Source organism: Schistocerca nitens, chromosome 12, assembly GCF_023898315.1.
Source record: "Schistocerca nitens isolate TAMUIC-IGC-003100 chromosome 12, iqSchNite1.1, whole genome shotgun sequence".
In the NCBI taxonomy this organism is placed as follows: domain Eukaryota; kingdom Metazoa; phylum Arthropoda; class Insecta; order Orthoptera; family Acrididae; genus Schistocerca; species Schistocerca nitens.
The window spans coordinates 153,249,632-153,515,916 of NC_064625.1; the positions used below are offsets into that span (position 1 = coordinate 153,249,632).

At 41.6% G+C, this 266,285-nt stretch overlaps 1 protein-coding gene across 1 annotated transcript; it reads right to left on the minus strand.

Moving 5' to 3' along the window:
* Positions 1-37,864: 37,864 nt before the first annotated feature.
* LOC126215024 (guanine nucleotide-binding protein subunit alpha-11-like) lies at positions 37,865-237,539 on the minus strand. The gene is made up of 8 exons (XM_049941646.1): positions 237,378-237,539; positions 119,070-119,254; positions 108,451-108,605; positions 92,837-92,971; positions 83,523-83,646; positions 72,996-73,149; positions 59,795-59,902; positions 37,865-38,070 (listed from the first exon to the last, which is right to left on the minus strand). The coding sequence occupies exons 1-8, from the start codon at positions 237,511-237,513 to the stop codon at positions 37,988-37,990; spliced, it is 1,080 nt and encodes a 359-aa protein (XP_049797603.1). The 5' UTR covers positions 237,514-237,539; the 3' UTR covers positions 37,865-37,987.
* Between the last annotated feature and the right edge of the window lie 28,746 nt (positions 237,540-266,285).

A 266,285-nucleotide genomic window follows, 5' to 3' on the forward strand; every position in this document is an offset into this window, starting at 1 on the left:
TACATTTTATATCCTCTCTACTTCGACCATCATCAGTTATTTTGCTCCCCAAATAGCAAAACTCCTTTACTACTTTAAGTGTCTCATTTCCTAATTTAATTCCCTCAGCATCACCCAAAAGAGTTAACTGCTACATTCCATTATCCTAGTTTTGCTTTTGTTGATGTTCATCTTATATCCTCCTTTCAAGACACTGTCCATTCCATTCAACTGCTCTTCCAAGTCCTTTGCTGTCTCTGACAGAATTACAATGTCATCGGCGAACCTCAAAGTTTTTATTTCTTCTCCATGAATTTTAATACCTACTCCAAATTTTTCTTTTGTTTCCTTTACTGCTTGCTCAATATACAGATTGAACAACATCGGCGAGAGGCTACAACCCTGTCTTACTCCCTTCCCAACCACTGCTTCCCTTTCATGTCCCTCGACTCTTATAACTGCCATCTGGTTTCTGTACAAATTGTAAATAGCCTTTCGCTCCCTGTATTTTACCCCTGCCACCTTTAGAATTTGAAAGAGACTCCTAAGATATGACTTGGCAAACGAATGGTAACGAGATGGGGAGCTATTAATATCAATAGGGGCTGCTCTGGGAAGAATGTAGAGCTGGCGGAGGCTGCAAGTAAGATGGGGTTGGACGTTTTAGCTGTTAGTGACATTTGGGTAAGGGGTGAGAAAGAAGAGGAAGTGGGAGAATACGAGGTCTACCTGTCAGGAGTCAAAGCAGGAATAGCATTTGAGAATTCCAACACTGGTAATACTTCATTGTTCAAGTCATAGTTAACGAATATGACAGAACTGTCAGATGTTTAACTTTAATTAAGTTTAAACTAACCTAGCCATTAGACAATGATAACTGCAGGTGTGTGACATTGTAACAACGTGCAGTGCACATTTATCAAAAGCAAATTAAAAAATTATAAAGTTTGAATGATGACATCCATCTGAAGTAAGATTTTTTAAATGGGTTGTTTTTGAACAAAAGTTAATTTTAATTGATATCAGGAAAGAAATGGAACCCAGCGTAGTTGCAATAAGGTATGTAAATGAACGACTGATGTGGATAGATTTGACAGTGTCTGGCAAGAAAATTAGGATTGTGTCAGTATATTCACATTGTGAAGGGACAGATCAAGATAAGATGGATAGTTTTTATGACGTACTCAGTGATGTAGTTGTTAGAGTAAAGGACAAGGACAGTATTCTGCTCATGGGTGATTTTAACGCCAGGATTGGAAATCGAACAGAAGGGCATGAAAAGGTTATGGGTAAATTTGGAGAGGATATGGAGGCCAACAGGAACGGGAAACAACCCTTGGATTTCTGTGCCAGTATGGGCTTAGTAATCACAAACTCCTTTTTTAAACATAAGAACATTCACCAGTATATTTGGGAAGGCAGGGGAACCAGATCTGTCATTGACTATATAATAACAGATCAGTAATTCAGGCAGGCTGTGAGGGACACACGTGTATTCAGGGGATTCTTTGATGACACTGATCACTATTTAATCTGCAGTGAAATTGGTATTGTGAGGCCGAAAGTGCAGGAGGTCAGGTCCATATGTAGGAGGATAAGAGTGGAGAAACTTCAGGATAAGGAAATCAGGCACAAGTACATAACAGTGATCTCAGAAAGGTACCAGTTAGTTGAATGTAGTCAATTATAGTCTTTGGAAAAGGAATGGACAAGGTACAGTCGTGGACAAAACGAGCGAGACCCCTCGCCTTTTCGTTATGCTGATCCGCACGGCTTTAAAGTCTGCTACACAGCATAACAGGCAAGGCGACGAAGTGCTACCAACATACTATGCGCAGGCGTGAAATTGACAAACTATCTGAACTTTTTTAGACTGTATTCCATAATTTCTAAGACTATATTAATGCTGATTAGTGTGTTAAATACAACACGTAAATATAAGACAGAACTGAAAGAACAAACGCTAATTGGTATGAACTGGACAAATAAAAATGAATTTCAACTTATCGAGATGACTTAACTGTTTCAGTAAGACAAAGAACCCCAGATCGTTACGAAGTAGCAAAATATTATCCGCATTCGCCCGCGAAACGGTCTGTGTCAACGTTCAGACCAGTCATACTGGATTACCATTGCTGACCTACCATGAAAGTGTGCAAATTTAGCAATGCGTGAAGATTCATAACGAAATTCAGTTAAAAATCATTCAGTGCCACGCTTAAGTCAATTCCATTATTGACAGAAGCGGAAAAAGTAGGCAGTAACATGTATGAAATTCTACAAGAGTGTCATATTGACATGCACAGGGCGCCAGTACAGAATAAAGGTAGCGATAAAACGTATTGGGTGCGCGAGAATTTCTTAAAATTGCTTTACTGATATTCTACCTGCCTCCATAGAGATTAGAACCGAAAACAAACCAGACCTTCCTTTCACTATGCTAGCAGACAACCTAGGCAAACAGCCCTCTATTATTACCCCAGACATGAACAAGCCGGCAATTTCGAAATGAAAATCTGCAGTTTCTGTTGCATAGAGCTTTCTGGACTCAAAAACATGAATTTTCTTCCTTTATGTCACCGCTTATGTGACAATCATTCGGGATGTTTATCGAAATAACAAATTACTGTTATTAGAGAGTAAATTTTGTAGGATAATTCTGCACCACCCCAGGAAATAAACGGCTACATAGCTGCCAAACGTATTCTACATTGTTTCGAATTCTCCACTAGACTCGCCACAGCCAGAAAACGTTCATTAGCAGAAGTGTTTCTTAAGCTAGCTAGCAATGAGAATGTTCGTACTTCTAAAACGCGGTGGCATTAATACTGGGATGTGAATTACCACGTGTATAGGCAAATACATTCTATTTGCATTCCTGTAAACGTGATTTGGATCGAAAACGTAGCTACGACTAATATGCTTATGTATCGACAGCAACTAGAACATTTCGAATAAAGAGTAGCGGGTGTTATTTATGCGGCCCTCATCTTCAGTGTTTTCGTTGTTAGGATTTCGTCACCTAAACCGGTAAAAACGGAACCCTACTAGTCTCACTTTCTTGACCGTCTATCGGTCTACCCAACCCTTAAAACCCGTTTACCTCCAGAACGGGTGGACATAATAAGCGGAAATGTATCGCACTTCTTGCTGTAACCGGTCCCATGCTGGTGTAAAAAAGTGAGCTTCTATGTCAACGCAATCAAAAGATACGACGGTTTATGTAAAGAAAATTTACGCGAAAGGTCAAAAAATGGCTTCAAGAACTATGCGACCTAACTGCTTAGGTCATCAGCCCCTAGACCTAGAACTACTTAAACCTAGCTAGCCTAAGGGCATCACAGACATCTATGCCCGAGGTAGAATTCCAACCTGCGACTGAAGCAGCCGTGCGGTTCGTCACTGAAGCGCCTGGAACCGCTCGGCCACCGCAACGCGGCGAAACCCTACTCACCTCATGTATAATGATAAAATATGCTGTCTAATGAGGATAAACTGTATTCGCCAGCAACTCAGATCGTTTGCTCACGGAACTTTTACGAAGCTACATTCAAACTTTGTCGAAGTCGTCTGCAATATCCATTACAAACACCCTAGGAACTTCGTATGCGATATCCACTTCTGAAGACGCTGGCAGATACTGCAGTACTATAACAAGTAGGTGGGAATTTATTGTTATTGGTCCACGCATGACACTTTATTTCAATATCAATTTAACGCGCCTAGGTGTTTGTATATGCCTGAAACTATTGAACAAAAAGTAAATGAACAACAAACGAGCCGGCCGCGGTGGTCTCGCGGTTCTAGGCGCGCAGTCCGGAACCGTGCGACTGCTACGGTCGCTGGTTCGAATCCTGCCTGGGGCATGGATGTGTGTGATGTCCTTAGGTTAGTTAGGTTTAAGTAGTTCTAAGTTCTAGGGGACTTATGACCACAGCAGTTGAGTCCCATAGTGCTCAGAGGCATTTGAACCATTTTGAAACAGCAAACAACTTCGATGTTTAAATCAAATGAAAGTCACATGTCGTAATTAAAACATAATTTCGTCGTTACATCTACATGACTACATCAACAGGATTTCTTGGCAATCCGGACTTACGTGCCTGGCAGAAGGTTAGGGTTATTTCTCTACCGTCCCACTCATTAACAGTGTGCTGGAAAAAGGACCACTTAAATCTTTTCTTGCGAGCCTTGAATTACATTATTACTATGGTTTCTTCCTGTGTTCCCGAGGAAATACCCCGATCTTGCTGAAACTTCGCTCAGTGAAAGCGGGGACAAAATAAGCGAACACGTGTCTCGGCTTATCTGCTTACACTCTACCGCTTCTGAGAAAACGACGGTCAAAGTTTTCAATGCGCTGTTACTATAGTGTAGACACCTCTTAGCGGGTAAGCATTCAACTGGAGCGGTGGCTCTGCGGCTACCATAGCGATTTCTGAACTTTGCGCTGCGAGTTCGAAACCCGGTTTTTCCTTTTTTTTTCCCTCACTCTCTGAATTATCTACGAATGTTTATTCCAATTTATGTTGAAACACTGTTGTCGTTATTCGTCAGTTAATTTACTGTGTAAAGAAATAAGTTAAAAAGGGAACACACAGTGCGTAGTGGGGCGATCACTCTGTTGTAGAAATAATTCAGAAGCCAAGATCGCTTAAATATTGTTTACTGGATAACCGGTTTCAACACACTAAAGGTGCCATCATCGGATCTGAATGTAGATTAACATTTATAAAATATTTGGTTATAACGATACATGAGGCAGCCCAGATGATGTTAGATCAGCTTGTCTCATTCGTTTATTACTTTTTAATTCATTAATTACACATAAAGTTAATTGGCGAATAATGACAACATTATTTCAACATAACTTAGAAAAAAACATTCGTAGATAATTCTGATAGAGAGGCAGGAAAATAAAATAATTAAAAAACCCAATATGGTATCGAACACGTGAATCAGTCTTAAGAAGGAACGACGGTAGCCACCGCTTCAATTGCGTTCTCGGCTGCAGAAGGTATCTACACTAGAGCAACAGCGCGTTGATAACTTTGACCGTCGTTTTCTCGGAAACGGTCGAGTGTCTGCAGATAAGCCGAAACACATGTTCGCTTATTTTGTCCTCTCCTTCACTGAGCAAAGTTTCGGGACAATCAGCCTATGACATTTGGCGAGTTCCCCTCGCTCGTCGAGTCGCTTCTTACGCCCGGCGAGAATTATGTATGCCTCCGAGTAAACTGCGCCACCTGGAAACACGGCGAGCGGGGATAAACACGTTTTCCTTCTTATAAGGCAACCTTCTACAGATAATATTCACGAAGTGTTCTTCAGGTTGCCTCAGATATTTCAGAAATGTTTCTTGCCTCAGGCCTGCCGCATATGCAAAACGTAAACATTTCATTTCATGTAATATTTATCAGGATAAGACATGACAAGAGTGGACCAGTCACTTCTGAGAAAAATTAGAGATTCTAAGTTGCTCCACTATGTAATGACATGGGCACGGGCTTGCGATCTGTCTTTTATGCCATCGATTTCCGTGTTACACATACTTGGCCACTGCGTTGCGGCTGCCATCTTGGAGGAGGCAGTCTGTTTCCTGCCAGCGCTGTTTCCGCAGCCAATATTAACCGCGACGAATCATTCAGTCAACGCTAAATGGCCCATCTGGCTGAGGCAGACAAGGGCGCTATAATACTCCATGCAGAGGGATCTTCAAATGCCGACATAGCGAGAACTATGGGTCTTCACAAGTCGACGGTAGCCAGGTGGATCAGACGAAAGGAAGAGAGTGGTAACTTGAATGGGAGGCCTCATGGCCGTCGCCGCAAAACAACGCAAGCTCAGGATCAGCAGATACGCCGTTTCAGTGAGAACCACCCATTTGTCAACGCACGACAAATCAGCAAATTCATGAAGCTTGGAATGAGTTACTTGAATCTCCTAGTTCTGTGGCTCGAGTTGTGGGCTCAATGCCCAACAGACTTCCAGCTGTTGTGGAAGCCAAAGGAGGCTATACGCGATTTTTTTTTACAGACTTATGTTTTATATAATTTCAAGGAAACGCAATAAGTGGAATGGGGACAAACAAATTAATTCACAGCAAGATATGTAATATTTAATTTGATAAGAGAAGAAATACTCACCTTATATATTCATTCAGTCTCTATAAAATACGTGACACACGTGTGTATGCAAGAAGGGTACAAAACAGTTCAGCACAAAATAAAAATGTTGAGGAGAAGCTCCCCGATGAAGACGTAATTGCAGAACAAAGGTTGGGCTAGAAGGAGAGGTAAGGAGGCCCGAAAAAGCAGAACAAAATCAAATACCCAATAGACTTTGAGTAGTTGTCGCAGCAAAGGGCGGTTGGTATATGCGATTCGGAGCAACTGTACAAGAATAGTTTTATTTACTGATTTTTGAGGCTTTATTTTGTGACGGCTAAACAGTGCTGCATCATGAGACCCGCTATTTTTCCACATGTGGCTAAACATCAGAGCTGAAAAAAATTTGAGAGGTACCGAAGTTCTCTGGAAGAGTAAAGTGTTTTAGACAAGAAGATGATTTTTAGTGCATTTCATTTTAACCATTCACACTATGCTTCGACATTCTAATCTTTGATTTCATTTTATTATTACGTATCTTTCCTTCAGTGAAAGTCAACGGTAGTAAGTTTCAAGATATGAAGAATAACTGGAAGTTTTTAATTTGTGGAATAGCGTATTTAACAGTTCATATTTTCAACAAATCTGTAGTTATAGGACATATTAAGAAGCAAGTAAAAATGGCACTGTGTAAAGATCAGGTTGGCCTCTAAAGGGTAACGACGGTAAAATAGCAAATACTAAACAATGGGTAACAACTATTGTTGATGGTGGGTAGCCGTAATCGATATGTCACTTTTCCGTAATTGTATTTCTGAAGTTTATCGTCAATCCTAGGACTGACATCGATACTCTGTTTTACGTAAAGAATACAACCTTCAAAATTTATTTAGCAGCGCAGAATATTAAATCACAGTTTATAGATCAGGAACCTAATCCAACTGCCTTTAATTTTATTCTCACGGATGACTTTGGGACAGTAAATAACAAGAGAAATAACAAAACTCTCAGAATCAATATATAGAATTCAAGTGTCCAGTGGATTCAAAAGTTTGCTATAATAGCGATTAATTGCTTTTACAGACTCCTTCATGCCTACATTTTCTATCAGACAATGTTTGAAACTAGGACTAAGAAGGTAAACAATTTTTCCACAAATTGTCAAATTGGAAGTCGGAGAGACAGTTACACAAATTACGATGACAACAAACGTTTTTCAAGTAAACTGATCACAGGAGGAATCCAACGCATTTATTGTGAGTTACATGCACAGTATGTAAACTGGCAACGCCACCAACACACAATACCACTAACAAGGGAACATCCCCATCGCACCGCCCTCAGATTTAGTTATAAGTTGATACAGGGGATAGGCCTTGAAAAACTGAACACAGATCAATCGAGAAAACAGGAAGAAGTTGTGTGGAAGTATGAAAAAAATAAGCAAAATATACAAACTGAGTAGTCCATGCGCAAGATAGGCAACATCAAGGATAGGGTGAGCTCAGGAGCGCCGTGATCCCGTGGTTAGCGCACGCAGCTGCGGAACGAGAGGTCCTTCCGTCAAATTTTCCCAGGAGTGAAAAGTTTAATTTTTATTTTCAGACAATTATTATCTGTCCGTCCGTCTGTCCGATGCGAGGTAACCGCGCCGTAGTATGATGACGCTACACCTAAAAAACATCGGAAGACATGACGTCAGTCGATTATAGCGCACGGAAGAGAGAGTATTCCTGCTAATGAGGCTCCCTGGCTGGCAGTTAACTGTTCTCTACTTTGGACGAGAGTGCATTAAATACGTGCGATGCATTGCGTGGGCAATATGAATCCAGCAAATATAGCTCGTGACTCCAATAACAATGTCAATGAATATTTTCCGAACTGTAAGGCATCGGAAAGTTCCTTAAGGGATCGAACGATTGTCGAACATTTGTATGATTATTTCCTACATTTGTTGAATAACAGTACGTGTGGTGATGATTGTCTGAAAATAAAAAAAATCAAACAACTAACCCGAGGGAAGACTGAAACCAACGACCTCTCGTTCTGCAGCTCCTCACGCTAACCACGCGACCACTGCGCTCCCGTGCTCAAGCTATCCTTGATGTTGCTTATCATGCACACGGACTACTCAGTTTGTTTGGTTTGAATATTTTTTTCATAGGTCCACACAACTTCTTCCTGTTTTTCGAATGATCTGTGTTCAGTTTTCAAGGCCTATCCACTGTGTCAACTTATAACTAAATCTGAGGAGGGTGCGATGGGAAGGTTCCCTTGTTAGCTATGAAACAACTGTAGCAAAACGGAGCATCCTCGTTATCCATGTGATGGATAAGACGACTAATTCGCAACATAAATGTCAATGTAAGCATCAGTTTCTGTTGGAACGTGCTTCCCGGACCAAATAACATACATTTCCTACGTCTTCAATGCGAATCATGTAGCAAATGTAATTTAAAGGACATAAAAATATCGAGTGAATTTACTATAATAATTATGAACCACTTGAATTTGCATTCAACAGGCAATGTTCAGAAGTCTGGTGTAGGAGTACTGCATGCTCTAATTCGAAACAACAAAAATCAACAGAGTAACTATTATTGAACGTCATCAGGTCACTCATCGAGCATTCCTATGCAGTACTGTTACTGGTGACGTGTTATGATGCCTTTATCGTTAACTTCCTAAGAAGAAATGAAAGGCTGAGCCCCACCAAAAGACGTAAACTCGAGGAGAGAGTTGCGTGAACATATTATTTTACATCTGATAAATCCAAAAGTGTGTTTTGGGCTACGAATTCTGCCCCCAGGGTGTGTGCAACACAGCTGGAATTTGTTGCCAACAACTGAGTCACCTTTCGGTCACAGTGTAAGAAAATCGAGCAACAAAACTACATCACCTGTGCTACTGCATGATAACGCACTATGTTGATTTGAGAAACAAAACTATCCAGGAGATTGATAGGAAAGTCGTCTCTCAGGCACATTTGTATTGATAGGGAAGTCCTCTCTCAAGCACTTGTCCCTCTCGTCATATATTTGCAAAATTTTACCTTTCCCACTCTAGATCGATCAACCGTCAAGGCAATTCATTTCTAGACGAAAATACTTTTAAAACTACTCTGGTTTATTGACATCGTTAGAACAAGTAGGTTTCTACAGGCGTAGAATTTGTAAACAACTTTAGCATTGTCATATCGTTTTAGATATCGTGAAAGAAAATCCTGCTGCTAATTAATTTCTCTTTGATAATTACTGTTGCGTTTAGTAAACTAATGGAAAATGCAATTAAAATATTCACTGTACTAATACAAACTAAAGTCAGCTTAATACAGAAACATCACGACGGCAGTCTATCTTAATAAAGCATTAAGTTTCTGTGAGACAATTGGGCTTATTTTAACACGAATTAGTAGGATATTACAGACTTTACACTTAGAAAAGATCTGTATTTATTTCATTTCCTGTACCATTCGTAAGTGTTATGAAAATGGGGCTTTTCATAGATAAAATTATGTATTCACAACAACAAAAAAATGTCGGCAGAAAACAAAAGTGGCATTATGAATCTGGCAGTACCGTAAGGTTTTCACTCTGACACTAAGAGTTACTGAAAGTAGCAAGAAGAATTTTGCTCGAGCGTTGTCTTACGATTCCCTTATTAAGTTTTTATCTGCCTGCTTGTAGCTGTGCTACAAAAGAATTAAAAATCTGGCTTTCAGCAAGTCTCGAAAGGCGAACAAAAGCAGCTTGCACCTGGTTACTAAGCATGTTACCTGGGGACTGCTTTTTTCTTAAAGCGGGAAGACATCCTTTTGTGGTTCAATTGGCAAATGTCAGTCAGACGTGTGACGTTAGTCTAAGCGTTTCGGTGTGTTGAATTTGTACCAATGATTTTTCTACACGTTTTTTCTGTCCCAAATAGAGTTGAAGTCTCCCATTAGTATTTTCACGTCATCTTGGTGAATTTTGCTCATGGTATTTTCGAGTGTGTTCCAGAATTTTTCAACATTGTCGGTGTTTTTCTTATTTTCGATGTTGGTGGGTTCAAATGGTTCAAATGGCTCTGAGCACTATGGGACTTAACTGCTGTGGTCATCAGTCCCCTAGAACTTAGAACTAGTTAAACCTAACTAACCTAAGGACATCGCACACATCCATGCCCGAGGCAGGATGCGAACCTGCGACCGTAGCGGTCGCGCGGTTCCAGACTGTAGCGCCTAGAACCTCTCGAACACTCCAGCCGTCGATGTTGGTGGGGACACGTGCATTGATGAGTGTATATGTTTTACTGGGGCTCTGAATGACCATAGTCATAAGTCGCTTGTTGACGGGCCAGCCGCGGTGGCCGAGCGGTTCTTGGCTCTTCAGTCCGGAACCGCGCGACTGCTACGGTCGCAGGTTCGAATCCAGCCTTGGGCATGAATTTGTGTGATGTCCTTAGATTAGCTAGGTATAAGTAGTTCTAAGTTCTAGGAGACTGATGACCTCCACTGTTAAGTTCCATAGTGCTCAGAGCCATTGGAACCTTTTGATTGTCGATCGGTGGGATTTCTTTGACAGAGTTGATAGATCGGTGTTCGAGAAATGCAATGCCGAAGATTGGTACGCCTTTCGTTACCTTTTGTTGTATTCTGCTCTTGAAGATGCAATGGTTTCCCTAATGCACGGTTTCATTGTCAGTTAGTCGTGGTTCTTGAAGTGCAAGGATGAGAATTTTTTGTCGGTCCATTTCTTTTGTGAGATTATTTAGTTTTCGTGTTTGGATCAAGGTATCGATGTTTACTTTTAAATGCATGTTTTTTGCTTGTAGGGAAATTTACCAGAAATCTTCGATATTCTCTGTCGTGCTAACCTGGACTCCCCAGAATCCGAAAATCCAACTGCCGCCTGTCGACAGCCGGGTTGTGTACCACCTGGGATAAAGTTGACTTTGCTTGCATAGTTTACGTTTGCTTGTGTTTCATTGGTTGTGCTTGGGTGATACCAGGACCGGACAGGACCAGAGGGTGTTGAAGCCTTTGAAAGCAAATATTTTCAGCCAAGCTCATTGAGCTAACACGGTGACCAGAGTAACGGTGATTTTCACTCAGACGTGTCTGGATTTTGCGTTCAACGGATTGAGTAGCCGTTCAGGATTGTGTTAGTATTTGGTTCACCCCTAGTATTTGATTTCCTCGGTACCACCCATATGGGGGAGGGTTTCCACTATCCGCCACACGCGATTATTATTATTATTATTATTATTATTGTCATTATGTCTCAGCAAATCCCATATGGTGTATCTTCCCACCACTGAAATAGATGTGTATTGTTCGATTCAGTATTTCCATCACATAAATGTGGTTTATAATTACGTTACATTGCTACTAGTAGACATATTTCTCACTTTTTCTTAGACAGTTGCTACCTGTTACTCCATCATAGGAATTTATGTGCGAAGCATTGTTGAAATACAGACGTTCAAATTATCCGATTTCTGTAATTTCATTTCGATACCAGATCGTTCTAATCGGATTCAGCCAGGTAGTCTTAATGTGGATATCCGACCACGACTGTCATCATATGATAGACTGTGTAAACCACATTCTTTATCGGACTGTTGAATATAGATCACTTATCTATGACAGGACCTGAATTCTTAAACACTGTGGAAAATAATAATCCGATGTGCTTATTACAAATACGTTATTCCAATATAAATATGTGAACTAACGAGATAACAGTTTATTTACAGGAGCAGAACTAATGTTCAAATGTTCAAATGTGTGTGAAATCGTATGGGACTTAACTGCTAAGGTCATCAGTACCTAAGCTTACACACTACTTAACCTAAATCATCCTAAGGACAAACACACACACCCATGCCCGAGGGAGGACTCGAACCTCCGCCGGGATCAGCCACGCAGCTCATGACTGCAGCGCCCCTGACCGCTCGGCTAATCCCGCGCGGCTACTAAAAGTATACTCGTCCACAAAACCCATGTGGACAATTATCTGATAATCGGTCAAGCTTTGCTTTGTCGCAGCTCTTTAGGATACAAGTCCATTTACTTTCAGGCTCTTACATACAATTCTTGCAATGCAAGGTAATTGAAAAAACTCATCCACTCGACGCCAACTGAGGAACTGACTGGTGCATGTGTTGTTCAACACACAGTAGTTGTCACCCTCACTGGAATCAATGAGTGTGTGCGTGTGTGTGTGTGTGTGTGTGTGTGTGTGTGTGTGTGAGTGAGTTTTCGTGTTAATGCACAATCTGAATCAATACTATTAACATCAGACAGACAACCGGGCATCAAATATGACTGTAAAGTATGTTAATGCGATGGGAAGTTACAAACTGAATTTTCACCTAACCCACGTCCTGCATATTACGTTAAGTAAGATGTATTAACTCCATAGTGTCGTTAGCAGAGAGTGCGCTCTTGTTGTCGAGGCCTGCGACAAACGCAGCGATCAGCACTGCCCAATGCCGCCGCGATTTGTTTATGTTGGCTGAGCGTGGACACTGCAGCAGACGCTTCGCCATAAACAGAAAGAAATCACCTTGGCTCTGACTGCAGTGAGCGGATATCACTGCCTGCGTGTTCTTATAGTAACCAACGTGAGACTCTACTCACAGGTGCCATGGAGCAATTGCAACGGGTATCATGTCATTAGTCATGAGAATATTAACCAGTGATGAAATGTCCACTCTATTTGAATCCTAAGAAAATAGGAACCTTCTCACAAAGGAATGTGAGGTGATATCAAAATTTATCCAACATACAAAAATTAACTGCAGGGCTTTCATGTATGCAGTAGTAGCACACAAGGAAATAATATGTCTTGGAAGCGTATATTTCATTTCCTCTTCTCATATTAACGTCCTTGTTTTAGAATGAAGTGAGAAAATTAACGCGAAAAACTTAAGTTCCTGAGAAGCATATAAGTCATTTCCTCGTCTCATATCATAGCTTTTGTTTTAGTATGAGGTGAAAAAATAAACAGTTTACGGCTCTGAAACATAATATGACACCAGATTCTTATCGTAGGCGCTATCGGAAACGCAAAAAGCAGGGAGCTGTCCATTCTTTTGTCCTAAAGAGCTGCGACAAAGCAAAGCTTGACCGATTATCAGATAATTGTCCACATGGGTTTTGTGGACGAGTATACTTTTAGTAGCCGCGCGGGATTAGCCGAGCGGTCAGGGGCGCTGCAGTCATGAGCTGCGTGGCTGATCCCGGGCCGGCCGAAGTGGCCGTGCGGTTAAAGGCGCTGCAGTCTGGAACCGCACGACCACTACGGTCGCAGGTTCGAATCCTGCCTCGGGCATGGATGTTTGTGATGTCCTTAGGTTAGTTAGGTTTAACTAGTTCTAAGTTCTAGGGGACTAATGACCTCAGCAGTTGAGTCCCATAGTGCTCAGAGCCATTTGAAGAGCTGATCCCGGCGGAGGTTCGAGTCCTCCCTCGGGCATGGGTGTGTGTGTTTGTCCTTAGGATGATTTAGGTTAAGTAGTGTGTAAGCTTAGGTACTGATGACCTTAGCAGTTAAGTCCCATACGATTTCACACACATTTGAACATTTGAACATTAGTTCTGCTCCTGTAAATAAACTGTTATCTCGTTAGTTCACATATTTATATTGGAATAACGTATTTGTAATAAGCACATCGGATTATTATTTTCCACAGTGTTTAAGAATTCAGGTCCTGTCATAGATAAGTGATCTATATTCAACAGTCCGATAAAGAATGTGGTTTACACAGTCTATCATATGATGACAGTCGTGGTCGGATATCCACATTAAGACTACCTGGCTGAATCCGATTAGAACGATCTGGTATCGAAATGAAATTACAGAAATCGGATAATTTGAACGTCTGTATTTCAACAATGCTTCGCACATAAATTCCTATGATGGAGTAACAGGTAGCAACTGTCTAAGAAAAAGTGAGAAATATGTCTACTAGTAGCAATGTAACGTAATTATAAACCACATTTATGTGATGGAAATACTGAATCGAACAATACACATCTATTTCAGTGGTGGGAAGATACACCATATGGGATTTGCTGAGACATAATGACAATAATAATAATAATAATAATAATAATAATCGCGTGTGGCGGATAGTGGAAACCCTCCCCCATATGGGTGGTACCGAGGAAATCAAATACTAGGGGTGAACCAAATACTAACACAATCCTGAACGGCTACTCAATCCGTTGAACGCAAAATCCAGACACGTCTGAGTGAAAATCACCGTTACTCTGGTCACCGTGTTAGCTCAATGAGCTTGGCTGAAAATATTTGCTTTCAAAGGCTTCAACACCCTCTGGTCCTGTCCGGTCCTGGTATCACCCAAGCACAACCAATGAAACACAAGCAAACGTAAACTATGCAAGCAAAGTCAACTTTATCCCAGGTGGTACACAACCCGGCTGTCGACAGGCGGCAGTTGGATTTTCGGATTCTGGGGAGTCCAGGTTAGCACGACAGAGAATATCGAAGATTTCTGGTAAATTTCCCTACAAGCAAAAAACATGCATTTAAAAGTAAACATCGATACCTTGATCCAAACACGAAAACTAAATAATCTCACAAAAGAAATGGACCGACAAAAAATTCTCATCCTTGCACTTCAAGAACCACGACTAACTGACAATGAAACCGTGCATTAGGGAAACCATTGCATCTTCAAGAGCAGAATACAACAAAAGGTAACGAAAGGCGTACCAATCTTCGGCATTGCATTTCTCGAACACCGATCTATCAACTCTGTCAAAGAAATCCCACCGATCGACAATCAAAAGGTTCCAATGGCTCTGAGCACTATGGAACTTAACAGTGGAGGTCATCAGTCTCCTAGAACTTAGAACTACTTATACCTAGCTAATCTAAGGACATCACACAAATTCATGCCCAAGGCTGGATTCGAACCTGCGACCGTAGCAGTCGCGCGGTTCCGGACTGAAGAGCCAAGAACCGCTCGGCCACCGCGGCTGGCCCGTCAACAAGCGACTTATGACTATGGTCATTCAGAGCCCCAGTAAAACATATACACTCATCAATGCACGTGTCCCCACCAACATCGACGGCCGGAGTGTTCGAGAGGTTCTAGGCGCTACAGTCTGGAACCGCGCGACCGCTACGGTCGCAGGTTCGCATCCTGCCTCGGGCATGGATGTGTGCGATGTCCTTAGGTTAGTTAGGTTTAACTAGTTCTAAGTTCTAGGGGACTGATGACCACAGCAGTTAAGTCCCATAGTGCTCAGAGCCATTTGAACCATTTGAACCCACCAACATCGAAAATAAGAAAAACACCGACAATGTTGAAAAATTCTGGAACACACTCGAAAATACCATGAGCAAAATTCACCAAGATGACGTGAAAATACTAATGGGAGACTTCAACTCTATTTGGGACAGAAAAAACGTGTAGAAAAATCATTGGTACAAATTCAACACACCGAAACGCTTAGACTAACGTCACACGTCTGACTGACATTTGCCAATTGAACCACAAAAGGATGTCTTCCCGCTTTAAGAAAAAAGCAGTCCCCAGGTAACATGCTTAGTAACCAGGTGCAAGCTGCTTTTGTTCGCCTTTCGAGACTTGCTGAAAGCCAGATTTTTAATTCTTTTGTAGCACAGCTACAAGCAGGCAGATAAAAACTTAATAAGGGAATCGTAAGACAACGCTCGAGCAAAATTCTTCTTGCTACTTTCAGTAACTCTTAGTGTCAGAGTGAAAACCTTACGGTACTGCCAGATTCATAATGCCACTTTTGTTTTCTGCCGACATTTTTTTGTTGTTGTGAATACATAATTTTATCTATGAAAAGCCCCATTTTCATAACACTTACGAATGGTACAGGAAATGAAATAAATACAGATCTTTTCTAAGTGTAAAGTCTGTAATATCCTACTAATTCGTGTTAAAATAAGCCCAATTGTCTCACAGAAACTTAATGCTTTATTAAGATAGACTGCCGTCGTGATGTTTCTGTATTAAGCTGACTTTAGTTTGTATTAGTACAGTGAATATTTTAATTGCATTTTCCATTAGTTTACTAAACGCAACAGTAATTATCAAAGAGAAATTAATTAGCAGCAGAATTTTCTTTCACGATATCTAAAACGATATGACAATGCTAAAGTTGTTTACAAATTCTACGCCTGTAGAAACCTACTTGTTCTAACGATGTCAATAAACCAGAGTAGTTTTAAAAGTATTTTCGTCTAGAAATGAATTGCCTTGACGGTTGATCGATCTAGAGTGGGAAAGGTAAAATTTTGCAAATATATGACGAGAGGGACAAGTGCTTGAGAGAGGACTTCCCTATCAATACAAATGTGCCTGAGAGACGACTTTCCTATCAATCTCCTGGATAGTTTTGTTTCTCAAATCAACATAGTGCGTTATCATGCAGTAGCACAGGTGATGTAGTTTTGTTGCTCGATTTTCTTACACTGTGACCGAAAGGTGTCTCAGTTGTTGGCAACAAATTCCAGCTGTGTTGCACACACCCTGGGGGCAGAATTCGTAGCCCAAAACACACTTTTGGATTTATCAGATGTAAAATAATATGTTCACGCAACTCTTTCCTCGAGTTTACGTCTTTTGGTGGGGCTCAGCCTTTCATTTCTTCTTAGGAAGTTAACGATAAAGGCATCATAACACGTCACCAGTAACAGTACTGCATAGGAATGCTCGATGAGTGACCTGATGACGTTCAGTAATAGTTACTCTGTTGATTTTTGTTGTTTCGAATTAGAGCATGCAGTACTCCTACACCAGACTTCTGAACATTGCCTGTTGAATGCAAATTCAAGTGGTTCATAATTATTTTAGTAAATTCACTCGATATTTTTATGTCCTTTAAATTACATTTGCTACATGATTCGCATTGAAGACGTAGGAAATGTATGTTATTTGGTCCGGGAAGCACGTTCCAACAGAAACTGATGCTTACATTGACATTTATGTTGCGAATTAGTCGTCTTATCCATCACATGGATAACGAGGATGCTTCGTTTTGCTACAGTTGTTTCATAGCTAACAAGGGAACCTCCCCATCGCACCCTCCTCAGATTTAGTTATAAGTTGACACAGTGGATAGGCCTTGAAAACTGAACACAGATCATTCGAAAAACAGGAAGAAGTTGTGTGGACCTATGAAAAAAATATTCAAACCAAACAAACTGAGTAGTCCGTGTGCATGATAAGCAACATCAAGGATAGCTTGAGCACGGGAGCGCAGTGGTCGCGTGGTTAGCGTGAGGAGCTGTAGAACGAGAGGTCGTTGGTTTAAGTCTTCCCTCGGGTTAGTTGTTTGATTTTTTTTATTTTCAGACAATCATCACCACACGTACTGTTATTCAACAAATGTAGGAAATAATCATACAAATGTTCGACAATCGTTCGATCCCTTAAGGAACTTTCCGATGCCTTACAGTTCGGAAAATATTCATTGACATTGTTATTGGAGTCACGAGCTATTTTTGCTGGATTCATATTGCCCACGCAATGCATCGCACGTATTTAATGCACTCTCGTCCAAAGTAGCGAACAGTTAACTGCCAGCCAGGGAGCCTCATTAGCAGGAATACTCTCTCTTCCGTGCGCTATAGTCGACTGACGTCATGTCTTTCGATGTTTTTTAGGTGTAGCGTCATCATACTACGGCGCGGTTACCTCGCATCGGACGGACGGACGGACAGATAATAATTGTCTGAAAATAAAAATTAAACTTTTCACTCCTGGGAAAATTTGACGGAAGGACCTCTCGTTCCGCAGCTGCGTGCGCTAACCACGGGATCACGGCGCTCCTGAGCTCACCCTATCCTTGATGTTGCCTATCTTGCGCATGGACTACTCAGTTTGTATATTTTGCTTATTTTTTTCATACTTCCACACAACTTCTTCCTGTTTTCTCGATTGATCTGTGTTCAGTTTTTCAAGGCCTATCCCCTGTATCAACTTATAACTAAATCTGAGGGCGGTGCGATGGGGATGTTCCCTTGTTAGTGGTATTGTGTGTTGGTGGCGTTGCCAGTTTACATACTGTGCATGTAACTCACAATAAATGCGTTGGATGCCTCCTGTGATCAGTTTACTTGAAAAACGTTTGTTGTCATCGTAATTTATGTAACTGGCTCTCCGACTTCCAATTTGACAATTTGTGGAATAATTGTTTACCTCGTTAGTCCTAGTTTCAAACATTGTCTGTCTGACGGAAAACGTAGGCATGAAGGGGTCTGTAAAAAGCAATTAATCGCTATTATAGCAAACTTTTGAATTCACATGATACTTGAATTCTCTATATTGATTCTGAGAGTTTTCTTATTTCTCTTGTTATTTACTGTCTCAATGTCATCCGTGAAAATAAAATTAAAGGCAGTTGGATTAGGTTCCTGATCTATAAACTGTGATTTAATATTCTGCGCTGCTAAATAAATTTTGAAGGTTGTATTCTTTACGTAAAACAGAGTATCGGTGTCAGTCGTAGGATTGACGATAAACTTCAGAAATACAATTACGGAAAAGTGACATATCGATTATGGCTCCTCACCATCAACAATAGTTGTTACCCATAGTTTCATATTTGCTATTTTATCGTCGTTACCCTTTAGAGACCAACCTGATCATTCCACAATGCCATTTTTGACTCGCTTCTTAATATGTCCTATAACTACAGATTTGTCGAAAATATTAACTGTTAAATACGCTTTCCACAAATTAGAAACTTCCAGTTATTCTTCATATCTTGAAACTTACTACCGTTGACTTTCACTGGAGAAAAGATACATAATAATAAAATGAAATCAAAGATTAGAATGTCAAATCATAGTGTGAATGGTTAAAATGAAATGAACTAAAAATCATCTCCTTGTCTAAAAGACGTTATACTTCCAGAGAACTTCGGCACCTCAAAATTTTTTACACCTCTGATGTTCAGCCACATGTGGACAAATAGCGGGTCCCATGATGCAGCACTGTTTAGCCGTCACAAAATGAAGCCTCAAAAATCAGTCCACATTCCATTTACTGCGTTTCCTTCAAATTATATAAAATATACGTCTGTAAGTAAAAAAAAAAAAAAAAAGACGAAGAAGAAAGAAACAAAGCTTGAAACAGCTGATTGGTGAAGCCTCCTTTGGCTTCCACAACAGCTCGAAGTCTGTTGGGCATTGAGCCCACAACTCGAGCCACATAACTAGGAGATTCAAGTAACTCATTCCAAGCGTCATGAATCACATCAGAAAGCTGTCGGCGAGTCGACGGTGACTGCCCTTTTCTCGTATTACTCTGACCATTTCTGCCCAGATATTCTCAATGGGATTCGTGTCAGCTCCTTTAGGTGGCCATTCCGTTACAGTAATATTACTATGGTCGTCGACTCGCCTCTTAACCACACGTGCCATATGAATAGACGAGCGATCTTGTTGGAACATGATCTGATCATCGCCAAATCTTGCTGCCACAGCAGGCAACATCACGTTCTCCAGAATTGATATGTAATTGCGCGCATCGAATCTTCCTTCCACTTCCCACAGGAGCCCACACCCTTCGGCCGATATCCACGCCCATACCGTTACCGACTACAAATGGCTCTGAGCACTGTGGGACTTAACATCTGTGGTCATCAGTCCCCTAGAACGTAGAACTACTTAAACCTAACTAACCTAAGGACATCACACACATCCATGCGCGAGGCAGGATTCGAACCTGCGACCGTAGCGGTCACGCGGTTCCAGACTGAAGCGCCTCGAACCGCACGGCCACACCTGCCGGCACCGACAACCTGCCACTCCTTCGGCAACTGTAAATATATTTTCGATTATACCTAGCACATTTAGGCCGGTAAACTAGTACTTTTCCGGACGATGCCGTAGAGAAAACTTTTTGGTGCGTGAAAATCACTCGCCTCCAAAACTGGAGAGGTTTGTCGCCATTTTCAGTAGCAAAAGCAAGGCAAGCTTCTCTTTGGGAAACAGTCAATGTCTCTTTCACAGCAGCGCTTCTTGCTCTCAGTCCACCTTCCCTTACACGAGGAGTGACGGTCTTACTGCTAACATTGAGACCCAAAGTTTGCTGAATTTGTCGTGCGTTGACAAATGGGTGGTTCTCACTGAAACGGCGTATCTGCTGATCCTGAGCTGCTGTTGTTTTGCGGCGACGGCCATGAGGCCTCCCATTCAAGTTACCACTCTCTTCCTTTCGTCTGATCCACCTGGCTACCGTCGACTTGTGAAGACCCATAGTTCTTGCTATGTCGGCATTTGAAGATCCCTCTGCATGGAGTTCTATTATAGCGCCCTTGTCTGCCTCAGCCAGATGGGCCATTTAGCGTTGACTGAATGATTCGTCGCGGTTAATATTGGCTGCGGAAACAGCGCTGGCAGGAAACAGACTGCCTCCTCCACGATGGCAGCCACAACGCAGTGGCCAAGTATGTGTAACACGGAAATCGATGCCATAAAAGAGAGATCGCAAGCCCATACCCGTGTCATTACATAGTGGAGCAACTTAAAATCTCTAATTTTTCTCAGAAGGGACTGGTCCACTCTTGTCATGTCTTATCCTGATAAATATTACATGAAATGAAATGTTTACGTTTTGCATATGCGGCAGGCCTGACGCAAGAAACATTTCTGAAATATCTGAGGCAACCTGAAGAACACTTCATGAATTTTATCTGTAGAGGGTTGCCTTATAAGAAGGAAAACGTGTTTATCCCCGCTCGCCGTGTTTCCAGGTGGCGCAGTTTACTCGGAGGCATACATAATTCTCGCCGGGCGTAAGAAGCGACTCGACGAGCGAGGGGAACTCGCCAAGTGTCATAGGCTGATTGTCCCGAAACTTTGCTCACAAGGGGAGGCCGCCAAATGTGAAATTCAGATTCGATTCATACTGCGCATAATAAAAGCTCATGGCCAGAGGTGTAATGTGGCAAAGCACCAAGATGCACTTCTCAGCTGTTGTCGAGAAAATCGACAGTTAGAAGAAACCGTTGCGGTGAAATACTCTCTACGATTAATAATTTTCTACAGCGTCGTGGCGCAGCGGTAAGCGCTCGAGTTCGTAATCCGAAGGTCGCCGGATCGAATCTCACGCCATGCAACATTTTTTTATTATTATTATTTTTTTGTAATTCAAATATATATATATATATATATATATATATATATATATAAACTATTAATTAATTGCTTATGCATGTTGGTGAAGGCGGATCGCTCTCCAATTGTACCGCCTCCATTTTACCGTTTGTTTAACAGGGTGTACCAAAGCTCTCACGTCCGCACTGATTTTCGACGGTGTTATAAGTTGTGCTAGGGACCGCATCTACCTTCTTTCGAAGTTAGCAGGCAACTACGCTGTTATGCGGCGGCTCGTTTCGGCCCATTCAACATCTGTCCTTCAAGTGTAACGAGCGATTAACGGAGTTTATATTTCATACCTGCCACAGCAAATTTGTGTTCGTGGGGTTTCTATTCTAATTCGAACGTTTGACTTACGCTATACGTATTCGTTTCGGAATATCGTTTCTACGTCTTCCGCTAACTATACGTGGTTAACATTATGAAGACAATTAATAACATTTGTGAAATACAAATCTGTTTGCGGAAAACATAATGATGTTCGAAGTCGCTAGTTTTTCCACGACAAACGACTTTCAACAACTTATTATATGCATAATTGTTGCAACCTGTTGCCGGGAATTATATATATATATATATATATATATATATATATATATATATATATATATGTGTGTGTGTGTGTGTGTGTGTTTATACACACATTTGAATTACAAAAAACAAATACTAAAAAAAAAAGTTGCATGGAGCGAGATTCGATCCGCCGACCTTCGGATTACGAACTCGAGCGCTTACCGCTGCGCCACGACGCTGTAGAAAATTATGAATCGTAGAGAGTATTTCACCGCAGCGGTTTCTTCTAACTGTCGATTTTCTCGACAACGGCTGAGAAGTGCATCTTGGTGCTTTGCCACATTACACCTCTGGCCATGAGCTTTTATTATGCGCAGTATGAATCGAATCTGAATTTCACAATTGGCGGCCTCCCCTTGTCAGTGAAGGAGAGGACAAAATAAGCGAACTTGTGTTTCGGCTTATCTGCAGACACTCGACCGTTTCCGAGAAAACGACGGCCAAAGTTATCAACGCGCTGTTGCTCTAGTGTAGATACCTTCTGCAGCCGAGAACGCAATTGAAGCGGTGGCTCAGTGGCTACCGTCGTTCCTTCTTAGCATTGATTCCCGTGTTCGAGACCATATTGGGTTTTTTAATTATTTTATTTTCCTGCCTCTCTATCGGAATTATCTTCGAATGTTTTTTTTCTAATTTATGTTGAAATAATGTTGTCATTACTCGACAATTAACTTTATGTGTAATTAATGAATTAAAAAAATAATAAACGAATGAGACAAGCTGATATAAAATCATCTCGTCTGCCTCATGTATCGTTATATCCAAATGGTTTATCAATGTTAATCTACATTTAGATCCGATAATGGCACCTTTAGTGTGTTGAAACCGGTTATCCAGTAGACAGTATTTAAGCGATCTTGGCTTCTGAATTATTTCTACAACAGAGTGATCGCCCCACTACGCACTGTGTGTTCCCTTTTTAACTTATTTCTTTACACAGTAAATTAACTGACGAATAACGACAACAGTGTTTCATCATAAATTGGAATAAACATTCGTAGATAATTCAGAGAGTGAGGGGGGAAAAAAGGAAAAACCGGGTTTCGAACTCGCAGCGCAAAGTTCCGAAGTCGCTATGGTAGCCGCAGAGCCACCGCTTCAGTTGAATCCTTAACCGCTAAGCGGTATCTACACTATAGCAACAACGCATTGAACACTTTGACCGTCGTTTTCTCAGAAGCGGTAGAGTTTAAGCTTATTTTGTCCCCTCTTTCAATGAGCGTAGTTAAAAGCAAGATCGGGGTCTGACACTTGGCGTGCCCCCTCGTAAATTGCGTGCGTTGGGATTCAGTAGACAGAATGCGTCCACTTTCCTCGACTACTCATTGACATGTTTGGAAACTTTCTTTGTTGTAGTTGCACTTTGCATTATGAGGGCTGGTTTTCCTGATGAGGATCTACTTATGGACTTTGCTCCTAATTTACGTTACTGTGTAGTAGACCTACTGCAACTACTTAAACCGGAAACGTTTGTTTGTTTGGATACTCCGCTTCTTAGTTGCTACATTTCGCTAAAATATTTTCCTTTTTTTCAAAACGGCAAGTTAAGATGACCACTGCAACATGGTAAGATCAGTAACAATTTAATACTTTGAAACAGTTATGTGTGGTGTACGAGGAGTCTACTGTTGTTGACTGAGGAATACATTAAACACGAAAGCTGCGTCCAATAACAATAATTAACTTTCGGTTACATGACAAAACACAAGTCGAAGCACTGTCAGTTCATCTCAGTACCCAGTAAAACTTAAACTGGAAAGATCGAAAACATACTTTTGTGGGGAAGGCAAACGAATGACTGCGTTTTATTGGCCGCACACTAAGAATACGCAACAGGCCAACTGAAAACACTGCCTACACTACGTTTGTCCGTCCACTGCTATAATATCCTTGACAGACGTGATTGACTGTGCACGCAAAAACGTCCAAGGAACGGTATCACGCTTTGTAATGTCACGAAATAGGGGAGAGAGGATCCCAGATTTGATAATCGAGTTGGGGTAACATTCATGAAAACATATGCGTTTTTCGTTGCCACGAGATCTTTTCACGAAATTTCAATCACCACCATATGTTCTGAATGCCAAAACATTATTTCCTAGGGTACTTACACAAGAAGAAACCATAGTAATAATGTAATTCAAGGCTCGCAAGAAAAGATTTAAGTAGTCCCTTTTCCCGCACACTGTCAATGAGTGGGACGGTAGAGAAATAATCCGAACCTTCTGCCAGGCACGTAAGTCCGGATTGCAAAGAAATCCTGTTGATGTAGTCATGTAGATGTAACAACGAAATTATGTTGTAATTACGACATGTGACTTTCACTTGATCTGAACATCGAAGTTGTTTACTGTTTATTTACTTTTTGTTCATTAATTTCAGCCATATACGAACACCTAGGCGCGTGAAAGTGATATTGAAATAAAGTGTCATGCATGGACCAATAACAATAAGTTCCCACCTACTTGTTATAGTACTGCATTATCTGCCAGCGTATTCAGAAGTGGATATCGCATACGAAGTTCCTAGGGTGTTTGTAATGGATATTGCAGACGACTTCGACAAAGTTTGAATGTAGCTTCGTAAAAGTTCCGTGATCAAACGATCTGAGTTGCTGGAGAATACAGTTTATCCTCACTAGACAGTATATATTATCATTATACATGAGGTGAGTAGGGTTTCGCCGCGTTGCGGTGGCCGAGCGGTTCCAGGCGCTTCAGTGACGAACCGCACGGCTGCTTCAGTCGCAGGTTGGAATTCTACCTCGGGCATAGATGTCTGTGATGCCCTTAGGCTAGCTAGGTTTAAGTAGTTCTAGGTCTAGGGGCTGATGACCTAAGCAGTTAGGTCGCATAGTTCTTGAAGCCATTTTTTGACCTTTCGCGTAAATTTTCTTTACATAAACCGTCGTATCTTTTGATTGCGTTGACATAGAAGCTCACTTTTTTACACCAGCATGGGACCGGTTACAGCAAGAAGTGCGATACATTTCCGCTTATTATGTCCACCCGTTCTGGAGGTAAACGGGTTTTAAGGGTTGGGTAGACCGATAGACGGTCAAGAAAGTGAGACTAGTAGGGTTCCGTTTTTACCGGTTTAGGTGACGAAATCCTAACAACGAAAACACTGAAGATGAGGGCCGCATAAATAACACCCGCTACTCTTTATTCGAAATGTTCTAGTTGCTGTCGATACATAAGCATATTAGTCGTAGCTACGTTTTCGATCCAAATCACGTTTACAGGAATGCAAATAGAATGTATTTACCTATACACGTGGTAATTCACATCCCAGTATTAATGCCACCGCGTTTTAGAAGTACGAACATTCTCATTGCTAGCTAGCTTAAGAAACACTTCTGCTAATGAACGTTTTCTGGCTGTGGCGAGTCTAGTGGAGAATTCGAAACAATGTAGAATACGTTTGGCAGCTATGTAGCCGTTTATTTCCTGGGGTGGTGCAGAATTATCCTACAAAATTTACTCTCTAATAACAGTAATTTGTTATTTCGATAATCATCCCGAATGATTGTCGCATAAGCGGTGACATAAAGGAAGAAAATTCATGTTTTTGAGTCCAGAAAGCTCTATGCAACAGAAACTGCAGATTTTTATTGCGAAATTGCCGGCTTGTTCATGTCTGGGGTAATAATAGAGGGCTGTTTACCTAGGTTGTCTGCTAGCATAGTGAAAGGAAGGTCTGGTTTGTTTTCGGTTCTAATCTCTATGGAGGCAGGTAGAATATCAGTAAAGCAATTTTAAGAAATTCTCGCGCACCCAATACGATTTATCGCTACCTTTATTCTGTACTGGCGCTCTGTGGATGTCAATATGACACTCTTGTAGAATTTCATACATGATACTGCCTCCTTTTTCCGCTTCTGTCAATAATGGAATTGACTTAAGTGTGGCACTGAATGATGTTTAAGTGAATTTCGTTATGAATCTTCACGCATTGCTAAATTTGCACACTTTCATGGTAGGTCAGCAATGGTAATCCAGTATGACTGGTCTGAACGTTGACACAGACCGTTTCGCGGGCGAATGCGGATAATATTTTGCTAATTCGTAACGGTCTGGGGTTCTTTGTCTGTTATCTGGATAAGCTGAAATTCATTTTTATTCGTCCGTTTCATACAAATTAGCGTTTCTTCTTTCAGTTCTGTCCTATGTTTACGTGTTGTATTTAACACACTAATCAGCATTAATATAGTCTTAGAAATTATGGAATACAATCTAAAAAAGTTCAGATAGTTTGTCAATTTCACGCCTGCGCATAGTATGTTGGTAGCACTTCGTCGCCTTGCCTGTTATGCTGTGTAGCAGACTTTAAAGCCGTGCGGATCAGCATAACGAAAAGGCGAGGGGTCTCGCTCGTTTTGTCCACGACTGTACAGGGACAAAGTACTAGAAGTGGCAAAAGAATGTCTTGGAACAGTATTGTGTAAAGGTAGGATGAAGCAAACAGCTTGGTGGAATGACACAGTCAAGGCAGCCTGTAAAAGAAAAAAGAAGGCGTATCAAAAATGGCTACATACTAGAACTCAGGTAGACAGAGAAAGTTATGTTGAAGAAAGAAACAAAGCCAAACAGATAATTGGAGCATCCAAGAAGAAATCTTGGGAAGACTTTGGAAACAGGTTGGAGACTTTGGGTCAAGCTGCTGGAAAACCATTCTGGAGTGTAATTAGCAGTCTTCAAAATGGAGGTAAGAAGGAAATGACAAGTATTTTGGACAGGTCAGGAAAACTGTTGATGAATCCTTTTGATGCCTTGGGCAGATGGAGGGAATATTTTGAAAAGTTGCTCAATGTAGGTGAAAATACGACCAGTAATGTTTCAGATTTCGATGTACAATGGGATAGGAATGATGATGGAAATAGAATCACATTTGAGGAAGTGGAGAAAATGGTCAATAGACTGCAGTGCAATAAAGCGGCTGGGGTGTATGAAATTAAGTCGGAACTCATCAAATACAGTGGAATGTCAGGTCTTAAATGGCTACACAGGATAATTAAAATGACGTGGGAGTCAGGACAGGTTCCATCAGACTGGACGAAAGCAGTAATCACACCAATCTTTAAACATAGAAACAGAAAAGATTGTAACAACTACAGAGGTATCTCTTTAATCAGCGTTGTGGGTAAAATCTTCTCAGGTATTGTTGAAAGGAAAGTGCGAGTATTAGTTTAGGACATATTGGATGAAAATCAGTGTGGGTTTTAGGCCTCTTAGAGGTTGTCAGGACCAGATCTTTAGCTTACGGCAAGTAATGGAGAAGTGTTACTAGTGGAACAGGGAATCTATGCTTTATAGATCTAGAAAAGGCATATGACCGGGTTCCTAGGAGGAAGTTATTGTCTGTTCTACGAGATTAGGAGGCAAACTTTTGCAAGCAATTAAAGGTCTTTAGATAGATAGTCAGGCAGCAGTTAGAGTTGACGGTAAATTGAGTTCATGGTTCAGAGTAGTTTCAGGGGTAAGACAAGGCTGCAACCTGTCTCCACCTTGTTCATGTTATTTATGGATCATATGCTGAAAACAATAGACTGGCTGGGTGAGATTAAGATATGTGAACACAAAATAAGCAGTCTCACATATGCGGATGACTTAGTTGTGATGGCAGATTCGATTGAAAGTTTGCAAAGTAATATTTCAGAGATAGATCAGATATGTAAGGACTATGGTATGAAGATTAGCATCTCCTAAACGAAAGTAATGTCAGTGGGAAAGAGATATAAACGGATTTAGTGCCAAATAGGAGGAACAAAGTTAGAACAGGTGGACAGTTTCAAATACTTAGGATGCATATTCTCACAGAATGGCTACATAGTGAAAGAACTGGAAGCGAGGTGTAGCAAAGCAAATGCAGTGAGCGCTCAGCTACGATCTACTCTCTTCTGCAAGAAGGAAGTCAGAACTAAGACTAAGTTATCTGTGCACTGTTCAATCTTTCGACCAACTTTGTTGTATGGGAGTGAAAGCAGGGTGGGTTCAGGTTACCTTATCAACAACGTTGAGGTTATGGACATGAAAGTAGCTAGGATGATTGCAGGTACTAGTAGATGGGAACAATGGCAGGAGGGTGTCCACAATGAGGAAATCAAAGAAAAACTGGGAATGAACTCTATAGATGTAGCAGTCAGGGCGAAGAGGCTTAGATGGTGGGGTCATGTCACACGCATGGGAGAAGCAAGGTTACCCAAGAGACTCGTGGGTTCAGCGCTAGAGGGTAGGAGGAGTCGGGGTAGACCAAGGAGAAGGTACCTGGATTCGGTTAAGAATGATTTTGAAGTAATAGGCTTAACATCAGAAGAGGCACCATTGTTAGCACTGAACATTGGATCATGGAGGAATTTTATAAGGGGGACTACGCTCCACACTGAATGCTGGAAGGCATAATCAGTCTTAAATTATGATGATGATGATGATGATGACAGTGTTAACAATTCACTGTGTTGTCATGTATGTGCAGTATTTAAACTGTAGTGTTGGAAGTCAAAGTAACTGCGCAGAACAAACAAATTAAAATGACAAGATTAACATTGTGAGCATCCATGAGACATTATGAAAAGTAGTGAGTTACCACCACCAACAATGTTTTGAATATTTTCTATTTCAGGATTTAGCATCTTCTACGCCATTCCATTGTCTTTTGGCATTGTATAGTAACGAATCCCAAGCACTAAAAATTACAAAAATGGAAAATTTTTTTCCATCTCTGCAATTCGCAGTGCAGTGCATGGCAGATGGTACTTAATACGGTATCATATATTAAGGTTTCTTCCTGTGCTGCTTGTATATGGAACACAGGAGGAGTGACTGCTTAAATGCTTCTGTGTGCTACAATTGGTGTAATCTTTTCTCCATTATTGCTATGGGAGCGATATGTAGGAGAATGAATTATATTTCTAGACTCTTCACTTAATGCTGGTTGTCGAAACTTGGCAAGTAGGCTTTCAAGGGATAATTGGTGTGTGTCTTCAAGGTTTTTCAACATCATTCAGATCTAATAAGATTTTCTAGTGGTGCAAATACTGGCTCTGTGTATTAAAACTGTATGTTTTATGAGGCAAAAAACCATGGTATTTTATGACTAAAATGTTGATGAGTCACAACTGAAGTCAGGCAACTCATACGAGTACCTACAAGGTGTGATCAAAAAATACAGTGAATAATTTTGTTAGAAACAAAGTAATTAGCTTACATGGAATTTGATTTAATCTCCTTCAAAGCACTGTCCTTGGTTAGCAGTGCACTTATCCCATCATTGAATCCATGACTGAAAGTACTTCTGGAAGGTTTCTTTTTGAAGGGCGTTCAACTGTTCTGTTGTAGTTCTCTCTGTGTCAGGAATGGTGCCAAAACATTTCCTTTAAGTACAGTTGTAATTTTGGGAAGAGCCAAAAGTCACACGGTGCTAAATCTGGTGCATAAGGTGGATGTGAACAGACGGGGGCATTATTTCTGGACTTAAACTCTTGAATAAAAAGCAAGGTGTGGCACAGTGCATTGTCGTGATGAAAAGGGATTGTTGATTTCTTCCTTTGTACATCATTTCTTGAACATTGCAGTATGCCCTTGTAAAATTTGGCATTTACAATTGTCCTCCTTTGATTGAACCCCAATCACACCATACCCTCAATATTGGAAAAAGCAATGACCATGACTCTCTTACTCGATTTTGACTGATGTGCCTTTATAATCGGTGATTTTCCAGTAGGAAAAACCATAGACTCAAGTTTCATCTGTAATAACTATTTTGGGAATGAAGTGTGGATCTAAATGAAGGTGATGCATCAACTCCATGCAAACTGACACATGACTTTCCATCTGTTCAGCACTCAAAAGTATGGAACAATTTTGCATGCACTCATCTCATTTGCAAATTATCAGTTAATATGCTGTGCAGGGACCTGTACAAGTTATTAAGTTCTTTGAATAGTTATTTGGCTGCTTGAATGAACAAGTTTTGCTACTTTTTGCACATTTTCTTCGATTTTTGTGGTTATCAGATATCTCACACATTGCTCGTCTTGTACCTATTCATTTCCACTTTTAAATTACTCAAGGCACCATACATTGCTTGTCTCCACTTTTAAATCACTCAAGATGCTTATAAATAGTCTTCAGAATTGCAGCATTATCGCCTTACACTAATTTCAACAGTTCATGAGTTTTTTGGCACTTTTTTGCAACTTAAAACAGAGCTTGATGTTCACAAGTTGTTCGAAATCTGTGATGTGTGACAGACACGGTAAACACAGCCTCATTCTAACAACTCAACGTGCCAACTGATGTGTCTGAATGTGTTCCTATGTCACACTGCCTGTCTCAGTGGATTAGGCTATCAGACAAATTACATCAAATGGTTGTAGTTTCAGCAGTTGCTGCTAAAAAATACATTAACTGCATTTTGTTTATTACACCTCATAGGTTTAACAATTTTTAGGATACAAATAGAATGATCACTTAGGCTTAGGCTCAATCGTACCTGTGGTAGGTAGCACTCTTTGGTTCATTGTCAGAATCCTGGAACAAAGCAGTCAGTCTAAAAAAGCGACTTTGTGCAGAGCAGTTGCGTGTCATCCTGGAATATAGCTGAAGTGTGTGGAACTTTTGTCCTTGGAGTCTATGTTACTTACAAATCACTTGTGCTTCTCATCTTAGAGTATTGCTGACAGTGAGAGTATTTTAATAAATCTGGTAGATCGGAGTAAGAGTGGTCTGTAAAAGTAAACACAGCAGAAGTGGGGCCCAGTCCCTGTTAAATGGTTAAATATTAACTGGAGATGTGAAATGTGATAGCTTCCAATTGACACAGTTCTAAATACATATCAGTTTAGTAGTAGTTCTGTGTGTGATAAGTAGGTCTTGCTAACCATTAAACATCAAACAGCATGATAATCGCTACTATGTGGAACACATTTGAACAGGTTACTGAAAGCACTGTGTGGCATCACGACATTCAGATTTCTGACGTTCCGTGCTCCAACTAGTAGTATATCACTATTTCATTGATTTTTCAAGCTTTTTTTGTTTTCATATCCTCTTTGGCAGTCCCTTTGTGGTGAGCTAAATGGGGAGGTTAATCTGGAGTCTTCTGCCAACTGAGAGATCATTATGGCACTTGTTCAATTACAGGTCATATTTCCTGCAAGTTTGTATGTTTCTGATTGTTTCTACCTTTAGGGACAGTTTCCCACACCAAGAGAAAGAATATATCCTGAGATTCTATCTGCTCCTCCACCATCTCTGACAAGCCTGTTGGCAGAAAGAGTGTTACCCTGTATGTCAAAAATTACACTCATTATTTCTGATGATTTTCATTCAACATCTGAGCAGTTGGTGAGACTGAACTCAGGACCTGGGAGCTCTGGATTACTAGTCAAAGACACTACCCCTATTCCACTGTGACCTCGAGATCAAAAGCATCAGCAAAGATGGTGATGTACACAGTGTGGAAACCAGCCTCTGTGATGTTATAGAGGGCGTGGTAAATGTGGGGTGAGAACATTGCCTTGTAGAATGATGGACTGAGTGCCACTGACATTGTAGTCAGTACTGAATATGTTTAACAACTGAATGGCAATCGGCTACCACGTGACTGTTACTAGGAGAATTTGGCCTAATTCTTGGGGATCGGTAAGTTCCTAATGTAGCTGAAAACCCGAAAAGATTTTATTTGTTTACTAACAACAAATTATGACTAGTAGTAATGTACTTACAGTGACAATTACGGGAATTATTTTTTGATTACTTTGTATTGTGTATGTAATGTAGGAGAAAGAAGGTTAATTCAAATAAAGCCACTGCTAATCCTCATTACTCAGCTGCTGTTTGTATCTAATATTTCAAATAAAGCATTTATTTAACTTTACACAGATCAGTCTCAGCTGAAAAAGCCAGGAGCTATCTAACACAAATATTAGATGCAGAATTTACATTCCTGAATCAGAATATTCGGATAAATTGTAGGAGTGACTAATGAGGTAGTCTTTTACTTAAATTCCTTAAATTTCCTTTGTGTTTGCTACTGACCTGTCACTACAGACTTGTTCACAATAATACAAAATCCCAGATAGTAATAAGTAAAATAAGAGAGAAGCAACCACTCATATATAGCAGATCAGTGTGTGGAACACAAACACATAAAAAAAACAACATCCACACTGTCTTTCGAGCACTAGCTCTTTTTCTAGCAAAAGTACACGCGTTCACACGCACGACCACAGAGATGCCCAAATTGTACTCTCCTGTTTGTTATACAAAAGCCCAGATAGTGATGCATAATCAATATGAAAATTATTTTTACTTCTAGTATTGCAGTTGTGAATTGCACAGTTCATCCTCAGTCCTCTTCTTTTTAACCACAAATACCGCTGATGAGAATATGTATTGGTATGAAAGTGTAAGAATCCAAAAGCCTCTGAAGAGGCTTCTGTAAGATGTCTAGTTATCAATATTAATCAACATTCTTACTGCCCACTTTGTAGAATGAATACTGTTTTGACATAAGCTATGCTGCTCCAGAATATTGACAGAAGACAACTGAGCAAACACATGCTAACAATCCCATCTGCAGATCAACACAGTGTGAGAGATTCCTAATTGCACAGTGGGAGACAGCTTTTTCGTTAACTTATCCGCCCCAGTTTAGTATCCGCGTGGGTGTCCATTGACTCTATATGTGCAGCCTTATCCACTGCATGCCCATTGATCACTGCTTCCGGTACCTGCGAGTCACTTTTGTTTCTTTGGAATTTCATAATATGAATCTTTGTGAATTTAAGGGTTAAGCTGATTGCTATCAAGTTGTTGCGAACCTGTTCCATTATTGTCTTTGCTGTATTTCAGCCCTTTCTTAGTGCATATGTGTCAGCAGGAAACACTGCGGTTTGTAAAAAGTCCTCCAGTGTCCAGTCTAAGTCATTTATGTACATCAGGATCAGAAGTGGGCCAACCAGCAAACCTTGATGGATACCATACTTAATGTTTCCTCATTCCAAATTTAATACAATTCATGTCATAACATAGAGCTAAAACTCTATTCATTCAAAGGGAATGCCTTTAATACCATCTTATTCTTGTTTCCCAAGTAAACAAGAAACTCATTTATCCAGGCTTTGTGGGTTTGGATGTATTCTAGACAACTGAAAATCTGGATAATCCAGACATATTATGCTAAATGCAAAAGCTGTAAATATGTACTACAGTATAAAATTCTTTTATTTTGGAATTTAAACTGTACAGCGGTGGTCTCCAAATTAACAGACGTTCAGGACCACAAACCCAATTTTGAATTTCAATGGAGGCCAGATAACATGTTTTCTCAGAATTTAAGAAGAAAGTTATATAAAAATTTATTGTTGTTTGACACGGACACAATATTCAGTGGAAACTTCAGATAAAACCTTAACAATTTTTATTTCACTTTGTGAGAGATAGGAAATTTGTGCTTTGACTCCAGAATTTTCTCGAACTGTGCCTCTAATTTAGTCTGTCGTATGAGTAAAGTATATCATAAATGTTCATAAGTCATGTTACTTCTGCATTTAGAGTGTGTAAATTTCAACAAAGAAAATATTTGTTCACACCTGTAGGTAGTGCCAAAAACAGATAACAAACCTCATGCGCAGCCTTTAATCTTGGGGTAGTCTTCTATAAAACTGAACAAGGCTTCCTTCTTTAAATGTGTGTTTTATGGTGCTTATAGATCAGTGACTTCCACTTGCAGCTCTAACTGAACATCTTCCACTTCACAAGAAAAGAAGCTCTGGAAAATCTGGACGACTTTGGAATGAGCGTCTAAATCTGAGAACCTGGTAGACAACTCTTTCTTCTGACCACCGAGAAATGCCATTACAGAAAAGAATGGAAAACTTCACCAACTGACAATTCGCAAAGTGTGAGAAAATTTTTGTCTAATGTTGTGTAAAAAAGTGTCAATTTCAGTCTGAAAGCTTTAACATATCTCTAAAGGTCTCAGAGTGTGGGTTGTTTTTCCAGTTGAAATGGAGAGCAACGTAAGATAAGAAAGCTAGTTTTCATAGCCATTCTTTGTATGATAGTACTTCCAGAGAACTGTTTTTCTGTTTCAGAAATATTTCAAAGATCAGTTGACAAAGATTCTACCTTTCCTAGGAAAGACTTGAATTGTTACTGCTTCTGTACACAACTGTGAATTAAATTCACAACAAAAATTTCAAACTTCATCAAACAGGACATATCCAGTGCTTTTGCACAAAATACTTCGTAAGGAAGAATGATGTATTGTCACAGATTTGGTAACTCCGATGGCTTCATGTTCCGAGTTTAGTCTTCCGACAAAACCTGCATAATTGCCCCACACCGTTCTCCTATCTGTTGTAAAACATTTCGGCCAAGAAAGAGGAAAGTTGTACTTTTCAGCTAAAGTTAATTGTACCTCTTGAAATACATGTTCTCCTATGTAGTGCCATGCTAGGAAATCAGATCTGTTATTTGTTTACCAACTTTGAGGTCTGTGTTAATAATAACTGATTTTATTGTAACTGACTTGATAAACACAGGCAATATCTTTAACTAAATGCACAACTAGTATTTTCTGAAAGAGTGATTCCTTTACATTGTAGTGTTTTGTTAGGAAACACTTCTTTGGCTGTAATTAAAATACACCTCTTTATGTAATTGCCTTATTTGGCGATTTCGTTGGCCATTCGTGAACTTGCTTTCATAATAGCTTCACTTCCTGGAACACATTTCCAAAAATGTTTTGTTGAAAACAAATTCAACATTTCAATGTTTTGAGTTCACATTCACATAACTTGTTATCAAATTTATCGAACTGTGCACTGTGCTTCTTTAAGTAGTGGTCATGAACCTTGTATTCCTTAAGAGTAGCAATAAGTTTGTTATAGACAACACCCATTGGTTTGTTTTCATCTCTATAATGAAATATTTCAAGGCCCACGGTGTATTGAAGATATGATATTCAATAACCACTTTTCTCTTTTCAGTTTCAATACATATATTGCACATTTATTTGAGTGAAAACTTGAAATAACATCACAGCCAGAAAGTCGCTGTCAGCTGCAGAGATAGTGCTCCTGGTGGTGTATCTGTTACTTAAGAAAAAGTGAAGGCAATGATCGTAGAGGCCTCTCTACGAGTTTAACGAATGGAAGAATTGTGTGGGGTCTTAAACCATCTTTCGCTCGAATGCTGTCCAAATTAAATCACTTCACAGGTTGGATGCAGCAGCCCGCAGATTCTGTGAGGGTTGGAACTTAAATAGTGGCAACTATTTATTCACAATTGATACAAAAGAGTTACATGTTTGCATTTGTTACTCTCTTTCAAAGTAGTCACCAGGGTTGTGTAGAATCCGTTGCCAGCGATGTGGAAGGCGTAGTATACCATTAGCAGAGCCCGTTCTATTGATGGTGCGAATGTAGCAGTCTACTGCATGTTGAATATCTGAAACAGTTATGAAGTGAATGCCACAAAGTGGTTCCTTCATCTTCAGAAACAAATCAAAGTCACAAGAACTTAAGTCCGGGGAGTATGGTGGATGGTACAGTACTTCCCAGTCACATCGACCAAACAGAGTAGCGACAGCTTGCGCTGTATGCACCCGCGCATTGTTGTGCAAAATGATGGGTGGGTTGCACAGAAAGTGTCACCGCTTCTTTCGCAAAGCTGGTCACAGGTGATATACCAAAAATGAACAGTAGTACTGTGCATTGGTGGTCTGCTGTGGAGGAACGTAATGCGTTAGGAGAACACCATCACAGTCATACACGAGAATCACCATTAACCTTCACCATACTGGGGCTCCGAAGCACTTTTGACTTTGGCGGTGATCCATAATGATGCCATTTGTTGGACTGGTGTTTCAGTTTTGGCTCATGCGATGAGGCCTATGTCTCGTCCAGTGTTACAATATGGCATAAGAAAGCCTCTCCTTCGCAATCATAGCACTCCATGCGCATCTAAGCACCCATCCATTTATGCATTCCCATCAAGTCATGATGCAATTTTTCACATTCCCAGGTGTTCCCTCAGGATGTGAAGCACAGTCGTATGCACTAATCCGGTTTCGCGGGTGAGCTCGTGAATCATATGGCGTCCATCACTGTCCACTAACCTGGCAATAGCATGCACTTCTTCTTCAGAGATGCTAGGACAACCTGCCCGATGCATGTCTGTCACAGTTTGCTGACCTTCGTTGAAGGCTTTTACCCAACGTGCCAATGTTCTGTACGGCAATGCCGATTCCCCGCACTCCTCTTGAAGACGTCGATGACACTCTCGTGCTGTACGACCTCTGGCACATTCAGTCTCGATCCAACTCCATTGTTCCTGTTTTGAAAACATAATGACACCGTTACGTTAGACTGTTCACTCACAAGTGACTGTGTTACACTCGACTGTGCGCACGTCGGTTACGTGGGACGTGCGAGTCCATTTGCTCAGAGGTAAGGTAGGTATGTCAACAACGTGTGCTATCGGCGACAATAGTAGATTCCATTGCATAGTGTCTCCACAGCAGAGTTGCCCCTAAAGTTCCAACCTACGTATTTTGGAGATCTCTGCTCTATAGGACTGTAGTCTACTCATTACTGAGATAGTGTGTAAGTTTCTTCTATTTCAAACTCGTGTGGTACTTGAGAGTGGCACAGTTGTGTAGACGTTTCACTAACATCAGTTCAGCTGGAGTTGTTTCTGACTGAAATTCTGGGAAAACCATTAGTTTTTCCAGCAGTACTATTGCCTCTGCATGAGGCGTTATTTCTTTGACTGAAATGCCACTTTTATTGACCACTTTACTGTCATTGTCATTCTCTGTAGTACAAGGGGCGTTCAATAAGTAATGCAACACATTCTTTTTGTCGGCCAGCTTCATTTGAAAAAAAAATGCAGAATTTGTTGTGGGACATCGTGAAATATTCATGCTTCAGCCCCTTTAGTGTCATGAAGTTATGATACGTGGCACCACTGTAAATGCTCTTCAAAATGGCGTTTGTAGTGGAGGTGTGTTACAAACAGAGAACTGTCATAGGGTTTCTTTTGGCAAAAAACCTGAGCATCACAGATATTCATAGGTGCTTGCAGAATGTCTTTGGAGACCTAGCGGTGAGCAACAGCACAGTGAATTACTGGTTGAGGCATCTTGTCTTCCCCACAACAGCACGAACAGATCTTACCTCTGGCAGTATTTGCAGAACTACCTTCCATCGTAAAGTTACTATCTGCATCAGCTGTCTCTGTCACAGATGATAATGATGGCTCTTCATGCAAATTTGTGCTGATATTTTCAAGATTCACATCTCTCAAAGTGTCTCTCCTTTTGTAATCGTGAAACGCTTTTCTAATATGATGTTACTACCTGGTAATCACATCATACAGAGTGCTGTACAGATTCTCTAATTCCCCTCATATGACTACTACCTAGCTGTACAACTAGCAGTCTGTTGAATGAAAGTATTCATAAACTGATTCACTGAATTTATTCAAATAGTCCTGTGAATCTAGGACTGTACAGTGTAGAGAAGATATTGGACAATTCCTTAATTACTGTACACATTTCTTGAAATTTTTGTACACATATATCAGTTTAGCAAAAGGCATGTACACAATATTTTATTTTTCTATACACTTTACAAATAATAGTTAGTGCTGTTTTTCTAGACACTCCCTTACTGTATAGAAGGAATGCATCACCAAGTAATCCTTCACTGTTGATTTGAAATTGTTTGTGTCTGTTATTATTTTTGTGGATTTCAGTAATGTATTATATAGTTTGATGCCAGGATGGAGTATGCTTTTCTATAATAGTGCTGTGTTTTACTGATGTACATGTACATCATTTATTTGCCTTGTGTGGGAGCTGTGTGCAGATTCGTTACGGGTGAGGCATGTACTGCTACTGTTAAATATTAATTTTTATTTATTAAAGTTTATAGTATTTAAACAGTATCATATACAAAAATAAATGCAGTCTTGTCAAATTGTTTTCTCCAGTTGCACTTTCTTGCACACGACAGGTTTTGAAATTAAAGTATGCACTTTTTTAATTGTTCAAACATAATTTTTATTTATAATACTGAAAACACATGTCAGGTTAGAAAATGATATTTACATCTGTAATCATTAACCTGAGAGGAACTGTAGGGAGAAAATGTAGTCTATATTATTGTACATTGAACTGCAACATCATCCTCTTGGTGATGAAGTCTCGAACTGTGGAAAATACTGCTGTCATGTTCTCAGTATCTGAAAGAAGCAGAAAATCATATTATGTAGCTCTAATGTAAATCTTTCAACTGTGTTACAATACACATATGGCTAGTAAAGCAAGGTTAAAGCTTTGTCAATTGCCTTTTTATTTAAAAAAAATAATAATCGTTTTTTCACTCAAAATTGTTCTCTAAGGAATTCTATCAGTTGTTCAAATGATACAGAAAAATTTTACTTATGAAGCACCAATAGATGTAGTATCATTCCAAGAAGTGACTAACATGTAGGCTAATGTTAAGTGCTGTAATTAATTTTTATCAGATAAATTAAAGAAAGAAAAAAGGTTGAATATGTGGAAGAAACCTGTAAACACCAGAAGGTTTCCATCCGTTTTGTAATGGTAAGACACACTTCTTGGCCTGATTTTGAAGTCCAAAATGCTTCCAGGAGCAGATGTGGATTCTAACCACAATTTATTGATTGTAAAATAGAGATTAAAACTAAGTAATTGGAGATTGCTTGGAAATTATGGAAATGTGACATGGATAAATCGAAAGAGCCAGAAGTTGTTGAAAGTTTGAAAAGGATGATTAGACCATGATTGACTAAAACATGGGAAAGTATTACAATAGAAGATAAATAGGGAGTTTTGAAAGATGAAACAGAGAAGGTGGCAGAGGATTAAATAGACAAACAACAAGATCCAATAGAAATCCTTGGAGAACACATGAGGTGTTGAACTCAATTGAAGAAAGGATAAAATATAAAAATGAATCAGGTGAATGGGAATATAGACATCTAGAAAATAATATTGTCAGAAAGTGCAAAATGGCAAAGCCAGAATAGCTGTAGGAGAAGTATGAAGCTATAGAATCATACATTGATATGAGAAAGATAGATGCTATCTGTAGCAAAATTGAGTACCTGTTTCAAAACATTGTATCCCTAACTTTTCTAGAATGCTGGGTTTTTGCATATAAACATTGTATCCACTAAGAGTGAGGCATGCATAAAGTTATGTTGGCAAACATGTACAATAAGCACCTTCCTTCTTTTGTTACAATGCAGAAACTTCGTAACAATTGAGGAGGAAAGTCATGAGATGCTAAGTCAGAGTATGTGCAAAGATATAAACAAGGAGTGAAAATGTGAAATTAAGTATAATAAATGGAAGAGAGATCAGAAGAAATACAAACATTATTCAGGGCAACAATATTTGGCTCCCAGTAAAAAAAACTGCTGGCTGGGGAAATTCCTGCTGAACAGGTGGGTGCAAAAATGTTGCAAGTCAATTTAACAAAATCATTGTGTTTAATGGGAGATTAATAAGATTTTTTTCAGGTGAAAGCATGAGGACATCATTTTAAAAAATTATAGATGCGGCAGATCCATATTACAAGAAAGTAATTCATAAGATTAACTGAATGTATTGTATTGTAATGCATAATCAAAGCCTTTATCACCACCTGTATTACAATTAACATTACTTATAAATACATCTTGATTTAATTACAGGATGTATATATAGCCACATTGGATGCACAAAATTTGTGTAATTAAATCAATACGACTGCTGGATTTCAGCTAACAAAAATGTTTAAAATTTCAATTACATATTGCTCTATTTCCAGATGATAAATGTAAATACCAGTGTAGAAAACAAGTTTGTAGGACAACAGAATGCTGTCTGAAGAATTCTGCAATGTAAACTATAATACACAAATAAGACATTTAACTTTGTCATGTACTGAAATAGCTGATATCAAATGCAGGGAGACTAAGGCGACCATTCCGCATAGACATTGCACATTTAAGTACTTTCTGAGAAGAAAAACAGAATAAATTCAGGTATCGCAGAAAACTTTAGGCATAGTGTATAAAACAGTGCTAAACATCTGCAAATGCTCCAATCAAAGGTGAAATGTGGAAGAAGGGGTGGGTATGAGAATCATCAAACGAAACTAGAGGATGATCAGAAGGATTTGATAAGAAAGCACACTGAGAAGTTACCAAAACAAGAAAATTACTGCTCGAGCATAAGGATGAACAGCACTGCGTCAGTTCCAATTTGAGTGTTAATAAACCTTACCAACTCTTTATGGAAGAGAATCCTATATGACAATGTAGTGAAAGAGTATACAGAGATATTTTCAGGAGGGAATATAATGTACGCTTTGGAGTACCATATTTGGACTGATGTGGTTATTGTGACAGACTATTCCTCCAATTAGTTAAAAGTGAAATGAAACAGAAAGAAAGAAAATTGAAGAAGTGAGCAAACTGTACCATTTTCAGGCAGAAGCAACGTATGCAGTGCTACAGAATGATACAGAGAAGGCTAAAACAAACAAAACCTATGTTTTCATATGCACAAACCTCCAACAGCCATTGTGCTGTCCCACCCTTAACCATTCTGCAGTAGTCTACCAATATCGGCTGTCAGCTTACAATGAAGCAATACATAATGTTGGTGACAATAAGGTGTGGCTTTGTGTACGGACTGGAAATGTAACCAGACAGAGATCGTCATAAATTACCTCTTGCCTCCTGAAGTATTATAACCTCTGAATTTCCAGTACTAAAAGCGTGTGAAGAAAGAACTTTAGTGGCACGGTCATATCGATGTACAGGACAGAACAATAACTGTAATTTCTATCAATATCTTGTGAACTTGAAGTACATTACACCTGTGGAGCAAAAATTTAGAATCACAGAGCACAGATTTTTGCCCTGTGATTGAGATTTAGTATTAAATGAGAAAAAAAAGAGGAACCACATTGTGTATGAGCCATTTGACAGGGACCGATAATAGCAACTGGAAGACCAAACAACTCATTTTTTAATTGTTACATGCAGTCAGCACTATTGATTTGAGCACTATCGGAAAGCAAATCCGCAAAGATTCAAAATGCAAAATAAAGAATTATGTTTGGGTGAAGATATTCCCAGACTCTCCAATAGTACTTCGGTGCCTCAAGAGTCATATCTACTGACAACCTTGGTACTCTACAAACTTAGCAAAACTTTGTAGAGGTAAAAACAACATATCATGTGATAATTAGCATGGACATCCTACCCAGACTGTACAGGTACCTACTGCCTGTATTTGTAGAAAAGAGAGCTAATCTGCTAGGCACGTGTACATATATTTTTGAAAAATATGGTGCCTTTTACGAGAACTTAAAGATAAAGTTAAGTGGCAATGTGATGCTTAATCAATGTAAAACATTCTTTCTCAACAATATTTCCAGTCTTCAGGGAATTCTGTTAAGCAATGGAAAACTTTTAACAATAAATTACACAAATTTCAAATATTGTTTCTGTTTCATTATTTTTATACATAATAAGACCAAGAAACAGTATTATGCAAATACTTTCAGTAGCACAGACATTGCAAGCTGCAAAAATGTGCTACTTCCATTAGAGCTAAAAGGTTTTTGCATAGATGTCCAATGATCATCTCTCATACCTTGCATTTAAAGTTGCACATTGTCAAAATTATTGTACATTAATAATTTAGTAGGACATGTTCTGAGGCTTCAAGGCATCACCAATTTAGTATTGGAGAGCAGTGTGGAGGGTAAAAATCGTAGGAGGAGACCAAGAGATGAATACACTAAGCAGATTCAGAAGGATGTAGGCTGCAGTACGTACTGGGAGATGAAGCAGCTTGCACAGGATAGAGTAGCATGGAGAGCTGCATCAAACCAGTCTCTGGACTGAAGACCGTGACAACAAACAACAATAATTTAAACTGAATATCAATTACAGGATAAGTATCTGCACACATTTCACTTTTTTACTAGTTTTTCTTCACTCCTGAAAAATTTACACCTTGAGGGTTACTACATTTTTGCTAGCAAGTATTCAATTAAAGAGATCTCTGGAGAAAAGGGAAGCAGGATTATAAATGGGAAAAAGTACCACCACAGCTGTATCTTAAGAGCGTCTCTATTCTATCACACGACTAGTTTAAGCGGCACGTTACCACCGTGCTCCGGCCCCGCCACTCAAAAAGAGTATTTGATTTCCTCGGTGCATTTACTGTAGGGTCCTCGTTACTAGCACACGTGGGCTAGCTTTCATCAGGAATATGTACTCGACATCGTGTTGTCTCTGATGCCAAAGACATTCTCCATCGGAGACAATGTGGTGTCGAGAATAGACTCCCGATGTAAGTTAGCCCACGTGTGCTAGTAACGAGGACCCTACGGTAAATGCACTGAGGAAATCGAATACTCTTTTGGAGTGGTGGGGCCTGAGGATGGCGGTGGAGTGCCGCTGAAACTAGTCGTGTCACAGAATAACTGTGGTGATACTTTTTTCTCGTACATTTCATCAGCTGAAGTCACTTGTCCGTGCAGTAAGATGATCATCCGTAGCCTTACAAATATTAAGACCTCAGATGGTGAGCCAGTTCTTAATCTAAAATTGCAGTGGGAATATTGTCTAAAACTCCAAAGAAAAATATTACGTTCCTTTCATTTGATTTAAAGATGTTCTATCACACTGCCCTGTGTGCTATCAATCCTCTTGTTTGTGCATCTCAGTCCTCACCTTCAGTGTGCTGTCCCTCAGTTTTGGATCATTTCAGGTACTCAGCATGTTTCTAAAACCAAAAGTAGCCCAAACTTCTGTCGCTGAAAGTTCAGTGCTATTTGGTTCAGAATCAGAATGACACTGATTGCATATAATTATTGGTGTTTAAACTTCGAAACTGGGACAGATATTTAGGAAGGCAAAACTCTTCTAATTTGTCAGGGTTAATACTGCACAATATGAGACTCACAATATCAATTGTTAATGTGATCTATTGTCAGGATATAACTCGATTCATACACGAAGAGACCGAGCGAGGTGGCGCAGTGGTTAGCACACTGGACTCGCATTCGGGAGGACGACGGTTCAATCCCGTCTCCAGCCATCCTGATTTAGGTTTTCCCTGATTTCCCTAAATTGTTTCAGGCAAATGCCGGGATGGTTCCTTTGAAAGGGCACGGCCGATTTCCTTCCCAATCCTTCCCTAACCTGAGCTTGCGCTCCGTCTCTAATGACCTCGTTGTCGACGGGACGTTAAACACTAACCACCACCACCATACACGAAGAATACTTTTAATACCATACTATTCTAGTGTCCCTTGTAGATTTTTATGATCTGCACCATCAGAGGCATCAGTTAGATCACAGAAAATCACAACAGAGTAATTGAGGAGATGCTAACCCACGGTTTAGCAAGGATTAGTCTGGTTAAATTATCTGTTGTGTTTTAGAACAGTAATTCTATATATACTGCTAGAAATAACTTTCTTCTGTAGTTTTTTTTCTCCTTGTAGTTATGGTGTTGTCTTTGACTTGATCTAAATTAGAATATCAAATAATTAAAAGTTCTTCTGATGAACTCTTCAATTTTTCTTATCTAGTTTAACCAGGTCTGAGCTACTGTTACAAAGTTAAAGTCAGGAACATGCTTCAAATTTCTTTTGTAAGCTACATTGCTGAACAAGTTTCTATATTCCTAAACAAGTTTCTCCTCGTGGATGACACAAAACTTGAAGTTACACAGTCTTCCTCTGCAGTATTCTTTGTAGCAATATTTCAGTCACATTCACCAAGGAAATGAAGGGAGTAGTTGAAGACAAGGATGGACTTCAGAATTTTCTACCACTTCAGGTTGAGTCCTCTGCTGTTAGCACTAAGAACCCGAAAAGAAGTCAGCAAACTATGCCCTGTGATGGACGGCACTCGGCTTACTGTTGCAGGAGTAACCAGTATTTGAGCAGAACGTGTTGGATTCAAAGCTTTTCCCAACTGAAATTTTCTAGAGTGTAAGACATTGCTGGAGTCCAAAACGAATTTTTCTTCCAGCTGAGTGTATGCCATTTTGAAACTTGCTGACAGATTAAAACTGTGCCAATCCGGAACCATGCCTTTTGTGGGAATACCCATGACAGTTTCACAACTTTATTTTTGTAGTACGTCTCTCCAACCGTCCTGCCACGAAGTTTCAAACCAGTGGGCACTCTACTGCAGAGTGAAAATTCATTCTAGAAACAACCCCCTTAGCCAGGGGTGTCTGCCATGGGCTGTATGCAGCCCAAAGCACTTATCAATTTGGCCAAAGAAGTGAGCGTCTATCACATGACTGCTATAAAAAGAATAAAAATTCTTGAAATTTTGTTTATCAAAATTTGAAACATGGCTGAAGCAGCAACTGTTGAAAATCAGCCAAACAGCTGCAGGATAAAGATTTATTGAAATCCTTGACCACGGTTTCAGTATATCTAAATATATCTTCATTAGAAGCAAAAATACACCTGAACAGGCAGCCACCTTCATTAACAAAAAACTTAGCAACATAACTGAGATAGAAGAAAGAAAAAAACACGTATAGCTTTAAGTAACCATGCAAATTACCTAAATATTACAAGCACAAAAACTTTTAGTCACTTACTAAAATCACATCCTGCAGTGGGGATGCATAAAACAATCGTGCCAAAGGTGTTGTCAGTAGTTAAAATTAAAATATCACCTCCATCTGTACAGCAGAATTATGAAGAGATGGTCAATGAGAACACGGCATATTATCAGTACTTAGTAAAGTAAGATATAAAGAACACATGCTAGGTAAAAATGGAGAAAACGTGTACAATTCCACATTTGCTGACCATCTTTGCTCTTACAGCATACGCCACGTAAATTGGATGACATAGAATTGCTACACAAAGTGAGTAAGGATTATAAACTGTATCTGTTCAAGGAATTAGAAATTTTCAAACATCTACACTCCTGGAAATTGAAATAAGAACACCGTGAATTCATTGTCCCAGGAAGGGGAAACTTTATTGACACATTCCTGGGGTCAGATACATCACATGATCACACTGACAGAACCACAGGCACATAGACACAGGCAACAGAGCATGCACAATGTCGGCACTAGTACAGTGTATATCCACCTTTCGCAGCAATGCAGGCTGCTATTCTCCCATGGAAACGATCGTAGAGATGCTGGATGTAGTCCTGTGGAATGGCTTGCCATGCCATTTCCACCTGGCGCCTCAGTTGGACCAGCGTTCGTGCTGGACGTGCAGACCGCGTGAGACGACGCTTCATCCAGTCCCAAACATGCTCAATGGGGGACAGATCCGGAGATCTTGTTGGCCAGGGTAGTTGACTTACACCTTCTAGAGCACGTTGGGTGGCACGGGATACATGCGGACGTGCATTGTCCTGTTGGAACAGCAAGTTCCCTTGCCGGTCTAGGAATGGTAGAACGATGGGTTCGATGACGGTTTGGATGTACCGTGCACTATTCAGTGTCCCCTCGACGATCACCAGTGGTGTACGGCCAGTGTAGGAGATCGCTCCCCACACCATGATGCCGGGTGTTGGCCCTGTGTGCCTCGGTCGTATGCAGTCCTGATTGTGGCGCTCACCTGCACGGCGCCAAACATGCATACGACCATCATTGGCACCGAGGCAGAAGCGACTCTCATCGCTGAAGACGACACGTCTCCATTCGTCCCTCCATTCACGCCTGTCGCGACACCACTGGAGGCGGGCTGCACGATGTTGGGGCGTGAGCGGAAGACGGCCTAACGGTGTGCGGGACCGTAGCCCAGCTTCATGGAGACGGTTGTGAATGGTCCTCGCCGATACCCCAGGAGCAACAGTGTCCCTAATTTGCTGGGAAGTGGCGGTGCGGTCCCCTACGGCACTGCGTAGGATCCTACGGTCTTGGCGTGCATCCGTGCGTCGCTGCGGTCCGGTCCCAGGTCGACGGGCACGTGCACCTTCTGCCGACCACTGGCGACAACATCGATGTACTGTGGAGACCTCACGCCCCACGTGTTGAGCAATTCGGCGGTACATCCACCCGGCCTCCCGCATGCCCACTATACGCCCTCGCTCAAAGTCCGTCAACTGCACATACGGTTCACGTCCACGCTGTCGCGGCATGCTACCAGTGTTAAAGACTGCGATGGAGCTCCGTATGCCACGGCAAACTGGCTGACACTGACGGCGGTGGTGCACAAATGCTGCGCAGCTAGCGCCATTCGACGGCCAACACCGCGGTTCCTGGTGTGTCCGCTGTGCCGTGCGTGTGATCATTGCTTGTACAGCCCTCTCGCAGTGTCCGGAGCAAGTATGGTGGGTCTGACACACCGGTGTCAATGTGTTCTTTTTTCCATTTCCAGGAGTGTATCTCAAAAAGATGGATTTATTCTTAACGAACAGGTGCAGCTTAGAAACAAAAATGTTTTGGAAAGGTCAAAGCCCTTCTTGCTCTAACGTAATATAGTCTGGCTGACTAGAAACTAGTTTCTTGTCTGTTGATGCTGGTGAGATGCTCCTTTCCTGCCTTTTTGGGATTTTATATATTTCTGATGATTGTTGTTCAAAGTTTTTGATGTGTATGTGTGGTTTAAATGATTATGTTATGTTTTTTATTCATGACGACAGATGGTTTCGATTTACTACAACATTTTGTTCGTCTTCACTAGTATGTATCCTAGTCTTTAATTTGCGCGAGATTCTCGAGCATAACACTAGTGCCCTTTCTTCTTAGATGTGTTCCTTAGCGCAAGCTTCACCTGCTTGACACTAGGACACAGGCAAATTGCTGTTCATATTTTCTATTGTATGTCGGTGTTTTAAATGGTTCTGATATGTTTTATTTATTAAGATAGAGGGTTTGAATTAGCACAACCTTTAAAATTTTGACGTGCATGAATATGTATCTCTGAGTTTTAACGTGCGCGAGTGTCTCGCACATACCACAAGTGCCCTCTCTCGGTGAAACTGTCTGCCCTAGCGCCTCCACACCCTCTTCACGCTAGTTCACAGGCTAAGTACTGATAATATGCCGTGTTCTCATTGACCATCTCTTCATAATTATGATGTTCAGATGGAGGTGATATTTTAATTTTAACTACTGACGACACCTTTGGCACAATTGTTTTGTGCACCTCCACTGCAGGATGTGATTTTAGCAAGTGACTAAAGTTTTTGTGATTGTAATACTTTCGTAATTTTGATGGTTACTTAAAGCTATAAGTGTTCATTTTTTTCCTCTATGTCAGTTACATTGCTAAGTCTTTTGCTAATGAAGGTGTCTTCCTATTAAGGTATATTTTTGCTTCTGATGAAGGTATATTTAGATATACCGAAACCGTGATCAAGGATTTCATTAAATCTTCATCCTGCAACTGTATGGCTGTTATCATTTACCATGAAAATTCTGTTTATGTAAAGTTACAATATAAACTGAATATGTTCAGTTTGAAACTCTCACCACATGATTCTCATTCTTATAACTGGCCAATTCATCAGATGGGCTGATCTGTTATATTCTGAGTGCTTCAATTGCAGTTGTGAAACTAGAGATTTAGTGATGTATAATGAAATTGATTTATGTAAATACAAAGAAATTCTGTGTTATTTCTACAAAATAGTGATAAAGAATCTTTTTCACCATAGTTCTGGTCACTGCAAGTGGGTAGAAGCTAGAAATCTTTACGTGGATTGCAATTACTGCCAATGTCTGCTATTGAACAGAACCATAATTTCATTAAATCAGCTTTAATTTGATATCATATCCATTGCTGCAAATGAGAACCACATTTGAATATGAATGTCTGTGTAATGGGCTTTCATGAAATCTTTGTACTTCCATGTGGAATTTCTATCATAGCAGATGATTGATACAAAGAGATGAGCTTAAATGCAAATCAATTTCTTCGTTCAACTGCCCACGGACTAGCTTCCTGTGGGATTCTATCATTGTCAATTCCAGGAATTCCTGAGAGGTTTGGATACTGTGTATGGTGACATTTTACATTTTACAGGAGTCAGCTATAGGGCAAAATGGCTAATATACAATATGTACATGAGCCCAGAGCAAACAGTAGGAGTGGAAGACCAAGAACAAAGTGCTCAGATCAAAAACGGTCTAAAACAAGGATGTAGTCTTTTGCCTCTACTATTCAGTCTATACATCGAAGAGCCAGTGATGGGAATAAAAGAAAGATTTGAGAGTGGAATTAAAATTCGGTGTGACAGGATATAAATGAAAAGATTCACTGATGTCATTGCTATCCTCAGTGAACGTGAAGAAGAATTACAGGATCTGCTTAATGGAATAAACATTCTAATGAGTACACAGTATGGACTGCCAGTAAATCAAAGAAAGACTAAAGTAATGAGAAGCAGCAGAACTGAGAACAATGAGAAACTTAACATCAGAATTGACGATTGCAACAAAATAACCCATAATGAACAGAGCAGGGAGGACATAAAAAACAGACTAGCACTGACAAAAAAGGGCATTCCTGGCCAAGAGAAGTCTGTTAGTATCAAACATAGGCCTTAATTTGAGGAAAAAATTTCAGAGAGTTTTAACATTTTTATGCAGCGACAGCAACTGATATTGTTTATATAAGCATATACAGCCTACAGTTGCAGGTTAACTTTATCGTTTACCTAGGTTTCAACGTTAGTAATAATGTCTTCTTCAGAACCTGCAAAAAGTTAATATTATAATGTGCCAGTAAATTATATTAGATACGGTCATCCTACACGGTGCAACATGTAGTACTTCCATAAAATATTATTTAAATGTTTGCCTAAAACAAGTCATGTCCTAAGTCAACTTTATAAAACTTGATGCATAACCATAAGATTTTGTCACTTCTATTAAACAAGCTGTAGCAAATTCACTTTAAGCCCGTCGTATGGGCCTCGTCGTGTTTAATAGAAGTGACAAAACCTTAAGGTTATGCATAAAGTTTTATAAAGTTGACTTAGGACATGGCTTGTTTTAGGAAAACATTTAAATAATATTTTATGTAAGTACTACACATTGCATCCTGTAGGATGACCGTATCTAATATAATTTACTAGCACATTATAATATTAACTTTTTGCTGGTTCTGAAGAAGACGTTATTACTAATGTTGAAACCTAGGTAAACGATAAAGTGACCCTGCAACTGTAGGTTGTATATTCTTATATAAATTTCAGAGAATCTATATCTGGAGCTCAGCATTGTATGATAGTGGAACATGGACTGTGGGAATTGAAGCATTTGAGATGTGCTCCTACAGAAGAATGTTGAAAATTAGGTGGACTGATACAGGAAGGAATTATGAGGTTCTCCGGAGTATTGGTGTGGAAAGGATTATATGAAAAACACCTGACAAGAAGACGGGACAGAATGGTAGGGCATCACAGATGTTAAGACATCAAAGAATAACTTCCACGGTACTAGAGGGAGCTGTAGAGGGTAAGAAAACTGTAGAGGAAAACAAAGGTTGGAATACACCTAGCAAATAATTGAGGACATAGGCTGCAAGTGCTGCTCTGAAGAGGTTGGCAGAGGAAAGGAATTCATGGCAGGCCACATCAAACCAGTCAGAAGCCTGGTGACTAAAAAAAGAAAAGGCAGCTCAGTCAAAGCCAGATGTTAAAAACATTTTTCAGCATAATTAATGAAACCAAATCATTCATGACATCAAAAGCAAAATCTGGGCCTGAACTTGACGATGCCAGCTTGGTGGCAGATTTGGTATCTTGTTAGATTTGACTGCTCATTTAGGTGACTTAAAACACCTTCAAGATAGAAACCTGCTTGTCAGTACAATGTTTCAAACAATAAATGCATTCCAAATGAAACTGAATTATGCAAAGTACAAGTAAATGCAAACTTTTCTTTGTCTTTATACCCTACCAACATGTTGGCCAAACAAAATACTAAACTTGGGATGAAATTCAATAATGTAGAAAATTTTCTTATGTAATGTACAGAAATGCAGTCTGACATCCAACTAAAAGAAAAATTTGAAATTGATACCAGTGAGATTTTTGGGAAAAATTTAAGTGTATATCAAAAGGGTACACAAATGGGAAATGGAGGTGGTGATTTATCAAAGTAGAGAAGCAATTCAAACCCACTGAGGTAGAAACTGAAGCTGCATGTGAGATTGTTTGGGCAAGACTCAGTATCAGGGGTGGGCGTAAAACGATAATCAGATCCTTTTGTCGCCTACCAGACTCACCTCCTGATGTAATCAATAACTTTGGAAGAAACTCCAGTTCACTTGTACGTAAGTTCCCCAATCGTACTGTAATCATTGATAGAGACTGTAACAATCCAACAGTTAATTGGGAAATTTGCAGTTTTGCTATGGGTGGGTGTGATAAGACATCCTGTGAAATTTTACTAAATGCCTTCTCTGAAAACTACCTAGAACATGTAGTCAGGAACCCCACTAACGATGGAAGTACATTTGATCTAATGGCAACCAATAGACCTGACCTCTTCGATCATGTCCACATCGGAAATGGGTGCCTGGGTATCAGTGACCATGATGCGGTTGTGGCAACAATGATTACCAAAGTACAAAGGACAACTAAAATAAGCAAAAAGATGTATATATGCTGTAAACTAGATAAAAAATCAGTAGCGTCATATCTCAATGAGGAACCTGATACTTTCAGCACAGTGCAGGAGCATGCAGAGGAACTCTGGCTCAAGTTCAAAAGAATAGTTGACCGTGCACTGGGTAGATATGTACCCAGTACAATAGCTCATAATGGGAGGGAACCTCCATGGTACACAGCCACTGTAAAGAAACAGAGATCACTGCATAATAAGTGTAAAACAAAACATAGGGCTGTAGATAGAGAGATGCTGAATGAAACACATTTGGCCACCAAGAGAGCAATGCATGATGCTTTCAATCACTGCTGTAGCAGAATACTGACACGTGATTCTTCACAGAACCAAAATTCTGTTCACATGTAAAGACTCTTAGTGGCACCTAAGTTAGTGTCCTGTCTGCAGTGAATGAGACAGGAACTGAAATTGTGGGTAGCAAAGCAAATGTTCCTTTACTAAGGAAAATCCAGGAGAATTGCTCCAGGTTATTCCTCATACCACTGAAAAGATGAATGAATTAAATAATAGTGTCAGTGGTGTTGAGAAAAATCTGAAACTGTTAAAACTGAACAAAGCTCCAGGGCCAGATGGAATTCCTGTCAGATTCTATACTGAATTTGTGGGTGAGTTAGCCCCTCTTCTAACTTAAATCTATTGTATAACCCTTGAACAAAAACCCTTGCCCAGTTCTTGGAAAAAGGCACAGGTCCACACATCTACAAGAAGGGTAATAGAAGTGATCATCAAACCTACTGCCCAATATTCTTGACATCAATTTGTTGTTGAATCTTAGAACATATTCTGAGCTCAAACATAGTGAGGTATTGTAGTGTTTCGAGAATTTCTGCATAAATTCTAGAACAACTCGGTCTTCTACCGACTCAAACACACGATATTTTAAATAGAAGTGTGAGACAGACAAATCTGACCTACTGCGCATAGCATGTTTGTGTGTGCAGGACTAAAAAACAGTCACAAGCTAAATGTGGACACGGCAGCCAAATGGTGGCTGACAAGTACCTGCTGTATGATCCATAGAGTTTCAGTGTATGTGTAGAGAAGAGCCTGTGCTATTCTTAGCTGGTATAGTGACTGTAATGACTGTTAAGAACAAATGAAGAAATGAGATTAGACTTTTAAGTAATTCATGTGTTGGAGTTGCATGAAGCAAGAGATGTACATATTTTCTGGTGGTTATTAAACCAACCCTGTTAATGTATCCTAATAGAGTCTAATATTTGATGACTTGGTTGACATGCAGGAATTCGAATATTTATATGAGAAGTGGTGATTTGTTTTTTGTGGAAGTTGAAATATGCCATGGCTGAACTAAAAGTATTCTTCCAGTACCAAATTATTTCGAGAGTAGAGAGAGAGTGTGATAAATACCCTTAACCAGTATTATTCTTCAGAGAAGAAATTTTTGGAGATCGACATGGCTAGCTATCCAGAGAAGAAGATCAGATGTGCATACCAAGTAAGTCAACCTATGGGAGAGAGTTGGGAAGTTTGCAAACCAGCTCCATATCGCTTCTTGTTGTCTGAAGTGTTAGAGCATCTTGAACAGAGTGACCTCCTCAATGCGCGTCAGCATGGATTTCGAAAACATCATCATATGAAATCCAGCTTGCACTTTTCTCACATGACATACTGAAAGCTTTGGATCAAAACAATGGTGCTGTATTTCCTGATTTTCAAAGGCATTCGACTCGGTACCACACTTACAATTATTGTCAAAAGTAAGATCATGTGGAGTATCAAATGAAATTTGTGACAATTGAGGATTTCTAGGTTAGGGAGGATGCAGCAACTTATCTTAGATGGACAGTCATTGTTAGATGTGGAAGTAATTTCGTGTGTGTCCCAGGAAAATGTGTTGGAATCCTTGCTGTTTACGTTGTATATTAATGACCTTCCAGACAATATTAACAGTAAAATCGGGCTTTTTGCAGATGATGTAGTTATCTATAATGAAGTACCATGTGAAAGAAACTGCATAAATATTCAGTCAGATATAGATAAGATTTCAAAATGGTGCAAAGATTGGCAGATTGCCTTAAATGTTCAGAAATGTAAAATTTTGCACTTCACAAAATGAAAAAAACATAGTATCTTATGATAATAATATCAATGAGTCACTGTTGGAATTATCCAGCTCATACAAATAGCTGGATGTAACACTTGTAGGAATATGAAATGGAATGATCACATAGGCTCAGTTGTGGGTGAAGCAGGTGGTAGACTTCAGTTTATTCATAAAATACTGGGAAAGTGCAATAAATCTGGAAAAGAGACTGCTTACAAATCTCTGGTGCAACCAGTTCTAGAATATTGCTCAAATGTGTGGGACCTGTACCACTTAGAACTAACAGGGAATATTGAACGTATACGAAGAAAGGCAGCAGGAATGGTCACAGGTTTGTTTGACCTGTGGGAGAGTGTCACAGAGATACTGAAGGAATTGAACTGGAAGACTCTTGAAGATAGACGTGAACTATCCCGAGAAAGTCCATTAACAAAGTTTCAAGAACCTGCTTAAATTGATTGGTCTGGGAATATACTAAAATTTCCTACGTATTGCGTACATATCAATCATGAAGATCACATTAAAATTATTACTGCACCCACAGAGGCATTCAGACAATCATTTTCCCGCATTACATATGTGAATGAAAAAGGAAGAAACCCTAATAACTGGTAAATGGGACATACTTTCTGCCATGCATCTCGCAGTGGTTTGCAGAGTGTAGATGTAGATACTTGACCAGAGACAAATCTGCTTGCTGCACAATCATGAGTCACATATGTCAACTTTGTTTGGAAGCACATACATCTGTGAACAGTTATTTTCAAAAGTAAAGCACACACAGAGTAAAAATAAAACCATAACCTCATATGAACACCCTGAGCATTGCAACTACATTATCAAATCTGATGATGATACATTAGTTTTCCAGATTAAAAGTCAAATGTCACAGTTATTCAGATTTGTAATTACTTATAAATAAAATTATTAATGAAATCTCATATATAAATTAACAAATTAATCCCATCTTGCCTTTTTAGAATAACTCCGACTGCCCCCAGCTCCCAGCCGCTCTGCAGATGAAGAAGAGATTAAAGAATTGTATGATGAGGTAAAAGAAATTATTCAGATAGTTAAGGGATATGAAAATTTAACTGTGATGGGGGACTGGAATGCTATTGTAGGAAAAGGAAAAGAAGGAAAAATAGTCGGTGAATATGGACTGGGGAGGGAATGAATGAAATTGGAAGCCCCTGGTAGAATTTTTCACATAGAATAATTTATTCATCACTAACACTTGATTTAAGAATCATGAAAGTAAGTTGTAATCCTGGAAGAGACATGGAGACTCAGAAGGGTTTCACATTGACTATATAATCGTAAGACAGAGATATTGGAACCATCCTTTAGTTGTAAGACATTTCCAGGGGCAGATGTGACCACAATTGATTGGTTATGAACTGTAGATTAAAACTGAAGAAATTGAAAAAAAGGTAGGAAATTAAAGAGATGGAACCTCGATAAACTGAAAGAACCAGAGGTAATTGAGAGTTTCAGAGGGAATGTCAGATAACAGTTGACTGGAACAGGGGAAAGGAATACAACAGAAAATGAATGGGTAGCTTTAAGAGGTGAAATAGTGAAGGCAGCAGAGGATCAATTAGGTAGAAAAATAAGGCATAGTAGAAATCCTCGGGTAACGGAAGAGATACTGAATTTAACTTATGAAAGGAGAAAGTATCAAATCACAGCAAATGAAGCAGGTGAAAGGGAATACAAATGTCTAAAAAATGAGGTTAACAGGAAGTGCAAAATGGCTAGAGGACAAATGTAAGGATTAAGAAGCTTATTTCACTAGGGGAAAAACAGATGCTACCTACAGGAAAATTAAAGAAGCCTTTGGAAGCAGCTGTATGAACAACAAGAGCTCAGATGGAAAATTAGTCCTAAAAAAAGAAGTGAAAGATGGAAGGAGTATATAGAGGGTCTATACAAGGGAGATGAACTTGAAGGCAATATTATAGAAATGGGGGAGGACAAATATGAAGAAGAGATGGGAGATATGATACTGTGAGAAGAATTTAACGGAGCACTGAAAGACGTAAGTCGAAACAAGGCCTATGGAGTAGACAACATTCTGTCAGAATTACTGATAACCTTAGGAGATGCAGCCATGACAAAACTCTTCCATCTGGTGAACAAGATGTATGGGACAGGTGTAATGCCCTCAGATTTCAAGAAGAATGTAATAATTGCAATTCCAAAGAAATCAGCCACTGACAGGTGTGAAAATGACCAAACTATCAGTTTAATAGTCATGGTTGCAAAATACTAACACAAATTATTTACAGAAGACCGGAAAAACAAGTAGAAGCCAACCTCAGGAAAGATCATTTTTGATTCCAGAGGAATATGGGAATACGTGAGGCAATACTGACCCTACAGCTTATATTAGAAGTTAAGGAAAGGCAAACCTATGTTGATAGCGGATAATGTTGACTGGAATACTCTGTTTGAAATTCTGAAGTTAACAGGGATAAAATACAGGGAGCAAAAGGCTATTTACAACTTGTACACAAAACCGGACAGCAATTATAAGAGTCGAGGGGCATGAAAGGGAGGCAGTGATTGAGAAGGAAGTGAGACAGGGTGTAGCCTATCCGCAATGTTATTCAATCTGCACATTGAGCAAGCAGTAAAAGAAGCAAAAGAAAAATCTGGAGTAGAAATTAAAGTTCAGGCAGAAGAAATAAAAACTGAGATTTGCCAGTGACATTGTAATTCTGTGGTTAGTTGACTGGCTGATTTGGGTGAGGGCTCCAAACAGTGAGGTCATCAGTCTCATTGGATTAGGAAGGATGGGGACGGAAGTCTGCCGTGTCCTTTCAAAGGAACCATCCCGGCATTTGCCTGAAGCAATTTAGGGAAATCACAGAAAACCTAAATCAGGATGCCCAGACACGGGTTTAAAATGTCATCTTCCCGAATGTGAGTCCAGTGTGCTAACCACTGTGCCATCCCACTCAGTTGTAATTCTTTCAGAGATAGAAAAGGACTTGAAAGAGCAGCTGAATGGAATAGTCAGTGTCTTAAAACGAAGATATAAGATTAACATCAACAAAAGCAAAAGCAAAAGCAAAACAAGTATAATGAAATGTAGTCGAATTACGTCAGGTGATACTGAGGGTATTTGGTTAGGAAATGAGACAATTAAAGTAGTAGATGAGTTTTCCTATAACTGGTGATGTCCAAACTAGAGAGGATATAAAATTAGACTGGCAATGGCAGGAAAAGCGTTTCTGAAGGAAAGAAATTTAACATCAAATATAGACTTAAATGTTAGGAAGTCTTCTCTGAAGGTATTTGCCTGGAATGTAGCCATTGATGGAAGTGAAACATGCATGATTAACAATTTAGAGAGGAAGAGAATAGAAGCTTTTGAAATCGGGTGCTACAGAAAAATGCTGAAGATTAGATGGGCAGATCATGTAACTAATGTGAAGATACTAAACAGAATTGAGAAGAAGATTAATTTGTGGCCCAACTTGACTAGAAGGAGGAATCGGTTGATAGGACACATTGTTCAAAAAATGGTTCAAATGGCTCTGAGCACTATGGGACTTAACATCTATGGTCATCAGTCCCCTAGAACTTAGAACTACTTAAACCTAACTAACCTAAGGACAGCACACAACACCCAGCCATCACGAGGCAGAGAAAATCCCTGACCCCGCCGGGAATCGAACCCGGGAACCCGGACGTGGGAAGTGAGAACGCTACCGTACGACCACGAGATGCGGGCTCAGGACACATTGTAAGACATCAGGGGATTACCAATTCAGTATCAGAGAGAAATGTGGGGTTTAAAAATCATAGAGGAAGACCAAGAGACGGATACAGTACGCAGATTCAGAAAGATATAGGTTGTAGTAGTTATTTGCAGATGAAGAGCTTTGCACAGAATAGAGTAGCATGGAGGGCTGCATCAAATCTGTATTTGAACTGAAGACCACAACAACAAAATTGAGATTGAATGTTGGGATCTGGCCTGGAATTCTCACTAAGATGTAACTGAGAGCCTTCTCCACAGTTCAACTTCTACATCCGTGTTCTGCAAACCACTGTGGTGTGCACGGCAGAGGGTGCTCCCCGCTATACCAGTTACGTGGACATGTTCCTGTTCCATTCACGTATGGAGTACAGAAAGAATAATTCATCTGTTGCCTCTTTGTCAGCTGTAATTAGTGTAATATTCCCTTCGTGATCACTATTTGAGGGATACGTAGGCTTTTGTACTACATTCCTAGGTTTGCAACTAGTTCTTAATACTTTGTAAGCAGCCTATTGCAAGATTGTCAATATGTCTTCAAGCGTCTGCCAATTCTGCTATGTCAGCATTACCCTGATGATCTGTCTCAGGTCAAACAAACCTATAACCATTCGTGATACCTTTCTTTTTCATATGTTTTATGTCCTCTGTAAGTCTTATATGATAACGGTCTCGAACAACTGAGCAATATTCTAGGGTGGGTCACATGATTGTTTCACAAGTGATCTCCTTAGTAGACTGAATTTTCCAAGTATCGTACCAATAAACCAAAGTTGTCCACGTGCTTTACCTGTGACTGAGCCTACATAACCATTCCAGTTCACATACCTACAAGTAGTTACACCCAGCTATTTGTACGAGTTGACCAGTTTCACTTAGAAAAGTCACCTTTTGTAAAGTGTGGCGCAGACGAAAGATTCAGAATCCAGGGTTCGTCCTCCAGCTAAATGCAGGACGTTTCTCTGTCACTTCTTGGTTCTTTCGTATCTGGCAATTATTTATTTATGACAAAAAGTGTGAAAGTGCACTACAACTCAGAGTCTACAGTAAACTGTCAGTTATCCTGTAATCGGCCAGCTAAATACATTCGAAGGCCTGAGGAAGGTGAGGACATACTGTCTCAGTTAATGCAATTTGAAACAAAACAAGCAAAATTAAATGATATTCAGGTCAGTCACAGAAACCAGGATTTGCAGGAAGCTAGCTGTGTGAAATTCCTAGGAATGCAACTAGATAAAAATCTATCATGGGGGTCACACATACAGTACCTTGCAAATAAATTAAATAGCCTAGCATACGCAATGAGAATATTGTACGATGCTACCAGCATGGGCATAAGAAAAGTAGTACATCACATCTACTTTGAATCAGTAATAAGGTAAGGAATTGTATTTTGTGGTAACTGAAACCATATGTGTCGAATACTAAAACTTCAGGAAATCATCATTAGAAATATGCACACTCTAGGGTGAAGAAAATCATGTCACCCACTGCTAAAAAATCTGAGTGTACTAAGTGTTCCCTCACTATACATATATGAGCTGATTATCTTTGTACACAGTAACCCTGATTTATCTGTAGCACGTCATTTTCAACACGATTACAACACCAGAAATCAAAATGATTTTATGCTGCCCACCCGCCGTTTAAAACTTTATGCTTAAACTCCACATTATATGGGTATGAAAATTTATAGCAAAGTGAAAGGAAGAGAAATGCTCAGCATAAATTTAGAAACACTGAAAAAATCCTTATACGAGAAACTAGTGCAGAAATTCATAAAGGATAACCTGAAAATATGAGCAGGAGAGAGCAAGTACTTGGAACTGTTAATATTAAAAGTTTGTTACTTTTGGAGAAAAAATATTAATTGCTTAATTAAGTAATTATTCAGTACTGTATATTATGTTACTGGTATTATAAGGAAAATTGTAAACCAGTTTTTGTGTTTTGACGAGTCTCCTGTACTTTAAGTCAATGGCTTGAAATTGTGTGATATGAGACAATAAACTTCTATTTCTGTTCTCCAATAGAACTGTGCCAGGTAAAGCTCTGCAATGTTCACACTGACCTTTGGTCTTATAGCAATTTTAATTTACAAGGGAGGAATGGAAAGTAACACAATACAATTTTTTTCTCCCCTAGTATTGCAGCTGGAGTGTTGGAATTTCATTATGATATAGTTTGAAGTTTGCGCTAGAGAGGGTATTTTGTTTTCATGTACAGCTCTTGTGAGAGAAGCCTGAACTATGAAAAAACGTGGCATGCGTGTTACTCTTGTCAGCTTGTAAAGAGCAGCGAAATGTAGCTCCATATTTGTGGACCGTAGAGCATAAATTGAGTGAAATTCACAGTGACGTGCATCATGTGTATGGGGATGACTGTATGGACAGTAGCAATGTCTCCAGGTGGTGTGCATTCTTCCAAGAGGGCTGTGTGAACCCTACTGATTTGCCACACACTGAGCGGCTGGTAACAGCTACAATGCCGCAGAATGTCAGAGCCGTTGAGGCAGCAATTTTGAACTACTGGGTTGTGCAACTGTGAACCTTATTGTAGAAGTTCAACATTTTCTGTTGTGCCGTGTATGATATTGTTCATGAGACGTTGGAATTTCATAAGGTTAGTTCTCACTGGGTGCCTAAGAACCTGACAGACAACCACAAGGCCCAGCAGATGATGACAAGCTCATACCGCAGAAGCGCACAACTCACTGGTGATGAGTCGTGGGCATACTACTACACAGCCAAAACCAAACAGGCCTCTATGGAGTGGAAACATGTTGGCTCCCCTGTATGTAAAACATTCAGAGAGATTCAGTCTGCTAGGAAGTGGTAGTGACAGTGCTGTGGAATATGCATGGTGTGTTATTGGTAGATTTTGCTGAATGCAGGACTACTGTGAATGCTGCAGCCTACATTAAAACTTTGGTTGAGTTATGTCGTGCCCTACATCACAAACGCCACAACATTAATAGTGACAGCGTCTGACTTCTTCGTGACAATGCCCACCCCCATGCTGCTGCTCCTGTTCTTGAGGAAATCGCCAAATTTGGATGGTAGTTGCTCAAGAATACACCATATAGTTCAGACCGTGTACAGTCAGACTTTCATCTGTTTAGTCCTATGGAGAAATTCCCAGCTGGCCAACACTTTGCAACAGGTGGGGAAGTGAAATTGACAGTCTGCAGATGGCTATACTCCAACCAAACAAACTTCTACAAACAGGGCACATTGATGGGAGAAGTGTGTTGAGAATGTTGGTGACTACGTAGAAAAGTAGGTAAAAGATGTAAGTTCATTTATAATTTATTTTTGTTACCTGTTAAACTTTCTGGTAACAAAATTGTTGTGTGTTACTTTCTGTTGTTCCCTTCTACTTTTAATGATGGTAATGGGAATATTATACTGTTATTGGAGTCCATTATCAGACTCAATTTTGATGTGAGTGGCAGTCCCTATCTTACCTGTGGCACAAGTATAGCGTACGTAGACACTCTTTCTCGCATCGTGGCAACATTTCTGAAACTTCTCAGCAAAAAATTCTTTTGCTGACTCTGGATCCTTTTTTGGCCCTGGCAGAAAAAGAAAAGAAGAGAATTATTTTTTCTGTCATGACATGAAAGGTAACTGAGCATTGCTAAATAAAACACAAAACAGGATCAGTTGCAAAAAATTCATTAATTATGGATGTGTTTTAAGTCATTTGTTGTCAACTGAGATTGGTAGGAAGATTGGTGTCTCACATTCTTTCAAAGAAGAGGTCATTACAGGTGCACTGGGCAAGGAAATCAGCTGTGCTCTTTCAAAGGAACCGTCCTAACATTCATTTTATGTGATCTAGGAAAGTCACAAATAATCTAAATCGGAAGGGCCAGACAGAGATTTTAACTGTCATCTCACTGCTGTGCCACATCGATCAATGTGTAAGAGCCGTAGACCTCTGTCACCGTGGGTACAGTGCTGAAAACCGCTTTAAGAGCACTGTATCCAAAGTGAAATTCAGAGACGAAGTGTCGTGGAGTTGCAAAATAGAGGTAGGTGACTACTGGGTAGTTGTATACTGAGGTGACATGTCACAGGGTACCTCCTAATATTTTTCAGACTTCCTTTTGCCTGGTGTAGTACAGCATCCCAACATGGCATAGACTGAGCAAGTCATTAAGTCATTTGAAGTTGCCTGCAGAAATACTTAGCCGTGCTGCCTCTATACCCGTCCATAATTGTGAAAGCGTGTCCAGTGCAGGGTTTTGTGCACGAATTGACATCTCGATTATGTCCCATAAATGTTCTGTGGGATTCATGTTGAGTGATCTGGATGGCCAAATCATCCACTTGATTGTGCAGAATGTTCTTCAAACCAGTTGCAAAATTCAAAAAATACCAGAAATGATGCAGCAGATGAAATCCAGATCTCCACCTCACAGCCAGGATTTTCTGTGGGGACACAAAATAAAAACTCACAGGTAAAACACAAAAATATGAACTTGGTTCTTTTTCACCAAACTGTGCAATCACTAACTAGTAAAACAAGTGAAATCCAAATCCTATTAGAAAACGAATTAAAAAGTACACCATTATCGTGTCTCACAGAACATTGGCTTGATGAGGACAAGTTACATATTGTGTCCCTAACTAACTTCGTGCTGAGTGGTTATTTCTGTAGAAAAAATCTTAAACATGGTGGCATTTGTATATTCGTAAGAAATAATATAAACTTTGTAAATATAAAATTTCCTGTTGAAATAGTGAAGGAAAAAGATGTAGAGCTCTCAGGAGTTGAGATAGTAGACATTAAACTAGCTGTTATTTGTTTATACAGAGCTCCAAATGGTGACAAATACTCTCCTAAAAAGTATGGAATATTCACTTAGCAGACTAACACAAAGAAACAGAAGAGTTATTCTATGTGGTGATTTTAATATTGACTTTGCAAAGGACACCAAAGAAAAGAATGAATTACTGAATCTCTTGCAAACTTTTAACATGAAATCTACCATAGAAACAGCAACTCGTATCACACAGACTTCACGTACCACGACTGATCAGATATTTGCAAATGTAGATATGAACTATACAACAGAAACCCTAAAAATAGGCTTTGGGGATCACACAGCTCAAAAACTCTCTCTGAGTATAGAAACCAAGCTACAGCTTAAACACTGCCTAACAACCACCAGTAGAAACTACAGTAATGAAAATATAAATCATTTTCTCCATTACTTGAGAAAAGAAAGCTGGGAAGAGATTTATAACTGTGATCACACAGATGGAAAATATAATAACTTTACTAACAATTTTTCCTACTATTTTGAACTTTGCTTCCATCCAACCCAGAGAAAACATACACAAGGAAAACAAAAAATAAATGGATTACTCCTCGGATTCTTCAAACAAAAAAAGATTACTGCACAGATTGTCCAAACAACTCACATCACCAGAATATGACTTTTATTACAAACCTACAAAAAGATATTCAAAAATGTTGTCAAACGGGCAAAAATAATGGCAAATGACACATGCTAAAAAAATTCCACCAATAAGATGAAAGCCATATGGAATATTGTCAGGAAAGAAACTGCAGCAGAACAGACATACTTCCATAACATTAGCTGCCTAATGGAGAACTCAACTGTGATAACTAAACCTACAAAAATTGCAAATAAATGTAATTCCTACTTTACACAGATAGCTGAACATCTTATAAATCAAAATTTACAGTGTACTCCTACAAATAAATCCAGATGTACTATAAATAACAAATCTATCTTTCTACACCCCATCAATGAAAAGGAAATACTTAATATAATCAAAGAACTGAAGCCCAAATTCCCTGTTGGTACTGACAATATCCCTGACTATATCTTGAAGAAATGTGCTCCCCTCATAGCCAGGCCACTTCTCAACATCTGTAACTGGTCTCCATCAGAAGGGGTGTTCCCAGAAAAATTGAAGATAGCGAAAGTAAAACCCCAGTTCAAAAAAGGGATAAAAACAGAAGTATCAAACTACAGGCCAATATCAATATTATCTGGTTTTTTCAAAATAATTGAAGAATCTACTATAAAAGACTAATCAGTTTCATAGAAAAAAATAACTATATCTGAAATACTCAACGTGGATTCCGAAAATCTAAATCTACTGAGACAGCTATCTTTGCATTCCTAAATGAAGCCTTAAATGCAATAGACAATAAAGAACATATCTCAGCCATATTTATAGACCTCTCTAAAGCATTCAATGTCATCAATCACAACATCTTGCTTCAGAAACTTGAATGTGTAGGTATTAGGGGCCCAGCCTATGAATGGATAAAATCATATCTCCAAAACAGTGAGCAATTAGTTGAGCTTACTATCCGAGAAGGGAACAAAATAAAGTCCTACTGCTCAGAAAAACAGAGCATCGAGTATTGTGTACTACAAGGCTCCATTCTAGGACCAGTTCTGTTCTACTCTTTGTAAATGACTTGGAACCGACTAGCGCATGCCATAATTACATAAAATTTGTGGATGACACAAATGTGATAATAAAAGGAAGGACCAAAGAAGAATTACTACACGAGATTAAAAATTGTACCACGCACATTACAGACTGGTTTTCTGGAAACAACTTAGTAATAATCACAGAGAAAACAGTTACAATGAACATACACACAGTGCAAAATAAATGTCCACTAGCACCAGACATAGAGTTGTTTACTAGAACCCTCGAAAATGTAAGCTCTATAAAATTTCTTGGGATATGGATCCAAGAAGATCCAAGATGGGTCCAACGTACAAAATACATTTCAAATAAATTAAATACCATTTGCTATACTATCAAAATTCTTTCCGATTGCACATCGAAAGAGACACTAAAAGGTGTATACTTTGCCCAGACAGAATCCTTACAGTGATACCGCATAATCTTCTGGGGAAACACATCTGCTAGCAAAAGTTGTTTTATATGTCAAAAGGCAACTGTAAGAGCCATAGAAAATGCTGCATCAAGAAGCTCATGCAAGCCCTTATTCAAGAAACTACATATGCTTCCACTACCATGTCTGTACATTTTACAAGAAATCATATTTGTAAGAAAAATCTTAGAAAATAGCAACAATCTTGTGTCAACTAACCAGAGTATCCACCTGTATAACACAAGGAGAAAGCAGGACATACATGTTCAACACACATACACAACACTAAAACAGAATAGACCCCTGCAAACAGGAAACAGACTATACAATAAGCTACTTACAAACATTAAAACAATAAGACACACCTCAAAATTTAAAACTGCTGCTCATAAATATTTATTGAAAAATGTATTATAGTGTAGATGAATATCTTGAAACACAAAAATTTATTGCCAAATACTAAAAAAAAAACATTGAATTACTTAGGTTAAATATAATGTACGGAAGCTGAACCTTCAGTTGTGATAATATTAAGCCTAAATCAATGTAAATATTCTTGTATGATTTAAAAACATGCATTGTTAGTCACAATGACTTGTCCAATACCATATTGTATACCTTGTACAACAAATGATCAAAAGGACCAATAAAAATGTAATGTAATACTTGAGGCCTGGTGATACGTTTGGGAGCACGAAGTCCACGAATGGCTACAAACGGTCTCCAAGAATGCAAACATAACCGTTTCCAGTCAGTGATCCATCCAGCTGGACCAGAGGACCCAGTCCATTCCACGTAAACACAGCCCACACCACACTGGAGCCACCTTCAGCTTACACAGTGCATTGTTGACAACTCGGGTCTAGGGCTTACAGAGTCTGCACAACACTCAAACTTACTATCAGCTCTTACCGACTGAAATCGAGACTCGTCTTACCGAGCCACAGTTTTCCAGCCGTCTGGGCTCCATCGGATATGATCACGAGCTCAGGAGAGGTGCTGCAGATGATGCCGTGCTGTTAGAAAAGGCACTCACGTCGGTCGTCTGCCGATATAGCCCGTTAATGCCAAATTTTGCCACGCTATCCTAACAGATACGTTCGTCGTACATCTCACATCGATTCCCACAGTTATTTCATACATTGTCGCTTGTCTGTCAACACAGACAATCTGTGCAAATACCGCTCTGCCATTAAATGGAGGCCATTGTCTGTGGCCAGGGTAATGCCTGAAATTTGGTACAGTATGCTCTTGATACTGTGTATCTTTAAATATTGAATTCCCTAACAATTTCAGAAATGGAATGCCCCACGCTTTCATCTCCAGTTACCATTCCACATTTGGAGTCTCTTAATTCCCATCGAGTGGCCACAATCACACTGTGAACATTTTCACACGAATCACCTGATTACAAATGACAGCTCCGCCCACGCACTCGTGTACGCGACACTACCGCCATCTGTATACGTGCGTGTCGCCATCCCGTGACCTTTGTTACTTCAGTGTAATTACACTGGTGGTGTTGTAAGTGCTGCAGTGTGGGTTGTGTGCATCACAGGATGAATGAAACATCATAGGTATGTTCCTTAATCAGTGTGCTTATGGAGATGCTGAAAAAAGTAATAGTTCCACTTTCTGTCACGAGATGATAATAGGCATTTTAAGCAGTCAGGATGCAGTTTGGGTGTAGGAAAAGGGCAGAAACAATCAAACTCATCGTAATGGTGGTTCTACGGCATGTTTATTAGAATACGACCACAGGTTACGACATGCTGTATCTGTAATGCAGCACCGTCAACAGTTGCTCCCAGTGTGTCCTGTGTAATCAGAGTGATATGTTATCGTGTGTTCTGTCCTGTCTTGTCCTGTCCGACGCCTTTCGCCAGGAGAATGGGGTGCCGTAGGGCTCAGTTTTGAGCGTCGCTCTCTTCGCCATAGCGATCGATTCGATAATGGATTGCCTCCCAGCTGATGTCTCGGGCTCCCTTTTTGTGGACGATTTTACCATCTACTGCAGCGCGCAGTGTACACGTTTCCTGGAGTGCTGTCTTCAGTGTTGTCTTGTCCGTCTTTACTCCTGGAGTGCCACCGATGGCTTCCATTTTTCTGCCGAGAAGACGGTCCGTATTAACTTCTGGCGCTACAAAAAGTTTCTCCCACCGTCCTTACATCTCGCTCCCGTTGCTCTCCCATTCGTGGAGACGACAAAATTTTTAGGAAACTTAGCTGGTCTCAACATGTGTCATATTTGGCTGCCTATTGTACCCGTTCCCTAAATGTCATCCGTGTTCTCAGCAGTATGTCGTGGGGAGCGGATCGTACCGTCCTACTTCGCCTATATCGGTTGATCGTCCACTCGAAGTTGGATTATGGGAGCTTCGTATACTCCTCTGCACGGCTATCCATCTTACACTGCCTCAACTCTATACAACATCGGGGGTTAAGTCTTGCGATCGGAGTGTCCTGTACCAGTCCCGTCGAGAGTCTTCGTGCTGAAGCCGGTGTATTGCCACTAACCTGCCGGTGCGGTATACTGCTTTGTCGGTATGCCTTTCGGCTATTATCAGTGCCCGACCACCCGTCTTACCGTTCCTTTTTTGACAACTCTCTCGACCGTCAATACGGGTTGTATGTATCTGCCCTGCTACCCCTGGAGTTCGCTTTCGTCGCCTCCTTCAGCAACTTGATTTTCCACTCCCTGCAACCTTTAGAGTGGGCGAGAGCCAAACACCACCTTGGCTCCAGGCTCAGGTTCGCGTTTGCCTTGACCTCAGCTCGCTCGCAAAGGAGGCTACCCCAGCTTCGGTATACCGCTCGCGGTTTGTCAAACTTCGTTTGAAGTTCATTAATGCGATCTTCATTTATACAGATGGCTCTAAGACCAATGACGGTGTCGGGTGTTCTTTTATTGTCGGGGCACACAGTTTCAAATACCGGCTCCATGACCATGTTCGGTCTTCACAGCTGAGCTATTTGCCCTCTATCAGGCTGTTCTTTACATCCGCTGCCACCGACATTCTGCTTATGTCATCTGCTCCGATTCCCTGAGCGCCATCCAGAGCCTCAGTGATCCGTATCCGGTTCACCCTTTCGTGCACTGGATCCAATGCTCTCTTCAGCAGCTGGCAGACAACGGTTCTCCGGTTATCTTTATGTGGGTTCCTGGCCGTGTCGGTATCCCTGGGAACGAAGCTGCGGCCAAGGCTGCGGTCCTCCAGCCTCGGACAGCTTCTTGTCGTGTGCCTTCATCTGATTTTAGCAGGGTCATTTGTCAGTGCATTTTGTCGCTGTGGCATGCCGATTGGTCTACACTTACTGAAAACGAGCTTCGGGCCTCGAAACCTCTCCCCACACCTTGGACGACCTCTTCACGCCCTTCTCGGCAGGAGGAGGTCATTTTGGCCCGGTTACCGATTGGACACTGCCGGTTCAGCCACCGCCATCTGCTGACAGCTGCGCTGGCGCTGTTCTGCCCCTGTGGGCAATTGCTGACGGTACACCACATTTTCACGTCCTGTCCGAATTTTAATACACTGCGTCTTGATCTTGGCCTGCCATGTACTCTGGATGAAATTTTAGCGGATGACACAGGAGCAACTGCTCGCGTTCTTCGTTTTATCCATTTGACAAACCTGTCTAAGGACACTTGATTATGCTGTTTTCTTTTAATCCCTTGCCTGTTAATGTGCCTTTTATAGTGTTGTCCCTTTTAGTTGCTGTTTTAACACTGTGCCTTGCAGTGCATTCACAATTTAGTCTGGGCGCTAGTGACCACTATAGTTGTGCGCCCACAAAAAAAAAGAGACACAGACATGATCCTTCAGATATTCCCACAACCAGAAGTCACTCGGACTTAGGTCGGTGGATCTTGAAACTGCACAAAGATCGTGCGGTCATTACCGAACATTTCTCGAATAAAACCTTTCACCTGGCAAGCGAAATGAGGTGTCGCCCCATCTTGCACGAAAATAGTGGTGTGGACACAGTTATGTACTGGCAAAGCTGGAATCACATGTTGCACCAGAAGGTCCTTATTGTGTACACATAACTGGCTGGCAAGGTGTCATCCCCTCAAAGGAAAACAGACCGAGATTGGAGGAGCTTGGGAAACCACACCAGTCATATAAGCTGAGTGCGGTGGATTTTCTCATATAATGTGTTGGAGTGGAACCCAAATGTGACATTTCTGTGCATTCACGGCACCATATAGAGTAAAATTTGACTCTTCCATCCAGAGAATAAAACATCAGCAACTGCCATGGGAATGGGCTGCGTCCCTCTCCCTGCTGCACTGCCTAATTCACCTCATTCTTCAAATTTCTTGATCGTGTTCTTTAAACCATTTATTGGCAAGGGACCTCTTCACAAGCATTTCTGTTTGGAAATACTCCTACAATGCAGTACTGCTATTCTGCCATTCAGGTGAAAGAAATTTACAAGCAGTGCACAATGTTTCCTCTCAATAGCCATTACATTTCATATGGAAAACATCAAACTTTTGAATCCTTTACATTAACAGGTACTTCACAAAAGAAATCAACAGGTGTCACTTTGCAACAAATGGCATACTGATGCCAAAACAGGAAAAATTTGACATTCTGACTGCTTACAGTGTCATATTTTCACTTGCTGGCAGAAAGTGGAACTATTATTTTTTAGCATACTCAGTGAGCACACTGTTTAATGAACAAACCTACAATGTTTCCACATCCTGTGATGTATACAGCCTGCACTGTAGCACTCGGAATACCGGCAGTTTAATTCTAAACATCTGGCATTGCTTGGCAGACACTTCTGGGTTGAGAATTGGCTACAAACAGAGCGATCTAATACTCACTCATTCGCTCACTCGGCCGTTGCAGACAAACTCAAACTCTTTCCATCCGGTGAGGAAACTGCTATCCTTTTTCCGCTCAGCTCTCCTTGACTACTCCTCAGCTGAGGCGGGGTCAAATATCACAGTTAATCCCCCTGGAGAATAGAACCGTACGACTGCCCATTTCCTCCTAAATAATTTACCAAATTGGTAATACTGAATGCCAGCAAAGGCCTCACAAAGATCAGCTGGCGCACCAAATTAGGTCCATTCACACACTGTATTCTGTAAATCTCATTGGGAATGTGGAACGAGCACATCATACATTAAGAGGCAGGAGCAGCCACTGCAGGCTTAACTGTTTGCTATACAAACAACCAGTTATGACCAGTGCTCAAATATGAAAATTGCTTTATGGGAAAACAGCAGCTAATCTGAAAGAAACCTTTCTTTTCTTCTTAAATTATTGAAATACTGTTTTTATGTACCACTTCATACTTTATTGGCAGAATGAATATTTTTAATCTTACATTACATTGGTCGTATTCTGTGGATCGTGTGGAAAGAAGTGTCTAGAGTGTGGAAAGAAGTTGCAGATGTACTTTTTGTATGAACTAAGTGAAGGCACTTTTTTGTCTTGTTTTACAAAACTTTTTTAATCTTTTGTACGGCCTAGGTTTTGGTTGACAGCCCATTTTCCAGTTCTTAAAGTATAAAGAGCTTTTGTTTAGCTAATATAACATACAATGTTTCACCAGGAACCCGCAGCTGAATCAGTCAAGTTGTACATTTTATTTAAGTGAATTATTGTGACATGATGAAACATAATGAAGTATTATCATTATCACATTGCTACTGTTAATTATCAAATAAGTTACTACATTAATTTAAGACCTTCTGTGGAGATGTTTGTCAGTGAAGTAGAAGGAGTTGCTCACTAGACAGCTCTTTAATTCTCTCTTAAACCCTACCACTTTGCTACTAGGCACTGAATAAGCTCTGGTATGATGTAGAATACTTGTGTCTCCACATATCTGACTTCTTTCTGTACTACTGTTAAGCCCTTTTGAAGTCTTTGTAGAAATTGTTTTGGTCATTCGCGCTTTGCATTACTTTTGAGAACAAGTATTGGTAATGACAGCTAATATTAATGAATAAACATATTGTATAACAATTGTCAAACTACCAAGCCTTGAAGCTATCTCTCCAGAAAGTTTCATAATGAATTGAAGATATAATTTTTATAACACCCTTCTGGATTCTGAAAATCCTATCACTGGAAGTTCAGTTCCTCCCAAAAAATGATTTCAGAACCTCTCCAGAATGAGATTTTCAGTCTGCAGCGGAGTGTGTGCTGCTATGAAAGTTCCTGGCAGATTAAAACTGTGTGTCAGACCGAGACTCGAACTCGGGACCTTTGCCTTTCACGGGCAAGTGCTCTACCATCTGAGCTACCGTAGCACAACTCATGCCCCATCCTGCCAGTACATGAGAGCTTTTGTGAAGTTTGGAAGTTAGGAGACGAGGTACTGGCAAAAGTGAGGCCGTGAGGACAGGGCGTGAGTCGTGCTTGGGTAGCTCAGATAGTAGAGCACTTGCCCACAAAAGGCAAAGGTCCTGAGTTTGAGTCTCGGTCCAGCACACAGTTTTAATCTGCCAGGAAGTTTCATTCCAGGAACTGTCAGTGCATGAAAATACCCCAAATCAAACAGTTTTTATTTCTTTATTTTTAAATCACCTACAGCAGAATCATGTGACCACAAGTGTAACTGAACTAAAGCATTTCATTAATTTTGAGGGTGTGGGATTCCTAAAAATTAAGGTTGTGATTTATCTGTAACATCTAAAATTTGGTGCAGTGCCAAAAAGAAAAAGCCACAACATCAAAAACTAATTAATGTAGAGTAGTGAAATTTCGGAAATACATTTGTCTAGGTACCATATTTAAGTGATTAACATTGGAAGACCACAGGTTAATGTAAACACTAGATAAGCCATTGAAAATGTGAAATGCTGGTACATTAATAATCAGCATAACTGCCAGAATGTTGAATACAAGCAGGCAAATGTGCACGCATTGTGCCAGACGTCAGTTTGTGGGATAGAATTCCATGCCTGTTGCACTTGGTCAGTCAGTACAGGTAGAGTTAATACTGGTTGTCTGATGATGTCCCATACGTGCTCTATCGGAGACAGATCTTACGATCGAGCAGGCCGAGGCAACATTTCGACACACTGTACAGTATGTCGGGCTACAACAGCAGTAGGTGGGTGAGCAGTGTGTCTAGCACACAGACCGGTCGGTTTCAGGCCCTCGACTGGCCTCCTCCTAACCTACACACGGCCATCACTAACACTGAGGCAGAACCAGCTTTCGTCAGAAAACACAACAGACCTCCACCTCATCTTCCAATGAGCTCTCACTCGACACCACCGAAGTCACAAATGGCGGGGTCTTGGGTCGGTGACACGCTTATTACAGGGCGCGTTGCTCAGAGCTGTTGCCGTGGTGCCAAATGCCACTCAAATTGCTGCTGCACGTTTAGTGGCCACAGGCCGAACACTATGGTCTTCTCTCTCGGAAGTGCTATGTGATCGTCCGGTGCCCTGCCTTCCTGTGACCGTACGTTACAGTGGCCACTGCTGCCAGCAGTCATGTACAGTGGCTACGAGGGGCATTTGAAAAGTCCGTGCAAAAATGAATACCCATTACGTCTCCTTTTAAACTTATACACATCATCCAACACTGTTCCAATTTGTTGATCTCTTCTGAATAATAGGAATTGTCCAAGTCTGCAAAATAGCTATTAGTTGCTGCAATCGCCTCCTCGTTTCAGTAAAATCTTTGTCCCGACAGTCATTTCTTCAAATTGGGGAACAAATAGTAGTCTGAGGGAGCTAAGTCTGGAGAATAGGGAGGGGGGGGGGATGGGTGTGAAATGAGTTGGAATCCTATTTCCATTAATTCTGCAGCCACAACTGCAGAGGTGTGTGCTGGTGCATTGTCGTGATGGAAAAGGACTTTTTTGTGGTCCAATAGCCGTCGTATTTCTTGCAGCTCGGTTTTCAAATGGTCCAATAACGATGAATAATTTTCACCTGTAATAGTTTTACCCATTTCCAGATAGTCAATCAGGATTATCCCTTGCGAATCCCAAAAGACAGTCACCATAACCTTTCTGGCCGAAGGAATGGTCTTCGCCTTTTTTGGTGCAGATTCTCCCTTGGTAACCCATTGTTTAGATTGTTGTTTGGTCTCAGGTGTGTGGTAATGTATCCATGTTTCATCCACCCTGATGAAATGACGCTTAAAGTCCTGCAGATTCTTCCTGAACAGCTGCAAACCATCCTTGCAACGCTTCACACGATTCCATTTTTGGCTAAGCGTGAGAAATCGCAGAACCCATCTTGCAGATAGCTTTCTCATGTCCAAATGTTTATGCAGAATTATGTGTACCCTTTCATTTGAGATGCCCATAGCACTAGCAATGTCATGCACCTTAACTCTTTGGTCATCCAGCGCCATATCATGGATTTAATCAATGATTTCAGGAGTCATAACCTCCACAGGGCATCCAGAACGTTCCACATAACTTCTGCCCATATGGCCACTCCGAAAATTTTGAAACCACTTATAAACTGTTCTAATAGAAGGTGCAGAGTCACTGTAATGTTTATCAATCTTCTCTTTAGTCGCCTGAGGCGTTTTGCCTTTCATAAAGTAATGTTTAATCACCACACGAAATTCTTTTTCGTCCATTTTTTGACCATCACTCGATTTCCTTGATTCACACGAATGCCAAACACAAAGAAATAGACCAATATGGCTGAAACTTGGTGTGTGTTCTTTCAAAAGATGCTACTAACTAAACATGATTTCTTGGACTTTGCACGGACTTTTAAAATGCCCGTTGTACATTCCTGCCAAATCATTCTACAATATCACAGAAGAAACCTCCAGTTTCTCATAGCCCTATTACATGACATTGTTCAAACTCAGTGAGGTGTTGATAATGGCATCTTTGTCACAGTTGAGACAGTCTTCACTGACATCAACTTGCCTATGTCCAGTCTCAAAGGTAACTAACACTCATGACTGTTACAGTGTGTATTTAAAGCAAACCTGATTTGCACTACTAGCTCCACCCTTATCCAACTGGTATGAAATTTGAACAGACATTATCTTTCAAATATAGTAACATGCCTATCAACCTTACTTTATGTTCCACAACTCCTTCTCAGTGTTGCAATTTTTTTCCCGTCAGTATATTTTCTATTTCTCATGCTATGTCGATTGAGTCAACTATTTTTGGAGTTTGAGGAGCTCCTTGAGCTGTACTAAATTGTATGTACTGAGTCTTGTCAAAATTTAATAATAATCCATTTGCCTTCAACAACCTGTTCATTTTCTCAAATATTTTGATAGTTGCTTTTTCAGTAACAGGACTAGTACTGCTTGTTATTCGTATATCTGTATCGTGCATAAAGACAATGCAAGTGGAAGATAATTTGTGTGTATCAGAAACAACAGAGCCCTCAAAGTAAAATGCACAGCACAATTCGAAGAATAAATTGACAGAGTCTCAGTCGACGAAAATGCGAGCAGTGTAATATTTAATATTTAACATTCATTGCTCAAGATAAAATCCAAACTTCAAGAATAACTGATGCATACTGTAGAGCACTAATATAATTCAGTGGTACACCGTGTCCAATTGCTTCAAACTATGAATGCCTGGTACTAAATAATGGACATGGAACCAATACACTGTGCTTTCTGTAATGCAACTAAGGTATTCTATATGGCTCATAAATTGCTTACGATTTGTCTGGTATGAAGTTATACTACATGGAATAACTATTGATACCTGTCTTTGGCATTTTTTTAGGGTTGACGTAAATCTACCAAGTCAAATGTAGTTATAATGACTGTGTGTTTTCATCAAAAACTCACCTTTATATTCTGGGAAGTAGTGAGAAAGATGGTGTTTCTTGATCTTCTCATCAAAAACGTCCACTTTGTTCAGGAAAACAATAACTGAAGTGTAACGAAATGCCGAACACGTGAGCAACACCTTGAAGAGTGCCAAGCTCTCGCTCACCCGATTCTGTTTTAAAAGAAGGCTCTCGTTAATATTCTAACAATCTTTTCTGATAAATCAGATGATCAGATGCTACTAGAAAACAGCAGTTGTGGTCACGTGATCTTCAGAACATTATGCTTCTGCAAAATGCCCAAATAACATATAAAATGTATTTATAAGGGTGATTTGAATGAAAGTCTTAAAAGTTCCATAGAATTTCAAAAAGTTGTGTGATGGAGTTGGTAGGTGGCAGTAGTGTTCTTTTTGGTTCAAAAAGTGACCAACAGGTGGCAGAGTGATGCTATAATGTAAGAGAAGGCAGCAGCATCCACAACAAGATGGCCTTGCTGCTGTTAATTTGCATCATGATTAAGCAGTGACCTGTGATGCATTTTTTCTACAGTAAAGATGTCAAATCAATTAAGTTGATTGCAGAATGACAGTGCAGTACGGTGATTTGTGCTTGTCATTACAGCAAGTGTACGAGTGGTACAGGAAATTTAAAAGAGGTGTAACTTCTGTGGAGGATTTCCTAAGACTAGGGCAGGCTCACCACGTAGCGACAGACGAGAATGTTGCGTTAGGGGAGGAGCTTGTAAAGGAGAACAGACACGTAACTCTGAACGAAATAGCCACAACTTTGAAGATGAGTTTGGGTCAGTGCAGAATATTGTTCACAATGTACTGCATTTCTTCAGTGAGGTGTCTTCAGCTGACTGCCGAATTGAAAGACCATCCTGTCAATTCCTGTTAAGAATTTTCATATAGTTTCCATGTCGAAGGTGATATATTTCAGGGAAACATTGTTAGAGGTGATGAGACATAGCTCCACTATCAGCAATCAGAAATGAAAAGGTCAAGTAAGAAACGGTGCCACAGCTCATCACCAAAATCAGAAAAATTTCGCACTCAATGGTACACTGGAAAAGTCAAGTTCATTCTCTTGTGAGATGCAAATGGATGAGTTTTGGTGTATTACATGGGTAGAGGCATGATGGTAACCAGTATTTCTTATGCAGACATGCTGAAAAATCTATTTCGCCCTGCAATCAGGAGTAAACGACAAGGGTTTTTGATTTCAGGAGTATTACTACAGCATGACAACACACATACAACCTCTAAGACAGTTGAGACTATTCAGGAAATTAAATTTGAATGTCTGGTACATCCTCCTTATTCACTAGACCGCGCTCCTAGTGACTTCTGCCTGTTCGGTGCACAATGAATGGGAGGCAGGCATTTCAGAAGTGGTGAAGAGGTGAAAACAATAGTGCAGAACTGGGTACACATACAACCAAAAGAATTCTTTCATTGTGGTGTCTATACACTTGCAAAGTGGTGGAATACATGCACTCAATGTCAGGGATACTATGTCAAAAAAACAACATTAACTTTTTTGTTCATTTTTACTATTGAAAATAATATAGCATTTTTAAGGTTTTCATTTGAATCACCCTTGTAATTCACTGAAGCAGACAAGGAAGGATTAATAATAATAATAATAATAATAATAATAATAATATGATGATGATCATAATAAGATGAAGAAGGAGAAGGGACAGTTAATTAAGTATACAAGATCAGACACGTATAAGGATGCGTCAATAGAAACTCTCACTTTTTCACATTCACTGATAACACCTTCATGATCTGGACTGAGGGTGAGGACACATTATGCACATTCTACCAGAACCTCGACACTTTATCCCACATTTGCGTCATCTAGTCCTTCTTAGCCCAACGAGAACCTTTTCAATGTCCGAGAATGGTTACATCAGTACCTCTGTCACATCAGACCCACTTTGACACCTACCACACCAAGAAATCCCTTCGGTCCAGCCTAGCCACATGTCATTGTTGCATCTATAGTGATGAGCGGTCCTTCTTCAAATATGCAGTGTGTCTCAATCAGACCTTCATAAAACGAAATTACCTTCCTCACCTTGTCCAGAACCAGATCTCCCATGCCTTGTCTCCCCTGTTACTTGCTATCCCCCACATAGGAGCACCACACTTGTGACTCAGTACCACCCCAGGACTAGGGATGGGAAAAATTGACAGGTTAAAACTGATAACAGAATTTTGTTTTGAGCAACTGGTATTTTTTGATGTTTGTTTAGTCTTGATTATAACAGGTCTTTTTCAATTTTTTACAAATAACCGAGTATAAAAACTGGCATATCAGTTTTCTATAACAGCACTGCTAAAATTTTTGGTTTAATTTTTTTTTAGTGGGTAGTGTTAATATGTTAGACTTCCAGTCTTCGAAATATTGAGTTACTGTAGAAAATGGGAAAAGTGATAAGTTCCATATTGATAAAATTGTCTACAGTTAGAGCCTTGCACCTGTTGCCTTGTGATATGCCTATTAGACAGTACACATGCACATCAGTGTGCAAGACTTACATCTACACTATGTGATCAAAAGTATCCAGACACCTGGCTGAAAATGACTTACAAGTTTGTGATGCCTTCCATCGGTGGTGGTGGAATTCAGTATGGTGATGGCCCACCCTTAGCTTCGATGACGGCTTCCACTCTCACAGGCATACGTTCAATCGGATGCTGGAAGGTTTCTTGGGGAATGGCAGCCCATTTTTCACGGAGTGCTGCCCTGAGGAGAGGTATCGATGTCAGTCGGTGAGGCCTGGCATGAAGTTGGAGTCCCAAAACATCCCAATGGTGTTCTGCAGGATTCAGGTCAGGACTCTGTGCAGGCCAGTCCATTACAGGGACGTTATTGTTGTGTAACCAATCCACCACAGGCCATGCATTATGATGGGGTGCTCGATTGTGTTGAAAGATGCAATCATCATCCCCGAATTGCTCTTCAACAGTGGGAACCGAGAAGGTACTTAAAACATCAATGTAGGCCTGTGGTGTGATAGTGCCACACAAAACAAGAAGGGGTGCAAGCCCCCTCCACCAAAAACATGTCCACACCATAACACCACCGCCTCCAAATTTTACTGTCGGCACTACACACTCTGGCAAATGACGTTCACCGGGCATTCGCCGTACACACACCCTGCCATCGGACCACCACAATGTGTACCGTGATTTGTTACTCCACACAACATTTTTCCACTGTTCAGTTGTCCAATTTTTACGCTCCTTACACCAATCGACGTGTCATTTGGCATTTACTGACGTGATGTGGGGCTTGTGAGCAGCCACTCAATCACAAAATCCAAGTTTTCTCATCTCCTGCCTGTCACAGTATTTGCATTGGATCCTGATGCAGTTTGGAATTCCTGTGTAATGTTCTGGATAAATGTCTGCCTATTACACATTACGACCCTCTTCAAGTGTCAGCAGTCTCTGTCAGTCAACAGACGAGATCGGCCCGTACGCTTTTGTGCTGTACGTGTCCCTTCACATTTCCACTTCACTATCACATTGGAAAGGGGGGCTAGGGATGTTAAAGCGTGGAAATCTCGCGTACAGATGTATGACACGAGTGCCACCCAATCACCTGACTATGTTCGAAGTCCTCGAGTTCCGCAGAGCACCCCATTCTGCTCTCTCGTGATGTCTAATGACTACTGACATTTCTGATATGGAGTACCTGGCAGTAGTTGGCAGCACAATGCATCTAATATGAAAAACGTATGTTTTTGGGGGTGTCTGGATACTTTCGATCACATAGTGTACCTGGTACATATGGTAGTTTCTTGTTGTCATCGTCAGACACAATTCATATTGCAGAATAGCACTATACCAGCTATGGAAGTATTTTATGAAGTGTGGTAGCAATGAAGTACAATGCTGCATTTGCTTTAATAGATTGGGATATACAACAAACTTGTACCTCATATAAGGAGAAAACATCCACAATCTTTCCGAGGAAGAGAAGGTAAATTTTATCGGTATATCGATAACTTTATTGACGTATTATAAATTTGGGATAATAATCAAACCATTAATTTTGTGCTTTCTTTAGGACGATAGTGGTGATGCACGGAAGTCATCAGTGTGTGACCTTTAGCTCTCGCAATTGCCGTGGCTATCTCCTTCACCTTCACCGTCTTCGTTGGAGACAGTGAGACCAATTTCTGCCACAACCGAGCCCATATCGATCGACACCACCTACTCCTTTATCTTAATTAGAATTTTTCAATCTTTCTTCAAAGTATATGATTGCTACTGGAAGTAACAGCAATAAAAAAATAAAAAATGAGTTATTTCAGAAACCAGTTATTTTGAGCAGTTTCAAGAGCTGGATTAACCTGTAGATGAATAAATCGGTATAACTGAAAACCAGCTATTTCAGCTATGACCACCATCGCTGTCCGGTGCTGAGGCATTTGAATCGTGCTCTCTGCCTACCTCTCACTGTACCCTGAAATGAGATCCTCTCTACTGTCCTCCCTACCTCTCCCACAGTGGTACACCATCACCTACATTACCTACACAATGCCCTCGACTGTCCTTATTCAACCACTGCTCCCGACTGCAGGCGTCACGGCTCATATTCCTACATTAGAGACCTGTCCCGTACACCTTCCCACTATCACCTACTCCAGTCCTGCCACAGGCATCTCCTAGCCCATCAAAGGCAGGGTTGTCTGTGAAAGCAGCCAGGTGACCTATCGACCGTGCCACATTCTGCTCGGGCTCGACAACTGACGAGCTGTCTGTCCACGCGAATATCCACCGCCAAACTGTGGCCGAGAGACGGCCGGAACACCCAGTTCCCGACCGTGCCACCCGACACGACGTTCTCTACTCCGACAGTTGCTTTACGGCCTGTACCGTCCAGATTCCTCCCAGTGGCACCAGCTTTTCAGAACTGTGCAGATGGGAAACCCCCCTTCAATATACCCTATGTTGCCATAAACCCGCTGGCCTCAACCTCGGCTAGTCCCTGTCCTTTACCTGCCTCCAACTGCAGCCATACACGTACCTTCTGTCCCACCTGCAGAGTCCTTTGCCCTCGTGTACTTCTCTCCTCTCCCCTTTGCTGCCTCTCCAGCACAGCCTCCTAACGCTGCACCTAGCGGCCTTATCCTGTGCCTACTCTCTCTCTGTATCTCCCACAGGAAGCTCACCGTGTTCCTCCTCCCCTACCATGCAATCCTTCCCCACTCCACACCTCTTCTGTACTCCCTCTACCCAGCCCAGCAAGTACTGCTCCTCACTGCAGACACAGTTACAGTCTGGGATTAGTGTCCAGAGACGACAGTGGCCGTGTGTGTCTTTTACTTATGAATGTGCGAATTTTTTTGTCTTTGTGTGACGGAGGATGCAGTCCGATAACTGATAATAAATTTGCCTGTCTGCCGCCCTATGCCGCCTCTAAATGGTGGAATAGCAGCCTATCCCTTCCAATCGCATCTCCGTATCACCCTGGCCTTGTAGGCAGTCTCACTCGATAGGCTCTGCGCGAACCTACAAAATGGGCGACACGGTGAACGTGTGGTGCTCGAGAAAGAGCTGCAGTTAGCTAGTGGTCAGCTCCTACCACTCCTCCCAGAAATGTCAGTCACAAAGTTAGTCACATCCGAGTGTGTCAGGAGTTTTGTTCCTGTAAGCAATTATACAGATTGGATAAGTCTACAAATGCAGATTTAGCCACTATGCATCTTGACTACAAGACTATGGTATCAGATGTCAAAGTAAAATTTTAGAGTGCTCTTTCCAAGCATCAGTTCTGTGTTATCATCTACACCTACATCAGTATTCAATAAACCACTGTGAAATGCAAAGCACAGGATCCTTCCCATTGTACTGTGTATTAGGATTTCTTCCTGTACCGTACACATATGAAGCACACGAATACCTCTGTGTGCATGTACTCAATCTAACATCATTAGTAAAAATCTCAGATGTCCGGCTCAGTTATTTCTTTATTATTCCACAATATTTTGCAAACAGACTCACTGCCATCTTCAGGTGGGTCTGTCGACTGTTGCTCCGCTCCTGTTGGCATCCTATATATGATGACAATTACCCCTCCAGCAATCTGCTATCTGTGACACCGCACTGGATTGTGGCAGTGGTGGGGATAGTGTCGCCCTGCTCTGAGCTCGGTCTCCAATGTCCGAGCTACCGCTGCTGGGTGCTGACCTCTTTGCACAGGAACACTTTTCTTTTTCTAGGCTCGGTACAGGTTTCCTTGCCTAACTCAGTTGAAGGGCACCACCTTTATTAAATAGATTATCTTGGACCGTAACTTCAGTGGTCTCTAATCCTGCAGTCCTAGAAAGAGAAAGATTGTCTAAGCAGTTTGGTATTGTTGTAATCCATAGTAAGGCCAGTCTAATACTATGGCTGATTTGGAGGTCCGATGTAGTTCAGTATGCCATCTGTGCTCACAGCACCTCATTTCTACCGTGCGTACAGTTTCTCCAGTTTACTCTTTGCTGCACTGGCAAATTGGTAGACCTTTGGTTTGTGAAGGCTTAGATCATCCTTCACTGAGACTAGTAGTGTCAAGGTACTAGGGAGATGACAATATACACATTTAACATTACATCGCTTTCAGATCCTGCCAATGTTCCCGTAAACATTGGCAAGATCTTGGAGCATAATAATGTTAAATGTATATCGCTTACGCAATCTTCCTCCTCCTGGGTATTATGTGATTTAGGAGGCCGTTGAAATTAGGGTGGAATGCTGCATTCGTAAAGACAAGTGTTTCTGTACAGATAGGTCTGCACCTCACAGCAATAGCTCGGACACTGGAAACTGAATTCGGAGCAGTGCCCCTACTCCCACAACTGCCACCACCACTGTAGTGGCTGCAGGGACAGTGATAGGAGTGGAGTGATGGAGAAGCTAATGACCAACATATATAGGATGCTCACAGGAGGAGAGCAGCAGTTTTCAGGGGACACTTCAAGATAGCGACGACTCTGTCTGCCGAAGTATTGTGGAGTAATTATGACTCAAACTGGCCAAACGTGCAAGAATTCTACTATTGAAAATATGCCAAGAAAACATCAGATTGCAAATTTAAAACCATCTTTGCGATCCCTGTGTAATCGCACAGGCATTTGTGTGACCAGACTCATTGTAATCGTAGGCTACTAAATTTTCATGTTTTATGAAGTAAACAGTTTTACATTTAAAGTGCTTTGTCAATCTCCTTGTCAACATCTGCTTCAATTTTGGCACCTTCTTGCTGATAGTGTATCAGTATCAGCAGCTGCATCCTCTGCAAAGAGCTTGAGGTAACAGGCAGGTCATTAATGTAGACCATGCACAGCAAGAGTTGCAATCCGTTTGCCTGGGACTCTCCTGTACTTCTTTTAAATCTCTTGGCATAATGACAGTGCCGAGCATGTACATATATAACTGTTTAATATATTCCAGAGAAAATCTGAAAAAACTGAACATGAGATGTGATGTGCATGCACACAGTACAAGAAACAGTCACCTGCTGGACTTGCCTACCACAAGATTTGCTGTAGTCCGTAATAACTATAAGTACTCAAGCATAAAATTTTTCAATAAGTTACCATGCTCAGCTCATACAGTACCACTAAATAAATATAAGAATACATTGCAAACCTGGCTAAAAAACAACGAATTCTATACAACTGAAGAATTCTTAGAAACTAATCATCAAAATATATGTTTTACCTAAGCTATGAAGAAAATGTTTTGATATTATATAAGCTAGTTATTTACTGTGATTCTTTTCTTATGTGTGTATTTAATTATTGTATAAAACATTGTTTTACACAATGCTGAAGAAAAGGTCTTTAGTTCCTTTTCTCTCCTTTCTATAACTATTTGAATATCATACTGAAACTAAAACCCTCTGTAAACTTTGACAAAGCTAATTGTATGAAAAATACTGAAAGGCTAATAAAAATATTCTATTCTACTTCTGTCAATGACTCCCTCCAAGATAACATGCTCTGACCTCCATTCCAAGAAATCCTCACTCCAGTTACAAATTTCATTTGATAGCTCCAGTTGATTATACTTTAATAATAACTGTTGGTGGGATATCAAGTCAAATGCTTTTTGGAAACAAGGAGATACTGCCTCCACCTGATTACATTGATTCATGGCTTTCAGGATGTCATGTGAGAAAAGCGTAAGTTGGCCTCTACACAATCAATGTTTCCAGAATCTGTGCTCATTGGCACAGAGGAGGTCATTCCATCTGAGATATCCCATTACACTTGAACTTAGAATAATAGTGTTCTGTCATAGGATCCTTGACTAGATAAAAAATCTACTCACTATGCAGCGGCAGGGAACACACGCACAAGAGGGTTTAACTTCTACAAGCTTTTGGAGGTAGTGGCTCCCTCTGGCAGAAGAGTTGAAGGGGAAGGAAGAGGGGTGAAGGAAAAGGATTGGAGAGGTTTAGGGAAAGGGATACAGCTCAGCAAAGTCACCCAGAGCTCTGGGTCCAGGGGGACTTACCAGGCGGGATGAGAAGGAAAAACTCCTTTCTTTCCTTCCCATCCTGTTCGGTAAGTCTCTCCTGATCTGGAGTCACTAGCTCCGAAAGCTTGTAAAAGTTAAATCCTTTTGTGTGTGTGTGTTCCCCTGCCATCGCTTGGTGAGTAGATTTTTTATCTATCGATTTACATTATATGAATATAATAGAGGGAAACATTCCACGTGGGAAAAATATATCTAAAAACACAGATGATGTGACTTACCGAACGAAAGTGCTGGCAGGTCGATAGGCACACAAACAAACACAAACATACACACGAAATTCAAGCTTTCTCAACAAACTGTTGCTTCATCAGGAAAGAGGGAAGGAGAGGGAAAGACGAAAGGATGTGGATTTTAAGGGAGAGCGTAAGGAGTCATTCCAATCCCGGGAGCGGAAATACTTACCTTAGGGGGAAAAAAGGACAGGTATACACTCGCACACACACACACATATCCATCTGCACATACACAGACACAATTGTCTGCTTGTGTCTGTGTATGTGTGGATGGATATGTGTGTGTGTGTGCGAGTGTATACCTGTCCTTTTTTCCCCCTAAGGTAAGTCTTTCCGCTCCCGGGATTGGAATGACTCCTTACCCTCTCCCTTAAAATCCACATCCTTTCGTCTTTCCCTCTCCTTCCCTCTTTCCTGATGAAGCAACAGTTTGTTGCGAAAGCTTGAATTTCGTGTGTATGTTTGTGTTTGTTTGTGTGTCTATCGACCTGCCAGCACTTTCGTTCGGTAAGTCACATCATCTGTGTTTTTAGATTTACATTATATTATCAATAACTGAATATCTTCTTTGTGTTACTCTATGTTATGTATGTTTTGTTACCCAATCATACACACAGGGTAGCATCCAAAAATGATTTGGGAGTAAGCTGAAAGGAGGTAAGAGGGCATTTAATACATACAAATTCTTTAGGCAGATATTGCAGATAATTAATCTGATTTTGACTGTATGTCAATAGTGTCCTACTAAATTTTCATTTTTTATGAAGTAAACAGTTTTACATTTAAAGTGCATTGTCAATCTCCTGGCCACACTATTTCTGTAACAACAGCAGAAGCATAAAAGTGGTCTAGGGACAATTGCACTGTGGTAAATAAAAAATAGATATTACTGATGAGCTGTACAGATACAAGAACAAAATCCAGAAGCAATATAATCATAGGATTAAAGAGTGGTAGCCTTTAACAAACACCTTACAGTGTTTCTAGGACTGCAGTTAAATGTTTATTTATGATATGGTGAACTGCTGAACAAAAGGTAAAGTAAATGCAGTTATCTCTAAAGATCACTTACGGACTGGTGTTAAATTGATACAGTTCTGTGTATTCACTTCATAAATATGAATACCATGTTATGGTGTGGCATTCTGTTCTGATGGAAATGCAAGTGCTACAGAATAATCATATAACATTTGAAACTGCACATCTGAGTTAATGAAAAAGAACATTGTAAAACAATTTAATATGTGACACATCTGGTAATATATATTTGTTACCTGTTCACAATAATGAAACTAGAACTACAAGTGATTTTTATAGTGATGTACACAGCAGTGCCCGGTATCAGAAAATATGCTCTGTCCATGTAATAAATTCTTCAGTTGAGTTGAAAAAGATGCTTGAGTCTAACAGTTCCTGTGGCACTAAGAAATACATAAATTGCCTACATTGACGCTTTTTTTCAAGTATGTATGTTCTGTGCTTAATGTGCCTCATATGTTTATGCTGCAGTTTTGATTGTTTCAGTGCTGTCGGGTACCTAGCAAGCTGTCAAAATTAGGCTGACAAACAGTAATTACTGTGTGTGTGTGTGTGTGTGTGTGTGTGTGTGTGTGTGTGTGTGTGTGTGTGTGTGTCTTGTTGATTCTCTGGGTTGTAAAGTTCTTTAAAACTGACTTGTCTGTATTTCTGCACAAAATCAACAAAAGATTAAGAAATATTATGGTCATTATCAGTAGAGCTAGCTTTGTTTCTTACCTGGCCACGTTCGTTGAGCTGGTTGTACTCACTTATGGCAGATATAAAAATAAATGCGACACAGTTTTCAAAACAGTGAACCCATTTGGGGCGCTCAGACCTCTGCCCTCCTACATCGACAATGCTGGAATACAAAATAGCACTAATTAATCACCCCACAACACATCAGGAAGTGTCCGTATGGTAAAACTTGTTGTTATGAAACGTATATGAACAGAAAAGTCGTGGAAGGTCTGTCCCAAAAACAATGGTAAAGTTTTTTTTTTACCTTCCAGAACTGTTGGTGGACAAATGTTTCAGTTCATTTATGCTTTTTTTGCATCTTGTTTTCTGTAAATCCCATCTTGAAGAAAAACCTTCAGGAACTTGGAAAGAGTTGAGTCACACATTAACATGCAGAAAAACCCACTGCGGGCAACTTTTTGTTTATTCTACTAGTAGCATATTTCAATTAGTTCTTATCTAGTGATACTGCCAATTATAAGGATTTCTTCTTGATTACTTTGTGTTTGTGTGTTATCAGTAAAGTGGCTATTTTAGAGAGGAAAAAAATAAAAAAACACTGTTCCACCTATTATGCTATTCAACTGCTGCCTTAATTTAAATTAATCATTTAAGTAGTGTTACACAGAACATTATCTATATATTGGTAAAGTTGAAGCCTGTTTATTGTGAACTTTAGTGTTAGCAAAAATGTACATCCTCTAAATCCACAGGTCTTGATAGACCATAGAAGAAGATGCTATGTTTTTCCTTAGCATTATTTTTGAATATTGGGGAACTGTGAATTTGCTGCCTGATGTCTTCCAGCAACAAGTTAAAGATTTTTGCACCATAATGTAAAATAACTTTCTAATTCTACCCAATTATTTTTATTTCTGGTATTATGCATATTCCTGACAAACTTTCAGTTGGAGCAATAATCAACACAACTGGAAAAAATATATATTTTACTCTATGAGGTGAAGCAATAAAGACACCGGACTTGTAGTGTGCATTTCTGGCTTTGTTGCTGACAAAGGGAAGAGTGGGGGAATAACCTTGGGACTCTCCACGACACGCAATTTTGGTCTGGCTGTGAGCCTTCTTAGAAACAGGTCATTTGTCCGAGCTCTGTCGGAATTACGCTGCACTCTAAAGTGGAATGTGTCAACATCAAATTACTCACAAAACTTGAAAATTCCACCACAGAAACTTAGAGTTTTCGAAACAAGTTGACGGCGATCGTGTCTATCTCGTATGCAAGTTTCCAAGTGGGTTAAAAAGTTCAAGGACATTAGGGAAGATGTCAAAGATGATCCAAAATTGAGCCATCTTTCCATTTCGAAAACTGAAGAGAATGTGGAGAATGTCAGTAGAATTGTTTGAGAAGGCCGCCACCTGAGCATTCGAGCAATTTCAGAACTTGCCTATATCAATAAGGAAACTGTTAGACAGACTCTGCATGATGATCTGGGCATGATAAGGGTTTGTGCTAAAGTGGTGCCAAGAATCCTCACAAATGAGCAAATGCAACGTCAAGTGGACTGCTGTGGTGGCGCTCTTGAAAACATTGAAAATTACCCTGATTACCTCAGCAGAGTAATTACGTGTGATGACACAGCAATATTCCAATATGATCGTGAGGCTAAGTGACAATTCAGGCACTGGAAGAACCCTCAATCCCCTAGGAAGAAGAAAGCAGTATGAGCAAATCAAAATTCAAAGCAATGATGATTGTTTTCTTTGATATCTGAGGGGTTATCTACATTGATTGGGTGCCTGAAGGTTAAACTGTCAATCAATCTTATTATGTAACAGTTCTGAAAACCCTCATGAAAGTGTGTGATGGTAGAGACCAGATCTGTGGAAGAATTGCTCACAAATTCTTCATCAGGACAATGCGCTGACGCATAACGCGATGTCCGTGAAGAGATTTTTGGTGAAAAACGACATTCCAGAAGTGAAACATCCACTGTATTTGCCTGACCTAGTACAGTGTGACTTCTTTGTCTTCCCAAAACTGAAGTCTGTGCTCAGAGGAACCAGGTTCGAGTCCACGGATGCAGTGAAGGAAAAAGTGACGAGCCTCCTCAACAGCACAACAGAAAAAGATTTGCAGCCTGCTTCCAACAGAGGAAAATTCACGTGGAGCATAGCAGGGGTCGGGATTTCTTTATTGCCACACCTTGCATAATCACAGTTTTTGTTTTGCCTACTGGCTACAGGTTTCAGTACATCCTCAGGCCATCCACCAGTTGCAGTCTTCATGCCAAGGGTGCCCATACCTGCAGGCAAGGGGAGACTGCGATCCCTCCTATCTCTAAGGGACAGGGAAAAATATAGTGTATTCAGGTGTTTTTATTTGAAAAAAAAATTTAAAAGTCACTATTAAACAGTCTTTTAACAAGGCCAGATCTGAAAATTTTTTATGGCTACTTACAAGTATGGGTGCCCTTGCATCCTGTTCAATTAAGAAGTAGGTGTATCAAATACAACTATCTGGGAAGCGAGTGTTACAACTGCAAGTTGGTGAATGGCACGATGATGCTGCTGCGTACCAAAACTGGTAGCCAGTAGGCGAAATAAAAATTATTCCTAGAGACTAAAACTTACATGTCTCTCTAGCATCATGATTTTAATCTCTTATTTTAACCGCAGATACCATCAGGGAGTAAGTGTATTGAAAAGTAGGTGTAAAAATGCATAGGTCTCTGAGGAGGATAATGCAAGATGCTCAGTTATCTACTTTACATAGTATTCTTACTGCAAGCTTAATTAGAATAAATACTTGTTTAGACTCAGCTGCATTTCTCATGAAGATTATACCATAGGTCAGAACTGAGTGAAAATATGTCAGCAGTTGTGTCTACAGTTCAACACAATGAGAGAGATTTCTAAGTGGAAAGCAAAAAGGACTGAGCTTTTACGGTTAACTTCTTAACACGCTGGTGCCATCTCGGTCTGTTAGTCATTTGGATGTCCAGAAATTGCACGCAGGGAGCCTCACAGAGTGTGTGCTCATTAATCTCTATTTCTGTTATCTTTGTCATTTCTCATTTGTTTGGAATTTCATAGTATAATTCATTATAAGATTAAATATTAAGTTGTGTACCTTCAAACCAGTTGTAAGACTGTTCTGTTATTCGGCTAGTATAGTCTGGTATGGATATGTTTGGGGTCTTTTGCAGTATATTATTGTCTCAGTAAACATTGCGAGGAGTTCTCTAATGTCCCAGGTAAATCATTTATCTAATCTGAGAACAAGAATGAGCCAAACATCATATCTTGTGGGATACTGTATTTCATGTTTCCCCACTCTGAACATAGCTTTGTATTTGGGGTATAATTTATTAATGGACCATCTGTTATTAGGAGGAGTACCTTAGATGCTGTAATATTTCAGATTGTCCACTGGAATGTTATCACCAACACAATTGAAGGTTATTTGAAATACAGTAATTAGCCATTTTATGTAAGTTTTATCCATTGTGGATGTGGAACACTGTGACTATAATATGAGAAGGTTTGAAGAGATTACCACAACCAATCGCCTTTTTAAATAAGTGTATTTCAGTAAATCATGGCAAGTTTCAAGCTGCCTAGCAGTTTCTGAAAACATTTTATGGAACTTCAGAAGTTACATAGAAAGGGTGCCATTGTTGTATTTCATCAAGTAATTTAATACAGAGCTCTGAAGTTCAAGCACCATTGTCATGGGAAAATTAATGTTAATGATTGAAGTTCTTAGCAAAATTACAGAAAATGGCAACAAAATATTTTTCTTATTTAGTCAAACAAGAATGCAGCTTGTGAGAGCATACATTGCTTTGTCTGCAGAGATTTTGCAGAACCAAACTGAGTAGATGTTAAAAGCAGCTTCTCAAAAAAGTGGTTCAGCATGCTACTTCACAAAACTTTTTCAGAATGTAGAAAGGAGGGAGATGAGTCTACAACTGAGTCATTTGTTTGCTTCCATTTTTATAAATGGGTGTCATCATTACATATTTAATTCTTTTGGTAATTACGCCTCAACTCATTATGTGTCATTCAGATAGGGACATTAAGCTCTATGAACCATTTGGTGCTGTTACAGAGCAGCTGACTGTTACAGAGAAGCTGACTGTTACAGAGTAGCTGACTGCATACTGGCACCAGAACACACTCTTTTGCCTCCATTTAACTCTGAACTCAACTGTAACAGGATAGTCATGACACAAGATCATACAAACATACAAAAAAACTTGCCCACAGATCACATATTGTACACCTAACTCAGTAACAGGTGGGCAAAAGGCTACAGAAAACTTCCCCCAACTAGAGTTCATCCACAACAAAATTTACAGTTTCCATCTTGTTTCCAGTACTCAGAGGAGAATATGGGACAGACTCCAACTTTAATAAATATTTTGTTGTGCCCTTTAGTCTGAATACTGGTTTGATGCAATTCTTATAGCTAGTCTGTCCTACTGCATCTGATATTTGTATGAATCTGCTTACTGTATTCAAAGCTTGGTCTCTTTCTACAATCTCCCCCCCCCCCCCCCCCCACACACACACACACACACTTCCCTCCATTACCAAAGTGGTGGTTCCTCAATGTTGCAGGATGTCATATCAACCAATCACTTCATTTAATCAAGTTGTACCATAAATTTCTTTTCTCGCCAGTTTGATTCAATATATTGCATTAGTACCCATCTAATCACCAGTATTCTTCTGTAACACAACATTTCAAAAGCTTGTAAGTTGTCCTCACCTGAATTTTTCATCACCCCATTTCATTTCTGTATGAGGCTGCTTTCCACAAAATAAAAAAAAAAATGCTTTTTATGATTTAAATTTATATCCAGTGTTAACACATTTTCCTTTTTCAGAAAAGACTTCCTTGCTATTACCAGTTTGCATTTTTATATCCTCCCTACTTCACCCATTATCAATATTCCACATCTGTTTGGAAAAAGTGAACACCAAGACCGATAGATGTGATCACTACGAAATTTATTCCACCAATTAGGGAAATGACATTACACAAATTATAAGGATTACAGGCCTGTACCTGCAATGTGACTGTTTAAATTCAGAACAGAATAGTGCCACTAGATGTTGTGGCACGGACTCAAAGAGCACCTGAATATGCTGCCAGAGAATACTCTGCTGTGCAGTTTCTAGGTGCATCCACAAAGCACCATCCGTGGCTGCATGAGGACCTGAATGAACAAGTTGCCAACTGACTGTATCCCAGACACGTTTGATTGGCGACGAGTTAGGCAAATGGGCAGCCAGGGAAACAGTGGTACCCGTCATTATTTGAAGGCTTGCACATTCCTTGCAAGATGCGGCTGGGTGTTGTCTTTCTGAAATATGGCATGCACAATGGCTTGCAGGAGAGACAGTGCCTGGAATGTTTTCTTAATTTCCCTACTTGAGGTGTTAGGAATACGCCATTGAAAGAGTCCGGTAGTCAATCCATAATTTTTGTATCTCACTAAATTTCTTGCTTCTCTTACTTTTTCTTGTGGGCACTGTACAATACCGATGCTGGAAGGGTCCTGCTGATCAGTACCCTTGAACCGTGACACTGTTTCTCCCCTGTGGATTTTGATTCGTTGCATCGAAGATGCTGAAAGAGACTTCCCTTGTTCCAGTGGAATAACACACTCGGAGATGTTGAACTCGGTGTATTTCCTATAATGTACAATTATAATGTCTCTTAATGGATTGACTGCACGTGCATTACATTCCAGCTAGATGCTGTCGTGCATCTGTCTCACATAAGACTCAGAACAATAGCCGGCTGCTGTGGCCGAGCGGTTCTAGGTGCTTCAGTCTGGAGCCACACTGCTACTACGGTCACAGGTTCGAATCCTGCCTCAGGCGTGGAAGTGTGTGATGTCCGTAGGTTAGTTAGGTCTAAGTATTTCTAAGTCTAGGGGACTGATGAACTCAGATGTCAAGTCCCATAGTGCTTAGAGCCATTTGAACCATTTTGAACAATAGTAAAGTAAAATCTGAACATCAATTCTGTGGCGATTTCTTTGGTGTCGTGGACATCACACGTGCTCCGTGCCTTTCCCTCGTGGCCCTACAGAGCAAACAACTCCACCTGGCAGGCAGATGTGCCAGTCCACAGCCAGCATCACCAATAGCACAGGATCAGTATAATTCTGATCTGCACAAACCATCAAAAAAGATCCCCAAAGGGGGCGCTTCCTACTTCCTTACTACCTTAACCCGTAAACATCTTTTGTTTGCCAATGGATACCAAGGATGTGGAACATCTCATTCTATGTAAGACATGTTATATCTTATGCCTCAGACTGTGAAACCTCCCTGATGTGATGGTAGCTGTTCATATTACTCTCAAGATCCCGTGTTAACACTTGACATTTGTCCACTATGTTTATCAACAATACAGTCTGTCACATTGTGTTCACCTCTGTGATTTCAAACACATACACATTGTAGGACAAGTCACAGCGGGACTCGAGCAAAAATACTACATTTTGCCAGTCTCGGTGTTCACGTGCCCGTTGCAGTCTGCAGTGTTGGTGGGTTCTGGTCAGTAGAAGCTGACATAATGCCATGTGTGCCACAAGTCCAACCCACAGAAGACAGTGTCAGGAAGTCGACACAGACACGTCCACACCCGTTGCCGTACTCCGGCATCGCGTCAGTGCCGTAGATGAAGCTATTCTGTCTGTTACGGCCGAGCAGACGAGATGGTAGTCATCCCCATTTTGGTCACACTGTGTCATCCGGTACCGTGTCGGCACTGCGTACAGCTCTCTTCTCTCCCTCAGTTCCACGTACGCCTCATTGCTGAAGCACCGTGCGCTGTACGACACGTAATGTCACGGAACGACAGACCCGACTCCCGGAGACCGATCGTTCTGCCCCGTTCGAATGCGCTCACGTGCGTATACTCCACCCTGTGATATCGGCAGGCACAGTGGCACTCGATTACACGTGTCCACTTCGTATGATGGCTCCACACTGGCTGAGCGTTGTGTAATACTGACCTGTCCAGTCACACAAAAGAGGATGCACTTGGGCCTACGTTCACACCACCTCTCTGTTGTTTAAATCACTTATTATGGTTCCTCTGTTCTGCACATCCTCTTAAAATGGAATGCTGCTGACCACTGCTTCAGAGTGTTCAATTTTTACAAACAGTAGCGTAAGTTGCTGCCAAAATACAAGGTTTACAACTTTGTTTCCGCCGTTTTTTCCCCAACATTTGAGGCTTTAATGAAATAAATTGGTTACATATGTATCATTCAAAGTATTTTCCATCACTGGCCACTACTTTCTCCCATCTTTTGGGCAGTGTACGAATCCCGTGTCGAAAAAATTGTTCATCTTTTGAAGCAATCCTCGAATCGATCCAATTTGTGACTTTTTCGTGAGATTGGAAGTGTGGTCAGCCAGGCCGTGCGCCATTGATCTAAACAGGTGATAGTCAGAGGGAGCAATGTCTGGAGAATATGGTGGGTGGGGTAAGACTTCCCATTTTAATGTTTCCGAGTACGTTTTGACCTCTTTTGCAATGTGGGGTCGAGCATTGTCGTGTTCCGACATCACTTTATCGTGCCTCTCGCTGTATTTCGGCTGTTCGTCTTTTAATGCTCTGCTCAAACACATTTATTGCATTTGAAAATGAGCATCTGTGATTGTTTCACTGGTTTTAACACCTCATAGTTCACGACACCGAGCTGGTCCCGCCAAATGCAGAGCACAATCTTGGAGCCGTGAATATTCGGTTTGGCCATCAACGTGGAAGCATGGCTGGGATATGCCCATGATTTTTTACATTTAGGGTTATCTTACTGAACCCATTTTTCGTCCCCAGTCACAATGCGATGCAGAAATTCCTTCCATTTTTGCCTCTGAAGCAACTGTTCACAAGCACACAAACACCATTCAATGTCTCTTGGTTTCAGCTCACATGGGACCCAAGTTCGTTCTTTCTGAATCATGCCCATAGCCTTGAGACGTTTTGAAATGGCTTACTGTGTCACTCCCACTAATCGTGCCAATTCTTCTTGAGTTTTATGTGAGTCTTCTCTCAGCAACGTCTCCAATTCTGCATCTTCGAAAACATTCTCTCTTCCACCACTATGCTGGTCTACGACATTAAAATCACTGCACTTGAAGCTTTGAAACCACTCATGACACATTCTTTCACTAATAGCGTCCTTACCAAATGTACTTGAGAGCATTTGATGAGATTCAGCTGTTGTTTCCGTAATACTGAAACAAAACAGTAGCACTTCCCACAAATGGAGAGAATTATGCTCGTAAACTGACATTTTCAATCAAGAACAACTTTATGATGCAGACACAAAGTGACTAATGTTTGAATGAGGTTATATTGGCCAAGGTCCAAGCTAACTGAGTGCTGTCTGCTATCTGTTTCTTTCGACCACTACTTACCACTGTCGCCACCTATCGGCAAACAGCGGAAGCAGAGTTGTACAACTTGTAGCATAACTTGTCAACGACTTTCAGTTTCTCGGTCTCTAATTCCCTCACACCCCATTACTTATGTTTTACTTATGTTGAGGTGCATCTTATATCCTTTTTTAAAGGCACTATCCATTCTGATCAACTCATCTTGGAGGTTCAGTGCCATCTCTGACAGCACTAGAGCGTCATTTGCAAACCTCACAGTTGTTATTTCTTTTTGCTGAACTTTAGCTACCTTTCCTACTCGGTGTATGTGCAGTGTGAATAACTCTGGGAACAGGCTACAAACTTGCCCCACTCCCTTCTCAACTACAGGCTCTGTTTCCTGTCCCATCTGGTGCCTGTAAAAGTAGTAGAACGCTTCTTGTTTCCTGTATTTTATCCTTAATAACTTCATAATTTCATAGAGTGTATTTCAATCGATATTGTCAAAAGCTTTTCCTTCTAATAAAAACACACTTCTGAAAATAACTAGAGCAATAGCAGCCTTATGTTTTAATAGCCCTTAGTGATCCACGTCTGTCTTATCGTACTTTTAACACAAGTTACACTTAATAAGTAATGATGACCCAAGAGGTGCAAGTACTTTTTAAAAAGAAAGAGGTAATTCTTCACCGATGACAAGCAAATTGCCTTAACAGAACATAAACAAGTAACGAAACACTGATGGATTTAACAACAGGAATTGAGAAGATGGACTAAAAACAAGTAGCATGGATCAAACTAAGAAATAAAGTGCTTTCATACAAAAAATGTTGGTCTATTTCTTGCACATAACAGCCATTTTCCAGAAATTACTCCTCATCCTTGTGAGCTTTTATGTACAGCCAAATAGAAATTAAATGCATACACTAATAAAAGCATACCAGAGTTTCTTGTCATAGTTCTGGATGGGTAGACGATACTCGATGACACCCGACGTGGGGCTCCTGGACCTGAGGACGTCCTGCTCTGTAGGGATATAGTCCGGTGCAGATATGACGTCCAGCCTCCTCATGAAACTGGAACAGTGCAAAGCAGTGTTACAAGCACTCTTTAGATAAAACTGTTATAGAAATTTGTACCGTTTAGGTCTCACTGCTACTAACTTACATATTTTTCTTTCCTTCACTGCTCCTGAAACTCTGTTATTATTGTTGTTATCTTTGTTATTAGGGTTAATGCTGTCATTGGAACCTGACTATACAATGTGTAGCACCATTAATAATAAGAACTGATGCAGGTGAAAGCATACAGTAATAGAATCGGAGGTATTCCAGTAAACGTGGGTCGACAAACGAGCCGCTTGTGAGATAATTGCAAATGTGTGGTTACGAGCTGCCATAGACTCCAGTATTAAATATTTGCTCTAATGAATTCAAATTTATTTTCGACCAGTTGTTAACCCACGGCTGTACTCGCATATCAGTGCTTTTGTTATGATGACGATTGGAGACGGTGAGTAAGAAAGATACTATACGTGCGATTATGTCAACTGCCTTCACGTGTCTGCCTCTTCAGGTAATCACAGCTCATAATGTGCACCTCACTCTTCCCCGTCCCGAGATGTCTGACGCACGATGAGGTGGCGTGTGCAGCGTTGCCGACGAGCAGTGCGTACAGAGGGGCGTGGGCAGGAGCGCACATCAGTCAATTGTGCCACTGGAGTAGCAACGGATTTAATACACCGAAGTTACATAAGCATAGTTTTTGTATCGTGTAGCACATGTCAACAAATAAAAACATTTTCAGAAATACGATAAAGATCAAGAGTCAGAGAGTAAATAGCTTCTTTGAAGAGCAAGTATTATTCCCTAATTCATATAACAGCCTTCAAATCAATAAGTATCTTGTACTACACACTTTCAAAAGTAGTCAGTGTTCTTTCTCAGGATTCAAGCTACCTCCATACCAAATTTCATTAAAATCGGTTGAGCAGGTTAGTCGTGAAAACTGAACAGACAGAATTACTTTCACTTAATAATAATAGTATGGATAAAACTTTGAATCACAATATATTTTTCTCTCTGTGATTAAATTTCAATGAAATAAAGCCTATATGATGCTCAAGTTAACTGTAAAAATGCCACACAAAAAATTAGCGTGTTCAGACAGACGTATGACAGTTTTAGATAAAATTTTAAATCGCGATATACAGGGTTATTACAAATGATTGAAGCGATTTCACAGCTCTACAATAACTTTATTATTTGAGATATTTTCACAATGCTTTGCACACACATACAAAAACTCAAAAAGTTTTTTAGGCATTCACAAATGTTCGATATGTGCCCCTTTGGTGATTCGGCAGACATCAAGCCGATAATTGAGTTCCTCCCACACTCGGCGCAGCATGTCCCCATCGATGAGTTCAAAAGCATCGTTGATGCGAGCTCGCAGTTCTGGCACGTTCCTCGGTAGAGGAGGTTTAAACACTGAATCTTTCACATAACCCCACAGAAAGAAATGACATGGGGTTAAGTCGGGAGAGCGTGGAGGCCGTGACACGAATTGCCGATCATGATCTCCGCCACGACCGATCCTGTTTAAGAAATGCCGAACATCGTGATGGAAGTGCGGTGGAGCACCATCCTGTTGAAAGATGAAGTCGGCACTGTCGGTCTCCAGTTGTGGCATGAGCCAATTTTCCAGCATGTCCGGATACACGTGTCCTGTAACTTTTTTTTCGCAGAAGAAAGAGGGGCCGTAAACTTTAAACCGTGAGATTGCACAAAACACGTTAACTTTTGGTGAATTGCGAATTTGCTGCACGAATGCGTGAGGATTCTCTACCGCCCAGATTCGCACATTGTGTCTGTTCACTTCACCATTAAGAAAAAATGTTGCTTCATCACCGAAAACAAGTTTCGCACTGAACGCATCCTCTTCCGTGAGCTGTTGCAACCGCGCCGAAAATTCAAAGCGTTTGACTTTGTCATCGTGTGTCAGGGCTTGTAGCACTTGTAAACGGTAAGGCTTCTGCTTCAGCCTTTTCCGTAAGATTTTCCAAACCGTCGGCTGTGGTACGTTTAGCTCCCTGCTCGCTTTATTCGTCTACTTCCGCGGGCTACGCGTGAAACTTGCCCGCACGCGTTCAACCGTTTCTTCGCTCACTGCAGGCCGACCCGTCGATTTCCCCTTACAGAGGCATCCAGAAGCTTTAAACTGCACATACCGTCGCCGAATGGAGTTAGCAGTTGGTGGATCTTTGTTGAACTTCGTCCTGAAGTGTCGTTGCACTGTTATGACTGACTGATGTGAGTGCATTTCAAGCACGACATACGCTTTCTCGGCTCCTGTCGCCATTTTGTCTCACTGCGCTCTCGAGCGCTCTGGCGGCAGAAACCTGAAGTGCGGCTTCAGCCGAACAAAACTTTATGAGTTTTTCTACGTATCTGTAGTGTGTCGTGACCATATGTCAATGAATGGAGCTACAGTGAACTTACGAAATCGCTTCAATCATTTGTAATAGCCCTGTATAGTGTTGTTCAGTAAGACAGACCCAGTTTAATTTATTTGCAGTTCACAACAGTCTACATACTGAAGAAAAGAGAAAGGTCCAGTCTTCTGTTTCTTAACCACTGTTTGCACGAACAGCCACTGGGGTGGTGATAGTTGTGTAAACAACCGCTGGGTACCCATGCCAATATGCAGTTGTGAGTAAATCGGCTATGGTGCAGCAGAAGGTTTTCTGCATTTTTGAGCGTGCAAGAAGTTAAATGAAAAGATGTGTCGTGTGGCGAGGGCTTCCCATCAGGTAGACCGGTTGCTCGGTGCTTTTAATTGACGCCACTTTAGTGACTTGCTTGTCAATGAGGATAGTACGATGATGGAGACAAGACAATACTCAGTCCCCGAGTGGCGGAAATCTCGGATCCAGTTGGGAATTGAACCCGGACACCGTGTGTGGCATTCTGCCACACTGACCACTCGACTGTGGAGGCAGACAGTAAGAGGTGAGTCAGCAGTTACAGTGCAGTGGACATTTCATCTCCAAGTTGGCACTCAAACCCCAACTATAAAATGCTTAAGCTGTTTGTTCAGCCAATTTCAACAAACTGGATGTCTCTGTAAAGGAAAAAGCCAGGCCAACCACCTCCCTGGACATGTTGGGACAATGGCATTTTCCTCAGCTTTCCAACAAGATGAAGCTCCACCACACTGGCACTGTTACGTCTGAGGATTTTTAAATTGATCCCTACCTCGGTGATCGACAAGAAGTCGAGATCTGGCTCTACGGTTCTGGCCGCCGAGCTCTCCCGATCTCGTGCCCTACGATTCTTTCTTGTGGGGCTATGTTAAGGAGGCTGTTTATGTCCCATTTCTACCAACAAATCTGGTTGACCTCTAGAACTGTGTCACTGCTGTGTAACACAAGCCATGCTTCTTCACATGTGGGATAAATTTGACTACTACTTTGGTGTTTGCTGTGCAGCAAATGGGAAACACACTGAACATTTACAACCTGTGTAAGCATAGGATTTCATGGCTGTTGTCACAGTTTACAAAAACACCATGTGGAAGGTCATTTGCAATAGTGGCCAAAACGTCAGAGAATTTTGCACATTGACAGTGTGGTCACATGTCCAGAAGAATGTTATTGATTTATAACTGGTGCTTTTGAAACTTCCTTCTTTCATTTGTATGTAGACTGTTAATGTTCAATTTATACATCATGAAATAAAAATTAGTTAAACTGGGTCCATCTTTTTGAATGATTCAGTACTTTTTCTGTGATCCAATTTTGATGAAATAAAGCCTTTATGGCGACAACAAGTTATGCTCAAGCTACCTGTGAAAACCTCCTGAAAATTCATCTAGCAGTTTTGGAGCTACAGATTTCTTATCAGTATAGATTAAGCCTCCAACTAATTGGGCTCAAATTTCACCTGTGACCCACTGTTGGGGAATATGGCACACGCACGATGGGGCTGGCACATTTTGCTGCTGAAGTAAGATGACATCTAATGCAACATGGTCCAAGACGGACAGGTCCAGCTGGGCCCATACCTTGACCTCTGAGATCACCTGACCTCAATCAATGGGATTTTCCTGTCTGTGGTCATCTCAGAAGTGAAGTGTATAACTCCCTCGGTGATACAGTTGAAGTGTCCGCCCCTGGTAGCTGAGTGGTCAGCTCGACGGAATGTCATATCTAATGGCCCGGGTTCGATTCCCGGCTGGGTCAGAGGTTTTCTCTGCTCGGGGACTGGGTGTTGCATTGTCCTTATCATCATCATCATCATCATCATCATCATCATCATCATCATCATTTCATCCCCATCGACACGCAAGTTGCCAAAGTGGCGTCAACTTGAAAGATTTGCACCAGGAGAACAGTCTATCCAATGGTAGGCTCTAGCCACACAGCATTTTCATACAGTTAAAGTACTGGAGCAGCAAATTGCACAGTCTTCTCAAGAGATGCAGGATGATCTGGGAGAGTTTTAAAGAATTTGTAACATGTTGCCAGAGACAGTATAGTGTTTTATCTACATACAATGATGACACATGAAACAGCCTCTTTAACAGGTATTAGTCTACAGTAAACTGTAACACATAATGAAGTGAAATAATATTGCAGTTCTAGTTAAGGTAGGTATGAGTGGTATTTGAGCCCAACAAGATGGGGACGATCAAAAAGTTTTAATTACAAATACATTTGTACCTAGTTGGACGATACTACATATTGATATCAATGGCTGCTTGTAACCACACATTCACAGTAATTTTGTAAATGGCTCATTTGTGGACATATACTTCCTGTAACATTTTTACCTTTATTGTCATACATTAAATTCGTGTCAGCTTGTACTATTAATTATGATACCCCTTGCATAGACATGTGTCCAAAAAAATGTACACTCACTTTGACCTGTCATAGAAAATTATTTCCATACTTGCAAGGTTAAATGTATGGAAAACAGTAATTTTATGTTTCCCCGACAGATGGCAGGGAATCGTCAACCTACCTGCAAAACTGTCCCAGGAGACTAATGTCAAAATGGTGGATGTATGATTGGCCTTTGAAGAACAGATGCAGGTTATTAAATGATATACACAATTTGCCAGTTAACAGTTTAATTCATTTTAAGTTGTGCTTCCTTTGGCAAAACAATTCTACCTTTAAATCCCAGTTCAAGTCTAACCATTCCTGAACCTACTCACAATTTTATCCAGTGATCTGGATCACCATCACTTATCTTTTGCACAAGTCTTGGAGGGAAATAATGTGAGCTGCTTCTCTTCAGAAAGCTTCACACATTACTAGCACTTACACCACTCTCATATGACCACTGCATTGAAGAATTTTGTGGTGAATACCGAAACAGTTATCACTCGTCAGCTGAGCAAGGTCATCCCAATTATTATTTATGCACATCATTCATTGTTTCAAGGAATCAAATTTTACTAGTGGCCATGTAATTTTTAACCTTGTGAGTATGGGACTGATCCACCTAAAAGGTTGACAATTACATATCTATGTTTCTACTTTGGAGGCTCATACATACAACTACCATCTTCACTTTAGTAACTGATTGGATTTTGCAGCTACATCCACAGCTCTAATGCCTTCTGTTGAGGAAAAGTTAAAACAGAAATTTCACCTTGTAGGTTGTTGTTGTTGTTGTTGTTGTTGTGGTCTTCAGTCCTGAGACTGGTTTGATGCAGCTCTCCATGCTACTCTATCCTGTACAAGCTGCTTCATCTCCCAGTACCTACTGCAGCCTACATCCTTCTGAATCTGCTTAGTGTATTCATCTCTTGGTCTCCCTCTACGATTTTTACCCTCCACACTGCCCTCCAATACTAAATTGGTGATCCCTCGATGTCTCAGAACATGTCCTACCAACCGATCCCTTCTTCTTGTCAAGTTGTGCCACAAGCTCTTCTTCTCCCCAATTCTATTCAATACCTCCTCATTAGTTACGTGATCTACCCATCTAATCTTCAGCATTCTTCTGTAGCACCACATTTCGAAAGCTTCTATTCTCTTCTTGTCTAAACTACTTATCGTCCACGTTTCACTTCCATACATGGCTACACTCCATACAAATACTTTCAGAAACCACTTCCTGACACTTAAATCTACACTCGATGTTAACAAATTTCTCTTCTTCAGAAATGCTTTCCTTGGCATTGCCAGTCTACATTTTATATCCTCTCTACTTCGACCATCATCAGTTATTTTGCTCCCCAAATAGCAAAACTCCTTTACTACTTTAACGGTTTCATTTCCTAATCTAATTCCCTCAGCATCACCCGACATAATTTGACTACAATCCATTATCCTAGTTTTGCTTTTGTTGATGTTCATCTTATACCCTCCTTTCAAGACACTGCCCATTCCGTTCAACTGCTCTTCCAAGTCCCTTGCTGTCTCTGACAGAATTACAATGTCATCGGCGAACCTCAAAGTTTTTATTTCTTCTCCCTGGATTTTAATACCTACTCCAAACTTTTCTTTTGTTTCTTTTATTGCTTGCTCAATATACAGATTGAATAACATTGGGGATAGGCTACAACCCTGTCTCACTCCCTTCCCAACCACTGCTTCCCTTTCGTGTCCCTCGACTCTTATAACTGCCATCTGGTTTCTGTACAAACTGTAAATAGCCTTTCGCTCCCTGTATTTTACCCCTGCCACTTTCAGAATTTGAAAGAGAGTATACCAATTAACATTGTCAAAAGCCTTCTCTAAGTCTACAAAAGCTAGAAGCATAGGTTTCCCTTTCCTTAATCTATTTTCTAAGATAAGTCGTAGGGTCAGTATTGCCTCATGGGTTCCAACATTTCTACGGAATCCAAGCTGATCTTCCCCGAGGTCGGCTTCTATCAGTTTTTCCATTCGTCTGTAAAGAATTTGTGTTAGTATTTTGCAGCTGTGACTTATTAAACTGATAGTTTGGTAATTTTCACATCTGTCAACACCTGCTTTCTTTGGGATTGGAATTATTATATTCTTCTTGAAGTCTGAGGGTATTTCACCTGTCTCATACATCTTGCTCACCAGATGGTAGTGTTTTGTCAGGACTGGCTCTCCCAACCTTGTAGGTATGAAAATAAATTTTCCATGACAGTGCATAGTGTGTATACATTTTTTTGATGCAGCCTGTATATAATTTCACGTGAATTAAATATATGAGGAACCTTCATTAAGTGATACAATATTTTTTTCTCAGCCAATTTTGGTTCAAAATGCAGAATTTGTTGTGGGACATTGTGGAATATTCCCATTTCAGCCCTTATAGTTTCATGTAGTTCCAATTGGTGGCAGCCCTATACATAGCCTTGAAAATAACATCTGTAATGGAGGTGGGTTCGAAGCAGAGAGTTTCATTGAGTTTCTTTTTTATGAAACCCAAAGCATGGAAAATATTCATAGGCATTTAACAAAATGTGTACAGAGACCTGCCGGCGAATAAATGGACGATGAGTAGTCGGATGAGTCATCTGTCAGCATAGCGACAAGGTCGCGCATACCTCTCTGATCTCCTGCACAGCAGCCGGCCACACGCTGCTGTGACTCCTGCAACATTCAGATGTGCGGACACTCTAAATTGAGGTGATCAGTGGGTCACAATCGAACACCTTGCTGCTCACCTGGATGAGTCTGTCGGTAGCACCGACACACATCCACCAGCTGGAGTTCTCAAAGGTGTGTGCTCGGTGGGCTCCTCGTTGCCCAGTGGAAACCGTAAAGAGCAATGAAGGACCACCTGTGCAGAATTTCTTGCGCATTACCAGGTTGACTGTGGAAATTTTTTGTCAAATGTCATGACAAGTGATGAAACGTGGCTTCATCATTTCGAACTGGAAACAAAACCGCAATTTGTGGAGTGGTGCCACATCACCTCTCCTACGGTACTGCTACAGTTGAGGCAATGGTATTCAGGGACTCTGGAGTGGTTGTTCTGTTTGATGTCTTCCACATGATGCAACAATTCACTCTGAAGTGTATTGTGTCACCTTCAGGAAAATGAAGAAACAACTTCAGTGTGTTTGTTGCCACAAAAATGCAAATGAACTTCTCATTCTCCTCATTAATACAAGGCCTCATTCAAATCTGTGCACCTGAGGGGCGTTCACAAAACTTCAGTGGACTGACCTTCCTCTTCCACCCAACAGCCTGGACCTCAGACCTTCCAACTTCCATCTGCTGGGCCCGACAAAGTACGCACTCCGTCGGAAGCAGTGTGTGGGTGATGGGGGAGGTTATTGATACAGCAAGGCATTTGCTCCTATGTTGACCAGTAGAGGGGTACCGTGTGGGGATACGGGTCCTCCCGGTAACGTGGTGAAGACCGTCACATCGAACAGAGATTATGTTGGAAAATAGGGTTTTGTAGCCTAAAGAGTGGGGAATAATATGGTGTATTGGAATTATGAATAAAGTCAAGCTGTTTTCAGAAGAAAAAAAATGTTGTATTACTTATTGAATGCCCCTCACAATATACATAGGCGGTTCAAAAAGTATCTGTCATTGAAAACAAACTTTGTTGATAATAGATGTTGGTGTTACCACGGTGTGTTGGCACCTAGTAGACAATGCTACTAGTAAGATGACAGCAATTCACATGTTAGCTGGATGTCACTGCCATTTCTGTAATTGTACTATGTGGTTTCACTAAGATGATAAAAATGATTTGCCCTTCTGCTTTGTGTTGAAATAAAAGCAGAATTATATGCTGTTTATGATGTCTCTATGCCATCAGTGATAACCATTAGATATTGGCTCAATGAACTAGAACATTATTGAACATTAATTTTTGATGTAGATTGCTGAGGATGCCATCAGGAGTGTAGATTACAGATGGAGCTCTAACCTACCCCTCTCTAAACCCTGGTGAAGTTAGTTAGTCTATACCTATGTGATCAAAAATATCCGGCCACCTGGCTGAAAATGACTTACAAGTTTGTGGTGCCCTCCATCAGTAATGCTGGAATTCAGTATGGTGCTGGCCCACCATTAGCCTCGATGAGAGCTTCCACTCTCGCAGGCATACGTTCAATCAGTTGCTGGAAGGTTTCTCGGGGAATGGCAGCCCATTCTTCGCAGAGTGCTGCACTGAGGAGAGGTATCGATGTCGGTCGGTAAGGCCCGGCACTAAGTCGGCGTTCCAAAATATCCCAGAGGTATTCTATAGGATTCAGGTCAGGACTCTGTGCAGGCCAGTCCATTACAGGGATGTTGTCATGTAAACACTCTGCCACAGGCTGCGCACTATGAACAGGTGCCTGATGGTATTGCAATGGCCATCCCCAAATTGATCTTAACAGTGGGGAGCAAGAAGATGCTTAAAACATCAATGCAGACTTGTGCTGTGATAGTGCCATGCAAAACAACAAGGGGTGGAGGCCCCCTCCATGAAACACACTACCACACCATAACATCAGTGCCTCCAAAGCTACCGTATTTACTCGAATCTAAGCCGCACTTTTTTTCCGGTTTATGTAATCCATAAAGCCGCCTGCGGCTTAGAATCGAGTGCAAAGTAAGCGGAAGTTCTGAAAAATGTTGGTAGATGCCGCCACAACTAACTTCTGTCATCAAATATATGTAGCTCTACGCATGCACGCACAAAGATAAATACTGGCGCCAAAACCTCTGCGTCAGTAAATAAATTTAAAAAAAAGGTGGAAGACGAGCTTTTTTCTCCGCCCCGAGTTTCGACCACTGCATTTTCATACATTATCCAACGAAGTAAATACAAATTCCGTATTGTTCATCTTGGAATGTAGCAGCGTTGCAATGTACTACGAAAATCCGACTGGAAAGACTGTTTGGGATGTTTGTCAATATGGCCAACTCTGCGTTCTGAATTTTTTCCCACCTGTAAGAAGAGAATGTTGCTAATAGGAACTTTTATGAATTGTGAATCACCTGCAGTATTCTCTTCACCATAAGAATAATACGAATATAAACATTTTGCCATGTATTCTTTCGTGTTTGCTGCTATCTCATTTAAATCTTGTCTGCCTAATAAACTACGAAACTAGAGTGAGACAACAGCAAACGTGGAAGAATGTACGTATCATGTCATGTTTGTATTCGTCTTATTCTTATGCCTAATAGTGATACAGTCAGAAATGAAGCACGGCAATTGACTAGTTTTTTAAATCTAAGATGACTCTAATTTCTGTGCAGAATGTAATTTACTAAAGAGGCGTCTGCAAAGATTTTCAAACGGAGAAAAATTTTCGCTAAACTCTCCTTCACAACATCTTCTATCATACGCAGTCTATTATTTGGTTCTTGTTGATCATTATCAAAGAAAGCAGCAGTGTAAGTAACAACAAATAGCAGTCTCTTGCCACTGTTTCGCTAATGAGACGATTTCTCTCGCTTTTTTTAAATTGTAAGTGGCGGTAGCGCGCACAAAAGCAAGCCATGCCGCGAGCGGCGACAGGCCGTAAACACGCACTATCAGAATGCGACAAACAATGCATGACACAGTACAATGATGCATTTTCAGCTTAGAGTGATGTAAACACCTATAACAAAGAGAACCGCACTTATCAGATCAAAGAAAAATAAGCAATCAATTCAAATCAGACGATGCATGTGAAAAAGGGAGGGTACCCGTATAAATACGGACGGAGCGCCTGACGCATAGCAACGGCTACCTAGTAAAACTTAACTGCTAAGCTTACAACTCGAACCAAACTACTGTAGCTCTATCGTCATTCATTCGACCAAAATTGTGTGTCATATTACAATGGACCAACTTTGTTTCGATTTGGAGGTGTGGCCTAAATCTTTTCTCTCCCCTTGAATTTCGAGTCTCAAATTTCAGGTGTGGCTTAGAATCGGGAATATATTTTTTTCCTCGATTTCAAGTCTCATTTTTCAGGTGCAGCTTAGATTCGAGTGTGGCTTAGATTCGAGTAAATACGGTAATTATTGGCACTACACAAGCTGGCAGATGACGTTCACTGGGCATTCGCCATATCCACACCCTGACATTGGATCGTCACATTGTGTACCGTGATTTGTCGCTCCACACAATGTTTTTCCACTGATCAATCATCTAATGTTTACACTCCTTACACCAAGAGAGGTGTCATTTTACATTTACCAGCACGACGTGTGACTTATGAGTAGCTGCTCGACCATGAACTCCAAGTTTTCTCACCTCCTGCCTAACCGTCATAGTATTTGCAGTGGATCCTGATGCAGTTTGGAATTCCTGTGTGATGGTCTGAATAGATGTCTGCCTATTACACATTACATCCCTCTTCAGCTGTCGGCCGTCTCTGTCAGTCAACAGACGAGGTCGGCCTGCACGCTTTTGTGCTGTACGTGTCCCTTCACATTTCCACTCGACTATCACATTGAAAACAGTGGACCTAGGGATGTTTAGGAGTGTGGAAATCTCACATACAGACATATGACACAAGTGACACACAATCACCTGACCACGTTCGAAGTCCGTCATTTCACGATGTCTAACGACTACTGAGGTCACTGATATGGAGTACCTGGCAGTAGGTGGCAGCAGAATGCACCTAATATGAAAAACGTATTTTTGGGGTGTCTGGACACTTTTGATCACATAGTGTATGTGTCTATTGGTGGTAGAGAGTACACTCAAAAATGAACTGGCCCATACCTGCACAGTTAGCATGGTAGGGGAGGGGTCAGCGATAGTGGTGGACAGCCAATGCATGATAGTTGAACCTATGCACAGACACATATCTCACATAACTTGTAAGCTATAGCTAGTGAGTCCACAGACATTCAAGTTAACATGTCAGGTCAGTATGAGCAATAATTTGACAAATACAGACACTGAAAGAGAATAATTCCTCACTAGAGCACCAAAAAAGAAAGTCATTTAAACAAGGAATCGACAAAAGCAAACTATTTTGATCACGTGCTGCCACAAGGAAACCTAAAAAAAAAAAAAAAAAAAAAAAAAAAAAAAAAAAGAAAGAAAGGGGGGGGGGATGAAAAAAATGTAGCACAGCAAACATCACGAATAACTCTGATATTGAGAATGTAAAATAAAGAATGTGTTACATGAGAATTGTGTGTCACTCCCACATCAACCTTTTCATTGTTACTTTATAAATACAAAATTTTCTTCTCGTTCTTCCTTGTTTGTCCTCCTTACCCTTCTTTATTTTCTTTATTGTCTGACTGGAATAGCTAGTGGTTCCTGCAACCCTCTCAGCCACATTTTTAATGAAATTTTTACTTGCTCATTTGCTTCTGCTGACAAAAATGTAATGGCATTGCACATAATCACACATGCCTCATCCTCTCCTCACACTTAATACTTGCCAATAGTTTGTAGACATAAAGTCCAAGTTCTAGATAGATCTCTGCTGTTTCATTATAAAACATTAAAACATATTGCTCAACCACACATTTATGTTATATGAGGGGCATTCAATAAGTAATGCAACACATTTTTTTTCTCAGCCAATTTCAGTTGAAAAAAATGTGGAATTTGTTGTGGGACATCAAGGAATATTCCTGCTTCAGCTCCCATAGTTTCATGAAGTTCAAGTAGATGGTGGTACTATACATAGCCTCCAAAATGGCGTCTGTAACAGAGGTGTGTTCCAAGCAAGAATCTGTCATTGAGTTTCTTTTGGCAGCAAACCAGAGCATCACAGATATTCATGGGCACTTCTAGAATGTTTACAGAGTCCTGTCGGTGAGCAAAAGCGTGGTGAGTCACTGGCTGAGGCATCTATCATCACCACAACGAGGTCACGCAAACCTGTCTGATCTACCGTGTGCCAGCCATTTGGAACGTGTGGACACTCTCATTCGAGGTGATCACTTAAACTCGTCACTGCTCAACTGGACATCTTCACCGCTTGTGCTGATACACTCGTACATCAGTCGTGGTACTCAAAGTTGTGTGCCCTCTAGGTTCCTCGCCACCTAACAGAAAGCGTAAAGAGCAACAAAGGACAGTCTGTATGTCCATATTAAGAGACTGATCTTGACAAGTTTTGATGAACTTCATCACAGGTGACAAAACATTGGTTCATCACTTCAAATGTGATACAAAACAGCAATCTATGGAGTGGCACTACATTATTATAACATTACATGTTGGGATTGATCTATGAGGTCTTGAATATCTTATTTGTATCTGTCAGTCGCTATGGAGAAATTGAGATTTCGGGCATTTCTTTATATAGTTTTGCGTGATTAAGTCCCGACGCTATGCAACGGCTATCATTTAGTTATGTGCAATTTGCAATCTGTTATGTTTTATTTTCCGCTAATAAATCATATTTTTTCTGATTACCATTAAAATATAATGATGATAAATGTTTGAGGTCATTTGGAATAACATTTTAATAGCTATTTAGGTGACGTGACATCATTCTTTTACTCTTAGAAGGAAAAGAAGTGTGTTAATTGTGTGTTTATGAATGGTCACTGTCAGGATCAGTGATTACGATTTGAGAAATAATTGACTTGACGAAGTTCAATTCCACACAATCGCATGGGGCAAATTATGACCTTGGAATTGATTGTAGATGCATGCAGGTCAATTTTGTGACGGTTAGTAAGTGCCGTGAGTGTGTCAAGGTATCGAGACTGCTTTCGCGCCGCCAATGGTTTGCTTTAAACTTGCAAAAAACACAATTTATGCAAATTCTTAATTATCGCGAAAGGGTAGAATATTTTATGGTTATCCCACTGTTGATGGGCCATTGTGGAGGATGTAAGTTTGGATAGAAAGATCAGTTTTAAAATCCAATATAAATCCTGTTGATTGAAGTAGCCTAGCAACCCAGAAGCTCATACTTGGTTATCAGCAGAAACATTGTACTATTTTTAAGCACACATTTACACTCTACATCGAAGTGTGAATGATTTGTGGGTGCAAAATAAACACTTGAAAGCATTTGATTGAATAAAAGGAAAGATATAAAGAAGTTTATTCGTATATTTTGTTATTTAATGAACAGTGATATTTTCTTATAGTGGTGTAGAGCCTTACATATTATTAATATTGTGACAGACTGATTGTATGTGCTCTCGTTACAAGTCGAGTTTTGGGCCTGATTAAGAGTAGCTGGTTCTTAGAATTCTCAAAGATTACGTGAAGAATAAAATCACACTTAAATAATGTTGCATCAAAACCCACTATCTTTATACTATATTAAGCTAGCTATCCTGGAATCAGGTGGTACCATGGTCATGTAGTTGTGTGTTTGTCAACAACAAATAGGTAAACACAAACAAACATTTCTCATGCTCTGATATCAATGAGGGAAAGAAGAGACGGCAACAATGGCATACACGTATACATATACAAATGGTATACGTGGCACCTTACGATACAACGTGACGACATCACAGTGTACCATCTCTCCTTAGAAGAAAAGTTCAAAGCTGCGCCCTCAACCATTAGTCATGGTAATGGTCTTCTGGGACCCTAAACGGGTTATTCTGCTTCATGTCTTTCATCATGGTGCAACAATCAACTCTGAAGTGTATTGTTCTACCGTCAGGAAATTGAACAAATGACTTCAGCATGTTGGTTTCTGTGGTGTCACCGCCAGACACCACACTTGCTAGGTGGTAGCCTTTAAATCGGCCGCGGTCCGTTAGTATACGTCGGACCCGCGTGTCGCCACTGTCAGTGATTGCAGACCGAGCGCCGCCACACGGCAGGTCTAGAGAGACTTCCTAGCACTCGCCCCAGTTGTACAGCCAACTTTGCTAGCGATGGTTCACTGACAAATTGCGCTCATTTGCCGAGACGATAGTTAGCGTAGCCTTCAGCTACGTCATTTGCTACGACCTAGCAAGGTGCCATTATCATTTGCTATTTATCTTGTGATGCATGTACCGTCAGACCGATGTTCACCAATTATGGATTAAAGTTAAGTATTCCAACAGCTACGTACTTTATTTGCTAGACTCAAATCCTTTAGCTGTTCCAGACCTCACGCCAGCCTGTGTGAGCTTAAACGCGTGCCTTTCGGCTTCACCTCCTAGTGGCTTGGCTGTCTTGCCAAGTCACAACAGTTTCCACAAAAATGCAAATGAATTTTGTCTCCTCCGTGACAATGCAAGGTATCGCACAAATCTGTGCACCTGAGAGGAGCTCACAAAACTTCACTGGAGTGTTCTTCCTCATCCACATTACAACCCGGATCTTGCACCTTCACACTCCCATCTGTTAGGCACAATGAAGGATGTGCTCCACGGGAAGCAATACTTCGACGAGTGGGACGTTATCGGTGCAGTACGATGTCGGCTCCGATGTCAACCAGTAGAGCAGTACGATGTGGGCATACAGTCCCTTCCAGTAAAGTGGCATAAGGCCATCACATTGAACAGAGATACAGAGATTATGCTGAAAAATAGGGTTTTGTGGCCAGAAGGTTGAGAATTAATATGGTGTATTGGAATCCTCAATAACATCAACCTGCTCTCAGAAAAAAAGTGTTGCATTGCTTATTGAAAACCCCTCATACAGTGTGCATACTCATCAGTGTACGATGAATAATCACTTACTATTTTGTAGAATCCAAAAGGTACAACTCGTCACGGCGTTTGTAGCAGGCCTGTATACCGCTATCCCTCCACAATTGTTTCACAGCTGCCAGCACAGTGGCATTTATCTCTGTCACCTCCATCACTTCCAGTTCCATGATCATTTTTGCACATTCCTGTGAATATTTGTGGTATGATAAGACAAGCGAGATAAGGTGAAAAACTTTTCAAAAAGAAAATGGTCATTATTCCGAGGGCAAAGATACACTCACTCCCCTTTGTCTTGTCCAATTAAAGTTAATGAAGTATCCTATTTGGCAAACATGGACAGTAAGAAAATTGGTTAACAAACATCTTACAGAGAGGGGGGGGGGGGGGGGGTGCTGTCTGGCTCGCTGTCTGTGGGGTGTATTTGTCCTTCTTTTCCTGCTGTTGTTTATTTTGTAATATTTCTGGTGAGCCTTATACCAGAACTAGCGGGAAGTTGTGTTCCTGGCCGGTATAACAGGGCAATATTTTGCCAACTCCAATACACTCTTCTCAGAGTAGTTTTTTTGTAGTCTGGATCCTTCTGCGCCACCTTCCTGTCGATCCAACTTCAGTGAAGATTCCTGGAATGCTTCAGCAAGTTCTCTCTACTGCACTACTAAATAAATAGCCACACTTCTCACAAACAGGGGTATATTTTGCCCAACATTTTTACTATTACTTTTAACAACACAACTAACGATTGCTACAGTAATACCACTCTCTTGAGTACATTCAAAACATCCATATCTGCATACTGTAGGATCTGAGAGAAAAACACAGATTAACAACTACCACTCTTCAATTGTTGATTACGCCCTTGTTGGTGCGTCGTTTACTCCGTGGCTCTCAGATGCAGGCACTTGCTGCACCACGGCACAGGTAACTCCCGGACGACCAGTGGCTGTTATACCATTTTTACCGGTCCTCTTCTCCACATTCACTGCATACAAGAAAGGAATACACACAATTTCCCTTTCCCACTACATTTATCCTTATTCAACTTACTCACGAGCATCTCTTGTCGACAGCTTTCCAATGGTATGTTGGGATGTTTACAAATATCCCAAAACACTGCATCTCCCACTTCCCCTCTATGTGATAAATTGCAGTCTATCTTACTACATATTGTTATTGTTATTCCATTACAGATTTTGTGTGACAAGTAATCTATATGTAATTCCTATAATCACACTGAGTAGTTTTCACTACTCATAATTTGTTCCTAGTATACAGGGTTTAAATGGAAACTGTTTACAACATGCCACAATGGTGTAGGGGAAATCAAGACGAATAGTTTAACTCGGGACACTTGTAGTCTATCAAGGCAGGAAACAACCTGAAATCGGCCTACAAAAGCAACCTAAGCTACAGAGCATGGGCCCTACCTCAGGTTTTGTATATCGTCTCACCCCTCTATGCCACTGGCACAGTCGCTCTTAACTGTTTGAAGGTCAATTCTTTTTCTCAGTAAAGTCCTAGCTATTGCACTCACAGATAGTGAAATTGATGTTTGTATAAAAATTTTACCTAAAAATTTTTCGAATACAATAAAATTAACAATGAAATTATTTTTCATCTCTGGTCTTCTTACTGTGAGACTACTGTGCTTGTGAGGGTTGAGTTAATATCAAATTGTAAATGTAATTAGTTTTTGCATAATATTTATAAAGGTCTTTTTTCTTTGATTACTTTTATAGGAAAGTGGAAATTACTAATGTTAACGAAATAAAAAAAATTAATAAAACGACCAACAGAAACTGATAGCATAATAGGATGAGAGGGTATCAAAAATCTTGTGGGACATGCATGTGTTGTAGATTAGGCCAATCTGAGGTTGTTTCCTGGTTTGATAGACCACAAGTCTCATATATAAAAGAGAGCAATGCGGCACAGTGGTTAGCATTCTGGACTCGCATTTAGGAGAACAAGGGTTCAAACACGCATCCAGCCATCCTGATTTAGGTTTTCCATTATTTCCCTAAACCACTTTAGGGAAATGCTGGGATTGTTCCTTTGAAAGGGCATGGCTGACTTCCTTCCCCATCCTTCCCTATTCTGATGTGACCAATGACCTCACTGTTTGGTTCCTTCCCTCAAATCAACCAACTAACCATCATATCTAAAACCAGGGGACTCATGCAAAACTTTAAAAATTTTATAGTTTTAAATAATGACAGTATTTGGAATAAATGTAGTCATTGGGATAATGGCTGTTGTGGAAATGAAGAGACAACATCTTTAAAAATGAACTGAATGATGTGAAATTATAATCGTGAATTTATGAAGGTGACAGTGACAAATATTTTTGTCGTTTCAGAAAGTATATTTGTGTAGAAAATCTGCTTGTACAGCAGACAGACTGCAGAGGTCATGGTTATTATCTGTGAAAAAGATGTTTACAGATCATCCCATTAACAAGTACTTCAAAACAAATGAAATGGTATTTGTAACAAGGTAATATGAAAAGGGAGTCTCTTATTCAAGGTTAATAAGTTAGCTTTGTAAAATATAAGTATGAAACTGGGCATCCATATTGCCCTTTTGCCTATAATAGTTAAAAGTCTCTTTTATGTTAAAATTTTCCACAAATAGTAACTTTTAGTGCACCATCGGTATGCAGTGTCAGAAATTGGTTAGAATAGTGCCACATCTGCTCTATACTTATATTGTTAATTTGGAAGGAGTGGAGATTATCTCTCAGGAATGCGTCAAGTGAATTTTTATCTGCTTTTTGTTGTTTATTTTTGGAGGATTTGGAGGTTACAACATTCAATCTCACTACGACAACCCTGCGTTCACTAATCACTGTTTGATGCTTGTTATTAGCTCAGGATTATTTGTTGCTAAGAGGTCAGGTGTGTTTTCACAACCATATATTATCTGCATGGCCTCAGTTACACTATGTCAGCGATTGCAGTGCAAACACTTTCTCCACGTATGCGTACACCATAATTACTCTAACACGCAAACATTGGGGTTACATTCGTCTGGTGTGAGACGTTCCTGGGGGGGGGGGGGGAGTCCACCGGGGGCCGAACTACACAATAACCCTGGGTTCAGTATGGAGTGCCGGTGGGGTGAGTGGTCTGCTGTAGCCTGTTGTTGGGTTGTGAACCACTGCGGGCTACGGTGGGGACGAAGCCTCTCCGTCGATTGTAGGTCCCCAGTTCCACACAATACAATACCTCCAATTCCCCCTCTTGATTCTAGATTCAGCTATATGGATACACATCGAATCTCTCTGCCCAATATTAGAATAATGTCTGGTGGACTACTGCTCTCATTAATAAAATCCGCACAGTCGAGGAAACTACTGCAGTTGAAACTACTGCAGCTTGGCGCACTTCCTCCACTTGTCTCAGAAGTAGCCTACTGTCTTAAGCTGTCTACGCATTGGGACATACTAGGCTCACCCATTGCTTTTTCTTGCATAGTGAGCCACCCCCACAGTGTGGTTAGGGAGCACATATGTCGGTGGAAAGTCCTCTTCTTTTGGCGCTCCATACAAAGTACAGCCTTCTAGATTCCTTGTCTTTAAGATTAGCAGACAATTCACAGGCAGTTGAACTGGTCCTCAGTTTCCTTCGTGAAAGTGGTTTTTATTTTCAATTATAAGGTTTTACTTTCCTCCTGGAGCAGGGACAGGGTGGTTGCCATTGGAGCCTCTCTTTGTGTGTTCTGAATCTGGGACCCATGACCACTCTCCCGTGTAAAGACCGCTCTTTTATCCCTGTGTTTTTTTAGTTCTTAGATTTGGCCTATCCTTTTATGCCTTCTACTGTGTATGTTTTTAGCTTCCTTGCTTTATAGTTTGATTCCTGTGATCGGTTCTGCCCACTTGTCGCAGATGCCTGTATCTAACGTATGTAACTTTTGAATCGTGGACTGATGACCTCGCTGTTTAGTCCTGTAACCCCCATCAGTCAATCAATCCGTCAATCATTTTATTAACTCCTCAAATTGAGCAAACAGTACTGGAAACTGAAAGAATATGTAAAAGTTTTGGGGTTCATTGATGACACTTACTTTGTCAGGAAAGGCATACGACTTGGAACATTAGTTGAGTGGAACGGATAGAGCATCAAAAAGAAGATATATTGTGAGCATTGACAAAAGTAAAATAAAGATAGTCACATACAGTGGATTTAAAACAGGTGATTCTGAGGGAATTACGTTAGAAAATGAGACACTAAAGTTGGTAGATGAAGTTTGCTATCCAAGCAGGATTATCTTTGACAAATGCAAAAGTAAAGAATACATAAAATGTAGACTTGCACTAGCAAGAAAACTGTTTGTGAAAAAGAGAAATGTTTTAAATCAAATTAATTTCAATGCTAAGAGGTACAGGGCATCCAGTGAAGGAGCGTCATTTTCAAAATTAAATATCTCGAAAACTAAGATCAGTAGATGAGTGCGACAAATGGTAGATTTATTGTAAATGCTTTAAGAATCTTATATAGGAACTTCAAAATAGTTCAAAAAGCTGCTAACAGTTGGCGGTTTAGTCACAATAGGTAGTGCCTATAAATAGTACGTCGCAGCTCAGAGTGATCGGTTTCCATTGAACAAAGTGTTTTTCAGGCACTGGAATGCCATATGTTAAGACACAGGTCTACTGCAACAAGGCACAGTTGTCAAACAACATTTAATGTTCCAAAAGGACCCAACGTGAATACTATTCACAGGCTCTTCACCAAATTCTGACAGACAGGCTGATGATCCAGCAGAGAATCGTAGCCCCAGGCAGACTGTAGTTACTCCTGAAATGTCAACATGGTTTCTGGAATTATTTAGCACATTCCAAGAAAATCTGTCCACAGAACTGCACCAAGACAGGTTTGAAGCATTCCAGCACACAGAAAATACTGAGACAGAGCCTACATATTGTAACACCTCGGTTCAGTTTACAGTGATAAAAGCTATAGAAAGGATAATTTAAAATTAAGAATAGAATTTTTAGAGGAGAAAATAGTGTAGAATCAGAGTTCGGTAATTGCAGATCAAAATTATAGTATATCAGCAAGTAGTTTAACGTCTAAGTACAGCAAAGGCACGGAAGCTCCATCACGGAGAAGGCAGTGATGTTAAACTCTTGTGATGAAAAAGCTATAAAAAGGCCTGATTGCCATTAATGCCGCCTTTTTTCCTTGATTGTTTCGTTAAAGGGTGGGGAACCTGTGTCAGTCAGCGAGACAATAATTAGATTGGACTTTATCGTGTTAAGATTCACGATAAACTGTTAGAATATTACGGAGATGAAAAGTGATGTAGTGCGATCTCTGACTGTTGGGAGCAATGGAGTATTAAGGGGATTTTAGGACTTTAGTGCTAGATTGGAACTTTACGGACATATAGACGACAAAATCTCAAATTATCTGCTGATATGAGTGAATTCAGAGGTACGAATTCAGAGGTACCGGTATTCAGATATTAACGTGCGGACTTTTGAAAGTGTCGTGTGCCGTTAGTTGCAAATCTGGACGTAGAGCGTGTGCATATCGACATTTGCAGACTATTTAGATTCCTCCAGGCTAGGAACCTTTTAAATAGACCACCATCCATCACCATCTTAATCCTTGAATATAGAGTGAAAGTGAAATACAAGACTGTTGTACTTCTTTCATTTACCTAGTACCAATCAGTGAAGGTTTTACGGAACCAAAGCTATTCAGCAGTAAGTCAGCACCATCTAGCGGAAAGCATAGGCATTCACTAACACGCTAACTGAAGTGAACGTTTACGTGTTTTATGGACTGCTTAATATGAACTTTTGTGACTCTTTGACATCCCCACTCCCTCCGAAAGGTGGCACAGGCTGTCTTAATCATAAAAGGGGAGAATTTTAGCCAGGCAAATTACTAAATAAAAGCGATATTTACAAGACTCGCAGTAATAGCAAAACACAAGGCCCGCACCTCATCGGAGAGTCGTCACTGTCACGTCGGGAAGTAAAGCCGGAAAACCTACTGACGATACGTATCTATGAGCAGACGTCAACGTGGAGTACCTAAAAAGGGTATCACAAGAGAGTTGGGGATGCTTCAATATGTTTCAATTCAAAGTCCAAAGCCACCCGTCCGTAGCTGTAAGACAGACGGCTGACTGTGCGAATCACCTTCTCACACCCTAACTGAAAATGAATGATTCGATATTTCCTGCATCTGGTTCACAGATGAAGAACACTTGCACCTGAATGGAGTCGTGAATAAACAAATGTGATTTTAGGGTTCTGAAAATCCCCTTTTGTGTGACATGAAACAAATGTATTATCACAAAATTAGTGTTTGGACTGTGGTATACAGCAGAGTATTATTGGCCCTTTTTCATGCAAGCAACAGTCACTACTGCATGTTACATTGTAGTTTTTGGACAATATGCCACCACACAGCTAGTGTTGGAGGATCCACCAGACATCAGGTGGTTCACGGTAGATGGAGCAAAACTGAATCGTACCAAACAGATGTTTCACTTTCTTGATGAATACTTTGAAAACATAATCATTGAGTTGGATTACAACAAATTTACTGGTGCAAGGACAGACTGGCCTCCATATTTGCCCAATCTGACTCCCTGAGACCATTTTTTTTTGTGGGGCACACTGAAAGGCACTGTCTGCAGGAACCATCCCACTCAGATGAATGAGCTTCAATCAGCAATCTTTGTGGCATCTGAAACCATTTTTGTTGAGACACTACAAGATGTAATGGAAAATTTCACTATTGGTTTGTACCACCTGTGTATTGCCAGTGGCTGACATTTCAAAAAAATTGTGATGTCATTGGAAAGAAAGCTTGCAGAAGACGAGTTTAATTATGTGCACTGATTCTTTATGAGCTGCACAGTGTGCAGTACCATCTGTTAGCATCTTTTTGAACTATTTTGAAACTTGTATAAAACTTCTGTATAAAATTCGTACAGTTTTTACAATAAAGATATCTTCTGTGAAATCAGAGACTTCTTCATAGGACACCCTGCATTTTCTCTGACTGCAGTCTGTGTTTAAAGTATAGCCTTATATGGAAGTGAAATGTTGATAGTAGGCCACATCATTCAGAATAAAATAGAAGCTTTTGAAATGTTGTGTTACAGAAGAATACTGAAGTTTAAATAGGTATATGAAGTAGCTAATGAGGGGTACTGCATTGAGTTGAGGAGAGGAGAGAGTCATGGCACAGCTTGACCTAAAGAGTGGATTTGTTGATAGGGCACATGCTGAGGTACTAGGAATGTTAATTTAATAATGAAGTAAAGTGTGGGGAGTAAAAAGTGTAGGAAAGGGACCAAGGTGTGAACACATTAGCAGGTTTAGATGGATGTAGCGTGCAGTGGTGCACCCGTGGTCTATGTGGAGTGTCTTTCACTAGTAATAAAAACATTCTCAGTCCTGGGTTTGAACCTCACCACTGCTTAAACTTTGAATAAAAATCATCAGCTATGGTGGCCAAAGACTGCAGAAGAAGTCACCCTCATTCTGTCAACAGCCTTGTCAAAGGGGGCGGAGGAGTCGACAGAGGTTCAGGGCACTCTCTTGCCCTTGGGGTCATGAACTGCCTCTAAAATTTGGAAGGATCAGCACTGATCAAGCATGAGGATGCAGACAGCAATGAAAAACACTGAATTAAATACATGTAATGTGTATCCGCAGGACATTTGGCCTGTAATGGAAAAAATGTCACAATGATCTTTACATTGGCTCAAGATTCTGGACTAATCATCCCATTCAGATCTCTGGGAAAGGACTACCAATGGGAATGACAGTGAGAAAAAATTGATTAACCAATGAAAAGGTAATGTTCTACAAATCGAAATGTGGAATTTCAGAAGTCTGAACTTGGTAGGGAAGCTAGAGTTTGAAGCTCAGTCTAGACGTAGTGAGAGTCAGTGAAGTGAAATGGAAAGGAGATAAGGATTTCTCATCAGAAGAGTATAGAGCAATATTAACAGCAGCAGCAAACAGTATAATGGGAGTAGAATTCATTATGAATAGGAAGGTATGATTTCTAAAATCAGTTGGGGAATAGCAACAAAATAGCTATTCACGTTGGTGTGTAGAATCCACAAAACTGCTGATATACCATCTCACTTTCAGAAGAATATCATCCTCACAATTCCGAAGTGCAAGAATTGTCACACAATCAGCTTAATGGCACACACATCCAAGTTGCTGACAAGAGTAGTATACAGAAAAATGGAAAAGAAAATTGAGTATCTGCTAGATGACAGTCAGTTTGGCATTAGGAAAGATAAAGGCCCCAGAGAGTCAGTTTTGACATTGTGGTTAATAATGGAAGCAAGACTGAAGAAAAATCAAGACATGATCATAGGATTTGTCAAATTGGAAAAAGTGTTCAGCAATGAGAAATGTTGCACGATGTTCAAAATTCTGAGGCAAATATTGTTAAGCTATAGGGAAAGACAGGTATATACAGTATGTACAAGAACCAAGAGGGAACAATAAGAGTGGAAGACAAGTATGGAGAGCCCAGAGTAAAAAGGGTGTTAGACATGGATTAGTTTTCTGCCCTTATTTTGCAGTCAAAGAAGCAATGACTAAAATAAAAGAAAGATTCCAGAGTGGAATTAAAATTCAAGGTGAAATGATACGAATTATAAGATTCGCTGGGGACGTTGCTGTTCTCTGTGGAAGTGAAGAAGAATTACAGGATTTGTTGAATGGAATGACAGTCTAATGAGTACAGAGCATGGACTGAAAATGAATTGAAGAAAGATGAAAGTAATCAGAAGTAGCAGAATTGGGGACAGCGAGAAGCTTAACGTCAGACTTCAGGGTCGTGAAGCAGATGAAGTTAAGAAATTCTGATTCCTAGAAAATGAAATAGTGCATGATGGATGGAACAAGGAGCACATAAAAGCAGATTAGCACTCGCAAAAAGGGCGTTCCTGGCCAAGAGTAGTCTGCTAGTATTGAACAAAGACCTTAATTTGAGGAAGAAATTTCTGAGAATGTTAATCAGGAGCAGAGCATTGTATGGTAGTGAAAAAATGGACTCTGAGAATATCAGAACAGAAGAAAATCAAAGCATTTGAGATGTGATGCTATGGAGAAATGTTGAAAATTAGGTGGACTGATTTGGTAAGCAATGAGGTGGTTCTCTGCAGAATCAGCAAGGTAAGAATATATGGAAGAAGAAGGGACAGGAGGATAGGACATCCGTTAAGACGTCAGTGAATAAATTCCGTGGTTCTTCAGGGAGCTGTAGAGGGTAAAAACTGTAGAGGAATACAGAGTCTGGAATACATCCAGCAAATAATTGAGAACATAGGTTGCAATTGCTACTCTAAGATGAAAATTTTGAAATATTGACAGGAGAGCATTTTGTGATGGAACACATCTGTCAGAAGACTGATAAGAGAGAGAGAGAGAGAATGGTGCAGTAGTTATGTAGATATGAAAAGAACTTGCACAAGACTGATTAGCTGGGACAGATGCACTGAAATAGTGCCCAGGCTGATGACAGCAATATTAGTCATTCCTGTTACACTGTGTTACAAAATATTTTTGCAAAGTCTCTTAAATAAATGCTTTCCTCTACATAAAAGAACATTTTGCAAGTTAGAAAACACTGTATGGCACATCAGAAATGTCTGTAGAAGAATAATCATTCAAATGTTTCTTCATTATGTCCACTGTCATTGATCTGAGATCTCGAATAAAATGTTACCCGCCACAGTTTTTGTCCACCTCTTATTTTAACAGAGACTGATACATCAACATCACCACACTACTGCCCCTGAATAACGGAATTGCACCGTAGGCAGTTTTGATCTCTCGAATCATTTTGTTGCTGGCACTAGGTTACTGAAGTGTGATTTGACATTTACAGAATGAATCTTAATTCTTGCTTGCCTGTGTGCTTCAGTTACTGTCTGAATGCTAAAAGATTCCTCTGCTTTTAGGGCAAGCAAAATTTGCATATAAATATCAATAACTCTAGTTTCATTAACTGGTCTGAGTATGCAGAGTATTTTGGCAAATGTGAGACTGCATCGTTAATGTTTTGAGTAACGAAACACAGTCTGTTCTCCCGGGCAGTAAATGTTTGCGAGAGACAGAGGTGATGTTAGGGAATGGTGGAGACTGCTGACGATGCTGTTGTGTGCAGGGAAGTTTTGTCATTGAGATACTGTAGAGGTATTCAGGATGACTTGGACAGAATCTTTATTTGTGGAATAAATGGAAGCTTGCTTTAAATGTTTCCTGTTGAACCGGAGATGTTTGAGAGACTGCCCAAAGCAGTGCAAAACCTCCACCTCCAAAAATAAAATTAGCCTAAAATACAAACTGAAATCATATCTGCAGAGAGAGAGAGAGAGAGAAAGAAAGGGCAAGTGGTGGAGGGAGGGAGAAAGAGAGAGAGAGTTAACATAAACTTAATTTAATAGACAGTCAAGTAAGTGGTTGGCCTGTAATTGTCAACAAAATGACTGATACCATGTAATAGTAAGAGACAGAAATTATGAGTCATCGAACATGCAAATAACTAACACACTCACACTCAACTCTCTCTCTCACACACACACGCACACACACACAAGATATATTTTAACATGAGACATAATTACAAGCTACCTTTAGTTTGTATTCTTACCTCTGATTTTTTGGACTCATACTGAAGCTCATATAACTGCACTCCCATAATCAGCATCTGAGTAGATGTGATAACATTTTGGCAAATTACTGGCTTAAAAGTTTTCCGTTCTTCTTCAGTGAAACCGCCTTCTTCAATAATCCTCACCTGCTTCATAAAAGTTGATTTTCCGGATGAACCACATCCTAAAATCGTGATAAAAATATTTATTTTCATCAGTGTAGCTTAGATATGGTAACATCCTATTAGAAGAGCAAGACAGAGTGAAGAGGTTACAAAAATACAGCCAATGAAGAAGTGACAACATAAATTTTGGTTGATAAACCTTTAAATTAGACCACGGACTGTGCACAAATAGCGCATTAAGAATGGATGTCATCATCCATTTGAGCTGTATCTGTCCAATCATTCAGTAAGACAGAGATGGTGAAGTACAGCTGACAAATCCCAAGATATACTTTGTAACACACAGTCTGACTTGCACAAAAATTCATTAGTGGTCAGTTACAGATGTCACTCATCCATTTTCAAGTTTCTTAAAATGATAATAAAGTAAAAAATAGCACAGCCCAAAAACAGCATTATCACAGGGAGAGAGGTCCGACTGTATGGAGGGTGGTTGAGAACCTCCCATTTGAATTTCTGCAGGAGTGCCGTGACTGGGTTGGCCTTATGAGGCTTTGCATTGTCGTGGAGCAGAATGACCACAAGGATGAGATTGCCCGGTTGTTTTGATTTGATTGCTTGGCGAAGGGTGGTCAAGGTTTGCGAGTAATGCTGGGCCTTCACGGTTGTCCCGTGCTGCAGGAAGTCAACCAGAAGGAATGAATTTTTGGTCCCCATAAAAAGACTCTGACAGGAAAACGATGCACCTCGGATGACGATGTCCAGCTGTACGTGCAGAACTGGTTAACATCGCAGCCCCAGGAATTTTACGAGACAGCCATTTATCACCTTGTGTCGCAGTGGGACAAGTGATTCAACTTCTAACATACAGGTACCGGTTTCTGTAATTATGCCTCCAACTCGTTTCTTTTTTAACACCCCTTATACGTACCACCCCTGTAGGGATGACAGTGGCAAGATCAGGCAGATTTCTGAATGCACAGAGGCATGTGCGTAGTCTTTCTCTATATACAAATGGAACAGGATGAAACCCTAATAGGGTGCAATGGTAAGTACCCTTTGCCGTGCAATTCACAGTGTTTTGCAGAGTATGGATGTAGACATAGATATATGTAAAGCTGTCCTACAAAAATGAAATACCTTTGTTGAAACAGGAGTGTGCAAGTTGCATATTCCATGTCCGAAAATCAAGGCATCTGGTTACGAAATGCTAAGCAGAGAAGAAATTGTGTTACTTTCTGACAAACATGGGTTGTTGTTGTGGTCTTCAGTCCAGAGACTGGTTTGATGCAGCTCTCCTTGCAACTCTGTCCTGTGCAAGCTTCTTCATCTCCCAGTACTTATTGCAACCTACATCCTTCTGAATCTGTTTAGTGTATTCATCTCTTGGTCACCCTCTACGATTTTTACCCTCCACGCTGACCTCCAATACTAAATTGGTGATCCCTTGATGCCTCAGAATATGTCCTACCAAACGATCCATTCTTCTAGTCAAGTTGTGCCACAAATTTCTCTTCTCTCCAATTATATTCAATAACTCCTCATCAGTTATGTGATCTACCCATCTAATCTTCAGCATTCTTCTGTAGCACCACATTTTGAAAGCTTCTATTCTCTTCTTGTCTAAACTATTTATCATCCTCGTTCACTTCCATACGTGGCTACACTCCATACAAATACTTTCAGAAATGACTTCCTGACACTTAAATCTATACTTGATGTTAACAAATTTCTCTTCTTCAGAAATGCTTTCCTTGGCATTGCCAGTCTACATATTATATTCTCTCTGCTTCGACCATCATCAGTTATTTTGCTCCCCAAATAGCAAAACTTATTTACTACTTTCAGCATCTCATTTCCTAATATAATTCCCACAGCATCATCCAATTTAATTTGACTACATTCCATTATCCTCGTTTTGCTTTTGTTGATGTTCATCTTATATCCTCCTTTCAAGACTGTCCATTCCATTCAGCTGCTCTTCCAAGTCCTTTGCTGTCTCTGACAGAATTAAAATGTCATCAGCGAACCTCAAAGTTGTTATTTCTTCTCCATGGATTTTAATTCCTACTCCGAATGTTTCTTTTGTTTCCTTTACTGCTTGCTCAATATATAGATTGAATAACATTAGGGATAGGCTACAACCCTGTCTCACTCTCTTCTCAACCACTGCTTCCCTTTCATGCCCCTCAACTCTTACAACTGCCATCTGGTTTCTGTACAAATTGTAAATAGCCTTTCGCTCCTTGTATTTTACCCCTGCCACCTTCAGAATTTGAAAGAGTATATATAGTATATAGTGTAAAATATAGGAGCTGTCTAAAGATATATATATATATATATATATATATTGGTCAACCAGGAAGGAGCTTTAGAATATGATACTTTTTTGTGATTCACAAGAAAGGGAGAAAGGAAGGTGTGATGTACTATACCCAATTAGTCTTTTGTCAACAAGATTTTTATAAAAATGCCTTACTAATATTCTAGAAATATCTTTCGACATAAACCAGGGAAATGAAAAAGCTGTCTTTAGAGATGGATCTAGTCAATGAACCAGCTACAGATTCTCAACTAAGATACACAAAGAAGCAACAAATATCAGCTACTACTGGAATTTATAGACTATGAGAAGGTGTTAGACTCTGTCACAATAAAATCTGTGCTGGCAGCACCTGAGAACCAAGAAACACAACATAACTACATCCGTTTGCTGGAGAATATGTATGATAAGGTTACAGTTTCAATCTGATTACACTTGATATAGTGAAAAGTTCAGGATTGAGAATGAAGTTAGGTAAGGTGAGTCCACTTCACCAAAACTGTTTCTTGCAGCCTCGAAACGGGTCTTCATATCATTAAGTTCGAAGAAAGAACGAATGAGCAGAAATGGGTCTTATTGGAAAGACCTTCTACTTGCAGATGACACTGTTCTGACTACTTCACATCTAGAATGACTTCTGCAAAAGGGCGTAGGAACCAAACAAACCAAGTATGACAGTATGCCAGAAGATGATTTACAATAAAATCAAAATAATGTAGAAACATTTTGCCAACAGGAAGATACAGAAGTTTAATGACGGAATTGTAGAAACAGTTGACGAATTTGTATACTTAGAACTAAAGAAAACACCAAGCAGATGCAGACTTAAAGAAATAAAAGGGTAAAATTGGCTTTGAATTTATTAGAAAAACTAATGAATGTATTCAGAAGTAAATTCTCAATATGTATTTCAACATAGAGTTTACACTGACAGTACTAACCTACGAATGTAAAATAATCATGGTAATGTGCTAATATTATGTTGGGCTCAAAAAATAAAAATAAAACAAATACAAGGAAGAAAAAAAAAAGAGAAAAGTAGAGGATGTGATGGTGACTGTTGTGGAACTGAAATGGAGATCAAATGACAGGAGATAGACCAAGGAGGTTCTGTGTCAGATTCTTCATAATAAGAAAAGACAGAGAGCCTAATGGAAGGTGGATTGCCAACCTAAAAAAAAATCAGGACATTCTTGCATGTGAAAAGCTGAAGATTGTGATGAATAGAATGCCTGGAAGAGATCTCCATCCAGCAGGTAAATTGATGATAATGATGATGGTTTAACTGAACTGAAATCAAAAACATAGAGCACAACAGCCAAGGCCTGAGGAATAGTTTAACAGTTTGTAATTTTTCTCACCTGATATTAAGACTTTGGTAGCTGTGAACTTGGTCAGTTATAGATGTCTTCCAAATGTTGAAGCATCTGATGACTATACATCAAATAATGTAAACCACACTGCTGTACTTAGTTTTTGATCACAATTAATTATCCTTATCCCATGATCATTTTTGGCACAAGCAATAACCTAAGCATATGAGCAGAAGAACACTTACATTCATATACACTATATAACTCAGTTATCTGATGGTATAAAACACTGAAAGATAAAAAAAAGATGGCACACAACAAAATAATTATCTGATTGGGAGAGAAATCAGTCAATGTAATGTATGTGTACAGACAAACAAATGATTACAGTTTCAGAAAAAGTGGTTGATTTATTCAAGAGAAGCAGCTTCAAAATTGTGCAACTCAGTAACACTTTATCCAGATCTGGGTCTTATGCTAGCAGTTATTCAGCTTTGCATCAACTGATAGTGTTTTTGGATGTCATCCTGAGGGTATCGTGCCAATTTCTTTCAAACTGGCACGTCAGTTGGTCAGAGGGCCCTGCCCGCAATACTCCAAACGTTCTCATCTGGGGAGAGATCCAGTGACCTTTCTGGCCAAAGTAGAATTTTCCAAGCAGGAAGATAAACTTGAAATCTCATTGCCTGGAGTATAATTGTCTTCAGAGATGACTCCCACATTGAACTGAGTGCCACTGACCAGTGAAGACACGTCTGGAGACAACCCTAACAGCAGGGGATACCGACCCGAGTGTCGTCCGCACGAGACACGAGAACCGGGAGTGGTGGACTGGGGTGTCACTCCTTTTCGTATCGAGACCTCTCCGGCTGTCATCCACGACACCCTTACAGCGCAGTGGTTCGTCGACGATAATCTGTACCCCATTTTGTTGCCCTTCGTGAAAAGCAAACCTGGGTGTACATTTTAGCAAAATAATGCCCGCGCGCACATAGCTATAGTTTCTACTGTTTGTCTCCGTGCTCGCCAAACCCTACCGTGGCCGACAAGGTCACCGGGTCTCTCCCCAATTGAGAACATGTGGGACATTACTGGCAGGGCCCTACGACCAGTTCGGGATACTGACGACAGAGGGACGTCCGACAAATCTGCTAATCGGTGCCGAGCCAAGTAAATGCTTGCATCGGGGCCAGAGGTGGACCGACATATTATTGACTTCCTCAGTTTGTGAAGCTTTAATCAAATCGTGCAATTTTTTGGATACTGTAATCATTTGCTTGTCAGCACATGTACATCACATCTACCAATTTATGTCCCATTCAGATAATTCCTTCAAGGTGCAGTTTCTCTTCTTATTGTTTAATATGTAAATTCAAACTATGCGGACACTAAATGTACATTTTTGATGGCTAAATCACGAATATGGTAATATTTTGATAGTTTAACACCAACTAACTGACTAATAGGTGTTAGTGCAGAATAATACACATAAATATTCTTGTTTCAATTACTTAGTGCAGCTTGTTCATCTCCACTGGCTGACTTAATCACTGTATGACATTCCTGATTATAGGTGTGACTAAGATTAAAAATCAAAATTTGTGATTAGATTAATTAGAAGGCTTAAAATAGCCAAAAGAGCAAGTCTATTTAACTACGATCAGAAAAAAGGCAACGCTATATGTACTATTTCGTGAATACAATTTCTGTTTACATGGGGATTCTCAAAACCTGCCAAAAAGCTGGGAGGAGATGAAATTTTTCAAGCTGAAGACATTGTAGAGAAAATATGAATTTTTGAAATCAGAAAAATCTGAACTACAAAACTATGTTACTGAATTTTGGGATAATTATAATTAACATTTGAACTTTTTGGAAAATAACAATTTTGAATATGAATAACTTTTTAAACATGAAGTTTTAAAAAAGTAACACATTTGCAGAGAAGAGGAGAATGAGGGCTTTCAAAAGAACTAACCCAATTTAGACACAAACAGTTACTTGGTGACTGAAAATTTCACATCTGTGTGTCTTGTATGAATCATAAATCATGAATGTTCTTTTAAATAAAATATACAGTATTTCCAGAAGAACCAAATGTAGTAAAGCACAGATACAAAATTAGCTATTTTTGTGTGACTACCGTGTACATGCTTTTGAGAAACTGAAATTGAACAAAGAAAAAAAATTTATATTAATCTCAGGAATGGTACAAGAATAAGTAAGATGACTCCATCTTGCTCTTTTACAAGTTATGCACAGAGTTGGAAAAGATAAATTACTTGATACACTTGAGGAGTTGAAAATATTTGATGTCTAAAGAAAAAACATGGAATCATACTCAGTAAACATGACACATGCAAAATGAGTGGTTTTTATTTCCCCCCTCAGAGTCTACTGTAGCAATAAGCAGGCCTTTAGATTCAGTACACTAAAAGCCAAAAACACTCTCACAGAAGCAACTTGTAATGTGCCTTATTGTATGATGTGGAAAATACACTCTTCTCATCAGTTTTTCTAAATACTTGGATTATCTTTTAGATACTTCACCTTTGTAGGTCAGCTCTACACACATCTACATCTATGTCTGTACTCTGCAAACTAATGGGCATGCACAGCTGTAGGTAATTCCTATTGCATCACTTATTAGGGTTCCATTCCCATTTGGAGTTTGGAAAGAATGACTAACTGTTGCTGAGTGTGCTGTATCTGTAAAAATTATAACCAATGCTGATAGGTCGCTAATAATAGTCACAAGGTGTTAGTAGGAATTCTGTATTGCATTACACACTCGGGTGTAGCCCATCATTAGATGAACTGTCAAAATTATTATACAATCATTAGCACAGAGCTAATCCACACAGTCGTAATAAAATATGTAACACATCACAAATTTGATGTACAAATGGTACATACCAAAATACAAAGGTGATGAAAAATTTTTTGGTGAAGACAATGTCACATCTAAAAATCCACAATGATAAGATAGTAGTGCCAAGTGATAATATTGTTACAAACAAGTGAAGGAAATACTCATCTAAGATTAAGATTAACATTACACACATCAGATGGCATGAAAACCAGTGGCTCTGCATATGCTCATGAAAGAAATTTTATTACATTTTGTTGTTACAAATATGCCATAACTATTACCATAGAAACTGAGGAAACTTACATACAAAGGGTAAATAGAATAAAATGAATAAATAAGAAAAGTATCACAATAAGCACTGTTCTACAGGCCACCACCGAGTAGTGGAAAGAGCTACTTTCAAACCATAAAATATGGATATGTTTTGTGTACAAAGTAATAAAGTGGGGAAAACAACATAAATTCCCTGTAACATAAATGAACATAGCCATATCTGCTTTCACATATGCCCAGGAATGTGCTTAAACGTACCAACTAACACAGTGTACCCATTCAAATTCAATTATAGTAAATGGACACTATAGCAAAATAAATCAGATAAATGAAATAATAATGACAATAAGTACAATAAAAGATGCTGATAAAAAAAGAGCAGGGTAGACCTTTTATTAAAAATCGTATAATATTACTGAAAATATTATGATAAAAATAGAAAGTAAATTAAGCTGAATTAATTGAGATAATTGTGATACAGGTAATGGAGAAATGACAGACTGACTAATAAATCAGCAAAGCATCAAAAATATTAAAAAACCAATGGCTATGACTTTCCACTTATCCACTGATGACAACCTCCGTATCAGACCGAAGACACACACAAATTTTCAACTCCTCAAGAATACTGAGGTCCCTACCCTTAAGCTCAGCATGCAAAATAGCTAAACTATCATTAATGGGGGCAACAGATGACCATTTTCTTTCAAATGACACCCAAGTACACTACTATTTTTGTAGGAGTGTTCCCAAAATCTTGTTACAAAATCTCTCCCTGTATGGCCCACATAGATGCATGCCATCACAAGAACTATACTTGATTCTGTAAACACCTGAGTTCTTAAACTTGTCAGCTTTATCATCAAGACTACACCACAAAACAATTCTAAGTTTCTTTTCTGTATGGAAACCGATCCAAACCTTCACATTCCTGAAAGTGTGCAGAATCCTGTTATAATAGTTTCCTTCACTTGTGTATTGACAATGATGGTTATCACTTGGCACTACTATCTTATCATTGTAGATCTGTAGATGTGATGGTTGTATCTAAATTTTTTTCATCGACTTTTATTTTGATGGGTATCATTTGTACCTCCTACATTTTCATGTGTTACATACTTTTGTTTTACAACTTCGTGTGGATTACCTTTGTGCTGATGATAGTATAATAATTTTTTGACAGATCATCTGAAAATGGGCTACACCCAATACTTGTAATGCAATTAAAGTTCAACTAACATCTTGTGATTGTTATTAGCAACCTATCAGCATTTGTTACAATTTTTATAAGTATCAATACGGTTGCAAATGTCATATGACTTTTTGCCAGATTTAAAATACGCTGTATCTATATTTAGTCTTATATCTTGTCTGCACAGTTCCTAGGTGAGCAATGCATAGCAGGTGACATTATCTTTTTAGACTCCTTACTCGATGCTGTTTCTTGAAAGTTGTAAGTAGGCTTTGTAGGAAAATTGACATCTATCTTCAAGCATATTCCAGTTTGGGTTTTTCAGTATTTCCCTTGAACATATACATTACACTCCTTTGTATGTGTTCAATGCCCCTGTTAGTCCTTTTGATATGGCTCCTACACACTTGAGCAGTATTTTAGTATGGACTATACAAGTGTTCCATAATATCTTTTGTAGACAGACACCATTTTCCCAGTATTCTCCAAATGAACCCTGGTATTTATATGACCTGATTGAATTCAATTGAGGCAAATTTATTTTATAGTCATAAGATACTACTCATATATTCCTGCATTTTGTGAAGTGCACAATTTTACATTTGTGAACACTTATACCAAGTTGCTAATCTTTGCACCACTTTGATATCTTATCAAGATCTGACAGTATATTTGCGCAGCTTTCCTCAGATTGTACTTCATTTTAGATTATTGCATCCTCTCCAAAAATTCTGAAGTTGCTACAGATACTGTCTGCAGGTAATTAATATAAAACATGCACAGCAAGAGACCCAACACATTTCCATGGGGCACGCATGAAGTTACTTTACATATGTGGATAACTCTTACTCTAGTTACAATATTCATTTGATATGCACATATATTCGTACTTTAAAAATAAATATTAGTGTAATAGTAAATCAAATGCTGTTTGGATATCAAGAAATACTGCATCCACTTGACAGCCTCATCCATTGCTTTCAAGATGCCATTATTACGGGAGAGTCGTAAGTCCAGTTTCACACGATCGATATTTTCGTGTCTGTGCTGGTGGACATGGGTGAGTTTTAGAATTGGCAGCTGTTGAGTGAATCTCAGCTCGGTTTCTTAGTCCACAGAGTTTGATGCTGGAACCTAGAATGATGCTATGTTCATAGATTTCAAGCAGGAGTTCAATCAAGTTCCACACTGTCATCTACTGAACAACATAGGAGGCTGCAGCCAGTTGAACTGGCTTTGTGATTGGGTTGAGTGTTTCATTCGAGATATAATTCACCACATCATTCTTAAAATAAAGAAACCCACCAGATGTGAAAAGAATTTCAGGTGTGTCCCAAGGCAGTACTGTTCTTGACGTGTGGAAGTTATCCGTTAGTTAACTTGGGAAGCTTCGTGGAGGTATTTGTAAATGTAGCGATTCTGTATGGGAAAATTGTTATACCATAATTTTATTTCATTACTGTGTTAGGATGTACAGAGGAGTCATGGAAATTCAAAAGCACAAAGATAACTTTAACAGAAAAAAGAAGGATTAAAATAAGACATGTTGTGGACAAAACAGATAAATGAAACAAACAGTGTCAACTTCTACATCCACATACATACTCGATAAGCCACCATATGATGCTTGGCAGAGCATTCCTTGCACCACCACTAGTCATAACATTTCCTGCTTGTATCACAAATGAAATGAAAGAAAAACGACTATCTATATTCCTCCACATACGACTTAATTACTCTTATCTTTCCTTTACGGTCCATATGCAAAATGTATGTCAGTCTCAGTAGAATTGTTTTGCTGTCAGCACTCAGAGCTTTATGCAAAAAGTAAAAAATATAAACAGGCAAGTATGATCAGGGAATTGTGCTCTGAGGGTTCCTTACAAACTTACTTATGTTTGTAGATAGTTCATCTACAGGTTCTTATGTGTGAGGTTCTGAGTACCAAAATATGTAACATAAATGACCATATGTTTTGATTTCATTGATCTAGAAGCTTAAATCTTTTACACTCCCAAGGCACCATAACCTTTAGTACTTGACATAAATCTCAACTTGATATCTCTAACCACCCCTTAGTTGGACAAGAGACAGACCCAAAGGTTCTATTGTTACCAACTGAGGTATGGAATCCTAAAAACATCATCTTCCCTCCAATAATTCCCAATCGATTTCACAGAGTATTTCCATAATACTAGCAGTTTGTTCAAACCTGCCGGTAACAATCCGAGCAGCACATTCCTGAACTGAATTGGTTGATGGAAGAAAATGCTAACCGACAATTTAGTGAAAATTAGTATGATTATAGCATCTGTTTTGTTTTTAATACACTACATGCTGGCTAAAAATAGTTGTATTTGAACCACTAGAAAGTGTTTGCTGGCTGTATACATTGTTTCGTCTTACTATATTTTTGTCCTTGTATTTGTATGAAAATTGTGCCATGCCACAATCTCAACATGGCAATGATGTTATCTTATAATTGAGTAAAGAGATGCATGTTAGTGAGGGTTTTAATGATGACAGTGTTCATTTATTGAAGACAGGGATGCAGATCTTGGTTATGAACCAGGGGATATATCAATCAAATGTTTAAGTGTGGCTTAGCATTATATTGTCACCAACATAATCTCAAAAGATTTAGACATACTATTTACTGAAATTTTGGGGAAGTCTTTAATGTTAGGAGAGTCTAAATGTAGTGTAATGCAAGATATATCAATAAACACCTATGAGGTTGCTACAGTCACTGTTTCATTTTACCTTGTCACGATGGAAAAACCTATAATAAATGCATTTGGGGGTTAGCACTGTTTTTGTCTGTAAGCATTGAGTTTTAGCACTGGTTTTCTCCTATGTTATTTTTCTACAGACGTCAGTGTGTATTTATTTTTGGGAAGGAGCAAAACCTACATCCACTAGAAGATAAATAAGAAGTGGTCACATCCCACACCAGACAGACCACAACACTCCTGAAAAAGGAAAAGAAGTATTATTAAGCAGACAGGAAACCAATAAAGAAGAATTAAAGGCAGGAATTATGAGAACTAATGGGGAAAGCAGTTCCTAGTCACTCTGTTGAGAACTGTGTAGTTATCCATTGAAGTGGGAAGAAATAGTGTCACATATTAAGAATGAAAATTTCAATGGCTCCTTGAATCTGGCTGATTTTGACAAACAAAATTCATATTTATTTTGTTTTATAAAAGAATATCCTGTGAAAAGTACAACAAACTTCTCATAGACAAAGTTCTATCAATATAGATGGACAATTGCAGCATGTGTGCAGAACATTTTTTCTGGTGGTCCATGTTCTTCCATGTAACAGAGAGCATTTGAAAAACATATTAACTCTCCTATTATCAGGATTTATTTGTCTCATTGAGTACCACTGGGTTCATACAGATCCCAATTTACACCGAATATATTGGCAGTATTTTAATGTAGTAATATAAAACCGTGCATTACAGTTGTTCACTGAAATAGTAATGATTGGGTTTTCAAAAACATTACATTCAAAGAGACAAAAATAAATTTAGATCGGGGTTGAAGACCACAGTCATACTCGGTACAAAAAAATAGATAAATAAATAAAAATGAATAAATTACAATGTGTTGTAAATATAAAACTGGACAAAACATCGTTGGATACAACCAACTCAGAGAGCGGAAAACACTATTTTGAAAAATAAAAAAATAGCTTCGAAATGAGGTAGATGTGAGTTTCCAATGTGTCTGCGGGATCATGTTGATCCCAGTGGTACTAGTAATGGTACAGCAACAACTGATGAAAGAAACCTTAATGATGGCTACAAAAATCAATGGGAAATAATATTTTCATTGTTACAGGTGCTTTGTATATCAGCTGTTTGGCATAACATTCATCATTATAGTTTCAAAATTTTCACAGTCAATAAACAAACAAACATTTTAAGTTGAGGTGGTACCCAGTGAAAAAACCATGGATAAATTCTAATGTGTTGTGAATATAATACTGAACATAATATCATAGGATACAATTGATTTAGAGAGAGAAAGTAATATATTTTGAGGAAAAAAATCTTTGAAAACAAGGGAGATATGATTTTCCAATTTGCTTTTGGGGTCGTAATGACTCGTGGTGCTGGTAGGGTTAAAACTACCCTCAAGCAAGATCACAAAACCACAATTTTCATAGTGGAACACAGAATTTTCTTTCTCATATTCAGTTTCAACAGGAAACCTTTACACTGTTCTTTAAAAAACATGTCTAAAAGAACAGACACCATACACATACAATTAAGGGTATGATGGCCAGTGATCCCCTCAGCGCAGTTGCATACCAAGTTTGAACTCTTACGTGAATCAACAAGATGCCACAAGTAATGAGGCTAATGAGCAGGGCATGGTATGTGGTATAAGTTGAGAATTTGGGTCTGTTGAGATGCATGCCCACAGGTAGCAAAGGTTTAATTCTTAGTTTATTACAGTAACGTGTAAAAATACGAAGTATATCAGTCAAGAAGTTTTCAAGATTTTTGGAAACCCTGTTCCCCATTTATAAATTACATTTATATATCTATATCAGGGCCGCACAAACACGGAAAACCGCACGCGTGCAAAGCGAGGTGCAGCGAGTGCCTGCACAGTGCATCGGTTCAACTCGGCATACTTCGCCTCAACTCGGCTTGGTAGATGAGGCCGACGCTGTGCGCTGCCGAATGCGCTGCCAGACGGCTTAGTCAACACTGGAATACGTAAGCGCAAGACAATTACCGGAATAATGGAACCACCTGCTCCAAAAGAAGGGAAAATTGCCGAAAGTCAATTTAAACCGGAATGGGAACTCTCCTACTTTTTTGTGCGTTGTGACGATAAAGCCAAACGTCTAATCTGCGGTACACTAATTACGTGTGTCAGAAAATCGTCTATTGAAAGGCACTACAGCAAACTGCATTCAGAAAAGTATAGTGATATAACAGGGGATGCCAGAGAGGAAGAATTAAGGAAGTTGCAAACTCTTGCATAGGAGAATTCTGTATCTACAAACGAGGTTTGTTGCAAGTACTTTAGCATGTATATTTTGGTTAAAGGTCATGCGAAACGAAATAACATTTGTTTAGATTCCTTAGTTTTCGTTTTCGCATAAATTATTTCTAATATATCTTTTTTTCTCTACTTTAGGGTGAAGAAGATGAGGGGTGTTGCGAAAGGACTCTCAGAGCTAGTTACAAAGTTTCTCTACGTTTAGCAAGAGCTGGGAGGCCATTTATGGACGGGCCATTAATAAAAAACATTATGTTGGACGTAGTAGAGACAATGAATCCCACATTAGCTCCCGCGTACAGCAGAATACCACTTTCTAGAATGACAATATATCGGAGAATCAACGACATTTGCTGAGAATTTGCACGAACAACTGGCAGCCAAAACTGAAACCTTCCTAGCGTACTCCATCACACTTGATGAGTCCACGGATATCAACGACACGGCTCAGTTAGCAATATTTTTGCGTGGCGTGGACGACGACCTACATGTAACGGAAGAGCTCCTGGATATGATTTCGTTGAAGGACACTGTTACAGTGGCGGATATTTTAGCAGCTGTTGAAATGGCAGCTGAAGGAATAGGACTCCCTTGGGAAAAGCTGTTTTCCGTAACCATAGACGGGGCACCAGCAATGTGCGGTAAAGCAAAAGGGTTTATTGGCCTACTGCGGAAAAAAGGTAACATGCTGAATTTACCTTCCGTTCATTGTTTTGTACACCAAGAGGCTCTTCGTGCGAAAGTTATCGGTCTTCAAGATGTGATGAAGGTAGGGGTGCATATCGTGAACTACATTCGTTCTCATGGACTCACTCATCGTCAATTTCCTTTGAAGAGGAGTATCCAGATATTCCCCACCACGCTGAGGTGCGCTGGCTGAGCAAAGGGAAAGTGATTTTCCCGAATTTTTCGACTGCGCCACACTATGGCTCAGTTTTTGGAGAGCGAAGGACGTCCGGAGCCACTTTTTCAAGACCCTGAATGGGTAGCTGATTTTGGATTTTTAGCAGACATTATGGCTCTCCTAAATGATTTAAGTCTGAAACTCCAAAAAGAAAACAATCTCATCAACGATATGATCAGCAAAATAAACGATTTCCAGTATAAACTGATGCTCCTCAAAAACAACCTTTCAGAGAAAAATACGCAACACTTTCCTGAACTAGGTAAGCCACATATAAATTGTACCTTTATTAAAAACAGCCTGATTTTTATAACCGCTCTAATCAAAACGGTACTATATTTTTGTTTGACAGCATCTGTGCAGGAAGGAGCGCGCTTTGAAAAATACGTCGAGGTGCTACAATCATTGAAAATGCGTTTAACGACCGATTCCAGGTAATATGCCGGTATATGACATACAGGTAAATAAAGGAGATTGCGTTACATTTGCAAGTGTAACATTACATTAAAACCAATAGTACACATTACATGTTTATTAACATCCATCGCATTTTAGTACTTCGAAACAACGGCTTACATTACTTTCATTTATTAACACTGACTTTGTTATTTTTTCAGGAAATTACCTACATGCAGCCAATTCTCGATGTATTTGCAAAACCTTTTTCGATGGATACTGAAAGTGCGCCTTCAGATTTACATTTCGAACTAATTGATTTGCAAAGCGATGTTCACCGAAAGGATGTGTTTTACAATACAAAAGGTTTGCTCCAATTCTACCAGAATTTGCCGAAGGAAGAATTTCCCAAGTTACACAGAGAAGCAGCGAAGATTATTTCTATGTTTGGTTCCACTTGTGTATGTGAAAGGTTTTTTTTCTGTTTTGTCTTATACAAAAACCAGATTGCGTGCGAGTATTTCTAATTGTAATTTAAAAAATTCTCTCAGAATTGCTGTCAGCCAATCTCTTGTTCCAGATCTTAGTAGCATAATTGCAAATAAAATAAAGAGCACATAGGAGGATACATTTGTGTTGAAACCAAATTTAAAATTGTTACCATTACAGTTATTATATAAATCTCTTTTGTACCGGTACACCAAACTAAGCTCTCCAGCTAGTATACATTATTATTTGGCAATGACAAAGACAACAGGGTAAAAGCTTTGAAACAGGTCGAGACAGGCGGCGCGAGCGACGCAAGCTAAGGAAGTGAGAGAGCGCAAAGCCGAGGAGTGGGGGGTCAGCACCGTCGTCAACGTAACGCAGCCGTCTTCTGCACTCTGCGATGCACCGGTGCATGCACCTTGTGCGGCCCTGATCTATATATTAAAACTATGTAGCCTTCTTGTGTCCTAATGTAAATTATTGTATTGCGTGAAAATCTGAAGTAAATCAGTCAATTACTTTTCTGGATTTTAGGTAACAACATTATACAATGTCTTGTCTTTATATAGTAATTGTACAGCTATGGACTTATATATCATATATAGTAAATATATAACCTACATACATCCGTTCATTCGTTAGAATGTCATGTAAAAATTAGAAGTAAATCTGTCAAGTACTCTTTGAGATTTTTGATAACAATGTTTCCCCTTTATAGATTACATATATATTTATGTATTATATAGATTAAAATAGTCTGCGTCTATTCCAGTATTCATTAAAGTATTGTGTAAAAATATGAAGTAAATCTGTGAAATACTATCCAAGATTTTTGGTAACAACATTAAACAATGACTTGTCTTTACATCATAGATATCCACAAGATTTTTAACTTTCTTCAAAATGGTTTCCAGTGTGTCCTTACTATTCTCTTTTCAGTTTTCATGTTGTTGTCAAATTGTCATTTCTTTCTACAAGAAATGGTAGTTTGCCTTGGTGCTGTGTTTTGCAGGCATGAACTCCATACATCTCCTTCCTTAACATTACACACTGTCCCTTCTCTAACTACTCCTGACAATTCACTTGACTGCAGATTTTAGTCACCATAATATTGTCACAAAACAGTTCTGTAATTTATGTAAACACATTTAAATTTCTTTTGATAAGGAGCATGCCATTTTTGGTATAATTTAAGTTACTGGTATCAGTAACAAGTAGTCCATTTCTCCAGTAATAACTACAACTAAAATGTTTGTCAGTTGCTCTTGACTTCCTCCCTGATAGCTGAGATATGTATAGCATGTTAGAAGAGATCATGTTGACACTTTGCACTACCACTGAAGACTGACCAGCTGCAGCTATCAACCTCCTTTTATACTCTAAAGATCCAAGATGGTGCACTTCTGATCACGTGATCTTCTGGGCTTACCTTCTAAATTTATTTGTATTTGCAATCCAAATGTAAAGTTCTAGCCCCCAGGGGGGGGGGGGGGGGGTGACCCTAGGTCCAAGCAGTTAAAAAAGTCATTACATAGAGTATGTGTAGACAAAATCAAAATATACAGAAAACGTCTCTCTAAATCTAGAAATGCTGTTAACATAACTGTCTCTTTCTTCGCTCTAAGATCAATATTGTCTCGCATGTCAATACATTTCACAGGAATCTATCATTATATTCAAGTTAATCTGTACAGTTTCCCCCCTCCCCCTTCTTCCTATATATTTCTTCCACTTTCAAGCCATCCCTTCTTTACTTAGTTCTGGATTGCCATCTGAGCTCTTACTATTCATACAGTTTGCTTGTCTTTCATCCAAAGGTTTTGTAATTCAATTTTCCCCACATGTGGCATCTACCTTTTCTATGCACGATTCTACAGCATTCTGTTCTTCTTCTGGCCATTATTTTTCCCACTTTGATCCTAATCTGCCTTCACTATTTCCTCTCTCAAAGCTACCCATTTGTCTTGTTTCATATTCCTTTCTGCTATTTCAATCTATCGTCGAGATTCTCGACAACCTCGGGGTCTTACTTATCCAGGTCTTGTCGCCTTACTTTTCCACCTCTTTGTTATCTCTTTACTTATAATCTGCAGTCCATAACCAATAATTTACCTGTCATTCAGCATCTGTCACTGGGGAATTTTATTGTTGAAAATCTTGTTTTGAAAACTCTGTCATACCATATTATCATACATACAAAATCTTTTGTTGTCTGCAAACATATTTCAAGTATGCAACCATCTTTCATACATCTTAAACCAAGTGTTCGCAATAACTAAATTATGGTCTGTGCAAAATTCTACCAAATGATTTATCCTTTCATTCCTTCCCCAAAGCCCATGTTCTCCTATTGTTTTCTCTTCTCTTCCTTTTCCTACATTGAGTTGCAGTCTGTCATCACAATTACATTTTTGTTCCCTTTAACTATCTAAATAATTTATTTTATTTCTTCATACCCCCCCCCATGAACCATGGACCTTGCCGTTGGTGGGGAGGCTTGCGTGCCTCAGCGATACAGATAGCCGTACCGTAGGTGCAACCACAACGGAGGGGTATCTGTTGAGAGGCCAGACAAACGTGTGGTTCCTGAAGAGGGGCAGCAGCCTTTTCAGTAGTTGCAGGGGCAACAGTCTGGATGATTGACTGATCTGGCCTTGTAACAATAACCAAAACGGCCTTGCTGTGCTGGTACTGCGAACGGCTGAAAGCAAGGGGAAACTACGGCCGTAATTTTTCCCGAGGGCATGCAGCTTTACTGTATGATTAAATGATGATGGCGTCCTCTTGGGTAAAATATTCCGGAGGTAAAATAGTCCCCCATTCGGATCTCCGGATGGGGACTACTCAAGAGGATGTCGTTATCAGGAGAAAGAAAACTGGCGTTCTACGGATCGGAGCGTGGAATGTCAGGTCCCTTAATTGGGCAGGTAGGTTAGAAAATTTGAAAAGGGAAATGGATAGGTTAAAGTTAGATATAGTGGGAATTAGTAAAGTTCTATGGCAGGAGAAACAAGACTTTTGGTCAGGTGATTACAGGGTTATCAACACAAAGTCAAATAGGGGTAATGCAGGAGTAGGTTTAATAATGAATAGGAAAATAGGAACGCGGGTAAGCTACTACAAACAGCTCAGTGAACGCATTATTGTGGCCAAGATAGATACGAAGCCCACACCTACTACAGTAGTACAAGTTTATATGCCAACTAGCTCTGCAGATGACGAAGAAACTGAAGAAATGTATGATGAAATAAAAGAAAGTAGGGGGAGACCAAGAGATGAATACACTAAGCAGATTCAGAAGGATGCAGGTTGCAGTAGGTACTGGGAGATGAAGAAGCTTGCACAGGATAGAGTAGCATGGAGAGCTGCATCAAACCAGTCTCAGGACTGAAGACCACAACAACAACAACAACAACAACATTTCTTCATACATTGTATCAATCTACTCATCATCTACGGTGTTAGTTGTCATGTAAACCTGTACGACGGTAGTTTGTGTTGGCTTTTTGTCTGTCTTTCTTATGTTAATGCTAATGGCAGTTTAGAGATGGAGTTGAATATTGTAATACTACTCCAATAACTAATGCTTGCAGAGTGGTTAAAATACGTGCTACACTGAGGAGCAACTGTCAGACTTTTCAATTGTAAATAAATGCCTACTGCTAGAAGACAATGTACAGGATGAGTCAAAAAGGACTTTATGAGTTTTGAATGATATAGAAATTTATTGAGATAACATTTTGTAGCAAACATCCTCAAGTTTCACTTAAAAGTGCCGAGTGTCATTTTGGATCAATGTGACAACCAGTGTAATGCAGCAAACATCCTACAGTGGCAGCATAGATTTGATTTTTCAGGTCAGCTTAATTGTTTGAAAGGGGAGGAACATACATACGGTCTTTAATGAAACCGCAGCAAAAGAAATCCTGTCATGTCAAGTCTGGGGAGCAAGGTGGCCGTGCAATTGACCATTTCACAGCCAATCCACCGACCTGGAAAGCAATAATCGAGGAGACCTCAAACTTCTGTGAGGAAATGAGGTAGTGTACCATCTTGGTGGTAGTAAACTGTCCCATCTCGGTCATCTTCATTGATGTGTGGAATTAAAAAGTTTTCAAGAAAACACACTGTGAGCATGCTCTGCACCAGTGAGAGCAGCCATTTTAACTGTGCACTATGCTGGCATTCCTGGTGGTGGCACGGGGTACTGATGTGGTGCACGAATCAAACTTGAGGCCGCTTGCTACAAAGTGACACACCTTTTGTTTGTGTAAGTTATCTCAATAAATTTCTAAATCATTCCAAAGGTGTAAAGTCCTTTTTGATTCACCATGTACTGCATTTAGTTACTTATTTATTTATGTGTTTAGGACTTAGGCATGCAAAATAATTAAAATACAACATGACTGATAAAAGTACAGTACAGTAATACAAGATACTGAAAGTAGTAACATAATACAGCAAGACACATGTGGTTTTCTATAAAATGGACCACAAACTCCAGAATTCCATGGTTTTGATGGCCTTATCACTTGCATCAAGATCTTCTGAAGTGCAAGGATCGGGCAGATAACTGCAGGCCAAGACATGTTGTGTATCCTGTAGGTCATCACACTCTCGTTATTCTTCCTCAGTGGTGTAGCCCCACTTCTGAGGGCCAAATCAAACCAGTTGTGTCTTTCAGTTTTTCAGGAATAACCGTGTATATTTCCTCCTCGAGTAGCCACGAAGAAAAGCTTTGGCAACATCAAATTGTTCCAGAACCATTCCTTGTTGGATTGCAATAACTAGCATTATTCTAATAGTTGCAACTCTAGTCACTGGTGCATATGTTTCTTCGTAGTCAAATCCTTTTGCCTGTGAACATCCATTAGCCACAAGTCTTGCCTTGTGTCTTATGATATTTCCATCCTTATTCTTCATCAATTTGGTCTTCCTTCCAGGGGGTAATTTAACAAAGATCCAAGTCTTGGTTTCCTTTAGAGTCAGTTTCAACCAGTATAGCTTCAACCAGTACACCTTATCTTCAGAGTTATTTCGGTACATGATCGACCAATGACTCAGCATTCAGTGCAAGAACACCATAGTCATATAGCTATTTGGAAGGGTTCCCCTTCCTGGTAGAACTTCGAACAGCTTCATTTTCAGTTTCCTCTTTGTAACTATTCAGTTCTGGCATGGAAATTCTTTTGTGACCTCCATCATTTGATTTAACATCGTCTTCGGTGAGTTCACCTCCATTATTGTCTTTGTGTTCCTTCTCTGATGATTGCTGTACAGATTCTGGAATCCAGTCCTCAGTTGGTTCAAAGCCGAATATTCCTTCATAGAAAACAACGTTCCTTCCTGTGACTATTTTTCCTTCCTCTGCACACCCTAGCCTGTAGCCATTGGGATAGTAGCCAGTGAGGTAGCACTTCAAAGATTAGCTGTCAAACTTCCCTGTTCTAAATTCCTTTGGTACCAACAGATGAACAACACATCGTAATTCTCTCAGCTTAGTCAAGTTAGGTTTCTCATTGCACTACAAAGATACAGGAGCCTTACCTTCCAAAGCTGCAGTAGGACTTCCATTTAGTAGATATACAGCAGTGCAAACAGCTTCTTACCAGTAAGTCTTGTATGTATTGTATTGCATGTTAACCGGGGACCTAGAAACGATGGAGAGGCTCCGTCCCCGCCACAGGCGCAGTGGTTCACAACCTCACGACGACTACCACAGTCCACTTCACCTCTCCGCTGCCCCACATGAACCCACAGTTATTGTGTGGTTCAGCCCCCAGTGGACCCCCCCCCCCCCCCCCCCTGGGAACGTCTCATACCAGACAAGTGTAACCCCTATGTTTGCGTGGTAGAGTAATGGTGGTGTGGTGGTGTACGCGTATGTGGAGAACTTGTTTGCGCAACAATCGCCGACATAGTGTAGCTGAGGTGGAATATGGAATAAGGGCCGCGCGGGATTAGCCGAGTGGTCTAAGGCGCTGCAGTCACGGACTGTGCGGCTAGTACCGGCGGAGGTTCGAGTCCTCCCTCGGGCATGGGTGTGTGTGTTTGTCCTTGGGATAATTTAGGTTAAGTGAAGCTTAGGGACTGATGACCTTAGCAGTTAAGTCCCATAAGATTTCACACACAATTACACATTTTTGCACATTTTTTGCGGAATAAGGGGAACCAGCCCGCATTCACTGAGGCAGATGGAAAACCGCCTAAAAACCATCCACAGACTGGCCGGCTCACCGGACCTGGACACAAGTCTGCCGGGCGGATTCATGGCGGGAACCAGGCACTCCCTCCCGCCTGGACCAGAAAGTCTTAACTTACATTGAAGTATCAAACAGCGAGCTTTCTCAATAACATTTCTGTTCATTTGCTCCGAGATAACATTTTTCTGAGGAGTATATCTGATTTGTAAACTCAAACTGTATTCATTGTTCTTCAAAAAATTGCTTCAACTCGTTCGACATGTGTTCACGACCATTGTCATACCGCAATCTGCTGATGTTCAAGTAGAAATGATCTATTGCCATGGCGTGAAACAGCATATTACAGCGAGTTATTTCCGCCTACGATTCCAGTGCGCCAGTGCGTAGGCCACTGTGAAATGTGTGAAGTCGTCGACGAACGTGAGTAAATATTTCTTACCGTCGAACGATTCTGGTGAGATTGGCCCATACAGGTCACCGAGGATCAACTCAAGAGGTCTGGTGGGACGTTCCCTAGTGTGATTGTATGGCAGCTGTGTTTTTTTTTCCTTCGACAAAATCTGAGCATCGTTCCGTGGGGATTGTTGAAGTGTCCAGTTCCATACCATCAACTTGTGACCAAAGGCGTTTAATGCTATCATAACTCAAATGGTTTAATCCGCGGTGCCACAGTTCCACATTAATTTCAGTTGTAGCAGCTGAGAAGGCTGTATGTTGCAAAAATTTAAAACGTATCGCTAAGATTGATTCCCATTTGCAATAGCAAAATTCCTTTTTAAATTAAATCTCGAGCATTTTCAAACGTGATACTAAAGCCTTTCTTTTCCAGTTCTCTAACTGATAGCAAATTATAATTAAGATTAAGCACAGATAAAACATCTTTGATCGTTATCTGAATGTCTTTCTTTTTACAACAATGATAGATATATGTATATTCAGCCATCACAGGCCCTGCAGACAACGCGCTGCATCCACAAACTGCCTACATTCCTTCCGGTGTTGTGCCCGTTTCCTCCAGGTGTCTCCAGTTCCCAGGGCTGCCAGGTCCTTCACCAGGTCGTCCAGTGGGGCGTTTGGTGTTTGGTTTCCCCGCTAGTGCCATCTTCGCCTGTCTTCCATCTGCCATACGGGCTACATAGTCCATCCATTGTATTCTTTTGCTCTTTATCTTGTGTAGGATAGTTGGTTGTCGCATCAGAAGGTAGATATCGTCGTTTTTCCTCTTCCTACATTCTCCGTTATCTAAAACTGGTCCCCATATCTTCCTCATTACTCTTCTTTCAAATAGTTTTTACCTTTCTCGCTTAGTCATGCTCCATGTTTCTGAACCGTACATTACTGTGTTGTAGATTTTCATCTTAGTGTTCACTGTGATCGATTTAGAGCCGAGCGTCTCTCTGAGGGAATGCATGCATTTCGTTCCCACTGCTCTATTCTTTCCTTGATGTCCATTTTTATGTTGTTGTCCGTGGTAAACCGAGATCCCAAATATTTGAACTGGTGTACTCTCTTGAACCTCTTGCCATCTATCTCAAGAAATTCTTCCTGCTCTTGTCTTCTGCCTAATTGCATGAACTCTGTTTTATCTCGATTCACTTTGACCCCTACCTTCTGTGCATAATTGTCCATTTTCTGGCACATTTCTTTCAACTCGTGCTTTGGTTCACTTAGTAGTACTGCATGTCATCTGCATATGCGAGACAATTGAAGTTACCGTCCATCTCTACTCCAGGCTTTCCATGACGATGACGGGTAAAACTGAAGGAGTTCCCTTAAGTTGCTTGCTGATTTCTTGTTTTACTGGCGTCTGTCGAACCTTTCTTCTAATACCGTTGAGTCTGAAAAGCTGTAGGAGGCGGTGTACCTTCGTTTTCTCCCCCGACGGTTCCCTTCCGCTTCGACTCTTCATCCAGTTGCCTATTTTTCACGAAGCTCAGCGTCAAGTCTTTCTTTAAGAGCGTTTCGATTGCAGTGACCACTACGTTGTATTTTATAGGCATCGTTAAAAGTAGATGGCATACGATGTCGGTTTCTTCGACAGTAGCTCCAGTCGAACGTAATTCTCGTATCATTTTATCAATCTTAAGAAAGTGATTAACTAGCATATCGTTTGTTGCATTACATTTCATAGTTAACAGCATTTTTCTCAACGGCCGGCCGCTGTGGCCGAGCGGTTCTAGGCGCTTCAGTCCGGCACCGCGCTGCTGCTACGGTCGCAGATTAGAATCCTGCCTCGGGCATGGATGTGTGTAATGTCCTTAGGTTAGTTAGGTTTAACTAGTTCTATCTCTAGGGAACTGATGACCTCCGATGTTAATTAAGTCTCTTAGTGCTTAGAGCCATTTTTCTCAACAGAAATTGACTACCAATTCCTTCTCTCTCAAACGTATTGCACAGAGACGTCCATAAATCGAAAGAAGCCCGTGGCCTATCACTTGGCTTTGGTCGGTCCTTCTCGGAAGTACAACTGGGCGACACTTCATTTAGCTTTTCGGTAGGCACAACTCTCTTCAGTTCGGCAGAATCGTGGTGCCATCGCTGTTTACCCTTCGCAGCTTCGCTATTTGTTCGTGGTATGAAGAACTTCACAAGCCAACTGGCAGTTTGCACAAAAAGAGGCAGTCTAGCAATCTGTCGTTACAATCCTACAATATGAATGGATTGACAGAAGTGAGGGACGAGAATTCTCAATTTGCATATGCGACGGATATTGTATACTTGCTATGAAATAACTTCGCAACACGACGCTCAAAGAATTCAAAGATTTAGTTGACAATGAAAGAGCAAAAAATTACAACGATCGACAGGTTGAATTCATTGTTCTGTACATCAAGAAGCACTTTGTACAAAATTTGCAGGCATGGAGCACGTGAAAAAGTTGGTGGTACGAATAGTAAAATTTGTGAAGTTGCACGCATTCTTCCATTATCACTTGCATCAGTTTTCAATGGAACTGAATGAAGAGTGTGGAGACTTCACACACTGACGAGCCAAAGAAACTGGTACAGCTGCCTAAAATTGTGTAGGTCCCCCGCGAGCACGCAGAAGTGCCGCAACACGACGTGGCATGGACTCGACTATGTCTGAAGTAGTGCTGGAGCGAATTGACACCATGAATCCTGTAGGCCTGTCCATAAAACCGCAAGAGTACAAGGGAGCGGAGGTCTCTTCTGAACAGCAAGTTGCAAGGCATCCCAGATACGCTCAATAATGTTCATGTCTGCAGTTTGGTGGACAGCGGAAGTGTTTAAACACAGAAAAGTGTTCCTGGAGCCACTCTGGACGTGTGGGAGTGTCGCAATTTCCCAAGTCCGTCAGAATACACAATGGGCACGAATGGATGTAGGTGATCAGACAGGATGCTTACGTACGTATCACCTGTCAGACTCGTCTCTAGACGTATCAGGGGCCCCATATCACTCAAAATGCGAGCGCCCCACATCATTACAGAACCTCCATCAGCTTGAACAGTACCCCGCAGACATCTAGGGTCCTCGGATTCATGAGGCTGTCTCCCAATCCGTACACGTCCATCCGCTCGATACAATTTGAAACAAGACTCGTGCAACCAGGCAACATGTTTCCAGTCTTCAACAGTCCCGTGTTGATGTTGACGGGCTCGGGCGAGGCACAAAGCTAGTGTTGCGCAGCTGTTAAGGGCATACGAGTGGACCACAAGCTCCAAGCTCATATTGATGCTGTTTGTTGAATGGTTCGCACGCTGAAATTTGATATGGCCCAGCATTGAAATCTGCAGGAATTTAGGGAGGGGTTGCACTTCTGTCACTTTGAACGATTCTCTTCAGTCGGGATTTTCTCTGCCTCGTGGTGACTGGGTGTTGTGTGCTGTCCTTAGGTTAGTTTAAGTAGTTCTAAGTTCTAGGGGACTGATGACCATAGATGTTAAGTCCCATAGTGCTCAGAGCCAAGTGGCAACCATTTGAATCTCTTCAGTCGTCGTTGGCCCCTTCTTTCAGGATCTTTTTCCGGCCGCAGCGATGTCGGAGATTTGATTCCTGATATTCCCGGAACATTCGTCAAATGGTCGTACGGGCGCTTCGTTGTACACACATCAAAAAAAGTTTTGCTTCATCCCGGTTCTCAGAACTGAAGATAGAAAAAAAATGTTCAAATGTGTGTGAAATCTTACGAGACTTAACTGCTAAGGTCATCAGTCCCTAACTTACACACTACTTAACCTAAATTATCCTAAGGACAAACACACACATTTGCCCGAGGGAGGACTCGAACCTCCGCCGGGACCAGCCGCACAGTCCATGACTGCAGCGCCTCAGACCGCTCGATCAGTTCCAGTCCTTTCACCAGGAAAGAGTAGTTCAACCATGCTTAGACGGACAATACCACGGTTCGATCGCGTCCGCATTGTTACTTTGTGCCAGGAAGCGTCCAGGCGTCTAGGAGTGAATCAAAGCGATGTTGTTCGGACAGGAAATGTCGATGACATGCCTCGCTCAGGCCGCCCGAGGGCTACTACTGCAGTAGATGACCACTACCTACGGATTATGGCTCGCAAGAGCCCTGACAGCAACGCCACATGTTGAATAATGCTTTTCGTGCAGCCACAGGACGTCGTGTTACGACTCAAACTGTACACAATAGGCTGCATGTTGCGCAACTTCACTCCCGACGTCCATGGCGAGGTCCATCTTTGCAACCACGACACCATGCAGCGCGGAAGAGATGGGTCCAACAACATGCCGAATGCACCGCTCAGGATTGGGATCACGTTCTCCTGACCGATATGTGTTGCATATGCCTCCAACCAGACACTCTTCGGAGACGTGTTTCGAGGCAACCTGGTCAGGCTGAACGCCTTAGACACACAGTCCAGTTAGTGCAGCAAGGTGGAGGTTCCCTGCTATTTTGGGGTGGCATTATGTGGGGCCGACGTACGCCACTGCGTGGAAGGCGCCCTAACGGCTGTACGATACGTGAATGCCGTCCTCCGACCGATAGTGCAATCTTATCGGCAGCATATTGGCGAGGCATTCGTCTTCATGGACGACAATTGGCGTCCCCGTCGTGCACATCAAAAAAAGTTTTGCATCACCGCGGTTCCGAGAGTTCCGGAACCTGTACAGAAAATTGGAATAAAGATCAACATAAACATCATTTCCACCCTTTTTATTGCTCATGAAAACCACACATTGCATGCTATACCACCATACAGCAAGACCTTCTGAGGTGGTGGTCCAGACTGCTGTACACACCGGTACCTCTAATACCCAGTGGCACTTCCTCTTGCATTGATGCATGCCTGTATTCGTCGTGGCATACTGTCCACAAGTTCATCAAGGCACTGTTGGTCCAGATTGTCGCACTCCTCAACGGCGATTCGGCGTAGATGCCTCAGAGTGGTTGGTGGGTCACGTCGTCCATAAACAAACAGCCTTTTTCAATCTGTCCCCGGCATGTTCGATAGGGTACATGTCTGGAGAACATGCTGGCCACTATATTAGAGCGATGTCGTCATCGTGAAGGAAGTCATTCACAAGATGTGCACGATGGGGGCGCGAATTGTCGTCCATGAAGACGAATGCCTCGCCAGTATGCTGCCGATAAGATTGCACTATCGGTCGGAGGACGGCATTCACGTATCGTACAGCCGCTAGGGCGCCTTCCACGCAGTGGCGTACGTCGGCCCCACATAATGCCACCCCAAAATAGCAGGGAACCTCCACCTTGCTGCACTAACTGGACGGTGTGTCTAAGGCGTTCAGCCTGACCAGGTTGCCTCGAAACACGTCTCCGAAGAGTGTCTGGTTGGAGGCATATGCAACACATATCGGTCAGGAGAACGTGATCCCAATCCTGAGCGGTGCATTCGGCATGTTGTTGGACCCATCTCTTCCGCGCTGCATGGTGTCGTGGTTGCAAAGATGGACCTCGCCATGGACGTCGGGAGTGAAGTTGCGCAACATGCAGCCTATTGTGTACAGTTTGAGTCGTAACACGACGTCCTGTGGCTGCACGAAAAGCATTATTCAACATGGTGGCGTTGCTGTCAGGGTTTCTCCGAGCCATAATCCGTAGGTAGCGGACATCCACTGCAGTAGATGCAGCGAGGCATGTCATCGACAGTTCCTGTCTCTCTGTATCTCCTCCATGTCTGAACAACATCAGTTTGGTTTACTCCAAAACACCTGGACACTTCCCCTTGTTGAGTGCCCTTCCTGTCAACAATGCGGACGCGATAGAACCGCGGTATTGACCGTCTAGGCATGGTTGAACTACGGACGATATGAGCCGTGTACCTCCTTTGTGGTGGAATGACTGGAACTGATCGGCTGTCGGACACATGGTTGTTTACATCTTTGGGTGGGTTTAGTGACATCTCTGAACAGTCAAAGTGACGTGTCTGTGATATAATATCAACAGTCAACGCCTATCCTCAGGAGTTTTGGGAACCGTGGTGATGCTAAACCTTTTATGATGTGTGTATATGATTGTGGTGACGGCGGCCAATGATCCGTTCAGTGGAGACGCACACCAAATTCGAACTCTCACGGGAATTGGCTAGATGCCGCGGGTAATGAGCCTAATGAGTAGTGGTATTACATCAGCACTGCGGCGTGTAAGTTGAGAATTTGGGTCTGACGGAAGGCGTGGTAAGACAGTCCGTGTGCTTGTTGTGACGCCTGTGTCTGAATACTGTAGTGGTCAGCGCGTCAGCGTAGAAAGCAGGAAATGCGCGTTCAAAATCCGGTCCAGCAAAAACTTTCAATTTTCCCCATTGATATAAATCAGTGCCCACTGACGGCTAATGTCCTGAATTCCTTTGTATCTTGATTCTTTAAAGAAACGAACTGCCATGTATAAAACTTTACAAATGAGTAACTGTGTTAAATATTTGATAAGCATATAAGCGTGAAACAATTTAAGGAAAGTATGAAATTGTGCTTAAAATTTGTTCGAACTCGCTAAGTTGTCTCATTCTTAATTACTAGATGAAAATAGTATGGGTAATTGTAAGCAAAAGCAAGTTTTCCACGCATCCCACTGTTTATAATGTCATAGCTCCTCATCTATGTCGTAAAAGATATAATTTTGTCGTAAAAGATGTAATTTTGCATGTATATGTGTAAAGTTTGTTGCAAGCCTCTGAGGGCTGTTAGCCTCAAATAGTGAATAATAAAGTCCCGGTTATTCGAGCGCCGTCAGTCAATGCCGCCTCAATATCAACGCACCGTTTCTGACCGTAGTTGTCTTATTCTTTTAAAGTTGCAACAAAAAGTGAGTATACTATGACAACATTTAAATCTTTTTAAAATTCGGTTAATAATCACGCGAAATACTGAAAATCAAATTTTTGTTAATATACTGTACATGAGGTCGTGAAAACAACGACCGGCAACGGGGTTTTCGCAGCAGCAATAATCACCGTTTGCGCCAGTATAGCATACCTACACTGCAGCGCCAAACTGTTGTAGACATGCGTATTCAAATATAGTGATATGCAGACAGAGAGAATACGTCACTGCGGTTGCAACGCCTATTTGAGACGACAAGTGTCTGGCGCAGTTGTTAGATCGGTTACTGCTGCTACAATGGCAGGTTATCAAGAAATTCAAATGGTTCAAATGGGTCTGAGCACTATGGGACTTAACATCTGAGGTCATCAGTCGCCTAGAACTTAGAACTACTTAAACCTAACTAACCTAAGGACATCACACACATCCATGCCCGGGGCAGGATTCGAACCTGCGACCGTAGTGGTCGCGCGGTTCCAGACTGAAGCGCCTAGAAACGCTCGGCCACACGGGCCGGCGGTTATCAAGATTTAAATGAGTTTGAACGTGGTTTTGTAGTCGGGGCGCGAGCGATGAGACACAGCATCTCCGAGGTAGCGATGAAGTGGGAATTTTTCCGTACGACCGTTTCACGAGTGTACTGTAAATATCAGGAATCCGGTGAAACAACAAACCTCCGATATCGCTGCGCTGGGAAAAAGATCCCGCAAGAACGAGACCAACGACGACTGAAGAGAATCGTTTAACGTGGCAGAAGTGCAACCCTTCCGCAATTTGCTGCAGATTTCAATGCTGCGCCATCAACAAGTGTCAGCGTGCGAACTATTCAACGAATCATCATCGATATGGGCAAACTCGTGTAGAGATGACTGCACGACACAAAACTTTGTGCCTCGCCTGGGCCCGTCATCACCTACATAGGACTGTTGATGACTGGGAACATATTGCTGGTCGTTTCAAATTGTATCGAGTGGGTGGACGTGTGCGGATATGGACACAACCTCATGAAGACATGCCAGCAAGTTCCAATTAAGGAAATGTAAAGCCAATATGAAAACTGCTAACTTTTTATATTAGCGGTTAAACTCTGTTAACATTCTAACATTTATACAGGGTGTTACAAAAAAGTTACGGCCAAAATTTCAGGAAACATTCCTCACACACAAATGAAGAAAAGATGTTATGTGGACATGTGTCCGGAAACGCTTAATTTCCATGTTAGAGCTCATTTTAGTTTCGTCAGTATGTACTGTACTTCCTCGATTCACCGCTATGATTTCATACGGGATACTCTACCTGTGCTGCTAGAACATAGGCCTCTACAAGTACGACACAACATGTGGTTCATGCACGATGGAGCTCCTGCACATTTCAGTCGAAGTGTTCGTACGCTTCTCAACAACAGATTCGGTGACCGATGGATTGGTAGAGGCGGACCAATTCCGTGTCCTCCACGCTCTCCTGACCTCAACCCTCTCGACTTTCATTTATGGGGGCATTTGAGAGCTCTTGTCTACGCAACCCCGGTACCAAATGTAGAGACATCTTCGTGCTCGTATTGTGGACGGCTGTGATACAATACGCCATTCTCCAGGGCTGCATCAGCGCGATTCCATACGACTGAGGGTGGATGCATGTATCCTCGCTAACGGAGGACATTTTGAACATTTCCTGTAACAAAGTGTTTTAAGTCAAGCTGGTACGTTCTGTTGCTGTGCGTTTCCATTCCATGATTAATGTGATTTGAAGAGAAGTAATAAAATCAGCTCTAACATGGAAAGTAAGCGTTTCCGGACACATGTTCACATAACATATTTTCTTTCTTTGCGTATGAGGAATGTTTCCTGAAAGTTTGGCCGTACCTTTTCTGTAACACCCTGTATAATTTAAATAAAACATTACATTTTCACTGTAAAAATAATATATATTATATTTATAAATGCCTAAAAATAAGAATATTTACCGAGGACTGTTCACGCTGGTGGAGGCTCTGCAGTGGTGTGGGGCGTGTGAGGTTGGTGTGATTTGGGAGCCCTGATTCATCTAGATACGACTCTTGACACGTGACACGTACGTAACCATGCTGCCTCATTCATCCATTCACGTCCATTGTGCATTCCGACGCACTTGGGCACTTTCAGCAGGACAATGCGACACCCCACACATCCGGGGTAGCTACAGGAACACTCTTCTGAGTTTAAACACTTCCGCTGACCATCAAACTCCCGAGATATGAACATTATTGGGATGCCTTGCAACGTGCTGTTCAGAAGAGGTCTCCACCCCTTCATACTCTTATGCATTTATGGACAGTCCTGCAAGATTCATGGTGTCATTTCCCACCAGCACTACTTGAGACATTAGTCGAGTCCATGCCACGTCGTGTTGCGACACTTTGGTGAGCTCGCGATGTTAGGCAGGTGATGAATGAGGATGCACATCACGCTCGAACTCTTACGTACGGGAATCGCCGAAATGCCACGAGGGCGAGGAACACTGCATTAGTAGTGCGTGGATAAGTTGCGAGTTTCGGTGTGATGGGAGGCGTGCAGGAGTAGGCCATGCAGCTGCGATGGCCACTGTGTCCAGGTGACTCAGTGGTCACCGGCAGGTTAGCTCAGCGAGTGCGGTCAGAGGGACAGCTGCCCTCTGTAATAAAGAAACTGAGTGAACGACTCAACGCTGAACTTGAACAAGCGTCATGGGACATCCACCCCGAACAAATACAACGACCAGTGACAAACAAAATGAGATTAAAAAAGGGAGTAGTCAGTGCATCTGCCTAGTAAGCGGGTTCAAATCCCGGTCCGGTACAAATTTTCAACTTTCTCCTTTGATTTAATTCAATGACTACTCGCAGCCAATGTCAGTAATTCCTTTGTGTCTTAAAGTCAACCAAGTGTTTTACAAATATGCCCTTGAAAGGCTCAGGAAAAGGGGGAATCGACTGAAACTGGACACTGCAGACACTGGATGCTGCATCATGAACGAGGATATCATTTTGAGACAATGGAGAACATTCAAAAGAACGTGACCGACATGTTAATGGCCCTACGAGTTAAAGCCTTTCAGCGCTGCCACCGAGACCGGGAACAACCACTCCGCCGGTGTACAGCTCCCAAAGGGAACTACTTTGAAGGGGACAAAATTGTTGTTTTGAAAAAAAATAAAATAAAAACTTTGGCAGATAAAATTCAGTCTTATTACTTTTCGCACACACCCCTTATTCTACAGTGTTCAAAGTTTTTTATCTCTAGCTTCCAGTGGGCAGGCCTCCCTTAGAACGTATTTCTAGCCACGTGTCCACATCATCTTCTGTGCTCCTGCCCCCCCCCCCCCTCCGGTATCGTTCCCAGCAATTTGTCCCCATTTAGGAAAATCGTCCTGTATAGCCTTTAGTAATTAATGTGTTCAAATGCTTCAACTGCACTTTTCCTGTCTTGTCACTTCACAGCACTTCTCTAAGCTGGTCGTAGGTTGTGTTCCAAAACTGAACGCCATAGAGACCGAAGCGAGGACACTTTCTTCAGGGCCTGACCATCATTTTGCAGGACAATGCTCAAGCACGTACAGTGCAAGCTGTTACTGATTTATTTCACTGATGGTGCTGCTAAGTGCTATACCACCTACTTCATTCCCCCGACTTAAGCCCTCGTGAGTTCAACTCGATTTCTAACCTGAAGGAAACACATCACGGCATTAGCTTCAGAGATACTACAAATTCGTCGGGCAATAGACGGCGCCTCTCGAACTATCAACACAACTGGCACTGCTAAGAGTATCCTAGGACTTCCACATCGCTGGCAACGGGTTATACACAATCCTGGTGACTACTTTCAAGGTCAGTAAAACTTCGAAACACGTATCTACACTCCTGGAAATTGAAAAAAGAACACCGTGAATTCATTGTCCCAGAAAGGGGAAACTTTATTGACACATTCCTGGGGTCAGATACATCATGATCACACTGACAGATCCACAGGCACATAGACACAGGCAACAGAGCATGCACAATGTCGGCACTAGTACAGTGTATATCCACCTTTCGCAGCAATGCAGGCTGCTATTCTCCCATGGAGACGATCGTAGAGATGCTGGATGTAGTCCTGTGGAACGGCTTGCCATGCCATTTCCACCTGGCGCCTCAGTTGGACCAGCGTTCGTACTGGACGTGCAGACCGCGTGAGACGACGCTTCATCCAGTCCCAAACATGCTCAATGGGCGACAGATCCGGAGATCTTGCTGGCCAGGGTAGTTGACTTACACCTTCTAGAGCACGTTGGGTGGCACGGGATACATGCGGACGTGCATTGTCCTGTTGGAACAGCAAGTTCCCTTGCCGGTCTAGGAATGGTAGAACGGTGGGTTCGATGACGGTTTGGATGTACCGTGCACTATTCAGTGTACCCTCGACGATCACCAGTGGTGTACGGCCAGTGTAGGAGATCGCTCCCCACACCATGATGCCGGGTGTTGGCCCTGTGTGCCTCGGTCGTATGCAGTCCTGATTGTGGCGCTCACCTGCACGGCGCCAAACACGCATACGACCATCATTGGCACCGAGGCAGAAGCGACTCTCATCGCTGAAGACGACACGTCTCCATTCGTCCCTCCATTCACGCCTGTCGCGACACCACTGGAGGCGGGCTGCACGATGTTGGGGCGTGAGCGGAAGACGGCCTAACGGTGTGCGGGACCGTAGCCCAGCTTCATGGAGACGGTTGCGAATGGTCCTCGCCGATACCCCAGGAGAAACAGTGTCCCTAATTTGCTGGGAAGTGGTGGTGCGGTCCCCTACGGCACGGCGTAGGATCCTACGGTCTTGGCGTGCATCCGTGCGTCGCTGCGGTCCGGTCCCAGGTCGACGGGCACGTGCACCTTCCGCCGACCACTGGCGACAACATCGATGTACTGTGGAGACCTCACGCCCCACGTGTTGAGCAATTCGGCGGTACGTCCATCCGGCCTCCCGCATGCCCACTATACGCCCTCGCTCAAAGTCCGTCAACTGCACATACGGTTCACGTCCACGCTGTCGCGGCATGCTACCAGTGTTAAAGACTGCGATGGAGCTCCGTATGCCACGGCAAACTGGCTGACACTGACGGCGGCGGTGCACAAATGTTGCGCAGCTAGCGCCATTCGACGGCCAACACCGCGGTTCCTGGTGTGTCCGCTGTGCCGTGCGTGTGATCATTGCTTGTACAGCCCTCTCGCAGTGTCCGGAGCAAGTATGGTGGGTCTGACACACCGGTGTCAATGTGTTCTTTTTTCCATTTCCAGGAGTGTATCTTGTACGAGCTGTAAATAAATAGTTGCCACTATTAAAGTTCCAACCCCCGTATATAGGCAAGCGATAATGATGATTTGACCTGCATCTTACAGCACTGACGACAGCCGCTGAAATCTGTATCTGCGTTTAACAGTTTATTAGCTATTAATTGCTGTACATTTTCTCAACTTTAAACTAACACAGTCGCTGAGCACACCCATTCCATATAGAATCGAACCCGATAATAGGGTATTAGGATTCTTCGTTTTCTGAAATGCACAGTTTTCTAACTCTAAGCTTTTAGAGCAATCTGTCAGCCTCTTTGTTGTTTCCCGTGATTTCGTGACACATTTCAAAGGCTGCAAGAGGGCCCGGTATATTTCGCACTTGTGTTCCCTCACAATAGGGACGAATATATGAAAGCTCCCTGCCGCCGTTGGATAAGCAGCTGCAGCAGCAGCAAGTCGTATACCCCTAGCTTACTTATTTGTTACATAGTTTAATTCTTAATTTCTTTGCGTGTTTTTGGGTACTTGCATTGTTTAACTCATAAATTTCGGGCGTATTACAGTATTTGAGAGTTGTAGCATCGCGCTTTAGTGTTTACTTCGTAGATTCTTGCTTAAATTGCGTGTGAGTTTCGTATAGGAGGTGTAATTTCGAGTTTTAGTTACTGTAATCGTAAATTCAGGCAGATTGTAGCGCAGTCGTTAGGCATTTGTACAGGTTAGTTAATCCATTCTTTGCGTGTTTCCCTTGCGTTATCTAGGCACGGACTCGTGTTTCAGTAACTGTTGTTCAACATCGATTAGAATGGACAGGGACTGTTATTGCTGTGTTCGGATGACGGCTGAGTTGGCATCCCTTCGCTCACAGCTGCAAGCGGCACTGACTTCGGTCGCGCAGCTTGAGGCTGTTGCCAATGGGCACCACTGTGGGGAGCCGGACTTGGGTATCACGGGGATATCAACCTCGTCCCATCTGTCCCCAGATCGGTCTGCCGCTGTGGTTGCCCCGGTTGCTGCCCGCAGTGGGGCTGAGCCCTCGCCTGTGGTTGATTGGGAGGTTGTTCCAAGGTGTGGCAGGCAGTGAAAGACGTCCACGGAGGCTGATCAGAAAGCCTCCCTGGTGCGTCTGACAAACAGGTTTCAGGCATTGTCTCTGGCTGAGCCAGATGCAGCTGCCTGCTCTGTTTCAGAGGATGATTCTCAGCCTTCAATGTCCGGGCAATCACAGAGTGTGGGCTTATTGGTAGTTGGGAGCTCCAATGTTAGGCGCGTATTGGGGCCCCTTAGGGATACGGCGGCTAAGGAGGGGAAGAAATCCAGTGTGCACTCCGTGTGCATTCCGGGTGGAGTCATTCCTGATGTGGAAAGGGTCCTTCCGGATGCCATGAAGAGCACAGGGTGCAGCCAGCTGCAGGTGGTGGCACATGTCGGCACTAATGACGTGTGTCGCTTTGGATCTGAGGAAATTCTCTCTGGATTCCAGCGGCTATCTGATTTGGTGAAGGCTGCCGGTCTTGCTTACGAGATGAAGGCAGCATCGTTGACAGAACCGACTGCGGACCTTTGGTGCAGAGCCGGGTGGAGGGTCTGAATCAGAGGCTCAGACGGTTTTGCGACCGTGTTGGCTGCAGATTCCTTGACTTGCGCCATAGGGTGGTGGGGTTTCGGGTTCCGCTGAATAGGTCAGGAGTTCACTACACGCAGCTGGCGGCTACACGGGTAGCGGAGGCTGTGTGACGTGGACTGGGCGGTTTTTTAGGTTAGAAGGCCTCGGGAAAGTACGGGGTAGGCTGCAATCTCAAAGGGTGCATGGCTAATACAGGACGTGCTTGGATCAAGGAACATTCGGAATTGTAGTTGTAAATTGTTGTAGTTGTGCTGGGAAAGTCCCTAAGCTTCAAGCGCTAATAGAAAGCACAGAAGCTGAAATCGTTATAGGTACAGAAAGCTGGCTAAAGCCTGAAATAAGTTCTGCAGAAATATTTACGAAGTCTCAGACGGTGTTCAGGAAAGGTAGAGTAGGCAGAATTGGTGGTGCAGTGTTTGTGTCTGTCAGTAGTGGTTTATCTTGTAGTGAAGTCGAAGTAGATACTCCGTGCGAATTGGTATGGGTGGAGGTTATACTTAACAGCCGAACTAAGTTAATTATTGGCTCCTTCTACCAACCCCCAGACTCCGACGATATAGTTGCGGAACAGTTCGGAGAAAATTTGAGTCTCGTAACAAATAAATACCCCACTCATACGGTTATAGTTGGTGGGGACTTCAACCTTCCCTCTATATGTTGGCAAAAATACTTGTTCAAAACCGGTGGTAGGCAGAAAACATCTTCCGAGATTGTCCTAAATGCTTTCTCCGAAAATTATTTCGAGCAGTTAGTCCACGAACCCACGCGAATTGTAAATGTTTGCGAAAACACACTTGACCTCTTAGCCACAAACAATCCAGAGCTGATAGAGAGCATCATGACTGATACAGGGATTAGTGATCACAAGGTCGTAGTAGCTAGGCTCAATACCGTTTCTTCCAAATCCACCAGAAACAAACGCAAAATAATTTTATTTGAAAAAGCGGATAAAGCGTCACTAGAAGCCTTCCTAAGAGACAATCTCCATTCCTTCCGAACTGACTATGTAAATGTTGACGAGATGTGGCTCAAATTCAAAGATATAGTAGCAACAGCAATTGAGAGATTCATACCTCATAAATTGGTAAGAGATGGAGGCAACGCAAAAAGCATGCGAAGTTCAGAAGAACGCGAAATCCCGAAGATTGGCTAAAATTTACAGACGCGCGAAATTTGGCACGGACTTCAATGAGAGATGCCTTTAATAGGTTCCACAACGAAACATTGTCTCGAAATTTGGTAGAAAATCCGAAGAAATTCTGGTCGTATGTAAAGTACACAAGCGGCAAGACGCAGTCAATACCTTCGCTGCGCAGTGCCGATGGTACTGTTACCGACGACTGTGCCGCTAAAGCGGAGTTATTGAACGCAGTTTTCCGAAATTCCTTCACCAGGGAAGATGAATGGAATATTCCAGAATTTGAAACACGAACAGCTGCTAGCATGAGTTTCTTAGAAGTAGATACCTTAGGGGTTGCGAAGTAAATCAAATCGCTTGATACAGGCAAGTCTTCAGGTCCAGATTGTATACCGATTAGGTTCCTTTCAGATTACGCTGATACAATAGCTCCCTACTTAGCACTCATATACAACCGCTCGCTCACCGATAGATCTGTACCTACAGATTGGAAAATTGGGCAGGTCGCACCTGTGTTTAAGAAGGGTACTAGGAGTAATCCATCTAACTACAGACCTATATCATTGACGTCGGTTTGCAGTAGGGTTTTAGAGCATATACTGTATTCAAACATTATGAATCACCTCGAAGGGAACGATCTATTGATACGTAATCAGCATGGTTTCAGAAAACATCGTTCTTGTGCAACGCAGCTAGCTCTTTATTCGCACGAAGTAATGGGGATCTCAAGTTGATTCCGTATTTCTAGATTTCCGGAAAGCTTTTGACACCGTTCCCCACAAGCGACTTCTAATCAAGCTGTGGGCCTATGGGGTATCGTCTCAGTTGTGCGACTGGATTCGTGATTTCCTGTCAGGAAGGTCGCAGTTCGTAGTAATAGACGGCAAATCATCGAGTAAAACTGAAGTGATATCAGGTGTTCCCCAGGGAAGCGTCCTGGGACCTCTGCTGTTCCTGATCTATATAAATGACCTGGGAGACAATCTGAGCAGTTCTCTTAGGTTGTTCGCAGATGATGCTGTAATTTACCGCCTAGTAAGGTCATCCGAAGACCGGTATCAGTTGCAAAGCGATTTAGAAAAGATTGCTGTATGGTGTGGCAGGTGGCAGTTGACGCTAAATAACGAAAAGTGTGAGGTGATCCACACGAGTTCCAAAAGAAATCCGTTGGAATTCGATTACTCGATAAATAGTTCAATTCTCAAGGCTGTCAATTCAACTAAGTACCTGGGTGTTAAAATTACGAACAACTTCAGTTGGAAAGACCACATAGATAATATTGTGGGGAAGGCGAGTCAAAGGTTGCGTTTCATTGGCAGGACACTTAGAAGATGCAACAAGTCCACTATAGAGACAGCTTACACTACACTCGTTCGTCCGCTGTTAGAATATTGCTGCGCGGTGTGGGATCCTTACCAGGTGGGATTGACGGAGGACATCGAAAGGGTGCAAAAAAGGGCAGCTCGTTTTGTATTATCACGTAGTAGGGGAGAGAGTGTGGCAGATATGATACGCGAATTGGGATGGAAGTCATTACAGTAAAGACGTTTTTCGTCGCGGCGAGATCTATTTACGAAATTTCAGTCACCAACTTTCTCTTCCGAATGCGAAAATATTTTGTTGAGCCCAACCTACATAGGTAGGAATGATCATCAAAATAAAAAAAGAGAAATGAGAGCTCGAACAGAAAGGTTTAGGTTTACGTTTTTCCCGCGCGCTGTTCGGGAGTGGAATGGTAGAGAGATAGTATGATTGTGGTTCGACGAACCCTCTGCCAAGCACTTAAATGTGAACTGCAGAGTAATCATGTAGATGTAGATGTATTTACGTTCAACAGTCTCTGGACAAAGAAAAAGCTTACACAATGCGTGAACAAGAGTACAAATAGATAAACGTTTTAACGAAAATTATTTCAACAGTGAAAATATCAATCTTTTTAATGAGAAAAATAATTTTCGAAGTTATTTGGCAGTTCAAAAGAAAATAAGATACAAAATACTACTTTAGGATAAATAAATAGCCGTTATTTACTGCTTTTACACATTGTTTGATGCGTTTGTTTGTTTGATGACAACATGATTGATGCAACAATAATGATAGTAAATTCTTTACACGCGCTAGAGCTCAAAGGCGAGGATGTTCTGATTTTAAGGATAGCACTCATTCCAACCGACTTGCCGTTTCAATTGAAGCGTGTCCAGTTTCCGGTTCGCCTTGCATTCGCAATGACGATGTGTGGAATAAGCATTGAATCGCCATGTTTTTCCCATGGGCGTCAGCACGTGGCGCGCTCGAGAGTAGGGAAACCATATCCGCTACTCGTTTTCTCTCCGGACGGAAAGCCAAAAATTATCGTTCGCTCCAAGCGTTGCGCGATTAACGCATTAAAAACACCAACAAATTGTTGTCAAAACAATTAAATCCGATTTATTTCATTTCTATAAATTGAAGATTTTGCTGAAAATTAGTTTTGTTCCAATTCACGCAATTTCAGGGAAAGATTCGGTTGAATAACTCCCTTTCCGTCGAACTGACTCTCTGACAGACAGACAACGCACAACCTGAACAACTGCACGCACAGATATGTTATACAATAAACACTTCTTGTCCTGCGAGAAAGAATATGTTAAGCTGTGTTTTGAAAATTTGCGATTTTGTATTCCTTTTCGCTGTCATTTTGAACAGAAAACAGGAAAGATGTGTTTATGGCTAACTACTTGTTTACAGACTATAACTATGCGAAATAATGACATTAAAATTACTATACTCACAGAGCCTGCAGCTGGAAAGGTCTCTCTCAAACCGCGTGTAGTAGTGATCCCAACCGATTGACCTAGTCAGTTTTACTTCTATTCCAAATCAAGATTCCGTTTGCAATAACGATAAATAAGGTCAGAGAGAGGGGGAAGAAATGGATTTAAATAAGGGGAAGGAAGATATGGACAGAGAGATGAGGAAGGAGGAGATAGATGGAAAGAGTGAGCGATAAGAGATGTACAGAGACCAAGGGGAAGGTGATGGACAGACAGGAGTAGGAGCATAGAGAGAGGGGGCAAAAGGAGATAGGACGTATATCCAATTCCCATACAAAATTGGGATCACTAGTCGAGTATAAACGGCGAGATAACTTTAACAATACAAATAAAAAGACACAATTTAAGAGACTACTGGTGTCATACAGATATGATTTTATGTATATAGACTGAAGTGGCGAGAGAAAATCTGTACATAGGCCAGGAATCGAACCTAGGTCTCCTGCCTTTCAATTATCGAACAAACGCATGGATGGCTGACATAGTATTTAGTGTATCTGGGATTGTAAAACAGTTAAGATCCTTAGACACCAGAAAGGTATCTGGCCCAGACGTTATCCCCGTCTACAAATATAGCACCATTCTTGTCCATCATCTATCAGAGATCATTGGAACAGCAGAAAGTTCCACGGCACTGGAAGAGGGCCCAGGTCATAGCATTCTACAAAAAGGGTAGAAAATCGGATGCACATAATTACCGGCCAATTTCACTAACATCGATTTGTTGTAGAATCATGGAACATATTTCGTGTTCAGACATAATGACCTTTCTAGACTCTGAGAAGCTCATCTGCGGAAACCAGCACGGTTTTAGGAAACAGCGGTCATGCGAGGCACGGCTGGCCCTCTTTATGCATGATATACAAAAGGCTCTAGATACCGGCTACCAGGTTGATGCCATATTTCTCGACTTTCGAAAAGCGCTTGGCTCAGTTCTGCACTGTCGCTTGCTCCAAAAAGTGCGGCGCTTACGGTCTATCCAATGGCATATGCGGTTGGATAGGAAGGTTTGTAACAGACCGGGAACAGTATGTTGCCCTGAACGGGATAACTTCAACAAAAACAAGAGAAATTCAGGTGTGCCCCAGGGCAGCGCAATAGGTCCGCTGCTTTTTACGGTTTACATAAGTGATCTGGTTGATGGTATGACAACGGCATTAGACTGTTTGCCGATGATGCTTTAGTCTACAGGAAAGTAGTATCACACGAAATTTGTGAACAAATCAATGAGGATTTGCAGAAAATAAATGCGTGGTGTATTGACTGGCAGTTATCTCTCAATATTAGTAAGTGTAACCTACTGCGTATAACAAGGCGAATATCACCATTAACGTAGGAGTACAAAATAAATGCCCAGTCTTTGGAAGTGGTAACATCCGTCAAGTATCTGGGTGTGACTACTCGAAATGATCTCAAATGGAATGATCAGATTACACAAGTAACGGGTAAAGCGACCTCTAGATTGCGGTTTATTGGTAGAATCCTGAAGCGGTTTATTGGTAGAATCCTGAAGCGATTCAGTCCTTCAACAAAGGAAATAGCCTACAATACGTTAGTTTGTCCAGTCTTAGAGTATTGTTTGTCTGTATGGAACCATTGCCAGTGGGTCTGATACGATAAACCGCAGTCGTGATAGGCTACAATCTGACCTTCATCAAAGTCGGGAACGTGATGGTACGCATTTCTCCTCCTTACACGAGGCATGACAAAAACGTTTCACCAGGCACCGCCGGTCAACTGCTGTTCGTGTATGAGAAATCGGTTGGAAACTTTCCTGATGTCAGCACGTTGTAGGTGTCGCCAGCGGCGCCAACCTTGTGTGAATGCTCTGAAAAGTTAATCATTTGCATATGACAGCATCTTCTTCCTGTCGGTTAAATTTGGCGTCTGTAGCACGTCCGTGGTGCAGCAATTTTAATGGACAGTAGTGTAATTCCGTTCCCACAGCTCCTCCTTTTCCTCGAACGGATACGGTTCCTTTACACCTCCCGCAAACTTGATCCCCCTCACCCGCTTGTCTCTCCCACCCTTTCCCACCCCTGTCCGCTGCCGCGCCTGTACCCCCACATCCCACCCGCTCTCCATCTCTCCACACTCCATACCCTTGCCCAAGGTGGCTTCCACCCCCTCGCTGATGATGCCCTCATCCCCTCCATCCACCCCTCTTGCTAACTTTGATCCTCCCCTTCCTCCCCCTGTGTTTTTCCTTCAGGGCACCCTCTTTCCCTTCTCTCCCTCCTCTCTTCCTCCCTCCCTCCCCTCCCCCACTCCCCGGGCTTCCACACCCATCCTACCTTCTACCCTCCCCCTTCCTTCTCCTCTCCCATTGGCATCAACCCCCTCCCCTCCCCCTCTCCCTCCTATCTCCTACCCTCTCCCCTTCCCTCAGGCAGGCCCCCAGATTGTTTGTGTGGACAGTGCGTCTTCGTACAACGGGTACCGTCGCCGCAATGCTCGTGTTTGTCGTCCCGTCAGTCCATCAGTGTCTATCCGTCCAAGCTCCTCCGTTCACGTGTGACATTCTGTATTCTCCGTTGCGCGCAGTATTTAACTTTTTTTTTTTTTTTAATCCGAGCAGTGCGTCAGTGAACGATTTCGTTAATTTTATTATGTTTGTCTCCCGTTTTTATCCTCCATGTATGTTTGTTTTTCTGTATTCCTGTTGTACGGTATGTCTTTTCTATGGCCGAAGAGCGGCATAAATAGGCCGCTCCCGGCCTACCCTGTTTGTAAGGTATCAAAATGACGAAAAAGAAAAAAAAAATAGAGCCTGGCGTCAGTTCTCAGCGGGACTCATCAGCAGAAGCAGCACTCTCCTGAATTCTGTTGAAACGCCGATATACTGAGTCGAGTTGATTTTAGGATCCGGTAGCAAATCTGAAGAGACTTCCAAGACTTATTACGCCGGGAAAGCCTACGAAGTCATATATGAAACTCCATCTCTATCTTACTTTCTTGTCTACTGTGGATAGTAGAACTGGCGATCGCGCAGCGAACCATTATTTTTCACTTAAAAACTTTTTCTAAAAACCCTCAATAAACTGTTAATTACGGCGTGAGTCTGTACTCAACCGCGTCACTGATAAAAATTCACACCGACACAGGCAACCTCGTTTTCGCTCGTACGCGCAGTTACAACACAATACGCAACGGTAACTGCGGGCTGCTGCGCGCTGCTTGGGTTTCCTCTGACGTGAGCGTCGAGGCTCGCTGGTGCGCATACAGCTCGTGAAAACCACCGTGTATTCTGGTCTCTGTGCCTTGCAGCATGGAGGCGGATGTGGGCAGCACACCGCTCGCTCTCACTGTCGTTTTAAAAACCTTCCACACGGTCGAGTCATTACTACTCGACCACGCAGCTGCGTACACCCGTGCCGTTCCTCCCACCTAACAAGGGAACCTCCCCATCGCACCCCCCTCAGATTTAGTTATAAATTGACGCAGTGAATAGGCCTTGAAAAACTGAACACAGATCAATCGAGAAAACAGGAAGAAGTTGTGTGGAACTATGAAAAAATAAGCAAAATATACAAACTGAGTAGTCCATGTGTAAGATATGCAACATCAAGGACAATATGAGCTGAGGAGCGCCGTAGTCCCGTGGTTAGAGTGAGCTACTGCGGAATGAGAGGTTCTTGATACGAGTCCTCCCTCGGGTGAAAATTTTACTTTCTTTATTTTCGCAAAGTTACGATCTGTCCGTTCATTCATTGACGTCTCTGTTCACTGTAATCGTGGTTAGAGTGAGCTAATGCGGAACGAGAGGTTCTTGGTTCGAGTCCTCCCTCGGGTGAAAATTTTACTTTCTTTATTTTCGCAAAGTTACGATCTGTCCGTTCATTCATTGACGTCTCTGTTCACTGTAATAAGTTTAGTGTCTGTGTTTTGCGACCGCACCGCAAAACCGTGGGATTAGTAGACGAAAGAACGTGCCTCTCCAATGGGAACCGAAAACATTTGATCGCAAGGTCATAGGTCAACCGATTCCTCCACAGGAAAACACGTCTGATATATTCTATACGACACTGGTGACGGTTGGTTGGTTGGTTGGTTTGGGGAAGGAGACCAGACAGCGTGGTCATCGGTCTCATCGGATTAGGGAAGGATTGGGAAGGAAGTCGGCCGTGCCCTTTCAGAGGAACCATCCCGGCATTTGCCTGGAGTGATTTAGGGAAATCACGGAAAACCTAAATCAGGATGGCCGGACGCGGGATTGAACACTAGTGACGGCATGTGCGTCACATGACAGGAATATGTTGTCGACCCACCTAACTTGCAAACTTGGCGAATGGGTAAAAAGATTCTTCTACCTTGCCCGATTTAGGTTTTCTTGTGGATGTGATAATCACTCCCATAAAAGTGATGAAAACATAAGAGTTTCTCACATAAACTGCAACAAATGAATGCAACAGTTTCACAGTCGCACAGTTTTCCCTGTGCTCTGTCAAAACATATGTTTTTTACGTTTTCAAATGTTTCCGTGTGTAGACCGTCAAATCCTGCATATGTCCAAGCAAATCTAAACATGTCCTGGAATTTTGGAGAGCGATGTTGATTATGTGTGAGTGCCTGAACTTTAATAATTGTCTGAAAATAAAAAATTAAAACTTTTCACTCGAGAGAAGATTTGAACCAAAGACCTCTCGTTCCGCAGTTGCTCACGTAGTTCCACACAACTTCTTCCTGTTTTCTCGATCGATCTGTGTTCAGTTTTTCAAGGCCTATCCCTGTGCCAACTTATAACTAAATCTGAGGGGGGTGCGATGGAGAGGTTCCCTTGTAAGAAAAATTGTAGTACTGGGAATCGAACCCAGGTCCTCTGCATGGGAGCCGGACACGCTGACCACTTTTTTTGTTTTGCTTTTCTTTTTTTTTATTATAGGGCCTCCCTTCTCCCCTCACACGAATCGGTGTTCTTCAGTGACTGAGCTGCCGAGGCCGACGAATAGAGATCAAATGATAATAAAACGCACAGCCGAGTTACTTAACACTAGAAAGCAACATAAACACATTTTGCCCAGTCAACGAAGGCCAAATATGGTCGAATAATGGAAAAACATAAATCAGTCGCAAATTTTTGAGCAGTGCTAGGACGTAGTGCCGTCAACAACATACTAAACATCCCCACAGGTGGAGTGTAAGTGTGCGGGTGGGAGGGCGTAAAACTTCACCTTTTTAGGTTCTCCTTGAATAACTCAAAAACTTCGGCTTCTACCGAAAATGTTTTCTGGTACAAAATTATACAGGATTCAATTCGCTACAAAAAAAGGCCCAATTCATTTTTTTCTCTGGTGGTAATAGCTTCTGCATTGCGAGTGATGGAGATTATTAAAAATAGTGTTTTAATGGTATAAAATTAATGTTGTCGTTAGATGAATTGGGATAAGAATACACATAAATGGTTGGACCACGTCTCAAGCCAGTAGAGGCTTACTAAGACATAAATTGTGTTCTTGGGGTGTAATAGGATGGAACGGGGGCTGGCGGAGGATAGAAACATTAGGGAAGGAAGGTCGCCGGATTATGGACAAGCTCTTCCCTCTTCTATAGGTCTGCAAAAAATGGTTTTCGGAAATCTAGAAATTGGAATCTGGCTGTTGTCCTTCATGCATAGTTAGCAGTGTATCATTTGAGTAAAAGGCAAGCTGAGTTTCAGACGGGCGATACTTTCTAAAAGCTTGCTCATTCGTGGACATAAACTTTTCAGTCTCTAGGAAATTTATTATATTCGAACTCACAATATGTTCTGCAATTCTGCAGCAAACCGATGTTAAGGATATTGACCAATAATTTTGTGGGTCTGTTCTCTTATCACTCTTATACACAGCAGTCATCTGCGGGTTTGTTTGTTCTTTTTTTTTCAGTTGCTTGGGACTTTGCGCTGGGCAAGCGATTCGCGATACATGCAAGCGGTCTAAAAGGTCAAACTCAGCACACTTCGTAATGCCGAATTTGGATTACACCCGGATTTTCATCTCATTTGTTTTGAACTCTTTCAGTTGTTTCTCTCCACCAGGGATACTCTTTACTACGTCTCCACATGGGGCTCTGGGCGATGGCGCAACAGCGGGATATTTGTACGGGGTGTTCCAAAAGTCTCTCCGCAGTGCCGTATGATTGTTCGCCTGCCTGGGTTACTTCCCTTCACGTGGACTCTCCCAACATTCCACTGTTTCTTTTATCTCAGCCAGCGTCAGTAGTATCGTTGGTGCGTGTCGTTACGTGGTGACGTGAACGTTTAACTTTAGTTCCTTCGTTCGTTTGTTTCGTTTTTGTCACTGTTAAAATGCTAATCACTGAACAACGTGTGTTTTTCGTCGACCAACTGTTCAAAGCTGGCGGTAAATACACAGTATACACAGTATGTGGAGTACTGCAAATCCATTGTGTATTCATGAGGAACCACTTCATTCTGTGAAAATAGGAGTCTGGATTGCGATTTCTAGACGCCGGATTATGGGTCCCATATTTTTCAACGAAACAATAAACGAACAACAATACTGCAGTGATATTCTGTACCCATTCATAGGAGAATTTGTGTTAAGTGAAATACTGAACGGTTATTTTCAACAAGATGGTGCAACCGCGCATACAGCTCGCGTTTCAACGTCACTGCTTGCTGAAGTTTTTTTTGATCGCATAATTTCACAGGGACTTTGGCCTCCACGATCGCCTGACCTAACACCACCTGACTTTTTCTTCTGGAGTGCAGTGAAAGCAACTGTCTATAAAAACCGTCCAAAATCCATCGACGAATTGGAAACTGGAATATCCACTCTCACTGCTTCTGTTACAGAAGAAATGTTACAGCTTGTGTTTGGAAACATGATTAGACGAATTGAATTGTGTATTCAACAACAGAGGGGACAATTTCAACATTTAATCAGAAAATCTGGAAGTAAAAATGAATATTCAATAAATTAATAACTTGTATTTCACTAAGTTTCATTTCGGTATGTTCACTGCGGCATACGGCACGCGCGGTAAACACTCATACGGCACTGAGGAGAGACTTTTTGAACACCCCGTACAATTCTCCATCGTGCACAATTTCTCTAACGCGGAATTTAAAACTTCGGTTTTCGTTTTGCCGTCTTCAACTGCCACACCAGACTGGTCAACGAGCGTATGGAAGCGTTAGACCCGCTTAGCGATTTTATATAGGACTAGAATTTTCTCTGGTTCTCGGCAAAATCTTCTTCTATATCTACATCCACATCTACATGATTACGCTGCAATCTCGAATAGCGCGCGGGAAAAACGAACACTGAAATCTTCCTGTGCGAGCTCTGATTTGTTTTATTATGATGATCATTTCACCCTACATAGGTGGGTACCAACAAAATATTTTCACCCTCTGAGGAAAAAGGTGTTGACTGAAATTTCGTGAGAAGATCCTGCCTCAACGAAAAATGCCTTTATTTTAATGATTGCCACCCCAATTCACGTATTCGTATCATATCCGTCGCTCTCTCTCCCTTATTTCGCGATAGTACCAAACTAGCTGACTTCCTTTGAACTTTTTCTATGCCTTCGTCGATCCTATCTGATGCAGATCCCACACCGCACAGCAAACTCAAGAAGAGGACGTACAAGCGTAGTGTAGGCGGTCTCTTTAGTAGACATGTTGCATTTTCTCAGTGTTCTAAATAGTAGTCTTTGGCGTGGTTTACCCACACATTATCTATGCAGTCGTTTCTACTTACATTGCTCAAAGTACTGATGGTGGTAGTTGTATGCCTGGCTCATACATCTACATCTTCATGGGTACTCTGCAAATCACATTAAAGTTCCGTACGAGCTCTCATATCCCTTATTTTATCGTGGTGATCGTTCCTCCCTATGTAGGTCGGTGTCAAAAAAATATTTTCACATTTGGAGGAGAAAGTTGGTGACTGGAATTTCGTGAGAAGATTCCGTCGCAACGAAAAACTCCTATCTTCTAATGATGTCCAGCCCAAATCCTGTATCATTTCAATGGCACTCACTCCCCTATTTCGCGATAAGACAAAACGTGCTGCCTTTCTTTGAACCTTTACGATGTACTCCGTCAGTCCTATCTGGCAAGGATCCCACACCGCGCAGCAGTATTCTAAGCGTAGTGTAGGCAGTCTCCTTAGTAGGTCTGTTACATTTTCTAAATGTCCTGCCAATAAAACGCAGTATTTCGTTAGCCTTCCCCACAACATTTTCTATGTGTTCCTTCCAATTTAAGTTGTTCGTAATTGTAATACCTAGGTATTTACTTGAATTTACGGCTTTTAGATTATTTATCGCGCAACCGAAGTTTAACGAGTTCCTTTTAGCACTCATGTGGATGACCTCACACTTTTCGTTAGTTACGGTCAACTGAAACTTTTCGCACCATTCAGATATCTTTTCTAAATAGTTTTCCAATTTGTTCTGATCTTCTGATGACTTTATTAGTCGGTAAACGACAGCGTCATCCGCAAACAACCGAAGACGGCTGCACAGATTGTCTCCAAAAATAAAAAACAGCAAAAGGCCTATAACACTACCTTGGGGAACGCCAGAAATCACTTCTGTTTTACTCGATGACTTTCCATCAATTACTACGAACTGTGACCTCACTGATAGGAAATCGCAAATCGAGTCACATAACTCCGTAAGCACGCAATTTCACCACGATCTTTTCACAGACGAACGAACCTCTACTAACTATTACCGTTTATTTGCGCGTTCTCTTTTGAATCGAGAGTAACAGCCTATGCTTACTCAGCATTTTCCAAATTTCGCTGCTAAGCCGCCGTGGGTCTTTTCCGTCCTTAATCTACCTACTAGGCACATACGCTGAAGCTCCAAAGAAACTGGTAGAGGCATGCGTATGCAAATAGATATTTAATGAGGCAGAACACGGAGCTGCTGTCGGCAACACCTATGTAGGACAACTAGTGTGGCGAAGTTGTTAGATCGGTTACTGCTGCAGCAATGGCAGGTTATCAAGATTTAAGTGACTTTGCACGTGGTGTTATAGTCGGCGCACGAGCGACGGGACACAACATCTCTGAGGTAACGATGAAGTGGGGATTTTCCCGTACGACCATTTTACGGGTGTACCGTGAATATCAGGAATCCGGTAAAACATCAAATCTCCGAAATGGCTGCGGCCAGAAAAAGATCCTGCAAGAACGGGACCAACGACGACTGAAGAGAATCGTTCAACGTGACAGAAGTGCACCCCTTCTGCAAATTGCTGCAAATTTCAATGCTGGGCCATCAACAAGTGTCACCGCGCGAACCATTTAACGAAACACTATCGATATGGGCTTTCGGAGCCGAAGGTCCACTCGTGTACCCTTGATGACTGCACGACACAAAGCCTTACGCCTCGCCTGGGCCCGTCAACACCGACATTGGACTGTTGAAAACTGGAACCATGTTGCCTGGTCGGACGTGTCTCGCTTCAACTTGTATCGAGCGGATGGACGTGTACGGGTATGGAGACAACTTCATGAATCCATGGACCCTGCATGCCAGCAGGGGACTGTTCAAGCTGGTGTGGGGCGGGTGGAGTGATATGGGACCCCTGATACGTCTAGATACTACTCTGACGGGTGACACGTATGTAAGTATCCTGTCTGATCAGTTGCATCCATTCATGTCCATTGTGCATTCTGATTAACCTGTGCAATTCCTGCAGGGCAGCGCGGTGCCCCACACGTCCAGAATTGCTTCTGAGTTGCTCCTGAAACAAACCCCCCACACATGAACATTATTGAGCATATCTGGGATGCCTTGCAACGTGCTGTTCAGAAGAGATCTCCAAACCCTCGTACTTTTACGGATTTATGGACAGCCCTGCAGGATTCATGGTGTCAGTTGCCTGCAGCACTACTTCAGGATACCAGGATAATGTGTAAGATCACCAACAAGTTTAATTTTGGCACAATTACCTTCGCCTTTAACATACACACAGGCAGACTCCCTTTCACTAATTTTACGATGATTCCTTGTGCGTAGAACCAAGCCGTTGATGCCATAAAACATGACTTTGCTTTTGTCCTATCGAAGAACTCATTTATTTGAAAAGTACGGTAAGCAATAATGTCCCTCATTAAAGCTGTCAAGTCCTCCAGCTGATGCCACTGTGCCTCCAAGATACCATACTATAGCTACAGTCACCCAACCATTTCCATGATCATTCTCAGCAGTATTTATCTAGAGTAAAGTTGAACACAGCTCCACAAAACACTGACGGGCCGTGTAAAAACACTTGACCGCTTACAGGCTGAACATCTAATTCAATATCATCTGCAGCTTTATAAACTGTTAGACGAGGACGCCTTCTCCTCATGTAGTGACGCGGCATGATAAAGGCATTAGTCCAGTTCATGCCACGTCGTGTTGCGGCTCTTCTTTGTGCTCGCGGGGGCCCTACACGATATTAGGCAGGTGTACCAGCTCCTTTGGCTCTTCAGTGCAGAGCACGATTTTCAGTTTGTCTGAACCGTGCTCCATCATGCTGGAACTAAATTATTGCAATTCATTGTCTAAATGAGATACTAACAACTACTTATCTGCTCATTCTAGCAGAAACGCTCTCCTAGTCTTCTTGACTAATTTATTAACTTTCGTAGCCATAGCTGGTATGATGACATCATGATAACTAATCCTCATTTCTGTACTGACGCCTACGATAAGGTCAAGCCCATTTGTAGCTACAAGGTCTAAGATACGTCCATTTTGTGTGTGGGCTGCCAAACTACACTCCTGGAAATGGAAAAAAGAATACATTGACACCGGTGTGTCAGACCCACCATTCTTGCTCCGGACACTGCGAGAGGGCTGTACAAGCAATGATTACACGCACGGCACAGCGGACACACCAGGAACCGCGCTGTTGGCCGTCGAATGGCGCTAGCTGCGCAGCATTTGTGCACCGCCGCCGTCAGTGTCAGCCAGTTTGCCGTGGCATACGGAGCTCCATCGCAGTCTTTAACACTGGTAGCATGCCGCGATAGCGTGGACGTGAACTGTATGTGCAGTTGACGGACTTCGAGCGAGGGCGTATAGTGGGCATGCGGGAGGCCGTCTGGACGTACCGCCGAATTGCTCAACACGTGGGGCGTGAGGTCTCCACAATACATCGATGTTGTCGCCAGTGGTCGGCGGAAGGTGCACGTGCCCGTCGACCTGGGACCGGACCGCAGCGACGCACGGATGCACGCCAAGACCGTAGGATCCTACGCAGTGCCGTAGGGGACCGCACTGCCACTTCCCAGCAAATTAGGGACACTGTTGCTCCTGGGGTATCGGCGAGGACCATTCGCAACCGTCTCCATGAAGCTGGGCTACGGTCCCGCACACCGTTAGGCCGTCTTCCGCTCACGCCCCAACATCGTGCAGCCCGCCTCCAGTGGTGTCGCGACAGGCGTGAATGGAGGGACGAATGGAGACGTGTCGTCTTCAGCGATGAGAGTCGCTTCTGCCCTGGTGCCAATGATGGTCGTATGCGTGTTTGGCGCCGTGCAGGTCAGCGCCACAATCAGGACTGCATACGACCGAGGCACACAGGGCCAACACCCGGCATCATGGTGTGGGGAGCGATCTCCTACACTGGCCGTACACCACTGGTGATCGTCGAGGGGACACTGAATAGTGCACGGTACATCCAAACCGTCATCGAACCCATCGTTCTACCATTCCTAGACCGGCAAGGGAACTTGCTGTTCCAACAGGACAATGCACGTCCGCATGTATGCCGTGCCACCCAACGTGCTCTAGAAGGTGTAAGTCAACTACCCTGGCCAGCAAGATCTCCGGATCTGTCCCCCATTGAGCATGTTTGGGACTGGATGAAGCGTCGTCTCACGCGGTCTGCACGTCCAGCACGAACGCTGGTCCAACGGAGGCGCCAGGTGGAAATTGCATAGCAAGCCGTTCCACAGGACTACATCCAGCATCTCTACGATCGTCTCCATGGGAGAATAGCAGCCTGCATTGCTGCGAAAGGTGGATATACACTGTACTAGTGCCGACATTGTGCATGCTCTGTTGCCTGTGTCTATGTGCCTGTGGTTCTGTCAGTGTGATCATGTGATGTATCTGACCCCAGGAATGTGTCAATAAAGTTTCCTCTTCCTGGGACAATGAATTCACGGTGTTCTTATTTCAGTTTCCAGGAGTGTATATGCCCAAGGCAGTTTCAGGAAAATCTCTTCAAAAGTACACTACTGGCCATTAAAATTGCTACACCAAGAAGAAATGCAGATGATAAACGGGTATTCATTGGACAAATATGTTATACTAGAACTGACGTGTGATTACATTTTCACGCAATTTGGGTGCATAGATCCTGAGAAATCAGTACCCACAACAACCACCTCTGGCCGTAATAACGGCCTTGATACACCTGGGCATTGAGTCAAACAGAGCTTGGATGTCCTGTACAGGTACAGCTGCCCATGCAGCTTCAACACGATACCACAGTTCATCAAGAGTAGTGACTGGCGTATTCTGACGAGCCAGTTGCTCGGCCACCATTGACCAGACGTTTTCAGTTGGCGAGAGATCTGGAGAATGTGCTGGTCAGGGCAGCAGTCGAACATTTTCTGTATCCAGAAAGGCCCGTATAGGACCTGGAACGTGCGGTCGTGCAGTATCCTGCTGAAATGTAGGGTTTCGCAGGGATCGAATGAAGGATAGAGCCACGGGTCGTAACACATCAGAAATGGATCGAATAAAGGGTAGAGCCACGGGTCGTAACACATCTGAAATGTAACGTCCACTGTTCAAAGTGCCGTCAATGCGAACAAGAGGTGACCGAGACGTGTAACCAATGGCACCCCATACCATCACGGCGGGTGATACGCCTGTATGGCGATGACGAATACACGCTTCCAATGTGCGTTCACCGCGATGTCGCCAAACACGGATGCAACCATCATGATGCTGTAAACAGAACCTGGATTCATCCAAAAAAATGACGTTTTGCCACTCGTGCACCCACGTTCGTCGTTGAGTACACCATCGCAGGCGCTCCTGTCTGTGATGCAGCGTCAATGGTAACCGCAGCCGTGGTCTCCGAGCTGATAGTCCGTGCTGCTGCAAACGTCGTCGAACTGTTCGTGCAGATTGTTGTTGTCTCGCAAACGTCCCCATCTGTTGACTCAGGGATCGAGACGCGGCTGCACGATCTGTTACAGCCATGCGGATAAGATGCCTCTCATCTCGACTGCTAGTGATACGAGGCCGTTGGGATCCAGCACGGCGTTCCGTATTACCCTCCTGAACCCACCGATTTCATAATCTGCTAACAGTCATTGGATCTCGACCAACGCGGGCAGCAATATCGCGATACGATAAACCGCAATCGCGATAGGCTACAATCCGACCTAAGTCGGAAACGTGATGGTACGCATTTCTCCCCCTTACACGAGGCATCACAACAACGTTTCACCAGGCAACGCCGGTCAACTACTGTTTGTGTATGAGAAATCGGTTGGAAACTTTCCTCATGTCAGCACGTTGTAGGTGTCGCCACCGGCGCCAACTTTGTGTGAATGCTCTGTAAATCTAATCATTTGCATATCACAGCATCTTCGTCCTGTCGGTTAAATTTCGCGTCTGTAGCACGTCATCTTCGTTCTCTACCAATTTTAATGGCTAGTAGTGTACTTCGCAAGACTGTCTGTCTGCACACCCTGCAATGAGTCAATGGACGTCCCAGTCTGTACTCGGTAGGCGGAATTGATTCACAGTCATGCCACAGGGAATTTGTAGCATTCTTCCGGAAAAGGAAGTTTCCCCTCCAGGAGTGCGGCTTGCTGTTCCTTTTCCAGACAGATTATATTTCCCCAGCATTTCCTGACCAGTTCTCTTATCTTAGTAGACAATGTAACATCACTGATTTCGTGTTTATATAGTGGAGTCATTTTCACTTTATTAACTGAGTACTTATATGCAGTTGTTCAGTGAGCTATTGTGTAAAGAATTTCAATAGCTGGATCTGTCAACCGTCTGGTACATTTAAGAGCGTATTCTAAATGTAACACAGTGTCAATATGTATCCGACAATATCGATTTCATTGCCTCCACTATCACTGGCTGGAATACTTTTCATAACATGAGGGGTATGATATGCAACAGCCCAGCCTCATCCCTCCCAACATCTGAAGAAGCCCAGAGGGCTGAATTGTCTCTCTCTCCAACAGAAGAGGTCACCTAGGTACACTACTGCCCATTAAAATTGCTACACCACAAAGGTGACGTGCTACAAACGCGAAATATAACCGACAGGAAGAAGATGCTGTGATATGCAAATGATTAGCTTTTCAGAGCATTCACACAAGCTTGGCATGAGGAAAGTATCCAACCGATTTCTCATACACAAACAGCAGTTGACCAGCGTTGCCTGGTGAAACGTTGTTGTGATGCCTCGTGTAAGGAGGAGAAATACGTACCATCACGTTTCCGACTTTGATAAAGGTCGGATTGTAGCCTATCGCGATTGGGGTCTATCGTATCGCGACATTGCCGCTCGCGTTGGTCGAGATCCAATGACTGTTAGCAGAATATGGAATCGGTGGGTTCAGGAGGGTAATACGAAACGCCGTCCTGGATTCCAACGGCCTCGTATCACTAGCAGTCGAGATGACAGGCATCTTATCCGCACGGCTATAACGTATCGTGCAGCCACGTCTCGATCCCTGAGTCAACAGATGGGGACGTTTGTAAGAGAACATCTGCGCGAACAGTTCGACGACGTTTGCAGCAGCATGGACTATCAGCTCAGAGACCGTGGCTGCGGTTACCCTTGGCGCTGCATCACAGACAGGTGCGCCTGCAATGGTGTACTCAACGACGAACCTGGGTGCACGAATGCAAAACGTCATTTTTTTCGGATGAATCCAGGTTCTGTTTACAGCATCGTGATGGTCGCATCCGTGTTTGGCGACATCGTGGTGAACGCACATTGGAAGCGTGTATTCATCATCGCCATACTGGCGTATCACCCGGCCTGATGGTATGGGGTGCCATTGGTTACACGTCTCGGTCACCTCTTGTTCGCATTGACGGCACTTTGAACAGTGGACGTTACATTTCAGATGTGTTACGACCCGTGGCTCTACCCTTCATTCGATCCCTGTGAAACCCTACATTGTAGCAGGATAATGCACGACCGCATGTTGCAGGTCCTGTACGGGCCTTTCTGGATACAGAAAATGTTCGACTGCTGCCCTGGCCAGCATATTCTCCAGGTCTCTCACCAATTGAAAACGTCTGGTAAATGGTGGCCGAGCAACTGGCTCGTCTCAATACGCCAGTCACTACTCTTGATGCCTGTGGTATCGTGTTGAAGCTGCATGGTCAGCTGTACCTGTACCCGCCATCCGAGCTCTGTTTGACTCAATTCCCAGGCGTATCAAGGGCGTTATTACGGCCAGAGGTGGTTGTTTTGGGTACTGATTTCTCAGGATCTATGCACCCAAATTGCGGGAAAATGTAATCACATGTCAGTTCTAGTATAATATATTTGTCCAATGAATATCCGTTTATCATCTGCATTTCTTCTTGGTGTAGCAATTTTAATGGCCATTTGTGTATGATGGAACTTCAGATACTCCGGCATAAGTCACGCAATGCGTTACAGCAGATTACTGTTCGGGACTTCAACACGATAGTCCCGTTCAATACAGACTTTCAAACCCACCTTGCAAGATACACTGTGCATGTGTGGTAATTGGCTCCACTCAGTCCACTCTACAACAGCCAGCAATTCCCGAATGGAGAACATTTACGCATTCTACACTCCTGGAAATTGAAATAAGAACACCGTGAATTCATTGTCCCAGGAAGAGGAAACTTTATTGACACATTCCTGGGGTCAGATACATCACAGGATCACACTGACAGAACCACAGGCACATAGACACAGGCAACAGAGCATGCACAATGTCGGCACTAGTACAGTGTATATCCACCTTTCGCAGCAATGCAGGCTGCTATTCTCCCATGGAGACGATCGTAGAGATGCTGGATGTAGTCCTGTGGAACGGCTTGCTATGCAATTTCCACCTGGCGCCTCCGTTGGACCAGCGTTCGTGCTGGACGTGCAGACCGCGTGAGACGACGCTTCATCCAGTCCCAAACATGCTCAATGGGGGACAGATCCGGAGATCTTGCTGGCCAGGGTAGTTGACTTACACCTTCTAGAGCACGTTGGGTGGCACGGCATACATGCGGACGTGCATTGTCCTGTTGGAACAGCAAGTTCCCTTGCCGGTCTAGGAATGGTAGAACGATGGGTTCGATGACGGTTTGGATGTACCGTGCACTATTCAGTGTCCCCTCGACGATCACCAGTGGTGTACGGCCAGTGTAGGAGATCGATCCCCACACCATGATGCCTCGGTCGTATGCAGTCCTGATTGTGGCGCTCACCTGCACGGCGCCAAACACGCATACGACCATCATTGGCACCAAGGCAGAAGCGACTCTCATCGCTGAAGACGACACGTCTCCATTCGTCCCTCCATTCACGCCTGTCGCGACACCACTGGAGGCGGGCTGAACGATGTTGGGGCGTGAGCGGAAGACGGCCTAACGGTGTGCGGGACCGTAGCCCAGCTTCATGGAGACGGTTGCGAATGGACCTCGCCGATACCCCAGGAGCAACAGTGTCCCTAATTTGCTGGGAAGTGGCGGTGCGGTCCCCTACGGCACTGCGTAGGATCCTACGGTCTTGGCGTGCATCCGTGCGTCGCTGCGGTCCGGTCCCAGGTCGACGGGCACGTGCACCTTCCGCCGACCACTGGCGACAACATCGATGTACTGTGGAGACCTCACGCCCCACGTGTTGAGCAATTCGGCGGTACGTCCACCCGGCCTCCCGCATGCCCACTATACGCCCTCGCTCAAAGTCCGTCAACTGCACATACGGTTCACGTCCACGCTGTCGCGGCATGCTACCAGTGTTAAAGACTGCGATGGAGCTCCGTATGCCACGGCAAACTGGCTGACACTGACGGCGGCGGTGCACAAATGCTGCGCAGCTAGCGCCATTCGACGGCCAACACCGCGGTTCCTGGTGTGTCCGCTGTGCCGTGCGTGTGATCATTGCTTGTACAGCCCTCTCGCAGTGTCCGGAGCAAGTATGGTGGGTCTGACACACCGGTGTCAATGTGTTCTTTTTTCCATGTCCAGGAGTGTATTTGTAAGACAAATACTGGCGAGAGAACTGCAGTAACTGTCTGGTCATTCATCAGTTCACCACCAAGTGAGTACAATACAATTACGCTGCCAACGATAGTCGGCATCATGGTGCCACATTGACCAGTCCAATGCCTTTCCCACCAACACTGCAAAGCTCACTGGCAACAAAATGGCTCTGAGCGCTATGGGACTGAACATCTGAGGTCATCAGTCCCCTGGACGTAGATCTAATTAAACCTAACTAACCTAAGGACATCGCACACATCCATGCCCGAGGCAGGATTCCAACCTGCGACCGTAGCAGCAGTGCGGTTTGTAATATTATTGGATTTCAGCTACTTTGCATGTGAGATATTTGTCATCAAAGAAAAGGACAGACAACGAGCTGTAGTTCGTAAAGATGCTAAGCATCACAGCGCGAGAGTAAAGAGATGAATTTTTTTTTTTTTTTAATGTGCGCCTATACCAAGACGCTCGTCCAGCGTCTAAATACTCTAAATAAACACTATGACCCGCTGGGCGCAGATATTTAAAATCATTGCCGCAGCGCTTGATAGCAAGAAGCTGTGAAACAGAAGAAAGAACAATCTAGCTTTTGTTAAGAAATATTCTAGAGCCTTCATTACCCCTTGTACTTCTGGTGGCCGACATGTTAAGACGTACTGCATAGCATTGCTACAAGTTGTATTTTTATTTTGTGTAAAGCTATGTGAAACGACGAACAAACATTTCGGTAACTCGGGTGTGGATATAATGTACTTACGCACACGCAAGGACATTTAATTTTAAGAAGGAACGGACTGACAAAGCAGCGATTATTGGACTGCGCCATCCACAAAATAAATATCAGATGTAAGTCGTGCATTTATTGTGTATCTGTCAATGTTTAGAAGTTTGATGACAATTTGTTCAAAATTTATTAATATTTTACGATGCAGTAATTTTCTTCTTATTCTTTTCTTTCACTAACCAAAAATGATGTTCAACTTGTATATGAGCTTTGTTACAGGGTCGCTCTTTATCGTGGTGTCTCGATTGTATTTGGGAGACCACTAATGTGTTCAACTTCCCATCTGTTAATCTTTCTCTTACGAAATTCCACTAATTTGCTTTCATTTCCTTTTTCATATTCAAATAGGTCCCTTAGGTATTTTCATCGAAGATTCTGATTGCGTGAAGGCAATCCGGGTCAAAAGGTCAATTATTCGCGCAATCAATCCGTACGTCTTCTGAACAAAATCGAGAACCGACGCATCGGTTATCAATTAATAATCTCTCTCTCTTTTAAAGTCGTACTAAAAAACGGCCACACAGGACAGCCGTAAGTACGCAATCTGGTGTTAGGTTGCATTTTGCCAGTAAATATTACCAACCAACAGTGACAGCATCACTATTATTAGTTACTACTAGTTCTTATACAGTATAAGCAAGTTCGTAACACCAGAGGTTCCACAGCGGCCGGCGTCACTGGCAACATCAAACTTACAAATAAACACTTCTCATCCATTGTTTATGGGATAGCATTTTAGTTAAAGCTCACTTAACGACTGCAGATAAGTACTCATTTAATACATTGAAAATATTTCCACTGTATAAACGCGGGCTGAGTGAAGTTATTTTGTCTCCTCATATAAGAGAACTGGACAGGAAATGCTGGGAAGATATCGTCTGTCGGAGAACTGACATACAAAGAGCGTTCGTGCAGGGGGAAGTTGCATTTCCCGGAAGAACGCTAGAGTTGCCGTGATGTGCAGGATGACAAAGAATCAATTTCCCTCTAGCAATGTAGAACAGTGTGCATAAATTTACGCAGATGCGCCTTTCTTGCGTTAGTATTATTAGTAACTCGTATCTGCATTCCATGTAGTGTTAAGGGGAGCCGGAGGTGCCTATGCTGCCCATGTTAAAATCACTAAGTTTGAGGAACATTTATGAATAAACTACCAAATAGAAAAATTTGAATTTTTTTTACATATAGAGAGGTTTAGTATTGCAGTTATGACAGAGGGATTTTGTAGTATCTTTTCTAGTTTCCTTCCAATTATTTTTTTATTAATGACCCAAATTGTTTTTACAAATAATTGCTTTATAATTAAACTGAAACGAAACTACTGAACATATTGCCAAATGACTGTGTTACAATGTAAGTTTGACCACTAGGAGTGCTGTATAAAAATTTCATCTCCCTAACTTGAGTCGATTTTGAGAAAATGTTCCTTATATTCGAAAAATTCTAATTTATGGGAAATGGCTATCATAGTTTCTCAATACATTCCTGCACTATAGGATGGATTATCAGGGTCTTCTTCTTCATCCTCCAAAAGCTTCCTCTTCTGTCTTCTTTTCTGGCCTGTTGTTCAATCATACTTCATATGCCTCTCTCTTCTTTCTGCTCCTCTTATCCTTTCTCTGTCAATATTTCTTAGTGCTCGTACAGTGTTCACCCCAGCTGTAAATCCTAATGCCTTCGGAACTTCACACTTCACACTGTTCCCTTGGTTGTAGGTTGCTATTGCATCATAAATGCCAAAGTGCAGTGTTTTTATGCTTACAAACACCCTTTTATGAATCACTTTCCAAATCAAATTGTTTACGCTCTCATTAGGATTCTGCGTCTTTTCGTGTAGACATTTGTGTAACAATTCTGGCTGTGCTAAGTCATGAAAAATTGGTTTTATTGTTCCCTCCTGACTCTTGTACATACTGCATATTACCCGCTTTACACAAGAAGTATAATACTACCAACAACAGGCGCAACACTGAACTAATTAGAAACGGTAAACAGCAAAGAGACGATGTTCCGCGCTCTTATTCATTGTAGTATCTCAACTTGGTATTAGTGTTAATTTTCTTTTCCCTACGTTCTTCCTCTTCTTATATACACGGTTACTAAAACGTGGCCTCGTAACCAGAACAAAAGTGTACGACAATATTAAATGGAGCAAGATGTTCGAAATTCTGAGGAAAATAGGAATAGGCTGTAAGGAAGTACGGGTAATATTTGTCACAGAAAACAATGTAGCCAACCCTTGCACACTCGCTGTATGCGTAACATAAGGCGCTGTATGCGTAACAGGCCGAGAAAATCCCAAGCAGTTCGCCAGGAAGTCACGAGAGGGTGTTAAATGCATTCAGCGGCCGCCCATTTCCTCTGCAGGCGTGGGGGAAAATGGTAATAACTCCACTTCTAGGGCGAGTAGAACAATCATTCAAAGTTTACATTAAAGAGGAATGATCCAATTAATTTTCGGTAGCAAAAAAAAATCCTAATTTTTTGGATTTGACCACCTCCGGCTCCCCTTAACGAACTGTGAAGAAAATAAAACACCCTGTGGTGGTGTCTGAGCTCTGCACAGCCAGTGATTGAAAAAGCGCGCTGCGGAGTGTGGGTATAGCTTTGTGAAAAACCATGTAGTTGCTTCTTCTGACATGGACAGATAGAGCAGGGAATCATCTGCTCACTCTTCATTTTGCAGACCTATGAAGGAGGGAAGTGCATGACCAAAATCTGGCGATCTACCTTCCCTCACGTTTCTGCCCTCCATTCAACGCTGTTACACCTCAAGGACACAATTTATCCTTTAATACTGCTCTACGGCATTTAGACGTGGTACACACATTTAATATTGGTTCTTAACCCACTTAATTTAATAGTCAACAATAATGTTATACTGCTAAAACAATATTTTCAATAATCTGCTCCTGTGAACGGGAACGCGTTATGCAGATCTTGGTGTCTCTCGAATCCACCTTGAAAAGATAACCTGAAGATACCTAAATAAGGCGAAACGCGTCGTTGAAAAGTAAAAAACTAAAATTGCAACCACGACTGTTAATAACCAATACAAATCTGCGATTTTTCCTGTCCTATGCAACACGGAAACTGCCGTATTTACGCGAATCTAATTCGCCATAGAATGTAATGCGCACCCCAATTTTAAAAATTAAAATCGTGCAGCCAGTCAAGCATCAAAGTTTCATCATCCATACTTTCTCTTGATTCCGAACAATGACGTCATCAGGGAATATCTTTTCATTTTTTGGAGTCTTGGGGATTGTTTATAAAAAAAGGGGGAAGTTTGTTCCCATCTGCTGTGATTGCCAGCATTACTATTAAGCGCTGTTTTTCACGGCAAGATGTTTTGATGGTAACAAGTGGTTCAAACGGCTCTAAGCACTATGGGACTCAACATCTGAGGTCATCAGTCCCCTAGAACTTAGAACTACTTAAACCTGACTAACCTAAGGATATCACACATCCATGCCCGAGGCAGGATTCGGACCTGCGACCGCAACAGCCGCGTGGTTCCGGACTGAAGCACCTAGAACCGCTCGGCTACCACGGCCGGCTTGATAGTAACTTATTTTGTACTCGTCAGTCGTGTAATTACGTGGCATATCAAACCAAATTGGAGCCCCATCAGCGTTGCCCATTTGGCCCATCGAAAAAGTCTTCTCTTACCGAGGTGTGATAACATACCGCTGCAGTTCTTAAAGTGTCTTTTCAAAATCCTGTGGAAGCTTTTGGCATACTGTTGTATGGCGTCGCAGACGTATGCCCGCTCGTTTCATAAAGCGATAAATCCGTCCCCGGTAGCCTCAAACTCTTGCTTTGATGTATTAAGAACTGCAGCCACTTCTTTTGCTTTTTTTAAAATTATAGTGTCACTGCTTACAGGCTGCTCATTCTTCTTCCTTTCTCGAACGAATTACAAAACATTTACTTCAACGTCATGATGTCTTCCTTTGCGAGGTCCAGAGAATTTCTTTCTAGCCGCGGTAGTTGCGAATAATCCCAGTTTCTGTTTCTTTCATAAGTCAACGTTACTCTCAGTTACATTGAACACTCTTCCTGCCCTTCTGGTACCATATTTTTCTACATAAAGAATTACTTTACGCTTGAAAGTAGCATCATACAGTATTCTTCTCTGCTTGCATTCCATTCCGTGACTACCTAATGGCCGGCCGGTGTGGCCGCGCGGTTCTAGGTGCTTCGGTCCGGAACCGCGCTGCTGCGACAGTCGCAGGTTCGAATCCTGTCTCGGGCATGGATGTGTGTGATGTCCTTAGGTTATTTAGGTTTAAGTAGTTCCAAATCTAGGGGACTGATGACCTCAGATGTTAAGTCCCATAGTTTAATTAATTGCGTGTGACGAGGGCCTCCCGTCGGGTAGACAGTTCGCCAGGTGCAAGTCTTTCGATTTGACGCCACTCCTGCGACTTGCGCGTCGATGGGGATGAAATAATGATGATTAGGACAACACAACACCCAGTTCGTGAGCGGAGAAAATCTCCGACCCAGCCGGGAGTCGAACCCGGGCCCTTAGGATTGACAGTCCGTCGCGCTGACCACTCAGCTACCGGAAGCGGAGAAGTCCCATCGTGATTAGAGCCATTTGAAGCACCTAATGCAAACACAATACGAAGTACCTTAGTAGGCTAACAACAATGAAACGAGGTGAGAAGTACAACAATGCCTCGTAATGTATTGGACAGTACCTAAATTTCAAAGAGCAAATAAAAAATAAACAAAAAAAACGACTGTTCTACTTGAACCGCCGACTGAAGAAAATTTCCTCTCGTGGCAGTAATGGATTTTGTTCTGACATCTGCAAACAGAATTCAGAACAGGAAATGTATACCAGCTCTTTTAACTCGATAACCTCTTGCCCGATTTACGTCTTCCTTTCTTTAATTCGTAGATACCGTACGTTTGTTGCTAGAGTTTAATAAATGTTTTGCTACTTCGGATCACACAGGGTAAGAAATACCGGTGAACCATTCAAGTTTGTACTCCAATTAATGCGCCATCGTATCTTACGCACACCCCAACTTTGAGTACATCGTGTGCTAAAAAAAAGTGCGCACTTGATTTGCATAAATACGGTATTACTCCTAGAGAAAAGAGATGAATCGAACCCTTTTTGTAGGGACTATAATGCAGTTCAATTTTGTACCGGTAAATATTTACACTAAAAGCTGCGCCGCGCGGAGTGACCGTGCGGTTTGAGGCGTCATGTAAAGGATTGCGCGATCCCTCCCGCTGGAGGTTAGAGTCCTCCCTCGGGCATGGGTGTGTGTCTTGTCCGTAGCATAAGTTAGTTTTAAGTAGTGTGTAAGTCTAGGGACCGATGATCTAAGAAGTTTGGTCCCTTCGGAATTCACACACATTTGAACATTTTGAACTAGAAGCTGCGTTTTCGAGTTACGCCCACGCTCAGTATTTTTGGCATGTTGTCCATGACACTCCCTCCTACCACTGTACTACACGATTTTTCACGGTAACTTTCTTCCCTTGACTGGACTGATTGTACCTGTTAAGTTGTGAAATGTCTAAGAAGGCGACCGTCCAAATTTGATGGTGTATGCAGGGTTTGGACAGAAATGTTAAGTTGCGGAAGTAGGAGCTAGAGGGTCAAGCGTTTACAAGAAATAGCGTTCTTGCCGCGGGTCGGTCGACACGAGAGTCATTTTAGCGCAGCTTCCAGGAAACGCTGACGCAGCGGAAATCCGGGGGTCGTGGACTGGATTCCCTATGCGGAAGCTCTTTTATTCTTTTCAGTTTTTACGTTGTATAAGTTGCAAATAAAGCGAAATAATGATCAATATACTGTACTAGCTGACAAACCCGGCGTTGCCCTGGTCAGAAGTTATGGCATGGGAGAAGGAATGAGCACGATTCTAGATATGAGATGCTTACAGACGTATACATCATTAAGGATGTTACCAACACAGTTATCCTGATAGTAAGGTAGTTTAGTCGCGGTGCATAGCAGTGGATGAGCATGGTGGGCAAGAATCCGCGAAATATCGAGCAATAAATACTGTACTCTTAGATAAAGCTAAATGATATATGACTTACGAACTTTGCCGTGTATGCACAAATGTTTTTATCGTTTCATTCACGATACAGAGTGATCATGACCTCGACGTGTTTAATTCATACTGTGACGGGTGGAAGTGGATGATTTAGGTTGGCAGATGTCTCAATATAATATGGGACTTAGTTCACTCAGAAAAACCTATATTCTCCGTGACTTTTCAACATTACCGTATTAGTGAATATACTCGCTTGTGCAGACACTCTGTTGCACGCATACCTTCATTAATATTAAATTTCACAGGCGTATTTAATCCTGGTAACACCAAGGCGCCAATGCTAGGTTAGTAACATTTCTTAACATGACAGTATTTAAATGAAGCTTTATTTCATTAGGCTTTGACTTTCATTGCATATACATAAGTATAATATCTTGTTTTCACAATACTTGCTTATAGACTATATTTGCAGTGACTGACGAAAACGCTTTAAATTACACTACTGGCCATTAAAATTGCTACACCAAGAAGAATTGCAGATGATAAACGGGTATTCATTGGACAAATATATTATACTACAACTCACATGTGATTTCATTTTCACGCAATTTGGGTGCATAGATCCTGAGAAATCAGTTCCAAACACCTCTAACCGTAATAACGGCCTTGATACTCCTCGGCATTGAGTCAAACAGAGCTTGGATGGTGTGTACAGGTACAGCTGCCCATGGAGCTTCAACACGATACCACAGTTCATCAAGAGTAGTGACTGGCGTATTGTGACGAACCAGTTGCTCGGCCACCATTGGCCAGACGTTTTCAATTGGTGAGAGATCTGGAGAATGTGCTGGTCAGGGCAGCAGTCGAACATTTTCTGTATCCAGAAAGGCCCGTACAGGACCTGCAACATGCGGTCGTGCATTATCCTGCAGGAATGTAGGGTTTCGCAGGGATCGAATGAAATGTAAAGTCACGGGTCGTAACACATCTGAAATGTAACGTCCACTGTTCAAAGTGCCGTCAATGCGAACAAGAGGTGACCGAGACGTGTAACCAATGGCACCCCATACCATCACGGCGGGCGATACGCCTGTATGGCGATGACGAATACACGCTTCCAATGTACGTTCACCGCGATGTCGCCAAACACGAATGCGACCGTCGTGATGCTGTAAACAGAACCTGGATTCATCCGAAAAAATGACGTTGTGCCATTCGTTCACCCAGGTTCGTCGTTGAGTACATCATCGCAGGCGCTCCTGTCTGTGATGCAGCGTCAAGGGTAACCGCAGCCATGGTCTCCGAGCTGATATTCCGTGCAGCTGCAAACGTCGTCGAACTGTTCGTGCAGATGGTTGTCGTCTTGCAAACGTCCCCACCTGTTGACTCATGGATCGAGACGTGGCTGCACGATCCGTTACAGCCGTGCGGATAAGATGCCTCTCACCTCGACTGCTAGTGATACGAGGCCGTTGGGATCCAGCACGGCGTTCCGTATTACCCCCTGAACCCACCGATTCCATATTCTGCTAACAGTCATTGGATCTCGACCAACGCGAGCAGAAATGTCGCGATACGATAAACCACAATCGCGATAGGCTACAATTCGACCTTTATCGGAGTCGGAAACGTGATGGTACGAATTTCTCCTCCTTACATGAGGCATCACAGCAACGTTTGACCAGGCAACGCCGATCGACTGCTGTTTGTGTATGAGAAATCGGTTGGAAACTTTCCTCATGTCAGCACGTTTTAGGTGTCGCCACCGGCGTCAATCTTGTGTGAATGCTCTGAAAAGCTAATCATTTGCACATCACAGCATCCTCTTCCTGTTGGTTAAATTTCGCGTCTTCAGCACGTCATCTTCCTGGTGTAGCAATTTTAATGGGCAGTAGTGTATGAAAAGTGTTATACTCACAAAGAATGAGCGAAATGTTTATCCGAACTCATTGTAGTGTACCGTTTGATTGTTCTTTTGTTAGTTACGAGTATTTTTGACTCTATCAGGATTTTTCCTTTACGTCTCTGTTGATCGTCGGTAAAGTGTGATTGACGAAAACACGCTGATGAATTTGATACTACACATCGTTATTAAAGTGTCAATGACGAAGCGGCGGAAGCATCGTATGACGTCGGACGAATGAAATAATAAACTAATTTTCACACGTACGGTTATGTTAGTAATTTACAGAGTGTATAGCTTTTCTCAAGAGTAATTATTGCTCTATGTTTCGTGGATTTTGCTCGGCACACTCAAACACTGCGACCAAACTACCTTACTAACAGCATAAGACGATAGGCTATCTACCGCCACAACCACATCGACATCTACACGGACACACTGCAAATCACGCGTAAGTGCATGGCCATCGAACCACAATAATTCTGTATTATTCCATTCTCGGACAGCGAGTGGAAAAAACGAACACATATCTTTCCGTGCGAGCTCTGATTTTCCCTATTTTATTACAATGATCGTTTCTCTCTATGTCGGCCCACTCGGAGGAGAAAGCCGGTGACTGAAATTTCGTGAGAAGATGCAGCTGCAACGAAGAACGCCTTTGTTTTAGTGGTGTGCCATATCATGTCACTGACATTCTATCCCTATTTCGCGATAATACGAAACGTACTGTATAACTCTTTGAACTTTTTCGATGTACTCCGTTAATCCCGACTGGGTAAGGATCCCAGACAGCCCAGTAATACTCCAGAAGAGGACGGACAAGCTAGTGTAGGCAGTCTCTTTAGTAGCTCTGTTACATTTTCTAAGTGTTTTGCCAATAAAACGCATGAAACGCCCTGCTAAACCCGCAAACAGGACAGGAGTTTAAATTGTGGAAAGGTTCCAAAATGAGGGGCTGTCAGTTTCACTCGAACATACAAATATATTATTTGATCAAACATTACAAGGGCCCAAAAAAAAAATTTTTTTTAAGCACACAGCTTTAATCTTTGGAACTTAATTACCGGCTGAAAGTCACTTTAATTTAAAAACAGCTGAAGGCCAGTAACTTAAAACGCAAGCATAATCAGAAATTTAAAAGGCATTTTAATTGAAAAACGGCTGATGGCCAATATCTCGAAACTCAAGCATAATCAGAAATTTAAAAGGCCGAAGACCGATAGAATCTCAGATTTTCAGTGCAAACAATTTGAATTCAAAATCGGCTGAAAGGCCAAGACTTAAGGCTAAACAACATTACGAAGTATTTAAAAAAAAAAAAACACACACACACACAAGGACTTACGTACAACAGTTCTTAATTAGGCAAAACCTAAGCAAAACAGAAATTTAAAAGGCAAAGCCTTATCTTAAAATAGTTCCTTAGTTAGGCTGAAGGCCCAAAGAATCAGACACTTCAAGAGCAAACTAGTTAAAATTCAAGTCGGCTGAAAACTCCATAACACTGATTTTCTTTCTTTTTTTAATACTAAAGGCCTTACGTGAAACAGTTCTTAGGCTGAAGGCCTTAATAGCAAAACAACTCAAACTCAAAATGGCCTGAAGGCCCAACACCTAAAATTCAACAACATGAAAAATTTTAAAATGCCAAAGGCCCTACGTGAAACAGTTCCCTGAACTAGGCTGAAGGCCTTAAGGGCAAATCTTACGCCTTAATGGCAAAACCTTAATATAAAAAAAAATCGGCTAGTTGCCATACAAGAACAAACAACAAGAACAAATACAAAAAGGCAGTACACCCAAGGGCTCTCAGAAGTTCCGAGGGTCGGCCTGGAATTCAAACACTAACGCTCGCTTAGGTGTGAGAGGCAGTCGGGCCAACCATTCACGATCCGACGACAGCCCAACCGACCGACAGTCAACGGACCCACCGACAAGATAACTTACACTTCACCCGACCAGGGCACAACAGGGAGTTCAACGGAACAACGTAGAAGATATTGGCGCCCACAACCAATCATACACGGAGCGGTCAAACTTCACACCGTGCTGGACAGAAGCAACACGGTGAGGAAACTACACTGCCTGAAATTTACGTCAACGCCCAGGGCAGGAAGCCGGAACATTAACGGCCACAAGGCAGAAGATTCCGCTGGTGCACTTCAATTCAAATAACCAAGTACAGAGAAAGTCCACCGGAGGGTGCCTAGAACTTTCCAACTTGAAAACCACATTGTTGCTCGCCGGAATATCCCAACAGCCGACAAGGAACTCCAAACGACACAATGTGAACAGTCTTGACTTCCTGGTAGATTAAAGCAGAACTCATGTTTCGTGTCCAGGGTCGGTGAGCCACGGACCTCGTAGCAATGGGAACAGCCCCACACACTCTGACCGCCAGCGAGCCCGGCCAGACCACGTCCAGCGGAGATTTCCTCGCTGCTGCACGCCAATCGACCGACTGGTCACACACCGCCCAGCCGGAAACTATAAGCTCCAGGTCAAAGATAGTACAAGGTGCGAATATGGATACGCACTGCTGCTGCCACCCGCGGAAGGAGACGATAACAGCATAATCGCGATAACCGCGGGAGAGCATGAGCCAGCCACGGCTCGATGCAGTCTTTGGATTGCCTTCCCTACAACATTTTATGTGTGTTCTTTTCCATTTAAATTTTTCGTAATTGTAATTCCTAGGTGCTTAGTTGAATTTACACCCTTTAAATTTGATTGATTTTTCGGGTGTCCGAAGTTTAACGGGTTTCTTTTAGGATTTGTACGGATGACCTCGCACTTTTCATTACTTACAAGGGAACCTTCCCATCGCACCCCCCTCAGATTTAGTTATAAGTTGGCACAGTGGATAGGCCTTGAAAAACTGAACACAGATCAATCTAGAAAACAGGAAAAAAAAATGGCTCTGAGCACTATGGGACTGAACTGCTGTGGTCATAAGTCCCCTAGAACTTAGAACTACTTAAACCTAACTAACCTAAGGACAGCACACAACACCCAGCCATCACGAGGCAGAGAAAATCCCTGACCCCGAGAAAACAGGAAGAAGTTGTGTGGAACTACGACAAAAATAAGCAAAATATACAAACTGAGTAGTCCATGCATAAGATAGGCAACATCAAGGATAGTGTCAGCTCAGGAGCGCCGTGATCCCGTGGTTAGCGTGAGCCGCTGCGGAGCGATAGGCTCTTGGTTCAAGTCTTCCCGCTAGTGAAAATTTTGCTTTCTTTATTTTCGCAAAGTTATGATCTGTCCGTTCGTCCAATGACGTCTCTGTTCACTGTAATAAGTTTAGTGTCTGTGTTTTGCGACCGCACCGCAAAAACGTGCGATTAGTAGACGAAGGGACGTGCCTCTCCAATGGGAACCGAAAATATTTGATCGCAAGGTCATAGGTCAACCCATTCCTTAACAGGAAAACACGTCTGATATATTCTATACGACACTGGTGACGGCATGTGCGTCACATGACAGGAATATGTTGTCGACCCACCTAACTTGTACACTTGGCGAATGGGTAAAAAGATTCTTCTACCTTGCCCGATTTAGGTTTTCTTGTGGATGTGATAATCACTCCCAAAAAAGTGATGAAAACATAAGAGTTTCTCACATAAACTGCAACAAATGAATGCAACAGTTTCACAGTCGCACAGTTTTCCCTGTGCTCTGTCAAATCATATGTTTTTAACGTTTTCAGATTTTTCCATGTGTAGACCGTCAAATCCTGCCTATGTCCAAGCAAATCTGAACATGTCCTGGGATTTTGGAGAGCGAAGTTGATTATGTGTGAATGCCTGAACTTTGATAATTGTCTGAAAATAAAAAATTAAACTTTTCGCTCGAAGGAAGACTTGAACCAAGGACCGTTTGTTCCGCAGCTGCTCACGCTAACCACGGGACCACGACGCTCCTGAGTTCAGTCTATCCTTGATGTTGCCTATCTTGCACATGGACTGCTCAGTTTGTATATCTTGCTTATTTTTTCATAGTTCCGCACAACTTCTTCCTGTTTTCTCGATTGATCTGTGATCAGTTTTTCAAGGCCTATCCACTGTGCCAACTTATAACTAAATCTGAGGGGGGTGCGATGGGGAGGTTCCCTTGTTAGGATCAACTGCCAATTTACGCACCATACAGATATCTTTTCTAAATCGTTTTGCAATTTCTTTTGATCTTCTGACGACTTCACTAGACGATAAACGACAGCATCATCTCAAAACTACCTAACACAGCTGCTCAGATTGTCTCCCACATCGTTTATATAGATAAGGATCGGCAAAGGGCCCGTAACACTACCTTCGAGAACGCCAGAAATAACTTCTGTTTTACTCTATGACTTTCCGTCAGTTACAACGAACTCTATGACAGGAAATCACGAATCCAGTCACATAACTGAGACAGTATTCCACAAGCACGCAGACATAAGCCGTTTCTATAGTGCAGTGTCAAAAGCCTTTCGGAAACCTAAAAATACTGAATCAATTTGATTATCGATAGAGTATCAATCAAAACACCGACATGGTTCGTGCAATGCGTTTTCGTCCAGGAGAAGTGCGTTAACGCTTAGCAATACGTACCACATTACTACGGAACACTGGAAGAGCATAACTGTGAGGGTTTGTCGTGTGGAATTCCCGTGAAGAAGTGGGTAGAGCGTTGGTTCGGCGTACCCAGTGCCGTGGATTCGAGTTTTGGTCATGCCAGTTTTTGTACTGCATTACGTGCCAAACTCTTATGTGGGACAACGTATACATGACATGTATAAGAACAGTCCGGAGTTTACAGATGCACAACTGTGCTCCCGTCTAGCTGTCAATTATTATTGTTGTTATTAGTGTTAATATTTCTGCACGTGCGACGCAGTTGTTTCTTTATTCTTTAGTGCGAATTTGTTTATGTTTATTCTTCGAAAGTAAAAATATATATGTTTGATTTTCTCAACTAAACGCGTCGACAGCGGACTGCCAATAGAACACTGCTATAAACTCCGAATAGTCCTTTTACGTGTCAGGAACAAGTTGTACCATATAAAAGTTACCCATGTATCACAGTTCAAAAACTGGTGAGAGCAACACTCAAACCCGTGATCCTTTGTACACTATGTGATCAAAAGTATCCGGACACCTAGCTGAAAATGACTTACAAGTTCGTGACGCCCTCCATTGGTAATGTTGCAATTCAAAATGGTGTTGGCCCACCCTTGAGCTCGATGAGAGCTTCCACTCTCGCAGGCATAGGTTCAATCAGGGGCTGGAAGGTTTCTTAGGCAACGGCAGCCCATTCTTTACGGAGTGCTGCTCTGAGGAGAGGTATCGATGTCGGTCGGTGAGGCCTCGCACGAAGTCGGCGTTCCAAAACATCCCAAAGGTGTTCTATAGTATTCAGGCCAGGACTCTATGCCGGACAGTCCATTACATGGATGTTGTTGTCGTGTAACCACTCCGCCACAGGCTGTGCCTTATGAACAGGTGCTCGATCGTGTTGAAAGATACAATCGCCATCCCCGAATTGCTCTTCAACAGTGAGGAACAAGAAGGTGCTTACAACATCAGTGTAGCCCTGTGCTGTGATAGTGCCACGCAAAACAAGGGGAGCACGCTTCCTCCATGAAGAACACGACCACACCGTAACACCACCGCCTCCATAGTCACGCTGGCAGATGACGTTCACCGGGCATGCGCAATACCCACACCCTGCCAGCGGATCGCCACATTGTTTACCGTGATTCGTCACTCCACACAACGTTTTTCCACATTTAATCGTCCAATGTTTACGCTCCTTACACCAAGCGAGGCGTTGTTTGGCATTTACCGGCGTGGTGTGTGGCTTATGAACAGCTGCTCGACCATGAAATCCAAGTTTTCTCACCTCCCGCCTAACTGTCACCGTATTTGCAGTGGATCCTGATGCAGTTTGGAATTCCTGGACTGAACAGATGTCTGTCTGCCTATTACACATTACGGACCCTCTTCAACTGTCGGCGGTCTCTGCAAGTCGCCGGCCCCTGTGACCGAGCGGTTCTAGGCGCTTCAGTCCGGAACCGCGCTGCTGCTACGGTCGCAGGTTCGAATCCTGCTTTGGGCATGGATGTGTGTGATGTCCTTAGGTTAGTTAGGTTTAAGTAGTTGTAAGTCTAGGGGACGACACAAGTCACACCCAATGGTCTGACCACACTCGAAGTCCGTGACTTCGGCGGAGAGCCTCATTCTGCTCTGTCACGATGTCTAATGACTACTGAGGTCGTTGATACGGAGTACCTGGCAGTAGGTGGCAGCACAATGCACCTAATATGAACAACGTATGTTTGGAGGGGGAGTGTCCGGATACTTTTGATCACACAGTGTATGACTAACGCTCTACCGACATCCCCACGGGAGCCCCAGGCGATAGCCGCTCACATTTATGCTTTTCCTGTGCTCCATAGCTCATGTGTTACCAATTGCCGTCAGACACGTTCTCTTGTACAGCAACACGTAGCACAAATTATATGGGATATCTGATTGATACTCTGTCGATATACAACGTTTGGTACGAATCTGTCTGACATCAGAAGGTTTGGACGTAAGCCCCAATTATACAGGATTTTTGAAGTACTCCGATCGTGCCACCTTGCGATCTCTGTTGTAGGTAAAGAACTTGAACGAAATGCTTCAACACTGCTCTTAACGTAGGGGAGAGAAAGAAATCACACACCTTGAAAACAGCCTCAAAATACGTTCCATTCTACACCACCACGTATCGTCACCAATATTTGGCGAAATCATTCGTTATGAGTGGTTTGATGCCAAACTGTGCGATGAGAGAGAATCTTTCATGTATGTAAACCAAGTTTTTTTCTGTACATATTTTCAAATGTAATGTAATACTATGGCTTTTTTAACGTATGCAAGATGCCGAGAAAATCATTGTTTCCGCTGTTTTTACGAGGGCAGTTCAATAAGTAATGCAACACTTTTTTTCTGAAACAGGGGTTGTTTTATTCAGCATTGAAATACACCAGGTTATTCCCCAATCTTTTAGCTACACAACACTATTTTTCAACGTAATCTCCATTCAATGCTACGGCCTTACGCCACCTTGAAATGAGGGCCTCTATGCCTGCACGGTACCATTCCACTGGTCGATGTCGGAGCCAACGTCGTACTGCATCAATAACTTCATCATCCGCGTAGTGCCTCCCACAGATTGAGTCCTTCATTGGGCCAAACATATGGAAATCCGACGGTGCGAGATCGGGGCTGTAGGGTGCATGAGGAAGAACAGTCCAATGAAGTTTTGTGAGCTCCTCTCGGGTGCGAAGACTTGTGTGAGGTTTTGCGTTGTCATGAAGAAGGAGAAGTTCGTTCTGATTTTTGTGCCTACGAACACGCTGAAGTCGTTTCTTCAATTTCTGAAGAGTAGCACAATACACTTCAGAGTTGATCGTTTGACCGTGCGGAAGGACATCGAACAGAATAACCCCTTCAGCGTCCCAGAAGACTGTAACCGTGACTTTACCGGCTGAGGGTATGGCTTTAAACTTTTTCTTGGTAGGGGAGTGGGTGTGGCGCCACTCCATTGATTGCCGTTTTGTTTCAGGTTCGAAGTGATGAACCCATGTTTCATCGCCTGTAACAATCTTTGACAAGAAATTGTCACCCTCAGCCACATGACGAGCAAGCAATTCCGCACAGATGGTTCTCCTTTGCTCTTTATGGTGTTCGGTTAGACAACGAGGGACCCAGCGGGAACAAACCTTTGAATACCCCAACTGGTGAACAATTGTGACAGCACTACCAACAGAGATGTCAAGTTGAGCACTGAGTTGTTTGATGGTGATCCGTCGATCATCTCGAACGAGTGTGTTCGCACGCTCCGCCATTGCAGGAGTCACAGCTGTGCACGGCCGGCCCGCACGCGGGAGATCAGACAGTCTTGCTCGACCTTGCGGCGATGATGACACACACTTTGCCCAACGACTCACCGTGCTTTTGTCCACTGCCAGATCACCGTAGACATTCTGCAAGCGCCTATGAATATCTGAGATGCCCTGGTTTTCCGCCAAAAGAAACTCGATCACTGCCCGTTGTTTGCAACGCACATCCGTTACAGACGCCATTTTAACAGCTCCATACAGCGCTGCCACCTGTCGGAAGTCAATGAAACTATACGAGACGAAGTGGGAATGTTTGAAAATATTCCACAAGAAATTTCCGGTTTTTTCAACCAAAATTGGCCGAGAAAAAAAATGTGTTGCATTACTTACTGAACTGCCCTCGTACAATGATTATCACCCCAGGACGTGTAAATCATAAACTATAAAATACTTAAAGTATCTAGTTTTATAGTCGAAGTTCTCGTGTATGCCTTTAATTTATTTGCAATTCGAAGTGTTTCTTTGCCTTGCCTTTTCATGCTTTTTATGAAAATATTAATTAATAGAATACTAGAATAATGGAATTATTAAAACTAATTAATAGAATACTTATTCCTGAAACGCTCACAGACACCAAATCAAAAGTAAAGTTTCAGGGTGAAATATCGAAGGCATTCAACATAAAAACAGGTGTAAGGCAAGGTGATGGCTCTGCGTACTAGAGAAAATAGTGAGAGAAAGGAAACAAAAACTAAAAGAAGAGAAGCTATCACCAATCAGACTGGGAACTAAAAACAAAGATATTGAAATTCACTGTTTAGCGTTTGCGGATGATTTTGCCATTCTTTGTGAAAACCTAACAAATGCTGGAATACAAATCAATCTCTTAGAAGAAATAGCCAACAAAGCAGGTTTAAGAATATCTGTAGAAAAAACAAAATTTATGACAAATATAAAAAATGCTCCGGAATCCCTAACAACAGATATTGGCCAGATAAAGAGGGTAAACAAATTTAAATATTTGGGAGAAATTATCCAAGAAAATGGCTTAGAAAAATTCGCTATAGAAGAAAGAGTACATGAAATGGAGAGAGCTTACGGAATAACTATGGATGTCTACAACAAAAGGTGTCTGTCTAAAAATTTGAAGATACAGCACTACAAGACAGTAGTAGAAACAGAATGTCGTTATGCAAGTGAATGTTTACTACTGAACTACAAATTACACACACTTGAAGTCCTAGAAAGAAAAATCATTCGAAAAATACTGGGACCACCAAAAAATACAGAGGTATGGAAATTAAGAAGCATGAAGAAGTTTATCGCAACATAGAAAACGTAAATGAAACACTACGAAAGAGGCGACTGCTATTTTTTGGACACTTATGCAGAATGAACAGCAACAGATTAATCAAACAGATTTTTAAATATCTTTGGGAGAGGAAGTCAATAATATTGGATTCAAGAAGTTAGGAAAGATTTGGAAAGGAACAACATAAGTGAAAAAGATGCAACAGAAAGGAAGATTTTCAAGAGGAAAGTGTTAAAACTGAAAGGATTCCAAGGCGAGAGGGAGAAGAAGACTGGGTCAAAATGGTCCGAGGAGAGAAAAAGGATACATAGTGAAAAGATGAAAGACTACTGGAGGAACAAAAAAGAAGGAAGCATTGAAATTGGTGCATGGTCCTTAAATGACCCAAAGGAAGAAAGAAAGATAGAAAGAAGAAGAAGAATACTCTGAGGTGACAAAAGTCATGACATAGCGATATGCACACACACAGATGCGGGTAGTGTCGCGAACACAAGGTAGAATAGGGCTGTGTGTAGGCGGGGCTGTCATTTGCACTGAAGCGATTCACGTGAAAAGGTTTCCAATGTCATTATGGACACATGACGGAAATAAACAGACTTCCAACGCGGAATGACAGTTGGAGCTAGACGGATGAGACATTCCGTTTCGAAATCATTAGGGAATTCAATATCCCGAGATGCAGAATGTCAAGAGTGCCGAAAATCCCAAATTTCAGGCATTGCCTCTCACCGCGCACAGCCCACTGGCCAACAGCCTTCGCTTAACGACCGAGAGCAGCGGCGTTTGTGTAGAGTTGTCAGTGCTAACAGACAAGCAACATTGTGTGAAGTAACCGCAGAAATCAGTGTGGGACGAACGACATACGTATTGTTAGGACAGTGCGGCAGAATTTGGCTTAATAGGCTGTGCCAGCGCCAGCGTCCTTCCCGCAGTGGTAACACCGGTTCCCGTCGGACCACCGAAGTTAAGCGCTGTCGGGCTGGGCTAGCACTCGGATGGGTGACCTTCCGGTCTGCCGAACGCTGTTGGCAAGCGGGGTGCACTCAGCCCTTGCGAGGCAAACTGAGGAGCTACTTGAGTGAGAAGCAGCGGCCCGGTCTCGGAAACTGACATACGGCCGGGAGAGCGGTGAGCTAATCACATGCCACTCCATGCCCGCATCCAGTGACGCCTCTGGGCTGAGGACGAGACGGCGGCCGGTCGGTACTGTTCGGGAGAAGTTTTGTTTTTAGTTTAGTTTAGGCTACGGCAGCAGAAGACCGACGCTAGTGCCTTTGCTAACAGCACGACATCGCCTGCAGCACCTCTCCTGGGCTCGTTAACGTATCGGTTGAACCCTACACGACCGGAAAACCTTGGTCTTCTCAGATGAGCCCCGATTTCAGTTGGTAAGAGCTGGTGGTAGGGTTCGAGTGTGCGGCAGACCCCACAAAACCATAGACCCTGGTTGTAAACAAGGCACCGTGCAAGCTGGTGGTGGCTCCATAATGATGTGGACTGTGTTTACGTGGAATGGACTGGATTCTCTGAGCCAACTGAACCGATCATTAACTGGAAATAGCTATTTGGAGACCATCTGCAGCCATTCGTGGACGTAATGTTCAAACAACGATGGAATTTTTATGGAGGACAATGTCCCATGTCACCGGGCCACAATTCTACATCTACATCTACATGGTTACTCTGCAATTCATACTTAAGTGCCTGGCAGAGGGTTCATCGAACCATTTTCATACTACTTCTCTACCATTCCACTCTCGAATGGCATGTGGGAAAAAGGAACAACTAAATCTTTCCGTACGAGCTCTGATTTCTCTTATTTTATTATGATGATCATTTCTCCCTACGTCGGTAGGTGTCAACAAAATATTTTCGCATTCGGAAGAGAAAGTTGGTGATCGAAATTTCGTAAATAGATCTCACCGCAACGAATACCGCCTTTGTTTCAGTGACCCCAACTCGCGTATCATATCTGTGACACTCTCACCCCTGTTGCGCGGTAACACGGAACGAGCTGCCCTTCTTTGCACTTTCTCGATGTCCTCCGTCAATCCTACCTGGTAAGGATCCCACACCGCGCAGCAATATTCCAGCAGAGGACGGACAGGTGTAATGTAGGCTGTCTATTTAGTGGGTTTGTCGCGTCTTCTAAGTGTCCTGCCAACAAAGGGCAATCTTTCTTTCGCCTTCCTCACAATATTATCTATATGTTCTTTCCAATTTAAGTTGCTCGTAATTGTAAATCCTAGATATTTAATTGAATTGACAGCCCTTAGATTTGTGCGATTTATCGTATACCCAAAATTTATCGGATTTCATTTAGTACCCATGTGGATGATCTCGCACTTTTCTTTGTTTACTGCCAATTGCCACTTTTCGCACCATACAGAAATTCTCTCTAGATAATTTTGTAATTGGAATCGATCGTCTGATGATTTTACTAGCCGGTAAATTACAGCGTCATCTGCAGACAATCTAAGGGGGCTGCTCATATCACCACCGAGATCATTTATGTAAATCAGGAACAGCAGAGGGCCTATGACACTACCTTGCGGAACGCCAGATATCACTTCTGTTCTACTCGACGATTTACCGTCTATCACTACGAACTGTGACCTCTCTGAGAGCAAATTACGAATCCAGTCACACAACTGAGACGATACTCCGTATGCACGCAATTTGCATAATAGTCGCTTGTGAGGAACGGTATCAAAAGCCTTCCGGAAATCTAGGAATATGGAATCGATCTGAGATCCCTTGTCGACAGCACTCATTACTTCATGGGAATACTGTGTTGCACAGAACGATATTTTCTGAATCCGTGTTGGTTATGTATCAATAAGTCATTTTCTTCAAGGTGATTCATAATGTTTGGTACAGTATATGCTCCAAAATCCTAATGCTAACCGAGGTCAGTGATACGGGCCTGTAATTCAATGGGTTGCTCCTATTTCCTTTCTTGAATGTTGGTGTGACCTGTGCTACTTTCCAGTCTTTAGGAACAGACCTTTCGTCAAGTGAGCGATTGTATATGATTTTTAAGAAAGGCGCTATTGTGTCTGCATACTCTGAAAGAAACCTGATTGTTATACCATCTGGACCTGAAGACTTGCCTTTCTTAAGTGATTTGAGTTGTTTCGCAACACCTAAGATATCTACTTTTATGTCACTCATGCTAACAGCTGTTCTGGTTTCAAATTCTGGAATATTTACTTCGCCTTCTTTCGTGAAGGAATTACGGAAAACTGTATTTAGTAACTCCTCTTTAGTGGCACCGTCATCGGTAACATTTCCATCGCTGTCGCGCAGTCACGGTGTTCACCGTTTTTTGCCACCGGTGTACTTTACATACGAACAGAATCTCGTTGGGTTTTCTATCATATTTTGAGACAATGTTTCATTGTGGAAACTATTAAAAGCATCTCGCATTGACGTCCGCACTAAATTTCGTACTTCCGTGACACATAGCCAGTCTTGGGGATTTTGCGTTCTTCTGAATTTGGCATGTTTTTTTCGTTGCTTCTGCAACAGTGTTCTGACGTGTTTTGTGTAACAAGGTGGATCAGTCCCGTCTCTTACTAACTTATTCGGTATGAATCTATCTATTGCTGTCGATACTGTATCTTTGAATTTGAGCCATATCAGGTCTGCACTTACATAATTAGCTTGGAAGGAATGGAGACTCTCTCTTAGGAAGGCATCAAGCGAATTTTTATCTGCTGTTTTAAATAGATATATTTTACGTTTATTTTTAGTGGTTTTGGTTGAAATGGTTTTGAGCCTCGCTTCAATGACCTTGTGTTCACTAATCCCTGTATCCGTCATGTCGCTCTCAATTACATCAGTATTACTTGTGGCTAAGAGGTCAAGTGTGTTTTCGCAACCAATTGTTAGCGCTTGGTTCGAAGAACATTCTGAACAGTCCGAGCGAATGATTTAACAACTCAGGTGGCCCAACATGAGTGTCATCGAATACTTATGAGACATGATCGATAGGTCAGTTCGTGCAGAAAATCCTGCACCGGCAACACTTTCGCAGTTAAGGGGGGCTATAGAGCCAGAATGGCTCAGTATTTCTTCAGTGGGCTGCTGTACTACGGCAGACAGAAGGGAGTCCTTCACGATATTAGGTGGTATCCCAGGACCATTGTCATCTGAGTATATACTGAGCATTATTCCAGTTTATTTGCAATGCTAGTACTGTTAAAGTTGAAAGAGAAGCAAAAGAAATGTTTCTGCGTATGGAGTCGACCCCACGACCCTCTTCCCACTGCGCCAACCGCCTCCGGCAAACTATACTAGCATAAATGGCTAATGTGTTGAGCGACCCGACAAAAAATGTCTTTTTTGCCATCTGGAGGTCCCTCTTCTGGCACTATAATTTCTGACCAAGCCATGCATATACCATAAATTAGGGCGAAATCGGTGTTGGCGAGTAAGCGTGGTTCGCTTGTAAGCTGAAAGCCGTGGCGGGAGGTGGTAGCCACACCTACGCATCTACGTCAGCGCTCGCGCCTACGCAGAAAGAGGCACAGCTGTAAAGGAATGTTTAAAAACACTATGTCTAACATGTTGTTGTTGTTGTTGTTGTTGTCTTCAGTCCAGAGACTGGTTTGATGCAGCTCTCCATGCTACTCTATCCTGTGCAAGCTTCTTCATCTCCCAGTACCTACTGCAACCTACATCCTTCTGAATCTGCTTAGTGTATTCATCTCTTGGTCTCCCTCTACGATTTTTACCTTCCACGCTGCCCTCCAGTACTAAACTGATGATCCCTTGATGCCTCAGAACGTGTCCTACCAACCGATCCCTTCTTGCAGTCAAGTTCTGCCACAAACTTCTCTTCTCCCCAATTCTGTTCAGTACCTCCTTATTAGTTATGTGATCTACCCATCTAATCTTCAGCATTCTTCTATAGCACCACATTTCGAAAAGCTTCTATTCTCTTCTTGTATAAACTATTTATCGTCCACGTTTCACTTCCATACATGGCTACACTCCATACAAATACTTTCAGAAACGACTTTCTGACACTTAAATCTGTACTCGATGTTAACAAATTTCTGTTCTTCAGAAACGCTTTCCTTGCCATTGCCAGTCTACATTTTATATCCTCTCTACTTCGACAATCATCAGTTATTTTGCTCCCCAAATAGTAAAACTCCTTTAAGTATCTCATTCCCTAATCTAAATCCCTCAGCATCACCCGACTTAACTCGACTACATTCCATTATCCTCGTTTTGCTTTTGTTGATGTTCATCTTATATCCTCCTTTCAAGACACTGTCCATGCCGTTCAGCTGCTCTTGCAGGTCCTTTGCTGTCTCTGATAGAATTACCATGTCATCGGCGAACCCCAAAGTTTTTATTTCTTCTCCATGGATTTTAATACCTACTCCGAATTTTTCTTTCGTTTCCTTTATTGCTTGCTCAATATACAGATTTAATAACATCGGGGAGAGGCTACAACCCTGTCTCACTCCCTTCCCAACCACTGCTTCCCTTTCATGCCCCTCGACTCTTATAACTGCCATCTGGTTTCTGTACAAATTGTAAATAGCCTTTCGCTCCCTGTATTTTACCCCTGCCACCTTCAGAATTTGAAAGAGAGTATTCCAGTCAACATTGTCAAAAGCTTTCTGTAGGTCTACAAATGCTAGAAATAAAGGTTTACCTTTCCTTACTCTATGAAATGGTTCAAATGGCCCCCGAGCACTATGAGACCTAACATCTATCAGTCCCTTAGACTTAGAACTACTTAAACCTAACTAACCTAAGGACATCACACACATCCATGCCCGAGGCAAGATACGAACCTGCGACCGTAGCAATCGTGCGGTTCCGGACTGAAGCGCCTAGATCCGCTCGGTTATCGCGGCCTGCCTTAATCTCTCTTCTAAGATAAGTCGTAGGGTCAGTATTGCCACACGTGTTCCAACATTTCTACGGAATCTAAACTGATCTTCCCCGAGGTTGGCTTCTACCAGTTTTTCCATTCGTCTGTAAAGAATTCGTGTTAGTATTTTGCAGCCGTGGGTTATTAAACTGATAGTTCGGTAATTTTCGCATCTGTCAACACCTGCTTTCTTTGGGATCGGAATTATTATATTCTTGTTGAAGTCTGAGGTTATTTCGCCTGTCTGATACATCTTTCTCATCAGATGGTAGAGTTTTGTCAGGGCTGGCTCTCCCAAGATTGTCAGTAGTTCTAATGGAATGTTGTCTACTCCCGGGGCCTTAGGTCTTTCAGTGCTCTATCAAACTCTACACGCAGGATCATATCTCCCATTTCATCTCCATCTACGCCCTCTTCCATTTCCATATGTCGAACATATAGTTCTAAAATTTTAAAATAATATCCTCGCAAATTCTCAAATCTCGGACATTTTTTGCAACCCGCACAGCACAAAAAAATGAGTACCATCCGGGCTAATGCCGGACGTGTGATAAGCTTTTAGCCGAGATGCAACGAAAACGACCTGTTGTGGGAAGCGAGACACAGTGCAGGAATAAAACGCCACGGACAGCCACTTGCGGGGAGTAGGCAGCTTAGACAAGGGAGCCCCAGGTCAGCGCTGCTTCGCGTTGGGGTAGCGGAGTGGGGCCAGGCAGAGGCGCGGTAGGTAGCGTGCGCCGGGAGAAGCTTCCGAGCCGTGACTGACATTTGCAACAGGATTCGCAACCACTGTGAGAACCGTGACGTCAGCTGAGTGTTGTATTGGGTTGGTGCATAAGCTCGTCGTGTTTTTCCTTAATTTTAATAAACTCGACAGATTCACATAATAGAGAGACAGATCTGCGATATAAAAATTGTTTGGCCGGCCGTTGTGGCCGAGCGGTTCTAGGGGCTTCAGTCTGGCACCGCGCGAACGCTACGGTCGCAGGTTCGAATCCTGCCTCGGGCATGGATGTGTGTGATGCCCTTAGGTTAGTTAGGTTTAAGTAGTTCTAAGTTCTAGGGGACTCATGATCTCAGATAGTCCCATAGTGCTCAAGCCATTTGAACCAAAAAAATTGTTTGAAATTCATTAAGTGGTTTTTATAGTATTTTCAACGCTGATTTCGGGAAAAATAGTGAAAAAATTCCAATACGCACAGTTATTTCACAAACTGCTTGTCTAGTTTTAGCATTTTTCGATGTTCAGCACCATAGTGAGTTTGAATTTTGGTTTTTAGGATCTCCATAAACTGTAATTTAGCCGTTTTTACACTAGATATACGTAAAATGAAGAGTAATTAGGAGAAACCAGCAGTATTTTCATGTCAGTGTCTGTCTGTTCCCCCGCTATCACCAAGCAGTGAGCTTCTGCTGTTGTCCTCCAGTTCACGGTACGTCTTCACTCTGTGCTGTTCACGTGTTGCTGTTCCTGGTGCTTTAAAGTAGTGACTGTTTTCTCGTGTTGTGAAGTTGTTTTACGGACAATGGCTACCAGAGGATGTATAAAATCGCGAGATTGCTTCTGCTACATTTGTGGTAACTATACCGTTAAAAAGCAACAAAGAAACATTTCCGATTTTGTTGAAAAAGTATATTTCGCCTATTTTGGTATACAGCTAGGCGATCAAGATAAGTCTTGGGCCCCAAACAAAGTTTGTTCAGTGTGTGTTGAAGAACTGAGGCAATGGTTTCAACGTAAAAAGCAGTCCTTACGTTTTGGAATACCAATGGTTTGGGGCGAGCCCAAAAATCATAGTGATGACTGCTATTTTTGTTCTTGCAACGTACGAGGTTTCAATTTGAGAAACAAACAGGAGATTTCTTATCCTAACATTAAATCAGCCATTCGCCCCGTTCCTCATGGACTTGAAGTACCAATACCCTCTCCTCCAGATTCTTCGGATGACATAGATGTTCAAGAGCCATGGGCTCAGCAAGGTGATACTGAAGAAGACAGAGATTGCTACGATCCTGGCACAAACGATCCCATTCCATTCTCACAATCTGAATGATTTAGTTGACCTAGGCCTTTCTAAAGAATCGGCAGACGTTTTAGGATCTAGATTGAAAGATAAATATATGTTGGCTCTGGGCACATCCTTTTCTTGGTATCGATCGAGGGAAAAGGAGTTTGTATCTTTCTTCTCTCAAGAAGGTGACCTGGTGTTTTGCAGTGATGTTCCTCGACTTATGGCACGTTTCAAAATAGAATATGCTCCTGATGAGTGGAGACTTTTTATTGATTCTTTAAAAAGAAGCCTTAAAGCAGTACTTCTACACAATGGCAATAAGTATGCTTCTACACCAGTTCGACACTCGGTTCACTTAAAAGAATGTTACGAAACCCCTGAACTGATTTTAACCCAACTCTGCTATTCAGACCACAAATGGATACTATGTGGTGATTTAAAAGTGATTTCAATGCTGCTTGGCCAATAAAGTACCTATACAAAGTTCCCTTGCTTTCTCTGTGAATGGGACAGTAGAGACAGAAATCAACACTACATAAAAAAAGCTTGGCCCTTGAGAAGAACCTTACAGGTAGGGGATAAAATGTTGAGAGGAAAAGTCTTGTGGATCCCAAAAAGGTGTTACTTCCACCATTTCACAGTAAGTTGGGGCTGATGAAACTATTTGTTACGGCATTGCCAAAAGAAGGGGAGTGTTTCAGATATCTCTGTGGACAGTTTCCTGATTTATCCGGGGCAAAGCTAAAGGAAGGAATCTTTGTCGGACCAGATATTAGAAAACTAATGACAGATCCCAACTTTGTGGACAAATTGAAAACAAAAGAAAAGGGAGCATGGACATCTTTTAAATTAGTTGTTGTCGGTTTTCTAGGAAACAAAGGAGATCCAAACTGCAAGACAATCGTCGCAGACATGCTCGACAACTTTAAGAAGCTGAGCTGTAACATGAGCATTGTTCAAATGGCTCTGAGCACTATGGGACTTAACTTCTGAGGTCAACAGTCCCCTAGAACTTAGATCTACTTAAACCTAACTAACCTAAGGACATCACACACATCCATGCCCGAGGCAGGATTCGAACCTGCGACCGCAGCGGTCGCGCGGCTCCAGACTGAAGCGCCTAGAACCGCTCGGCCACACCGGCCGGCTAGCATGAGTATTAAAGTTCATTTTTTCCACTCACATCTTGACTACTTCCCTGCAAACGTTGGTGATGTAAGTGAAGAGCAGGGCGAAAGATTCCACCAAGACATCAAAGAAATGGAAAGAAGATATCAAGGAAGACGGAACGTCAACATGATAGATGACTATTGCTGGATGATAAAAAGAGATGATCCTCAACGAGTCCACATCCGGAAAAGGAATAAAACAAACTTCGACAGAAGCCGAAAGCGTTATTATAAGGACTTATGAGCTTAAAGAGAAATGGAAGTGTAGTGGAAATGTAGTTTAGAACATGATTTATAAATAAAATAAAATTTTATAACCTTGAAAAAAATGCATTAAATTGCTTAAATTTTGTTATTATACCCAAAAATACTCCCTGTTTTGTGAGAAAACCTGAAGTGATAGAAAAAAAAATAGATTGCAGTTTTGAAAAGTACACAAAAGTCAGTTGTCAAATTTCAAACAACTTTCAAAAAAAATTTTCTCTGTTCACAATAGTCAACGCTGGGGTATCTTCTCCATCCCGCGACTGTAGGCTCTGAGGCGAAGAACTATTCGAGACACGTTCGGAGCGCGTTTTCACCCTGAAACGAACTTCCTTGAAAGTTGTCCGATAAAGAGGAGAAAAGATGAAAATCAGAGGGTATAAGATCAGGCGAATATGATGTGTGCGGAGTGACTTCCAAACCCAACTCCGGTATAATGTTTTTTGTCGGTCTAGCAGGATGCGTTGCAGCACTTCACACAGTCTTCCTTGTAGTAGTTCTTGTATTGTGTCTACAAGACGTCTCAGTTGTTAACAATAAAATAATGTCCCGCGTCCGGCCATCCTGATTTAGATTTTCCGTGATTTCCCTAAATCACTCCAGGCAAATGCCGGGATGGTCCTTTGAAAGGGCACGGCCGACTTTCTTCCCCTGCTTTGCCTAATCCAATGAGACCGATGACCTCGCTGTCTGGTCTCCTTCCCCAAACAATCCAACCAATAAAATAATGTCACACCTCGGGGAAGTACACCACACCGTCGCTGTTCCACCACGTCCATAACATTGTCTTTTGTGGATGCACGCAGGTCTTTGTACGGCGAGTTGCTGTTTTGTTTGGCCTCAGCCACTCCTTTCTTTTTCTTATGTTAGCATAAAGACACCATTTCTAGCTGCTCATATGGGCCACCCGCTGATTTGTTTAATTTTGGCTTAGAGCATGCGGTAACCGAATACCCCATTTTTGAATATTCCCGATTACGTGAAAGAAAATAAATGTCGTGTGACTAGGGCCTCCCGTCGGGTAGACCGTTCGCCGGGTGCAAGACTTTCGATTTGACGCCACTTCGGCGACTTGCGCGTCGATGGGGATGAAATGATGATGATTAGGACAATACAACACCCAGTCCCTGAGCGGAGAAAAATCTCCGACCACGACCAGCCGGGAATCGAACCCGGGCCCTTAAGATCGACATTCTGTAAAGCTGACCAATTTCTTTTTTTTTTTCTTTTTTTTATCGTTGTGTTTGGTAGTTGCGGACGTCACATGACATCTGTTCAAGTTCGTTTGTTGATCCTTCCACTCAGTTTTTTTTTTATTACAGAGGCCAACTGGCTCTCTGACCGAGCACGCTGAGCTACCGTGCCTGCAAGCCCTCAGCTACCACGAGCGGACGATTACATGCAAATGTCACATGATGGTGGAATGACCACAGTGAGAACATTGACGTGCATCATTGTGGATTAATGCGTTTAACCGATCTTCATCAAACCCCGGAGGTCTTTCTGAACGTGGAGAGACACCAATGTCGAAACGATACTCCTTAAAATTTGAAAACCATTTTCTTGCCGTGCTCTGTTCAGTGGCACTATCCACATACACGGTGCAAATGTTCCCGGCTGCCTCCGCTGGTGTCATCCCTTTGCTGAACTCAGACAGAAGAATATGTCGCAAATGTTCCGATTTTTCCACTTGGCACTCCGTTTTCGAGCGTTCGCAGTTCCACTCTCTATCTCCAAACGACAATATGTAAACTCAAATAGCAACAGTGAACTACAAACAAAAATGACAATCGACAAATAAACCCATAGCAGTCAGAATAACAACATGTAAAACAAAAATGCTACGAACTAATAGACCAACAGAACAAGACTGCATCCAGCCACACCACGGTAGTGCCTTCTAGGAAAGCATATTCGTCTAAAATTAACAGAAAATTCTGGTACAAAGTTTTATAGTTGTCAACATGTTCATTCAAGTTGCAGATGCTCACGGGAAATTCATTCTACGCGATTGTGACCTGATTGGTAGGTAACCAGAGAGCGCACAGGATGAGTTTAAGGTTGTGGATGGGGCCGTGACAGTTACTGTGGGTTGCACAATCAAACACACAACTTTATTCTCTAAGAACAACATATTTACACATTGGCTTAAAAGATCACAATTCAACAATACAGCTGAAGGCCTAGTTGAAAGAAAACTTGAGATGCTTTCTGGGCTGAAGGCCCAAAACCACACTACACAAGAACAGCTGAAGGCCTAGCTTAGAAATCGAAAGCGATTAAAAGTAGAAGGTAAATTTTTCTCTTTAAAAAAACGTGCAATGAAAACAATTAGCGACTGAAGGCCTACACTACACGTCTCAAGGACCACTATAACTAAAGCACACTAACAAACTTTTTTTTTAGCAAGAAAATTTCCTTTTAAACTTACAACAGAACGGCCGAAACCTGATTAACTTATTGCACGGCTGAAGGACACAAACAAATTTGAAACAACGGCTGAAAGCCTGAACAACAAGTCAGATAAATAATTTAGAATAAACCCCTTGCTTCTTATTAAAAAAAATTCCTTTAGAGAATACATACCGCTGAAGGCCTTTATGTAAAATTTAAAAAACTGAATTAATACACGACGGAAGGTCTCGCACATTACTTAAACTAAAATGCACAATTTAAAACCAACAGAACAAGTGGTACGCAGAAGTGCTCCAAGGGTCGGCCTGGGAAGGTGAGACAGGCAGCCAAGAGTTGAAGTTCGATAATCGGATGTCAACCCAAACTAGGGACGGCCCAAGGACCGACCAACAATTTAACCAATTCCGTCCGACCAACGCCATTACGACGGAGAATATCGGCCGAGGACGAGGATACAAAGAGCACTACGCCGCGGCCTGGCCTCGCACCGCGGAGACTTGCTTGCTGCTCAATCCAGCACGCAGACGGCATTAAAATAACTGCTCAGTCAAACCACACAGCCGGCCGAAGTGGCCGTGCGGTTAAAGGCGCTGCAGTCTGGAACCGCAATACCGCTACGGTCGCAGGTTCGAATCCTGCCTCGGACATGGATGTTTGTGATGTCCTTAGGTTAGTTAGGTTTAACTAGTTATAAGTTCTAGGGGACTAATGACCTCAGCAGTTGAGTCCCATAGTGCTCAGAGCCATTTGAACCATTTTTTCAAACCACACAAGCCACACACGGTTCCGCGAAAACACTTCCACAAACAACTCGAACGATACTAAAACCAGTCACTGTGGAACAACAAGAACGAATCACAAGTCGACAAAGACAGAGAACCCAGACTGCGGCCACCAAATACACGTCGTCCGATGAGACGACCGACCGAACGACCAACCAAGTTGGTCCCCACTCAAGTCATGCGTGTCGGCAACGATCGGGCGAGTCGTGGCTCTCCGGAACTCACTGCTGGTCCGTCCCGACCCCTTCGGACGGAGACACTGGCTCGGACCCAACCACGCAGAGGAAACACCGGCCCATTGGCCACCCGACATCTCTGCACAAGCAAGGAACCGACCCCAGTCCCGCAAGATGACCAATTTAGGAGCCCCAGAAGCGGTCACAAGACCAAATACAAGTTGCCCGATGAGACGACGGACCGAACGACCAACCAACGGTCGTCCCTGCTCAAGTCTGCTTCCGTCGGACAGTGCACGTGTGTCGCCAGCGGCCGGGCGAGTACTGGCTGTGCAGACCTCACTGGAGCTGCATCCCCACTAAACTCACGGCACACGAAGACCCGGAAATACTAGCGGTCGCTCCAAAGATAATACGACAGTGCTGTTATCGATAAGTGCTGCTGCTGCCACTCACGAGCAGGCAAGCCAGTGACTTAGTGACTGCAGGAAATCAAAAAAGAAACGAGGCGACAGAACCGTAAAGACAAGATGACAAGCAATAAACGGCATGAACAGCGATGCTGGAGGTTATGGGAAGCGAAGCGTTGCCGGTAGATATCATTCATCAAGTGCATTTCGCTTGATGCAAGAAGGGGAGCTTAATATACCGCCAGACTCTCTGCTACCAAAGTCATCAATTGTATTGTCTTTTCTTTTTGTTGGAGATGAGGCGTGTCCATTGTTGAAGCATTTTAGTAATCTTACTGTCGACGATTTTTAGATCCAGTGAAGCAATATTTCAACAAATGCCATTTCAGACCAAGACGATTAATTGAATGTACCTTCTTGTTAATGTGCGCTAAGTGGGGCATATTTTGGAGGCCAATAGAAACTTCTCCACAATTTGCTAGCGATATTGTGAAACACATGTGTTTTGCACAATACTATCATTGACTTAGAAGGATCCCCGAGTCTCGAATGAGTAACGTGCAGTAGAAATCGAGCACTTATCAGCGCGAAATTTTAACGGAGCATCAAATGAAGCTGTGCACATAAAAGACGTTATTGCAAACGTATTCTCACACAGTAAAACACGTTTTTCATGTGTTTGTCATTGATGCTACTACAACGTTTTTATCTGCTCTCATTTTAAGAGAATGAACAAAATAATAGGTTAAGGAAATGTATTCTGTACTTGTAGTATGTAATTCAGCTGCCACCTCTTCAAACAACTTGTCCAAAATGAATTAGCTTAATGATTGCTTTCTCGATGGTCTCATAAAGGAAGCGGAGGAAAAACAGCTGATATCGTGGCATCCACTGATGCCGTTTTCTCAACAGTACATTAAAAGAAACACAAGCGCCAGTAACAGCACAGGGTGATTCAGAAAGAAAGAACAGATTTGAGTTGTACTTGATACGTCTGCGCGATTCTGAGAAAAAAGGACCTTAACCGACGCACAGTCAGACACACACTGTGATAACAATGTGACAAGTTTTTTCGTGTGATATAATTATTAGTTAATAAATTTCGGATTTTTTTCCTTTGGTTGTATTGCGAAACCTTGTTTCTTGGCAAATTTCATGATTCTAAGTCAATGGGAGCTACCGCGTAGATTTTGATGACCGACTGAGTTTGCGAGTATCAAAATATACACTCCTCCAAATTGAAATAAGAACACCGTGAATTCATTGTCCCAGGAAGGGGAAACTTTATTGACACATTCCTGGGGTCAGATACATCACATGATCACACTGACAGAACCACAGGCACATAGACACAGGCAACAGAGCATGCACAATGTCGGCACTAGTACAGTGTATATCCACATTTCGCAGCAATGCAGGCTGCTATTCTCCCATGGAGACGATCGTAGAGATGCTGGATGTAGTCCTGTGGAACGGCTTGCCATGCCATTTCCACCTGGCGCCTCAGTTGGACCAGCGTTCGTGCTGGACGTGCAGACCGCGTGAGACGACGCTTCATCCAGTCCCAAACATGCTCAATGGGGGACAGATCCGGAGATCTTGCTGGCCGGGGTAGTTGACTTACACCTTCTAGAGCACGTTGGGTGGCACGGGATACATGCGGACGTGTATTGTCCTGTTGGAACAGCAAGTTCCCTTGCCGGTCTAGGAATGGTAGAACGATGGGTTCGATGACGGTTTGGATGTACCGTGCACTATTCAGTGTCCCCTCGACGATCACCAGCGGTGTACGGCCAGTGTAGGAGATCGCTCCCCACACCATGATGCCGGGTGTTGGCCCTGTGTGCCTCGCTCGTATGCAGTCCTGATTGTGGCGCTCACCTGCACGGCGCCAAACACGCATACGACCATCATTGGCACCAAGGCAGAAGCGACTCTCATCGCTGAAGACGACACGTCTCCATTCGTCCCTCCATTCACGCCTGTCGCGACACCACTGGAGGCGGGCTGCACGATGTTGGGGCGTGAGCGGAAGACGGCCTAACGGTGTGCGGGACCGTAGCCCAGCTTCATGGAGACGGTTGCGAATGGTCCTCGCCGATACCCCAGGAGCAACAGTGTCCCTAATTTGCTGGGAAGTGGCGGTGCGGTCCCCTACGGCACTGCGTAGGATCCTACGGTGTTGGCGTGCATCCGTGCGTCGCTGCGGTCCGGTCCCTGGTCGACGGGCACGTGCACCTTCCGCCGACCACTGGCGACAACATCGATGTACTGTGGAGACCTCACGCCCCACGTGTTGAGCAATTCGGCGGTACGTCCACCCGGCCTCCCGCATGCCCACTATACGCCCTCGCTCAAAGTCCGTCAACTGCACATACGGTTCACGTCCACGCTGTCGCGGCATGCTACCAGTGTTAAAGACTGCGATGGAGCTCCGTATGCCACGTCAAACTGGCTGACACTGACGGCGGCGGTGCACAAATGCTGCGCAGCTAGCGCCATTCGACGGCCAACACCGCGGTTCCTGGTGTGTCCGCTGTGCCGTGCGTGTGATCATTGCTTGTACAGCCCTCTCGCAGTGTCCGGAGCAAGTATGGTGGGTCTGACACACCGGTGTCAATGTGTTCTTTTTTCCATTTCCAGGAGTGTATAACACAAATGGTCGTATCTATTGACTTCACTGACTAACGTTTATTATACCGCCAAGGAATCGTAGACCTTAATATGTGACAAAAATTTCAACTTCAAACGTCTGCCCATCCCAAAAAAAAAAAGGTCTTAACAGACAGTCTGGTAACAAATAGCAAAAATTTTTTTCGTGTGCTATAATTACAAATTACATAATTACAAATCACGTAATTATAGATTTTGGAGAAACATTACGACAGATTTGAAGAAACATACGGAAAAATCAAAAAATATAGGATTAATTTTCACACAGTACTGGCCATTAAAATTGCTACACCACGAAGATGACGTGCTACAGATGCGAAATTTAACCGACAGGAAGAAGATGCTGTGATATGCAAATGATTAGCTTTTCAGAGCATTCACACTAGGTTGGCGCCGGTGGCGACACCTACAACGTGCCGGCATGAGGAAACTTTCCAACCGATTTCTCAAACACAAACAGTAGTTGACCGGCGTTGCCTCGTGAAACGTTCTTATGATGCCTCGTGTAAGGAGGAGAAATGCGTACCATCACGTTTCCGACTTTGATAAATGTCGGATTGTATCCTATCGCGATTGCGGTTTATCGTATCGCGTGCGACATTGCTGCTCGCGCTGGTCGAGATCCAATGACCGTTAGCAGAATATGGAATCGGTGGGTTCAGGAGCGTAATACGGAACGCCGTGCTGGATCCCAACGGCCTCTTATCACTAGCAGTCGAAATGACAGGCATCTTATCCGCACGGCTGTAACGGATCGTGCGGACACGTCTCGATCCCTGAGTCAACAGATTGGGACGTTTGCACGACAACAACCGTCTGCACGAACAGTTCGACGACGTTTGCAGCAGCGTGGACTATCAGCTCGGAGACCGTGGCTGCGGTTACCCTTGACGCTGCATCACAGACAGGGGCGCCTGCGATGGTGTACTCTACGACGAACCTGGGTGCACGAATGGCAAAACGTCATTTTTTCGGATGAATCCAGGTTCTGTTTACAGCATCATGATGGTCGCATCCGTGTTTGGCGACATAGCGGTGAACGCACATTGGAAGCGTGTATTCGTCATCGCCATACAGGCGTATCACCCGCCGTGATGGTATGGGGTGCCATTGGTTACACGTCTCGGTCACCTCTTGTTCGCATTGACGGCACTTTGAACAGTGGACGTTACATTTCAGATTTGTTACGACCCGTGGCTCTACCCTTCATACGATCCCTGCGAAACCCTACATTTCAGCAGAATAATGCACGACCGCATGTTGCAGGTCTTGTACGGGCCTTTCTGGATACAGAAAATGTTCGACTGCTGCCCTGGCCAGCACGTTCTCCAGATCTCTCACCAATTGAAAACGTCTGGTCAATGGTGGCCGAGCAACTGGCTCGTCACAATAAGCCAGTCACTACTCTTGATGAACTGTGGTATCGTGTTGAAGCTGTATGGGCAGCTGTACCTGTACACGCCATCCAAGCTTTGTTTTACTCAATGCCCAGGCGTATCAAGGCCGTTATTACGGCCAGAGGTGGTTGTTTTGGGTACTGATATCTCAGTATACAGGGTGTTACAAAAAGGTACGGCCAAACTTTCAGGAAACATTCCTCACACACAAATAAAGAAAATATGTGGACATGTGCCCGGAAACACTTACTTTCCATGTTAGAGTTCATTTTACCACTTCTCTTCAAATCACATTAATCATGGAATGGAAACACACAGCAACAGAACGTACCAGCGTGACTTCAAACACTTTGTTACAGGAAATGTTCAAGATGTCCTCCGTTATCGAGGATACGTGCATCCACCCTCCGTCGCGTGGAATCCCTGATGCGCTGATGCAGCCCTGGAGAATGGCGTATTGTATCACAGCCGTCCACAATACGAGCACGAAGAGTCTCTACATTTGGTACCGGTGTTGCGTAGACAAGTGCTTTCAAATGCCCCCATAAATGAAAGTGAAGAGGGTTGAGGTCAGGGAGCGTGGAGGCCACGGAATTGGTCCGCCTCTACCAATCCATCGGTCACCGAATCTGTTGTTGAGAAGCGTACGAACACTTCGACTGAGATGTGCAGGAGCTCCATCGTGCATGAACCACATGTTGTGTCGTACTTGTAAAGGCACATGTTCTAGCAGCACAGGTAGAGTGTCCCATATGAAATCATGATAACGTGCTCCATTGAGCGTAGGTGACTGACGAAACTAAAATGATCTCTAACATGGAAATTAAGCGTTTCCGGACACATGTCCTTCTTTTCTTTATAAGTGTGTGAGGAATGTTTCCTGAAAGTTTGGCCGTACCTTTTTGCAGCACCCTGTATATGCACCCAAAATGCGTGAAAATGTAATCACATATCAGTTCTAGTATAATGCATTTGACCAGGTGTATTAGGAACCCGATGCTAATTTAAAATATAACTTATTTCATGATACACTTGTAAGAGAATTTGAAAACTGTTTCCCCAAGAAAGTAGTTAAATCTAATTATAAGAAACCATGCAAAAAACGTTGGATTACTAAAGGAATAAAAATATCTTGTAACCACAAAAGAGAACTGTATCTAACTACAAGAAAGAGTAACGACCCAGAAACAGCCAAATATTATAAAAACTATTGTGCTACATTAAGAAAGGTTATTAAAAAGTCCAGAAGCATGTGCATCATGTCTGAGATTATACCTCTCATAACAAAATTAAAACAGTTTGGAATATTATTACAAGGGACACTGGGCAACCAAGAGTACAGGATGACGGCATCACCATCAAAGCGAATGGAAACTTGATAAACAACAAGCCAAAAGTCGAAAACATTTTGAATAATCTTTTTTGAAATGTTGTAGAGAAAATAAGATCTAAATGTTCATTAGCAAGGCAGTTAATTGAAGAGGCCTTACCCACACCATTTGATACAACTGAATTTCCACCCACCTCTCCTTCTGAAATTAGGAAGATAATAAACTCTCTCAAGAATAAAAGCTCACATGGAATTGATGGCATTTCCAGCAGGATAATAAAAGCTTGTTCCCAAGAAATAAATGGGATTCTTAGCCACATATGTAATAGCTCTCCGTAGTAGGGTATTTTCCCAGATATACTGAAGTATGCCATTGTTAAACCACTGCATAAAAAAGGGGATACGCCTGATGTCAACAACTATCGCAAAATCTCCCTTCTGACTGCCTTATCAAAAATGGTTCAAATGGCTCTGAGCACTATGGGACTTAACTTCTGAGGTCATCGGTCCCCTAGAACTTAGAACTACTTAAACCTAACTAACCTAAGGACATCACACACATCCATGCCAGAGGGAGGACTTGAACCTGCGACCGTAGCGGTCGCGCGGTTCCAGACTGTAGCGCCTAGAACCGCTCGGCCATCCCGGCCGGTGACTGCCTTATCCAAAATTCTTGAAAAAGTAATGTATTGTAGAGTAGCTTCACACCTTAGTAAAAATAAAGTTTTAACAAATTGTCAGTTTGGTTTCCAGAAGGGTTTTTGAACAGAAAATGCTATATATACTTTCATTAATGAAATATTAAATGCTCTGAGTAACCGGAAGTCACCCGTTGGGTTTTTTTGTGATCTATCAAAGGCTTTTGATTGTGTAAATCATAGAATACTTCTAGATAAGCTCAAGTACTGTGGTATGAATGGGACAGTGCTCAAATGGTTTAAATCATACCTAACTGGAAGAGTGCAGGAAGTTGAAATAGTTCACATAATATGCAAAAAAAAAAAAAAAAAAACTGGTGATTTCTGAAACTGGGGAACAATCAAGAATGGGGTGCCGCAAGGTTCGGTCTTGGGGCCTCTGCTGTTCTTAATATATATTAATGATTTGCCCTTTTATATTTACGAAGATGCAAAGCTGGTACTTTTGGCCGATGATACAAGTATAGCTATCACACCCAACAGACAAGAATTAACTGGTGAAATTGTAAACGATGTTTTTTCAGAAAATCATTAAGTGGTTCTCTGCAAGTGGGCTCTCATTAAACTTTGACAAAACGCAGTATATACAGTTCCACACATTAAATGGAATGACACCATTAATAAATATAGACTTCGATCAGAAATCGGTAGCTGAGGTAGAATATTCAAAATTTCTAGGTGTATGCATTGATGATGGGTTGAACTGGAAAAAACACACTGAGGATCTGCTGAAAAGTTTGAGATCAGTTACTTATGCTATTAGGGTCATTGAAAATTTTGGCGATATACATTTGAGTAAATTAGCTTACCACGCCTATTTTCATTCTCTGCATTCGTTTGGCATCATATTCTGGGGTAATCATCATTGAGTAAAAGAGTGTTCATTGCACAGAAGCGTGTAATCAGAATAATTGCTGGAGCTCATCCAAGATCATCCTGCAGACACTTATTTAAAGTGCTAGAGATCTTCACTGTAGCCTCACAATTCATATATTCACTTGTGAAATTTGTTATTAACAATCCGAACGAATTCAAAAGTAATAGCAGTGTACATGGCTACAACACTAGGAGAAAGGATGATCTTCACTACTCAAGGTTAAATCGAACTTTGGCTCAGAAGGGGGTAAATTATGCTGCCACAAAAGTCTTTGGTCACTTACCTAATAGCATCGAAAGTGTGACAGATAGCTATATAGCATTTAAAAAGAAATTAAAAGAATTTCTTAATGGCAACTCCTTCTACTCATTAGATGAATTTTTGGATATAGTAAGTGGATAATTTCCCCAACACCCACAAAAAAAAAAAAAAAAAAAAAAAATTAAAAATATGAAGTGTCATGTGATATCTTGTATAGACACCTTTTATTAACCTGACGCGTTCCACATCATTACGAAGTATCGTATTCATGATCTATGGAACAAGTAGTAATCTAATGTAATCCAATGAATACCCGTTTATCATCTGCATTTCTTCTTGGTGTAGAAATTTTAATGGCCACTAGTGTGGATCTAGAAAAAGCGTATGATACTGTTCCAAGGAAATTACTTTGGAGAGCACTACAGATGGTAAACATAAAACCTTCCTTGATTAAAATAATACAACAGATGTACAAAGATAACATTTGCCAAGTGAAAGTTGGTAATAAACTTTCACAGAAATTTAGAACAAGCCAAACCTTTTACAGGGCTGTCCCATGTCACCATCATCATTTAAAACCTATATAAGCCTTAGAACATGGTCTCGTAAATGTGATAGTACGGGATTAGAAATAAGAGATGGAGTTTACCTGCATCATTTGTTGTTCGCTGATGATCAAGTAATCGTAGCACAAGATGGGGAGGATGCTAACTATATGTGCAATCAACTAGCAGTAGCATACAAAACTTGGGGTTTGAAGATTAATTACCAAAAAACAGAATACTTGACTAATGAGCTACACATTGAAGGAAAGAAAATCACAAAGATAAACACTTCCTGTTATTTGGGATCCACTTTAGAAACTGAGGGAAAATCAGAGTCAGAAATCGATAAAAGAATTAGTAGCGGATGGAAGGTCATTGGGATGTTTAACTCAGTCTTATGGAGCAGGAATGTAATGAGCAGAACTAAAGAATTAATATAAAAATCCATATTAGAGAGTGTGGTTCTGTATGGAACGGAGACCTGGACAATTAACCTGAAGCACATTAAAAAATTACAAGCTCTAGAAATGGACTTCTGGAGAAGATTGGCAAGAATCTCCAGGAAAGAAAAGATAAGGAACACCGAAATAATACGGAGAATGGAAATAAAGGAAAGAATATATGAAGTAATGGATAGGAAGAAATTAAAGAGGTACGGGCATGTACGACGAATGGAGAAAGCCAGAATACCAAAATTGATACTGGACGGAACAGGAGGGGAGAAGATGAAGACGACCCATAACCACCTGGCTCCAAAATGTACAGCACACAGTGAGGAGAATGGGCGCACAGGAAGAGGACACACAAGATCGACATACCTGGAGGAATATTTTGAAAATATAGTTTAAGAACGTTTATTCTTTGTATTGCAATTTCCGAGTAAATTATTATGTTGGAGGAAAACCTCAAAATAAATAATATAATTATAAATTAACATTTTTTTTATTTTTTGTCTTTGGTTGTACTGTGAAACCTTGCTTCTTGTTATATTTCATGATTCTGGGCCAACTGGAAGTACCCTAAAGGTTTGGATGTGAGAGTTTCCGTGTATCAAATATGTGACATAAATGGCTGTATCTTTTGATTGCATTGAATTAGAAGCTTCATTTTTTAACGTCCCCAAGGTATCGTAAACCTTAGTATGTGGTATAAATTTCAGATTGATACGCCCACAAGTTCCAAAAGAACCGCGCAGTCTGGGGCGCCTTGCCACGGTTCTCCCCCCGTCGGAGGTTCGAGTCCTCCCTCGGGCATAGGCGTGTGTGTTGCCCTTAGCGTAAGTCAGTGTAAGTGAGATTAACACCTTAGCTTACAATATCGTGTGAGAGACGTAGCGTGCCGACCTGGCCAAACATCACCTCAGGCCCCCACAACCGCACGAGTGGTCGACTGTGAAGAGCGGACAAATTGAATAGCTGGGCGGCGGCCATTAGAGTGGTAAACTGACGCGCGGAGTTCGAATGTTTATACATCGCTTTTGGTTATAAAATGCCTTCCCTTGAGTTAGGTCGCAAACATAATGCCTCATTTAAATACGTTACTACAATATACTTTTTAATTTATGAACAAACAGCAACTAGTCACTGTTTATGAATTTATTTTACGTACTACATGGAATCTGCCGTAGCTAAAAATTATGTACTGGACCCCTAGCATTTTTCGTAGTTCATTTACGATAGATGTACGCAAAATTCGTCAAAATACTCGAAGATTTGCCCACTGTATTAATAGATATTTTCTGACTCTACCTTGCTTTAGATTTTATGACGAGAAGTGCGTTATATATGGCATTGTGCTTTGGCAACTCACGGCCAAATTATCAAGTTTCAACCTAATCTAACCATGAAAACACTATCGATCAGCGAACTTTCTTCAAAATGATCAGAACATATAAAATGGTATTCTGTCGGTCGGAAATCTTGCCTCCTGACAGCGTGTAACCATTTTTGTAACAGCTGTGGTTTTGAGAAAGGAAACCTGCAAATAGATGCACAGCCATTATGCTAATACCGTGTTACAAAAACATTTATTAAGCAAGTGCACTGACATACAAAACAACTTAAAATATTCACATACCTGTGAAATGTAATATTCGTTCCTTTCTCGAATTTAATTGTACAATTAATCGCTGCACAACTCTTCACCATTGTACTTCTTTTGATTAGAACGTACAGACAGTAGAATTACGAGTAACAAATACTGTATGTACGCCCCAACAAATATACAACGTTGAATCAGGGTCTTCATAAACAACAATACTACACAACACATCAGACTACAACCACTATAATGGCGTCCAGCGGAAGTTTCAAATTATCCCGCGACTGCAGCGCCATCAGTGAGTCTAGTTATTTTTTACAAGGTCTTTGCATCACCTAGACGTATCAGAGACGTGATACGTTTACCGCGCCGAATAAGCGCATGTCGTGTAAGAGACGTCGTCGGTCAACCGCGCCTAATGTAAACAGAATTTCTCTGACACGTTGCGGAGCTGATCGAGTACACGAGGCATACACGAAGTGTTCTTCGCCGCATTCGGACCCGCCGACATTACAAGAATACTTTCACAATGTTCCCGACGTGTTCACGAGGAAAGGGAGACGTGTGGTGGCAGAGCCGACAACGATTTTGCAGGATATTCTGACAGCGGCGGTGACAGTGGTAGCGACCTTTTACCTCCTGTACGAAAACCGTGTAAGCGGCTGGTGGTCGTAGATGATACTGACGAAGAAGAGCAAACCTACCAGCAACAATCAGTCGTCGATGTGGCAAAAGGAAGACGATGAACCAACAATCTGGACGTATACGGAAATACCTGGAATAAAGGAAGCAGCTTTACAGCTAAGAGAATTAGACGTTTTCTATGTAATATTTAACAGTACATTTTGGGAAAACATCGTAACTGAGACGAATAGATTTGCACAAGACGTACTCAACAGTGAACAGAAGAGACGAAAAATAGACCAAAAGTGGTCTCCTATCGGCTGTAATGAAATGAAAATATACATTGCGCTATGTGTAATCATGGCTGAAGTGAGGAAACCGTCAATTCAGATGTATTGGTCTAGGAGGGCCGTTATAGAAATGTCAATATTTAGGAAGACTATGCCATTCAGGAGATTTCTGCACATAAGTAGATTTCTGCATGTAGAGAATAACAGTTTAGCCAATAACACAGATAAGGTGTACAAACTAAGGCCAGTCATAGATATGTTGAATCAAAAACTTACGGAAGTTTACACAATGCAAGAGAATATTGCCGTTGATGAATCATTAATGAAATTTAAGGGGCGCTTATCCTACAAACAATTTAACCCATCAAAAAGCGCGAGGTTTGGTATTAAAATTTATAAATTGTGTGAGCCAAGTTCAGGATAGTGCTATGATTTTAAGATATACACGGGTAGTGCCTCTGAAAGTGTAGTTCTAGAACTATCACAGTTGGTATTACACAAAGGGCATACTCTATATTTAGATAACTGGTTTTCTTCACAGAAACTTTTCAAAACACTCCTCACAAATAAAACTAATGTGATTAGAACAGTGCGCTCAAACAGAAAAAATATGCCCACAGACTTCCTGAAGGCAAAATTAAAGAAGGAAGAATATACAGTGAGGCGTTGCAATGGAATATTGGCACCAAAATGGAAAGATAAACGCGACGTTTACATGCTTTCCACAAAACATTCAACAGCAGAAATGATTACCACAGACACACCTCTCCGAAATGCTCGTGGAAACCGAAATGTGTCGTCGAATACAATAGAGGCACGATTGGAATTGATCGCCAAGACCAGATGCTGGCATGCTTCCCTGTGATGAGAAAATGTATGAAAGGATACCGCAAGATATTTTTACCTATTTGATGTTGCTTTATTTAACACGTACATTTTTTATCACAAAATACATTACGGCAAACGACAGATCTACGCAGAATATAGGATTCACATTGCAGAATCACTGTTGAAAACTACACCGTTACCGGAATATAATCGGAAGGGACGATTAGCATCCGGCGATGTACCACAAAGACTGCACGCGCAACATTGGGCACATTTTCCCAAACATATTGATCCAACACCTTCAAAAGTAAATCCTGAGAGAGCTTGTGTAGTGTGCAGAAAGCATAAACGACGCAGCGAAACAACGCGGGAATGCAAAAAGTGCAGGGTTGCATTACATGTGCCAGATTGTTTTGAACGATATCATACAATCGAAGACTATTAAATTCGTGTACATGTTATTGTGAAGACGTTGCGTTTGAAAATATGTTTGACAACGTACTAACGCAACAGGTCCCAGAATGTTTTGAACAAAATATTATACAGTCTTAGATCATTGCATTGTTGTGAATATTATTGTTAAGATGTATTCCATCAATGTATGTTTGTTTATAAAGGGAAATAAAACGCTTGTGAATATATCGTTGCGTTTGAGACAATGAATGTTTCGTTTCCAATGGGCAACTAATCGTCATTATTTATGATACCTGTAGAAATGTCACGTTACTGGTATGTCACACCCGTACTTACAAATCCCGAGGGCGTCTGCACGACTTCGGACGACACCAAGCGTAGTGCACCGCAGCCTTAGCGAGTGTAAGCGCCGGGAACCGTAAGGCGCATCCGTACCTTGCAGTCACTTACGGCTCACGCTAACGGAACTTAAATCGTAAGGCAAAGGGTAAACGTACGTTGTCCAAGACGCGACGCACACTAGCGACTGCGACGGGTCGCTACGTGACGTCAGAAGTTGCCTGCTAGCGCATGCGCAGTTCGAGTTTGGGATGCGACGCGCGACTGTTGCGGCAGCTGCCGCAGCACTGCACCAGTGAGCAGTGTTGCGACGAAAGTCGCACGACGCAAAGACGTACGGCTGCCAGAAAGATGTCGAGCCAGTCAAGGAAAACTGAAATCAGCCACTCACAGGATGTGATGCTCTGTGAGCTGGTCTCGCAACATCCTTGCCTTTACGATTTGAAGAACCCTAAATATAGAGACACTATGTTCAGAGACAGAATTTGGGAAGAAATTGGTGCACAGTTGAAACTGGCAGGTGAGTGAAATATATAATATTTTCCCATTAATGAAAATTTTTCTGGCCTGTTATGAAAATCAGTATAATTCATGCAGATGTAGAATTAGAATGATGAAAATGAACTTGAAGGTCAATTTTCGCATTACTCTTTTTTGTGACGATAAAAATTGAAAAGGGCAAGTACATTATAAAATGAACAATCTAAAGTACAACGAGAAAGTTACATTTTACAATACCTTCACTTTGAAAGTAAACGGTAAATTGGTGTCTTGATGATACCTTCTAGTTGTGAAAAACCACCACCAGATTGTTGTACAGCTTTCTGTTATCAATAGATGTTCGTTTTTGAGGAAGGCGTTTCTCAACAGATTGCGCAAACAGTATGCTGCAATAAGTAATTTGTCACATTCACTTCAATTCATTGGTAGAAGATGGTGCTCAAAAAACTTGTGCCAAAAGTGCACTACTGTTTTACAAGGCCCTTCTGGTCTGACACAGTTCACAATTGAAATTCGTCTTTTGTAAATCCTGGAGTCATCTTTTGAGTGCAGCTTGGCAAGATTAAATGTTCATGTCACCCATAACGATGCATGCTGTCAGAATATAAGAATATGGAAGTTCATTTGGATGGGAATAAAGATTCAGTCTGCTATGAAAGTTGCCTTAACTTGTTCCAAAAGTTTCTGCATGGGAGAAACTGACAAGTATAATTTGGGGAAATTTTGTGAACAAGCACTGACTTTATTTCTTCCACATTTCTGCCAGTGTATACTGTAGACGTTCAGAATCTAAATTCTAGAAATGTTTAAGGTGTAACCCTATCTTGTTGTCAAGAACTTGAAACAATGCAATGACGCTAGCGTGCGCTTATTGTTAATAAACTTATCTTTCATGGGAATTTTAGGTGAAATGTGCAAAAACAGATGGAGGAATATTCGGGACTCGTATCAGAGAAATAAACGAGAAAGAAAGCTTGGAACAGGTTCAGATGCCTCAGCAAAACCAAGAAAATGGGTTCTGCTTGATCACTTGGCTTTAAGAAACCTACATTTCGCGGCATTTTGAATGAAATTGTCAAGAGCATATGGAGAAATATTAGTAACTCATACCGGAGAAATATGACATAATATGGTTTCATTAGGTCCAAATGTGTCAGCGAAACAAAACAAATGCATTCTCTATCGTGTGATGACCACACGATTCTCGTTGCGCGTCGACAGAACTGGCGGCTAGTCGCGACGCTCCCGGAGATATATGATCCCAAATCTCGGAAACGGAGATCGATATCATTCTGATCTCAACTTTAAAAATAATTTCGATGTGTTAGCTTCTTTTCATCGGCAACGATGTATGACCTAACGTGAACCATACGTAAAGTAGCCAGCGACCACATTTTTCACTGTACACAATTCAAATTGTTTGCAGTAAGTTACTTGTAAATTAAGTATCGGAATAACTGTGACGAATATCGGGAAAATAGACACCTCATTATCAAGCTGTGATGTGAAACTGTAAGATACGCAAACATCAATTTTTTGTGCCTTTTACTTTCGTCACAATCAATAGAGAAGTAATATACAGCGAAAAAAACACGCAAAACCGGAAGAGATACTTCTCAATTTTTTAAAGTAAAAGGAGAATCTGTATCGAAAAACTAACTCTGGGAGCCGATGTAACTTTGTTGCATTAACATACAGTATTTTTTACAGCAAGAAAATCGGAATTCTTATTTTTCTTATGTATTTGAATCCGCCGCCGCCGACCGGAGCTTGGGAAACAGCGACGACTCCAGTCGTGTTGCGGCCCGTGTCGCCGTCTGCCAGGGTGGGAGAAGAGGAGGGGGCAGCGTCGCAGTCGTAGCCAACTGTCGCGTCTTGCACAACGTAACTTAAGTAGTGTGTAAGCCAAGGGACCGATGACCTCAGGAATTTGTTCCCATAGGAACTTACCACCTACCTACCTATCCTGAGATAAAGAGTTTTGAACAGTTGGACAGACAGAATGACAAAGTGATCCAATAAGGGTCCCGTTTTTACTGGCTGCGGTACGGAACCTCAATAAATAGCTGAGACGTGTTCTTTCTTTTTGATTACGCTGCTCCTCACAGCCGCAGGCGAATACTGCCCGTGCTGCCCGAACGCAGCCGGAGTCACTCGAACGCCGTGGTCGCCACCTCCTTCAGCGACGCTCTACTTGCAGCGTCACCGCACTGAGGTGTCTAGTCATGTGATTCCCCCTAATATTGTGTCGGACATCCTTTTGCCCGGTGTAGATGACGAATGTTTGCTTAGTGGGACCCTCAACTGCGAGGTCATCAGCGCCCGTACAAAGCCCCACTTTTTACAGTCCAATTTTTACACAATCCACTGTCAAGAATGATGATGACGATAACGAAATGGTGAGAACAACACAAACTCCCAGTAAATCCCCATTGCGGCCTGGAATCGAACCCGGCACCCTTGCCCAGTGTAGAGCAGGAACTCGACGTGGCATGGACTCAGTAAGTCGTTGGAACTCCCCTGCAGAAATAATGAGCCATGCTGCCTCTATAGATGTCCATAACTGCGTAAGTGTTGAAAGTGCAGGAGTTTTTGCACGATCTGACCTCTCGATTAAGTCCCATAAATGTTCCACGAGATTCATGTCGAGCGATCTGTACGGCCAAACCATTCGTTCGACTTGCCCAGAACGTTTTCAAAGGTGACTTGCCGCATTTTCGTGCACAAAAACTCCATTTCTTTTCTTTCTTTCTTTTGCTACCACCTTTATCCCGCATTGTGCGCAGAGTCGACAGGGTTAAGTACCGATTTGGCACGGTTAATTGTAAGGGGTGGCCGGATGCCCTTCCTGCTGCCACCCCATACCCCCTGGGACAGAATAAGTGTACCACAGCTGTCTGCGTCGAGTGTAAATCGTGAAATAGTGTGAATGTGTTTCAAATGTCTGCGAGTCGTGTAATTGAGTTGGGACGTGGGGACCAGCCCGGTATTCACCTAGTAGGATGTGGAAAACCGCCTAAAAACCACATCCAGGCTGGCTGGCACACCGGCCATCGTCGTTAATCCGCCGGGCGGATTCGATCCGGGGCCGGCGCACCGACTCGAGACCAGCGCTCTCGGCTACCCTGGCGGGTCTGCACAAAAACTCCATAGTTGTTTGGAAATATGGAGGCCACGAATGGCAACAAATGGTCTCCAGGTGGAATAACATAACCATCTCCAGTCAATGTTCGGTTCGGTTGGAGTAGGGGAGCCTGTCCATTCCGTATAAATAGTCCACACCATTATGGAGCCACCACAAGCTTGCGCAGTGCGTTGCTGACAAATTTTGTCCAAGGCATCGTGGGGTCTCCGCCACAGTCAAACCCTACAATCAGCTCTTACCGACTGAAATCGGGACTGGTCAGACCAGTCGTCTAAGTCCCAGTCGATGTGGCCAGGAGCCCAGAAGAGATGTTGCAGGCGATGTCGAGCTGTTAGCAAAGGCACTCGCGTCTGTCGTCTGCTGTCACAGCCCATTAACAGCCCATTAACTCCTAATTCACCGCACTATCCTAACGGATACATTCGTCGCACGCCCCACACTGATTTCCGCGGTTATTTCACGCAGTATTGCTCGTCCGTTAGCACTGACAACTCTACACTTAGACCGCTGATACCTACATCTACATCTACATGTACATCTATACTCCGCAAGCCACCTGACGGTGTGTGGCGGAGGGTACCTTGAGTACCTCTATCGCTTCTCCCTTCTATTCCAGTCTCGTATTGTTCGTGGAGAGAAAGATTGTCGGTATGCCTCCGTGTGGGCTCTAATCTCTGTGATTTTATCCTCGTGGTCTCTTCGCGAGATATACATAGGAGGAAGCAATATACTGCTTGACTCCTCGGTGAAGGTATGTTCTCCAAACATCAATAAAAGCCCGTACCGAGATACTGACAAGGGAACCTCGCCATCGCACCCCCCTCAGATTTAGTTATAAGTTGGCACAGGGATAGGCCGTGAAAAACTGAACACAGATCAATCGAGAAAACAGGAAGAAGTTGTATGGAACTATGAAAAAAAAAAAAGCAAAATATACAAACTGAGTAGTCCATGTGCAAGGTAAGCAACATCAAGGAGGGTGTCGGCTTACGAGCGCCGTGGTCCCGTGGTTAGCGTGAGCAGCTGCGGATCGAGAGGTCCTTAGTTTAAATCTCCTCTCGAGTGAAAATTTTAATTTTTTGTTTTCAGACAATTATCAAAGTTCAGGCACTCACACATAATCAACTTCGCTCTCCAAAATTCCAGGACATATGCAGGATTTGACGGTCTACACACGGAAACATTGCATGGGGGCTTAATTAAAATAGAATGCAAATAATTTTAATTTTTTGTTTCAGTAACTGTCTGTTCGGTTACGAAGTCTCGTAACGGTTGGCCCTGACTGTTATTATTACGCTATCTGACTGCATACAACAATAACAAAGAATGAAATGGAAATTTTCATTAACACAATTAATTAATTAAGTCCCCAGCAACTATAAAACCTACGAAACCAAAGCACAAATGTAACTGTTCTGTGTGTGGAAGTATGACTCAACGTACACATCTGGCACGGTTCTTCTTCAAAAGACAAGAATTTCAAATACCATTTATACTGAATTAATTAAAGAAAATACGACTACCATAATTACTCAAGAGAACCACAATTACACTCTAATCCAAGAACACAAGCCAGATGCTTTGTTGACTGAACCTGTTATGACACATTATTTAAAACATGGAAATAATGAAAAATAAATCAAGTTTCGTTACCTTCATATATTGACCAAAATCACTCTCATAATTACAATATATCTCCACACCGATTCGCTATTACAACATCTCAACAAGAATTTTTCAGTATCACATCTCAGCAAGCACATCTCAACACGAACTGACTACTACGAGCTCTCCCCAAGCACTGACTTCTAGCACATCTCAATAATCACTGCCAGTGGAGGCGGCGGAACAATGCTCTCTAGCGATCTCTGGCGCTGTGGCTCAGTGTAGCCACCTTTCATATGCCCTTCCTCCACGGCTAGAATTTGATGGTATTTTTGCCAGCATTGGTGGTGAAAATACCACCAAATTCGTCAAAAAATACAGACAAAAATAAAAGATAATATTAATACGTAAATATCATATAACTAGATAAAATTTTGGCTTTGCACTGACCTTTCAATAACCTAATATATAAAATACAGTAAGCAATACAAATTCTTTCATACATGTGACTTTACATAACAGTTTACACAAGTATTATGTGGTTAAACAGTTCAATCAATAGCGTCAGCAATGACGAATATGTGCAGGTAACAGTCTCATAACTATCCACAAACAGTAATACACAAAAAATCAGTTTATACCAATATTCACATAAACGCTTTCCATAGCCCAAGAATAAGCAGTTGACAGTTCCAGCAGTGGCACCCAGCAATGGTCAACAGGTGCAAATACCAATAAGTAACATTTTTTCAATAGAAGCAGTCCATCAGTGGCACCCGCAATGTTGATCAGGTGCACACAGCAACAGGTGACTTCATTTCAGTAGAAGCAATCCATCAGTGGCACCCAGCAATGTTGAGCAGGTGCAGACACCAACAAGTAACACCATTTCAGTAGAAGCAGTCCATTATTGGCACCAGCAATGTTGATCAGGTGCACACAGCAACAGGTGACTCCATTTCAGTAGAAGCAATCCATCAGTGGCACCCAGCAATGTTGAGTAGGTGCAGACACCAACAAGTAACACCATTTCAGTAGAAGCAGTCCATTAGTGGCACCAGCAATGTTGCTCAGGTGCACACAGCAACAGGTGACTTCATTTCAGTAGAAGCAATCCATCAGTGGCACCCAGCAATGTTGAGCAGGTGCAGACATCAACAAGTAATACCATTTCAGTAGAAGCAGTCCATTAGTGGCACCAGCAATGTTGAGCAGGTGCACACAGCAACAGGTGACTTCATTTCAGTAGAAGCAATCCATCAGTGGCACCCAGCAATGTTGAGCAGGTGCAGACATCAACAAGTAATACCATTTCAGTAGAAGCAGTCCATTAGTGGCACCAGCAATGTTGAGCAGGTGCAGACATCAACAGGTGACATCTTTTCAGTAGAAACAGTCCATCAGTGGTACCCAGCAATGTTGAGCAGGTGCAGACATCAACAAGTAACACCATTTCAGTAGAAGCAGTCCATCAGTGGTACCCAGCAATGTTGAGCAGGTACACACAGCAACAAGTCACATTTCTCAGCAGAAGCAGTTCCATAAAATACACTGTCACTGATCACACTGTTCATCAGAGTTTATAAGCAGAAATTAAACATGTCCTAGTGGCACCAATATTGTAGAAAAGGTACAAGTAACAGTCCATAATTTTTTTACAATCACTGATCACACAGTTCATCAGCAGAAATTAAACATATCCTTGTAGCACCAATCATGTAGAAAAGGTGCAAGTAACAGTCCATACTATTCACCATAACTACTGAGACAGTTCAGTCATGAACAATAGTTTGAATGCACATACAATGCTTTTACACTAAACATACAAATCATAACAAACACACAAATGATATCAGATAATTGTCCTATTAACTATTACAATACACAAATACCAGTAAACCTATAACATTTATGGGTGTCAGTGCAAGCCACTACCAACAAATAAAATAATATTTAGGAGATAGGTGTGTAGGATTAGAAAAGGAAAACACACAAAACACATCCACTCATCTTTCATCCACATTAAGTACTACTGTGTAATTGAATAGTGTTAACTGTGTAAATGTAACTCTGTCAAAATTTAATGTTCATCATGTGTATCAAGTAGTAGTGGCAGCAATGTATAACAGTCAATAATAGTTAAGTCAACGTCATAGTCATCATGTCAAGACCAATGTTTGCCAAGCCAGATCAAATTGTACTGTTGCTGAACAACCGCCAGTGAGCCAAGTTATGCAACTGCTTCCTCTCTCAAAAAAAAGGTGTATACTGCTTAGTGATTTAACAAAGTGTGTGTATAGACAATCTTCTTTCTACTTGAGTATTCTAGTCTGCCATCTTCATCCTCCTTGTTCCATATAAACCAACAAAAACAATATGCTCCTCATTTACTTTACCTCTTATCCACCAAACTCCAATCCAATAATCATACCTCTTCAATACGTTGATACATATAAACCTCAGCACCAATATCTTTTCGCTTCCATAGCAACTCTTTCCTCTAGTCAGTCTCCTCGAACAAGTACAGATAAAATCCTAGTGCAACTTCAATTCATCATCCCATACAATCCGAAGACACAGTGTCCACACACAACCTCTGTGTAATCCATCTGACCCAACTTTTCTACTCATTATAAATTATAAGATACATTTTGGTTCGTTGTCCATCATTAAATAAAAGAAATGCATATATGACCTCTAACAGACTTAGTTCGAATAACTCTCAGTAATTAAGTACGATTACGGAGTGTGAATAATCATAATATTTCACAGTGTGTACACCACTTCAAGAATCATAGCAGAAGCAAACATGTGGAGTATTTTTTGTGTCAAGTGTCACTTCCTATTTCAATTGCTCACGAAAATGCAGTGTAATACTGTCAATGGTCTAAACCTAGTTTTGGTATGTCATGTCGTTAGCTTCCTTCCTATTAGCATGAATTTATACAGCTTCCATAAAACCTCAGCTCATGTGACTTCTATGAAGTTTCTCGTACTAATGTCGTTCGTCGAATTATAGCAGTTCATTTTCTTATCTTAAAAATATAAGGCACTGAGCGTAAGCAAAACATGCAATAGCGAGTAACTTATACCAGTAGAGAACAGAATGTCAACAAGTGGATGCAGCACAATTCCTACAACGAGGCTCTGCCAAGCGAACAATCTATAATTAATACCATAGTGTAACCTAAACTCTATATTTGTACACAGTATATCAGCATTTCTATATACTAAATTGAAGAGTAGTTATGACAACAAACAGAAATGTGTAAATATGCAATCCATACGCACAGCAGCAAACATGCCTTACACAATAAACAGGTCATTAGAATCACATCGACATAAGCAAATAAATGTTCATATGTAATCTTAATAAGTAAACATGAAGGCGCAAGCAGATAAATCACAAAGTATAACTTACATATCTAACCACATCAGCACAATTAATCAGGTGACAATTATAATTTAAATTAATAAGCACAGCAGGCACATAATAAAAAAATATGACATCAGTGAAAAAGCATAGCAGCCAAGCGATGCATAATATATACAAATAACAACCCTGTTCATTAGTCAATCATTGTCAAAATCAGTTAACATGCGTAAGCACGTCGCTTCACTAGTAAATTCATAGAACATGAAATTTAGCACAAAGTATGAATCACGTAATCGCAAGCAGCAAATTACGTTTAAAGTACGTACCTAAGTGGAATTCTGTTACCTGAAAAATAAGCTCAATTAACCGTTACCTTTTTTTTTTATTTATTACTTTCTTCTTCGAAATGACATTCTTCCTGAAAATTTTCTCCAAAGCAAGTCGTCTTAACGTCGGACACGCACAGAATTTACCTGAAGGTCTTAAATACTTTATACAACTGTATCCTGAAAAATACTGAACGTTAATAACATAATTTATGAGTTCACCATAGCTTTATACTGAATTTAATCCGAGAAATTAGACTGTGTATTTGTTTACGTCTGTCAGTGCATTCGCACTGAGCGCTCGATCAGCTGTAGGCGCGTGACGTAGGAATTCATTGTTTGCGGTCAACGACTGCCTCGTGCGGCGCGCAGACTGACTGTTGCTTTGAGTACGCGCCGCCGCCGGAACACGGCGCGGTATCCTTGTATTCTCCACATGTTTACATGTAGCTGTTAGTTTCTCTAAAGTATGTCATTCCACAAAAATTTTTAACGTTCGATATGTGATGTATTCCCTTAGAGCGTCGAGATTTAAGAGTTTCTACTTCAACAGTATTATCATGAATGATTTTGCGAACCCTAAATGGACCGTTATAAAGCAGAAAAAATTTGCGGCACAAGCCTTTTCCTTTGTGAGATAAACGATGGGACTTAATTAACACCTTTTGACCAACTGACAAAGTTTTTAAACGACCAGGACGTTTCGCTGATTTCTCTCTTCTAGCAGCCGCAGACGCAATATTTCGTAGAGCCAGGTTGACAACTTCAGAATGCCGCAGTTTCCGTGAAGGCGGAAAAGGAACGATTTCAGAAATGCGATTTGTTGGTACTTTATTTTTTAATATCAATAGAGGCGGTAAAGAAGTTGAGTCATTAGGAAGTTCATTCAGAATGTTTTGAAAAATATGAAGATACTGATCCCAAGTTCTGTGATTCTGATGACAATAAAGACGGCACAATTTATTTATTTCCTTCATCCATCTCTCTGAAGCATTAGATTGAGGGTGAAAAAGTGAAATGAAAATTGGTTTAATCTTCCGACGCCGTAGAGTACGAAGCCAAATTTTAGGGCGAAACTGTGATCCATTATCTGATATAACCTTATCAACATGACCAACTTCTTTAAGAAAATGTTTGATGAAAGCGTTAGATACTGAACGAGCTGTTGCTTTGCGTAAAGGTGTAAAACACACATATTTTGATGTCAACTCCACTGCTACGAAAATGTACGCAAAACCATTAGTAGAACGAACCACTGGACCGAACAAATCGACTGCAGCCATGTCCTTTAATTTCGCTGGAATGATAGGAAACAACGGTGCTCTGTGAGAAACAGTTGGCGGCTTAGCCATTTGACATAATTTGCATTTGGCAAGAACGGATCGAATACGTTTTTCCATATTACTGAAGTAGCAATTTTCTCGTAATTTATGAAAGCATTTTCTGGGACCAAAATGCGCATAACTGAAATGTGTGTACCAAATCAATTTATTGACCCACTCATCAGGAATACAAACTAACCAAACAGAGTTGTCGACCGATTTTCGTTTGAAAAGAATGTCATTGCGAACTAAATAATGCTGTCTAATCGCTACGCTTTCCTTTCTCCTCCACTTCTCCTTAATGTCCTTCCAGATTGGATCCTTATTTTGCTCCTTAGCGATGTCCTGGAGCGAAGACGAAATAAAGTTCTCAAACGCCACACCTTGAATGTACATCAAACAATAATGGTTTTCTTTGCAGTCCTCTTCAGCACTTTGTTTCAAACCCATAGGTGCACGTGATAAAGCATCAGCAACAATATTTGAAGATCCCTGTATGTAAACAATACGAAAATCAAATTCCTGTAGGTACAACGCCCATCGTGACAATCTGCCATGAGTTAATTTTGTCGACATAAGAAATTCCAGAGCTCGATGATCGGTGTAAACCTTAGTATGTCTGCCAAACAAAAATGTGCGAAATTTTGTGAAAGCCCAAACAACAGCCAAAGCTTCAAGTTGCGTAATCGAATAATTCTTTTCGGATTTAGAGAGAACACGACTTCCAAATGCAATAGTCTTCTGTACTACAACGCCGTTTTCTTCTATCTCTTGAAATAAATGTGCCCCTAGGCCTTTGTATGATGAGTCCGTCGCCAAACAAAAATCTTTAGATAAATCCGGATGTGAAAGAAGTGGAGCAGCAACTAAAGCATCACGAAGTTGTTCAAATTCTGATTGAGCTTCCTCATCCCAACACCAATTAGATTTCTTTCCAGATAGTTCACATAAACGAGGTGTGGCCAAATTGTCCAATCTAACAAAGCGTCTAAGAAAATTACAGACACCAAGGAAACTACGAACATCACGTTTTGTGGTAGGAACAGCATAATTACGAATTGCGTCTTGCTTCTCTGGATCAGGGAGAATACCTTCTGTAGAAATAATGTGACCGAGAAATTTCACCTGAGAACGACCAAATTCAGATTTTTCCAAGTTCACTGTCATGCCAACTCGTGCAAAAATACGTAACAATGAATCCAACATTTTGTTGTGCTCACTCCAAGAACGTTTAGCAATAAGAATGTCGTCAACATATGAAGTAATATTGTCACGAATATAAACAGGTAAAATTTCGTTTAAGCTACGAATGAATGCTGCTGAAGATACAGTAAGTCCAAATAGTAATTTCCGAAGTCACGTTTGGGTAAAACAGTCAAATCTGGTTATTCTTTACCTACTGTCTAGGTAGATGGATAGTAGAAGAATTGTTTTTATAGCTGCAAAGAATAGTAAAAGAGTAGGCAGCGGTGCAGAAAACTAAAAGGGAAATAGCACCACTACAGCTCGGGGCCCTATGATCGCTACGGCACATATTCACTTAGAGTAGTGAATCCCCTGAGGACTTTAATAGCTGCACATAAATTTCAGTTTGTGATTTAGAGGCAAATTTGGTGGAAGTGCGTACGTAAATTGATCTAACCATGAACATGGATGTATGTCATTCTTAGAATTGCGGAAGATCTTAAATTTCCGAACAGTCAAAAAGTGTTTATAGTCAAAGTTTTCGCCTCGTGGCGACAAAGACCTACCGCGTCTGTCCCAGTTTGAATGTCGATTATTGTCAAGTTCGCGCGCCTGGCGCTCTCTTGTTGCGTCCCGTAAATGAAACAAATTATCTTCTTCAAAGCCCTCTGCTATCTGTGATTCTAAATTTCTTCTGCTGTCTTTTCCTACGATTTCGCCTTCAATTTGTTTGACTTGCTTTCGTAATGCCTCAACTTCCCTTTTAACGCGTTCATTAAATTTTCCCTGATTTTCAACATGCTTATTTATGTTCTGGTACTCTTCGGTTTCTGCAAATGGTAATGGAGCTGTATCATCTGAATCTCTGTCCCCATGTAAACTAAGATTTGTCAATTTATCTGAAATCTCCTCAACTCTTTCCGATAAGTCACCTATTTTTTCTTTCTGTTTACCTACGTCTTCCGTAAGTGTCGCGACTCGGGTTTCAGTGTTGACACATTTGGTAGTTAACTGTTCATATTGTTGTGTTAGGTTATTTAATCTGTCATTTGGTACGGATTCCTCGATTCTCTCAAATATTTCTTCCTTATCGTGTGCACGTTGTAAATTTAACTCTGAAAATTTTTGTACTATCACGCGATCTCTTTCTTCCTGTTCTCTATCTTGTTCCCTTTGTCTAATCTCTACTGCAATTAATCTATTATTGTGAGAATTCAAAATCGGTTGTACTTCTTCTCTAATTTCTTTCTTTAAATCATCTTTCATGTTTTTGAAACATGTCCCTATTCGTGAATCTAACCGTGTTTCCAGTGTTCCCATATCAGTTTTTAATTCAGATCGTAAAATTCCCATCTGTGATCCCAGTGAGTCAAACCGTGCTTCCATTGTTCCCATTTGTGAGTCTAACCGAGATCCCAAATTTAATATTGCACCCATCAACTGCTCCATATTAAATGGATCAAAATTCTTTTCGCCCCTAACATTTCCCGCAAAACTAACTTCCTTCTGCATAGCCATAAAGCTATCTGTGTTCGATACAATTCCAGAATCTTCTGCCGTTAATCTCGGATTCTGTGAATTTTCTGATTGAGAAAAATTTTGAAGTGGTTCCGGACTATTTTCCCGACTTATTACATTGTTTTCAACTCCATTATTCATCATACTGTTGTCCTGTGTTGGCGAGTTCGCCATGTCAACAATTTCGTCATTCTCACTGTCCATCATTTTTGCCTTTTTCATCGACCGCGTAATCATTTACAGAATATACAAAACTCGTTACTATATGAAAATTGCACACAATGACACTTTATCTCCAACAATACCATTTACGCGAAATGTTTCCTTCAAACACGATTAACGAACAATTGAAATAATTGCACTAAATCGTCAAACGCGTATACAAGACAACAAATCAAATTCAGAGAAAAAATACCATTATAAGAATGACAATTACCAAATCTACACATGCAAAATAGACTATAATTACTAAACTACAAATTACTACAACAATGCTACTGTCTACTATTTTTACAATCAGAAGAATTCCAAGGGACGATCCGAAGCAGCGGTCGCCACGTGCATGGGGGCTTAATTAAAATAGAATGCAAATAATTTTAATTTTTTGTTTCAGTAACTGTCTGTTCGGTTACGAAGTCTCGTAACGGTTGGCCCTGACTGTTATTATTACGCTATCTGACTGCATACAACAATAACAAAGAATGAAATGGAAATTTTCATTAACACAATTAATTAATTAAGTCCCCAGCAACTATAAAACCTACGAAACCAAAGCACAAATGTAACTGTTCTGTGTGTGGAAGTATGACTCAACGTACACATCTGGCACGGTTCTTCTTCAAAAGACAAGAATTTCAAATACCATTTATACTGAATTAATTAAAGAAAATACGACTACCATAATTACTCAAGAGAACCACAATTACACTCTAATCCAAGAACACAAGCCAGATGCTTTGTTGACTGAACCTGTTATGACACATTATTTAAAACATGGAAATAATGAAAAATAAATCAAGTTTCGTTACCTTCATATATTGACCAAAATCACTCTCATAATTACAATATATCTCCACACCGATTCGCTATTACAACATCTCAACAAGAATTTTTCAGTATCACATCTCAGCAAGCACATCTCAACACGAACTGACTACTACGAGCTCTCCCCAAGCACTGACTTCTAGCACATCTCAATAATCACTGCCAGTGGAGGCGGCGGAACAATGCTCTCTAGCGATCTCTGGCGCTGTGGCTCAGTGTAGCCACCTTTCAACATTTTAAAACGTAAAAAACATGTTTTGACAGAGCATAGGCAAAACGGTGCGACTGTGAAACTGTTGCATTCATTTGTTGCGGTTTATGTGACAAACTCTTATGTTTTCGTCACTTTTTTGGGAGTGATTATCACATCCACAAGAAAACCTAAATCGGGCAAGGTAGAAGAATCTTTTTACCCATTCGCCAAGTGTGCAAGTTAGGTGGGTCGACAACATACTCCTGTAATGTGACGCACATGCCGTCACCAGTGTCCTATAGAAAAAATCAGACGTGTTTTCCTGTGGAGGAATCGGTTGACCTATGAATTTGCGATCAAATGTTTTCGGTTCCTATTGGAGAGGCACGTCCTTTCGTCTACTAATCGCACGGTTTTGCGGTGCGGTCGCAAAACACAGACACTAAACTTATTACAGTGAACAGAGACGTCAATGAATGAACGGTCAGATCGTAACTTTGCGAAAATAAAGTAAGTAAAATTTTTACTCGAGGGAGGACTCGAACCAAGGACCTCTCGTTCCGCAGTTGCTCACTCTAACCACGGGACCACGGCGCTCCTCAGCTTACATAGTCCTTGATGTTACATATCTTACACTTGGACTACTCAGTTTGTATATTTTGCTTATTTTTTCATAGTTCCACACAACTTCTTCCTGTTTTCTCGATTGATCTGTGTTCAGTTTTTCAAGGCATATCCACTGTGTCAATTTATAACTAAATCTGAGGGGGGTGCGATGGGGAGGTTCCCTTGTGAGCGTCCCTCTTGCAGAGTCCTCCACTGGAATCTATCTGTCATCTCTGTAACGCTTTCACGATTACTAAGTCATCCTGTAAAGAAGCACGCTGCTCTCCGTCGGATCTTCTCTGTCTCTTTTATCAACCCTATCTGGTACGGATATCACACTGCTGAGCAGTATTCGAGCAGTGGGTGAACAACTGTACTGTAACCTACTTCCTTTTTTTTCGGCCTGCATTTCCTTAGGATTCTTCCAATGAATCTCGGTCGTTAAGTGAAGACCGTCGGCCACAGCCTTATTCAAATGGTTCAAATGTCTCTGAGCACTATGGGACTTAACATCTTAGGTCATCAGTCCCCTAGAACTTAGAGCTACTTAAACCTAACTAACCTAAGGGCATCACACACATCCATGCCCGAGGCAGGATTCGAACCTGCGACCGTAGCAGTCCCGCGGTTCCGGACTGTAATGCATAGAACCGCACGGCACAGCCTTTTCCGCAGTGAGAGGTAATGCCTGGAATCTGGTATTCTCGGCACACTCTATTCACTGTGGAGCTCAGAATGCTGAATTCGCTAACGATTTCCGAAATGGGATGCCTAATGCGTCTAGCTCCAACTACCCTTCGTCGGATCTTTTCACACGCATCGCCTGGGTACAAATGACACCTCCGCCAATGCACTCTGTGTACGCGACATTGCCGCAACCTCCCTGTGTGCGGATCGCTGTCCCGCGACCTTAAGCCGTCGGCACACGGACCGTGCACCCGAACGTTGAGCGTGCGGAGTTTCTGACGTCATAGCGAGGAATAGCACGCTCGGGAGTCTTTCCGAACGTGCAGGGCAATACCTAGCTTGTCAGATATTCTGAGCGTGCGTCTGAGCGTTGACCAATGAGATGGCACAACGCCACCAACGTCACACGCACGCCGTCTCCCTTCAGTACAGAGTTGTGAGGCGCCATATTGGCATTCATTTCAAGCCTATATGTATATATGCCGTTTCTGAGCACCAGCAAATTGAGAATCACTGGAAAACCCGTTGTTAACTGTATGATCCGTTCCAATAAAATAATGAGAAACATCATATTCGTGGCAAAAGAGTTATTGTAACTTGCGTATTCTGAGAGTAGGCTATTTGAAGGCACTGGCACACTGAAGATCCACTCAAAGCGCATTGTTCTTGGTACAATTTGTTAAAATTAAATTTCAATCAGTAATTATCTACGATTAAGGTTTCCAGCGTGGAATCAGATACTATCATTGGAGCCAAGGATTTGTTGTTGGTTTAGCGTAGCCAGCACGGTAACTCAGCGTGTTCGGTCAGAGGGTCAGCTGCCCCCTATAACAAAAAAACTGAGTTAATGGATCAACGACGAACTGAAACGGATGTCTTGTGACATCCGCCCCGAGCAGATGCAACGAACGAAAACGAACAAAATGAGATCACAAAGAAAAAAAAAGCGTAATGAGCAGAATCACCGACTTGTAATGAATGAGATGACTGTCGGGGCGGTGGTTCGTGTCTGGACACTTCCAGATTTTTTTCCCTAACATTCGCGTTTTTATGAGGTTCTGATACTTTATTATTAGTTTGATATAAGTATACACTATAATATTTGATGTTATGTAAACATAAGTTCACCTTTTTTTGAGGGGTGACTGTTCGATTGGCTTAATCTACTAGACAGCTTGCGCTACTTGTATAAAGATATTTTGCTCCTTTTACGCTTCGTAATTCATATGTTGCAAAGATTCTGCTACTGGGTAGGGACAGTGATCAAGTAAGACTGGCCTTGGGGTTTTACTAAAATGTGGGAACGATGAAATAATAAACATTATTTATTATTCTTACGCGGAGAAGTATTCCAAATTTGTACCGCACTGTTTGTAATGGAAGTTTTATAAGCCTGTGTCCTTATTGATCTACATCTACATCTACATGATTACTCTGCAATTCACATTTAAGTGCTTGGTAGAGGGTTCATCGAACCACGATCATACTATCTCTCTACCATTCCACTCCCGAACAGCGCGTGGCAAAAACGAACACCTAAACCTTTCTGTTCGAGCTCTGATTTCTCTTATTTTATTTTGGTGATCATTCCTACCTATGTAGGTTGGGCTCAACAAAATATTTTCGCGTTCGGAAGAGAAAGTTGGTGACTGAAATTTCGTAAATAGATCTCGCCGCGACGAAAAACGTCTTTGCTTTAATGACTTCCATTCCAACTCGCGTATCATATCTGCCACACTCTCTCCCCTATTACGTGATAATACAAAACGAGATGCCCTGTTTTGCACCCTTTCGATGTCCTCCGTCAATCCCACCTGGTAAGGATCCCACACCGCGCAGCAATATTCTAACAGAGGATGAACGAGTGTAGTGTAAGATGTCTCTTCAGTGGACTTGTTGCATCTTCGAAGTGTCCTGCCAATGAAACGCAACCTTCGGCTCGCCTTCCCCACATTATTATCTATGTGGTCTTTCCAACTGAAGTTGTTCGTAATTTTAACACCCAGGTACTTAGTTGAATTGACAGCCTCCAGAATTGTACTATTTATCGAGTAATTGAATTCCAACGGATTTCTTTTGGAACTCGTGTGGATGAACTCACACTTTTCGTTATTTAGCGTCAACTGCCACCTGCCACACCATACAGCAACTGATACGGGTCTTCGGATGACCTTACTAGACGGTAAATTACAGCATCTGCAAACAACCTAACAGAAGTGCTCAGATTGTCTCCCAGGTCATTTATATAGATCAGGAACAGCAGAGGTCCCAGGACGCTTCCCTGGGGAACACCTGATATCACTTCAGTTTTACTCGATGATTTGCCGTCTATTACTACGAACTGCGACCTTCCTGACAGGAAATCACGAATCCAGTCGCACAACTGAGACAATACCCCATAGGCCCGCAGCTTGATTAGAAGTCGCTTGTGAGGAACGGTGTCAAAAGCCTTCCGGAAATCCAGAAATACGGAATCAACTTGAGATCCCCTGTCGATAGCGGCCATTATTTCGTGCGAATAAAGAGCCAGCTGCGTTGCACAAGAACGATGTTTTCTGAAACCGTGCTGATTACGTATCAATAGATCGTTCCCTTCGAGGTGATTCATAATGTTTAAATACAGTATATGCTCCGAAACCCTACTGCAAACCGACATCAATGATATAGGTCTGTAGTTCGATGGTTTACTCCTACTACCCTTCTTATACACTGGTGCGACCTGCGCAATTTTCCAATCTGTAAGTACAGATTGGACATAGTATTTTCCTTTTCGTGGACGATGGAGGAAATGTACGCTTTAATTGAGCTAACGTGGGAATTTTACGCTGGCCCGTTGAGTAAACAGTGTGATTTACGAACTAGAAACATCCCTCAACTGCCGCTGGAGTGCGCTGCGATCGCGTATACGACGTCGGGGCCCACGTACCGTATGCACGAGTCGCATCGTTCCTGAGCGTCCAGCAGCACGTTGAACTTGGCACGCCGAACGTTAACGTTCGACAGCACGGCCCGTGTGTCAGCTCGGCGTAACTCACCCAGCAGCAGCGTCTTGACGTCGCGGGCTCGCAGCCGGCGGTAGAGCTCTCGCTCGCGCTGCACCTCGATGGTGAGTCGCCGGTTGGCCAGGAAGATGCTGAGCGCGTCGCGGTAGCAGCAGCCGTCGTCCTCCATGGCGCGCTCACTGCCTCTGCCCGGGCCGCCTCGGCTGGCAGAAGAGACCGCAGGACGTTCGCCGACCGCTTCCTCGAGCGCGCCTTCCGCCCTCCCTCTCTTCCCCTCAGCCTTAGATCACACGTACATATAGACGGCGCACTTCCCTGTCTCTCCCGCGCTAATCGACATCGGGGTCACGTAAAAAGCAGAGTTTCTACACTGTAGCGCCAAAGAAACTGGTACAGGCATGCGAATCCAAATACGGAGATGCGAGGCTAATCCCAAAAGTAAGGTCTCCTATTTCTTTCTAAGTACATAGAGCTGTTTATTTCTACAATGAACATTTAATAAGATTCCTTTAATTTCCGTCTATGGTCACAATTTTGTTCTGTTTGACAGATTACCGGTTTCGGTCTTTAATGACCATCATCAGATCTGTCTCATAAAATCAAAGTCCTAATGCACTGCAGCCATAGTGGCATAGTCAACTATTATATGCGGAATCAGCACCAGCATCGTCAAATACATACAAATCACATGACTTGTGAATGAACATTTAGCTATTTTTCGACATAATCACCATTTCTGTCGATGCATTTTTGTAGACGCTGTGGCTATTATTGTATGCCCACGTCATACCAGCTCGCCGCCGTGCTGTTCAGAAAGTTCGCATCATCGAAGGTGAATCGCAAGACACTTAAAAAAAAGCACTGGAAACAATGGAGAAATGAAGAATAAAGAACTGCTGGTAGGGACCTGCCGAGGGACTGGAGGCTGGAGAGGAGGGAAAAAGAGGGGAGGAAGGTGCATTGGAGGCTTGGCAGGAAGAGGAGAAAAATGGGGCAGGAGGCGCAACAAGGGTTCAAATGGTTCAAATGGCTCTGAGCACTATGGGACTCAACATCTTAGGTCATAAGTCCCCTCGCAACAAGGGTCAGGAGATTGGCAGAGCGGGAGATGAAGAGGGAAGACAAGACAGGAGGGAGTGCAGAGACACTGAAGGGGAGCACGAGAGAGGGAGGGGGAGTAGGAGGGGAAAGCCGCTCAGGAGAAGGGAGGGGAGGGGAGAGGGAGTGCTGAGCAGGAGTAGACGTCAAGGCGAAGCTCATCATCCGGGATGGGTAGATGCTGGAAGTTGCGTTGGGAAAGAAGGTGGAGGGTGTGGAGATGGAGAGAAGGTGGGACACAACGGTAAAGGTGCGGCAATGGGTTGGGGATGGAGAGGAAGGAGGACACCAGGGGGTGGAGGGGAACAAGTTGGCAGACAATATACAGGGTGCAGACGTGGTCAAGGAAAAGGAGAAGGTGGGGGAAGGGGATGAGGTCGTAGAGGATGTGTGTGGCAGACGGGAGGCAGATACGGAAGGTGAAGCGGAGTGCGTGATGTTCTGGGATTTGGAGGGCTTTATAGAACATGGGAGGGGCGGAAATCCAAGTGACGCTGGCATAACAAAGGATGGGGCGAATCAAGGATTTGTAGGTGTGAAGGATGGTGGAAGGATGCAGTCCCCATGTCCGACCGGACAGGAGATTCGGGAGGCGGAGTCTGTTGTGGGCTTTGTGTTGGATTGTAAGGAGATGGGGAGTTCAGGTGAGGTGGCAGTCGAGGGTGAGACCAAGGTATTTGAGGGTAGGTGGATAGGATGGCCATAAATGGTTAGGTAGAAACCATGGAAGGAGCGGTTGATGGAGCCTATGATGATAGCCTGGGTCTTGGAGGGGATGATCCGAAGTAACCACTGGTTGTGCCAAGTGGTGAACTGGTCAAGGTGGGTTTGGAGGGTACAGTGGGACCATTGAAGGGTAGGATAAAGGGCTAGGAACGCAGTGTCATCAGCAAATTGGAGGAGATGAACAGACAGGGGAGGTTTGACCATATCAGCAGTGTACAGGAGATGGAGGAGAGTGGGAAGTACGGAGCCTTGGGGCATCCCGGCAAAGGAATAGAAAGTATGAGAGTCGGAATTGTGGATAGGGACATAGGAGGGACGAAGGGAGAGGAAGGAAGCAACGAGATGGACTAAATTGATAGGGAGAGCATAGGTGTGAAGTTTGAAGAGGAACCCAGGATGCCAGACACGATCGTAGGCCTTCTGGAGGTCAAGGGAAACAAAGATAGCAGAGTGATGGAGGGAAAGAAAATTGGTAAGGTTAAGGAGCTGGTGCATGACAGCGCTATACATGGCGAGATTTGTAGGCTGAAATAGTGGTGGGGATAGGGTGAAATTGTGGGGTGGTCGACCCAACCAACTGCTGATATAAAAAGTTGGTCGGTGGTTGGTCATCAGAGCTACAAACAACCAGTTTGTTAAAGCTGTGAGGACCGGGCGTGGGTCGTGCTTCGGTAGCTCAGATGGTAGAGCACTTGCCCGCGAAAGGCAAAGGTCCCGAGTTCGAGTCTCGGTCGGGCACACAGTTTTAATCTTCCAGGAAGTTTCATATCAGCACACACTCCACTGCAGAGTGAAAATCTCATTCTGGAACCAGTTTGTTGGTTGGTTGATTGGTGTGTGTGTGTGTAGGGCCCTCAGTAGCGGAGAGAAACTGCAACGATTGCGGTGTCTTCCGAGGAATGACCGTAGTTTTAGCGTGGGACGTGGCATTTTTATCACTCGAAAATTGAGTGCTACATTTGCTGCAGTGGCAAGTTTCCGATTAGTAGGGCGCCGAACCATTCAATTGCCGGTTTATTGTTTTATGGCTAATCTTTTTCGAGTATTTAGGAAATCTTTCGAAAGTAAACTAGAGGCGTTAGGCGATGTGGTATAGCATGTGTGTGAACTCCACAATTATTTGTCTGCGACTTCGCAATTGGCGGAAGATGCACGTGATACTGATGAGCAACCGGTATACGAAATGCGTAAGAAACAGCTTCGCATTGCAGCGAATGGAAGCTAGAATCTAACGCACACTTTCTCAGTAAGAAATAGATTCGTCTTCAAAAATTACTTCAACATTCCCCTAGGGATGTCATATTTGCTTCGCGCCCGTCGCTGACATTTTTCAGTTGTAGTTTTAACGCTGCTGTCCCACGCACGAGCAATGGATCTGTCGCCAGGCGGCACGATCTGTCCGTAGATCGTATCAATGTGGGCAAACCGCGAATTGCAGCGATCGATCGTTGAATGCTCGTAATCCCACTATAATCTGAAAGAACAATCTGAAACTTGCAGTGCGATATCCCTGCAATTGGTCGCTCACATAGAACAGGCCACACACAAGCGTTTTTTTCACGCAACTGCTACTAGTATTCTTATTCTACGTTCCTGGAGTATTACGAACGCCACTGTTTCGAGGAGTTCTGCTATGGATAATGAATTGCTATGTTTAGCAGCAGTCCCAGTAGATCTCCGTATCTCCACGAACACTTGTAAAAAATAAATTTAGAGAAATAGGAATCGTAATTTATTAAACTTGTTTCGAAACCGTACATTCTTCACTAACACCAAGTGGGCTTTGTAATGCTTACTAGTGCCCTAATACAGTACTTTGTTGGTTTATTCTTTTTTCATTCATAAATCTTATAGAGTAATTTCGAGTATATACACAATTTGTTTTGCAGTCTCTACAGAAATGTCGCCAATAGCAGCATTGCTGGTTACCATTATTATTACAGAATGACGTAACATTACGTTGACATTCTGATTTAAATGTTTAAGACAGTCTAATTTAAATATTTAGGGAAAGCTCATTCTATAACCATAGTTTCATTTCATATGATATAACTCTCCCTCGCATAATTTGCAAGAAAAATATAGACACAGGCAGTAGGCCTCCTCTTGATAATAATCTTAATACTCATGAAGACTGTAAATAACTGTGCGCTACTTATAAATTAAACAGGAATTGAGGACTCTTAAGATGCCGCACATTTACGAAATGCAGGATGGAGATATGTACACAGTACACTTGGGATCAATGAAACGTTTTATGTATTCTGTAACGCAGCTTTACTTCCCAAGAAAAGCACTCCATTACGGGTTTAATAAATCTCAATTCTCGTTTTTTTTTCATGTCTTGGTCGACATATGAGGATCTATTGGCACTGTAGCTAAACATAGGAGTTTACTTTCCACATAAGAACCTCACGAGACGGAAACATAGCGTTCGAAATTCTGCTTGAAATTGCCACGTAGATCGTTCGCCTGTGGCGGAGTCGAAGTGAGCGACCCATGGAGCGACCAATATTGCACGAGATATCGCTGGTCGATGGTGCGTAGAACTTTTGTTACCGCGGCCCATTAAACTGTCCGTACCGTTTTATAGAACAGTCATATTGATTTGCTTGCCGTGTTGTTAATAAATTGGTGAGTGTACTGTAATATTAAAATGCATCAAGTGTAATAATTTCTTTGCATTAAATTTGCACAGTAAGATATAATTATATAGAATCCCAGATGTATTACTCTTGCTAATCACTCAAAATATTAGCTTTTATTGGGTGACAGGGGACATGTAGTGAACGGTAATATAGGAACAAAGTCTGATATATATTACAATTTAGTATGTACAGTAAATACATGTTTATGTAAGATAATTATTATGTGCCATATTGTGGACAAACACGAATTCATGTATTGTGCCATCTTTTCCCCAGCCAAGTCGGTGATAACTGAAGGAAAACAGGAAGGAACGAAGAATACAGCCATCCGAAGCTAAAAGCCGAAACTAATAAAAGCTACCTACACTGGAAGACACGTAAGTTTTAAAACATCAATCCAAATCTGTAAATGAGTACACATTAAACGTTGCTTTCTTTGCCTGATAACAGATTCGAACGCTTGGATTTTGTTTTCAAATTTTTCAAACCTAGCGAAAATAAATTTGTTGCACAATGGTGTTGTGAGGAAAGATTGCTATACAGCATTTATTTCCTTTCGTTCCGCGTATTTTAGTATTGTTGCGGTTGTTCTAGTTTTTGTGTCAGAATGTTCATGGATTGTGTGTGCTGTAGTTATATACGGAGGTTTGGTTTGTTTAATTCTTCGGGGTACGGATATAGTAGGAAGGAAGTAGTTCACCCAGATCAATGAAGGATAAACGAAGTTGCCCACGTCAACAGAAGCTGTGTGTATAGGTGAAGTAAATAGCTAAGGTACAAAGCGAAGTGTCTGACAAATAAATGGAAATGCCGAGTGGCTAGGGCCTCCCAGCGGATAGACCGTTCGGCTGGTGCAAGTCTTTCGAGTTGACGCCACTTCGGCGACTTGCGTGTCTATGGGGATGAAATGATGATGATAAGGAGAACGCAACACCCACTCCCTGATCAGAGAAAATCTCCAACCCAGCCGGGAATTGAACCGGCGCCGTTAGGTATGACATTCTATCGCGCTGATCACTCAGCTACCAGGGAAGTGTCTGACAAACAGATGAAGATATCCGAGACGAAAGAGAAATTGGATGAAATTCCAGACATTATAATGCGATTAGTAAGGACTCATTGCAAACTGAAACTTGATGAAGTAGTGCATTGGTATGTGATACGGTTGCTAGGTGTGCAGTTTTAGCCGGACGTGTCCTGGTTTTTATGGCTGTGTTCCGCTAAATATGCACAACTGCAGTCTGTCCGGATTTTGTTAGGCTTCTTAGCGATGAGAACGCTCAAAGTCCCATTCCGAGCTAATGTTGTAAGCGCGACATAAGGATGGGAGGTAAAAGGAGATATACCATAAGGATGTATAGACATACTGGCCATTGCTACTCTTATGTTTTTACCCAATGTTTTTCTTCGTAGGCCGAACAAACCCAACACAAAATGTCACAACCACAGTATGCGCAGAGCGAACGAGGCAAGGTAGAATGTTCATGTCAGCCGATCCGATGCCAACTAACCCCCCCCCCCCCCCCCCCCTCGCCAGCCGGAGTGGACGAGCGGTTCTAGGCGCTACAGTTTGGAACCGCGCGACCGCTACGGTCGCAGGTTCGAATCCTGCCTTGGGCATGGATGTGTGTGATGTCCTTAGGTTAGTTAGGTTTAAGTAGTTCCAAGTTCTAGGGGACTGATGACCTCAGAAGTTAAGTCCCATAGTGCTGAGAGCCATTTGAACCCCCCCCCCCCCCCCCCCCCCCCCACTCCCCCGCCGCCACAATCACAAAAAAATATTTTTTTTCCTTTCCTCTAGAAAAATAGATAACTTTTTATGTTGTTTACCGTCTTTTCTGTCATTAGATTATGCTAGGAAGAAGACTGTGCGCTCACAAGGGAGACTCCCCATCGCACCCCCTCAGATTTAGGGGTAAGAGGGCTCAGCGGACAGCCCGCCAAAAACTGAACACAGATCAAGCATGGAAACAGGAATAAAGTGTACCGGACTGCGAAAAAAAAAAAAAATAGAAACAGTGCACCGTTCAAGAACAAGAAATGGAATATTGAGCAGGCGTGGTAGCCTGCACGGTAGCTCAGCATGTGCGCTTTTAAGGTTTTCTGCCCTCTGTAATAAGAAACTGAGTGTATGGATCAACGAGTGCCATGCGGACGAGACATGTTCAAATCTCCTTCGTACCAACGTTTCCTTCCTTCTTCTTTTGTTTTTCGTTGTTCGATGTATTTAAATTTGTGTCTGTGTCGTGGTGTAACGTCCCTCTTCAACACCGAGGTGTACGGCAGGGACCTTTAATGACAGTTCATCCGGACAACTACTCCGTTAGCGCCCAAAAAGTCCGCCCCGACAGCTGAGTGGTCAGCGCGAGGGAATGCCGTGCAAAGGGGCCCGGGTACGATTCCCGGCTGGGTCGGAGATTTTCTCCGCTCAGGGACTGGGTGTTGTTTTATCATCTCATCCCCCATCGACGCGCAAGTCGCCGAAGTGGCGCCAACTCGAAAGACTTGCACCAGGCGACCGGCCTACCCGACGGGAGGCCGTAGCCACACGACGCTCCATTTCCAGCAGCCAAAAGGAAGTGGCTTTCAAATGGGAACCACAAGCGTTTGATGACAAGGCGACCAGTCAACTGAATCCTCCACCGGAAAACACGTCTGGTGCGTCACACGCGGCAGTACGTGTCTCATATGATAGGAATCTCTTACCGACGCACCTAATTTGTACACCTGGTGAGTGAGTGAGACACGCCTCCTTGCTCGATTTAGGTGTTCAAATGAATGCGAATATGATCACTCCCAAGGAAATGATTAAATCATAATAATTTATCACATAAGCTGCAGATATTTCAGAATTGGTGTGAATTGTAAGCCAAGACACTTTTAATTATTTTCCAATTCAATTCATTTTTTAAAACATTATGTACAAAACTGTAACAGTTAAGCTTTTTATTCTTGTAAATATGCATTTCTGTATTTGTTTATTCAATTATGTGTACATTGTCACTATGTGTTGCCGATGGCTAAATTGAGTACACACTCAAAGGCCAAATAAAAAAAATAAATAAATAAAGCTGCAACAAATGAACACAGCATCAAAGTCAAACAGTTTCTTTATGCTCAGTGTCCGCCTGCGTAGCGTAGCGGTAGCGTTACCGCCAACCACGCAGTGAGCCAGCGTTCGTTACCCGGCAGGGGACTGGGTGTTGTGTCTCCATCATTATCATCTTCATTGAGTCGCAAGTCGCCGAAGTGGCGTCAACTAAAATTGACTTGCAATACGGCTGCCGAACTCCCCCGGCTAACAGTGCCATACACTCATTTCATTTTTTTAAATGCCCGGTCAAAACAAGTTTTTCACGGTTTTGAACTTTCGTTCCGTTTTGGAAGTTTTGACTCTCGAATTCCTTTGTTGTAACATAGTTCAAACGCGTTTATTTGTTGTTTTCATTTCTGTGAGACGTCTGTGTGGTATTTCGTCTGCTCTCACTATTCAACACGTTTACCTGCGACAGTAACGTATTCTTACCACATGACTCATTTTCTAATGCATAGTATGGCAACTGCCAAGACTACAGAAAGAGAACAAATATTTCAGTGTCTGACGGCCGACAGTTCATATGATGTGAAAAAAAGAAAATAAAATAATTAACACGAGGGAGTTGGGAATATGGCTCGCTCGCTTCCCAGTCCCGCACAATGACCACTTAACCACGACGCCGCGGTTGTCTTTGGTTCCTCTTCGTTGTAGTTCTTGTTTCTGGACCGTTCACTGTTTCAATTTGGCCTTTTTTTCACAGTTGAGTACACCTTCTTCCTGTTTTCATGCTTGATCTGTGTTCTACTGGGCCATCTTACCACTAAACCTTATGGGGCCGCGATGGGGAGTTTCCAACTACTGAGCCGGCGAGATATTACGTGTCTGATGGATGTGGCGCGCCAACCTCAACATGTCAGCTGAAGGTGTCTGCTTAGCCAGTTGCATCTCAGGCGTCACTGCTCGCATCCTGTCTTCACGGTCACTACAACCATCAGTAGGGAAACGAAATTATTCATTCACTGATTCTCAAAACGTTGCAAGTAGATTTTCGCGGAAAAAATTTCAACCGTCTTCAATTGTCTGCCAACTGAGGTTAAAGCTGTACGATTTGACTTTTTGTCGGTGGAAATATGGCAACGTAAAATAATAAAAAATAAAACATTTACAGCTAAACTAACAAGGTGAAATATATTGGTGGAAAAAAATCGCAACACCGAAAATAGTTAATGTAGAGTAATGAAGTTTCGGGAGTACGTTTATCTAGGCAACATATTTAACTTATTAACATTTCAAGATTACAGGTTAATACGCCATTGCAAATGTGAAATGCTGGTTCATTAAATATGAGGGGAGATGCGTTGCGTGGTTTCCCTGTTAGTTTCTATCGTAATTTACAGATTATAAGGCCATTTACAGCTTTTATTTTTTATCACGTTTAAGGTAGATATGGCAAAAAATTGACAGTAATTGATTACTAATAAACGACTGAAAATACCCAACTGGCTATTTCTATTTAATATAGATAGTCTGGCTTTTAGGGAACCATGTCAGACTAAATATAACTTCGTGTCCGATTTTTATTTTTAAACCTTTGAGAATCATTGTGGAGTAGTAATAGGTCACTGACAAGAAAGTGCAAGTTTTCAAATTTTAAGAATGTATTAGTTGGCTTGTTAATTTATTAAATCAAATTGTGCATATCATAAGCTGGCACCAGAGTTTCATTTTCTGGTGTATGTTCCGTCCCCCACTGGTCTGCTGTTCGTGATTATGAAGTTAAGTTACAATATTGCGAACAGAAATTATTTGTTCTAGATTTATTTGTTGTCCCTTTACATCTTTTCTGTACATGGGTACAATTAGATATTATCAAGTCAGTTCGTAACGATAGTGTTACTATAAGACTATGTTTTAGATGATTTAAGAAAGTATAGTAATACAACAGAATAAAATCATGTAGTACGTTACAAGTGTACAACATTAACCACTGTATGTTGTTGTTGTTGTTGTTGTGGTCTTCAGTCCTGAGACTGGTTTGATGCAGCTCTCCATGCTAATATATCCTGTGCAAGCTCCATCTCCCAGTACCTACTGCAACCTACATCCTTCTGAATCTGCTTAGTGTATTCGTCTCTTGGTCTCCCTTTACGATTTTTACCCTCCACGCTGCCCTCCAATACTAAATTGGTGATCCCTCGATGTCTCAGAACGTGTCCTACCAACCGATCCCTTCTTCTAGTCAAGTTGTGCCACAAGCTCCTCTTCTCCCCAATTGTATTCAATACCTCCTCATTAGTTATGTGGTCTACCCATCTAATCTTTAGCATTTTTCTGTAGCACCACATTTTGAAAGCTTCTATTCTCTTCTTGTCCGAACTATTTATCGTCCATGTTTCACTTCCATACATGGCTACACTCCATACAAATACTTTCAGAAACGACTTCCTGACATTTAAATCTATACTCGATGTTAACAAATTTTTCTTCTTCAGAAACGCTTTCCTTGCCATTGCCAGTCTACATTTTATATCCCCTCTACTTCAACCATCATCAGTTATTTTGTTCCCCAAATAGCGAAACTCCTTTACTACTTTACGCGTCTCATTTCCTAATTTAATTCCCTCAGCATCATCCGATTTAATTCGACTACATTCCATCATTCTTGTTTTGCTTTTGTTGATGTTTGTCTTATATGTTCCTTTCAAGACATTGTCCATCCGTTCAGCTGCTCTTCCAAGTCCTCTGCTGTCTCTGATAGAATTACAATGTCATCAGTGAACCTCAACGTTTTATTTCCTCTCCATGGACTTTAATACCTACTCAGAATTTTTCTTTTGTTTCCTTTACTGCTTGCTCAATATACAGATTGAATAACATCGGGGAGAGGCTACAACCCTGTCTCACTCCCTTCCCAACCACTGCTTCCCTTTCATGCCCCTCGACTCTTACAACTGCCATCTGGTTTCTGTACAAATTGTAAATAGCCTGTCGCTCCCTGTATTTTACCCCTGCCACCTTCAGAATTTGAAAGAGAGTATTCCAGTCAACATTGTCAAAAGCTTTCTCTAAGTCTACAAATGCTAGAAACGTAGGTTTGCCTTTCCTTAATCTTTCTTCTAAGAGAAGTCGCAGGGTCAGTATTGCCTCACGTGTTCCAACATTTCTACGGAATCCATACTGATCTTCCCCAAGGTTGGCTTCTATCAGTTTTTCCATTCGTCAGTAAAGAATTCGGGTCAGTATTTTGCAGCTGTGACTTATTAAACTGATAGTTCGGTAATGTTCTCATCTGTCAACACCTGCTTTCTTTGGGATCGGAATTATTATATTCTTCTTGAAGTCTGAGGGTATCTCGCCTGTCTCATACATCTTGCTCACCAGATGGTAGAGTTTTGTCAGGACTGGCTCTCCCAAGGCTGTCAGTAGTTCTAATGGAACGTTGTCTACTCCGGGGGCCTTGTATATAGTAAGGAATTCTAAAACACATAGGCTACAATACAATAATGTGACAGTACAAGAACAAGCCATTGCTAATGAGACAACTATACACATAAGCCATAATATGGTAACTAAGAAGTGTAGTGTATAAAAATATAGAGTTAATGAATATAATACATAACAGAATGTGGAACTGCATAATTAATGTGCAAAAACAAAACTGAGGCAAGATGGACCTCTACTAGCAGGGAAAACACTTTACAAGAAGTTACCACATGAGGGCCTATGTAATACAGTTGTCTCAGTACTGTCTTATTCTTGTATTTTCATATTGTTATAGTATCTTATTCTTGCATCGTAGCCTCTGTGTTTTAGAATTTTTAGTTGTGTACACTGCTTCATGTTGTAAACTTATAATGTATCCAATGGCTTTACTGCTATTTATTGATCTTGGTCCTGTTATAGTACCAGCATTATAACAAACTAACTTGTCCAGTATCAGTATCTAATTGTACACATGTACTGAAAAGATGAAAATATTAGTGGATGCCTTAAGCTTTTCATTGATGACTTTGATTTTGTAAACTTCTTCCCATGTTTCCTTGGCAAGGAAGTACAGAAAGGAATTTATATTTAGTGATCAGTTGTTTTCCCAGCATATTTCTAACTTGTATAATTCTGAGTTGTCCCAAGCTCACTTAAAACTTGTTTGACAATATACGCTTGCACCAAATGATGTACACTGCTACATGAAACAGTATATTCCATCTGGCTGCTATTCATTTTAAATGAGGTGTTTCTAGTTTTACAATATCATTGACTACCATCTTTCAGTGTGTTTCTGTGAAGTTTTCATGCATGATTTAATGTTTAACCCATTGAAATAAGCAAGATTGTTTATTATATGCCTCCAAATGTATTAGGATTCCAGCTTCTATTCCTAAGCACAATGTAGAGTATGTATGTTGCAACATTTGATTGTGTGACATAGTCCTATGGAGTATGTTACTGCATTTTATTCTGTCAAGAGGTTTACCCTTGGTAGGTTTTTAAGTCTGCACAAGTCAGCTACTGAAACAATTGGCAATGTGGAATACCTCCACTTGCTACAATTCCACTCATTAAATATATTTTTCTGTTGTTGTTTTCTACTATACATGTAATGCATATACTATGAATACAAAAACTGTTAAATCCTTATCCATGCTGTATTTCTTTAAACTTTATTATTCAGTCTAAGTTATCAGATGACTGATAATAATCATATAATCAGTTTTTAAGGAAACATTTTCTTCGATGAAATGTTGTAAATTTATGATGATTCACAAAAACCATATGCTCTTCAAAATTTGACCCTGTTAATAATTAATTGTTCTAAGATTCACATAAATTGAAGTCTTCATTCTCCTTTCCATGAAAATCATATTTTTCCAAAAATGGTATGTTTAAAAAATTATTAGTATTCAAAGCTATTGTATTCTGGAATGTTTGTATCTTAAAATATAATCGTGTCAAAATTCATGTGTTATCAACTTGTAGCCCCAATTTTTCTGGTTCCAAAAATGTATAACTTTCCTAGAATAACATGCTAGTTTATAAAATATTGCAATTAGAAAATTTAACTTTCCAGAAAATTCTTGACATTCTTTGGAAACCCCAGTACACATTAAAACTTTCACTTCATAAAATAGTATGTATCGTTTTGCCATTTTTTTAGTACAGCTTTTAGCTAATCAACATGACTTCACTTTGCTTTTTTTTTTTTTTTTTTTTTTTAATTTTGCTACCTGTTATATTATTATTCAAGATGTAATTATTGAGTATTTTACCGTTTTGTAATTTTTGTACTACACACATATTTATGTTGGCATTAAACACACATTCAGTCAGCATTTGGTGGTCAAAATTTAATGTACCGTGTCAGTCAGCTGTCGGTGAACATTCGGTCACTGTGTCAGGAGAAAGCTTTAAAATCAGTACCACCTTCATGTTACTGAGTGTGTTCATTGGTTAGTGTTCAGTGAGCAAAGTTACTGCTATGTTAATTGTCTGTGTTGCCACTTGCGCCATTTTGTTTGTGAGCTGTTGACCAGAATAATATTAACTGTCAAAGTTGTCAACTAAAAGCAGATCTTCATATGTCTAAAGCAACAAGTACATATGAACTAAGTTAGTGAGCACATATGTGTTGTGTGATGTCATTATTTACATCTGAAAGAACTTGTTAACTAGCTGAAGAATAACAGTGAAGATGAATACACGCGAGACTTAAAAACAAGTCAGCAACTTTGCAAGGGGATACTGAACATAAAAAAATATATATATATAGAAGGGCAACACAAATGGTCACAAGGTTCTATTATTCACAAGACAGCATCACAAACATTCTGAATAAACATAACTGAGAGACACTTGAAGACAGATGCCAAATGTCATGCAAAAGCATACCAAAAGAGTTTTGAGAACCAGTATAAAGTATCTAGAGATATACTGCAGCCCCTTTATGTACTGCTCACACCTATATTACTAAACAACTATCCTGAACACAACACAAGTTGTAGGTTGCCTGTCTAACAGCTTCCAAAGGCAACAAAAATTTGATGTTCGATATATTGCATCATTATTGACTGAATCTGAAAATTTGAAATGTTGTCATAATCTACACTTGAAGAGCTATAATTAACTGTTAAAAGTTTTAGTACACTGAGACAAGTATTAGAGTTAGAAACAGTTTGTTTGTCTTGAGGATTCATAACTGATGGCGTGCATATATTTGGACTTGATTCATCCAGTATCTGAGAATGAGAAGCCCTTCCAGCAAACTTTAAACATAATTTCAAACCTTCACAAAACTTTTTCTCAATGATACCTAACATAAAATGATGAAAGGAAAGAAGTTTATTGTTTCCCAAATTTTCCCAGTTCATGTAGTCAAACTTCGGCATCAGGCAGACATTTTAATTTATTACTTTTTACTTCTGACTCTATTCACAATACAGTTTGTAAACAATATCTACATATACAACTGAATGTACCTGCAAAACTGTATCACTGTACGACACACAGTTCACAAATATTTAGATATGTGAAAAACTGGATTTTGTGTAAAATAGAGTGCGAATTACCCAGACTGTATTCATCCAGTGTTTCAGAATTAAGTGCACTTAGTGAGATCTAACCAACTGTAAGCATAATATCAAGCAGTTTCTAAACTTTTTTTCATTTACATCCTTTACATCAAATATTCATCACGTTAACTCATTTCTAAAGTAATCAGGCATTGGAAGCTGTTTTGTACATGGAGTTTGATTCCTTAAAAAATTGGGAGTTTACTGATAAGCACTGTGAAGACAAGATTAGACTAATAACAGCTTACACAAAGGCTTTTATGCATTACTTTTCCCATGCTCCGCTTGTCAATGGATTGGGAAGAAACCACAATCCTTGGTACAATGAGAAACATTAAGAGCTGTCTGCGTGCATTTTACAGAGGTTTGGAGACTATGGATGTAGACATAAATGTATAAGAGATTTGCTGTATCAGATATTGTCTACGGAATGACCTGATAATGGCAAACTAGCAATGCATAAAATATAAAAGAACTGCAATTTAAGTGTAATTTATTCATAAAAAAGTGAATAATTTGTGTTTTTAAAGCATACTTTTTATTTAAGTTATTTTTAGGACAGTTGTATACAATGTGATCCTTATTTTCTTTGAACTCCCTGCAATCTGGCCATTTCTACATTTGCAGGCCATTGTTTATCCAGGGCCCACTAGGATGCACACAGCAATCGTATGCAACATATTATTTCTTTCACATTGTCTGGTACAGGATGTAACAAAGGTTGAAAATACAGTGTTTCATAAGAAATCTTGGCCCCAGGTGAAAGAAGTGACATGTGTCCAAAAAAAAAAAAAAAATTCTTGGACCACCTGAGGAGTAAATGCTTGACTTTAGAACTGACTGGTAGTCTAAGATGTAGCTGCTGACCACACCTGGCAGAGTAATTTGGGAAAAATTACCAATTTAGTGAACTTCCTACAGGTGCTGCAGAGATGAAATTTTACAGTTATTTATTTGCATAAAAAAATCTGCACTGGAAACCAAATTTGGATGCCTTTTTTATTAACTATTGAAGTTTTTTTATAATTTTTTTTCTATTAAATACTTAATTGCACTATGGTAGATTAAGTTGTGCCAAGTTGGAGACTTCTGAAGTAGTTACTCCAGTCACAGCATGTTTTTAAGAGTTGTCACATAACTCCTGCCATAAAAAGATATGCTTTAAAAGCATTAAAGATACAGTTTTGTAGCTATCATGATACTTTCTCCCCAAATTCAGGCGGGAAGTAATCTTGTACTAAGTAAAAATTACTTCATGTCAGCATGTACTCTGGATTTATTGGGTCTTTTCACTCACATCGGCAACAGTGAAGAAGGTACACACTTTTTAAATCTCATGCTGAGTGAAACTGCATCGTCTCTTGGAGAGTGAGTAGCTGCCAGAAACACATACACCAATGACGCATCAGTGTCAGTAGGGATATCACAACAAGAAACTTCCAGAGGGTCTTAATAAGCAAGAAAGTGGGGCATAACAGCAAACTCTAAAGAGGACAACTGGCACACATAGGTGCTAAAACTGACACATTTTATGGAGGTTCAGCTGCAAGTCATTGTTGTTGTCATCATTCTGAAGACTGGTTTGATGCAGCTCTATGTGCAAGTCTATGCTGTGCACATTTTTTTGTAACTACTTAACTTACGCACTCTGTACCACTTGAACCTAATTTACTGCAGTCAGGTGTGAGTACCACTATACAATTTTTATGCCTCACACCTCCCTCCATCACCAAATTAACTATTCCTTTTTGCCTCAATATGTATTTCAGTAACCTATGCCTTTTTGAGTGGGAAGTGTGGTGTCGAGTTGTGCCTTAGAACGGGTTCTCTTCAATTCAGCTTTGAATTTCTTCATTAGTTACTCTATCCATCCATCTAACCTTCAATATTCTCCTGTAGTGCTGTATATCAAATGCTTCCACTCTCTTCTCGTCTGTACTGTTTGTTGTTCAAGTTTTGCTTCAAAACAAATACTTTAAGAACACGTTTCATACTTTAAAATTTATATCTTTTTTCCTAAGAAAGCTTTTCTTTCTATGGCATTTTATATCTTTACTTCTGCCATCATCAGTTATTTTGCAGACCAAATAGCAAAACTTATCTACTATGTCCAATCTCATTTTCTGATGCAATTCCCAAAGTTTCAAGTTATTTAATTCATCTACACTCCATTACCCTTGTTTTACTTTTATTGATGTTGACCTTACAATCTCTTTTCAAGACATTTTCCATTCCATTCAGTGGATCTTCTGGGTTCTTTTCCAATTCTGGCAAGATTGCAGTATCAGACAAAATTTGATGTTTCTATCTCCTTCCCCTGAACTTTAACTCCTTTTATAGACGTCTCCTTGCTTCTGTTTACTGCTTGCTCAATACGCAAATTGAATATCATGGAGGGGGGGGGGGGAGGTAGATTGTAGCTCTGTCTCACTTGCTTCTCAATCAGTACCTCTCTTTCATGTTCTTCAGCACTAAAAATTGCAGTTTGGTTTATGTACAAGTTATAGACAACCTTTTGCTCCCTGTATTTTTTCCATCACCTTGGTGTAACTTCAGATAGGTATCTGTTAGATTGAGTAAGAGTAGGCCCAACTGCTACAAAAACGTAAGGCAGCTCAATGGGGGTACGACCAAACTGCAGCTGTGGCCTGATCAACCAATAGTAGGCTGGTGTGGTTCAACAACCTTACCCAAAGATCTCTATGTTCTCAACAACACCCCACCTGTAGCTGATGAGGAACTGCTAAACAAATATTACTGTTGTTGTCATGTGAGCCAAGTTTTCGATATTAGTTTCCTGTTTACAAATTATATTGCTAATATTTATTGTAAGTAAGATTTAACTTTTATTGACAGTGAACTAATAAGTTTTTTAGTGGGCATCTGTGATGAGACAATACTTCCAAGTCCAATGTGAAAGCAGTTGTTTCTTAATGCTTTTTAAGAACAACTTTTTAAAGCAACTGAACTGTCTCTAAGGAGGACCTCAATTCAGACAGCTAATTTCTCATAAAAGATGATATCTAAGCTAAAACACTCAATTGAAACCAATAAAAGATATGAGATCTGTTCAAAAAATTCTAGAACATCTGTAATTTTGTGCCTATGGTGTGTTGGAGCGAAATGCATTTGACATCCCTGCCTGTGTTCAATGTGTAACTGCCGGAAGTTTCATTCTTGTATGTCTGTTAGTTATTGTTCAGTGCTAGCGTAGAACTTTTTGTTGCACTGTTTGCAAATTTTGAGATAGCAGAGGTAGAGGAGCAATACTTCTGCATAACATTTTGCTTGAAAGTCAAGAAAACCTTTACAGGGACACGCGAAATGGTGCAGGAAGTCTACAGTGATGAGTGATTAAGCCAAGAATGGTTCACATGATTTTACGAATGATTCACATGGTTTAAAAATGGCCAGACCTGTGATGCTCATGTCAGGAACGTCAGTGAAATTGTGAGTGCCAGTCGAAAACTGACTGTGCAAGAGATTGCAAAAGAATGTAATATTTCAGTTTGATCATGTCATGAAATCTTGTCACAGCATCTTTGAATGCACGATTTTGTCAACAAGTGTCAACAAGTTCATGCCACAGCTCATGAGTCAGGACCAGAAAGACGTTCTTGGATCGCACAAATGAGAACGAGATGTCCCTTGAGAGAATCATAACTGGTGATGAGATGTGGGTCTACGGTTATGATGTTGAGACCAAGGTTGAGTCTTCACAATGTGTCGGTAAAGGTTCTCCAGGACCAAAAAAAGCTCGTCGGGTGAAGTCAGTTCAAATGTCAAAGCCATGCTGATAGCTTTCTTTGATTCTGAACAATTAGTTCATCATTCAGTCATGCCACAGGGACAAACTATTAATCAATGGTACTATTGGGACGTGTTGCGACGCCTGCAAGAAAATGTGAGAAGGAAACAACCTGAAATGTGACAAGACAATTCGTGGCCCTTGCATCACGATAATTCATTGCTCCTGCATCAAGATAACGTGCCAACACATTCATCTTTGTTGGTGTGTGACTATTGCACAAAAACTGAAATCACTTTGGTGCCTCAACCTCTGTACTCTCTAGACCTATTTGCAATGATAGATGAGATAAAATTCACAGAGGGCACTTCTCATGGTCCAGCTAGAGGTTTACCAAGACTACTTCTGGAAGTGGAAACAACATTGCAAGCAGTGTATCAATTGTGAAGGAGAGTGTTTCGAAGGAGACCATGCACGAGAAGTAAAAAGTAAGCACAGAAAAATTTTGTGGACAAAGTTAAGAATTTTTTGAACAGACCTCATACATCAATCACTTTGCAAATGAAACAAATACTAACAAAGAGATAGAGGGGCTGGCCAGTACTTACTTCAGCTGTTTTTTGTGTATCTATCGGCTGTACTGAGCTGAGGTAAGTACTGGCCAGCCCCTCTATCTCTTTGTTAGTATTTGTTTCACATCTTTATATGAGATTTTCCATTAATCACTTTGCAAATGAACTGCATTGACATCTTATGATTACAGATTTGTATCCCCCTCTACAACCCCCAAATCAAGTGTTGTTATTTAACACAATGAATTATACGTCTAAATACAAAATATGTTGAATTGATTTTCTTGTTCCTATTTCAGCTTGTTATCCAGCTGCACCCAAGGAATTTTACTCACTGTTTCATGTACTTTGTGGCCATTAATATCTACTTCTGGATCAAGGCCATTTTAGTTCGTTTGAAATTGCGTAATATGGGTCTTTGTGAGATTAGGACTCAAACTGTTAGTTGTAAATGATTATTACGTCTGTTCAGCTGTTGTGTTAATTTTAAATGTGTGCCTTTGATTAGTATACTAGTGTCATCACCAAATGTTGCAATTTTTGAGCTACCCATTAACATCATTGGAAAATCATTTATATGGGTTAACAGCAAGAGTAGGTACACTATCGACGGTTGTGGGAACCACGTGTTATGTTCGTCCATTCTGAGGTTAGCTTCATGACAGTGACACTGTCTGTCACTTAGATGCACTGCTTTGTATTATGAATTAATACTCCATCCATGTCAGAGAGATGTCATTAATACCATTACTTTTTAATTAGTCAGGTTGAATTTTTTGGTTAACACCTTTGACAAACTCGCAGATTATAGCAACCCAATAATTTTTCTTGTTTAGGTCCTCAAGGATTTAATTCACACATAGTAAGGAACAAACTTCCACAAATAGCGGCTACTGCAGCTTCCCTAGCCAAAAGTGTACTATTACCCATTTTAAATTGAACATATTTACTTGAGTCACTTTCCTTCTAAACTTGCTACTTACCTTGTCCACAGCAGTTACTACTGTATTAGCCATTATGGATGGCACACAGGCATTCAAAAACTTCATGTAATCATTTGTAGGTTTCCTTACTTACACACACACACACACACACACACACACACACACACACACAGAGAGAGAGAGAGAGAGAGAGAGAGAGAGAGAGAGAACCACAATCACCTCTGTGGTCAAAAATCTGTAAGCAAGAGGAAGTAATGTAATTCTTACTCACCATATAACAGCAGCTTTTGGAATGTTTCAAATTACCCTCTGGTGCGTAATGTCTTTCTTCTATGTCTTCCATTGGGGACTATTTCTCGTTTCCCCAACTACCTTGCACTGACTGAAATATATGTAAGAACTGTACAGCTCTTCTCTGAAGCTTCTAATCTCTTATGTTAATACAGCTCGGTACAACCCCAGATAGGCGAATAAATATACAACACAGATCAAATGAGATTTTTGTAAGAGAACTGTTTTGTGTATGAATTACATATCCATTTATCTTTATACGGTCACCCTACCTTACTTTCCACTACATCCCAGGTAACTGACAAACATAGCCTGCATCTTCATCTAAATCTATATCCTGCAAACCACTTTGAAGTGCATGGCAAAGGATATGTCTCACTGTATCAGTTACTAGAGTGTTTTCCCGTTCCACTCACATATGGAGTACAGAAAGAATAATTGTTTAAATGCCTCTGTGCTTGCTGTAATTAATCTAATCTTGTCCTCGATCCCTATTTGAGTGATACATAGGAGATTGTAGTATATTCCTAGAATCCCCGGTTTAAGTCAGTCCTTGAAACTTTGTTAGAAGGCTTTCTTGGGATAGTTTATCTTCAAGAGTTTGCCAGTTCAGTTTCTTCAGCATTTCTGTGATGCTCTCCCCCAGGTCAACGAAACCTGTGGTTATTCATGCTGCCCTTCTCTGTATATGTTCAATATCCTTTATTAGTCCTATTTTGGTAATGTTCCCCCACACTTCAGCAATATTCCAGAATGGGTTGCACAAGTGATTTGTAAGCCATCTCCTTTGTAGACTGATTTCATTTCCCCAGTACTCTACAGACGAACCGAAGTTTACAACCTGCTTTACCCACAACTGAGCCCAGATGTTCATTCCATTTCATATTCCTATAAAGTGTTACACCCAGGTATTTTTATGAGTTGGCCCATTCCAGCAGTGACTCACTGGTATTATAGACATAGGATACTACATTTTTTCGTTTTGTGAAGTAGCCAGTTTTATATTTCTGAGCATTTAAAGCAAGCTGCCAATCTTTGCATCACTTTGAAATATTATCAGGATCTGAGTGAATATGCATGCAGCTTCTTTCAGACAGTACTTCATTACAGATAACTGCATTATCTGCAAAAAATCTGAAGCCACTACTAATACTGTCCACAACGTCATTAATGTACAACATGAACCAGGAGGGGTCCCAACAGACTTCTCTGGGGCACAACCAAAGTTACTTCTATGCCTGATGATGACTCTCCATACTTTCGACAATAAGCGTAGATATGCTACTGAGTAACACGCTTTTCGGAACTCGAGAAATGGTGCACCTACCTGACTGCCTTGATCCAAAGCATTCACACCGTTAGTAATCCTGTGATTAATGATGTTAATTTTTTCCACCTTTGTCCTTGCAACATCGGCCTCTGTAACAAGTGCAGAACATAGGCAGCTCTGTCCCCTTTTGTAACAATCTTCTTACATTGCTGTATCTGACTGTGTCATTAGCTAATAAAACTTGCTGTTGTTATTTATGATCTGATTTAAATTCATTGGCATTTGACAACTGGTTTGCTGAGTTGCTCCCACAGCAACATATCAGTGCTGTACTAGCGTTGTTGGCACCCATTATGTCACCATTTCCACTGTGCAAAACATTGCTCCCCACCAGTTCTGAAGTAGGAAACATCTGGATGTGAAAATGTCAACGGCTTCAAGGAAAAAACATAACTTGTGCCCTAATGAAAGCTAAGCAAAAACATTTGAGATGAATTTAAGAATTTTTAGATGATATTTATAGGAACACTTTAAAACTTCGTACTTGTTACCTGTTGTATGGTGCATGAGAAACCGTTTGCTGTGATCGAGTTTCAAATCTGAAGAGTTTGTCCACACGGGGAGCACCCTATCCTTCAGCGGGACAACACCAGACCACACATAAGGGCAGCAGCATCTGCAACAATCTGATGACTTGGGTTCACTGCCATCTTCCATACAGTCCTGACTTGGCTCCATCTGATTTTCACCTGTTTCCAAAAGCACACCTTCGAGGACTTCACTTTGATAATAACAAAGCTGTGATAATGACAAAGCGGTGTAAGCAGAGTTGATGTTGTGTCTCCATCAAAAAATCAAACAGTTTACAGTGCAGTCTCAACAAAAGGTTTCTCATTGGGAAAAATGTGTTCCTCGCCAGTGTGATTATTGAAAAATCAATATGTAGTCAAGAAGAATAAGGATTTAGAATGTTAATGATGTTTGTTTTACTTAAAAACCTGTAACAGTTTTCACATAAAAATCTGGACATACACTCCTGGAAATTGAAATAAGAACACCGTGAATGCATTGTCCCAGGAAGGGGAAACTTTATTTACACATTCCTGGGGTCAGATACATCACATGATCACACTGACAGAACCACAGGCACATAGACACAGGCAACAGAGCATGCACAATGTCGGCACTAGTACAGTGTATATCCACCTTTCGCAGCAATGCAGGCTGCTATTCTCCCATGGAGACGATCGTAGAGATGCTCGATGTAGTCCTGTGGAACGGCTTGCCATGCCATTTCCACCTGGCGCCTCAGTTGGACCAGCGTTCGTGCTGGACGTGCAGACCGCGTGAGACGACGCTTCATCCAGTCCCAAACATGCTCAATGGGGGACAGATCCGGAGATCTTGCTGGCCAGGGTAGTTGACTTACACCTTCTAGAGCACGTTGGGTGGCACGGGATACATGCGGACGTGCATTGTCCTGTTGGAACAGCAAGTTCCCTTGCCGGTCTAGGAATGGTAGAACGATGGGTTCGATGACGGTTTGGATGTACCGTGCACTATTCAGTGTCCCCTCGACGATCACCAGTGGTGTACGGCCAGTGTAGGAGATCGCTCCCCACACCATGATGCCGGGTGTTGGCCCTGTGTGCCTCGGTCGTATGCAGTCCTGATTGTGGCGCTCACCTGCACGGCGCCAAACACGCATACGACCATCATTGGCACCAAGGCAGAAGCGACTCTCATCGCTGAAGACGACACGTCTCCATTCGTCCCTCCAGTCAAGCCTGTCGCGACACCACTGGAGGCGGGCTGCACGATGTTGGGGCGTGAGCGGAAGACGGCCTAACAGTGTGCGGGACCGTAGCCCTGCTTCATGGAGACGGTTGCGAATGGTCCTCGCCGATAGCCCAGGAGCAACAGTGTCCCTAATTTGCTGGGAAGTGGCGGTGCGGTCCCCTACGGCACTGCGTAGGATCCTACGGTCTTGGCGTGCATCCGTGCGTCGCTGCGGTCCGGTCCCAGGTCGACGGGCACGTGCACCTTCCGCCGACCACTGGCGACAACATCGATGTACTATGGAGACCTCACGCCCCACGTGTTGAGCAATTCGGCGGTACGTCCACCCGGCCTCCCGCATGCCCACTATACGCCCTCGCTCAAAGTCCGTCAACTGCACATACGGTTCACGTCCACGCTGTCGCGGCATGCTACCAGTGTTAAAGACTGCGATGGAGCTCCGTATGCCACGGCAAACTGGCTGACACTGACGGCGGCGGTGCACAAATGCTGCGCAGCTAGCGCCATTCGACGGCCAACACCGCGGTTCCTGGTTTGTCCGCTGTGCCGTGCGTGTGATCATTGCTTGTACAGCCCTCTTGCAGTGTCCGGAGCAAGTATGGTGGGTCTGACACACCGGTGTCAATGTGTTCTTTTTTCCATTTCCAGGAGTGTATTACTTTTCAGCACACTGTCACACATTGTAGATGTATGTTCGCCACAAGCCACTGTATGGTGTATGGCAAGGGATACCTCCTATCATTACTACTCTTTTCCTTTTCTGTTCCAATCACAAAACAGAGCAAGGCAAAAATGATTGTCTATATGTGTCTGCGCAAGCCCTAATTTCTATCTTATTTAACGCGAAATGGACACTGGCAGCATTTCTTCTGCAGTCAGCTTGAAATGCTGGTTCTCTTAAGTTTTCTCAATAGTGTTCCTTGAAAAGAATGTCACCTGCCATTCAGGAGTTCCCATTTGAGTTTTTAAAGCATCTCCATAATACTGAACATGTTGATTGAACATAACAGTAACAAATGTAGCAACCTACCTTTGGCTTTAGTGTCTTCTTTTATCCGACCTGGTGAGGATCCCAAATACTTGAGTGATATTCAAGAATAGGTCACACTAGTGTTCTATATGTGGTCTCTTTTACAGATGAACCACAGTTTCCTAAAATTCTGCCAATGAATCAAAGTTAACCATTCGCTCTCATTGCTGCACTTGTTCCATTTCATATTACTTTGCAATGTTACACCTGTGTATTTAATCAACTTAACTGTATCAAGCAGCATGTTGCTAATGCTGTATTAGAACATTACGGGGTTGTTTTTCCTATTCATCTGCATTATGATTTACAGCAAGCTGCCATTCATTACACCAATTACAAATTTTGTCTAAGTCATCTTGAATCCTCCTACAGTCACTCAAAGATGATAGTTTCCCATATAGCACAGCATTTTCAGAAAGTAGCCGCAGATTGCTGCTCACCCTATCCACCATATCATTGATGTACATAGAGAATAGTAGCGGACCTATCACATTACCTCGAGGCACTTTTGACGACACCCTTGTCTCTGATGAACACTCACTGTTGAGGACAACATACTGGATTCCATTACTTAAGAAGTCTTCAAGCCACTCACATATCTGGGACCGTAGTGTGTATGCTTGTACCTTTGATAACAGCCTGCACTGGGGCACCATGTGAAGAATTTTTTGGAAATCTGGAAGTGTGGAATCTGTATGTTACCCTTCATCCATGGTTTGCAAGATATCATATATTAAAGGGGAGGCTGAGTTTTGCATTAACAATGCTTTCTAAAACTGTGATAATTTGTAGACAGAAGTTTTTCCGTCCAAAGGGAATATATTCGAAATGAGAATACGTTCAAGAATTCTGCAGCAAACTGATGCTAAGGACACTAGCCTTTAATGTTGTGAGTCTGTTTTTTTTTATCGTCCTTATACACAGGAGTCACTTGCATTTTTTTTTTTCCCCCATTTGCTTGGGATTTTGCACTGGGTGAGAACTTCGTGATAAATGCGAGCTAAGTAAGGGGGCAATGCCATAGGGTACACTTTGTAAAACAAATTGGGATGTCAGTTAGACTTGACAACTAATTTGTTTTGACTCTTTCAGTTGCTTCTCTATGCCAGAGATGCCTAATACTATGTCCTCCATACAGGAGGCTGTACAATGGTCAAATGATAGTGTTATAGATCTTATAATTACAAGATTCTCCGGGAAATGTCTCAGGGAAAAATGTAATTATAAGATCTATAAGATCACTTACGGTACAAGACTTTCCCATTATGCCAATGCTGGAGTGCTATTCCAACGCCGGAGAGCTCTGGCAGTAGTCACAATGTAAGGGAAAATAAGTAGAAAATGTGAATTGAAGTTTGTGTTGGGGAGGGCACTCAAATTGGGTAGTTCGTGCAGCAATATTAACGATAATGCTGTGGTGGTGCAATGGTTAACATTTCTGCCTAGCAAGCAAGAAGACCCGAATTCAAGTCCTGGCTGCAGCAAAAATTTTAATTAATTTCTTCTGTTTCATTCATTATCGTAAATGATAGTGTGTTTGTACAATCATCCTGCATGAATGATTTCTTAAACATGAAATTTAAAACTTCAGCTTTGCTGTTGTTATCTTCTGTTGCCACACCAAACTGGTCAATGAGTGACTGGATAGAAGCCTTTGACCCTCTTAGCAAGTTTACATAGTACAAGAATTTTCTTGGGTTCTCAGCAAGATTTTGCTGAGGTACGATAGTGATAGTTGTACGCTTCGTGCATCGATCTTTTTACAGATGAATGAATACCTACTAACTTTTGCCTGTCGTCATTTACATGTTCTATTTTGAACTGACAGTGTATACTGTGGACATTAATTTTATATTGCCTGCTGTTACTTTTCCTCCAGACAGTTTCTCCATTGAGAATGAGCTACAAAGATCTGTTCACTGAGAAACCTTCAAAGAAATTTCACAGAAAGGAATGGAGGGAGGGAGGTAGGTAGGTTAAGGTATAACATCTAGTCGAGGATGAGATCGTTAGAGATGGAAGATTTCCTGAGACTCCATACTTTTCTTTCCCAGGTGGCGTTGTGGAAGTTTAGTGAAGGCTTTCCAGTCAATGATCATTTGTTGGGGATTACCACTACAGTGTGGACACTTTGTGTCAGGCAGCAGTTCTAGAAGTGGATCACATTCAAGATATTGCTTCTTAATTCTCATCATGTCAATGTTCGTCAGTTTTTTTTTTGCACTATATCTCGATGACTTTACTACATTTCTTCAGCTATTTTTATCATACACATGCAGTCTCTCAATGGATTTCTCCTAGTGGAACACAAATTTGAAATTTTTCTGTTTAGGTAACTCTGTTTACTGGGTGACTGGCCACATCTTTCTAATTCTCAATCCAAAGACAGGTTGACAGCAATTAATCTCTACTCTTCTCTGTTTCCCGCCAGACTCTTCATATCCTTATTTTAGTCTGCTTGTACCTCTGATAGCAGTATCCCTCTCTTTACTCGAATCATTCCTTCCATTACACTAACTGAAAATTACTGTGTCAGTAGAGATGGCCAGTTAATTGGTATTTTCATTCCTGTTCTGTTGGTAACAGAGGTCTTTTTCACTTAGTCTTCTGAGAATTCCTTTATTTGTGAGCTCTGCAGTCCACGAAATTTTTACCAGCGTGCTCTGGTACCGCACGTCAAACATATACTGAATATTAAAAGTTCAAGTTTATAGTGGTCGAAAAGATGGAAGTTTCCACATTTGAATCAGGTAGGGTAATCAGATTCCCCAAATGAAATGCATGTGCACGCTGCTCTTAATTTCACTCAAAAATGGAATAGTGCCTTAAAAGTGTGGTGCAAGAGCCCAGACACTTAAAGTGTTCCTTCCCGTAGGCTTTCTTCAGCAAGATGGACAGGAGATAATTTGACAGTAGGAGACCAGTACAGAGGGGTCGGTGCTTGAACATCTCCTTGTCAAGATACACAGCCTCGGCATGAACATTGTGTAGCTGCATACCACACGAAGGCAGTCAGACGTTCGGAGTCTGCTGTTTGGATCCTCGTAACTTAGGATGACAACGTCAGTTTGGTGCATTAGAGTATGTTTCGTGATCAACATTGTTGATACAGAAGACAGCAACGACGACTTCACCGACTGCTCCCATCCAAATTTTCACTGGTTCACAATCATTAAGCCAGCCTCGGTTCAGGTACAGCAATATCTTATCACTATACTCTGCCTCTTGCAGTTATCAGCCAAATTCTTCAGCACCCATCACAAATTTCCTTGTCTGTACACGATCTTGCATATTACATCGACCAAATTAGAAGGTAATTTGGAAATTCTTTCCAGATCATCTTGACACACTGAGACAAAACGTTTTCAGCAAATTATGACCAGCCATACACATTTGGCACACTGGTAACAAGATACACAAAACACACAAAACTCTCTGTGTATCCCATATCAAAGTTGAGAGTAAATTGCTCAGTTTACTAGAAGAGCTGGAAATTTATTTACATAAATTAGGCAACCCACCAATTTTATGAATAAGAAGACAGAGTTCTACCACCACAAAATTTTTAGAAACATTGCAGATGCACTTCTGCTAAATAATTATAATCATTTTTCATAAAGACCAAGATAACTAAATAGATACGTTCATGTACGTAGTCCATTACAATAATCTGAAAGTATGTACACTAATACATAACAGCCTAATATCCTCTGTAAGTTTATATATTGAAACGAAGTGAGCTGTTTATTGTATCATCTGTATACATGAACTGTCATCTTTGGTTTGTTGACATGAAGTGTTCGTACTGTGTAGCAACCATTAAGTTAGGTGTTCTAATGTTATGAAGTTATATCATTTGTTCTGTTAATACAGGTAGTCTATATGCTTCTATCAATAACATATCATACTTATTATAAAACACATTTCGGACATCTCATCAGAACACCAGAGAACAGGATTATCAGGAGAATAATAGAAAATTGTGGAATAGAAAGTGCAACATTAAGTGGATTACAGAAATCAAGGAAGATATGGATGAGGTACAGATTACATTGGAAGACCTAAGAAACAAAACTGACAAAATCAGGCAACTCACAAACAAACCAGACTGCAAACAAGAATCAACAAACAGACTACAGGAAGGGTGATTTCTGATGAAGAAAGAAGGATGAGATCAGAGAGAATGAAGAAGTACTGGGCTGACAGGAAACTGAAAAGTTGGCTAGAGTGGTCCAGTGAAAGCCATAAAATGTAAATAATGACAATAATAAAACATATATAGACTCTGTAAGAAAAGAACCACCTGAAGATTCACAGGAATCAAAATCCCACAGTGTATAATTTCGCTAGTCATTTTGTGACTACGTGGCATTTCATACACACGAGGTGGATCAAAAAGTAATGCCTCTGCATCATTAAAAAAATTTAAAAATAAACATGTAACACTGGAATTAGTACAGATCATAGCCTGAACTGTCCTCTACACAATACTACTATTCAACACAGTCACCATGCATTTGTGCACATTTGCACCATCATTGAACCCAAGCATCAAAACCAGTTTGGAAAAATTGTTTTGCTTCTTGGCCCATTTTTCTCTGAATGATTTCAAAGCTGTCAGTTATGAACTCTAATGCATCTGTCTCCTCATATCACTCCATCAACACATCTTCGACTGGCATCTTTGACAGATGTTGGCTGGCCACAGTAAGGTTTATCTGCAATGTCTGTTTCTCCATTACCAAACTTCTACATCCAATGCTTTGCACTTTGCTGATGTCCATTGCTGCATCCCCATACACTATCTTCATGATGAGGTTAAAATAGCTTTAAAATTGCGGGTTGTGAAGCAAAACCCTGAATTTTTCCAAACTGGTTTTGATGCTTGAGTTCAGTGATGGTGCAAATAAAAATGCATGGTGACTATGTTGAATGGTAATATTGTGTGGAAGACAGTTCAGACTATGATGTGTGTTAATTCAACTGTTATATGTTCATTGTTAATTTTTTATGATGCAAGGAATTACTTTTGATCCATCATCATACATTCACTTTAATTACCACAATTATGGTCATTTCCATTCTAATAGATAAGTTCAAGATATACTGTACTAGAAAGGGGAAAAAAGCTCCTCTGTGCCGATGTCCACAGACAAATTCTACAATACGAGGGTGAGTCAAATGGAAATCTTGAATTTGTAACAACAATCG

Coding starts and splice junctions, on each gene's coding strand:
- LOC126215024 (XM_049941646.1), bottom strand. CDS start 237,513: ATGGAGGACGACGGCTGCTGCTACCGCGACGCGCTCAGCATCTTCCTG. Junction 119,255..237,377: donor CGTCAAGACGCTGCTGCTGG/GTGAGTTACGCC, acceptor TCACGATTTTAG/GATGTGGTTCATCCGGAAAA. Junction 73,150..83,522: donor AGCTCAACGAACGTGGCCAG/GTAAGAAACAAA, acceptor CTTTTAAAACAG/AATCGGGTGAGCGAGAGCTT.